This window comes from Muscardinus avellanarius (genome assembly GCF_963383645.1).
Source record: "Muscardinus avellanarius genome assembly, chromosome: 12".
NCBI classification, from domain to species: domain Eukaryota; kingdom Metazoa; phylum Chordata; class Mammalia; order Rodentia; family Gliridae; genus Muscardinus; species Muscardinus avellanarius.
In genome coordinates this window covers 75,510,635-75,783,134 of record NC_137798.1, presented here as the reverse complement: position 1 = coordinate 75,783,134, position 272,500 = coordinate 75,510,635, and the positions used below count along the sequence as shown (strand labels likewise).

The 272,500-nt window shown below is 40.3% G+C and overlaps 1 protein-coding gene and 2 pseudogenes across 4 annotated transcripts; 1 reads left to right on the top strand and 2 right to left on the bottom strand.

Annotated features, from left to right (window-relative positions):
- Positions 1 to 81,207: 81,207 nt before the first annotated feature.
- Positions 81,208 to 251,153, bottom strand: PCNX1 (pecanex 1; the record flags this gene model as incomplete). Of its 2 annotated transcripts, XM_080706775.1 has the most annotated exons (36): positions 81,208 to 81,348; positions 81,526 to 81,666; positions 82,150 to 82,592; positions 85,405 to 85,610; positions 88,205 to 88,479; positions 90,169 to 90,399; positions 93,634 to 93,784; positions 94,596 to 94,696; positions 97,650 to 97,880; positions 99,526 to 99,779; positions 105,326 to 105,541; positions 107,530 to 107,588; positions 109,555 to 109,684; positions 110,472 to 110,580; positions 113,801 to 113,978; positions 114,694 to 114,835; positions 117,384 to 117,534; positions 124,006 to 124,098; positions 128,493 to 128,598; positions 129,005 to 129,114; positions 132,614 to 132,705; positions 135,066 to 135,176; positions 136,244 to 136,415; positions 141,008 to 141,040; positions 143,997 to 144,150; positions 149,649 to 149,866; positions 150,501 to 150,558; positions 152,461 to 152,551; positions 167,101 to 167,285; positions 173,955 to 174,087; positions 185,589 to 187,295; positions 194,635 to 194,724; positions 195,698 to 195,743; positions 204,029 to 204,134; positions 219,477 to 219,685; positions 251,001 to 251,153. In XM_080706775.1, 36 exons carry the CDS (start codon positions 251,151 to 251,153, stop codon positions 81,208 to 81,210), a joined length of 7,026 nt encoding a protein of 2,341 aa, XP_080562901.1. The 2 variants fall into 2 exon arrangements, with proteins under 2 accessions (XP_080562901.1, XP_080562902.1); XM_080706776.1 differs by lacking the exons at positions 167,101 to 167,285; positions 173,955 to 174,087 and having other exon boundaries at positions 149,649 to 149,851.
- Positions 136,793 to 140,048, bottom strand: LOC308271518 (heat shock cognate 71 kDa protein-like; annotated as a pseudogene). Its single transcript has 2 exons — positions 140,045 to 140,048; positions 136,793 to 138,645 (listed from the first exon to the last, which is right to left on the bottom strand). The product of its transcript is annotated as a heat shock cognate 71 kDa protein-like (transcript).
- On the top strand, positions 241,244 to 241,549 carry LOC308270722 (U6 snRNA-associated Sm-like protein LSm3; annotated as a pseudogene). The gene has a single exon. The product of its transcript is annotated as a U6 snRNA-associated Sm-like protein LSm3 (transcript).
- Positions 251,154 to 272,500: the final 21,347 nt, after the last annotated feature.

The window sequence follows — 272,500 nt, the reverse complement described above, 5'->3', positions numbered from 1 at the left end:
AAGAATATTACCAATTCCTCCTTGATCTTTTGGCTTTTAACAGAGCAAAATGCAAATGGGAAGAAGCAGGAACATTGGATTATCAATGGCACCTTAGCTGTTGGGAGCACCTATTGGCCAAGAGAGTATGTAAGAGAATCCACCACAGGAAACTCACCATATTAAGTCAGAATAGGCAGATGTCCCACTCTGAGCTGATAATGTGAAAAATAACTTTTTGCGGTGTTAAGAAAAGCCACGTGGTCAAAACTGCTTGGCAAGGCATTTTTAATTTTCGCAAAAAACAGTGCTCCCAGGTATGCAAGAGAGCACACCTGATAAAGAACCAGGTGGGTCTTAAATCCCCGACACAGTGCTCCTCCTTTATGGTGGGAGTTACAGCTTCACATTCTTCCAGGTCAGCTACAGTGGAAGATGGAGGAAGGGTCAGCACCCTGCAATCTCTTGAGATGCTAATTTTGCAAAGGCCTGTATAAGTTCCTACCAGATTACAAAATAGTGGTTTAAATTTAAACTACTGCTTTACCAGAAAAGACAACAACTATATTCTCACAGTAATGATGAGGGAACTTGTGCTGCAATTGACAGGTCTCCAATAGCCACTGTAGACAAGCTGTCTTAAAGATGTGGGTTCCACATCTAAACATCTGTAGTATGTACTCTGGCTGGCCCACCATTCTTCACAATTTACCTGTAATCAATTGACTGAGGCCACGGGGAAAGGGTTTTGTTATACAACACGGCCCCTGACTCTACAGTGGCCATGCTGGGGGTGGCAGTGTATGGGAAGGTGATCCAGAGGAGACTGTGCTAACTGGGGATGAGGTGGAGGGTTGGTCCTCAGAAAGGGGCTGTCCAGTGTGCTTGATGTTATCCGGAGACATTTCTGGAGCTCAACTTTAATTTTCTACCACTCAGCATGGAGCTATTCTTGTTGCTTCTGTGACTTGAATATTAAGCCCCAATTCTTTAAAAAAACAAAACAAAACAAAACAAGTGAACAGAACTTGGGATGAAACAACAAATCCCTCCCTGGACTGTTGAAGCTGCTATTGCTCTTTCTTCTGCACCATCTGACTTCCCACTCTGGCCCACCAACTGCAGTCCCTCTAGCACCGCATACCTGAGCCAGGGCCTATAGCTCAGCTTGCCCATCTGCTGGCAGAGCGCCTGATGCTGGCTGGGTGCTGACTTCCTGCCATTCCTGGGCTCCCAGCTGCCACGGTTTTAGCGCCACGTGAGCCCCTTGCTGCTGCAGTTAACTGAGCCATGATGGCAACTTGCAGACACTGCCTGCAAGGCGAGTCTCCGGGGGAAGGCTTCCCAGAGGCTTGACAGAGGAAGGGAAATAAGAGACTCAGGGAACCATGTTTCCAGGAGTTGGCACCAGAGTTTTCTGAGGGAGCTGGGTGACCCGGGAAGGCCCGCTGTAGAGTTCCCCAGCTCCCCCTGACTTCTCTCCATTCCGTCAGCACAGGGAGTCTGGGCGGGCTGAGTGAGTGGGTGAGGAGGAATAAGAAAACAAGTCAAGACTTGACAGCTTCAAACACTACAATAACAAAACCTTGCTGTGGATCCTGGTATTTGGCTAGTGTACCAGCATGCTTGACAACCACAGGCGGCCTACACATCACATGAAGACAGGCACCCAACAACGCTTCCTTCAGAAATCTTCAAGGGGTGGGGTCTCCTCCCCTCTGTAGGGGTCATAGGGTGAAGAGGGCCTCAGCAGACCTTGGCAGGAAAGTGACAGCGTGAACCATTATATATACCACCGAAACCCCCTCCAAGGGTGTGAAAAGACAGCCCGGCCTCAGGGATGTTCCCTGGACTCCCAGGGATGGCCCCGAGACAGAGGCCCCAGCCCAGGCCTGCAACCACAGTGCTATGGAGGTGGGATCGGAAAAGGCTTCTCCTACTTTCTAAAGAAAGACCAAAACATCCTTCTTATTTCCAGGAATGTGAGAAATCCCTGATCTTTAGAATCACTCGACTCTTTTTCAAAAGCTAACTCTCATAGTTAATAACAATATGCTATATACTTGAAAATCCCTGAGAGTAGATTTTAAGTGTTCTCACCACAAAAGAAAAAGTGCGTAGCCAGGCGTGGTGGCGCACGCTTGTAATCCCCGCGCTTGGGAGATGGAGACAGGAGGATCATGCAGGTTCGAAGCCAGCCGTGCTGGCTTAAGAGACCCTGTTTCCAAATAAAAATATATAAAAAAAAATTAGGTCTGGGAGTGTAGTCCAGAGGTAGAAGGGTTTCTAAGAACCCCAGTACCACAAAAAAAAAAAGAATAAGTGCGTGATGCAATGCATATGTTAATTAGCTTCTCCACAATGTATTTATATATCAAAGCATGTTGTACACCATATATACAATTTTTACTTGTCAATTACAAAATGAAAAAGTTGGTGCTCAAAAGGAAAGGGAGGTGCGGATAGAGCTAAAGACCTATATACTTTTTCTTTGCTCATTTGAGGAGAGGGGGAGTTAGGAATTAAACCCAGGGGCATTCTATCTACAAGCTATACCCCCAGCCCTTTCTATTTTTTTGTTTTGAAACAAGGTCTCACTATGTTGCTGAGGCTGGCCTTGAACTTGTGATCCTCCTGTCTCAGCCTCCAACTACTGGGAAACAGGTGTGCACTACCACACCCAGCTTCTTTGCTCATTTTATTCTGAGTGTAGACGGTTGATAGCTGTGTTTCAGCAGACACAGCATGGTGCAGTAGAAAGGGGTGGCAGGCAATGTGGGAGGGACCCAGCTGGGCACTTTTTGCAACTCTGTCAGCTGAGACAAATTACAAAAGCTCTTGAGCCACAATCTATCTAGAAAATGGGCATAATAATAGAATAATATCAGTTGTGAAGGAAAATTAAATGGAAGAATTCCCATGAGCCCTTAGCTCATCACTTGGGACATAAATGAGTCTGTGCAAGACAAGTGGTGGTGAGAGTGAGAGGGTAGAAGCTGGGATAGGATGGGCACAGGCATCGTAGGAAGGTTTCCTGGTGCTCCTTGAAGGTCAGGTCTGCCGGGCCGGCTCATCTCTGAATGTCCAGCACCCTGCAGGGGCCTTGATAGAGCGGACACGCAGGACGCAGCGACAAAAGCCTGAGGAGCGAAAATTCCAGATGATAAACTCTGTAACTGCGCCCTGTCTGTGGAAGCCCCATAAAACGAACGGGCTTGTGATGGAGTCCTTGCCAGAGTGCTTTGGAAGCCAGATGGGCGACTTATGTAATCGTTTTTACTGGAGAGCTCAAGTGAACCTAAGGAGCCCTGTTCCTGCCTGCAGGGGAGGAAGACTCTGGTCTTGCCACCCTCCACCCTCCTCCGTCCACCAGTGGCCAGGGGCCTCCCGTGGGTCTGCAGATGCCCTTCCGAAGTGCCTTCTCCATGGGCAGCTGGGAAATGCTAGGAGGCGGGGAGGGGGGTACAGGATGTTCCACCCTCACCAGAAAATACATCCCACATCTCCCACCAGAGGCGAACACAACACCGCGAGCCAACCGAACTCTGAAGCTGGGTGCTGTGGGAGGTGGGGCGGCGGGGGTGTGTGTGGATTTTAAGCCATAAAGAAAAGTTGCAGCCACATATGAAGTCTAACTGTGGGAGCTGGGTGCGGTGGCGCACGCCTATAACCCAAGTACTTGGGAGGCTGGAGGACTGCAGGTCTGAGGCCAGCTTCAGCAATTTAGCCAAACCTGTTTCAAAGTTTAAAAAGAGCTAGGGTTGTAGCTTGATGGGACAGTGGCCCTGGGTTCAAGTCCCAGTACCAAAAAAATAAAAAAGCAACTGTTGAAAAACTGTAAAGTACTGCACAAACATAAAAGTTTGCTAGTTAGGACACCAGACCCAGAGATAGGGCAGTCTCCTTCCACTGCCTTGGCAGCCATTGCATGTTGGGCAGGCAGGCTCACTGACCTCTTTGGACCTTTGTGTTTTCATTTGCAAAACTAAGAATAGCTTCCCTAACCCCATCTGTAGTCAAAAATGATCCTGTGCTTATTATCTGGGGCTGAGATTTCACTTGATCTGCATCTTACTCTCTCTGGCATAAAACTTTGACTAATTGTTTATGCAACTTTTAGCTCAGTCGATTATAAGCTCCATGAAGGCAGGGCTTGGTGGGGGACGTAGTGAACAGCCATTCATCTTTCCTTGTTCTAACCATTTACTGAGTGCGCCAGGCTCTGTGCTGAACTCCAGGAACACAGCCAGGAAAGCTCAGGTAGCATTCCTGCACTGACTTTGCTTTCTGGCAGAGGAGATAGGTAGGTAATAACAACAAAACATAAACGAGAAAAGTAGGACCGCCGGGCTCCCATGTTGCACAACACCAGGAGGCACTATTTGTGTTGAACGTGGTATTAATGGAGCCCCCTAAAGTTGTGTGAAGGCAGCTGCTCTGTGGTATCATATCCCCAGAGTCTGGCCCAATGCCTGGCACATGGCAAATACTCTGTAAATACTTATTGAAGGAGAAGTGAATGGCTATATGGTGTTTTGTGTGTGTGCATGGTGCTGGGGATTGAACCCAGCTCTCCTACTCAATGATGCAGCTCTCCCATTTCCTTTTTTATTTTCAGACAGGGTTTTGCTAAATTGCTAAGGCTGGCCTCAAACCTGCCATCCTCCTGTTTCAGCCTCCCAGATACTAGGATTATAGGCCTGCACCACGGCACTGGCTCCTGCGTGGTCTTAATGTGGTCAAGTATTCCAATGTCTGACTCTTTCCACTCTTCTCTTTTTGTGCACAGGTTGCCTGGCCTGTTGGGAGGGAGGAGGACCATGTCAGCCATTCTGCCCAGCGAGATGTGGGCAGAATGCTGCCATCGACATCTGGGTGGTACCCGATTCCCTCCAGCTGCTTCTTCTCCTGCAGCAGTGACCAAGGCAGCTACAAGAGGGTGGCTTCTCCATCAGCCTGAGCCTCTGAGTGGGTTTATGGAGCAGAGCAGACCCTCACAGGGTACAAAGCATTTTCAAGCTAAGCCTCTGTCGTGTCCAGCCAGGGAGACTAGGAATGGTCTCCCTCCTTTAAGTTCTTGTGGACTGGGCTACGGGATCACTGAATGCACGGGGCATTCAGTAAATGTTAGAAAGAGAACTGATGGGAGAAAGAGCACTGCATATGGATTAATAAATATCACCAGTGTCTTTTCCCTCTTAAACACAGTGGCTGGGAGGTTGGCTTCCCAGGGGTGGGTGTCCTTGCCCCCAGGGCCTCTCAGCAGTAGGTGACGCATTGCTGCCCTTTTCCACACAGGAAAAAAAAAAAAAAAACTCACTAGTTTCTTCCCATGTGGCAAAAGCAGTCTGGAGAAAGGGACACAGGAAGAATCCATGCCCCCAGAGCTGGAGCAGTAAGGTCTTTGATGACCCAAGCCCCTCATGTGGCTGCACAAAACACAGATTCGTGGTTGGGCTGAGCCCAGACAGATGCATGACCCAGATGCCCTGCTCCCCACAGGATGGGAGCACACTGTACAGATGTTTCCTTGGAGCTGGGGTTTCGCAGCTCTGCTGAGCATCTGAATCGCCTGGGGGGCTTCTCAAGTGCAGACTGCCCCCTCCCCACCTGCAGACTTTGCATTGTAGCTTATCCGGACTGGGGCTGGAGAAGTTGCATTTCTAACAAGCTCCAGGATGCTGCTGGTCTGGGGACTATATTTTGAAAAACCCCTGGCCCTGGACTGAGGCTCTGCCTTGCAAAGTCTCAAAGACTGATGTCTCGCAAAGTCAAGCAAATGCAATGCCTCTGAGATTAGTGACGTAACCTGCTATTAACCGGTAATGACACAGGGTGAACTAATCCTTTCCGATTACCCATAGAGGAAGGATGGAGGAAAGGTAGGACAAAGCTCTGGGAAAGGACTGCTGCCAGAGAGGAGGGGCTGGTGGATGTCACCGACGGTGACCCTGGATCAAGAGCCTGAAGGAACCTGAGGTCCATATGGGTAGAGAAGTGTCCACAGAGAGACCATTTGGTATGCTGATCATGGGAGGATAAAAAGAACACTGGACACAGAGTCCAAAAACCTATGGTCCTCTCTCCCAAGAGGCCCTGCAGTGGCTAACAGCAGCCAAATGAGCCACTCTGAAGACAGGTGAGGCCGACATCAAAGTTGCTGGAACAGCCTATCAGAATTCTGGAGATGAGCCCTTCCCAGGGCACTGCCACGAGGCAAAGTGCTTCAGCATCTTACCAACTTATGATGTGTGGTCCCGGGCAGAGCTGTGCTGCGCGAGGGTTAGCGTGGGTGGCCGTGACTCATTCAGCCTCCCTCCTGGGGTGGCAGATGCTGCCGCTGCAACCAGCGCTGCCACGGAAACGGGCTAAATAAATCCCAGATCCCCAAAGAGGCCAAGAACACACCGCCTGCAGCCAGTGAGCCGGGCCTCTCTGTGTCCTGCGCAGGGCCCCTAGCTGCAGAGCTGGCTGGGGACCAGGTCTGAGACCAGCAGCAGTGAAGGTTGGACCAGCAGCTGGAGCGGACACATCTGGAGGGCGCATCTGGAGGTGGCACTTTGGGCGCGGTGTCCACAGGCTGAGCCTCAGGCCTGACCATGTAGCTCTCTCTCCTCAAACCTGTGGCATCCCTGTGCTTACTGGTGGGGTGGGGAGGGAATGAGAACTTTGTTCTTAAATTGACTCTCCTATTTATAAAGGCCCAGCTCCCTCACTAGACAATGAGGAGCCACCTCTCTCTTAACTTGCCCAACACACGCCCCTGAGAAGCATCTCTTATATTATAAACCAAGAAGAGGAAGCTGAGGCTGCACAATGCCATCACCTAAGCAAAGTCCCACTGCTTTCAGAGGCGGCCGGGCTGGCCTGTGTCATTTTCCACTGGATACCGCCTCCCAAGGAGGCACTGCCACAGGCCTCGGGGGACTTAGCTAACCATGAATGTCGGTTCTCGGGGGCAGTGGATGGCACCATTACCAACCTCCTCTGTGTACCCAGAGGACCAACCAAGTTGCCCACCTTCATCTCCTAAGCTAGGCGAATGAGTTCCCACTGGCTCCCCCAATTGGATAGTGGAAATCTAAAGTTACAGGCTGAAAAGAGCCAGGACTTCTCTTGGGTTTTCAGACCAGGCCACCCTTGGCCAGGTGGATTTCTAAACTCACCAGTCATACCTGGTGACAGGCCATTTCTTCAGACGTCCCCCTCTACCTGTTTTCAGCAAACCACACAACTGGCCTAGCCTAGGGGCATCTGTACATCTTTTTGCCTTTTTTTTTGTTTGTTTGTTTGTTTGTTTTGGTACTAGAAGTTGAACCCAAGGGCATTCTACCACTGAGCTACAATGCCAGTCCTTTTTATTTTTTTATTTTGAAACAGGATCTCACTAAATTTTCCAAGTGCTGGGATTACAGGCATGTGCCACCACACCCAGCTGCATTAGCACATCTTAAAGCCCAAGGTCCCCCAGTTCCCAGCAGCCACCCCAAGCCTCTCCTTTCCTTCAGGTCCTTCCCTTATAGAGGGGCTGTGAGAGGGACTGCGATGTACACGGAGGCTATTTTAATCCAAAAATGTCTGTGTTGTTTGAAATTGGCCCTCCCAGCCTTTTCTTGACCTATTATGAGACACATCTCCTCCTTTGATCTCCTTCCTCCCAGGTTTATTCCACAGTGGCAAAAAGGCGGATCACACCATCCTTCCTGCCTTTGCCCCCACACCGTGTTAAGGAAAATTCCTTCACCCACATTCCCATCCCTTCCTCCCCTGTCTTAGTTAATTATCACCCCTCTTCTAATTGTTCAACTTCTGCTACTCCTCCTCAGCCTGCAAACATGTCTCTGCCTCTCCCACATGAAAAGAAGACAGCACCTCTGGTGTGCTCCACGCTGGCAAGGCTCCTTCTCGACCGAAGGAGCTGCACATTAGAGCACCCTGCCCTGTTGGCGCCCCTTTCTTACCTCCCACCAGGATTGTCTTTCTGTGACTTGCTAGCTGGCTAAACTGGTTAATCTCTCTAGGCTCAGCTTTTTCATCCATAAAGTGACAATAATAATATCTGAAGATCATGAAAATTAAATGGAATTTTGTATGTCCAGCACTCAGTACAGTGCCCAGGACAGAGGAGCTGCCATGTACATAGAGGCAATTTTAACCCCAAAATGACTGTGTTTTGACCTGTCACTTTTCTGAAATTGGCCCGCCAAGCCTTTTCCTGACCTGTTGTGAGGCACATGCTTCAGCCCCATCCCCTTGGCCTCTCATCGGCATTTGGGGCTGTACCTCCATTTGCTGGCTGTACCTCAGTTGGGACTTTTCTTTTCCTTGGCTTGAATTTCCCCAGCTCTGCCTGCTTTCCCTCCTCTCTCCCTGCCTCTTCTTTCCCCACCTTAAGTACTGGAGCCTCCAACTCCCTGTCCTGTTCTTCTCCAGGCCCCGGTCCATCCTACCTATATCCAGCCTTGAGTGTGTCTTCCAGAACAATCCTCATGAAGTATAACAACCCCAAGTCATTCCGTCCTTGTTCAACAGTCCTCAAGTAGCTCCTTGTCTCCCTAGGAGAAAATTGACTGTCCCTGGCACTGGCCCACAAGGACCTCCTGTGCTTGGGCCCCCAAATGCCATTCTAAGTTCATGCCTCAGACATATGCTACAGGCTTTGTCCTTTTTCCGCCCTGTCGTGTGTGATGAGATGGTCTCCTCGGATCCTTGCAGGATTTGTCCAGTTTGTGGGTGCTCTCCCAGCAGACCACCCTGAGCTATCAGTCTCAGCTCAAGAGATTCCCCTTGCCCAACATCATGGCCGCACCCCAGGCACCTGCAGAGAGGATGAAGTCCTGAGCCCCCTCTCCTGAACCAGGAAATCCCTCAAAAGCCACTGTAGCTCCAGAGCTCCCCACAGGGTTGGCTGAGCCTTTCTTGAGATTGCATCCCAGCCAGCTTCCCCTTCTGCCCAGACCCACTTCCTTCCCTTTCTTAGCTGTCAACCCCAGGAGTGCTTCCAACACGCTGCTGGCATGACAGTCTCCAGCCCAGAATCTTCTCAAGAACACAGCTTGGGACGCCCCTCATGTGCTCCATTGCCCGCACTCAGGGAGGCCCCTCCCTTGTTCTTTGCTCACACCATCTCCTATTTTCTCACTCATTTCTTCCACTTTCGTCAAAAGGTTCCCATTCTTCAAGGTTTCGCTCCAGTGCCACCTCCTGCACAACACTTTTGTTACTCTACACTTCAACCTTTCTCTATCTCAAAGCTAGAAGATTGAGGTCTTTCTCTTTACATGGGCTCTAGAATTGCCCCAGACATAATATGTGATGGTTGAGGCTAATTGGTATTGGCTACTTTCATTTTGACTGGATCAAAATTGAGCAAATATTATCTTGAGCAAACATTAGCTTATTTTGACTGGGCCATGGGCTGCCCAGACATCTGAGCAGACATTTTCTGGGCATTTCTGTGAGGGTGCTTCTGAATGAAGCTGAACATTTAAATCAACAGATGGAGTAGATCAGGCTCTGAAAGTAGATGAGGGTGGGCCTCATCTAGTCACATGAATAAAACAAAAAGGGTGACCCTTCCTGCCTGGCAGCCTTGGCCCTGGAAATTAGATTTTTTTTTTCTTGCCTCTGGACTTAAACTGAAACCTTAACTCTTCCTCAGCCTTGAGCCTACTGGTCTTCAGCCTGGGACTATAGCCCCAGTTCTCCTGGTGCCCAGACCTTCAGACGTGACCTGGAACTAAACCATCAGCTGGCAAGGGTCACTAGCCTGCAAACTCACCCCGTGGATCTTGGGCCTTGCCAATCTCTAAAACTACATGAGTCAATTCTTTATAATAAATTTATTTCTCTCATTATATACCTCCTGCTGGTTCGGTTTCCCTGGAGACCCCTAAACTAAGGTCATCATAAATTTAGTGTGATAGATCAGTGATGTAATGCCTGTCAAATCCCTAGTGCAGAGCCTGTCACAGTAAATGTGAGCTGCGAGTACATCCTTTTTACCATTCTAGGCCTGGGATGTTATCTTCATAACTTCAATCTTACATAACAAGTCCAGAATAAATATTTGCTTATGGAACTCAACTGCCTGCTAGCTCAAAATTTCGTCCATGTATTATTATGACTTTGGCCCTTGCAGTGTCCCCTGATTTCTCTGAGAGTCTCTGCAGAGACACCTCATTTGTCTACTGTCCCGTCTATAAACTGAAGTCACCATGATGCCCACCTCAGCTCTCCCTGTCCTGCCCTGGTGCCTCCCTCTCACTGTACTGGTGTCCATCCTGGGAATATCAATACCTGGTGGCTGTCTCAGATATCCTCAACACATCTAGTCTTCAGGAGACCAGAGGGAAGCTGGCTTCCAGTACAGGGGTAGAGGAGGGTCTTTCTCGCCCAAGCCACATGTCTTATCATGGGCCCAAAGCAGCTGAACTTGTGCTCTGGGTTTGTTGAATAGTCATCTTCAGCCTCAGCTCTTGCCTGCCCTACTTACTCCATCCCCAGTGAGGCCAGTTCACATGGCCAAATGCCCACTCCTCCGCAATTATGTCTGGTCTTCTTCTCATCGCTTCTGGCCTTTTCCCTACCCAAAGTCTTTTATCCTGCCTAAATTCCTAAAGAAAAACTACAATGCATGGAAGATGAGCAAGCAGAGACCGTTGGGAGGGTGTGGGAAGAGAGAAGCAGGGGCTTCACTGCAACTTCATGGGCAGTCAGGAGAGACACAGCCACATTTAGTGAGTTCTTATGAGATGGAGTAGAATCCTACCAAAAGTCAAAACAAGGGTAGGGCCACTGGGGAGTGGAAGGAGAGACTCTGATCTCGGTTCTGGCGCTGGTGGATAGGTAGGCTTTGAAAAGTGTGGAAGGAAATGTTTCCTTTGATCAGAGGCTGTAGCTAAGAACCACCAGCCAGGCAGGGGAGGTGGGGAGCAGGTTCCGTCTACACCAGCTTGGCAGTGTCAGATTTCATGGCAGAGACACTAGTCTATCCAACCTGCCCAACCTGAGCTCTTGCAGGTCCAAGAGTGGCCAGTCTTACCATTGCCCTCATCCTGTTGGAGCACAGCCAGAGGAGTCACGGGCTCTGTTGGTCCTGAGAAGTGGTTACTGTCGGACTTTGTCCACTGGACCCATGCAGAGTGGGCCTGTGCCTCCCATCAATGCACTCTATATTGAAACTCCTGGCTCAAGGAACTGAGGAAATGGTGAGGAGGCCAGCCTGTGAACCTGAGCCCAGGTTGTGGGTTTGCTTTCCCATAGATCTCAGAATCTATCTTTTACTCTGGCCCTTGACAGTCACCTGGAAAAGGCATGGGCAGAATGCTTACAGCCCCACCAGATTCCTCCCAAAGAGTTTCTACATCCACTGAAGCCACGGCGATTTCTTCTCATGCAAGACTGCCAATCAGGGTGATAAACCTGTCTGGCTTGAGTAGTTCCAGGGCAGAAGGCTCCCTGCTTGATTAGGAAGACTGTAGCATGAACTTTGGTTCGCAGGATTGTCTTCTAAATGTTGATATGAAATCTACTTTCCTGCACACTCCACCTACCTCGTTCTGCTCTCTGGCCTTTGGAATAAAACATCTAATCCATCATCTAATTGGTTTTATGGTAGCCAAAGAAGGATGAGGATGGATTTGTGGATGCGTGTGGAGGCTGAAGGACGTGAAACAAGCAATAAGTGGCACTGGGGATAGAACCCAAGTGCGACATTTCAGACCAGTTCTCCAGCATCAGTACTGTATCTTTCACAATCCTTGACAGTGGACAAATACTGGGTGCAAATGGAGTAGCAGATGGGTGTTGGAGACAGAGAGACTGTGACCCTTTCTCCTGAGAAGGACCTACTCAGCGAGGGGAGGGTGGGGCACGTGAATTCTGGCCTCATATTCACCCAAGAAGGTCAGCCCGAAAAACAAACTTCTTCCTCATTTTCAGCTACTCTCCCCAGCACAGGCTGACAGGTAGGAAAGGGAAACCAGAGAAGAACCTAAACTTGAAAGGAAGAAGACCTGAAAAAGACTTTGAAAGTGACAGCTGTCAACACTGGGCTTGGAAAGAAGGTAGAGACACTGTGCGGGTGTGAGGGAGGGGGGATCGGAAGCACCTCATGCTCACCAGGCACCAAAGCCAAGTGTTGTTGCAGCAGGAAGGAGGGAAGCAGGTGCCAGAACTGCAAGAAAGGCAAGGGCCCGGTATCAACCAAGACAGGCCCCAGTAAGTTCCAAGGTCCTGGAGTTTGGGGCCAGGCTCCACCTCTAGAGACGTGCCTTCATCTCTCTTTAAGGCACAATGCTCTGATTTTAAAGTCTGGCAGAGTATCCAGTCTCCATTTTCCCTGCCTTGGATGGCAGCACATGCTTCTCCGAGTCATTGAGACATAGGGAGACTCAGGCTTTACTTTCTGGAGCTTATGGTTACATGTGTATGTACGTCACTGGGGATTGAACTCGGGGACATTCTACGTCCAAGCTACACACCCAGCCCTATTTTATTTTGAAACAGGGTCTTGTTGAGGCTGGTTTCAAACCTGTAATCCTCTGTCTCAGCCTCCTGGGATTACAGGCATGTACTACCATACCTGGCTGGACAGAAATCTCAACAGACTCTCAGATACACAGTAGAATAAGCAGAAACTTAGTTTTTACAGACAAGGTGAGATTTGCCAAGCCTGGCTACTTTTGGAGGGAGGGAATGGGGACAGGGAACCCTGGCCTTTGTGAAGGCTACACTTGGCTCAGCCTCTGTCACTATTCATGAGGTAAAAGGCAAGTACAGGAGTCCTGGCCTCCCAGGGTAGCTCTGCTAAAAGACAGTTCTAAAGGAGAAAGAGGAATAATGGGATAAGTTCTCCCAGATGGATGAGAAATAGGAGTTAGATCTGGCTTTTCTTCCTGTCCTTGTCCCTAGCAGCTCTGTGGCCTTGGGAAATCAGTACACCTACCTGAACTGGCTATGGCATCTCTCATATGCATGAGGATAAGACTTAATCTGCCCCACCTCCTTTGAAGGTGGATCTGACATAGATGAAAGCACTTTGAAGATGTTTAAATGTAAGGGTAAATTCTTTTTCTGAGTGAATGTTCTAGAAGGGTATCAGCCAAGGTCACGCAATAAGTAATTTTCCTTGTTTTCCCCAAAATGTGCTTATTTAGATATTACTGTATGAGCCGGGTGTGGTGGCACACGTTTGTAATCCCCGCACTTGGAAGGCGGAGACAGGAGGATCACACAGGTTCGAAGCTAGCCACTCTAGCTGAAGTTCCTGCGAAGGGACCATTGTGACCCCAGGCCCAGGGTGGAGGGGACAGACGGAGTTGGAGGCACTGGGAAGCACGACAGGGGTGCGTTTGGGGAGGAGAGAAAATGAAAAGCAAAGACTGAAAGCCAGGGAAGGTCAGGGTTAACACACACTGAGAAGTTTCAACTTCATCCTGAAGGCAATGGGAGGCAATGGCTGGTATGGACAGCTGATTATTGAATATGGCTGATCTCTCTGGCCACAATGTAGGGAAACTCAAGGCAAAAAACAAATCACTCGTTAAGAAGTAATAGAGACTTTAACTAGTGCAGAGGTTGATGACAATAAAAGATTTGAAAAAAAAATGAAGCCAGAACCACTGCCTGGTGCGGAGCTGGACCTAGGAGCTGAGCCAGAGGGAACTCCTAAGGAGACGAAGTCTGCAGCTCATGAAGGGAAGATGGAGGTATGAGCAGAGCACATGCAGGGCTCAGCTGGGGATGTGGAAAGCAGACGATGTTTATGGGGAAAGAAGGTGACTCAGGCTTACATGCATTGGAAGTAGCTGGACATGGTGATATGAGCTATAATCCCAGTACCTGGAAAGCTGAGACACGAGGATCGTGAGTTTAAGGCCATTCTCAGCAATATAGTAAAACCTTGTTTCAAAAAAAAAAAAAAAAAAAAAGGCTGGGGTATGGCTCAGAGGTAGAATGCCATCTGGTTCAATCCCCAGTACCATAAAGAAAAAAAAAATGCTGGATGTGGTGGCGCACACTTATAATCCCAGCATTTAGAAGCCTGAGATAGGAGGATTGCAGTTCATGGATAGGCTCAGCTATTTAGTGAAGTCCTTTGCAACTCAGTGAGACCCTGTTTCCAAAAAAAAGAATAAAAAGTAGGGCTGGGAGTATAGCTCGGAGGTAGAAGGCCCTGGGTTCAATCCCTAGTACTGCAAAAACAAAAATCTTTTTTTTCTCTTATATATGAAAAAAAAAGATGAATATGTTGAAACTGAAGCCTGGTCTCGGTCACCTTTGTGTGCTTGTGCTAGCACCCATTTGTTTGGAAATGGCCATGAAAGAGGGGCTAGTCTGGAGACAACTGGGTGGGGGAGCCCAAAGTCATGGATTCTTGCCATTCTGATATTTAACAGGAGGGGATACAAAATAAAAGAGGACTTGAAATTGAGAGAGAGAGAGAGAGAGAGAGAGAGAGAGAGAAAGAGAGAGAGGAGGCAGGCATGAGTCTAGCTCAATAGGAAGAAGGATGGATGGACACAGGAGAGGCAGGAGGAGAGGATTCCTCATGTCTGGTGAGGTGCTTCAGCACGAGGGAGGGAGAGGGTATCAGGACTTTTTGTGAGGGAGTAAAACCAACTCTCGAACGCAAACGAAGTGGATTTGTTGGCTCAGGGGTCAGGATGTAGAGTTGCGACGTCAGCTCAAGTGACTTTCTGGTTCCGAGGCCGGCTTCCACTGTTCCACCTCCTTCCTACCAGCACACAGAAGTCGGGACACTCCGCCAGTCTTCGCTGATAGGGGCAAGCCCAGGCCTCCAGCCAGGCCAGTGGACAGCCTCCCCGGAACTTATCAGAAAGAAACAGTCCACAACACAATAAAAAATGCTGGTGAGGTTGTGGGGAAACAGGAACCCTATTATACTGTTGGTGGGACTGCAAACTCCTGCAGCAGCTATGGAGGTCAGTGTGGAGGTTCCTCAGAGCTTGGGAATGGGACCACCATATGAGCCAGTGATGGCGCGCCTGGGCATCTGCCCAGAGGAAATAAAATCAGAATGTTATAATGATGCTTGCGTGTCCACGTTTATAGGAGCTCAACAGCCAAATTATGTCAACAGATGAATGGATTGCAAAACTTTGGTATATACACACCATGGAATTTTACTAAGAAGAATAAAATCACACCATTTGCAGGAAAATATATAGAACTTGAGAATACTGAGTATACCCGGTTTCAAAAAACTGAGTAGATGTGTTTTCTCTTATATACAAATGCTAGAGAGATATTCAGAAATAAGGGCAGATCAGATAGATGAGCAGAGACTCCAGGGGAGTGAGGGAGGGAGATTAGGGGAGAGAGACAAAGTCATAAAGAATGTAATAGTGGAAATAACGCTATGAACATATACAAAACTACCAATTCCAATATCAAAGACATGGCGGGGAGGGCAAAGGGGGGACCAAGAGCTGTGGGCATGCATTTATCTGACACTCTGTATCTCAACATGATGCAAAATTACAGTTCACGGAAGGAAGGACGAAAGGACAGAAGGAAAGGAGGGACGGATGGGCGGACAAAGGGCAGGACCCCCACCTCTGCCACATGCAGAGGTCATTCTCCAGGAGACCATTCTCGTCTGTCTGGCTTCTTGGGCCTCGAAGAAACCCAGTTTCCCACCCCTCCAGACTTTCTTCAACTCTCTGAAAATCTGATGTCCTGCAAATAAATTCTCCTGGGCTGGAGGTAAGGTGGCTGCTTGCAACCAAGAAATCCCAGCTGAAAGCCACTGCTGGGGACACCCCTCCAGCCTCTGTGGACTGGCCTTTTTTTTCCATCCTGATTTCCTTACTCACCAGGACCTGGCCTCTGCAGCCCCAAGACCAGAGAGGGAAAACACAGGCTGAGACTGTAATTGTTCCCATGGCTCAGCAGTAATAAGGCCTGGGAGTGGAACTGTGTGGAAAATTAACAGTTCTCTTTTTTTGGGGGAGGGGGGGAGATGGGATGTGGGGATTGAACCTAGAGGCATTCTACCTCTGAGCTACGCCCTAGCCCTATTTTTTTATTTTGAAAAAGAGTCTCACTAAGTTGCCACCCTATTTTGAAACAGAGTCTCACTAAGTTGCTAAGGGTTGCGTGAAGGTGTTGAGTCTAGCCTTAAACCTGCTATCCTCCTGTCTCAGCCTCTCAAGTACTAGGATTACAAGTGTACGCCACCACAAATGGCTTAGCTCTCCTCTTTGATAAAGTGGAGGAGGAGTGGTCCCCTACAGATGAGCAGACAGAATAGCACTTCTCAAACCTCAGCACCTGGCTACTGGAGCCACAGGGCCAGGCCAGGCCTGGGACTCAGCATTCTAACCAGCTCCTGGTTGAGGCTGCTGCAGGTGCCTGAGCCATGTTTCCATAGCAACACTACAGAGGATAAATAGGGAGACCTTGTGGGCTGAAGAGGAGGCAATGAGGCAATTTAGAAGATCTCTGGTCATCAAAGCAGCTGTGTCAGTGGAGTTCCTGGGGTGAAAGCCATGTCACTGAGCACTGAGGGCAGGTGGGCATGAAGGGAGGGAGGGAGAGCAGACAGAGACTGGACTCCCCCCAGCCAGCTGACACCTGCCCCCTCCCACTCTGGGAAACACAAAGCAACACTCGTGGTGGTGGTGGACAGGAGCATGGCAGGGGTCCAACTCACCCTGCCCGCCTCGCCTCCCGCTCCTCCCAGCAAGGCCCCCCATCTCCCCTCCCCTTGGTTCATGGAGAGTTTTGGGCTCTCTACTCTCTTCTTCCATCCTACCCAGTGTCTTCTCGTCGCCTCTGAGAAGGCTTTGAGGCAAAATAGAAGATTTGATTTAATTCCAAACATATAATTTCCCTTGCTCTAAAACCTCCAATGAGCCGTTGTGGTGGCTCCCCTGCCTGTAATCCTAGTACTTGGGAGGCCAAGACAGGAAGATCCCAGGTTCAAGACCAAGTCTCAGCAATTTAGCAAGGCCCTCAGACACTCAGCCAGACCCTGTTTCACAATAAACAATAAAAAGGGATGAGGATATAGCTCAAAGTAGACTGCCCTGGGGTTCAAGCTCCAGTACCAAGACAAACAAAACACTTCCAACAGCTCTCGGGTTGCTCCAGGAAACGCTCACATCTTCACAAGCTCCCAAGGCCTGTGAGCTGGGTGCCCATTTCTCTCCATTCTCATCTTCCATCCTCTCCCTCAGTCCTAACACGCAGCCACAGAGGCCCCCTTGCTTTCCCTCAGACATGCCCCCAGGCCCGAATGCTTCTGTGCACGCTTTTCCTCACCTCCTTCATATCTCTTGAAAGTCACCTCCGCACAAAATCTTGCACAGGAACGTCCACTGCAGCATTATTTGCAATAGCCTGAAGGTAGAAGCAACCCAAGTGTCCACTGATAGATGAGTGGATAAACGTGGTATATCCATCCAATGAAATATTACTTAGCCATAAAAAGGAATGGCGTTCTGATATACATTACTACATGAACTTTGAAAACATGGTATGCAAAAGAAGCTTGTCTCAAAGGGCCACATATTGTCAGATTCTCTTTATATGAAATGTTCAGAATTGGAAAATCTATAGAGACAGAAAGTAGGTTAGTGGTGGCTTCGAGCTGGAGAAAGGGAAGACTGTGGAGAGACAGCTAATGAAGACTGAACTCCTTTTTATGGGGGGGATGAGGAAAGTTTTAAAATTGAGGTAATGGTTGCATAAAATTAAGAATAAGCTAAAAAAAAATGTGTTTGTACATTTTAAACGGGTGAATGGTGTGGCAGGCTGCATTGTTAGGGCTCTCCTGAAGCAAAGAACAAATGAAATGGTGTGTACACACACACACACACACACACACACACACACACACACACACGAGAAGATTTATTCCGGAACCTGGCTCACTTGCTTGTGGAGGCTGGGAAGGTCCATGGTTTGCTGTGTGTGAGCTGCAGACACAGGCTGTAACTCAGTCTGAATCTGAAAGCCCGAGAGTCAGGGAGCCACTACTGTAGGACCAGTCTATGCCCCAAGCCCTGAGAATCAGGAGCTTTGTGCCCACAGACAGAAGCCGGAGGCCCTAGCCCAAACAGGAGGCCATTCGCCCTTCCTTGACCTGTTCCACCCAGGCCCTCGGCAGCCTGGGCGATGCCGCTGGCCCTGGCGGGGGCCAATCTTCTTCCCTTAGTCTACGGAGTCAAATACTAATCTCTTTCAGAAACATCTACAGACAGCTGCAAACAATGTTTTCCCAGCTATCTGAGCTGCCCTTGGCCCAGTCAAGCTAACACATAAAATTAGCCATCACCTACATGAATTCCATCTCAATAAAGCTGTCAGCAAAAAAGGTTACCTCTGCGCACCACCCTGACCATTCTGTTTAGACTGTAAGCCCCTTTTTCAACCTGGCGTCCTCAGGCCGGCATGGCTGTTTCATTTTTTTTTTTTCTCCCTGTAACACTTAATCCCTTCCAACAAACTATACCATTTAAATTTTTTAAGACCTACTCTTTTATGTTTGTCTCTTGCCCCCACTATGGTGTAAAGCTCAACGAGGGAGGGACTTTCCTTCTGCTCTCTTCACTGATATTTGGCATGGGGAGCAGGGCTGGCATCTGGGTACACCTGCAGTACGCGTCTGTCAAGTGAATGAATGACAGGTGTGAGAAAAGTTCCGAGAAAAGCCGAGGGCTGGGTATGGAACAGGCGCCAACTTAATGCTTGTGGCTGGATCCTTGCGTAGCCATCTGGAGAAAACTGGAGGACACATTTTGCATCCAGCACTCACCTCTCTATTTCTGTGTTTCACATTTGCTGGGGGGGGCAGCCCACCAACACCCCAAAGCCTTGGGGCACGAGACAGCAGTTGGCAGCCTCCACCTGGGACCAGCCTGTGCCCCAAATGTGCAGTTCTGCACTTGTGTCTTATTGTGGCAAAATATACATAAAACTCACTGTTTTAGCCATTTTTTTTTTTTTTGGTGGTACTGGGGTTCCTGGAAGCCTTTCTACCTCCGGGCTACACTCCCAGACCTATTTTTATATTTTTGAAACAGGGTCTCTTACACCAGCGTGGCTGGCTTCGAACCTGCGCAATCCACCTGTCTCCGCCTCCCAAGCGCGGGGATTACAAGTGTGCGCCACCACGCCCGGCACTGTTTTAGCCATTTTAAAGTGTATAGTTCTGTGGCATTAAGTACATCCACATTGTCCATCTATATCATGCAACCATCCACCGTCCAACTCTAGAACATTTTCATGATCTGAAACTAAAATTCCATGCCAACTCCCCATACCTCCTCCCCTCAGCCCCTGCAAACCACCATTCTTATTTCTGTGTGTGTGTGTTGCTGGTGATTGAACCCAGAGGCATTCTACCTTCAAGCTACACCCCCAGCTCGATTTTATTTGGAAAGAGGGTGTTGCTAGGTTGACGCAAGTCTCACTACTTGCTGAGGTTGGCTGCGAACCTGCAATTCTCCTGTCTCAGCCTCCCAAGCATAGGAATTATAGGCATGCGCCACGATGCCAAGCTTTCTAATTTCTATTTGTATGAATTCAATGACACTAGGTGCCTCATATAAGTGAATGACACAGCACTAGTCCTATCGTGACTGGGTTTTTTCATTTAGTATTGCTGCAGGAATCTAGGTCACTGAAGAACAGCAGACGAGACCAGTGTGGGAAGCAGGTTACTTCATTCACTAGTGAAGGAAATAAGCAAAGCTTTGGATCTGAACCCTAAACACAGAACATGCAAGCTCCTTTTTACATTCAGTTACCTAGTTGCAGAAGGGAGGGGAGGGGTAAGCGTGAGATTTATTCCTCCTAAAGAGAGTCTAAATTAAATTATTGAGGGCTGGCTTTGAACCTGAAATCTGCCTGTCTCAGTCCCCCAGCTATCGGAATACATGACAGGCCTGTATTTAACCCTTTTTTTCCTTTGGGTACTGGGAATTGAATCCAGGGACATTTTACCTCTGAGCTGCATCCCCAATCCATTTTTATTTTGAAATAGTCTAAGTTACCATGGCTACTTTGAACCTGTGATCTGTCTGCCTCAGTCTCCCAGGGATTGGGATTGTAGGCAGGCAGCACCACACTGGCCTGTGTTGAACCTGGAGTTACTGCTGTACTGTCTTCCATACACTCTGTTCTCCACATTCCGTGAACACCACTCCAGGCCTCAACTGCAGCAAATGGAGCTTCCTGGTCCCAACACTGCTCAGATGGTCTCTATGCCCAGCGCTGTGGCCTGCCATCCAGGAGGCAGGAATTCTCATCCCTGCTTCACAGTGAGAGAAGGCAGAGACACTGGCTGTTTGTGAGCATGCCTGGCTCAGGAACTAGTAGGCAGCTGAGCTGGGGCGTATGTGGCTTTCTCCAACCCCAAGTCTTGCCTTCCACACCTACAGTGCCTGGCAGCCTCCTTTGGGACTAATGTAATTCACTCCTTTTTGAACATCATATTTAAAAAATACATCAGCAGCTGGCAATGGTGATACATGCCTGTAATCCCAGTTCTTGTGAGGCTGAGAAGGATCGCAGCTTCAAAGCCAGCCTCAGAAACTTAGGGAGAACTTCAACTCAGTGAGACCCTGTTTCAAAATTAATAATAAAACTGGGTATGAGGGTGCATGCTTGTAATCCTTGGAAGGTTGAGACAAAAGGATCACAGGTTCAATGACAGCCTCAGCAACATAGTGAGACTCTTCAACCTAGTGAGACACTGCTTTCAAAAAATTTTTTTAAAAAGGCTTGGGGAGCTGGTAGTGATGCATGCTTATAATCCCAGCATTTGGGAGACTGAGATAGGAGGACTGCAGTTTGCAGATAGCCTCAGCTACTTAGTGAGGCCCTTTGCAACTCAGTGAAACCCTGTTTCAAAAATAAAGAATTAAAAAATAGGACTAGGGGTATATCTTATGGGTAGAATGTCCCTGGGTTCCACCCCTAGTATATCATAAAAAAGAGGCTGGGGAGTATAGCTCAGTGATAGAATGCCCCGGAGTTCAATCCCTATTTCCACAAAAATATAACTATGTACATACATTCATAGCCGGGCATAGTGGTACACACTTGTAATCCCAGTACTTGGGAGGCTGAGACAGGAGGATCACAGGTTCATGGCCAGTCTCAGTGACTTAGGCCCTCAGCAATTTAGGGAGACCTTCTTTCAAAATAAAGAGTAAAGCCGGGTGTGGTGACACACATTTGTAATCCCAGCATTTGGGAGACTGAGACAGGAGGATCTTGGTTTGTAGACAACCTAGCTACTTAGTGAGGCCTTTTGCAATTCAGTGAGACCCGGCTTCAAAATAAAGAATAAAAAATAAGAATAGAGGTGTAGCTCAGAGTTAAAATGCCCCTGGGTTCCATCTCCAGTACTGAAAAAAAAAAAAAAAGTAAAAGAAGGCTGGGGGTATAGCTCAGAAGTAGAATTTCCCTGGGTTCAATCCCTAGTACCATTTTTTAAAAATAAATAAATAAATATTTTTAAAAAGGGCTGGGGGTGTAACTTGGAGGTAAAATGCCTCTGTAGTCAATCCCTAGTATACCCACACACACAAAAAAAGGTATTAACTTCATGGTAAATGATACCTAGTCCTTGAGTGCCCACCCTGTGGGAGACTTGGGGGTTCCCTGCGATCCTCCTGTTTCAGCCTCCCAAGCACTGGAATTATAGGTATGAGCTACCACACCCACTTTCTGTTTTCCAATTTAATGAGCAAAATATATTATTAATTTGCAATTTCTTGATAACCAGTGAAGATGAGCATTTTCCATATTTACTGTTTATATTTATTTTCTAATGAATAGCTAAAACTATTTTATACAACTATATACACTGATGAAAAAGATGTATTTAGAAGATCATGGAATATTTTATCTGAATGACATTGATATCTATCTCATTTAAAATGAAAAAAATTCTTATTTTAATGAGTTTGTTACTAATGACACTAATGTTTCACAGTAAAAATAACTTAAAGTCAGAGGAGAAAAAAATTCTTGGAAGTTTCTTACAGCCCAGGATTGCAATCAGATACCATACCACACCACATCATATTAAATGGTTTCTAAAAAAAAAAAAAATAGTAAAAATAATGGTGGGAGGGTACTGGGGACTGAACCTAAACTAAACCCCCAACCTTATTTATTTATTTGTTTATTTATTTATTTATCTATTACTATTTTAAAGCAGAGGCATGCTAAATTGAACCAGAGTACTTCCTGTGTCAGCTTCCCAAGTACTGGAGCTACCGGCATGCGCTATCATGCCCCATCAGTTTCTAAAATTTTTTGTAGCCAAAAACTAAAATTACTCAATGTCGGGAAGTTAACACATGCATAAGTGTGGCTATAGACACTTCAGTTTTTTATTTTAAAAATACAATAATTTCTAGCCGGGCGTGGTGGCACACGCTTGTAATCCCCGCGCTTGGGAGGCTGAGACAGGAGGATCGCACAGGTTCGAAGCCAGCCTCTGCTACTTAGTGAGGCTCTCAGCAACTTAGTGAGACCCTGTTTCCAAATAAAATATAAGTCTGGGAGTGCAACCCAGAGGCACAAAGCCCCTGGGCTCCTTCCCCAGTACCATAAAAAAAGAAAAAAAAGAATAATTTCTAAAACATAAAATGTAATTCACAAACATTTATAAATGTTTCCCTGAGTTTGTCTTCATGTTGCTGCCCATGGTCCCAGCCTGGTTGAACACACAGGTGTGTGTGTGTTACTTGAAATTGAATACAGGGGCATTCTGGCCTCCAACCTGCGGTCCACCTGTTTCCTAAACATTGGAACTTCAGGCATATGCCACCATGCCCAGCTCACAGATGTGTTTTAATAGTTGCAATAGTGTCCCCCACAAGGTTGCTGTCCACACAGAACCTGTGAATGCACCCTTACTTGGAGACAGGGTTTTTGCGGATGTAATCAGGTTGGGATGAGGCCATGCTGTTTCAGGGTGGGCCCCAGTCCCATGAGTGGTGTCCTTACGAGAGGTGGGGGACAGAAACTTGTAGACACAGACACATAGTGAAGAAGCCCGTGTCAGGAAGGAGGCCGAGATGGCCTGATAGAGCTAAGCGGCAAGGAATGCCAAAGGTTGCTGGGAGCTACCTCCCGGAAGCTGGGAAGGAGGAGAGAGGATCTGTTCCCCAGTCTTTAGAAGGAACGGCCCTGCTGGTGCCTTGATTTCAGAATTCTAGCCTCCAGAACTTAAAGAAAACATGTTATTTTAAGCCCCCCTACTCCCACTCCCGTTTGTGGGAGCCCTAAGAAACTAATGCATAGGGTTCTTTGCCAAAATAAATTGGACATCGGGGAACAATGAGAAGGACATTGCTGTGTGTCCTCTTTTGATCTGGGTTTACAGAGGCTCTCAACAACCTTCAAGGACAACGTTCTGGCTCCCATCTGGAAGCTCTGGAAATCTAGAAATCTGCTAGGCCCACAGAACCATAATATGAAACTTTCTCTCTCTTTCATTCTTTCATATTTATTCCCTTTCTCCATACCCTCAGCCCTTTTTATTTTTATTTTTGGTGGTACTGGGGTTCCTGGAAACCCTTCTACCTCCGGACTATGCTCCCAGACCTATTTTTTTTTTTTTTAAATTTGGAAACAGGGTCTCTTAAAGCCAGCACGACTGGCTTTGAAACTGCGCAATCCTCCTGTCTCCGCCTCCCAAGCGCAGGGATTACAAGCGTGCGCCGCCATGCCCGGCTTATTTTTATAGTTTTAATTTTTGAAACAGGGTCTTATTAAGTTGCGGAGACTGCCCTGGAACCTACGATCTTCCTATTTCAGTCTCCCAAATCCTGGGATTACCAGCCTGTGCCACTGTACCTGCCTATAAAAAATCTTATTTCTGTTTGCTTGGGATTTTTTTTTGGGGGGGGCGCAGTTTGTTTGTTTGTTTGTTTTGGTACCAGAGACTGAACCCAAGGACATTTTACCTCTGAGCTACACCCTCAGCCCTTGCAGCAGACCTCTTTGGAGCGTTTCACACACACTTGGGAGGGCAGGAGCATAAACTGAGTTACACTTGCATGCTTGAGCCTGGCCTGGGCATCGGCTGGCAGCCCCTGGCAGTCTCTTATAGCCATTCTGTAGGAGAGCAAGGGAGAGGACTCGAGGCCCACTCCACTGGCGAAGGAGCCACTGCCCCAGAGCTCTGCTCTGCCTCCCCTGAGTCATAAAGGCCCACGCTCTGTGAAGCACACACAGCCAGGAGCCCTGGAGAGCCACTGTGTGGAGGCCTCGTAGCCGCTGGAACCCACTGAGCTTCCAGCAGTTAAGGGGCAGGGGCAGCTCTGCTCAGGAAAAGCCTTCATCACAAGTCTACACCTTGTCGAATTTTCACAAAGCAAACACACTTGCATCTCTCAAAACAAGAGATAGAATGCCTTCATCATCCCGCAAGCACCTCCATTCTCTCCTCTCCCAATCCCCCGAAAGCAGCCACAGCTCTGACTTCTTATGGCAGATTTGCCCAAGTTTGAGTTTTATGTTTGTGGAATCATATAGCACTTACCCATGTTTGGCTTCTTAGGGCAACATCTTTTTGGCAGATTCATCCCCACTGTTCTGCAGAAACAGGTGCAAGGGCTTTAGAAGAGACTTCATGTGAATGGACAGCTGAGCCCAGCGTATGAAGGACCCAACCACGTTACTGAGCAGAAGAACGACCGAGCAGCTCGCCGGTTGAGCCGGCACTCCCCTCTCACTGCAGGGCTTCTGGACCTTGTGATGCTTTTAAAAACATCCTCACCTGGACCCACTCCTAGGGTATCTGACTTAATGAGCTTAGCATGGGGCTACCTGGCCATTGGTTTTAAAGCTCTCCAGGTGATTACAACGTGGAGCTATGAGTGAGAACTGCTGCGTGTCAAAGGGCAAGGTATTCCTCCAACAGGTTTCACCAGGGCCAGTGGGAGCCAAATTTGATTCCTTATAAGTACAACAAGAGCTTTGCAAGATGAGCTCCATGGGTCCCTCTGACTCTTGCCCATCACTCTAAATGCCCCTTCCGTTCTCTCTGGGTCTGTACCTCTCTCCTCTCAGAGCTCTCCTCCATCCATACTTGCTCCCCTGTAGAGAGCCATTGATTGATGCTACAGTGCCAATGACTATAAGTTTCCATGGGTGATGTCTCCCAAGGGCGCTGGGAGCTGAAGCAACCTGAGATGGCAGCAGGTCCGGGGAGGCTGGTCATGTTAGTGGAGAGGAAGGGTGTCGCACATGGGTTCTCGCTGTGCAACTGTGGGGGAGCCTGGCCTTCTGATTCCTTGCCCATTGACTAGAAAAACAGACCGCATGATACCTTGGGTCTCCCACACCTATTTTTGGTTTGGGGATTGTGGCAAAGCATAGATAGAACATAAAACTCACCGTTTTGTCTGTCTGAGGAAGGCGCCAGGGCTGGGGCTGCAGAGCTCTGCCACACCTGCTCCAGCTCCTAAACTCTTCAGTTTGCTCCAACTGAGCTGTCAGGGAACGGTGCCGCTGCCATGACTCTTAAACCAAAACGATGCCTGTGGAACCAGAGGTGGTGATTAGAATGGCTGGGTTTGAATTAGAATTCAGCAGATTAGAATTGCCCTAATAAGTTGCATCGTGAAATCCACCGAGAAGGTGAGTGCTGACGTGATCAGACGCACAAGGGAAAGAAATCTCAAAGGACTCTTTCAGACGCCCACTGAGACTCTAAAGATACTGCGATAAAACTGCCTGCAAGGAGGGTTCTGAGATGTGGCCCCACTTGGGGTGAAGAGCCGCAGGCATCATTGACTTGCGCTGTCCTTCCGAAGTTGTAGAGCAGACTACTTCCTTCATCAGTGAGCCGGGAGTCCAGGTTGAAGTTACCATTGCAGATGCCTAAGCCAACCATCTTAATAAATTGATGATCAATTTTTTAAATTACTATTTTAACTTTTTTTGGGGGAGGAGTAGTGGGGATTGAACTAGGGGTATTCTACCTCTAAGCTATACCCCCCAGTCATACTTTATTTTGAACAGGGTCTCACTAAGTTGTTGAGGGTCTTGCTAAATTGCTGAGGTTGGCTTCTAACCTTTGAGTCTCCTGTCTCTGTCTCACAAATACAGAAATTACAAGTGTGCACCACCAAGCCTGGCTCCCATTTTAGCCATTTAAAGGGTACAATTCTGTGGCACCACATATATTCACTTTTTGTGCAATTTCCGCCATTCACTTTCAGAACTTTTTAATCTTCCCAAAATGAAATGCTATACCTGTTAAGCAATAACTTCTGGTATTTTGAAAGCTTGAAGACAAGGGGTAAAGTGCTAAAAATGAAGTTTTGGAGGGTTTTTTTGGAGGGAGTCTTGCAGAACCCTTCCATCTATACCAACATGTGAGGCTTGTTCAAGCCCTACCTTTGTGAAGTGGGATGCTTTCCAGCTTCTTAAGAACCAGGGCTGTCTTTCCCATCATGTCCATTGCTCCTTCCCACTGGCCCTTGGATTCTCTCCCTATTGGGTCTTTGACTACCTGGGGACAGTTCCTTCTCCTGGACTCTCGGGCATCATGAAGAAAAGCTCACCTGCAATCCCATTTTCTAACCCCATAGTGGTGCTGACCAGGACTCCAAGAGTCATGTTGGTAGTAACCATCCACATGGTAACAGAGGGGTGCTGGGGATGCTCATGGTGGCTCTTTCTCAAATAGGCCCCAGAGAGCTGGCCCTCTCAGTCAACTGAGTTTCTTCTGGGTAACCCAGAATCTTTGGCAGAGGTTTAAAAGAATCCAGGATGGTCCTGGAAGTAATAAGACTATGGGATAATAAGATTGATCCTAGAAAAGAAAATTCATCAAAAGCCCTGCAAGCCAGGCATGGTAATCCCATGCATGTAATCCCAGTACTTGGGAGGCTGAGACAGGAGGATCGCAAGTTCAAGGCCAGCCTTAGCAACTTAGTGAAACCCTTAACAACTTAGACCCTGTTTCAAAATAAAAAATAAAAAGAGCTCTGCAAGATATTTTATTTGCTTTTATTTCTACTACCTGGAGAGAGAGCCCCACGGGGTCCCTAAAAGACGGTTCCAGGCTCTGTGCTGGGGCGTTTTCAGCTTTGTCAACAAGAGACACCTGCAAAGATGTATCATGCCCTCTGAGAACTCATGCAAAGGCCATGTTAACCTACCACAGCTCTCTGTGAGTGGTGTCTCAAAGGGACAGCAACTGAGCGCTGCTGAGGTGTTCCCAGGGCACTGCCCCGTCCCCACTGGGGCTGCCAGAGTCCATTTCCTGTTGCTCTAATTGAATACCACTGTCTGTGTCATTTATAAAGAAAAACATTTCTTCTAGTTTGGGAGGCTGGGAAATCCAAGGACAAGAGCCTGCATCTGGTGAATGATTTCTTGCTGGTGGGGACTTTGGAAGTCCCAAGGCAATAACAGGACATCACACGCACCGGCAGGCATGCCAGCTCGGGTCTCTCTTCCGCTTCTTATAAAGCCACCAATGCAACTGAGCACAGTGGTGCACACCTGTAATTTCAGAGACTCTAGAGCCTGAGACAGGAGGATTGCAAGTTCAAGGCCAGCTTAAGCAACTTAGTGATATGCTATCTCAAAATAAAAAATAAAAAGGGCTGGGGATATAGCTCAATGGTAGAGTACTTCTGGATTCAATCCTCAGTACTGAAAAAAAATGAAAATAAAATAAATAAAACCAATGCAATAAGAAGGGCCCCACCCACATGACCTTCTTAAACCCTAATTATCTTCAAAGGCCCCATCTCTATCACCATTAACATATGACTTTGGGTATTGTGTTTCAACAGGAGTTTCGAAGGGAAAACACTGATAACCAGAGCACATGATTTTGCCAGTGACCCCAGCGAGGAGAAGCTGTATCAAGGCTGAACTCACTTCCACCATGGCCAGAACCACAGCTGCTCCCCGCCCAGTGTGCCTCTCTGAAGATGGACCTCCATGTACCTGAGAGGTACAGCAGACAGTAAGGACAGCCTGTGATCAGTGACCGAGTCACAGTGAAGTTCATTCCAGGTGTGTTTAAGTATCTGGTGAACTTTTGGGTATCTACCCAAAAGAATGGAAACTAAAGTACCAGACTAATGCATGCATATTTATGCTTATAGCTGCACAATTCACAGTTGCCAAACTATGGAACCAGCCAAGATGTCCATCAATAGATGAATGGATTACAAAACTATGGAACATGTACACAATGGAATTTTACTCAGCCATAAAGAACAAAATTATGTCATTTGCAGAGAAATGGATGGAACTGGAAAACATTATGCTAAGTAAGATTAATCAGTCACAAAAAGCAAAAAATTGGATGTTCTCCCTAATATGTGGGAGCTAGGGAGAAAATGGGTCATAGGTGGAACTCTAAACAAAGAAAGGAAACCACAGATGAGCGAATAAGGTGACCTAGCTATTGAGCAGTTGGGGGAGACACACTAGTTCTGATTACATTTTTAGGGTTCCAGGGGCCCTCAAAACTCAGTCTACAGCCTCGAGACGGGGTCAGGAATCCACATTTTAGCCCTGCTCTGGAGGACTGGCTGGCCCTGAGGCTGGCCATTGCTGGGACCCCCACCTCTCCAGACCCAAGCGATTAGGTGATTCAGAGAAGGGCAAGGAGCTGGAGCCAGGTCAGCTTCCCGAAGGCCTTGGGATAAAATGTGCTTTTCAGGGCCCCAGGCCTCCCAACCTGCTGTTTCCTCTCCCAGTTAAGGCACACAATCTTTTTCTTTCTTTTATTTTCTTTTTTCTTTGGCTCCTGCTTATTTTCTGCACAGTAAGAACTCTGCTGATGTGCAGTGTAAGTAATAGCAGTTCCAACCAACAGGGACTAACCACACAGGATTTATTCTCACATAACAAGGAGTTGGGAAGTTTATAGTTCTAGGATTATTTAGTGACGACTCAACACTATAATGATGATCCCAGGTTCTTGTTTTCTTTTCTTTCAGCTCTCCTTGGCGTGTAGCTTTCCAGTCTCCTGCCTGTGGCCTGATAGTCACAAGAGGGCTGCCACCATCCCTGCTATCATGGCTGTTTTTCAAAGCAGCAAGAATAAAGGAAAGGAAGGAGCCAGACACATTTTCTCCATTTATCAGAGGAGCAAAGTCAAAAGCCCCCCCCCAACAGAGGTCTCTTATTTGTCTGTATTAATTCCTATTACTGCTGTAACAAATTGCTACGAACATTGACTGAAAACAATACAGACTGATTCTTTTCCAGTCCTGGAAGTCAAAGTCTAATGTGGGTTTCATGGAGCTAAAATCAAGGTGACTGTGTTCCTTCTAGGGGCGCTAGGGACTCTCCAGCTCCTGGCCTTTCCAGCTCCTGGGGTGCCCACATTGCTTGGCTCATGGCCCTGCCACACATCATGTCTGCATGTTGTAATGAGGTGGGACGGAATCATTCCTGTGACTGTTCCCAGGCTGGGTCCACACCCTGAGTTATCAGAGAAGTCTGGCTTGGCCAAGCAAAGTTTTATTCCCTCTCCTTCTTTTGTCTTCCAGACCTTCAAAGGAAGAATTTGCCCAAACAAAATGGCTTTGGCTTACAGGCAAAGAGGAACAAATTAAATGGATGAGGTAGGGAAGAATTTGGGGAGAGAAGGTATCAATGTATATGAAAGACACTTCACAAAAGAAAGATACAAATGGCCAATAAATACATGAAAAAAGGTTCAACATCATTAGTAATCAGGGAGATACAAATGAAAACTACACTGAGATTCCATCTAACCCCAAGCAGAACGTCAATCATCAAGAAATCAAACAATACTGGGCGTGGTGGCGCACACTTGTAATCCCTGTGCTTGGGAGGCTGAGACGGGGGATTGCACAGGTTCGAAGCCAGCTTCAGCTACTTAGGCTCTCAGCAACTTAGACCCCTGTTTCAAAATAAAATAAAAATATAAAATAGATCTGGGAGTGTAGCCCGGAGGTTGAAAGCCTCTGGGTTCCACCCCAAGTACCACCAAAAAAAAAAAAAAAAGAAAGAAAAAAGAAAAAGAAAAAGAAAACACAAACAACAATAAATGCTGGTGAGAATGTAGGAAAGTTGGAACTCTTCTACACTGTTGGTGGGATTGTAAGTTAGTGAAGCCACTATGGAGATCAGTGTGGAGATCACTCAGAAAACTGGGAATGGATCCACCATATGATCGGCTGTACCACTCCTGGGTATTTTTCCAAAGGTACTGAAATCAGAGAACTACGGTAATATATGTACATCCATGTTCATAGCAGCACAATTCACATATTATGGAACCAACCTAGCTTTTCATCAACAGATGAATGAATGGATTACAAAACAGATGATTAATGAATGGGTTATCCACACAGTGGAATTCTACTGGGCAATAAAGAAGTCACTTCTCTCGACTGGTTTCCTCCAATGCGAAGGGCCTCGGTAATATCCAACTTGGTGTGCTGGTGTGGGTAGTGAAGATAATGTAGGTTAAGTAGGCTGGCCATAGTGGGCACTCAATGCAGAGTGGCTATTATCATTCCCACCAGAAAGGGAGTGTTTATTCATAGAAAGGAATGAAAAGTGAAATGACCGTAATTTAACAAAGAAAACTACCAGCTGTCTTTAGAGTGCCGTCAATAAGAAAAAATTACCAAAAGCACCCGTCTTGTAATTTTTAATTACAGGTCTCAGGTGTATCCAATTTTTTCCCCTGTTCTATATTTTGCACACTCAAGTTAGCAGCTCATCCCTGCACCTAACTGGTGCATGGAGCATGCGGAGTAGCACACGGACTCACTGGACAGGGGATTACTTGTTTGCGTGCCCACTTTCAAAACACTGCATAAGATTATCCTGCTCCATATGACCAGGGCCGTGGAAACAGCATGCAAGGTTCAAGAAATTATTTTTATGTTAGCAAAGTTGCACAATTCTTCTCTTATACTTTTATTGATGCATCATGTAGTTCACAGTGATAGGGATATACATGCACACAGCGCTTGGTGGGCTGTCCCCCCAGCTCCCTCCCCAGTACAATTCCTCATTCATCCCAAGGTCCCCATCCTGTGCTGTCTGATACTGATACTGTGCGCTAGCCACATGAGGCTGTTTGAATGAGCTGAAATTAAATACCCATCTCTCAGTCACACTTGCTATATTTCAGGTAAAGAATATATGTCACGTGACAGGCGGCTGTCATATAAAACAGAGTGGCTTATAGAACAGAAAGTCCCTCATCACAGAAAGTCCTATTGGACAGCACTGCCCAGACTCAAAAACAGGGGCTCTTTCATGTCAACCAAGAGGCAAGAGCCTTTGCATGAGACCCTGCCGAGAGCCACCATTCCCAACCAGAGATTCCTCCCACCGTTTCTCAGGCCCAGGCTGCAGGGGGATGTCAGAGAGTCTGGTCAAAATGCTTATAATCACGGTCCTTGGGAGGCGGAGACAGGAGGATCGCAGGTTTGAGATCAGCCTCAGCAATTTGGCGATACTCTCAGCAACCTAGAGGGACCCTGTTGCAAAAACAAAAATATTTTTTAAAAATGCTGGGGATAGCCGGGCATGGTGGCGCACGCTTGTAATCCCCGTGCTTGGGAGGTGGAGACAGGAGGATCGCGCTGGTTCGAAGCCAGCCTCGCTGGCTTAAGAGACTCTGTTTCCACATAAAAATGTTAAAAAAAAAAATAGGTCTGGGAGTGTAGCCCGTGAGAGTGTATCCCGGAGGTAGAAGGGCTTCCAGGAACCCCAGTACCACCAAAAAAAAAAAAAAATGCTGGGGATATAGCTTGGAGGTAGAATGTCCCTGGGTCTGTCCAATCCCTAGTACCAAAAAAGAAAAGAAAAAGAAAAGAAAAGATCTCTGGCTTTCCTTATACCTTCCCAGGCCACTGATAAGCTGGCAGGCCTGTCCTTGGCACCCACCTGTCAAGCAGCACCTACTCTCCTCCACTTTTTCAAGTCCCACCTTCTCCCTGGACCTCTCTGAATCTCCATGATGCCTCTGAGTGCTTTGTTTGTGTATCATTTGTGAACCCTGGATGTCTGTAGACCCCCCCACCCAACCCCCGTCACATAGTAAACTCCTCAGGCACAAGGCCTTGTGGGCACCATGCCTTAACAAGACAAATGTTAGCTAGCAGAACCCGGTCCTTTTAAACTCTGCAGGGCCTATCCCAAGAGCATGGTGGGGCTCTGCCCTATACGCCTGCCACAGAGGAAGGACGAAGGGGCCTCACTCAGCTACCTGCCAGGGCCTCCGCCTCCGCACGGGGCGGAGTGAGCTGTAGGCTGGGACTGCTGAGGCTCCAAACATGCTCTGCCTTTGCCTGGCTGATGCACATTCGGGACATTATTTAGTCTCTGGGTCTCATTCTCTGTAAAAATAAGTGCATAAATCCTCTAGATTTGCTGTGAGAATTCAATGAAAATAATATACGTACAATGCCTGGCAGACAGTACACTCTCAATAAATAGCTATTGCTTATTGTAATAATCATTCTTGACAAGTAGTTTGGGAAGTAGCTTCCTGACTTAATTCGCGCCCATCTTCCTGCCTCTAGCCTTCCATTTCCTGGTCTCTGTAATCAGTCAGTTAAACTAAGCATCTCCCAGGCCCTTGCTTGCCCTGGTCTGCTGCGGTTCTCCTAACTGCCTCCCAGGTGTGCCTGGACCAGGATGCCTGGCCTCCCTGGACATGGCCCAGCAGCTGGAAAACTACGCATTGCTCAGGCTGAGGACGCTCCACACATGTGTACTGGAAGTGTCGCTCTCAGAAAATCTAGCTCCTTGAAATTATGTTGAGCTGATCTCTGAGTTCAAGCTTCCAGGAACCTGACCAGCTACAGCGCAAATGGGGTGCATTTCAAAGAAGACTGGGAAGGATGCAGAAAATGAAAGGAGTGAGTCTTCTTATCCTTGGGAATGATAAAACAAGACGGATATACCAAAAGTTTTCACTAAAGTAGCACTTGGGGGGGGGGGAGTAAATAAAGTGGCATTTAGGGGGAAAAAGTGTAACAATCAAAATGTCAATGATCAAAAAACAATGTCAACATTGGCAAGTGTGTGGTATGAAAGCTATTCTCTTACCCATGGTCCTCCAAAATGCGGAAACTTAATATTCACCAAAATGGTCATGTCCTTTGAACTAGAAAGACATTTCTAGAAATACAGTCTAGTGATATAGCCAGACATATAGTAAACATGTAGATAGAAAATCAGAGACAGTATTTGTTTACAAAGAGGAAAATTTGGAAATAGCCTAAAAATATGTCCTGCAGTAGAGAAATGCTTATGTAAGAGTAGGAGTCTAGGAGAGACTTCCGGGAAGATGGCGACCGAGAAAAGCGGGGCTTAAGAGTCCCGCTAACAACCAATCTCCATTACCACAAAAAGAGCGCCTTTCATAGCCAGAAAACACCATCACCAGAAAAACAAAAAAACCACCAGGCTCCAGAGAGAAAGCGGACTGAGAACAGAGCTCAGGGCCACAGAGGAGACACACGCGCCCGAGGACGCGGCAGCAGCGCCATACTGCCGGCGGCAGCGGCGAACTCAGCGGACGGCTACAGCAAGCCGAGGTGAGTCGATGCAGAACAGCCAGGCGGGATCTTTCAGCGCAGACAGCATTTAAAGCTCCCAGTGGCTGAGCTCAGCACATGCTGCAGGGATTCAGAGTGGAAATCAAAACCAGAGAAGAAAAAATACGCCAGCCTCATGGCCGAGGGCGTGGCAGAGGCGCCATATTGCCACCGGCGGCGGCAGCAGCAGTGAATTCACCAAGTCCAGTACAGCTACATCTACGTACTCAAGAACAGTGAGTCAAATTGCGGGCCACAGAGGAGAAATCCCAGTATTGTGCCTCCTGGGACTTGACCCAGTGAGGGAGTGGTGGTGGCAGAGATATCACACCATAGGAGAACGTGCAACCTGGCACCCCCCATAGTCTAAAGCAGCCTCTATCGACTCCCTGGGTCGGAGACTCTGTGATACAACCCAGTAAAGGAGTAGTGGGGTCTGAGATAATACAGACTCGAAATCCAGAGCACCTTAAGTGAAGCCATAGTGACCCAAGGGAAGAACCCAGAGAAGGCACAAACCTCCGAAATCATGGGAAAGAGGAATAACACTGAAGTAATGAATGTGCACAACCCCACAACATCAGAACCTGATAAAACAGAAAATCAGAGATTTCTAGAAGATCAAATCAGGAAAATAACTGTAGAAATAATAGAGGTGCTTCGAAAAGAACTCAGAGAGAGCCAAAAAGAGATAAAGGAAGCAATTAATGAAGTAAAGGCCTCAATTCAAAGCACAAACAACCGATTAGACCACATGGAGAACAGAATCTCGCTCTTAGAAGATGAGCAATCCAAAAATGAATGCATAGTTTCTAATCTAGAAAAAGATATCCAACAGCAGGAATCTGACATTGAAGAAATATGGGCCCATCTTAAGAGAGCTAACCTAAGAATAATTGGAATAGAGGAGGGAAAAGAAAGTGATACCAAAGGGATCAACAATCTCTTCAAGGAAGTAATAGCAGAAAATTTTCCAAATATAGAGCAAGAGGTTGATACACAGATCCAGGAAACTTATAGAACTCCCTTTAGACAGGATCTGAGAAGAGGATCCCCACGCCATATAATTGTCAAAATGACCAATGTGGAAGCCAAGCAGAGAATCTTAAAGGCAACAAAAACAAAGGGCCAAGTGACATTCAGAGGCAAACCAATTAGAATCACTCCAGACTTCCCAAACCAAGTCATGAGAGCCAGAAGGACTTGGAGTAACATATTCCAAACTCTGAAAGAAAACAACTTCCAGCCAAAAATTTCCTATCCAGCAAAACTTTCTATCAAATTAGATGGAGAAATAAGAAGCTTCCATGACAAACAGAAACTGAAGGAATTTATGTCTTCAAAACCAGCGCTAGAGAAAATACTCAAAGAGATTAACTACAAAGAAGAAATAGGTAACACTCACCAGAACCAGAGAAACAAGAGTTTCCATCCAACAGACAACTAAGATTGGTTATCTGTGGAGATTCATTATTTATGTTAGTCTTTTACCTATCTCTAAATTGTATTGTTTGCCTTTATTGTTGTTAATTTTTAGGATTTCTAGTTGGAATATTAATATACCTTCAGATATAGCATTTGGAAATATTTTATCCAATTCTATTAGTAACTTTTAACTCTGTTTACATTGTCTTTGGATATACAATATTTTCTTTTATTTTTTAGGGAGTTTGTATATTCTTCTGTTGCCTGTGCCATTGAAATCATATCCAAGAAATCACTGCCAATTTCAATGTTGTGAGGTTTTATGACCCAGATTTTCTCCTAAAAGTTTATAGTCTTAAGATTTATATTTAGGTCTTTTATCTAGTTTGAGTTAATACTTGTATGTGGGATTAGGTAAGGGTCCAATTTTATTCTTTTCCATGTAATTATTATTTTTCAACAATATTTAGTTAAAAGATTATTATTTCCACCACCAAATCTTCGTGGAAACCTTGTCAAAAATAACTTGACAATATAGGGAAGAAGTTAGCTCTAGGCTTGTATTTAACTCCAATGGTCTATATATCTGCCTTTAGAACAGTACTACACTGTTTCAATTATTGTAGCTTTATATGGTTTGAAATCAGAAAATATACATCTTCTAGCTTTGTTTTTGCTTCGAGATTGTTTTGGGTATCTAGAGTCCATATTCCATATCAGGATAGATTTTTTTCTGAAAAATAAATATATGATAGTTTCACCTAAAAAAAAAGAAAAAAATATTCTCTGGTAAGAAAGAAAGCAAAAAGAAATATTGAAATGTTATCTTTAAGTCATCAAAAGCTTGGTATCAGACAAATGAAACTGTTATGTGAGAATATCATTTTTAATTTTGGATAAATTGCTATAATACTAGATGTCAACCACTAAACCAAGCATGGGAGGGAGGGATGGGGAGAGAATGGGGTGGGGATCGGGTGGGGGCTGACTGGGCGATGTGTGCATGTATGTCTACAAAAGTTTGTATCCCACTATGATGTATGAATACAGTGCACCAATAAAATAAAATTAAAAAAAATATTTTTGGAAAGAAAACCACCAAAAAAAAAAAAAAAGAGTAGGAGTCTAATACTAACTCAACAGAGTATGATGAAACTTCTAAGATATTGGATCCAAAAAGACTTATGACATGGGAAAAAGCAGTGATATAATAGGATATAAAAAGAATAGGGTGTAAATTTCTTTTAGTGGTTAGTGCAAGGGTTGTAGTGAATGAAAGTTATTTATCTCCTTTTTGTGTATGTTTGGTACTAGAGATCGAACCCAGAGGCACTCTACCTTGAAGCCACACCCACAGCCCTGTTTTTATTATTTATTTTGAAACAGAGTCTCGCTAAGTTGCTGAGATTGGCCTCAGACACATACCTGTGATCATCCTGTCTCCGCCTCATAAGTACTGGGATTACAGGAGTGCGCTACCACGTCCAGCTGAAGTTATTTACCTCTTAATGGAAGATGGAGTCAGAACATGCATTTAGTAGCATGTGGATGCTCAGAGCCAGCAACCATCAGCCACCAGGTCCTGTGAGGCCTTGTCCTCAAGCTTCATACCAGTACATAGACACAAGGATGGCACAGAATGAGAAACAAGGAGGGATATTAACTTCTGGGTAGATTCATCTGCTCGGCATCGACAGCTTCCCGGGAAGACTGAACCCAAGGCCTGGCTGTGGAAGGGATTGCTGAGACCCCACTTGTGTGACTCTCGGGCCTTCTTTTGACGTTTTGTGTGGCTGCTCTGTGTAAGGTGTTCAGTGATAGCTGAGCCAGTTTGGCTGCACCACATGCTCAACTTCATGGATGAGCTGCTACCCACTGGCTTCCTTCAAGTTAAATTTCATTTTAATCTTCCTCCTCCTCCTCCTCCTCCTCCTCCTCCTCCTCCTCTTCTTCCTTCTTCTTCCTTCTTCTTCCTTCTTCTTCCTTCTTCTTCCTTCTTCCTCCCTCTTCCTCCTCCTCCTCCTCCTCCTCCTCCTCCTCCTCCTCCTTCTTCTTCTTCTTCTTCTTCTTCTTCTTCTTCTTCCTTCTTCTTCCTTCTTCCTCCCTCCTCCTCCTCCTCCTCCTCCTCCTCCTCCTCTTCCTCCTCCTCCTCCTCCTCCTCTTCCTCCTCCTCCTCTTCTTCCTCCTCCTCCTCCTCCTCCTCCTCCTCCTCCTCCTCCTCCTCCTCCTTCTTCTTCTTCTTCTTCTTCTTCTTCTTCTTCTTGGATCTGGGATGGAACCCAGGGGCATTTGACTTCTGAGCTACACCTCTGCCTTATTTTTTATTCTTTATTTTGAAACAGGGTTTCACTAAGTTACAGAGGGCCTCACTAAGTAGCCAAGGCTGGCCGCGAACCTCAATCCTCTGGTCTCAGCCTCCCAAATGCTGGGATTACAAGTGTGTGCCACCACGCCCAGCTTATTCTTCATTCTTATTGAAACTCCAACTTTGTTCTGCTCTCTCTCCCCTGCAGACCCAGCCACAGCTTGGTAGATAGGGGCTGACTAGTGTAATCCCATCAGAGCTGGGCCTAATCTGGTGGCTTCTAGTGGTCCGGAGGTATGCACATGACCTGAACCAAGGCTGTCTGACAGAAGAGAAAAACAGGGAGTTCACGTGTGGCCCTGCAGGGGACTAGCATGGGAATGAGGCTGAGGCTCAGGGAGGAGGACAGAACCCGGGGCCCCAGCTGTGTCTGCGCTTGCTGTCTTGTGGCACATAGGAGCCGCCATCCTACCTGAGGCAGCAGCTAGAACTTTTCTTATTAATGCTGTTAGCATCTTAAATTTCCTAATTGGTAGTAATGGAAAAGCAAGAATGAAAGGTAGGAATCATAAATTAGATTCTAGCCCTGCTTGAACACTAACTAGCCATGGCATTAACCTTTCTGAGCCTCTGTTTGCTATTCTCTAAAATGGGAGTGCTGGATGAGATGCTGTGCCTGGTTCCTGCCAGCACAAATGTCTCATGACTCTCCTCTCAAGTAGCAACTTGGCAAACTTTTTAAATTTAGTTACCAAAAAGATACTTTGTGCATAGACTGTACAAAATCACTTGTGTTCAAGAAAGATTTAAAAAAAAGAACCTACAGACCCCATCTCCAGCCCTGAGGTTCTATGAAACTGTGGCTGAGCCCTGAGCACGTGTGTTGGGGGGCAGGTGTTCTGCCTGCTCACTCTCTGCCAGCCTGCCCACCCTGCTGTGCTCTCAGGCTATGCAGGAACTGACCCCATCTTGCCAGCCACAGATTCCCCAAGTGAAGAGAAAGAGGGCAAGAAACCCCAAAGACTCCACCACCACTGGGAGCTGGCACCCAACATAATGTCTTTATTCCTGGCCTTCACCAGCCTTGCTCAGTTCCCAACCAAAGGGATGCCTGGTGTTCTGAATCATTCCTCAGCATTCTTTGCAGTCTGCTATGAGCGCCATCTTTACTAGCTCAGCAGCCATGAGCACACTCACTTCTAGTAAGGAAGAGGAAAGACCTGGGCAGGCGAGCTTATTGCTCTGCATCTTGCTTTTTTGTGGGAAGGCAAGAAGGGCTTCCGTTGCCAGGCTGTGTCCAAGGCCAAGGTTAGAGGAAACCATGCGACATTCTGAAGGGTCCTAGGCTCTCAAGTTATACCCCTGGGGTCTGGCGTAGGGATTCCCGTTCAAAGCCACAATCCCCACAGGGGCAGACCTGCCACCTGGCCCACTTCTCCAGTGGGCTTAGATTTGTTCCCCACATTCCACTTCTGAACTTTTGCATCTGTAGGGATATCTGTATCGACTTGGCTTATCTGTTGACCTGCGTCTAAACACTCTAGGTCTGATGTCACGCAGCAGCCTGCATGACATACAGGGGAATCTGTATGAACATAGCCAGAGTGACCCCTGCCAGCCTCAGCATCACTGCCCACTAGCTGCCGTCAGCCTGCTTCCTTTTTCTTAATTGATGCATTATACTCATACATTTTAACGGGGCACAAGATGGTAGAGGCATACGTGCACTCATCACTCATTTAGCCCTTCCCCAGTTCCCACCCCGTTCCCTCCCCCTCCCTCCTTCTCAAGTTTGGCTTAGTGACTGCTGTTTGTGAACGTGCACCATGTGCATTTGGGAATTCCCCTCGTCCCCCCCTCAGCTCCCCCCAGTTAGGTCGCCTTATTTGCTCACCTAATTTTTCTCCTTCTTCGTCTAGTCACTCCTATGACCCATTTTCTCCCTAGCTCCGCGTATTAGGGAGAGCATCCAGTTTTTTACTTTTTGTGACTGACTAATCTCATTTAGCATAATGTTCTCCAGTTCCATTCATTTCCCTGAAAATGACATGATTTTGTCCTTTATGGCTGAGTAAAATTTCATTATATACATATCCCATTTGTAATCCATTCATCTGTTGATGGACGTCTTGGCTGATTTCATAGTTTAGCAATTGTGAACTGTGCAACTATAAACATAGGTATGCATACATTAGTCTGGTGGTTTGGTTTCCATTCTTTTGGGTAGATACCCAGAAGTGGTATTTCTGGATTATATGGTAGGTTTGTTTCCATTCTTCTGAGGATCCTCCATACTGTTTTCCAAAGTGGTTGCGCTAATTGGCAATTCCACCAACAATGTTTTAGAGTTCTCATTTCTCCACATCCTCACCAACATTTGTTGTTGTTTGTGGTTCTAATGACTGCCATTCTACTTGGGGTTAGGTAAAATTTCAGGGTAGTTTTTGTTTACATTTCTCTGATTACTAATGATGTTGAACATTTTTGCCTACATTTATTGGCCATTTGTATTTCCTCTTTTGTGAAGTATCTATTTAGTTCACTTACTCATTTTTGATTGAGTTATTTGTTTTCTTAGTGGTGAGTTTCTTGAGTTCTCTTATATTTTAGATATTAATCCTTTATTGGAGGAGTAGTTGGTAAAAATTTTATCTCATTCTGTTGACTCTCTGTTGAGGTTTTCTTTGCTGCACAGAAACTCTTTAGTATAATGCAATCCCACGCATCAATCCACTTTTAGTTTCTTGAGCCTTTGGGGTCTTGTTGAAAAGTTTTTACCTGTGCCTATGTGTTGAAGTTTTGGACCTATGCCCTCCTAAAGGAGCTGCAAGGTCTCTGGTCTAATTTCCAGGTCTTTGATCCAAAAGAAATCCACAAGGAAAATTATAAAATATTGAAAAAAGAAATTGAAGAAGACCTTAGAAAATGGAAATACCTTCCATGTTCTTGGATAGGCAGAATAAATATCATCAAAATGAAATGGCCATTCTTCCAAAATTGATCTACATATTCAATGAGATACCATTAAATTACCAAGGTCATTCCTCACAGACATAGAAAAATCAGTCTTTAAATTCATTTGGAACAGCAAAAAACCCAGAATAACCAAAGTAGTTCTCAGCAACAAGAACTATGCAGAAGGCATCACAATGTCTGACTTCAAACTATACTACAGAGCTATAGTAATAAAAATAGCATGGTACTGGCACAAAAACAGACATATAGACCAATGGAGCAGAATAGAAAACTCAGAAACAAATCCACATGGTACAGTCAACTGATTTTTGACAAAGGGGCCAAAAACATACACTGGAGAAAAGATAACCTCTTCAATAAGTGGTATTGGCAAAACTGGGTAACCATATTGCACCCACAGAAAAATGGACATAAACCCCACTTTCTCAATTCAAGATGTCAATTCAAGATGGATCAAAGACCTGGAAATTAGACAGACTCTGCCTGCTTTCTAAGAAGCTCAAGCTCATGGTGACCTGAGGCTGGAATTAGTGCCAGAGCCAACAAAGGGATTCCCCTTCTCTCAGCAAATGCCCGGTCCAGGTCCAACACCTCATGGTATAAAGTGCTAATTCCAGTTTCTTATTATAAAACTAATACATGTTAGGATTTAGAAAATACAGATATTGTGAAGGAAAAAAAGAGTAAAATAATTATCTTATTTTCCTGATGTAGCTACTGAAGTCCTAGTATATATTCTTCCAGCCCTTCATATATGAAGAGAAGACCACACACCTTTAAACCTTAGCAATTTGCTTTGTTCCTTAGCAAATAAATAAATAAGTAAATAAAGACCACTTGATCATATATATATATATATATATATATATATATATATATATATATATTCTCATCTTTGGAGTCATTTTCATGCCTTAAAAATTACACACACACACACACACACACACACACACACACACACACCACAAACACTTATACACACCATTTATTTATTTAATCAGATTCAGAGTGCTGGGCATCGAGCTCCTTTCCACATCTTCAGAAAGCATGATGTTTCCGTAGCCAACAGGACCAGACCACCCATGTGAACTGTTGGACTTCTACGGCTTTGTACACAAAGTTGCCCCACAGATACAGTACTGTCCAGGCAGACTGACACCACTCTAATGCACATCCACCAAAGGGCTGAGCATGACGGCATCGTGTGGGGCCCTTGATCACCCTCCAGGAGCTGGAGTTGAGCCCTAGAATCCCAGCTCTGTGATTGGAGCCCAGCCTCAGTGTGCTAAGTCCCCATCTACACCATGTCGCTAAGTCTTGGCATAACACTCTTCCTTCTACTTTGAGGGAACTGAACACAGGAGTAGGCAACCAGGCAAAGTCTCCAGCTTGTGAGATCTAGGGTTTATACCCAGCTCTGCTCCACCCACCTCCAGCACTGCCCATCCAGGTCTCCTGGTGAAGTCACACCTATGCTGCAAGGGGAACAAAGCCTGCCAACCTTCAAACACATACCATCCTCCTTCTTTCTATAGCTACCTGCTGTGTGTTAGGATAGAGAGCGAACGTTTGTAAGAGATTCTAAAATTGTGGTGGCTCCCTGGCCTGGCCCTGCATAGATAAAATTGAAAAGGACTGGAGCTACCACGTGTTGGCAAGGATGCTGCGTGACTGTATTCTCATTCACTGCAGGAGGGGGTGTTTGGAAAACTGAATGCCAGTTTCTAATCCCGTTTAACATGCACCTGTGTGATGCTTATGCTATCCAAAACTATGATACAACAGTTCCACTCCCAGAAATTGATCCAGGAGGATTAAAAACACATGTCTACAAAAGGACCCATAGAAGACTTTTTTTAGCCACCTTATTCCTAATAGGCAAAGTGGAAACAATCCAAATGTCCACCAATAAAAGAAAGGATAAACAGTGTGTGGCATATTCATGCATCTGAATTCTACTCAGTGATCAAAAAGAACTCTCAACAACATTGAACATCATGGATGAATCTCAAAGTCATTATACTGAATGAAAGAAACCAGAAACAAGAGAGCATACTTGATTCCACTTATAGGAAGTTTAAGGATAGGCAAGATGAATCTATGTCAATAGAAGTCAGGAGAATGGGGGAGAGGTGGAAGAGGGCAGAGGGAGGGACGGCTCAGCAAGGTAATGAAAGAACTTCTGGGGCAGATGGGAACAGCCTATAGAGCGTTGGGCTGATGGTTATTGGGGTGTGCACTTTTGCTCATCTTCATCAAACCGTACCCCCCTAAGATCTGTGTATTTTACCGTATATAAATGATACCTTGAAACAGTAATGTTAGCATTAAAAATGCAAGGACCCAAACCAGGTAGAAGTCCATTTTGCACGCACAGATAAATTCAAGATGGATAGGTGGACTCTGCTGCATGAAGTCATCCAGGGACCCAGGCTGGCAGGTAGCTTGGCAAACTTTAGGCCACTGTCACTACCTGCCTGTTCACAATAGGCCATTAAGTCCTAATGGCGGCCAGCAAGGAGCAAGAAGCTCAAGGCAGGCACTGAGCAATGTTTTCTGAGCCACACCTGGGTCACATGGCTACACCTCTCTGTCGGGGACTGGGAACTGCAACCCTGCTTTTGGAGAAGGATGGAGTGGGCTCTGGTGGACAGCTGGTAGCACCCGCCACTCTTGGTCTCCCCTGCTGCCTAGGGAAACTTTGGAGCCGCCTTCTCTTTTCCATCGTCAGAACTCTGGCCAAGATCTTTGTACCGCAGAAGAGGCACCATGTGTTTCAAACCAACGCCAAGCCCTGGCCAACCTCCCTGGCAGCATCCCTCCACACCGTAACTTGTAGGACAACATTCCACCCAAAGAAACAGTAGCTCTTGAAACTACGTGGCAAGCACTCATCATCACAAGTTACCTGGGGGTAGGAAGGCAGCATGGCTCCTTCTCCATTGTTTAGTCTGAAACAGGAGACAGGGAGGATGGGACACCGACTGACCCGACCCACCTCAGGAGCATGTTAAGACGAGTTCTGGTCAGAGCGGTGACGCAGATTGTGCAATGCTGCCCCAAGCCAAGCCAGCTCTTTAATGGAGTGCCATCAAGCTTCCTGTCTAACCTGGTGGTTCTTGGGAGAGTCTAGTGAAAATTAGAAGCAGAATAAGCTTTACTTGGCAACTGCCACATGTTATGTCTCAGGGATTTCAGGTGCGGAATCTATTCTCTACAAAAAGTGAGTCTTCCTATGATGCACAACACTGAGAGTCAGCCCTAATGCGACTGTGAGACTATGGACTCGGGAGTGCCAGTGTAGGTCCAACCATTGAAACAAAAGTACCATACCGATGGGTGCGGGGTGCTGATGCTGGGGAGACCCTGTATGTAATATGTGGGGCAAGGAGTTTATAGGAAATATCTGTCCTTTCCTCGTGGTTTGCTGTGGACCTAAAACTACTCAAAAAAAAAAAAAAAAAAAAAAAGCAAAGCAGAGTTCTTTCCCCATTTCAGAGAGGAGAAGTGAAACTTTCTAGGCTTCTCAAAGTGAACACCAAGTGTCTGCACCCTCTTCCAAGCCACCCGATGCAATTAGCAGAGTGAGAGGGGAGCTGCTCGGCAAGCTAGGGGCCCAGGAAGCCACCTGGTTCTGGTTGCAGGCAGATCCAAGCCCCGAGTGTTCTGTGGACCAATGCTCCGCTCCGAAGCTCAGAGGAGCTGCCAAGGCCACTGGGTGGGTCACTCCCTGCCTGCAGCTGAGCAGATGCCTGGAGAAGTGGGACGGTCCCCGGAGTATTATTGGCACTGGCCCGTTTTTTCTAGGCCTGGCTTTCTCTCTAATTACTCTTGATGTATTCATTGACTCATTCTCTATCCACTCAATACCATTTCACTGCATTCCCGGTAAGGGCAGAGCCAACTTTTACAGGGCCCTGATCCTTATTTGGGAATCCTTGGTAAGAAAAGTTACAAATACCAAGCTAAGTACAAAAGTCAATCTTTTTTTTTTTTTTTTTTTTTTTTTTGTGGTACTGAGGATGGAACCCAGAGGCTTTCTACCTCTGGGCTATACTCCCAGACCTATTTTTTATATTTTATTTGGAAACAGGGTCTCACTAAGTTGCTGAGAGCCTCACTAAGTATCTGAGGCTGGCTTCGAACCTGTGTGATCCTCCTGTCTCAGCCTCCCAAGTGTGGGGATTACAAGCATGCGCCACCACGCCTGGCCAAAAGTCAATCTTTTATTTAGAATGAGAAAAGAAATCATAACCCTGTCTCCATGTCTTAGATATTCAAGTTATTTATTTATTTATGTGGTACTGGGGATGGAACCCAGGGACCTTCTACCGCTGGGCTATACCCTCAGCCATATATATATATATATATATATATATATATATATATATATATATATATATATATACATACATACACACACACACACGCATATATATATATATATATATATATATATATATAACTTTTTTTTCAGGGTCTTACTTAGTTGCTGCTTCACTAAATGGCTGAGGCTGGATTTAAACTTGTGAGCCTCCCAAGTCCTGGGATTACAGGCCTGCACCACCACACACCCAGCCCGGCTCTTATTTTGAGAATGCTATATGGCTGCAGCCGTAGCAGGCGCTGTGTGGGGAGCATCATGGAGCCGGAGCCTCATCAACTGCCCAGAAGCCCCTCCACCGTACCCGCTACGGTGAGGTGCACACACAAGACAGTGCGCTCTCTGGGCATCAAATGCCACCAAGCACTGCACTAACTTATAATGAAAAACTGGTTAGTGCCATGGAGGAGGGTGTAAAAAGATCTCTGAAGTTGTCTGACAACGGGGATGATAGACGGAAGGCCACGGTGGGCCGCAAAGGGTTTCAGGCAGGGAGTCTTGGTGTCTCTCAACACTCTACCACTCCCCAGTTCTGCCTGGTTCTTTGTTCATATGTGAGCTGCCTGGCACAGGCCCTGCTTTCCCTGCCCCGCGGCCCAGAGCTGAGAGTGGCAAGCTGGCTCCTGGGCCAGTGCCCGACAAAGTGCCTCCTGCTCGCTGCTCCCACCCCGTCCCACTGGCCCGCTTTCCAGTCTGGTTTGCTTTCCAGTCTCCAGCCCCAGGACGCCTCCTTCCACCCCAGCTACGCCCAAGCAGCCTGCTGGCTTCGTAGTCCCAGCCCCACAGAGGCTGGCTGCTGGCACAGCCCGCTCTATTCCCATTGCTGGGACACCCAGACCTGAAAAGACACTCTCTGGCACCCTGCCATGAGATGAGGACTGGGGGGCAGGGTGCGGGACTGGGGTGGGAGGGACAGGGTCCACCCCGCAAGCCCACTCCAAGTTCCCTCGTGACCACATCTTTGATCGCAGCTTCATTCCTATGCAATTTGGAAAGGAAGGAGCACTGGCGCCTAGCTTGGTGTCTGGCGTGTGGCAGGCTCTTGGCAAACGCGTGTGGCAGGAGGGAGGGATCGACACAGGACAGAGTGCACATTCTGCTCAGGCCTCCCTGGACGGTGCAGGAGGCCACCGGGGTGTGCTGAGGAGATCCCTCCTGGAGCCCAGTGCTTCTGGGGCACCCCAACCTCAGGCCTGCGTGTGAGAGAGGGGCCTGTGCTGCTGGGGTAGGGGCTGGGGGGAGGCAGACACAGCTGCAGAGACAACTTCTTTCCCCATGGGGAGGGGAAGAGAGCTGTGACTGCCAGCCAGAGTCTAACCCAGGGTGGGAGGCTGCAGATGAGCCCCCACCACCAGCCCCAGCAGCCCACCCTGAGAGCTCCTGCTGAACTCAGCCCCCACCACCTCCACCCCCAACCCACTAGCTGGAGAGGGAGGTAAACTATCCAGCCAGCTCTGGGAAGAGGCTCCCCCCGGGAATGCTCCCCACTGGCCCCAACTCCAGACTCTTTTGTGGGGAGGGGGGTGTACTGGGGATTGAACCCAGGGGCATTCTATCTCCAAGATACACCCCAACCCTTTTTATTATTGCATTTACTTTATTTAGTGTGTGTGTGTGTGTGTGTGTGTGTGTGTGTGTGTGTGTGTGTGTGTGTGTGTTACTGGGGATTCCTCTAGCCCTTTTTATTTTGTATTTTGAGACAGGGTCTTGCAAAGTTGCTGAGGGCCTCAAGGCCATCAACTGGGCAAAGGGCAGCCTTGGCTTGGGTGGCGGGTGCCCGAGAAGGTGGCAGGGCGCACCCACGCCACCCTCCCAGTGCGGACATCAGAAACAACAGAAAACACCAGAGGGAAGGGAGCCAGTTTCCAGGAAAGGGCGCTGCCCAGACTGAAGGGGGACAAAGGAGCCAGCGCGAGGGGGCACTGCTCCAGGACTCCAGGCTGCACTCGGGTCTAACTGGTGCTCTGGACAGCCCACCTCGGACAGTCATCACAGGCAGGACAAGCAGCAGACCCAAACCCCACCTGCAGGCCTGTGATTGCTCCACTTCCCCTGGCTGGCTCCATTGCTTCTTTCTCAGGCCTCCCATCCCTGCTGATTATAAGCTGAGTTCTGGCAGTTTCCAGAACTCTCTCCCCTTCAACCTCCTCCTCAACAACACACCCAGGCCAGGGAGGGGTTGCAGCTGCAGGTGCTGGTGCTGTTGGCAGCGTGGACTTGCTCTCTTGCTCCCCGGCTGCTGGCGGCCTGGCAGAGACTAGAATGTTGCGACTCAGCTCTTGGACATGCGGTTGTCCTACTTGGAGATGAACATGAGGGAGACTGGGCAGATTCCTAGTCCACTTAGCTGCACATGGAGATGTGCCTGGGAGCTTCTTTCCCCATGTGTGCATGCACGCACACTGACTTTTTTTTTTTTTTTTTTTTTTTTACAAAAGGAGAATATGAGATGGGCATGGTGGTGCACGCTTCTAATCCTAGTACTTGGGAGGCAGAGACAGGAGGATTGCAGGTTTGCAGCCGGCCTCAGCAATTTAGCAAGACTCTTTCAAAATAAAAAATAAAACAGGGCTGGAGGTGTACACACACACACACACACACACACAGAGAGAGAGAGAGAGAGAGAGAGAGAGAGAGAGAGAGAGATGGAGAGAGAGAGAGAGAACATGAAGCAATAATAACAATAACCACAGCTCCCACAGCTGTAGGAGCAGGCATTGTATGGGCACAGTCTCTCCTCTCTTCCTACAACCTGGACACAATGTGCTGAGTGTGAGGTTAATAATTAGAGGGAGGAGATGATGCTTTCTAATAAAACGAGTTAGAAGTAACACAACCACGTGACTTTGGGAAATTATTTAATCCTCTCCACACTTCAATTTCCTTCTCTGTAAAAGCAGGATAAAATTCTATCTACCTGAGCATACCTACTGCCCAGGTCTTAGTTTCTAGCACTGTTCTCCAATAAAAGAAAGTAGGGGTCCCGAGAAGAATGGCTGATTCAGAGCTGGGACATCTTAAGAGTACCTGAGAGTAAGAAAGTACTTAAAAACAAAACACAGTCCAACCCACAATAAAGATGGTGTTGATGGGGAAAACCAAAGAGCCCTCAAAGCCAGCACTGGGATGATCTGAGTAACAACATAAAGTAGTAGTAGATTATAACCTTGAGACCATTTTGATATAAATGAGTGATAATTTGAGCAAATGGGTGAAAAGAGACAAATCTTCCATGCATAGTGATTCCAAATTATTTTATAGATATATATATGAAAAGGGAAAGGGTCTAGCTACATAATGGAGAAAAGTGACGTACCCTTCCTCAGCCAGATGATCAAGGTCAAATCAAAAGTGGCAAGTCAGCAGGGTGTGGAGGCGCAGGCCTGTAATCCCAGGATTTGGGAGGTTGAAAAAGGAGGATCACAGGCTTACGGCCAGCGGCAGCAATTTAGGAACAACTTAGCAAGACCCTATTTCAAAATAAAAAATAAAAAGCAGGGCATGGTGGCGCATGCTTGTAATCCCCGCGCTTGGGAGGCGGAGACAGGAGGATTGCGCAGGTTCGAAGCCAGCCGCGCTGGCTTAAGAGACCCTGTTTCCGAATTTAAAAAAAAAAGAATAAAAATAGGTCTGAGAGTGTAAGACAGAGGTAGAAGGGTTTCCAGGAACCCCAGTACCACAAAAAAGGAAGAAAGAAAGAAAGAAGGAAAGAAAGAGAAAAAGAAAGAAAAAAAAAAAGAAAAAAGAAAGAAAAGGGGGCTGGAGGTCAAATGCCCCTGAGTTCAATTCCCAGTACAAAAACAAAGTCATATAGATAGTATGTGCTCTTGATATGACATGATAAAAATGCCTCTGTGCTTCTCACACATCAACTAGTCTAATCATGAGAAGAACACCAAATTACAAAATAGGAGTAGTCTACACAATATCCTGACCATCATTCCCCATCACTACAAAATCCTCAGAAATAAGGAAAGCCCAAGAAACCGTCACAGCCAAGAGGAAACTAAATGCGATCTGGCATCACTGGATGGGATCCTGCACGGAGAAAGAACATTACGTCAAGCCAAGGCAAGCTGAATACCGCGTGGACTTAACAATTGAGCACCGATACTGAATCATCGGTTATGACAAACGGATCACCAGAGCGCGAGATTTAGTAACAGGGGAAGCTGGGTGCGAAGCGTACAGGAACTCCCCGCACTATCTTTGCCATGTTTCTGTAAATTAAAAACCGCTCTAAAATTTAAAAGTTTGCCTTAGAAAGGTTATCTACCTCCCTGGGCTGTGAGATTAAAATGCATGAAGAAATACTTAGCGCAGCGCCTGGCAGGTGGTAAGCGTTCAATAAATGGCAGCTTGGTTATTATTAGGCACCAAAAGAGAAGGGAAAACAGTGAGGAATGCACTAGAAAGCGCATGAATACATGAATTATGACTCTAATTTCCAGTTCTGGCTGTAGCACCTCATCAACAACGCACGAGAGCTGCCCACCTCCCGGAGAGGCCACCACGGTACAGTTGCCTAATTTATTTCTCTGTAAAACCTGCAGGTCAATGGGTGGGTGGAGGTGGCAGTGCCAGCTGACGCACAAACCACAGCCAAAAATCAGCATATTAGCGCTTGCTGATTTGCATAGAGCCAATCAGAGCCAAGGTGTGAGCAGCCACACCTCCAGGCTACAGAGCTTTCCTGGCTAGATGGCACTGCGCCCCCTGCAGGCAGCCCGAAGCTGCGTCTAGGATTAAAGATGGAAACTGGCCAGGAAAAATCCAAATTGGCATTGGAAAAATTCAAAGCATGGAGCAACAGATTCAGAGGCAAAGAGTCAGATCCTCAGCGTTTTATTTTGCATTCCTGAGGTTGCCAGGGATAGAAACTCAACTTGTCTAAATTGGGCTTGGGTGGGTGGAAGGAGGGGACATTTATTAGAGAGGTTAGCCCACGCAGTTTGCAGTTCGGCTGTGGGAGGGTAGATCAGGGCTGCTACGGAGACTGTCCTGTGGAATCAGGACTCCAGGGCTGTGAGGAAGCTGGCCATAGAGCTTTTGCATTTGCCCTTCCTGCAGGAAGGCTGTTTCTTCCAGGACTGCTCTCTCAGACAGCTGGAACCAGGGCACAGACAGTTCCCAGGCCACCGTCACCCCAGCTTCGCCAAAAGAAAGGAAGGAGGCACAACTCACCTCCCTCCAGTAGCCAAGCTTCATTTTAAAAGAGTCATGGAGAAGGAATCTGGTTTGTCCACCCTGACTCATATGCTCACCTTCAGCTCAAACAGGGGCCACAGTGAAACATCATAAAAGGTATTTAAGAGAGTCCTAGCCAGCCTGTAATTCCAGACACACACGCCTGTAATTCCAGTACTTGGAAGGCTGAGACAAAAGGATCCTAGATTTGAGGCTGGCTTAAGCAATTTAGTGAAACCTGGGTATTTTTGTTTGTTTCTTTGCTTGCTTTTTAAAGATATTTGATGGCCAGGCACAGTGGCTTGGGAGGCTGAGGTGGGAAAATTGCAAGTTTGAGGTGAGCCTTGGGCAACTTAGTGGGACCCTGTCTCAAAATTAAAAATAAAAAAGGCAGGGGTAGAATGCCTTTGGGTTCAATCTCCAGTACCAAAAATAAATAAAATATGTTTGATGACACATTAAAATTAGGAGAGTCAAGAGACAGAAACCATAACAGTTATTTGAACAGAGAGAACCCAAAATAAAGACATTCTGATTATGTGCAGAATTGTTAAAAAGAGCTCTCCTGCATCACAGAGTTAGCAGAAGCCTGAAATAGCTGTTAACCCTGGGGCCCTGGGAACAAAGGGAAGAGTTAGCATTTAGAAACTGAAAGGAGGGACCTCTTAAGGAGGAGGTACCAGCTGGTCCTTGTCTCTGAGGGGGAGGCAGTGTAGCTAGTTCACTGGAGCTGAGAAAACTGCAAACTGGATTCAGCTGCTGCCATAGGAATACATTGCTGCAGAAAAAGAAAATGTTTTTGTTTTTTGTTTCATAGGCTTTAAGCCTATAAGAAGTACACTTAACTGGGTGTGGTGGCACATGCTTGTAATCCCAAGCTTGGGGAAGCTGGGACAGGAGGATCATGGTTCATGAACAGCCTCAGCTACTTAGTGAGGCCCTTTGCAACTTAGTGAGACCTTGTTTCGAAATAAAGAATAAAAAATAGGACTGGGAGTGTAGCTTGGAGGTAGAATGTCCCTAGGTTCCATCCTCAGTACCTCAAAAAAAAAAAAAAAGGGGAGTACAATTATGATACATGCCTCTCCGTGGGTAAGCCTCAAAAGTACCTTGCAAAGAGTGAAAGAAGCCAGACACAAGAGGACACAGATTGCATATTTCCCTTTGAATGAAATGTCCAGAAAGAGCAAATCTATAGAGATACAAAACACCTGGCGGTTGCCTAAAATAGGTATTATATCCATTTCACTGCCCCATAAAGGAACACAGGTTCCTTTAAGGGGCAGTGAAAATGTTGGGAGATTGTAGTCATGGTTGCAGAGCTCTGTCAAGATTGTAACATTATTGAATGGTACACTTAAAAATGAATGAATTTTACAGTATTATAAATTATACCTCAATACAGCTTTAAGAATACAATAGACAGAAAAACCACAGAAACAAGTTCCTTCGACCTTGTGTGTACAAGAAGAAACAAGTCTGTCTTCCTTCTGCTCTGACACCACAGCAGACAGGGAGTCATGTGTGAACCTAAAGGGGTAGGGATTTCTCCTACCAGCAAGCAACTCTGCAGCAGTGGCCTCTGCACCACCTGGGTGTCCTCCGGGTCAATTCTGATGTCGGGCACCCAGAGATTGCATCGGATCCCACAGGTCGAGGGCTCAGTTCCAAGACAGTCTCTCCCCCCACAACTTTAGATGCCAGTTGTGAACCTAGGTTGCTTTCCCAGAGCTCCTGACAAGCTGCTATACATTGGGGGCTCCCACAACCTCCTTCTTGGGTTCAATTAAGTTGCTGCGGGAAGCCCACAGAACTCAGGGAAACACTAAAGTGCCAGTTTGTGATAAAGCGTATGGCAAAGGATACAGATGGTGAGGTGCACAGGAACAGCTATGGGGAAAGGGAAACTGCCTCACCTGCCAGGTGTGCCGCCTTCAGGGAACCTCCAGGTGTTCAGGTACCTGGACAGACGCTCCCCAGTCCTGTCCTCTTGGATTTATTTTGGGGGTTCCACTGCATAGGCCTGCTTTCTAACAAACTGGATGGGGGGACCCAGCAAGGCCTGTTGTCTGATAACATTTTTTTTTGTAGTACTGGGGATTGAACCCAAGGGCATTCTACCTTTAAGCTACACCCCCAGCTCCTTTTATTTATTTATTTATTTATTTATTTTTTAAACAAAGCCTCACTAGGTTGCTGAGAGTCTTGCTAAATTGCCAAAGCTGGTCTCAAATCTGCAACCCTCTTGTCTAAGCCTCCCAAGTACTGGGATTACAGGACTGGACCTCCACATCCTGCTGTTGACATTCTTCTTGGCCTCAATGCACAACATTCCCTTCTCCTGGGTATGAGGAGGAGCTTATGACCTACTATCAGATAAGGATAGGTCAAATAATTTCTCTTTGACCAGCTCCCAGACAGAAAGGCAGGGAAAGATTAGAGCTTCTATGGCCTGCCTTGGGGAAGAGAAATTCTAGTTTCTATGGCTTGCCTCGGGGAAGGAGTCACCACCAAGAACTGTGGACAAATACCGAAGTGCGGCATCAGACCCTCTAGCTGCCTGCCCTGGCGCCTGCGGTTTGTGGAGGTTGCAGGGTCTGAAATTCCCCGTGACAGGGCCCATTCCTTTGAGATCACTTCCCCTCCTTACGAAATGCAAAGGATATTAGAATGGCAGCACAGGTTTTATTCCTGCTGAAATGTCAATAGTGTTCCCCCCAGGCGTTCCTAATCCTTCCTCTAATAGCAGAAAACATCCCCAGATAGTGGGAATTAGAAAATCTTGATAGGGAAAGTTTCTGAATTTAGGAAGGCAAGCCTAGGGAGACGGAAAGGGGGTTCCTGATGGGGCGCGGCCGCATACGGACTCACGCTTCCCTTTGAAGTCGTGGGAATATTCTGAAGTTAGATGGTAGGAAATTGCATGGTGTTACTATGCCAACAGTCACTGATACCATCACTGAACTGTGCGCTTAAAATGGGTGAATTTATAGCGTGTAAGTTATGCCTCAATAAAGCTTTGTGTGTTTTTTAAAAGAAGTATCTCTAAAGAAAGTGTGTATGGTCATTTGAGTAGATGGAGACAGGTCCTTCCCTAAAGACTGGGCACTCTGTTGACCTCAACGGTCTATGAAGCTGATCACCACTCCTACCACCCCAGTGCTAGGTCAGCCTCTGCCTTCTGCCCTCCCAGGGCCCTCAAGGGAGGGGAATTGCCCAGATGGTGGGTAGAACCCCCTGACTTCCATCTTGCCCATCTCACTGGCCAACAAGACCATCCCGAGTTTGGCAGCCCCTTGTCCTGCCTGTCCATCTCTCCCTGCTACGAGGTCACCATGACTTAGGAGCACCCTGGAGTGGCCTGGCATGGAGCTCTGTTCCTGACTTGGTTTCTTTTTGCAGCCCGAGACTTAGTTTGAAGCATGGGGCAAGGGACTGTGCCCATGATCTCTCCTCAGCTTTATTTCTGTTCTACAAAGAGGTTATGGGTTATGGCCTGGCTCAGCTATTAAGAAATGTGTTGGTTCCCATTCTTGTGCTTGCTAATTTTGCATGTGTAAAAAATAAGACAGTATTTGAGCATTTCTGGGTTCTTTCTCTAAGACAAGCAAAATACCACCCAAGCCCAGCTGCGTGGTCTTGGAGTTCCAGCTTGACTTCCAGGCATGTTTAATTGCAAGTGTTGGGAGTTCAAATGTTGGGGCTCAACACTCATGCAAGCCTGGGTACTAACTAGACCTTCACGTTTATACCTTAGCACACGTGTGCCTGGGTCAGAGATCTCTCTACAAGTTCTGATTCGGGAGGATGGGGTGGCGGGGGAGGTGCCCTTGATCTGATGCGTCTAAGAAACTCCAGTGACAGTTCTTGCTGCCAGTCCATGAACTTCAGGTTTGAATTGTCTGGGATTTCTCTGCTCCAGGCAGGAAGTCTCTGGGGCTTCTTCTGAGCCTGCACCTGCAGAGAAGGGGTGGGTTTCTTCCCAGCAGGTGCTCAGGAACCATAGGCTGTGGTGCGTAGAGACTCAGCCTCTCCTTCCCATCAGGCTCTGTGCCCTGCAAAGGCTGCTGCTGCCCTGCTCCCTGCCACCCAGAAAAGAAACTGATGAGCCACTGATTAAGTAGGGAGGGACGTGCTCCAGCTGAGATCAGCCATGAAGACTTCCTTAGTTGTGAGAGGACACGCACCATATGTCCACTGCTCAGAACCTTTGAGGCCCAACACCTGCAGGTGGTGGACAGGCCCTGGAGCACTGCCAACCACACACAAGACAGAATTTGCTGCGACGGCAGGAACAGCTAGCCCTGAATTCGCATGGCTATTCTCTGAGTCAGAGAGTGTGTGCTCAGCACCTTAGGTGTCATGAATACAGAGATGACAGACCTGGTCTTTGGGAGGCCATTTCCTAGGGCAGTGTGCAAAGATAAATGCAGCCAGGGCAGGGTGAAAAGCAGGCTCAAACAGAGAAAAGCTGCTGGGGAGAAGGGAGATATTGTGAGATGATGTGATAAGGAGAGAGGACCCTTGGAAGGAGGTAGCAGAGATGTGTTTCAAAGGATGGGCTGCACTGGGGTGGGTGGAAATAAGCAGAGAGAGGGTCTGGTGTGTGTAGGGATTGTGGGAAGTTGAGAGCTTATTTACAGTAAAAACAGCAGCCTGTACAATAGTCCCCGTTATCCACAGGGGATACAGCCCAAGACCTCCAGTAGAGGCCTGAAGCCACACATGGTACCAAACCCTATATACGATGTTTTCTCCTATACATACATACATACATACTTAGGATAAAATTTAATTTGCAAATTAGATGGGCATGATGGCACACACCTATAATCCCAATACTTGGGGTGCTAAGAGAGGGGGCTCACAGGCTCTCAACTAGCCTCAGCAACTTAGAGAGACCCTTGGCAACTTCGCGAGACCCTGTTTCAAAATAAAAACCTGAAAGGGCTGGGAGCGTAGCTCAGAGGTAGAATGCCCCTGGGTTCAATCCTTAGCACCAAAAATAAGTCATAGTAAGAGATAGAAAACAATAACCAATAATAAGACAATTATGATATACTGTAATAAATTGGCCAGCATCACATGTCTGTGGGGACATTAGAAAGGAAAAAGGGGTTCCTGGAGCACAAGCCCTGTGTTACCGTGACGGCCGATGATGACTGGGATGGCTCAGTGGCTAGCGAGCAGGTCGTGTTTACAGTGTGGATACGCCGGACAAAGAGCCGACTCCAGTCCTTGGTGGGACAGTGCAGGATGTCATCACATAATGCAGAATGGCTCACCATTGAAAACATATGGATGGCTTCCTTCCTCAAAGTTTCCATTTAGTGTTTTCAGAATAGAGTTGATGGTAGGTAAGTGAAACCATGCAAGAAAGCAGTAGCGTAATAAGAGGGGACTGCTGCACATGCACCCGCCGAGCCATAGAAGTGTCTGGTTAGTCACATCCACCCAACATTTGCTGTGTAGTGGGCCCTGAGTAGACACTGTGGAGGCGACAGGAGCTGACAGAAAAGCAAATCCTCTTGAAATGATAACACACGAGGTTTCCAGAAGCCATCGGCCTGAACCGCTATGAGGAAAATGCAGAGTGCTGTGTGTGTTCAGAAGAGACATGCTCCCTGTGCACCATCTTTGGACAACTGTGGTGCCTAGAAAGCAGGCAGGCAGATTATCCGATTCACCAGGAACTGGCCTTCTGGTAATGACAGTAGGGCTTGTTGACAGAACTGGGAAGTCTGGCCCTTTCTCGTTGGCATTCTGCCTCCTCTGTAGCAACTTCTGCCCTCCCCGCCTCACACTGAAGGATCTGCTCAGCACTGCGGGGCTCTGAGGTCATGCCCCGACCAGCGCCGTGGCTGTGAGCATTCCCTGACAAGCATTAAGAAGAACTACCCCAAACCTGGAAAGGAGGCTAGGAGGACGTTTGTGCATCCTTTCAATGTTGTGCTAAAATATTGCATAACAGTCTTGCCCAGTGTTAATTAATCTTGCAGGAGAATGTACTATTGCTTCTCTATGTTATTTATTTTTAGGGCTCAGACTCTCTGAAATTGCGCTAGCTTATAAGTTGCATTGAAGCAACAAATGTCTGTCCAGTAGAAAAGATAACCTCAAACGTTTTGGCTTAATTGCTGTGTAAGACATTAACCACCTTTGTATCTAACCTATGTATATAAATTCTTTCTTTAACAGGACTATATAAACCTGAATGCTTCAAATGCTCCTTGAGCCAACTTTACTATGTTATTGTTTCTCTCATTAATAAATGAGTTGAATAAGGTTTTCTTTATTTCTTTATTTCTTTATTTATTTTTTTGGTGGTACTAGGGGTGGAACCCAGGGGCTTTCTACCTTCGGACTATACTCCAAGACCTATTTTATATTTTATTTGGAAACAAGGTCTCACTATTTTGCTGAGAGCCTCTCTAACTAAGTAGCTGAGACTGGCTTCGAACCTGTGTGATCCTCCTGTCTCAGCCTCCCAAGCACAGGGATTACAAGCTTGCCACCACGCCTGGCTTAAGGTTTTCAACATATGTGCATTTTGTATTTGAAAGACAGTCATGCTTTCAACTTGTGTGTGTGTGTGTGTGTGTGTGTGTGTGTGTGTGTGTTACGGGGGATGAAACCCAGGAGCATTCTACCTTCGAGCTCCACACTCAACCCTATTTTTTATTCTTTATTTTTTTTATTTTTATTTTTTTTGGTGGTACTGGGGTTCCTGGAAGCCCTTCTACCTCCAGGCTATACTCCCAGACCTATTTTTACATTTTTATTTGGAAACAGGGTCTCCTAAGCCAGCGCACGCGGCTGGCTTCGAACCTGCGCGATCCTCCTGTCTCTGCCTCCCAAGTGCGGGGATTACAAGCGTGCGCCACCACGCCTTGCTTATTCTTTATTTTGAAACAGGGTCTCACTGAGTTGCAAAGGGGCTCACTAAGTAGCTGAGGCTGGCTCTAAACTGCGATCCTCCTGTCTCGGCCTCCCAAATGCTAGGATTACAAGCGTGTGCCATCACACCTGGCTGCTTTCAACTTTTGAACATTATCTTTTGGGTAAAAATTGGAGATTTAAAGCCAGGTGTAGTGGCACACACCTGTAACCCATTTCTTGGGGGACTAAGACAGGAGGATCAATTGCAGGTTTGAGACCAGCTTTAGCAACTCAATGCTACCCTCAGCAACTTAGCAAGATACTGTTAAAAATACAAAAACAATAAAAAAGGGCTGGGGATGTACCTCAGAGGTTAAATGCCCCTGTGCTCAATCTCTAGTACCAAAAAAACAAAAACAAAACAAAACAAAGTATTATGAAAGACCAAAATATGAATTGCTATTGCTCAGTAGTCCCAGAACCGTTTGAAAAACTAAGATAGTCACTACTGAGTTCTTCTGTAAACAAAAAGAACCAGAGGTCCTGGGGGCAGAAGGAATTAATCAGAAGGAAGAGCTCAAATAGATGAATTCAGTATGTTCCTAGTGAGGGTTGGGATAGTCTTGCCATAGGGGGCTTAAGCGAGAAGCCCTCCAGACGTGGGGACTTGGGTATGGCAACCCTGCTTAGGAAGCAACTGCAAGATACGTGAATGTCTCACGAACAAGGCAGTGACCTTGGCGCCCCCATATGCAGCCACCCGGACCCGGCTGAGCATTGCCCGGCAGGCAGGACAGCTCACCCGGGTGCACAGGACCAGCTTTGATCAAGGGGCCAAGTGTATCCAAGGCAACTGAGGGTTGTAGGTCCTGTTAGGGTCTCGGTAGATATCCCAGCATGGTCTCCTTCTCTAGACATTTAGAGTGAGGCCCAACATCTGCACCCTCACCTGGCAATCGAGGTCACACGTGAAGGTATGTAAGAAAGTTCCTTTGAGAGCAGAACCCCTCAGCTAAGAGGGAAAACCTTGGGAGCATCTGCTCTGGAGCTGTAGCCCAGACTGGAGCGAACTACCTACCAGTGCATGTGGGAGGAAAGGGAGGTCTCAGAGAATGTGACCCTCCCGAGGCCACTCGTGGCCTGGGGCAGCTGGGGAGGCCAAGAGGGGTATGGGCCAACAAGCCATCGCATGTTCAGAGGCACAATATAAACGTCATTTTCTGAGGCTGGGCTGGTGTCTCTGCCGGCTGCATTCAGCCGGGGACCCACGAGGAAGGAGGAAGTACATGCGGCCTCCTACAGCTGTGACTTCCAGCTCTCTCGTTGGCCGTCAGTCAGTCACACAGCCCGGGTGAAGGTTAAGGGGGTGCTCCTTGCCTATGATTCAGTTGTGACAAGGGTTTGCCTAAGGGAGGGCTGAAGGATGGGGCTGGTCATTTGGTGAGAAGAAGGGCCGGGCACTAGCTGCGCTGATGGCCTTCAGGAGCCCCAGCCTCAGGCTTCCACCTGCCTCTCTCTGGGGTCCAGACCACATCTGACATCCTCAGTCTTGGGGGGATCAGGGCTCAGTTACCTAACTGAGGACAGTCTTCTCACGGTCCCGTCTCCTCTCCCTTCCTGTTCTGGGGAGCACTGTAACTATCTGAGGTTGTTTCTTGCAGCCGGTAGAGATGGTTCTGCCACCTGACTGTGTGGCAGAGGTTTCAGATCAGTTTAATCACCACGTGTGCATGCTGGGGTCAGCGTAGCATCTCAAGTGGATCTTCACAGATCCACTTCACAGCCCCACGTTGACTGTGATGGTGTCGACAGTTATCAATACAGTGTCTCTCTGAAGCTACTGCCATTTCTTGGAGGATGGAGAGGAATTCTAATGACTAAACTCTGGACCATGATTTGGGGTATGAGGATACACAGATAATTAGAGATCAAACAACTACGGTTACTGTTTATTGAGAACCCCAAAGATGTGACAGGTACTTCAGGGCAGGATGGTATCGTTCCTGGAGCAAGGGTAGGCCACTCTGGGGAAGCACTGTGGGCCTTGGGAGCAAGATGGCTTCCACTGGGCATTGGGGTGAGGGCGGTGGTCATTGGCCAGAATTCAGGAAGCAGGAGAGGGCATGGGGAATTTCTGAATGTGGCCTAGGCTAGAAACTCTTTCATACCTTTAACAATGTATTGTATTATAGAAAATGACCACAGGGGTGGTGTGTGTGTGTGTGTGTGTGTGTGTGTGTGTGTGTGTGTGTGTGAGAGAGAGAGAGAGAGAGAGACAGAGAGAGAGAGAGAGACAGAGACAGAGACAGAGACAGAGACATGGACAGAGAAAGATTAAGAAGTCAAAGAGCTGAGCAGAGGACATGGTCTAGCCTTGGCACCTATGTCCAGGGGTCCAGTCATAGGCATGTAGGTGGAGATTCATGGAATGTGTAGCTGGGCAGCCCTGCAGTCATGGCCATCCCTCTCACACCCTCATCCCCAAGGAACTGAGACCAGACTCTGGGATTGTGGCCTTAAAGAGAAAGTATTCCCAACCTCTCCCTAGCTGTCCTTGCTGGACTGTGGCGGTGACAGGGAGCTTTCTACCAGTACACAGAGGGCAGCAGTTGACAAGAGCAGCAACAAAATATGGGCCCTGGGCTCCCCCCAACAGACACACACACACACACACACACACACACACACACGCACACACACACCCCCCAACCCAGTCCTGGGTCCATTAAGCCAGCCTTAACCGGGGGGGGGGGACCTCAAGAAATAGACTTCTGTTGTGTTTAAGCCATTGTTATGTTGGGACTTCTTGATGGCAGGCAAGTCAATAATCTAATCAAAACTAAGACTTCCAAAATTACTGATAAGCCCAATCGCTGCCCCTTGTTTCCCCGGCCCTGGGACAGAAGCTGCTGCCCTTGGTTGTCATGCCTCAGCCTTCCTTTACCTGGGTACCACTCTTCATATTAGATTCTCTAATAAAGTATCTCATGCCTTTCCACCTGTGGTTCAAGTACCAACTGCTAGAGGTGAGAGCTCACGTGGACGCAGCCCTCATCGGAGTGCCTGGATGTCTGGGGCTCCGCACCCCAAGGCTGCACTGCTCACTGAGTTATGAACACCAGACGCTAGCTTGTGTGTGCACATTCAACACGTGAGTCAACTGTTCCTGGCCGTCAAGAGGGAGGAGGGGCAGGTGTAGTTGGTCTTACAGAGACCTCCATTCCTGAGAGGAACAGGCTGGTGGTGCTTGGATGCATCCAGAGCTATCCTCAGCTCCACCGGGTTCTCATAAAAAGCACCGGATTTACAGATCTACGTGAAGCCTCTGGTAGAATTCAGAGAGACCATGGAGATAAGCAGGCTGCGCTCCAGATCCTTTGGCTCAGTATCCACAGACTCAATCAACTGACAACAGGTGGAAAGTATTGGGGCGGTGGGTACATCTGGATTGAACTTGTATAGGATGTATTCCTTATCAATTGCCCCTAAATAGTAGTTAAACACCTATTTAAACAGCATTGACACTATTTGAGGTGTAACTTAGAGGTGATTAAAGTATGCAGAAGGATGTGTGTAGGCTGCTTGCAGATGCTGCATCGATTTATATAAGGGACTTGAGCACCCAAGGATTTGGGTATCCCGGGATCCAGAGCCAGGCCCTGGCAGATACTGAAGGCCAACAATATAGCACTTTGTATAATGCCGATTCGTCAAGACCTGGAGTATTTTAATGGACCACGTCATTGATTTTGCTTTATGATCTCAGGATACTCATTTCCATCTGCCAGGGAAAAAGAACTTAAATAGGGCAAATGCAATGAGGACAGAAAAGTCAAGCAGTAAATGACCAGTGGCCAGGGGGCCTGGCGGTGGGTAGACTCTTGATCTAAACAGGGTCCAAGAGTCTTTCGTTGATTCCTTTCTCATGCCTCACCTCTGAGAGAGGTGAGAGGTGTGGCTGGGGGTAACATTGCACACTCCCCTCCCCCACTCCACAGCACCCCACTCGGCCTCTCAGCGTGCACTGAGCGGCTGCTGCCATCTCGTGGCGGTATCTGTCAGGGACACCTGAAAGGCATGGCCAAGGCCATTTATTTAATAAGTTCTCTGTGTCCTTTCTTGGCATTTATTTGCAAAGGTTTGGGAGCGTTCCTGGCCCTGGGGCTCCCATCATTTTCTTCGGGAAGAGAAAGAACGGCCACCTCCGAGCACACTATCGTCATACCTGAAGTTGGAATCACTGCCCCTCCCGTGGCTTCTCTCGACAGTCCACCAGTGCTGAGATCTCTAGCCATCCTGTGAAGCACAGAGGGTGAGAAGGGGCACGTATGGACGACCGCACGCACGTGTCCATGTAGAACAGGGACAGGAACAAGCAGATGGGCATAACATGCTCGTCCTGCACTTGAGATATTTCCCTGGGGAAGTTGCCTCCATTTATTTTATTTATTTATTTATTTATTTATTTATTTATTTTTGTGGTACTGGGGGTGGAACCCAGAGGCTTTCTACCTCCGGGCTATACTCCCAGACCTATTTTATATTTTATTTGGAAACAGGGTCTCACTAAGTTGCTGAGAGCCTCACTAAGTAGCTGAGGCTGGCTTTGAACCTGCGCGATCCTCCTGTCTCAGCCTCCCAAGCGCGGGGATTACAAGCGTGCGCCACCACGTCCGGCTAAGTTGCCTCCTTTTAAGAAAGGATCTGCATGTCACTCGGGAGAGGGAGACCATGAGCTCCAAGGCTAATAAAAAGCTCCACCACATCAAAGGGCTGCAGTGTCTGCTCAGACATGGCCTCTCCACGCCGCAGCAGATTGAGCCCTGTCTCGCCTCTTCTGTTGGTCCGCGGTTTCCAAATGGACTCCTGAGGTAAAGGTCATGCCCGTACTGCATCAAACATAGGCCCAGCACAGAGCTCATGGTACACGTTCCTTGGTCAGCTTTCCCTCTCAATCATTCTCCCAGGAAGCATTCTCTTACCTACAGCTCTCCTTTCTCTTCCCAGCGTTGATGCTCAAGCCCCTTGTGCTACTAGTATCTGCACTCCACCTACACACATCCTCCTGTAGACTTAGTCCCCTCTAAATTGCTTATGCCTAGAACCATGTCAACACTATTAATTAATTAATTAATTAATTAATTTTATTTTAGCCCTGGGGATGGAACCCAGGGGCATTCTGTCTCCGAGCTACACCCCAAGCCCTATTTTTTATTCTTTCAAACAGAGTCTTACTGAGTTGCAAAGGAGTAGCTGAGGCTGTCTGATGTCAACAAACACTATTTAAATAGGTGTTAAACTGCACAGTTGAGGGAACGTTGATAAGGAGTAAGGGCTGTACGTGTTTATTGTGCAGCCCTGGCCTAAGACTTACCCTCCACAGTTGGCTGATTCTGTAGATACTGAGCCTGATGGTCCAGACGCTCACCTGGATTTCCCTTCATGATGAGACAGACATACAATGCTTTGTTCATCCCAGGAATCTCCCTGTAGCTAAAGGACCAAGCAGCCTGTGCCCAGTAACTGGCCAGTGCTGGCCGGGATGGCCCTAGCCCCAGGACTTCAAATCAAGACAACTCTGAAGGCCCATGGAAGGCCCAGTGCGTGCGGGGGCTGAGGCCTGGGTGGTGACAGCATTGCAGTTCAACTTTTCCCTCTGCCCGAGTGCGGTTCTCTCAGCTTTCATAGGCCGAGGGCCATCTAAGTAATGGAGAAAGACCAGGAAAGGCTGAGAGTGACGGCTTACTGATGTGAACCAGAGAGTCAGGGTCTGAAGAGCCTCCCTGTGCGTGGAGAGACTCTTACTTCGTTCAACAGAAGGGAGAGGCAGTGGAGGCTTTGAGGGCAGTGCAGCTCTGGAGAAGGATGACTCTCAGTGGAGGCCTGTCTGCTTTGCCATGGCCAGGACTCTACCTGGGAAGCAAGGAGTTGAGACTCGAGGCAGGTATCGCAGCTCAAGCTTCCTGAGAGGTTGAAGGACTTCCTTGTGCCAGTTCTGCTTGGTACGCATGAGAACCTTGAGGACCCAGAGCCCCAAACATGGGCCTGTATGAGCCCCATACTTGCTCTGCTTGAAGACAATGCAAAGACTGACCCTCTCCTTCCCCAGGCCACCTGCCACTCCCCCAGTTGCCTGGCCAGTAAGCACAGGCAAGCTACAACAGGGCCTGGCCAAGATAGTGCTGAGTCCCCTAGTGGGGGAAAGGCACTGTGCATAGGTGGAAGACCTGACCTGTGTGCACTGGCAGAAATAAAGAGAACATATATGAAATTGGCTATACAGGATGCAGAATCAAGAGAAATAGAATATAAAGTTAGATAAGAGAGATTATCAATATGAGCACACTTATCTATGATACAAGAACTTACAAGATTATGTGACTGCTCCTAGGCTCATTCCTAAAAGCTTAGGGGAAAGCAATCGTCTACCCTAAATGAAGGAGCAGTACCACCATTGTCATGGTAAGGGGTGGAGAAGGGAATCCAAAGCCCAGAGAAGTGGCCTGCTAAAATGGGCTTACCAAAAATGCTTAGAAAACCTACCAGCCAACCACATCTCATGGGAGGGAGAGCCAGAAAGCACACTTTGCTTAGCAACGTGTTAAGAATTTGCTGAAGAACCTCAGAAGAAGGAAAACGAACTTACCCTATGATCCAGCAATACCACCTCTGGTATCTACCAAAAAGAATGAAAACCCAAACACCAAACTAATGCATGAACAACCATGTTCATAGCTGCACAGTTCATCATTGCCAACTGTGGAATCAGCCAGGATGCCCTTCAACGAAAGAGTGGATTTCAAACCTACGGGATATGTACACAATGGAATTTTGCTCAGCCATAAGGGAGAACAAAATTATGGTATTTACAGTGAAATGTCACACACAAAAATAAGAAATCAGATGCTTTTCTTAATGTGAAAAAAAAAAGGGTAACAGGAGGAACTCTAGACGAAGAAGGGACCCTATAGAGGAGCAATGAAGGTGACATGTCTGAGGGGATAAGAGTTCTGGAGGATAAGGGAAACTCTTTAAAGCACATGATGTACTTAAACATATCAAAGTCAATCAGGAAGCCAAGCATGGGTAGAAGGGAGGGGGAGGGAAAGGGTTAGAGATTGGGTAGGGGATAACTGGGTGATAAGTGCATGTATATCTTCACAAATGTTTTTTTTTTTTTTCCCCATTGAGATGTGTGACCACAATGCACCAATAAAAATTTATTTTAAAAAAATGCACGGACGAGAGGCCACCCTCCAACACTACTTAGAAAGCTGGGTGGTGGCTGCCCTCTTCAGGCCAGGCAGAGACTAGCAATGCTGTTACAGAACTTGGCTTCCCAAAAGTAATGGGATGAGACAGTCTCCAGTTAACAGAGGCCAGGAGGCAGGTGACGTCAGAAGCAAGATGGACGCGGTGATTACAGCAAGGACCTAGGATGGACGCTGTGGGGAGCCTGGCCACAGAGGAGGTGGGTGTGGGTAGAGGAATATGGCCTTCTCAAGGGCAAGACAGAGAGATGGTCAGCCAGCAGGCAACACCTTGTCTGGACAATCAAGGAGACAAGGAAACCACTCTAGCATAAAACAGTAATCAAGCCAGGGGTGGTGAGACACCTCTGTAATCCCAGTACTTGGGAGGCTGAGACAGGAGGATCAGAGGTTTGGGGCTAGCCTCAGCAATTTGGTGAGACCCTGTTTCAAGATTTAAAATAAAATAAGGCTGGAGATGTAGCTCAGGGGTAGAATGCCCCTGGGTTCAATTTCTAGTATCAAGAGAGAAAAAAAAAAAGCAATAATCAAACTACTTGACTACACTGGTAAAGGACAAAAGAAGATGTGTGAAATTCCTTCCTGCTTCTAGCCAAGATGGTAAATCATAAGCACTATATCCTGTAGGAAAGAGAAGAGACAGAAAGGAGAACAGTGATGTACCCTAGTTCTGACTTCTTCCCTGGTCAGGTCCCTCCAAAGCCAGAAAGAAGTGTTATCTTTGCTAAAGCAAATCCACACTGCCTGAGGTACACGGTATACAGCCACTCTGGAAAGTGTGTTCTAACCCAACCCTACAGAGAATGAGGACCAGAAGTGGCTTGTGTTCCCATGAGAGAGAATGACACCAGGCATTTATGGGCTTGTCCAGGGTTAGATTGACTCTGTCCTGTGTCAAAATTCAGTCATAGGAAGCTGGGCCTTCTGGAAAGCTGCAGAACATTACAGTGGCCTGCTGTACTAATGACATCATGTCTGTCAGCCTGAATAAGCAGTGAGTAGGAAGCACAATGGGATAAACCCTACAAAGGACCAGGAGGATGTGGGGACATCCCCTTCAAAATAAAGGGTTCATTTCTCCAATCACTACAACAGAATCACAATGCCACAGACACCAACTTGGGTTCTGATCCATTTGTGGGAATTCTGCTCTAACCCATTGGCCAACTCACATGGAAAACCACCCACACTGAGAGGGGCCCAGAGGAGGAAATGGCTCCATGGTCAGTCCAAGATGTGGTCTAAGTATCTTTGCCACTTGGTCCAAACAACTTGGTAGACCTTATACTGAAATTATGTATGACTATATGAAGTTTATGGTAAACCTAATTGGAGAATCACAGCGTAAGACCCAGGGGCTTCTGGAATAAGGTCAAAGTAGCTGTAACCAGGAACAACATGCTGGTTTTAAAAACTGCTGGTTTGTTACAGTGCCTCAGTGGCAGAGCACCAAGCCATAAATCTAGTTAGCCCAGCAGTCCTAAGATGGGAACAGTAGACAAGTGTGGGGTATAAATAGACTGCAGGAGGGCCCTCCCATGCCTCTCTACTGCCTCACAAGAACCTTCCCTACGCTCACACTCAGGCCAAGGGGTTGAGGGGTGACTCCCTTGTAACCAACCAACAGAGATAGTAACAAAACAAATTTGGCTCACAGATCGGTTGATTCAATATATAGATGCAAGGCCTGAAATGGAGTGTTACTATAGTACAGTTCCACTCAGGTGGGCCTTGAAGAATAACAGGAGGGGAAATCCTTGCAAAGCTAAGGCTATCTGGCCATCCACTTTGTATAGAAAAAGAACAGGCCTGAGGACACAAAGTACACTGGACTCGATGGAGTGGCAATGGCCTGGCTGCTTGGTTGGGAGCAGGAGAAAAGTGAGACTAGAGCGGAGGGTTCTATGGGCGTGGGCCTGGGGGAAGGTACAGACCTTTGAGTGCATGTCGATGCCCACCAGGGCCAGGGGACGCTGGCCGTCTTCTTCACTGGCCTCCTCTGCAGAGATGGAATGATGGGACATCCTCTGAACTGCAAGACAATGGGACTTTCTAAGGGTTTTGACGAGTGGAATCCACACCTCTGGTAAGGTCTGTGTTCCCAGACAGGACAGCATGGTGGTGGGCTTCCCTTTCTTGGGTGCTGTCAGCTCTTCATAGCCCAGCTCACTTGTAGGTTTCCTTTCTAGCCTGAATTTCAAGAGGGTGACCTGATCCAGGTTGAGAAACCAAGACACTAATGAAGAACAGGTTGGAACTCTTGGAAGCACATCATTTTCTGGTTTCCAGAAAGGAAGATATGATCCAAGTAAAGCTATTTCTTTTTCATCCCCCCTGCCACTCCTGTCCTCCAGCCCTCTTTTCAAAGGAAAAGTCTAGGGTCACACAAAATGAATCATAAGCCTGTGGAGTGGGTGGTTTTCAGCAATTAAACCTCTTCACATCTGCAAACACCCATCCCACCCAGCTCAGAAAAAAAAAGATAACATTCACTTAGCTTTTGCCTCCAGCACATTGTAGTCTTCAGGGTATCAATGACACCCTAAAACCTCAATGGAGATTTTATTTCATCTAGAGTAAGTGGAAAGGACTGGGGCAATGCTTGCATTGGCTGCCTCCTGTCTCTGCTTTTGCTGCAACTGTCTCCCTGGTGTGTTATGTCTAATAAAGAGGAGAGTGAAGAGGACTTTACAGGACTTTAAGCCAAGAGAGTTGCTGCCAAGGAAAGAGAATATGGGAAAAGCCCCCATGTGGGAAACATGGGCTTCTAGATCACAAATAATGGGATTTCGTCATCTCCTCAGAGGCTGCAGGACTGGGTGAAAGCCTTAGAACTCATACCACTGTATGAATTTTATCTGAGCTGTCTGTCCTTTCTCTATGATACATTTTGGACAAGATGGGGCAGAAACTTCAGAATAGCTGCCATGCCACACCCACTTCTAAGGCCACGGATCATTTCCCTTGAGCTCCTGCTGTCCAAGTGGACATAAAATCCTGCAAGCTCCACCCACTACCCCAACCCTCTCCACCATGGCTGGCTACAATCTGAAGGCTTAGCTGGCAATGAAGACATAGCTGAATAAGAGATGGAAGAACGTAAGGATATACAAAATTCGATTAAATGACACATACTGTATAAAAGGCTTTCATAATTTCAGGATGCATATTCTCCCCCCTCCAAATGTTCATTGAAATAACTACAATGGACAATATATTGAGCTGCAAAGCAAGACTAGACAAATTTCAAAGGATTAATATCAAAATTTTTCTGACTACAGTTAATCAGGAAGTAGAAAATGATGAGTAGGCTGGATGTGGTGGCACACACTTGTAATCCCAGTTCTTGGGAGGCTGAGACAGGAGGATTGCAAGTTCTCGGCAAGCCTCAGTTACTTAGTGAGGGCCTCTTAAACTTACTGAGACCCTGTTTCAAAATAAAAAATAAAGTAGGGCTGGGAGTGTACAGCTTAGAGGTAAAATGTCCTTGGGTTCAATCTTCAGCACCAAAAAAGGAGCGAGAGAAAGAGGGAGGGAGGGAGGAGGGAAGGAGGAGAGAGAAAAAGATGAGTAGAAAATCAGCAAATATTTGTGAATTAACCAGTTAAGGTTCCAATGGGTAAGTAACCAATGGGTCAAAGAAGAAACCAGAATAAAAATACAACATGATCAAAACCTCTCAGCAAAAGCCCATGCTTCCAGAGAAATTTATAACTTCAAATCCAAGCAACAAAAATGAATCAAGGCTGACTATCAAGGAACTGAGTATCCATCCTAAGAAAATACTAAAAGAATAGCAAAATAAATGCAAATGAATAAATATACACATAGAAATACAGTAAAACAAAAATAACAGAATAAAACGAAAGTTGTTTCTTTGAAAAGATGATCTTTTGCCATGCCTAGTCAAGAAAAACAAGGCAAAAATATCAGGAATGAAAAAAATGGGACATCCCTACAGGTATTATAGATACTATAAAGGTTTTAGTTACTTTATGCCAATAAATGTGAAAATGAAAATGAGATAAACACAGTATTGCAAAACTGACTCTCACAGAACATCCTGCCAACCCCTATGAATGCCCAAGACCCTCCCAGGCAACCCATGAGGTCAGAAACACTTTTATAATACCGCTCAGGCATCATCTGCTTTCTTACTGTGTTAGCATTTGCAATGATTGGGCAGAAGCCTGGCAAACTGCCGGTTGTTGCCGACTAATCTCAGTTGGGTCGTTATTGTCAGCTCCCGGTCAAATCCTCAGAAAGATGGGGCAAAAGGCAGGTGGAGTTCTGCAGAAACTTATCTGCAGCGATTCTTTCCCCTCTATGAATTCCCTAAGTTTTTAGGTACGACGTTTGGGAAAGAATCTGAGGCGGACAAAGGCGTCTTGAGCCAATGACACTTTATTACAAAAACTCCAAGAAATTTATACCCTTCACCAGTAAAGTTAATAATAAGAGAAAAGGGAGGTGGGTGTAATCATTGTGAAATAATAATGAATGACATGTAAACAAAGGTAATAAAACTAGTCCTTCAGCTGGCTGTTGGCCTTCGAGAGATTGACTCAGGATTCTTTTCCAAGGTCTTTGCAGATAAGCAGTCCCAGGGGGCCACTTCCCAAAATAAACAAGCATGGCCAAGGCTTGGGGATTTCTTGGGGAATCTTCTTTGGCTTTCTTGGAACTTTCCATCTTTTGGGCTCAGTTCATATAGCAAGTGTGGGGAGACGTGGTGATTCAGGTGGATGTGATAGAGTTTCTCCAGGTGTTGGCATCTTATCTTCTAAATCTGAAAGCTTAAGCAAACTCACAACACAGTTTTGCAGACAAAATACCACAAACAACACCACAAAGTTCTTGGTTTTAATTGTCAGATGTATTTCCTTAACTGCTGAACACTCTTCTTTAGACAACAGGCCTATTAAAAGCCTAACCATCTTTAATAATCCATTTCTCTGTCACAAACCCTCTGCAACCTGCTTATAACTTTCTAATTCCTTTCTTTCCCAGTTGGGACTTTCTTATGATAAGCTCTTCTTCATGCAAAAATGCTTTTCTTACTCTTACACGGTATTTCCTTTCCTTCATACATATATACTTAAAACGTCTGTCCTTTATTTTGTCATATTCATTAACCATGCGGTCAGCCTCTCTGTCTTCAGGAATATTTACACTGGGCATAAAAGTCACCAATCTTTTTCCTTGAGTCTATTGTATTTGGGCAACTAAGTTGTTTATCAACTAAATTGCTTTAAGGTCACACACAAGGTTTTTATCTTCTCTGTCTCTAGGCAGGATCTCAAGGGTAAACAGAGTTACCTTAAACTGAGCTACCTTACCGGAGTTAATAGCTTAACTTAAGTTAGTGATAGTGAGGGTCGGAGACCCTTTGTAATTGCTGCAGCTGGAATGCTTATCACAGCATCTGAATTCTGGCCAGTTTTTATTGTTATTGAGCAGAGCCAAGGACATTTAGGCAAATTATTAGAGAGTTTATTTCCTCAGACTCAATTTCTTTCATAGTCCTGTTCTCACATCACCGGAGCAATTCGTGTAGAGAGTTAAAAGAATAATAGTAAAAGTGGGGGGTACTTTGGCCAGAGACGACATCTCCTTCTCGGGGCTTTTTGCCGATTTTTACTATGTGGAGTGGGGTCTCAACACATAGATGCCGAGGCAGCAGGATGTCTTGGCAGCCGGTGCCTTAGCAAGAACCTGGGCAGTCATCAAATTATACTACAGGCTGTGTGCCCCGATCCAAAATGCTTGGGATGAGGAGTGCTTTGGAGTCCTTTGGATTTTGAAATACTTGCAGACTTTCCAGGTTCAGTACTCCTAGTTCCAATACTCCAAATCTGAAGTATTTTGAGCCACCATGGGAATTGAGAATTTCCAGAGTAGGAGATGTCCAAACTGTAGTAGTTATATCCTCTAGCACCATATAACCACGGGGGGAGGGATCAATTTCACTGAAGAATGTTTCTTTTTTTTATGACTGATTAATGTTATTTAGCATAATGTTCTCCAGTTCCACTCATTTCCCTGCAAATGACGAAGTTTTGTTCTTTTTTATGGCTGAGTAAGATTCCATTGTGTACATATCCCATAGTTTTGTAATCCATTCATCTGTTGATGAACATCTTGGCTGGTTCCATAGTTTGGCCAACTGTCAATTGTGAGGCTGTGAACATAGATACACATGCATTAGTTTGGTGGTTTGGTTTACATTCTTTTGGGTAGATACCCAGAAGTGGTATTGCTGGTAGGTTCATTTCCATTCTCCTGAGGATCCTCTATACTGATTTCCAAAGTGATTGTACTAATTTGCAATTCTATCGATGATGTATTAAGAGTTCCCAATTCTCCACATTCTCGCCAGCGTTTATTGTTGTTTGTGTTTTGAATGACTGCCATTCTAGTTGGAGTTAGGTAAAATCTCAGGGTAGTTTTGATTTGCATCTCTCTTATTGCTAACGATGTTGAGCATTTTTTCATACATTTATTGCCCATTTGAATTTCTTCTTTTGTAAAGTGTCTGTTTAGTTCACTTGCTCATATTTTGATTGGGTTGTTTTCTTAACTGTGAGTTGGCAAAAATTATCTCCCATTCTGTTGGCTCTCTGTTGAGGTTCTTGATAATTTCCTTTGCTGTACAGAAGCTCTTCAGATTAATGCAATCCCATTCTACATATTGATTCGCCTTTTAGTTTCTTGTGCCTTTAGGTCTTGTTGAGAAAGTTTTTACTTGTGCTTATGTTATGTGTTGCAGTGTTGGACCTATGCTCTTTTCAAGAAGCTGCAAAGTCTCTGGTCTGATTTCCAAGTCTTTGATTCATCTTGAATTGATGAATTGACACTTGTGCAGGGTGAGAAAGTGGGGTTGATTTCCATTTTTCTGCATATGAATAATAAGTTTTGCCAATGCCATTTGTTGAAGAGGCTATCTTTTTTTTTTCCAGTGTATGTTTTTAGAAGTTAGGGAAAAAAAGGGTCATAGGAAGAACTCTAGATGAAGGAGGAGATACCATAGATGAGCAAACAAGGAGGCCTAAGTGGGGATGATGGGAAGGGGGAAGAGAAAAATTCCATAATGTACGTGATGTACATTCACAAACATATCAATCAGAAAGCTAAACATAAGAAGGGAGGGGAGAGAATTGGGGTAGGACTAAATGAGTGATGTGTGCATGTAAGCCTCTACCATCTTGTACTTCATTAAGATGTATGACTCCAATGCACCAATTAAAAAAATTAACAATGAATGTCTCTTATGAAGCAGTAACAACTGTTAATTTTACTAAGTCTTGTTTCTCTAGAACACATCTTTTTCATATCCTATGATAAAATGGGAAGTAGGCACAAAGCACTTCTTCAGCATAATCAAGTCCATAGTTTTCTCAAAGGAAAGCCCCTCTGTGAGGTATGAGCTGAGCTAATCACTCTTACTTTCATGGAATGCTGTTTTTACTTAAATGACTGATTAAGAAGCAAACTATAATAATTCAGATTCAGTATTTGGCTGGTATCTTCTCCAAAATGAAGCTAGCTCAGATTCAAGGAAAACAATATTTTTTGCCAATAAAATTTGAGCTTTCAAGCAAAACCAGAACCGTAGAAAATTGTATCTGCCACTATTAGCATATTAGTTCCCTAATAAAGATGTGCCTGATTAAATTAATGTTTGACATCATCAATTTTTTATAAGAAAAACAACTTATTAAGAATCATCTCAGGGAATAGGGGAGTTACCTGGGGAAAAGTCTCGGTTTCTCCCAGGCGGGGCCCCTGTCTGGAGTCAGTGTGAACCCAGGGCAGCTGGCAGTTGGAGCGCCTCAGCCTCGTCCTGCAGTTGAGTCCTCTCTGGCCCTAGTCAGGATCCAGGGGGAGTTGGCTTCATTCACCTCATCTCACCAGTTTCTTGGGAGCAATTTTATTGTTGCACGTGGGGCACCTGTGCTCCCACCCCGCGCGACTCTGCTGGCTCCAGGGGTCAGCACACAGCAGCAGCATGTACTGAGGATGCCAATGCAGATCTTCCTGTCCTGGGCACTGGCTCCTGATGGGGCCGTGGGGTACAGGGGGAGGCTTTTTCTGCTAGTCCTTCGGAGAACCAGCTTCTCTATGTCTCCTCCATATTGCTGTTCTTGCAGGCACCAGCCTGGGGGTCCTTGAGCCTGTGCTGGGGGGCTGTGCTGGGAGGCAGGTCCTCTTAGCCGGGCAGCTTAGGGGAATGGCTGGCAGACTGGCCCTCCTGCCGCCCTTCTGCCTACACTGCGTGTCCTCCTGGGCTGGTGGGTCCTCAGTGGGCACCAGCCTGCAGACATGCGGTCTTGCTGGCTGGCTCTCCTCCTCGGCAGCAGAGGGAAGGCAGAGGGGTGGCACCACACCTGGATGCTCAGGCCCTGGCCCAACACTCACCTGGCGTTGGATCAGCAGGTAGGTCACCATGGTGCTGTCAATCGCCCTGTTCACCTCTGACAGCCAGGACTGGTGTGAGTAGTAGCCCAGGTGAGCATCAGGCTCAGGATTGTAGGGCTCAGCGTTTGGTGAGCAGGTGGGTAGGAGGAGGTGAAGGCTCCTCAGCCCGTGTCAGCCACGGGTGCACCAGGATTGCTGTGGCCAGGTCAGCGGTCAGTAAGCCTCTGATGAGGGTTTGTGCCTGGGAGGAAATGTGGGGGGGCACCGAGTCCCCTCCCCGAAGCACCTGCTCGTGCAGCTGTTCCATGGTGGTGTCTTTGAATGGGTGGTGGCCTACGAGCACACAGTAGAGGCCCCAGATGTCTACATTGGGGTTAAAATAAAAGGTTATTAAAGACTCCTCTTTCCCAGCCCCCGCGCCCAAGGTGAGGGAGAGACACAAACGCCAGATATTCCCCATATACTTTACCCGGGACAGTATGATGTGACAGGCTACATGTAGAATGTACAGGTCCAGGTATCTCATACAAGTCCTTTTTTTTTTAACTTGGAAGCATGGTTTTTGAAATTAAAGTGTTAACATTATACATCTACTTAGAAATAACAGTACCCTTAAAACATCTTGTTTTAATTTCTAATGTAATAAATATCAGTAAATATAAGCCACGCACATGAATGCTCTTTGGGGATCCTTGGTAACTTTTAAAAGTGTAAAAGTGCCGGGTGTGGTGGCACATGCTTGTACTCCCTTGGGAGGCTGAGACAGGAGAATTGCAGGTTCGAGGACAGCCTCAGATACTTAGTGAAACTCTGTTTCAAAATAATGAATGAAAAATAAGGCTGGGGGTATAGCTTGGAGGTAGAATGCTCTGGGTTCAATCCCCAGTACTTCCCCCCAAAATATATAAAAGCCATCCTGACACCAGAAAATGTGAGAATGGCAATCTTAGGAAAACCCAACTCGCAAAAGCTAACTGAAAAAAGAAAGTTGAATCCGTAATTAAAAGCCTTTGTCTAAAGTTAGCTTTAGGTCCAGGCAGTTTCACTGGTGAATTTTTTTCCCAAGTATTTAAGGAAGTAAAGAATTCACAGAGAAGAACAGAAGCATCCTAAGATACAAAGCAGCCACCCCACTGCCACCTCGGGGAGAGGGCAAACGTCCGAGCCGACGTCCACCTCAGTTTCAGTGGATGTTCTCTTCTGGGTCTGCTAATGATGCATTCTAAAACTTCATTTTCAGGTGGTCTGAGTATTAGTTTCTTGAGAGCAGCAATGAGTCCTGGGAAGCTGTGCACAGATCTGTTTTGGACACTCCTTCATCCATGTTCCTCAGTGATTGCTTCAGAAAAACCAGGACAACAATCTGGCATATGTCAAAACTCTGTGTGTGTGTGTGTGTGTGTGTGTGTGTGTGTGTGTGTGTGTGACTAAAGGTTGAACCTAGGGACATTCTACCTCTGGGCTACACCTCTAGCTTGATTTTCTGTTTTTATTTTGAAACAAGATCTCATTAAGTTATGAAGGGCCTAAGTTGCTGAGGCTGGTCGCGAACCTGTGGTCCTCCTGTCCCAAGTACTAGATGGTATTTGCCACCATGCCTGGCTCAAACAGTATATTAAAGAGAGGCCAGGAAAATATGCTAAAGCTTCCAGGAAATATTCCTGCCCAAGGGAGATCCTAGGGCATGATTTTTTCTTTCTGGATGATAATGTGTATGGAATGTAACCCAGAGCTACAGAGAGCTGCTCCTGCCTGAAAGACTAGCACACGAGGGTGAAGTTGAGAAAATTAGGTCTACAGAGTTGGAGTACTTCAAATAAACCAAGGATGATAGCCTTGTCTACCTTTCATTTTGCAGTGAGTGCATTTTTTACAGTAGGCAAAGTAAATTAGTATCACAGAATTCATTTTGAGAAGTACTCTTTCATATTGCAGGTGTATAATCTGCATCCTATCTAAAAAAAAGGTGCAGCTGAAGACTTAAGTAGTACACCGTAGTTACCACAGTGACATTTGTGGCATGCGGTATTACCTCATATACAAGGGAGAGGTAATTAATACCCAGGGATTCACCCTTAGCATGTGTCAGGTGACCTCTGTTCCTCTGACTTGGCCCCACTGAACCACAAATGGTCAGGTATAGAGCCGAGGCGTAAGAAAAAAAAGTAAATCCCGATCTAGTAGGTAGAAGTCTTAGAACAAAGTTGTATAACTAACCAGTCAGCTCTAGTTCTCCAGAGAATGTTACACTGATCCCACAAAATGGGTGATTTTCTAGTACAGCCGTATACTGGGTCAGTGACCGGGGTATTTGCTTCAAGATGAGACCAGATGTCTGGAGCATTCTTACGTAGGTCAGTTGTTTAGACATCCACACAATGTCCTTGGAAGGAAAAAAGAACCCTGGACCAAAAGATGACTTTTCCTGTTGGCAAGTGTAGGCACTTGAAACGGAATAGTCTCAAGATCTCCCAGACAAGACAGCATCATCTCTAGAAACTTGATGTTAATCTCTATCTTGAGAAATTACAAAGCAGCCTAGATACCCTCTCGTTATCAGATTTTATGTATATTTCCCATGATAAGCAGTTTAGTTATATTTAGCTGCATTTGATAAGCATTTTGTGTGTTGTAGATGCTCATTGAATAGCCAGGAAGCTACACTGACCTGCCTTCTGCTTCCTGACCCAGGGGAAATGCACTTACATCCTTACTCATGGGCTGTGGCCAGCAAAACACTCGGAAACTACAAAACATAAGTAAACTGCATATTGAGAATAAGGAAGAGGACTCATGAGACCCAAGTTCATGCCAACAGCCCCTTGGATTTTTGGCTCCAAGATGAATGCAACTCACTCACACAGGAATTGTGTCTCATTTCACCAGCATGTTTCTTGATACTGCAGAGACACTCTCCTTTAAGACTAGATCACCTTATGTTCCCAGTTGTGCCACTGTGGTCTGGAAGAGAGGTAACTTAGGACTCTTATGCAGCAAAAACTCAGTGTTCCACTGCTTGTGACTAATAGTTAAAATGATGCACTGAAGACTTATGGGAGACTTAAGCAAGAGGGTATGTCTACTCTCACTGTAGGTCAATTTATACTGTTAGAAGTACTGCACGTGAAACCGGGTGTGGTGGCGCACGCTTGTAATCCCCACGCTTGGGAGACAAAGACAGGAGGATCGTGCAGGTTTGAAGCCAGCCACACGCGCTGGCTTAGGAGACCCTGTTTCCAAATAAAAATGTAAAAATAGGTCTGGGAGTGTAGCCTGGAGGTAGGGCTTCCAGGAACCCCAGTACCACCAAAAAAAAAAAAAAAAAAAAAAAAAAAAGAAAAGTAGTACCGCATGTGAAGCCTTTGGGTGAGCACTGTCACTTATGTTGGTGCTTGCCTGACTTCCACAACCATAATCCCAATGTGCCTTCCTTCCCTCTTCTGTATCTGTATTGTGTAACTCAACACCTAATTTTACCATCCTACATGTTCCATCTAATAGTGCAACATTCAGGTCTAAACATTCTAAATATGTAACATTCAGGTCAATTCAGAAGACAGAAACTACAACCTTTTTATGAAGAGTGAAAGAGATCTTCTCTCAATACAAAGTATGCACTCTTCTGACTGACTCTTGAATGGAATCACATGTCCACAGGCCAGAGTTTTTGTTTAAAATGATTACTTCAGAACCAATTATACATTTTAAGAATATGCCACATAGGACTTAAGATTCTTATTTTGACAAAAATGGACGGAAGGCAAAATGAAAAAAATTTATTTCCTGTGTTTTATCCACTGTCGATATTGTATTTTTGATGCAATATATTTGCCAAAAAACCCTCAGCTTTTATTTTCCATTTTAAACAACTACAATATTTACAAGCTGTTTAGAATATCACTCACACACACACACACTCAGACACACACACACACACACACACACACACACACACACTCAGACACACACAAGTACATATATCCTCATCTCTGGTTTACTGAATGCTGGTAACGGCAATGAATACTTTCCAGAGCCCATGATCAGAAAAGAGAAACCTATTTTTCTTTCTTATACCTACTCTCCTAGAATCACCTTGAATATTCCTCCTTCCATTTCCTCATGCAGAGCTCATCACCAGGTTTGTACAGGGTTAACATAATTGGTTTCTACAATTTATTCTTACTTAAATTATAAGCTTTTAAAAAGCATAAGCAGATATGAACTCCCCATTTCTATTATTTTGGTTATAGAATCAAGTTACATGTATAAAAAATCTTGTTCAATCACAAGTACACTCAGCCCAAGAGTCACAGGAGCAGCCATCCTGTTCTCTACAGAGTCTGACCTGGGGGCAACACCCAGGAATGCACTCTCCTGTCAATCGCTCCTGCCAGCTGGGCCAGGTATAGAGCTGAGGCATAAGAAAAAGGTAGAACCCTATATAATAGGTATAAGTCTTAGAACAAAGTTGTCATATAACCAATCGGCTCTAGCTCCCCCCAAAAAAGTTTATACTGATTCCACAAAATGGCAGATAACGAAGTTCACAAATTAGTTATGCTAATTTGGAAAGACTATGTGACATAGAGGCAAAAAAGATCAATTCTTGATGGCTCTGGTAAGGTGATTCAGAGCAGAAAATATACCTCTGTTTCAAATAAAATTGATACTCTATTACTATTCTACCAGGTCTATTTTATAATAATTAATTCCTTTCCAATTATAGTTCTTACCTGAAGATTTTATAAGTTTAAAAGGAGGTCTGGGTGTGAATCAAGATTTTTAAAAGAGAAATGAAAAAAGGGGGACTGGTTTAAAAATAGTGAAAAAAGGCTATATATATTCAATGAAAACTAAAACTTATGCTGCCTAAAAACATGGCAGTATCCAATTTTCCTTTCCCCCCATCAATAAAATTTAATATCCATGTAACACCAAAAGAGAAAGTTCAAAATTTTCAATAGGTTCCATCTGAATCTTAGCTGACACTGTTCTCCACTAACTTGCAATTAAAGGGAAAACTGCTAGAATAGAGAGAGATATTTTACATCTGGTCTGAACAATGTATCATACCCCCCCAAAAAAAAAGTTAACTGGGTCTGTGTCCAAAGTAACTTTATATATTACTTTACACTACAAAAGAGAATGAGAATGAATACAGATAAATATAAAAGTAACATTCTGGGCTGTAGGTTATAACTTATTAGCTAATAAACATAAACCCAGAGAATTCTCACATAAAACTATTTTTCCCTCAAGTCACATATTTATTTAGGATAAAGGATGCTTGAAGGTTAGCTCAAATAAAAGGGCAATTTCAGACACTGGGCAAACGGCAAGTTGAAAGACCCAGTTCTGGATGTGCAGCTCAGTGCAGTCGTCCAGCAAGTGAGCTTCTAAGCAGAGGCAGAGGATGCTGCCGGGAAGAAAGTAAAATAAATTAAGGCTAGGCTGCCTTGCTTTGATGGGATATTGTACTTTATAACTTGATAGATGAAAAGATAAACTAATCCAGAAGGAATAATACATCTTTTTAATGAGCATCATATGTGAAAACTTGTATTTTCTTTGCCCGACATATGGTACCCAGAGTAATTATCCATCTATTCTTCAGGATAGAAATACTGTCAGAAATATTTTTTCAAAACACCTCAAATCTAGTGGAATTTAATTCTTTGGCAATGAAAACCCAAAAGAGAAAGAACACACATTAAGTTTGCTCAGTAATTTCCTTAAGATAATCTCTTATCTTTAAAAGTATACATTGAGCCTCACCACTACTCTTCCAAATTCTATAACTAACAGCATTTTGTTAAACTAGATTATTAGAAAAATTAGAGCTCTTTAGCAAAATGTCAACATTTAAAATTTAAAAGTGGTGAAGAATTCACACCAAAGTATAAGGTAGATTAATTAAAAGTTTAAGTTGGAGTTATAAAATGCTTTTTTTTTTGGTCACAGAAGGGGGACAGTAAGACAACCACTGACCGCTCACTCCAGAATTATCCTCTCAAAATGGGGGTGAAAAAAACCAAATAGGACAAAACAAGTATTTATATCATGCAACTATACTTAAAGGAAATAAATAAAAAGCTAGTGTCTTAATGAATCTTTTACTTTCAAATTATGAAACTGAAAATTTTGGCAATTATGAACCAAAAACACAACACTGTATGCTGGAGTCTTATATATTGATGAAAAAGGTTAAACAGATAATCTCACAAAAAGTCTTACTCTTTTCTGAAGGAAGAAGGAACAGGAACAAGACATTTATGATCAATTTAATTATTACAGAAATAAATATTTTCATTAATTTAGATCAAATTTATAAACATGAGTCCTTCTTAATTATCACTATTTCCCCTGATATAATTAGAAAAGTCCTAAGATTTTTAAGAGGATCAGCTATAGACTTAAAAAGTAAGAATAAGGCTCCTCTTGGAGTTACAAGATAACAAAAGGATCTTGTCTGAAGAAAAATGTTCACCAATTACTATCCAAAATTAAGACTCCATATATATGTCCCATATAAAATCTAGTTTTGCATTTGAAATCTGACTCCGCAGAATATGTAACGGGTTTAACAACTTTTGGGTTGGTGGTAACTAGGGATAAAATAAATTTCAGCTCTTCTGATTTAATCATCTGAAGTTCTGAGTTATTTGTTCTTTCTCTGTGTAAGAAAATGAATTATCTTCTATCTAAGATTACAAAGCCTACACTTGTCTCTCCATCCAGGCAATGACCATGAAAAGATCATATTAATTTCAGAAAGGAAGCAAGAAGCAGGGAGCATAATTCCTCTGAGAAGATTTAAAAAATATAGACAGACCACCTAAGTCAGTTTCAGAAAAAAACAACAACACTGAAAAATGTACGGTGTCCCATACATTTGCCCAAATGAGGAAATATATACAAATTAATGAGAATACCAGGAAAATACTTTGTAAATGGTCAATTTAGAAAGAATTTCTTTGTGTAAAGGTTAACACATCACTTGACCAATATTTCTAAGCAGTAAAATTTGCAAAGTGTGACTATGAACTGTTAACACAAGGCACATTGGATTCTGAACGGCCAAAAGCTTAAAACTAGAGCAAGAGAAAATAACAAGGTTTTGAGTGGAAATACAGAAAAATTTCTATATCAGCTATTTCCTTCCTTAGTTTGTATTCCTTCTACTGCAAGGATACACTATTCTGTGATGTCTACAACAGAAATATTTAGAAAAATACCTCTGTCCACCACCTCACTGACAGACACTGCCAGCCTGGGTAGGTTGGCATGGCAGCCGCCAGGCACATGCATTTACTGAGTACTTGAAATACAGCCAGCGCCACTGCTGAAATGGTAATACCTTGGACATACAGGATTAAAGAAAATGTATCAAAATTAATTTTATCTGCTGCTTTTTACTATCTACTCATAGGGGGTAGAAAGATGGCTACTCCGAAATTCTCTGGGGAGATGTACAATTTTCTTTGGAATTTCAAACCAAAGGAAGTTTTTCTTAGAATTTTTTTTTAAATTGCTGAAGGTTGCAAATTAAATCTAAATTGCAGTTCCCACTGAGCCCAATTGTACATCTGAGTTATATATTTCCCTGAATATACACTTTTCTAAAAAAGATATAATTTATGAGACAACATGATTTAAGTCAATTTCACAGTTATAAATATTTCAAATTACAAGTATACACTATAAATTACAGAAAATAAAATTCAAGTAACAGAAAAAGAAGAGGGGGAAATAAAAGTTATTAAAGAGGGATACAACAACAAGAACTGCACCATTTGGAAAATTTTGTTTGAAAAAATTTTACTTGAGAAACTGAACTTCATGTAAATAACGTCAAGAGCTAAGAACTCTTAAAATAAAAGGCAATCGGTCCTTTCTCTAAATTCCTGGACATTCATCTTCTCCCAATTGACCCAGCAGAGCCTGCCCTGAGCAGGAGAAGCTGGTGGGCACACACTTCAGGAGTTTGTCTGGGTGTGAACACAGTAGCTGGCAGTAGTGTTCACATGACCGACCCACTGACCACTAGCTCCGGGAAATGTCAGGACGATGCAATGTGTATCTTGCGATTTCATACCCAACATACTGGCATGAAGTAGGGATTACTAACAAAAAAAGAGCAGCACAGTTCCTGCCAGCTAGGTTGACCAGGAAAGGGAAGGGTTAATCCCAAAGGCAATTTAAATAATGGTATTTTATTTTTATATATAAATAAATGTTCTGAGAAGTCTCAGAATTTAGTGCATTGTTGTAAAAAATTAGTGCAGTCTTTTTTTCATTAAAGTTTTCAGCGTTTAAGGAATAAATCTATGTCTGTTCATCGTCTCCCTCACTGTACATTAAACTTTTATACTATGTGTCAAACTGAATGTTTCCACACTGGTCTGTTTGTAAAAATCAAGGTCAGTGGATTTTATGTTCTATGACAAAACATGGCAATTATTTTTGGCAAATAAATTAGAAAAATATGAGATCATAGTTTAGAAATAAAAGTTTGTTGATTTAAAGCATAGGCAATGCATAGGAAAAACTTTTAAAAGATGTATTTTAACAGAACTTTATCCTTCATGCAAAATGTTTTCTTGGCTGTTAACTTAAAAAAATATTTCTGCTTTATTTGGGGATGGAGCCAGTGGCAGGAGTCAGGGTGGAGGCAAAGGGAGGTGCTGAACCAATCCGCCATCCACACAGCTCTCCCACAGATTGTGGCGATCTCCGTGAGCATTGTCTGCTTGCTTCTCTCTTCTGTCAAGGTCTTGGAATCAAGATGGGGAAAAAATGTAGCTATGCCACGCCGGCTCACACTTCAGCCCCAAGTTCCAGGACCCCAGTTTCAATGACAGTCACATATTTGTCGTCGATCTGGACCAGGAGCACTGCCTTGTCGATGTGGGATCTTGTCCCTGGATCTCTGCTGCAAGGCGCCCATCGGTGAATCACCTAATGACGCAGAACAGACAAGCCGTGAGTGCTGGAGACCCTGCGTGCACCCCCACATCCCCACCCCTCGGCAGACGAGAACCAGGCATAAAGATGCAAGCCAGCTAAAGCCCTGCTTGTGTGTGAGCCGCACTACGAAGATGCTGGGGCACCAGGCGGCCTGCAGAGAGGACTTACACGGCCTTCCATGCCCTCCTGAGGGCTCCAGTCTTTCCAGCTGCTTCTCCCAGCTTTTAACCGAATGCCCTCATCAGGCCACTGCAGCTCCTTCCTTTTTGACAGGTTGATGCCTTCCAGAACTTGACTGGGATCCACAATCTGAATTGTAAATGAATAAGGATCACTTCCAATTCATTTTATCTTGATGATGAAAACGAATATGATCCTCCCCCCAAATTTTTCTTTTATAGGACTTCTAGTATTTCAAATTCTCTGTTGTCTGTGGTAGAATGAAAAACAAACAAACACCCCCCCCAAACCCTAAAAAGCCATCTCCCTGTGCTGGTGGAGCTAACTACTATGGTGGTGTCAGTGCTGACGAGTGACAAGAACTGCCACTGCAGATGGTGGAGCTACCACGGCTGTGTCAGTGCTGATGAGAGACAAGCATTAACACTGTAGAAAACGCTTGTTTCCATTTTTCAGATGGCAGAGACTTTTTCCCCCAACATTCAGAAGTGCTCTGCTGTTTCAACTAAATAATACATAAAGGTGTGTTATTAGAAGAGTTTTTCAATTAACAAATAAGACAGAAAAACAAAGCAACAGGCAAAGAACAGGGAGTCCTCTGGGCTTACTCACTTGGACTCTGTAAATGACTTCCCCCTTTCTGGCCTGTGAGTTACTGGCAGGACTTAGGGGATTGCCTGGAGGGGCGTCAGTGGCACTGCTCTGACCACCCTCCGTCCCAAGGAAGCCCACGAGAGTGTGATGTTTGCAGGCTGGGATGCTTTGGCTGGAGCTGCTGGAGGAAGGCAGGCCATGCTGCACACAGGCCATCCCGCTCTGACTAGAGGACTCCATCTGGTTCACCACAGAGAGGCGGGACTGGATGGACGATGGCAAGTTTCGAAGTGATATCTGGCTGGTGGACGAGCGCCGACAAGGGACAAATCCTGTGGTGGACATCCGGAGAGATGAATGCCGGCTGCTGTAGCAGTAAGAAGACTGGCTGGCTACTGAGGCCCGAGCAGGGGACTGTCTGAGCAGGCTTGACTGCACAGAATGGGCGCTGTGGCTAGTGCCTAGAGGAGCAACAAGAAGAGCCCTCATCAAAGTGGAAGTGGACTGCGCCACACACAGCGCCCTGGGCTGCAGCTGCTGAGAAGTTATTCTGTAAGTAATTTCTTGCTAAACTTATAGAACATGGCATTTATGTATGCCTAAAATTTTTTAAGTTATCAAAAATACCTTATCTGAGATCTTTTCTTTTGAGGTTTTTATAATATAATTTCTATTACCTAAGGTGTTTTTTTGTTTGTTTGTTTGTTTTTGGTAGTACTGGGGATAGAACCCTTCTACCTCTGGGTTACACTCCCAGACCTGTTTTATATTTTTATTTGGAAACAGGGTCTCTTAAACCAGAGAGGCTGGCTTCAAACCTGCGCGATCCTCCTGTCTACCTCCCAAGCGCAGGGATTACAAGCGTGTGCCACCATGCCCGGCTACCTAAGGTTTTTTAAAGTTCAAATTCTGGGGCATAAGACAGAAATAAAAAATTTAGCAGATGAGCATGGTGGTGCACACTTTTAATCCTAGCACCTGGGAAGCTGAGGCAACAGGACCGCAGGTTCTCGGCCAGCCTCAGATACTTAGTGAGGCCCTCTGCCACTTAGTGAGACCTTGTTTCAAAATAAATAATAAAAAATGGGGCTGGGGGTGTAGTTCAGAGGTAGAATGCCTCTGGGTTCAGTCCCCAGTACCAAAAAAGAAAAAAATATAGCAAATAGTAGGACTTAAGGTTGGGATAAACCCTAAGATTTCTTTCAGAGAAATATTTCAAAAGAACAAGAATATCTCCTTAATACATCAGAAATAAAAAAATCTCATAGAAATGAGACAGTCATGAATATTTATTAGGAAATACTGCATCCCTGGGCATGGCAGTACACACCTGTAATCCCAGGACTTGGAAGGCTGAGACAGAAAGATTGTAGGTTTGAGGACAGCTTCAGCAACTTACTGAGAATCTGTTTCAAAATGGTAGGGGTATAGCTCAGAGGTAAACTGCCCCTGAGTTCAATCCCCAATACACACACACAAATAAAAAAATATAACTTTTTCTTGTGGCACTGGGGATTGAACCCAGGGGCAGTCTACCTCTGAGCTACATCTCTAGCTCTACTTTTTATTTATATTTTGAAACAGAGTCTCACTAGGTTAATGAGAATCTCACTACTTGCTGAGGCTGTTCTCAAACTTTTGTTCCTGCTGTCTCAGCCTCCCAAGTACTGGGATTACACTTGTCTGCCACCATTCCTGGTTGAAAAAGAACTTCTTAAATGTTGATCACACATCTTCTTATAGTTTTTATTCTAATCCCACTAGACTTTTTTTTTGTAAGTAAGTGTTCAAAATGTTAATCCACATGAAGTTGCAAGGTTAGACAGGGCACTGCTGACCCAACTGACCAGGCTCATGGAAACAGAAGAAGCCTGAGAAACTTGACCCCTGCTGCACACCAGCTGGACTGTAGGCGCCAGTTAAGGTGAAATAGCAGCAGCATACCTTCATAACCTTGTGTTGGGAAAGTGTCTTAACACAGGATACAAGAGCATTAGTTATAAAGGAAAAGATTAGTGACTGCTCCACACGAAAAGGAAAATTCAGTGAAAGAAAGCAAGCCACTCTTCACAAGAAAATGAAAAGCCAGGGGTCAAAACAGAAAGAGATATTTTTGTAGTATAGAAAACTTGAAATATGGCTGGGCGTGGTGGCGCATGCTTGTAATCCCTGCGCTTGGGAGGCGGAGACAGGAGGATCACGCTGGTTTGGAGAGACCCTGTTTCCAAATAAAAAAAAAATATATATATATATATATAAAATAGGTCTAGGAGTGTAGCCCGGAGATAGAAGGGCTTCCAGGAACCCCAGTACCACCAAAAAAAAAAAAAAAAAAAAAAAGAAAAGAAAACTTGAAATATTCAAATATAAATCAATAACAAGAAAATAACCAAAGAGAAAAATAGGCAAGAAACTTGAATAGTACCCCAGAAAGAACAGGGGAAAGTCATTAAAAAAAACTTCCTACCTCTGGTACTAGAGCAATAAAAATCAAAACCATGAATGCAAAGGTTCCTGTCTCCTGCCCCCAAGACAAGCCAGGGCAGAGGGCAAGCTGGTGACACTCAAAGATGGGAAGGCTGATGACAGATTCTTTCATGATTGTTCAGAGAAACAACTAGTGAGGAAACTTTCTGCAAAGATGTTGGCATTGGGTATCAGGAGTCTTATTTCAAAAGTACTGTCTGTCCTAGTGATTCATTTTTAAAGTCTGCAGCCCAAGAAAATAAGCAATAATAAAGATTTATATAGAAAGAACATATACTGAAGAAACCAAACCATTGTCCAATAGGAGACATTAAATAATAAAACATAGTAAGTGTTATTAGCCTTTACTTTTTTTTTTTTTTTTTTTTTTTTTTTGAGGATGGTACCCAGGGTACTGGGGATAGTCACCTTACCTAAAGTTGGGAGGCTGAAACAGAAGGATCTCAAGTTAGCAGCCAGCCTCAGTACTTAGTGAGGGCCTCTGCAACTTAGTGAGATTCTGTTTCAAAAATAAAAAATAGGGCTGGGGTTGTAGCTTGGAGAAAGAATGCCCCTGGGTTCAATTCCTAGTACCGCAAAATAAATAAACAAATAAATGTGTATATACATATATATGTACATATATGACTCATATAAACATACGGATTAATGTATAATTGAGAGTCAAGCAAAATATTCTACTTATATATTTCCACGTTTAGTACCATGCATTCCTCTCTCTACATACATACCAGCCCGCCCCCAGGCTAAGAGGCTGACATCATGAACAGCGCTGCTTCAGCTTACCTAAAGTTGGAGGGTGGGATGTGGCTGGCGGACGGAGTCCCACTGCAGGTCCCTGCCCGGGGTTCCCAGTGCCTCCCTGTGAGGTGTTGCCTTGGGGGTCACTGGCAGTTGGTGCGCTGTTACCAACACAGGAAGTTCCACCCCCAGCATCAGAATCTTCAATATTGCCACCACTGTTACATCCAGCTCCACAACCTTTCCTTAGCCTAGGAGTGAGTACCAGAGGAAGAAGCATTATCTCAAGATCATATCAAAATATTTTACACTTTATTTTTTTTCAAACTGTTCTGAGCTGTTAATGCTACGAATCTTCACCTCAAAAGTCCCCTTCTTCCTGCTGTTGTTTGTGGTACTGAAAATTGACCCCATAAGCAAGCTTTCTAGCTCTGAGCTACACCCTAGTCCATTTTATTTTATATTATATTATTTTTATTTTGAGACAGAATTTTACTAAGTTACTCATACTGACCTGGAACTTGTGACTCTTCTGTTTCAGCCTCCTCAGAACCTGGACTTAACAGTGTACACTACAGTATACACTCTTAAGTCTTTACAACGTAATCAGTATGAGGAATAAAAAAAGTCTTGTCAGAGAATGACTTAAGAACAATACCCTTCTTATATTCATTGTTTAAAATCTTTCCTGTCGACTTCACTTTTATATACTTTATCATCTTTTCTACACCATAATAAAAAACTACATAAAACACAGTTGCACCGTTAACATCTCAGCTGCTAACAGGCTCCTTGCCAGTGTCTGTTCAGGAATTCTGAAGTATGCAACCCCTGAAAACCTAATTTATTTACACTGCAACCATAGCATGCAAGGGAGCAGCTGCAATACTTTCTAGTGTTTGCTTGCTTTTTTGCTTTGCTTTCTGCAGTGACTAAATGTCCTGGTTGACCATGAATGTCTCAGGGTAGCAATCAAAGTCTTGCATCCCAAGGAAGCACTCAGTTCAAGGCAAGCCAGAACAGCTGGGGATCCTGCCTTTATGCTACATATCTTCAAGGGACAGAGCTCTACTTCTTCAAGGTAATTCCAGCACACCAAAAAAGTGTTTTAAAAGAAAATTTACTTGGCGCTGGGCGTGGTGGCGCACACTTGTAATCCCCGCGCTTGGGAGGCAGAGGCAGAGGATCGCGCAGGTTCAAAGCCAGCCGCGCTGGCTTAGAATTAAAAAATTGGTCTGGGAGTGTAGCCTGGAGGTAGAAGGGCTTCCAGGAACCCCAGTACCACCAAAAAAAAAAAAAAAAAAAAAAAAAAAAGGAAAGAAAATTTACTTGAACACAATCCCTGGCTTACATTCTTTCCTCTGTTTGGACAGGGATTGATGTTAAGATAGAAGAACTTTACTGTTTAAGTATTAGATACTCCTAGAAAAAAAAATTTTAAATACTCTTTTAATTATCTGTTGCTCTAAAGCCGGGCGTGGTGGTGCACGCTTGTAACCCCATTATTTGGGAGGCTGAGACAGGAGGATCAAAGTTCCCGGACAGCCTCAGCTACTTAGTGAGGCCCTCTGCAACTTAGTGAGACCCTGTTTCAAAATAAAGAATAAAAAATAGGGCAGAGGGTATATAGCTCAGAGGTTGAATGCCCCTGGGTTCCATCCCTAGACCTGCATAGAAAAAAAGAAAAAAGAAAAAGAAAAAAGAATCTGCTGCTCTAGTTTGGTGTGGTGGCATATGTCTGGAATCCCAGGACTTGGAAGGTAGAGACGGGAGGATCATCAAAGGTTCAATGGCAGCCTCAGCAATGTAGTAAGACTTGCAGCAACCTATCAAGGCCATATTTGAAAACAAAATTAAAAAAAATAAAAATGGCTGGGGATGTAGTTCAGAGGTAGGATGTTCCTAGGTTCAAACCTCAGTACCAGAAAAAAAAAAAAAAAGTTTGTTGCTCTAATCACCAGATACTATTTTTCTTAAGCTCTGATATTTAAGAATCTCAACAATTCTTAAGAAACTGAAAACAATGTTCTGTAATTTTTCTTCATCTACCAAACTATGATATTCCTATACCATATACCAGGATTTATTAGACAAGGGCAGAGAGAAAAGTCCACATCATATTTGAACAGAGGAGAAGACTGTGATTTGGGTGGTGATAGCTAGATTGTTAAAAAGAAAGTGGACTCTCCACATGCACAACCAGGAGCTCCCACATGCAGAGAGCTCCCCGAACTGCTGGGACAGAAGGCGAAACAGGAGAGTAACCAACTTGTACAAGCTTCTTATGTCTTCCTCTTAACTTGCTCCGTTTGCTGGCTGACACATTCTAAGAGGAGCCGCCTACTACAACAGAGTTAAAAAAATTGAACAAAGAGCGCCGGGCGTGGTGGCGCACGCTTGTAATCCCCGCGCTTGGGAGGCGGAGACAGGAGGATCGCGCAGGTTCGAAGCCAGTTTCACTGGCTTAGGAGACCCTGTTTCCAAAAAATAAAATAGGTCTGGGAGTGTAGCCCTGAGGTAGAAGGGCTTCCAGGAACCCCAGCACCACCAAAAAAAAAAAAAAAAAAAAAAAAATTGAACAAAGAAACGGGAACTATTTAAAGTTCTATCAAGCACAAGGGCAATGGTTCTAAAGCATATAACTCTGGTTCATTAGATTTATCTAGTCAGATTCTGAAGATAAAAATGCTCAGATTGACTGCCTAAGGTTCAGCTGTTACAGGTTTACATTGTGCCAGGGCATCTATATTTTTTCTACAAGATTCCCAGGTGAGTGAATGCACATTGACTAGATAAAGAGTGTCAGGACACATCACCACTGAAAAATTCAACCCTCGTGGGTTACCTGTGCCAGGTTGACACTATGAAGTTTCGAATATTTCCCAAGCTTATAGGTCCCCCAAGAATTTCTTTAAGCTGCTCATGGCTGTCAGAGTATGAAGTTGTCAGGGGTGAGACAAAGATTGGATAGCCAATGGGCTGGTCACAAGATGAGTTTATCATGTTCCGCAGGGCTTGCTTTGCGTTCTGGATGCTGCCTCTCTCTGGGTTACGATTGCGTAGAAAAACAAGCTCCTGCTGTTGTCCGGCCCAAAGACCTCGGACACATTCTTTATTCACCTGGAAACCAGAACACATGGAACCAGTTCAGCGGCCAAGATACAAGTCAGAGAAACAGAAGGGCAGAAACAGAAGCGATACAAAAGACAGTATGCACACCTACTGTCAGTGGCTGAAAACATAAGTAGGGCACGCTTACATAGGAGTTAACCGATTTCCCTTTGTCACTAGTAGGCTGCTAATAAGCACCTCGACAGCTCTTCACTGTCTTGTAAATGTATCAAGTAAAATGTAGTCTACTTAGTTTTATAAATTGGTAAAAGACTGAATTTAGTGAACATAATACTTTTTTATAGAAACAAGAGGTGATTCACATTTTAAATTAAGAAAGTGTGATATCTGGGGGTTGCTTAAATGATGTAAATAAAAATGAATCATTACAAATTAAAACTATTACAATCTTTGTGGGAGGGCACTAGGATTAAACCCAGGGACATTCTACCTCTGAGCTACACCCTAGGCCTGCCTACTTTTCTTTCTTTCTCTTTCTTTCTTTCTTTCTTTCTTCCTTTCTTTCTTTCTTCTTTCTATATGTGTGTGTGTGTGTGTGTGTGTGTGTGTGTGTGTGTGTGTGTGTGTGTGTTTTACTGGGGATTGAAACCTAGGGTCATTCTACCTCTGAGCCCTATTTCTTATTCTTTATTTTGAAACAGGGTTTCACTAAGTTGTAGAAGGGAAGGCCCCACTAAGTAGCTGAGGCTGACCTCGAACCTGTGATCCTGTTTCAGCCTCCCAAGTACTGGGATTACAAGTGTGTTCCACTATGCCCAGCTCAAGCCCTATTTTATTTTTATTTTGAAACAGAGTGTCACCAGGTTGATGAGAGTCTGAGAGTCTCAGTATTTGCTGAGGCTGTCCTTGAATCCTCCTGTCTTAGCCTCCTGAGTACTGGGATTATAAGCCTGTGCCACTACCCTTGACTACTAATACAGTCTTTAATAATATTTCAGAAACTAAGACTCCTAAAACCCTGAGATGTTCCATTCTCGCGCACACGCGTGCGCGTGCTCGCTCGCTCGCGCTCTCTCTCTCTCTCTCACACACACACACACACACACACACACACACACACACACACACACACCTATATTTAGCTACTAATAACTAGCACAAGCGCCTGCTCTTATTTTGTAACCTAGGCATTCTATCACGTTAGCAGTATGGTACTGAATTTTTAAAAAAAAGTAACGCCCAAGTCACATATATAGTAGATAAAAGATGTGCTGTATAATGGGGTAAAAGATGATCAACAATGAAATAAGCAAAAATATTAAGACTTTATAGAGTGTGAGAAAAAATTCAGAGGACAGAGTAAATTACTGACAAGTCAAATGAAGTATTCATAAAAAATAAATGCTAACAGTATGGATTTTTTTTATAAGAAGTCTTAATTCCTTTTTTAAAGTTTGAATCAAATTATCAGAAAAATGCCGGGCGTGGTGGCGCACGCTTGTAATTCCCGCGCTTGGGAGGCAGAGACAGGAGGATCGCGCAGATTCGAAGCCAGCTGCGGGCGCTGGCTTAGGAGACCCTGTTTCCAAAAATAAAATAGGTCTGGGAGTGTAGCCCAGAGATAGACGGGCTTCCAGGAACCCCAGTACCACCAAAAAAAAAAAAAAAAAAAAAAAAAAAAAAATCAGAATTCTGGGTTTTGCCTCCCAGAATCAAATAAATGACTCAAAGACTTACTTTAATAACCCTGAAGCTCAGGTAGCGTCTGTTGAGCATGATAATTTTATATTCATTGGTGCCATCGTCCATGACATGCCGCAGAGCAAGCAGGGAGGGAGAGTTGGCCAGCACTGCGCTCCGCCATGCGGGGTCTCCTTCATGGGCTATTACCAGGTTCTTTTCATGAGCTACGATGGCTTCATAGAGCACAGTGGGGTCATCGTACTCATCTGGAGAAGTGAAATGATCCTAAACAAAGAAATACAAAAAATACTATTTTTTTAAGGAAAAGAAGAGAATGGCCTCTAAGATGCCAATTAATTCCATAGTTACTAAGTGATATTTCATTACAAATTAATTTTGAAATATATTATAAATTCTCAATCATAACCAGATCGGACTTAGCTTATTACTGCTATATTACTTTAGTAAATTTCTTAACCCAATTCTCTCCTTTAAATTGGCAGGTATCCTTTCCAGCCTTTATTATCTTTGTTTTTCTCTTTCCAGTTAGTTTGTCATATCTTCTTTCATATATATTTTTTCAAGAGAAGGATTTATTCACTATGACCAGTTTGAGAAGATCCATAAATGGTCTCTAGGGTCTCTATGTTTTGTTTTTTGGTACTGGGGATTGAACCCAAGAAGGGGTGCATTCTAACTCTGAAGTTACATCCTCAGCCTGTTTTTTATTCTTCATTTTGAAAGAGGAAAATAAGTTCTGGAGGGCTTCACTAAATAGTTGACGCTGGCCTTGAACCTGCCTTCCTCCTGTCTCAGCCTCCCAAGTACTGGGATTGCAAGTATGTACCACAATGCCCAGTTTTATTGTGTTCTTTTTGAAACTAGGTACTTCTCACCTAAAGCACTATCTCTGGAAGAATGAGTTCTCATGGACCATTTTATCCTGCCTCTTCCTAGTTAAGATATAGCTCAAATCCCTTAACTTTACACACAGATTAATTTCTTAGTCCTAAAGAAGCTAGGAAAGTCTTCCCTGAAGAGCCTCTTGGTCTTAATAATATTCATTTGATAAATATTCAGTATCTACCATATGCAAGACTCTTTGGCAAGTAGCATGGATGAAACAAAGAAATAAATGAAATATATCTCCTTTATACAAAGCTATAAATTAAAAGGGGATACAGCCCATATACTGAAGTAATCATAACACTAAATTTCTAAAATGCTATGTTATTAAGGAAATGCAAAAATTATATTGGCTGCTTTATAACTAGGAGGCTGATACACTTCTACATCCAGGTAAAGTAACTCATTGGTCCTCAAGCCCAGTGATTGGAAGACGGGCTCCCAGAGGGATGAAGAATGGCAGTAGGAAGGCAATTCTCCCAAGGATGCAGTCCCTCAGTCGGGAGGGCTAGATGTGTGAAAATAATAACATACATGTGAACAATGCTTCATGATGCAAAATGTCTCCAATGCACCATTTCAACTGCACCTTACAATAACTTTACAGGGGGAGAGACAACACCTACACGTCTCAAAACTGAAGCACAACGAGGCTCAGCTGTTTCTAAGATTTAGAAAGGTCACAAAAATGTCAGTGGCTAAACTTTTCAATACTGCTTCCAAAGCTTTCTTTAAAAAATCCTGTTTTCTTTTTTTTTAGGGGGGGTGAGAGGGGGTGTTAGGGATTGAACCCAGAAGCATTCTATCTCTGAGCTACCCCCTCAATACTTTCTGTGGTACTGGGGGTGGAAACCAGGGGCATTCTACCTCCAAGTGACACCCCCAGCCCTATTTTTTATTCTTTATTTTGAAACAAGGTCTCACCAAGTTGCGGAGGGCCTCACTAAGTAGCTGAGGATGGCTGTAAACCTGCAATCCTCCTGTCTCAGCCTCTGAAGTACTGGGATTATAAGTGTGCACCACCACACCTGGCTAACACTTTTTATTTTCTCTTTTGAAACAAGGTCTCATTAAGTTGCTGAGGCTGGCTGAGAACCTGCAATCCTCCTGTCTCACCCTTCTCATTACTAGGATTACAAGTGTATGTCACCACACCTGGCAAAATTCTCTTTAATACATCCCCTCAATCTCTTGCATAAGAATCCTGGTCCCTGACTCTGCTTCTGTAGAATCTAGCCTAAGACAGCATTCATAACTCAACAAACTATAAGGCACTGTTGGATTTCTTTCTGTTTTGTTTTTGTGGTACTGGGGATTGAACCATGGCCTCACACATGCTAGGCAAAGCACTGTACCAGTGAACTACATCCCCAGCCCAGAGTTGGGCTTCTGAACATTGTAACACCCATCCCATTAAACCTTCCTGTTAAAAACTGAGTTTGCACTTTCTAGTACCTGCAAATATCTGATGTCACATTATGTGCTCTCTTTTAATGGCATCTTTGTATAAGAGTATTAATAAAATTATCTGAATGAAAAATAAGTGACTACAGATATAGGCAATAGTCACACTCTAAATAAAATAGACCCGAAGTTGGAAATCATTAGGAGGCATGACAAGTGAAGAATGTTTAATCTTGTTCACATATTTCATTTCATTGGGCTTAGAATGTGAGAAATTCTTAAGTATTAAAAAACATTTCAGCCTGAATTCATTATCCTTTTCTTTAAATACATCAAATTTTGTCTTGAAACACTAAAGCTAGTCTGAACAAGCACACTTCTATTTAATCTCAAATGAATATTTTCCCCATCAACTTCAAATCAGTATTCCATTTTGCACAGAAATTTTCAAATAACCTATCCCTTACTAGTGATGCCCCTAAAGGAAATGGATATTAGCTTAAATTCAATATTTTTCATGTAGTAAGATCATTTGAAGAGTAATTCACCTGTTATTTAGGGGGGGGAAAGGATTTTAAAAAGGATGTGATCAGATTTGTGTATAGCAGTTATCTCCTGGTCCCTCCATTAGCTCTGAAAACTACAGCCTAGTGGAATGATCATGAGCAAGTACTAGTACTTAATTTCACAATATATTTTTGAAATTACCTAGGGCTTTGGATGCATTGTAAGATCTCATTTTAATTTTATTATCCTACTAAGATTATTTAATTAAGGCCAAGTCTATCTTAACCACCCATTTTTCTTGTAAATGAAACTCATAGTTGGGTAAGAGCAGCACTTACACCACTTTCCAAGGTGTTACTACGTTACATTTGGAGTTGACATATATTCATTCAGGGAAGAGGTCTGAATTGCAGTCACATGAAATCCAAACAATCATCATTAGGATCAACACCTTTCTTTTTCGCTTGCCACTGCAAATGTCTCTCTAAGTTCATGTCCAGATCAACCACTCTCTAATGTCAATATTCAAACTGACTATTAGAAACACAGGCTCAGGCTTCTAAGATTGAATGTATTGCCATGAATCATGTTTTTATTTGGTTAAGATGAGAACATTTCCCAAAAGCTCCTAAAAACATAATGTGGAAGTCAAATAAAGAAGTACCAATAAATTCCAGTAATGAATTTTTTTCATCTTCTTACCTGATGAAGTTTAATGGACATACGGATCCCAGGGACTACTACTTTTCTTAGCAATTCCATATCAGCAAAGATCCATTCATCTCGAATTGAAGAAATGCGGAAATCTCCTTTAAATAGGGCATGCAATCCATAGAGGAATGACTCTAAATTACTGTTAAGATTGGAGATAAAAGTTTACATATTTTAACAAAGGGCTTCATGACACTGATTTTTATATCTGGCTGTGCATTGGAATCAACTCAGAATATTTTGAAAATACAAATTCCAGGAACTAAAGCTACAACACCTAATTCACAATCACAAGAGACAGGCTGTTTGACATGGACCCCTTCTTTATGAGCCACCATGAGACCAAGAAAATAAAGAATAGACAAAGAACCTATATGGTTGGGTTTTTGGTTTTCTTTGGTTGTCGTACTAGGACTTGAACCTAGGGGCCTCTGAGCTCTACCCTCAGCCCTTTTTTAATTTTTTCTTTTGAAACAGAGTCTCACTAGGTTTCTGAGAGTCTCATTATGTTGCTGAACATAATGAACATCCCTCTGTCTCAGCCTCCCAAGTACTGGGATTGTAGGCATGTACAACCACACCTGGCTGCCAGTAAATTAAAGGGAATTTGATGTAAAATATAATCCCCAAGAAATTTAACATATGCATATTTCTTAATTCTAAAGTTGATTTGAATCTAAATATAACAAATTTAGTTAATATTAAAAATGACTTAAACTGATTACATTATAATCATTGCTATTTACAAAACTATGAATTTTAAAAGCCAGTTCTGTTATCCAGTTAGTAGAATTCAACTATGTTCAGCCAAAAGATCTACAAAAATAAAAAACAACCTAAAGAGACTTTTATAATGAAGTAGCATAAAATAAATGCTTTCATAAAAATAAATCCAGAAGTAGGTTCTGTAGCTCCCCAAACTCTTCTCCTAAAGACAGAAATGCCTGCTTTACCTGGACATATGGTGGGAGGCCGTGCCCAAGGCTCGTCGTCCTAGAACACAGAGTCCGTAGCAAAGAGTCACCAGTGAAGAGTCTTTATCCACATCCAGTGGCTTTGAAAACAAAGAACATTAGTTATCAGAAAAGTACATAAATATTTAACAAGTCTGAATATATCTAATCCATAAATTGGAGGTGGGGTAAAGAACTAGTATGGAATTAGAGGAAGAAAGGATAATTTTTAAAATTTCTGTGAACTATACACTGCCTTGAAAGGAAACTGTGGAATAAGAGTTGGACGAAGGTTTTTAGTACTCTGGTGAGTATTAAGTACTGGATCATGGAGTCAGCAAATCTTTATGGCTTAAAAATTCCCCTAGGAAGAGGTTCTCTGGGGAAGAGTGATTCAGAGGACAGAATGCATAGTTTTTTTTTTTATTATAGAATACTTTATTAGTTTTTCTCATCAAACCCATATAGATAAGACCTTACATATTTAATACAGTGCTTAGACTGCATGATTTTAAGGAGATGGGGTTAATGCTGCTTGAAGAAAAACTAGAGAAATTCAAAACCAGAGAAGAGAGGGATTATTTATTATTATGATTATGATTATTATTACTATTTTTTTGCAGTACTGGGGATGAAACCCAGGGGTTATTCTACTTCTAAGCTACACCCACGGCCCTATTTTTTATTCTTTATCTTGAAACAGGGTCTCATTGAGTTCAAAGCGCCTTACTAAGTAGCTGAGGCTGTCCACGAACCACAATTCTCCTGTTCAGCCTCCCAAATGCTGGGATTACAAGTGTGCGCCACCACAACAGGCTGAGAGGAATTATTTATCTTTATTTTTAATTTTTGGGGTACCGGGGATGGAATCCAGGGGCATTCTACCTCTGAGCTACACCCTAGCCCTATTTTTTATTCTTTTATTTTGAAATAGGGTCTCACTGAGTTGCAAAGGGCCTAAGTAGTAGCTGAGGCTGTCCGCGAACTGCGATCCTCCTGTCTCAGCTTCCTAAATGCTTGGATTACAAGTGTGCACCACCATGCCTGGCAGAGAAGGATTACATAGCTGAAGAAAATACTACTAGTAATTTTCTTCTACAGGGAATGCAATGAGTAGACTGTATTCCAGGCTGACCTGATTCTAATAAATTCTTTGAAGAGACTGGGGACACCTATGTTTGGAAATTAACTTTTTGAATATATAGTGCATTAACAATCAGAAGGACTTCCTAAATTATGCCCATGACCTCAGCAATGTCTATGAGAAGGGTTCTTAAGTTTATATGATAAAGTCCTGCTTCTGAACTGAGTAGACAGTAAGTAGCCAGAGAAGGGATGTCAGCATATTATGATTCCCTCTACTCCCCCACAAAGTAAGTCCAAAGATTTGAGAACAGTATGCAAAGTATCTTAGATATATTTTATTTATGTACATAAAAACTGCTTATCATATGACTTGAAGAAGAACTGTTAAACTTTGAAGTCCCCCATTTCCAGATGTTGTTTGCTCATCTTTTTTCTGAATCTCTTATGAGGTTATTTTATCATCATTATTCCTTTAAAAATATGCTAGTGTGATCCTATTTCAAAATAAAAATGAGATGTAGGATGTAGTTCTGTGGTAGAGCACTCCTGGGGTCAATCCCCAGTACCATAAACTAAATAAACAAACAAAATGTTATTCTGCTCTGTTTATGTTGCACGGCTCGTATAAAAGCTAATAAAAGGATACTATTATTTTTACTAATGAAATAAAGGAAAAAGATGCTGATGATAGTTACCTTAGAGCAATTGGAAAGTAAGGACTAAACCATGTGCTTAATATGAAAATAGCCATTGTGCACGTCTCAGACCACAATGAAGGAAACCGTTGTCATGGTGCCTCACTATGCTCCCTAGTAGTAAGTAAATAGAATGCTGGTGGTTCAATTATACAGGCTTTTGATTAGAAAGCAATGGCAGTGGCAGGAATTAATTCTGGAACCACAAGCCTTGGTACCGTTGTTATGTAACACGGAGTCTGACCAGGGGTATGACACCAGAGGAAAGTAGTAGTTGCTAAAGTCTGCAACTTATCTTACCTTTAGGATAAAATAAATTGCCCTAATGTGTGGGTGAGGCACCATCTGAATTAAAATCACTGCGGGTGACTCATGTTTTACATCCCTGGTCTAGATTTACTAAATTAGAATTTCTCAGGTGAGGACCACCATCTGTAGTTTTATAAGTTCCTAACATCATTTTATCTACAGTAACATCTCAAAGTAAGTGGTCTAAAAAGACATACACTATCCAATACAGAAGCCACTAGGTAGATAAGCTATTATATTTAAATTAATTAAAATTAAGAAAAATTTAAAGTTTAGTTCGTAATTATACTTGGCCACATTTTAAGTACTTAATGCCACATGATATCAGACACCACAGGGTACGTCCATTATACAGAAAGTTCTATTAGACAGAACTGGTCAAGACTTTGTGGTTTAGGGCAAAGATATTTAATTATTCTTAAGTTTGGTGGGAAAGCCTTAAGAAGAATATTTTGTACAGTAAGCCTAAAATTTGAATTTCTACACATGCCTGTGCAAGTACAAGAGGGAGGGTTGCTACCTGGGCAGTAAGACTGGGACTCTACAAAAGATATGGTGGGGGCAGGGGCCGGGGCTTACTTTCTATGCCTTTTTTGGCAGTTAGTTTGGCCTAATCATAATGACCTAGAAGGTTCTCTAATTCAGAAGATCAGAAGAGGAGGCTCAATATCATGATAACTAACAGGGAGAGTCTTCCTATCTTTGGGAAAAACTTGGGACTGCAAATGAAATAAAACAACCTTACTAGCTGGGCGTGGTGACGCACACTTGTAATCCCAGCATTTGGGAGGCTGAGACAGGTGGATCGTGGTTCGCGGACAGCCTCAGCTACTTAATGAGGCCCTTTGCAACTCAGCGAGACCCTGTTTCAAATATAAAGAATAAAAAATCAGGCTGTGGGTGTAGCTCGGAGGTAGAATGCCCCTGGGTCCCATCCTTGATACCACAAAACAAAACACCTTACCTTTGCTCTCCGGGAAGAGCAGTATTCTATCCAATTGAGGTAAATCACACAGAAACTCTCCCTGGATATGCCTGCTAGCCGATGGTCATAGTCTTCATCAATATTTGGATTGAATGTTGGGTCCACATCAACATAATTTCGATCTGCACACAGCCGTAGTCCTTCCTGCATTGTTTCATTAGCTAGCCATTCCTCTAACTTAGAGGAAGTTGTAACATAATAAATGATACCCTAGCATGTAAAAGACAGGAAAAGAATTCAGGTAAATTGCAATTTGAATAAACTCCAATTCCTCAGTGAAGTAATTTTCAATTGTTTCCTCAGATAATATAACTCAAAATTCTTTCTTTCTTTTCTTTGGTACTGTGAACTAAACCCAGGGATATTCTATCTCTAGGCTACACCCCCATCTATATTTTATTTTTTATTTTGAAACAGGGCCTTGCTAAATTGCTGAGGATCTCATATATTGCTGAAGCTGGTCTGGAATCTGTAATCTTCCTGTCTCAATCTCCTCAATACTGGGTTTATAGGCATGTGCCACCATGACTGGTTTTGATGTATACACTTTTTTTTTTTTTTTTTTTTTTGCAGGTCTGAGGATGGAACCCATGGGCATTCAACCTCTGAGCCCTATGTTTTATTCTTTAATTTGAAACAGGGTCTCACTAAGTTGCAGAGGGCCTCACTAAGTAGCTGAGGCTGTCTGCAAACCATGATCCTCCAATCTCAGCCTTCTGAATACTGGGATTACAAGTGTGCACCAGCATGACCAGCTTGATGTATACACTTTTAAGAATGCCATTAATATATATTGCAGGCTTTCCTGGATGAAAAAACATTTAATCTTTAAAATCACAACCATAAAATCAGCAAGGCAACTTGTAGCCTATTGATTTTAGTGTTCTTAAATTTTTAGTATTTTTAAAGAGGTGAAAAACATTTATTGCATTTACTTTAAAAGTTTTCTCATCTTAGGTATCTCCTGATCTTGCAATAGTTTTATTCAGTTTGCTGAACACAATGCTGCAAATTAGTGGGTTAACAACAAGGATTGAAGAGTCAGACATGCCTGAGTTTTAAACCCCAACTCTAGATGGGTGTAGTGGCATGCTTGTAATCCCAGTATTTGGGAGGCCGAGACAGAAGGATGACAAGTTTATAGCCAGCCTCAGCTACGTAATGAGGCCCTCCACAACTTAGTGAGACCCTATTTCAAAATAAAAAAGTTAGCTGGGCGTGGTGGCGCATGCTTGTAATCCCTACGCTTGGGAGGCAGAGACAGGAGGATCGTGCTGGTTCAAAGCTAGCCTCGCTGGCTTAAGAGACCCTGTTTCCAAATAAAAAAAAATACAAAATAGGGCTAGGAGTATAGCCCGGAGAAGGTTTCCAGGAACCCCAGTACCACCAATAAATAAATAAATAAATAAAAATGTTTAAACAATAGAGCTGGGGTATAGGTCAGAGGTACAATACCCTGGGTTCAACTCTCAATATCAGACAAAATAAAAAATCCGAACACTACTAAAGGATCTTGAACAAGTTAACTTCTGATTCTCAAGTTGTTTATTTATAGAGAAGTAACACTTCAAGAAGATATATGTATATGCACGTCATATGCGCAAATATTCCTCAGCACAGTGCCTAAAACACAAGCTATGAATGCTATTATTATTAATGAATAACTGGAATAAGTTTCACGAAAGAAAAAATAGTGAGACCTTTATAGGTATATTTTTACTGACTTTTCTGGATACTAGAGAATTTAAATGACTACTTAGAAACAAAGCACATGCTTAAAACGTGTGCATATGTATGTGTTCTTTCCCAGAAATGCTTTGGTTATCCAAAGATCAGGCTTAGAACATAGTCTTACCTTGACATAGTAAGTAGTGAGCACTTTCCGAAGATCAAAGACTTGAAGCATAGAAGCAGCACTATTATCAGTGATGCTATAACCCTCCAGAATATATTTAGTGACTATCACTTCCCAGGCTAGCCAGCGTTGGCTGAATGCAGCATTAAACGAAAGCACATGAGGAATATGGCCAGGTTCACAACAGCAAAATCCTTCATCTTCTTCTACACCTTCAGTAATGGCCTCCACTTCCCGCTGTTGACAATAGGTACCTTAAAATGGAGGGGGCGGGGGAGTAGAAGAGACCATTACAACGAAGGAGAAAACAGAAAGCGGGAAAAATAAATGCCTGAAGGACATAGAAATTTAGAAAGATGTCCCGTTTTACAGCAACTGAAAGTATATGATTGATCTGCCTTAGAATATTTACTAACAAATTATAGCAAACTCCAGCAACTCGGCATACTATATGTTCATCTCCTGCAGAATCACAATATGAATTAACACACTAAAGGTTTTGGGAATTTGTATATACTAAAGTAACTTCTTTAATTAAGACTCATGGGTTTCCCTTCAAGTATGTTTACAATTGCATCAGTAGCAAATGAAACACAAATGAGTAAAGGTATATCTCTGGCAGATTTGAGTTAATTCAAAAAAAGAACAGTGAAGTTGAGCTTGGTGGTGCATATCTATAATCCCAGCTACTCAGAGGAAGGTGAGGCAGGAGGACTGCAAGTTCAAGGCCAGTCTGAGAGACTTAGTGAGACCCTGTCTCAAAATACAAAACAAAACAAAACAAAAACAATGGTAAGGGAGGCTGGAGATATAGCTTAGTGGTAGGGCACTTGCTTAGCATGTGCGAACCCCCTGGGTTTTATCCCCAGCAATGCAAAAAACACAACAACAACAAAGAATGAGAACTGGACTGTCCTGGCAGAGAAGTACAGCTGGACATGAAGAACTCAGAAGAATCTGAGCCCCATTTGGCAGAATCATGTCCATGTTTCAAGCAGAAATACTAATATATATATATATATATATATATATATATATATATATATATATATATATATATATATGATATACTTGGCCATATAATTTTTATCAGCCCATTACAATTTAATATTAAATATATAATTAGATTTTTATGTTCTCAATCTCAACAAAAATTGGTAGGATTACATTATTGGCTTTTGAGGCTGATATAATTTCAATTAGGCATAAAGTCTGATTATTCTGTGCAAGCAAACAAATCTTTGAAGTTACATTCTTTTATACATTATAGTCACCAAATAGGCATTCTTTGTATTAGTATTATTGAGGTTAAAATACAAAGTGATTAGGTAAAAAATTAGATACAGAGCAATCAAGTACTAGCAAAACATCACCTTTTCCAGTAATGTTAATTTTTGTTTTGTGGTTCTTCTTGCATGTAATTCGTAAATTTCTTATATTATGGGAAGACTACAAAGTGACTATGCTGTTTCAAAAACAAAAAAATAAAATAGGGCTGGAAGTGAAGCTTAGAGATAAAATGCCAGTGGGTTTAATCCTGAGTACTATTAAGAGAGAGTAAAAAGTGAAAAGAATCCAATGAATATAACAAATTTTTGACATGTAAAGTTAGATTTTGAAAATTGTTCTTGGTAGAAAATACACAAAAGTTAACATGGTAGAAGTTATAATTAAATTTTTTTAGTATAGAGAATTTACTGATTAATATCTCAAATTTATACCTAAGATTTACATGGAAAAGCACATTAAGAATATTGGAAAATAAAAATGAAAATTATAAAAGTACAAATGGATTTAATCAAGAATGATAAAGAGCCGGGTGTGGTGGTGCAAATTTGTAATTCCCGCGCTTGGGAGGCAGAGACAGGAGGATTGCGCAGGTTTGAAGACAGCCTTGCTGGCTTAAGAGACCCTGTTTCCAAATAAAAATATAAAATATAGGTATCTGGGAGTGTAGCCCAGAGATAGAAGGGTTTCCAGTAACCCCAGTACCACCGGAAAAAAAAAAAAAAAAGATAAAGAATAGGTCAAGTCGGGCGTGGTAGCACACGCTTGTAATTCCAGCATTCGGGAGGCTGAGACTGGAGGATCGTGGTTCTTGGACAGCCTCAGCAACTTAGTGAGGCCCTCCGCAACTCAGTGAGACTCAGTTTCAAATTAAAGAATAAAAAATTGGGTAGGGGGTGTAGCTCGGAGGTCAAATGCCTCTGGGTTCCACCCCCAGACCCGCAAAAAACAAACAAACAAAAAAAGACTAGGTCAAGAAATTTATTAAATACTGATTAAAACTAAGCAACCATAATAGACAAATGGAGTATTATCTCAGAAAAAATATACAAAATACTCAACAGATCCAAATATCTGCCTGGCAAGATGCTGACACTCTGAGATAACATTTGGGGTGGAGGAGAGGTGGATGGGACAAAGAATGACACTATAAAGGAAGAAAAATAACCAACGATCACATCAAATTTGAGTAAGAATATAATCATACCCCATGAAAGTTGTGGGATTTGAAGAAAAAAAAAGGCTAACAATACAGGTATTATATACTAATTGCTGTGTATAATAGGTGCTGATACAAAATGATGTCAGATTCTTGACCTGGAGAAGTCTATACACTAGAGTAAAGGTTTGCCAACTTCAACATTGGGATAAATCCAAGCTAAGGATATTTTATTTATTATTAAACAATTCTTAAAAACAAAACAATAGCAACGAGGAACATGCAAACAGAGAATATGCATAAAACCTAAAATATTTACTATCTGACTCCTAATAGAAAAAGTTTGCCAAAACCAGGGTTGGAGAATAAACTTTAAACAAGTAAGCATGAATAAATATAAGATTATACCTGTGCTAAGTACTAAGAAAGTAAAAACAGAATAAAATAAGAGATAATCATGTGGGACAGGTGGTTCTCCAGGAAACTGGCGTTATGGGTAATCCTTAAAGACAATTAAGGAGCTGGGGGTGGTGGCGCATGCTTGTAATCCTAGTACTTGGGAGGCTGAGACAGGAGGATCGCAGGTTCGAAGCCAGCCTCAAAAGCTTAGTGAGTCTCTCAGCAACTTAGTGAAACAACTTATTGTTTCCAAATAAAATATAAAATAGATCTGGAGGTACAGAATGAAGGTAGAAGGCCCCTGGGTTCCAACCCCAGTACCACACACACACACACACACACACACACACACACACACACACACACACACAAAATAGATAATAAAGGAGTTATCCAGGTGAGTTTGTTTGTAGGTATGATATTTTATTTTATTATTATTGTTATTCTGTTGTGGTGCTGGGGATCAAACCCAGGGCCTTGTGCATTCTAGGCAAATGCTCTACCTCTGAGCTGTGGCCCAGCACAGGGGTGGGTTATTTTAAAGTGCAACAGGTAGTCACTGAAAACTTTCAAGCACTGTAGTGACATGATTAAATCTGCCTTAAAAACAACAAACACAATGTCTTAATGAATGTCCAGTATCCCTTACTATTCAAACCTAGTCCTGTGTTCAGATAGTGAGGTATACTGTGTTTCCAAATTAGATTTGAGTTTTTTTTTTTTTTTTTTTTTTTTTGGTGGTACTGGGGTTCCTGGAAGCCCTTCTACCTCCGGGCTACACTCCCAGACCTATTTTTGCATTTTTTTTTTTTAATTTGGAAACAGGGTCTCCTAAGCCAGCACGCGGGGCTAGCTTCGAACCTGCGCGATCCTCCTGTCTCTGCCTCCCAAGCACGGGGATAACAAGCGTGCGCCACCACGCCCGGCTAGATTTGAGTTTTAATTGGCAAATTAATAATTAGATCTTGGATAGCAAATAATTTATTCAAACATTTATTTGAATTTACTCAGTAGCAGAGAGTGAAAGTTTGGAGAATGAAAATTTGGGTTGATTATTTGATTTAGAGGCTTATCGATCAGTATGGTAAAATGAGCAAATATTAAGAAAGACCTCTTTCCACTTCACACAAGTAGAAAGAAATTCTGGGAGCAACAGCCTCCTTCATGCATATTTGTGGTTTTTTTAAAAATTAAGTTAAAAAACGAAGCTGAAATATTTCAGGTGCAAAAAATTTAAAAGGAAGTCAAAAGTACCAGGAGTGGCAGGTGAGGTGATGAGGACAGAGTGATTTTTGAATGAGGTTTTGGGGGTAAAACTTGAGAGTAGCAGAACTAAGGTCCTAGGCACCAATGGAGAGGCAGAGTCAAATATTCAAAAAGGCAGAAAAGGAGATTTTAAGAAAAAAGGGGGGTAAAGATTACATATGAACAATAAAAATCAACATTTATCACATTGTTATATTAATACTTGTTTCTAGTAAACAGTAGCTTCTAGAGAAGGACTTGCTCCTCCAAAATAGATTCTCCATGCTAAAACACAAGCCTTCTGATTCAACATTAGGATAAAAATAAGTCCACCTAGTAAAATCTGAACTAGTCAAATGCTTTATTTTTTTTTCTATTCCAAACTAAAAACACTACAAAGAACTTCTTAGAATAGATGAAAAATTCTCAGTAAATGCTCAAGTCCAAATGTTCCCTAGACAAGAAAGATATTCAACAACAAAACTTGACAAGTTCCTTCCCTAAAATGTGAGAGTTAGGGAGAAATGGGTCATAGGAGGAACTCTAGATGAAAAAGGAAATCCTATAGAGGAGCAAACAAGGCAACCTAAAGGAGGAGAAAGGAGGGGGGAAGAGGAAAATCTCTAAAACACACAATGTACTTAAACATATTGAAGTCAACCACTAAACCAAGTAAGGGAAGGAGGGACGGGGAGGGAATGGGGTGGGAATTGGGTAGGGGTTAAATCAGTGATGTGTACATGTTTGTACACACAAGTTTCTTTACCCCAATATGATGTATGAACATAATGCACCAATAAAAAATTTTAAAAAAGAAATAATGCTAAAAAAAAAACTTGACAAGTTCCTACTTGTGCTTATGTTATTCAACTTAAAGAAGTTGGTAACACCAAGTTGATATGCTCCTGAATATATGGGTTTTTATGTAAAAATGGCTTCAATTGTCAACACATATAATTGAAGAGGGCTGATAAGAGGGAGAAATGAGAGTAACTACTTAATAGGTATGGGGTTTTATTTTGGAGTAAAGACATACTTTGGAACTAGACAGAGGTGGCCGCACAACATTGTGAATGTAATAAACACCACTGACTTCTTTATTTTAATTTTAAGCCATGTGTAGTGGTGTATACCTGTAATCCCAGTACTTAGGAGCCCGAGACAAGAGGATTACAGGTTCAAGGCCAGTCTCAGCCACTTATAGAGGCCCTCTGAAATTTGTGAGACCCTGTTTTAAAATAAAAAACAAAATAAGGCTGGGGGTATAGCTTAGAGGTAGCATGCCCCGGGTTCAATCCCAGGAACAAGATGAAATAATAATAACATTATTATTATTATTATTATTATTATTTTAGCCAACATAAATTTTACTTCAATTATAATAGCATGGTGCCTTTCTGAACATAATTCAGTCAACTGGTCACAGCAGGGCCTAGCAAGAGACCACACACAGAACAAAACAAGTTTTATATCTTCAGGAAACAAGACAAATGCATACCAGTGCATCAATTTTACATATACTGCCACAAGGCAAACATGACTCTTCTATGATATGAAATGATGGAGGGCATCTAATAATTACTCTTCAACAACGTTCTCATCCCACAATTCTGAAGATCTAATTTTATGACAAATTTTGAGATAGAAACATATAAAACTTAGATATCACAGAAATACACTATAAAAATAAAAGGTAAATGAGTGACCTACCTCTGAATTCAAGTCCCCGGAGCTGGAAAGTGACTAGACCATTGCCTATCTCTATAAGATGCACTAAGGCATTGAGATAGTCAGAGGCAAGGATGAAACAGTCCCCAGTACTGTAGTTTCCCCACCGTCCTAGTAGCAAATCACCACAGAGGCTGTGTTGTAGGGATCTGGTTAAATGTTCATAAAAGATGGAATTCAGATTATTGTCATCTGATCCTATAAGAAAGGATAAAACAAAATAAAGCACTAAAGTTTCCATTATATCAACAAACAAGATTGTTAAGAATATTAAAACTAATTTCCAGTTCAGGCTGTATTTGTATTTTTTGACAAAAATAATATTCATACCCTTACAATTTCTACATAGCAATGAAACATAGGATAATGAGAAAGCTTTTAGAACTGAGAGTTTGAAGTCACTTAGTCTCTCTGAGGGTTCCCATCCATATAACATGTTTTTTGTTGTTGTTGTTGTTTTCAGTACTGGGGATGGAACCCAGGGGCATTTTTACCTCTGAGGTACACCTCCAGCCCTATTTTTTATTCTTAATTTTGAAACAGGGTCTCACTGATTTGCAGAGGGCCTCACTAAGTAGCTGAGGCTGTCCACGAACTATGATCCTCCTGTCTCTGCCTCCCAAATGCTGGGATTATAAGTGTGTACCACCACACATGGCTTCTAAGGACTTTTACAACTCTTTAACAGTCCATAATTTATAACTCATGGGCTGTTACTGCTATTTAATGAAAGATGTCTTATAATTTAAAGAGAAATTAAAATGAGAAAATAATAGAGAAGAACAAATACTATGTGGGAAAGTAAGTGTGTAAAATATAAGATTTAAACAACAAGACAGTTCAAAACAAACAGAAGTTAGTAAAAAAAAAAAAAAAAAAAGACCCTGAATATCAAGATGGATGATATTAAGCAGAAATAAACTATATGTATAAATTTAGCAAGAAGGATCCTACAAAATGAAATATTATGGTTATCTTGAAAGAAAAATATTAGTATAAAACATCATCAATAAATGAGATTGCCACCATTAGAAATAATATACTCAAAGCAAATAGTTCTAAGTGGGTGTCCAAAGCATAATATTGGAGGATGGCAAAATGGTCAAAGCTTAATAATTATTTTTAAACTAGGCTAACTAAATATTAAAATAATGAAAGGGGAACCCTAGATTCTAATAGCCATAAGATGACTGTATCTAATTCTGGGCCCACCCCTTACAAAAGCATGTTGACCTGTTATGCAGAATGACACTGTCAACATCACCAGAGTTCTAGCCCTTGATTAACATATATTAGAGCTGAGATGATTAATTTTTCTACCAGTAAGTAATATCATTCATTATTATCAAATAACTAGTTTTCCTTAATTTAAAGCTACAATATGCTACAGTTAAGAATTCATCTGATTCTTATAGTGTGGTTTCTCAGACAAAGTATTTGAGGAAATGTGAGTCAACTGAATATAAATATTCCCATCAATTAGATGGTACTAACGTTTCTTTGAGTAAACACATTCACTTAAGTTCTGGTAAGTTCTGGTAATTTCTTAGTCTCTCGCAGCTGAGGCAGTCGGATTACTATTGGGCCAATAAAATGATGTTTACAAATGACAAAACTAAGAATCAGACTTCAATTAATGGTAATGCCAAAGTGTCACCCACCAAATCCCTACCTTGAATGGCCATTTCCCCCCAACAATGGATGACATATCCAAACATAATAAACTAAGGAGAATTAATATTTACTTAAATGTTTGGGGAAGAGTGCAACCAATCATATTAATGAAATGTGTATCAGTTTGGCTGCATACCCTTCAACACACTGACTAGTTTTACTTTAACTGCTTTCTTCTTTTAAATCTATGTAAAAATATCAGCATTCTTTAGATGCATTTTAAGGAAATACATATACACCAGGCTTTGGTTGGTTTATACATGCTTGTCATCCCAGCTACTCAGGAGGCTAAAGTAGGAGGATGATGAGTTTAAACCAGCCTGGGGAACATGGTACAGCCCTGCCTCAAAGGGAAAAAAGATGAGTATATAATAGAGATACTCTTAACGCACATACACTGTACTTTGCTAAATTAAAACAAATAAATATATAGAGAGAATGTATGATCTTTGATATATGAATCAAATCTTTAGGTCTAGACCTACCTCCTTACTCACAAATAAAACTATTACCTGGATTTCTATCAAGCTGAGAAGCCAATCTGGTATTTGAATGATCCACTCGTTTTGTACTGAGAAAGACAAAACAAAACATTTTTAGTAACTTTCTTCACATTTTAGAAAAATTAACAGTTAAGATTGGAGAACCAGCACAGTGACACACACCTATAATCCAAAATACTGGGGAAGCCAAGACAGGAGAATCCCAAGTTCAAGGCCAGCCTGGTCAAGATTTCTGTTACTTAGTGGACCAATATTTTCCAAGTGAATAATAAAAATGCCATAAAATTGTATATGAGTGAAAGATTCAATCAAAGCACAAGACAGGTGGATTTTGATGTAACAAAGCTCCAAAGTGCACAGATACAGTTCAAATTCCACAGTACAACTAGCTTTTAATATTCTATCTTTTCTTAAGTTTTGGTCAGAGATTTTAGTCAGAGATTAAAGAAAAATATATACAAATATTTTAGAAGTCTATTAAAAATACCTCTTTTTAACTACACATCTTAGGCCAAATTATATTTCAAGCAAAATAACATATTACAACAGATTGGATGCAAAAACAGATAAGAAAATCCATCTGTCATTCAGCAAGCCAAGAGATTGCAAAACTATAAAACAATGCCACACTTTTCACTAGTTTTTCTGGTGGGTGGAAAAATAGTTATTCAAAATAAAGAATAAAAATAGGCTGGGGGTATAGCTCAGAGGTAAAATGGTCCTGAGTTCCATTTCCAGTACCCCCCAAAATGTTATTACTATGCAATGGTTATATTCTTATTATTTTTAAATATATATTTGAAAAATGTTTAGCTTTTCTTTCTACTATAGTAAATATTGAAAGATAAAACTTATTTTAAAAAGTTATGACATTTTCAATAAATTTTAGAATTATGCTGGGCATAGGAGGCTGAGCCAGGAGGATCATAAGTTTGAAGCCAGTCTCAGTAACTTAGTGAGACCCTCAGAAACTTTGTGAGACCCTGTTTCAAAATAAAAAAAATAGGGCTGGGTATAGCTGAGCAGTAGAATTCCCCTGAGTTCAGTCCCCAGTACCAAAACCAAGCAAAAACAAACATAAATAAAAACAAATAAAAAGATTATCAAAGGGTTCTGAGACCAAAGAACTGCTATCATAGTATATGACTTTGGGCTAAAAGTTGGCCAAAAAGAATATGATATGAATAATTTTAATGAAAATGGGAAACACCATGTGTAGTTCTAAGTAAAAGACCAGAGTATAAGTTTCAAACCCACAAGTCAGTTTATTGTTTCAAAGGTGAGACTCAATTTTCCCTATATAAAAATACCAATGTATGAAAGTAGAGAAACACACATGGCCAAGGGAATTATAAATTAGTATAAGCTTTTTCTAAATTAATGGGCTAATACATGTTTAAAATGTTTATACTCTGTAACTCAGTAATTTTTTAGTAATGGTCTTAAATAAAATGGAATTCAAACAGATTACATAGAAGAATGGTTTCTAAGCATTAGACAAAATGGCTAGCACAAGGAACTAAGTCTAGGTGGGGAAAACACAATGTATGAAGACTGTCATTAAAAACTCTCTTCCTGAAAAAGCAAAGATAGCTCAGGAAACAGCCCAGTATTTCTAAGAAAAATATGAGACAACTCATTAAAACTGATGTAGTGGCTGGGCATGATGTTGTATGTCTATAATCCCAGTACTTGGGAGGATGAGACAGGAGAATCTCAGTTCAAGACCAGCCTCAGCAACTTAATGAGGCTCTCAGCAACTTAGTGAGGAATAAAAAATAAAAAATAAAGGGCTAGGAGTATAGCTTGGAGGTAGAAAGCCTCTGGTTTCAATCCCCAGTAAGCACTCTCCCTGCCAAAAAGACCTGTTATAATGATATATAGCACTGTTTAGCATAAATATTTATACTTTTTTACCAAAACGGTTTCAACAGAACAAACTATGAACCATACATAACTTCTATCAATAGTGCTTTCAGTAAAATTTTCTTATAAAAAGACAGAAATTGTCTTTCAAATTTTTACTTTACTTACTTATAGTCTCTTTCCCAGAATTTCACAGGTCGAACATATGAAGTAATGAATATTGCACTTCCCAGAAAAGGGTTTAGTGGAGTAGAGAAGAAGGCGGATACAGCAGCCTGAATAAACAACATGGCCGAATCTATGGAAAACTGGTTAAGAAACTTAATGTTCATTTGAGTGCATACACACACACACAAGGAAGAAAAAAAATTCTCACAAATATATTTAGATTACAGTAGTTAGAGAAATGATGTTTACCAGATGAACACAGAAGAGAATGTCATTGTACATCATAAGGGTATGCCAAAAGAAAGGCAAAATAAGTGCAAACTGGTAAGATGCTTTGAAGGGAACCAAATAAATATATGCTAATATGTACTTGGTATAAAATATGTCAATCTTGGGAAGAGATGCTTGAGTTTAATTCTCTAGGGTAAAACTAAAATATGCAAATACCAAGCCTGTATTTCAACATCATTGGGTCACTGTGCTTTGTTGTTATTTAGAAAATACTTTTAAGAAATGAAGAGAATAGAAATTTCAGACAGATGTTAAATTACAATTATTATGAAAAAATGTTTTGTTCATTTATTTGAATGAATACATATTTATATGCATTCTAAAGACTAAATTTCTAGATCTTAGTAACACTAATAATACTTTATATTTAAAGTACAAAAATTTATATTAGCATTATTAATTATAAAATCTTAATGCTTTCCTCATGTTCTAATGATCTGTGTACCATAGATGTTAATGCAAATTAATCTATACTGGGATAAATGTGGACTAAAAAGAGTTTGAATTTTTGATAACTTATCACACAGTAAACTAGATTATATGCCCTTGAAAAGTTTTACCTGTTAAGTCAACATTCTCATCAAGAATATGACTATCCATTCTCATAAACAAACTAGAAAGGATACGGGGCACTGCGAAGGGCTGAGCAAACGCATGGAAGGCAGATCCCCATGTGATCTGCCATGGGGCGATGTAGGTATATACAAACTGCAACTTATAAAGGAGCTCCCAAAGCTGTAGGAAGACAAGAGCACCCGTCAGTAAGAAATTTCATCAGGTAATTGAACTACAGTAAATAAAAGACCTGCAAAATGTCTTTTTCCCCAATAGAGAAAGAATGCATTGAAATTTTTACCATTTGCATAAAAGAATAAGATTTATCAACTGCCAAAACATTGAATTTATTTTTAAATAAAGATGTTATTTTTAAGTAGAGACAGTGGGTTGGCTTGTGGTTTTGCATTTCATGTAACTAAAAAAATTCTATGCCCTTTATTGGCCAATCATATTACTACTGCTACTACTACAAGCAAAACAAAGAAAGGTAGAAAAAGCAGCAAAGTAATAATAACCGTCCTAGGGGGAAGAAAAATCTAGACCCTTGTAAAGCTTAAGTAATATTTATTTTATTCTTACACACATTTCCCCCAAATTTCAGTGCTTTGGAAATTGAGTATGTTTCAGATGCAATGTCAGGAGGGAATGGGGGAAGGGCTAAATGAAAGATGTGTGTATGTATGCCTCTACCATCTTGTACTCCATTAAGATATATGACTATGGTGGCACATGCTTGTAATCCCAGCACTTGGGAGACTGAGGCAAGAGGATCACACAGGTTTGAAGCCAGCCTCAGCTACTGAGTAAGGCTCTCAGAAACTTAGTGAGACCTTGTTTCCAAAAGAGGTAGAAAAGCCCTGGGGTTCCACCCTCAGTGACACACACACACACACACACACACACACACACACACACACACACACACACACACACGATGTATGACTAAAATGCACCAATAAAAAATTTAAAAAGAAAAAAGAAATTTGAAAACAGCAGTTTTAACAGTTGTCACTAGTCACTACCTGTTTGTACAGGAATTTTGCTGTGTATACCAGACACCTGATTGTAATCCCAATTATTGTCAATAAAAACAGAACATACATTTTAATTTTACTTAACTTTGGTGTTTTTTTTTTTTTTTTTTTTTGCAGTACTGGGGATTGAATCCAGGAGCATTCTACCTCCAAGCTAGACCTCCAGCTCTATTTTTATTATTTATTGTGAAACAGGGTCTCATTAAATTATGGAGGGCCTCACTAAGTAGCTGAGACTGGCTGCAAACCTGGGATCCTCTTGTCTCAGCCTCCCAAGTACCGGGATTACAAGTATGCACACACCCAGCTTGGATCTGTTATTGCTGAACATGTCTAAAACACTGAAACGGGGATGATATGTTTGTCCAAGTCTGCTTCTGTATGTTAGGCAATGCAATATTCAACTTTCGAAAAGATCACTGAATCTTAAAATTCAAACTTCTGACTAATTTGACGCCATTGTTAGAAAAAAATAAACCTCTCCTTTTTTTGGGTGTGGGGGAATGCTGGGAATTGAACCCAGGAACATTCTACCACTGGGCTGCACCTTTAGCCTTTTTAATTTTTATTCTGAAACAGAGTCTTATAAAGTTGCTGATCCTGGCCTTGAACACAAAATCTTCGTGTCTCAGCCTTCTAAGTACTGGGATACCAGGCTGATTTACAAATGAACTTATTTAACTTCCAATTTCAAAAAAGTAACAAGAAGGAGCCGGGCATGGTGACGCACGCTTGTAATCCCAGCATTTGGGAGGCAGAGACAGGAGGATCATGGTTCAAAGACAGCCTCAGCTACTTAATGAGGCCCTTTGCAACTCAGTGAGACCCTGTTTCAAAATATAAAGAATAAAAAATAGGGCTGGGGATGTAGCTCAGAGGTAAAATGCCCCTGGGTTCCATCCCCAGTACCGCAATCAATAGATCAATCAATCAGTTAATCACAGAAATCACAAGGCTGGGCATGGTGGCACACACCTGTAATCCCAGTCATGGGAGGCTGAGGTAAGAGGATTGCAGGTCCAAGGTTAGCCTCAGCAACTTAGCAAGACCCTCAGCAACCTATTAAGACCCTGTTCCAAAACAAATAAAACAAAAGAGGGGGCTTGGGTTAAAAAAAACCCTGGGTTCAATCGCCAGTACTACAAAAAAAAAAAATCACAATTTCAATTAATTATAAAATGCAAGCCGGGCGTGGTGGCACACACTTGTAATCCTAGTATTTGGGAGGCTGAGACAGGAGGATCGCATATTCTCAGCCAGCCTCAGCTACTTAGGGAGGCCCACTACAAGTTTTGCTGTGAGAAATCACACTTCTTTATACAAACAATTCTCTAACTTTCTGGCTACCTCTTCTCATTAGTAATTATGCTGACAAAAGGAGGAAATAAATTATTAAATGCATATAAATTAGTGGCTGAATATTTATAATACTAAAATAGTTTAGAGGGTATTATCACAATATTGAAACTGACTGTCACTAAAGCCGAGTTTGGGTTAATGACTTTCCGTCTTTACTGTCCTCCGAGGGTTATACCCGCCATCAGAATTACTGTCAGTCTCTTAGGCCATTCGCCACACCTTCAGGCTCTCTCTTCCCAACTCCTCCCAAATGTGGCTGGCCAGGCTAACCTGCCCAAAACCGGCCTTCCGCTGTGTTTTATAGCTGTTCACTTGCTTCAGCTCTGTTACCTATCAAATGGGATGAGATATGTCAAGTACTTTTGTATGTGGGTTGGTGTTACCATGAAACCTACCACTACTTAATCTGACTGCATAGCCTATTTCATTAAAAAAGTAATGGGGTTCAGCAAATAGATCATTATTCTCCAAGGCAAAAGACCCAGGTTTTACCATGTGACTTATAAAGGGCATAAATCACCTATTTTACAGGCATGTGGTGAGTTTTAGAGGCATTCAGTCAACTACAAAGAAGCTCATTTCCAGGTTCCCTACATGGCCTCCCTGTCTTCATTCAGATAGTGGATTTCCCTCAACTAGACTGTGTCTCTCCGTCTACCTAGCAGTCCAGAACAATTCAACTATTACCACTTCTTTGTGTAGATTTATTCAAAACCACACCCCTTTTGGAAGACAGTACCTATTTAAAAATAAGTACTTATTAATGTTTCTCTAATTTTTCTATATGACTTTGATTTATCTTCTTAGCTATAGCTAGAAATGTATCTTTTATGGTGACTAGCATTGCCTAGGGATTCTAATATGCTCCAAAAAAACTGGGTGGTTGAGAAGAGATATTACTTAAAATATAACAAATCAAGTGAAATATAAGCAAAGTTCTCAGTAGCATACTGCTTAGGGAGGTAGTTTTTCAGATGGAAACACTCCTTTCAATGATAAATTACCTTGTTGAACAGTATGGACATGAAGAAGAGATCCAGCAGCATGGTCTCTGAAAAAGCTTCATAGTCAAATTTGAAAAAGAGCACAGTGAAGATGACAGTGACATACTGGTAGGTGGGGCTGCTGAAAGAGGACCGGAGCAGCTTCAAACCAGCAATGGTGACCATCAGAGCACCTAGCCTGCAACAGCAAGAAGGAACGGAAACACCGGGATGCTCACTAGCTTACAGAAAAGTCATCACCTATTTTACCACGCTTACAACATGGAATCAAGTTTAAACTTAAAAAAATGATGTTCACAGCTAAGCAAATCACATCCTGAAAAGATATGCCTACAATAACATTCTCTCTTAATGGTATGTATTGTAATTCTTATTCTTTATGCAAATAAGCATGTTTAAAAATAGGCAGCACTGTAATTCTGACATCTGGTTTCTAGTTTCTCAGTATTTCTGTTAACTTTAATGTTAATACATATTAACACATTCTACAAAATGTACCTGCACTAATGAATAGCCTATAGGATAACCATATAGGAACGGACCATCTATATCATATGGTTTAGGCAATACACAAAAACAGCCACCTCCCAGATCTGCCACCTAACATTAAAAGTAAACCTAATTCAATAAATGTCTTCTCATAAAGTATCAGTTGACAATGAGGTGTCTGGAGCAATGATTTTGCTAAGAGAAAAACAGATGTTTAAAAAGGGAAGTCAATGACAAAATTTCACAACTCACAGTGTGTTGTACTACAGAGGCATTCAATGCTTATTTTGAACTTGATCAACAACTTAAGACATTGCTTATAACTTTAAGACATTGCTTATAACTTTAAGACATTGCTTATAGAAGCCCCCAGAAGTCTTGGACTAGAAGACAACTGTACTTACTCTGTATCCAGTTTCTTTGGACTGGCAATTGTCTCTGCACTGCTACTAAGTTCATTGAGAACAATTAGTGGGTAGATGACATTTTTCTCCACAAAAAGAAGCCACACATGAAGTTTTTCAAACCACATCATAGTGGCTGCATCTAACAAGGAAATATAAGTCAAGAAAACTATGTTACCTAATGCAGAAAGTAGCCTGACAATGCGATGAGAAAGGAAAAATCTTACAAATCAAATCTAGTCCTATACACCAAATAAAAAATACAAAAAATTCAGTACTTTTTTTTTTTTTGCAGTACTGGGGACAGAACCCAGGGACATTCTACCTCCAACCAAGATGTACCCCCAGCCCTATCCAGCCCTATTTTTGATTCTTTACTTTGAAACAGGGTCTCACTGAGTTGTAAAGGGCCTCACTAAGTAGCTCAGGCTGTCTACAAACCACAATCCTCTGGTCTCAACCTCCCAAATGCTGGGATTATAAGCATGCATCACCACACCTGGCTGAAATTCAGTACTTTTTTTTTTTTTTTTTTTTGGTGGTACTGGGGTTCCTGGAAGCTACAATTCTGGGCTACACTCCCAGACCTATTTTTACTTTTTTTTTTTTTTATATATTTGGAAACAGGGTCTCCTAAGCCAGCGGCGCTGCTGGCTTCGAACCTGTCTCTGCCTCCCAAGCGCGGGGATTACAAGCGTGCGCCACCACGCCCGGCCTGAAATTCAGTACTTTAACGAATCATTATCTTTGACGAACTCTGAAACACTTATAAATGCAACTTTGACGTACATTTAGATGAGTTTCACTTTATAATTCTCGAAACCTTAGTTTCTAACTGCAACTTTTCTTTACTTATGGGTATATCTTATGGCGAAAAGATCATTATCAGGCACCTCCATACCCCAAAATAAATAAATGCTCTAAAACATATATTAGATAAAATACCTCAGAACACATATAAAAATATGACTTGAATTCACACTTCATCACCATAAATACCTAGAATAACCTAAAAGATTTAGCACATAGTTCTCCAGCTCTACCTGAAAGAAGTATCACCAGGCTTTTAGTAAGTTCTGTGAAGAATAAAGCTTTTTTCTTTCAGTTGCTAAAATAGGTAAGAAGAAAAATTTAAAAAAACTTTGTTACTATCTATAGTTTCAATAACTCAAAAATGTTGTTGGTTTAAAATATGTAAAAATCTACACTACTTAAAGATTAAAAATAAAGAATAATACAATCACTCATATTTAGTCAAAACTATTTTTTAATTTTACTGGTACACTGTAGTCATACATCTTAATGGGATACAAGCAAACTATCCATACTTATTGTCATTTATGTATAAAAGTGATGATAATTTTTTTAAAAAGTCTCATTCTGAGGTGTTTTCCTCATGCAGGAAATGGACCAGTACTGATTTTTACATAGTTTCATGCCATTGTCTACCATTAAATGAGTACATATTTTGTAAAAGATCCATACAGTACTACTGCTAAAACCTACATATTACCATTTAATTATATGCCTAGAATCCAACTGGTAACCAAAATTAAAAAAAGATGCTTAAGTAAATTACACTAAAAGGCTCGGGAAATCTGCTTTAAGAATGATAAGTTTGGCTGCCGGGCATGGTGGCACACACTCTTGTAATCCCAGTGCTTGGGAGGCAGAGACAGGAGGATTGCACAGGTTCGAAGCCAGCCTCAGCTACTGAGTGAGGCTCTCAGCAACTTAGTGAGACCCTGTTTCCAAATAAAGTATGAAACAGGTCTGGGAGTATAGCCCAGAGGTAGAAAAGCCCCTGGGTTCTACCCCACTACTAACACACACACACACACACACACACACACACACACACACACACACACGCGCGCGCGCGCACGGAATATTGAGTTTGTTATAGAATGCTTTAGAAGGCTTTAGAGCTCTCTAAAAATGTTAATTCATCTTCAAATGACTGAGAAATCTATTCTCTTTATAGCAAATCACGAGCTGAAAGAACAAGTGGGTTGAAAATGAGAAAATGATGCCTATTTAATTACTGGTATAATAAATGACATAGGTATGAACTTTTATTATTTACTAAAACAAAAATGGGACCAATGAACAAGAATTGGATACTTACACAGGAAAGAAAAGCGAGACGAAGAAGCCTGCCAAGTGGGCAGGCCTTCCAACTCTTTCTGAGTTGTTTTATCCTTTATCCCAAAATTAAGCTAAGAGCAATAATTACGAAATGTTTTTAACTCTTTTCGCTCTGATGGGATATAGTGTCTCTGACAAAAAGAACAAAAACCTTTCTTTTCTCTCTATGCCCTAAGTTAGAAAGAGTATTTCAAACGGAGGCCTTTAAAAGGGCTGGGTTGCCTGTATATGGCAAATAAACCAGATCAGGGAGAAGAATAGGGATAGAGAAAGAGGTCCTACGTGAGAGAAGTCGTCAGTGGCAGGTCTATGAAGGAAGAATTAAGTTTATTCTTTGGGAAGTTGGCCTTATAGCACTGACACTTACTCCAGAAAAAAATTAAAGCACCCTGCAAGAGATAGGATTCAATAACAGCTTCAAACCTAAAGATGAGAAACACAAGCTAAAGAGTTACCCGATAACACTTAGCACAGTCATCTATTAGCACAGCAAAGAGAAACAAATCATATATTAAGCAGGAAAGTGGTCATGGAATACTTACTTCGAACTTCATACTGATTATACTCTGCAGTCTTCAGAAGAGGGTGAGAGAAGCAGTGCCATGGTAGCTGTTTCCTAACTTGAGGCAGCACATAGTGGGTTATGAAGCCCACAGAGCCAACCAAGGCATACAACACATACTTGAGAGCAGGCTAAAGGAAAAATGAAGTGGGCACGTTAGGAGAATGGTGGTTCTCACTGTGGAACTTCTAGATTGTGGTTCCACTTTCTATTTGATAGTAGGAAATAGCACATTTAATTTTAGAAAATAAGAACTAAACACTTGTCTACAGTTAATATTTCTATCTTAAAAAGTTTTTCTGATTAAGTCAGCTATATATAATAAATGTTTAAGATATGTTAAATTATTTTCTTTGGTGCTTCATACTAGTGTACTATATGAGAGGGTGGCTGGAGTTGTACTATTTCCTGACCCAAGAATGTTCTATGTCACTCTCAGTTTAATGTATTAAAAACTGTTTTAGCTAGCAGAGACAAAAGACAAACCAAGTAGTAAAACTGTAAGCCTGAGAGAAGTGCAGAATGGGATGAAGAAAATTCCACTTTTTTGAAGAGGGTTCTTATGGATAGCTCAAGTCACAAAAGAGGGAATCAAATACCCTCTCTTCAAATATTCAAATTAACCTATTTAGCAGCACTAGAGCTTTGTGGCTATGATAGAGCCACCATTTGTACACTGATGACTGGACCTTCTTGGCCTGCAAGTGTTCAGAAATTAAGAGTTCAAAGATAATGTCTAAAATGTTAAATATTATTAAATAATTATGCCTCTGCTTCTAGCCAAATGGAGTAATAAGAATTTCCTATATTAAACGACCAAAACTGAATTAAATATATGGCCCAGCCCGGCATGGTGGGACACGCTTGCAATCCCAGCATTCTGAGGCTGAGACTGGAGGACAGCGGTTCACGGACAGCCTCAGCTACTTAGTGAGGCCCTCTGCAAATTAGTGAGACGCTGTTTCAAAATAAAGAATAAAAAATAGGGTGGCGGGGTGTAGCTCAGAGGTCAAATGCCCCTGGGTTCCATCCCCAGACCTGCAAAAAAAAAAAAAAAAAAAAAAAAAAAATATATATATATATATATATATATATATGTACGTACATACATACACATATATATATCACCCAATGATTTGAGATGGAGGAGATATAGGGAAATAAACCTATGAAAAAAAGGGAGTAAAGGAGCTTGTGACTGCCCAGCTCACTGTTCTGCATTTCCAGGCTGTGGTGCAGTGAGAGGAACCCACACAAAGACAGGAATTCTCTGAGATAAGCCAGTGGAGCTGAACACCTGGAGAGACCAGCTGGCAAGACTTCAACAAACGAGACAGTGTGCCAAAGAGAAAGCAACACACAGTAAGAGCTCTCCCTGCACCACAGCCTGGAAATGCAGAACAGTGAGCTGGGCACAGAATTCCAGAACAAGATTCAAAAGTCTTTCTGGAAATATCCAACACCTAATAAGGTAAAATTTATACTGCTTGGCATCCAATTAAAAACTTCTGGCTGTACAAAGAATAAGGGGAACTATGACTCACAGTGAGGGGGAAAGTATTAGTTAATGAGAACCAACATGACACATGACACAGATATTAGAGTCAGTAGATGAGAACATTAAGAGAGTTATAACTGAATTCCCAATGTTCAAAAGTCATATAGAGGTGTGGGAAACATAATAAAGGACCTAACTAAACTTCTGAAGATGGAAATTATAGATTCTTACATCAAAATATACTGGATGGACAAAACATAATGGATGGAAATAGATAGAAGATATATAATCTATATATTATATATACATAATCTATATGTCACATATATATCTTCTATATCTATATTATAAAAGAAAGACTTAGCAAAAGACACTATTTAAAATAAAACACATACTTCTGGGAAGATGGCGACGGAGAAAAGCGGGGCTTAAGAGCCCCGCTAAAAACCAATCTCTATTACCACAAAATCAGCGCCTTTCATAGCCAGAAAACACCATCAGCAGAGACACAAAAAATGTAAATACAAGGGACAGAGAAAAAGAGGGCTGGAAAAACGAGACACCAGAAAGAAACCAGACCGCAGTGCTGCGGCCAGAGCCACGGCGCGAAGTGGCGCAGACGCCATCTTCCCTTGCAGCACTAGGCCCCAGAGAGGAGGGGGACTCAAAACGGAGCTCAGAGCCAGAGAGGAGATACGCCGGCCTCACGCCCAAGGACGCAGCAGCAGCGCCATACTGCCGACAGCAGCAGCGAGCTCACCGGACGGCACCAGACCAACAAACTCAACAGCCCACCAGACTCCAGAGAGGAGCAACAGACAGCAAGCCGAGGTGAGCAGCTGCAGATCAGCCGGGAGAAATTCGGCAGATTTTTCAGCGCAGGGAGGGTCTAAAGCTCCCAGGGGCTGGGCTCAGCACATCTTGCAGGGACTCAGAGCGGAGCTCAAAAACAGAGAAGAAATACACCAGCCTCACGGCCAAGGGCATGGCAGTGGTGCCATATTGCCACCAGCGGCAGCAGCAGTGAATTCACCAAGTCCACTACAGTTCGATCAGCACACTCAACAACAGTGAGTCAAATTGCGGCCCCTAGAGGAGAAATCACAGTACTGCACTCCCAGGGACCTGAGCCAGTGAGGGAGTGGCGGTGGCAAAGATATCATACCATAGTCACAACTCCCCGCAGGAGAATGCCCAACCTGGAACCCCCCCGTGGTCTAAAGCAGCCTCGATTGACTCCCTGGGTCTGAGACTTTGTGATACAACCCAGTAAAGGAGTAGTGGTGACTGAGATACCACAGACTCGAGATCCAGAGCACCTTAAGTGAAGTCGTAGTGACCAAGGAAAGAACCCAGAGAAGGCACAAACTTCTGAAATCAAGGGAAAGAGAAATAACAATGGAGCAATGAATGCCCACAACCCCACAACATCAGAACCTGATAAAACAGAAATTCAAGAGATTTCTAGAAGATCAAATCAGGAAAATAACTGTAGAAATAAAAGAGCTGTTTCGAAAAGAATTCAGAGAGAGCCAAAAAGAGATAAAGGATGCAATTAATGAAGTAAAGGCCTCAATTCAAAGTACAAACAACCGATTAGACCACATGAAGAATAGAATCTCACTCCTAGAAGGTGATCACTCCAAAAATGAACGCATAATTTATAATTTAGAAAAAAAATCCGACAGCAGGAATCTGACAGTGAAGAAATATGGGCCCATTTTAAGAGAGCTAACCTAAGAATAAATGGAAGAGAGGAGGAAAAAGAAGGTGAAACCACAGGGATCAACAATCTCTTCAAGGAAGTAATAGCAGAAAATTCTCCAAACATAGAGCAAGAGGTCGATACACAGGTCCAGGAAACTTATAGAACTCCCTTTAGACAGGATCGGAGAAGAGGATCCTCACACCACATAATTGTCAAAATGACCACTGAAGCCAAGCAGAGAATCTTAAAGGCAAAAACAAAGGGCCAAGTGACATTCAGAGGCAAATCAATTAGAATCACTCCAGACTTCCCAAACCAAGTCATGAGAGCCAGAAGGGCTTGGAGTAACATATTCCAAACTCTGAAAGAAAACAACTTTCAGCCAAAAATTTCCTACCCAGCAAAACTTTCTATCAATTAGATGGGGAAATAAGAAGCTTCCACGACAAATAGAAACTGAAGGAATTTATGTCTTCAAAACCAGCGCTAGAGAAAATACTCAAAGAGATTAAATACAAAGAAGAAATAGGTAACACACACCAGAACCAGAGAAACAAGATTTTCCATCCAACAGACAACTAAGATTGGTTATCTGTGGAGATTCATTATTTATGTTAGTCTTTTACCTATCTCTAAATTGTATTGTTTGCTTTTATTGTTGCTAATTTTTAGGATTTCTAGTTGGAATATTAATATACCTTCAGATATAGCATTTGGAAATATTTTATCCCATTCTATCAGTAACTTTTAACTCTGTTTACATTGTCTTTGGATATACAATATTTTTTTTATTTTTTAGGAAGTTTGTTTACCCTTTTGTTGCCTGTGCCATGTTGTGAGGTTTTATGACCCAGACTTTCTTCTAAAAGTTTATAGTCTTAAGATTTATATTTAGGTCTTTTATCTATTTTGAGTTAATATTTGTATATGGTGTTAGGTAAGGGTCCAATTTTATTCTTTTTCATGTAATTATTATTTTTCAACAATATTTAGTTAAAAGATTATTATTTCCTCCACCAAATGTTCGTGGAAACCCTGTCAAAAATAACTTGACAATATATGGAAGAATTTATCTCTAGGCTTTTATTTAACTCCAATGATTTATATATCTGCCTTTATAACAGTACTACACTGTTTGAATTATTGTAGTTTTATAAGGTTTGAATCAGAAAATATACATCTTCCAGCTTTGTTATTTTCGAGATCGTTTTGGGTCTCTACAGTCCATATTCCATATTAAGATAGATTTTTTTCTGAAAAATAAATAAATAAATGTATGATAGTTTCACCTAAAAAAAAAGCAAGAAAAAATATTCTCTGGTAAGAAAGAAAGCAAACCGTAGCTGCCGGGCGTGGTGGCGCACGCTTGTAATCCCCGCGCTTGGGAGGCAGAGACAGGAGGATCGCGCAGGTTCGAAGCCAGCCGCGCGCGCTGGCTTAGGAGACCCTGTTTCCAAATAAAAAAAAATGTAAAAATAGGTCTGGGAGTGTAGCCCGGAGGTAGAAGGGCTTCCAGGAACCCCAGTACCACCACCAAAAAAAAAAAAAAAAAAAAAAGAAAGAAAGAAAGAAAGAAAGAAAGAAAGAAAGCAAGCAAGCAAGCAAGCAAAAAGAAATAGTGAAATATTATCTTTAAGTCATCAAAAGCTTGGTATCAGACAAATGAAACTGTTATGTGAGATTATCATTGTTAATTTTGGATAAATTGCTATAATACTAGATGTCAACCACTAAGCTAACCATGAGAAGAAGGGATGGGGAGGGAACGGGGTGGGGATCGGGTAAGGGCTAACTGGGCGATGTGTGCATGTATGTCTACAAAAGTTTTTTTTATCCCATTATGATGTATGAATACAGTGCACCAATTAAAAAAACATAAAAAAACATAAAAAAATAAAATTAAACATAGAGAAAGAATAAAAAAGAACAGAGTATCAGATAAGTGGAATAACTGCATGAGTCCACAGTATGTATTCAGAATCTTTGAAGCAGTGTGGGATGTACTAAGGGAAGGGAGAAAGTGGAAACGGCAGGGGGAAGAATAGGACAAACATCTGAACTAATAATGGTCAAAAACTGCCACAGTCAATGAGAAGTATGAACCACAGATTTAATGAACCCAAGCACAAAAATATGAAGAAAGTACATGAAGGTACAACATAATCGAATTACTCAAAACTAGTGATAAAAAGAAAATACTATAAGCAGCAGAGAAAAAGCAAGTTATCTACAGAGGAATAAAAGACAAGAATAACAGCACAGACTTCCCATCAGAAGCAATGGGAGAAAAAAGCAGTGAAGCAACAACTTTACATACTGAAAGAAAAAACTCATCCTGGAATTTTATACTTGTGAAGTTCAGAAATGAGGACGGTAAAGTATAGAAATAAGGACTTCCTCAGAAATACATGGGCTGAGAGAGTTGGGAGATTGATACTATAAGAGTCCTAGGAAATCTCAGGCAGAAGGAAAATGACACCATATGGAAATACGTATGGATCTACAGTAACCATGGAATTGACAAGGCTGACATGTGGAAGGAACTGTCCTTCAGGAACAACGCTTGAAGAGCCTCCCCCATATCGTAACCTGATTTAGGTAGCAAGTTCTAGGGTTTCAACTGTGAAAGAGAGAGATTTTAGGGGAGAATATACATCTTGCATATGGGAGGGATGCGAATTTTGGAGGTAAGCAAGTAGACTGTGTGTCCGCCCCCATACTGGTCCCAGGATCTGGCCCCTGGTGGGTATTCGCTTCCTACACCCTATTAGGGTTGGCCTATGTGACTAACAGAATGCAGCAAAAGTGGTGTCAAGTCATTTCTGATAACAGGTTATAGGAGTGGAGGTTCTGTCTTGGGCTTTCTCTCTCTAGGATCACTTGCTCCAGGGGCAACCAGCTGCCATTTACTGCGGATGCTCAAGGAGCCCACAGGAAGAACATGGACAAGAACTGAGGCCTGTAAGTAGTGAATTGCAAATGATCACAGCATCAAAAGATCCTAGGCTGGAATTATTATAGTAATGAGTATTACTACTGTTTGATACTGGTAATCCACTTTTGAGCTACACCTCCAGCACTTTTTTTTTTTTTCTTTTCTAAATCTTGAAATGGGGTATAAGTTGCTGAGACTGGCCTAAAAGCTGTAATCTTCCTGTCTCAGCCTCCCAAGTACTGGGTTTGTCAGCATGCACCACTATGCCCGGCTAACCTGGACTAATGTAGCTTAGCCACTCTTAGGTTCATGACAAAGAGAAGACATGGCAAAATAAGCATTTGTTGTTAAAACCAAGCAAAAAGTCCTATATTTGAGTGCTATCAATAAACATTACAATCAAATGAGAAATGAATTCAAAGTTATTTTCCCTGAACTGAAAGAACAAAATGATTCCTTACCTGCAATACCGTGAACACCGTGCTTACATGAATAGCAAAATATAGCACACCAATTCCAATGCATACGACTAGGTCAGACTGTAAACGCTCACTCTGTGGGAAAAAAAAAAGAACAATTACATATGAAACTTCAAAAATCTTTCATTTATTCCCAACTCTCAAAATTTAAGAAATAATTTTTCACTGATACTCTTCTGTATTTCTAGATATTTCTTGCATATATTGATTAGCTACAATAAATCTTATTTTCTTCTCAATTTCTTCATGCTTTGGTTTCGTACTGCAACTAATGCCAAGGAAATTAAACAACTGACCTAGTTCTGACACTGTAAAGATGGAGCAGTGAAGTCTTTCAGAATAAATTTAGACATTGGTCTGTAAACTTTACTTTTGCAGAGAGGAAAGGAAAATAAGGTATTTAATTTACCATACTATTTAAAGGGCATGTCTCTTTGCATAAGTTCTATTTTCATTTGTCTTTTGAAATTAAAACTGCAGGCGCATGTCCTCCATAGTTATACAGGTTCACTATCCCTTATCTCAAATGCTTGGGACCAAAAGTGTTCAGATTTTTAAATTTTGGGCATTTTGAAATATTTGCATAAACTTTACTAGTTAAGAATCCTCAACATCACTGGCAATCAGAGAGATGAAAATCAAAACTACCCTGAAATTTCACCTAATTCCAACTAGAATGGCAATCATTCAAAATACAAACAATAGATGATGGCGAGGATGTGGAGAAGTGGGAACTCTAAGACATTGTTGGTGGGATTGCAAATTAGTGCAACCACTTTGGAAAACAGTATGGAGAATCCTCAGAAGAATGGGAACAAATCTACCATTTGATCCAGCAATACCACTTCTGGGTATCTACCCAAAAGAAAAGAAACCAAACTACCAAACTAATGCATGTGTATCTATGTTCATAGCTGCACAATTCACCATAGCCAAACTATGGAACCAGCCAAGATGTCCATCAACAGATGAATGGATTACAAAACTGTGGAATATGTACACAATGAAATTTTACTCAGCTATCAAAAAAAAAAAAAAACTCAATTACATCATTTTCAGGGAAATGGATGGAACTGGAGGACATTCTGCTAAGTGAGATTAGTCAGTCACAAAAAATAAGAAATCAGATGCTTTCCCTAATATGTGAGAGTTAGGGAGAATTGGGTCATAGGAGGAACTCTATATGAAAAAGAAAATCCTATGGAGGAGCAAACAAGGCAACCTAAAGGAGGAGAAAGGAGGGGGGAAGAGGAAAATCTCTAAAACACACAATGTACTTTAAACATATCAAAGTCAACCACTAAGCTGAGCAAGAGAGGAAGGGAAGGGGAGGGAATGGGGTGGGAATTGGGTAGGGGTTAAATCAGTGATGTGTGCATGTCTGTACACACAAGTTTTTTTTACCCAATATGACGTATGAATATAATGCACCAATAAAAAATTTAAAAAGAATCAAATGTGATAATACAAAAAAAAGAAAATCTCAGACAAAAAACATCTCAGACATACATAAAATCAAAATGAATGGCTCAATGCACACCATTATACTTACCCAGCTGGTTCAACACTTGCTATTTTGTTTGTTCTACATATTTATGTGTTTTAGCCAAATTATTAAAGTAGATTGTAAACCTCTTGACCTCCTGCCCAAATATCTCAATACTAACATCCTTTAAATAAACAAAAAGGTATTCTCCTTGATAATCACAGGTATATTTAACAAAACTAAGAATATTGTTCTAATATGTCCTGATTCACAGCCCATGTTCCAAATTTCCTCATTTGTTCCCCAAATGTCTTTTATAGCTCTTTTCTTTAAGCTTGGATACACATCAATCCATGCATCAATCTATTGTATTTCTGAAACATTTTTCCTCAAATAAAACTTACTTTTAAAAAAAAAAAAAGAATCCTTAAAACAAAAAAGCCATCCTCCAAAATCTGAAACACTTTTGAGCATCATTTTTGGAGCGTTTGGATTTTGAAGACTGGGAGTGCTCAACCTGTAGTAAAAACCAGAAACCTCTTGATAGCCCTGACCATCAACTGAACTATTAGATTTACATTCATAAGATAGGCTCAGAACATCCTACTATGCTTAACATGAAATATCCTTTGCTAATATAACTAACTAAAGTAAAAAAAATTTTTACAATTTTATCTTGAGGCAGCTTTGTATTTCTAAAGTTTTCTAAGGAATATGTGAATAGTTTACATCCACTAAAAGTGAATATTCTGTCCATTTCACAAATGGAAATAACCCAAAAGCTGTTTGGACAGCTTCAAAACAGATATGTATCTGTAAATACAAGCAACATCATAATTCATTAAATTAGAAATTTAAAATAAATACTGAATTTACCTAAGTATATTAAGTTAGTACTGATTATTGGTCCCGCCTTCAACCTGGAAAACACACACTTTTCTGATTGCTCTTGGTAAGTAAGATAGTTTGAAAGACTAGTATATAAGGACATTGCTTTTTTTTTTTATTTATTTATTTATTTATTTATTTATTTATTTATTTATTTATTTTTTGGCAATACTGGTGACTTAACCCAGAAATACTCTACCACTGAACTATATCCCATCCCCTTGTTAAAATGTTATTTTGAAATAGAATCTGCTGGTTGTAGTGGCACATGCTTATAATCCCAGCATTCTGGAGGCTGAGACCTGAGGATCGGAGTTCGCAGACAGCCTCAGCTACTTAGTGGGGCCCTCTGCAACTTAGTGAGACCCTGTTTTAAAATAAAGAATAAAAAAATAGGGCGGAGGGGTATATCTCAGAGGTCAAATGCCTCTGGGTTCCATCCCCAGACCCGCAAAAAAAAAAAAAAAAGAAGAAGAAAGGAAGAAGAGAGAGAGAGAGAGAGAGAGAGAGAGAGAGAGAGAGAGAGAGAGAGAGATGGGATTTGATTAATTTGCCATGGCTATCCTCAAACTTGTGAACTTCCTGCATAACCCTTGGGATTACAGGTACGCATCACTATGCCCACCCACAATGTCTAATCGAGAATAACAATAGAACAATCTAATTTGTTTATACATTATTCCCTCAATCCATGGGTGATATGTTCCAAGATCCTCAGTGTATCCTGAAATCACAGACAAAACCTAGCCCTATATTTGATATTTTTCACCACGATGACTACTAAGAGACAACGGCAGGGAGCTTTTATATTACACATATAATGGACAAGAATATGAGTCACATCCCAAGTTCAAGATCTCATCAAGCAATTCAGAATGGCACACTATCTAAAACTTATGGATTATTTATTTCTAGAAATTTCTATGTAATATATTTGGAATATAGTTGACTATGGGTAACTGAAAACATGGAAAGTAAAACCAAGGATAAAAGAGACTACTGCATTCATCTGTCAGAATCTAGACTAACATAAATAGAACGAAAAATTCTATAACCAATAAGATTAATTTCATCTGACTTAGAAATAAATGTTTGACACACTGTACTACATAGAAACTAACGCTAAAAAACAAACATTTCATGTACAGGTTGAATATTCCTTATTCAAAATGCTTAGGACCAGAAGTATTAAGGACTTTAGATGTTTGCTAATTTTGGAATGTTTGTATATACTTAATACAATGTCTCAGGGATGGGACCCAACTATAAACACAAAGTTCATTTGTTTCATATACAGCATGAACAGCAGATAATTTTATACACTATTTTTAGTATGTCTGTGTTTTGACTGATTTATCACATTAAATCAGGTGTGGAATTTTTCACTGTGGAATCATAATGGTGCTTACAAAGTTTTGAATTTTACTGGATGTGGTGGCGTACACTTTTAAGACAGTACTTGGGAGGCTGAGAAAGGAGGATCGAAGGTTCACAGCCAGCCTGAGCTATTTAAGGTGGCCCTCTGCAACTTAGTGAGACGCTGTTTCAAAATTTAAAAAATAGTAAAATAGGACTGGTGGTGTAGATCAGAGAGATAATGGCCCTGGGTTCAGTCTCTAGTATCAATCAATCAATAAATAAAGTTTTGAATTTTAAAACATATTGGGTTTATTGGCTTAAGAATTCTCAACCTGTATGTTAAAATTTGGAGTAAAGGCAGTCAACAATGTACAACTAATCCTACCTCAATGTAGCTATACATTTTTTTCTTCAATTACTGAACTTTCGAAAAATATTCATTACATAACATGATCACGTACCTAAAACTGAAGTCTTATAGGTGATTTAAAAAGCTAAAATTAGCTGGGTGTAGTGGAGCATGCTTATAATCCCAGTGCCTGAGAAGCTGAGACAGGAGGATGGCAGTTTCACAGCCAGCCTCAGCTACTTAGTGAGGCCCTCCACAACTTAGTGAGACCCTGTTTCAAAATAAAGAATAAAAAATAGGGCTGGGGGTATAGGCTGGAGAGTTCAATCCCCAGAACCAACAAATAAATAAATACATAAATAAGCAAGCAAGCAAGCTAAAACTTACAACAGAATTTCTAAGCTTTTCAGGCAGTGGATCTTTAACTTCAGATAGAGGGTCTTCTGGATTTTTCTCTTCTATTTTTGGAAAAATCTTGGATTGTATCAATGAGCTTTACATTTAAAACATAAAGAGAAAACAATTAGTAGAAAATATTTGTATAATCTGAAAACCATTAATTCAAACGGCAAAGTTCATGATAGTAAACCAAGTGATCCAAGTATATTTACTCTCTAGGAAATAATAAATTCTAAAAAGTCAAGAATTTCACAAATAAGCATTCAGGGGAAATGATTATTAAAATGTAGTTTTAATACTCAGGAGGAAAATAAGCTAAAAAACTCTTTCAGCCAAGATGGTTAGAATGACCCAAAGTTAATATATTTTAAATACAGATTAGAGATGGACTAGGCCAACACCACTTTGGAAAGGCACTGGAAAAAGAGGTCTTAGAAATCATTTTAAATAAATGACAACTTATTTAAATTTATTTAACAATAATAACTGATTTCACTTACAAAAGTACAGATGGATCACTGCTTTGTCGGCTGAGATGATAGGATATAGCCACCAATAAGCCACAAAAAATGGAGAAAAGTACTGGAATATGTTGGCCATCCCATGAATCCTGTTGAAAAAACAATGTAACAGAACAATGTGTTTCTAATTTATCTTTCATGTGAGTATTCTGAAAAAATCCAGTAAATTTAAATTAAAAAAAAACCACATTAGTCATACTATCAACTGTATTTTACTTCAAATTAACTTAGAATTATTACTTTGTGATGGGCTATAATCTGACTGCTAAGTTTCTTTCAGTAACACAATTCCAGATTTATTTTGTTTTAAAGCTCTATTCATTTACTAAGAATAATTGACTTCTTATGAATTCTACTATCAACTCTTTCATATTTTAAGTAGTACTTAAAGCAAATTATGTGCTCTTTTACAAAGAATGAAATGAAATAACTTGGTATAGTAAATTCCTTAATATATAATGTTAGAACAGGAGGAAAAGACAACATGTGATACAACATATTAAATAAAGAAAATCTTGACATCTGCTCTGCTAATGTCTTGATACCTCTGCTCATGCAATATACCATTATATCTTCCAGGACACTGAGCTGGCATTCAGCCAGTTTCCTGGGAGAATGAACTGTATGTTCCCACATGGAAACAATACAAAGAATAACCTTCCATTTACATGAAGTTGAAGAATTACAAAGCCAAATCTTTACTCATACCTCTAGCAATTCCAAATCAATTGCTGTTTCCTTTACATAACATATTTTCTTTCAAGCCCATGGCTCTGGATCCTCTGTTTCAACTAGCTAATCCCTATTTGTCCATCAAATTTTGGTTCAAATTATCCTTCTACAGAATGGTCTTCAATCTCATTTGACTGAACAAGGTAGCCAATTTATAGATCTATAAGGTTCTACAGAATGGTCTTCAATCTCATTTGACTGAACAAGGTAGCCAATTTATAGATCTATAAGGTTCTACAGAATGGTCTTCAATCTCATTTGACTGAACAAGGTAGCCAATTTATAGATCTCTAAGGTTCTACAGAATGGTCTTCAATCTCATTTGACTGAACAAGGTAGCCAATTTATAGATCTCTAAGGTTCTACAGAATGGTCTTCAATCTCATTTGACTGAACAAGGTAGCCAATTTATAGATCTATAAGGTTCTACAGAATGGTCTTCAATCTCATTTGGCTGAACAAGGTAGTCAATTTATAGATCTCTAAGGTTCTGTTTTTAAAGTCTTCACTGCCCTATACTGAATGTTAGTTGACTTAGTAATTGCAACTAATCTAAAATTCCTTAAAAGTGGGGATTCAAACTGGAGATGTAGCTCAGTGGTAGAGTACCTGTCTAGCATGCAAGAGACCCTTGGTTCAATCCCCATGATTTTAGGGAAAAAAAAAAAGCAGAAAATGGTTCTAGCATGGGTTTTTGTTTTTGCTGCCGATATAGTGGTACTAGGGATTGAACCCGGGGACATTCTACCTCTGAGCTACACCCCAGCCCTATTTATTATTATTTTTCTTAAAGGGTCTCACTAAGTTGCAGAGAGCCTAAGTAGTTGAGGCTGGCCAGGAACCTAGGATCCTCCCGTTTTAGCCTAAGTACTGGAAGGGTGTGCCCCGATGCCTGGCTCTAACATAGTTCTTACAGATAATGAATGACTCATAAGTGTTACTGAATAAATGAAGCAAAGGATTCTGTGAGGCACTTTATAGGCTGTTCAAATCTACTATTTAAAACTTTTATGTTTATAATTTGGTGACAATATTTTAGATCTCCTTGTGTGTGTGGGAAGAATGGTTCTGTGAATAAAACCCAGAGTGTATACAAGGAAGCATTCTACCACTGAGCTGCATCTTCCACCACTGCAAACAATATTTTTAAAAGGAGCATGTAAGGCTCCTAAATCCTTCTAACCCTAAAATGACATGAAATCTCAGTATATTAATGTTTATTAACATGTATTTTAAATTGTAGCTTTGAACTTGTTCTTACAAAAGTAGTAGTTACATAAATTCTTAACTAGAAAGAAAATTTAATTTCATAATCTGTGATTACGCGCGTGTGTGTGTGTGTGTGTGTGTGTGTGTGTGTGTGAGTGTGTGTGTTAGTGGGATGAAACCCAGGGGTCTTCCACCTCTGGGCTACACTCCAAGACCTATTTTATACTTTATTTGGAAACAGGGTCTCACTAAGTTGCTGAGAGCCTCACTCGGTAGATGAGGCTGGCTTCAAACCTGTGTGATCCTCCTGTCTCCGCCTCCCAAGTACTGGGATTACAAGGGTGCATCACCATGCCCAGCTCATATTCTGTGATTACTATGCCCACCCCATCAGAGGAATCTAGTTTTTTACAATCTATTTCTAATATCAGTTAATTGTTATACAAAAGAATTTTACTACTAAGCTTCTTTCAAATTTAAGGTAAACCAGGTATGGTGGCCCAGGCTTGTAATCCCAGCATTCAGGAGGCGGAGACCAAAGAATCACAGTTCGTGAACAGCCTCAGCTACTTAGTGAGGAACTCTGCAACTTTAGTGAGACCCTCTTTCAAAAATAAAGAATAAAATACAGGGCAGGGGGTGTAGCTCAGAAGTTAAATGCCCCTGGGTTCTATCCCTAGACCGGGAAAAAAAAAATTTAAGGTAAAATAAGAATAAAGTTCAACCTATGCAGAGAATGAAAATTAATAACAAAGTAGCATCAGGAGGAAAAATCAGTTATTAGTCAATTGGAAACCATCTTCATATAAAACTATCATGTGTGAGCCAGGCATGGTGGTGTATGCTCGTAATCCCAGTATTTGGGAGGCTGCAACAGGAGGATCACAGGCTCATGGCCAGCCTCAGCTACTTAGTGAGGCCCTCCGCAACTTAGTGAGACCCTGTTTCAAAATAAAGAATAAAAACTAGGGCTGGGGTTGTAACTCAGAGGTGGAATGCTCCTGGGCTCAATTTGTAGTACAGGAAAAAAATAAAAATCATATGTGTTGGGGGTGGGGAGGACTGGGGATTAAACCCAGGGGTGTTCTACCTCAGAGCTACACTCCTAGTGCTATTTTTTTTTTTTTAATACAGTCTCTCCAAATGAGTCTGTCCTCAAATCTGCAGTCCTCCTCTCTCAGCCACCCAAGTACTAAGGAGTATAAGAGTGTGCCACCACACCTGGCCTTTTGTTTTCTTTCTTTCTTTCCTTTCTTCTTTTTTTAATGTTGGGGATGGAACCCAGGGGCATTCTACCTCCTAGCTATACCCGCAACCCTATTTTTTGTTCTTTATTTTTGAAACAGGGTCTCACCGAGTAGCAAAGTGCCTCACTAAGTAGCTGAGGCAGTCCGCGAACCAGAATCCTCCTGTCTCAGCCTCCCAAATGCTGGGATTACAAACTTGCTGCCACCACGCCTGGCTTTGGCTTCTTGTTTGCAAATGGTGTCTCACTAGGTTGCTCAGAGTCTTGCTATGCTGCTGAAGCTGTCCTTGAACCTTATTCTCCTATCTCAGCCTCCAAAGTTCTGGGATTATAGATGTGCGCCACCACGCCTGGCAGGTATGTAATCTTAAAGACAAAACACACCACAATTTCCCGCTTACCTTTAAAGCTCCGTAACACAATCCATACAATAAGGCTACTGCTACAATGCTACAGATAAAACTGTAAAGTGCTGCAAGCAGGCTTGTAGTGGCTAGACAGTAGAGGAAAAAAGAAATCAGTGTTTTATAAACATCGATGGAAAGAAAGAAAAAAAGTCACCAAAGAGCAATTAACTTTGTCATGTAACAGTAGTTTGACTTTTAAAAAATCAGTTACTTCATCCTATACTTTTGAAAGATTTTGATAAGACAAAGGTTTTTATTGTTGTTGTTGTTTGTTTTGTTTTTTGCAGTTCTATCTCCCAAGTTACAGCCCTAGCCCTACTTTTTATTATTTATTTGTCTCACTTGGTTGCAGAGGGCCTCACTAAGTAGCTGAGGCTGTCCACAACCCCAGTCTTCCTATCTCAGCCTCCCAAATTCTGGGATTACAAGCGTGTGCCACTACGCCCGGCTTGATAGCCTCAATCTTTGATACAACATAAAATATATTCATTTTGGAAGTAGTGAACATTCATACAAAATGGAAAAATTATATCTATATTGTGCTTTAAGAATGTACTATACATTTAAAAAAGTACTGAAAAATAAGTTCTGCAGAGGCTTAAAATAAACCGGAGGTGTACTAATCAATAAGAGAACAATATCAGTCTATGTAAATAGAACTTAGGTTACCACAAAATTAAATTCATATTCCTGTGTATTAGCTAATTCTCACAAAAAATATAAACCTGACTACAAACAATAACAAGAATAACAGATCCACCAGGATTACTTAAGAAATGTGATAGTTAAAATATAAGTGAAATGTTTTCTGTATAATTTCATATGGAGTTCATAAGAGAAAATTTATAAAAAAATGTTCATTCTGAGATATTAAAATTCTAACACATTGCACATTTAAATGTTATACAACAAAGTCTATTATAAATTTCCTATACTAAGTGATCATCTAAGTATTTAAGTAAATATATTATCAATAACAGTCCCTAAATATTGAACCTGTCTTCTACTTATTAAGCTATGCTGATTGATGAAACCAGCTGTTTTAAATAACATGCCTTTAAATTTTTTTTTCTTTTTTTTTTTTTTGTGGTACTGGGGTTCCTGGAAGCCCTTCTTCCTCCGGGCTACACTCCCAGACCTATTTTATATTTTTGAAACAGGGTCTCTTACGCCAGCACGGCTGGCTTCGAACCTGTGCGATCCTCCTGTCTCCGCCTCCCAAGCGCGGGGATTACAAGCGTGCGCACCACGCCCGGCTCTAAATTTTTTCAAAACATTAAGAACTCTTGTATAATACTTAGCAATAAAGAAATAGTTTATAGCTTTAACATTTAACCACTAATATCAGCATTTTGTCATATCATTTCAATGAATGTATCTAAAAGATAAATGAGGGTGGCAAATATGAAATACAAAGAAAAATGGACTGTGAAGTTTCAGTAGTTTCTACCAAGTATTCTTTGTAGCTGCACACAATGGTGTATTTTAACTATGGGAGCTGCCAACAGGATTATTTTCAAGTTCTGCAAAGTACTGCCTATCTCAGAATAATAGTGATATAATCTTAATTTTAAATAAAATATGCATTTGAAAGGGGTCTAGAGTTACTAAGTTATCAAGTAATATGTATATATTCCACTCTAAAAAATGAAGATATTTCTTAATTGGTAATAGGCTTTTAGATTCTGGTTTTGGTATTCCATTTTACAAATAAAGCTCTAGACCCAAAGATATGGATATATGAAATGCACACACAAGTTCAAAATTCAAATATAATGTTATGTATCAGATCCCAATCTATTTGGAATAGATGATCTTTTATAATATCTCAGAAGTATATATATTAGTTTCATGTAAACTCAACAGCAATCCCCCTTATCTGCAATCTTACTTTCTATTGTTTCAGCTACCTGTGTTTAGTCACAGTCAGAAACTATAAAATGGAATATTCCAGAGAAAGGAAGAAGGAGACAACATTCATATAACTTTTATTGCAGTATATTGTTGTAACTGCTCTATTTTATTATTAGTTATTGCTATTAATCTTACTGTACCTGCTATATACATTAAATTTTATCATAGGTATGTATGTATAGTAGAGGAAAAGACACAGTAAAACACAGTAAGATTCAGTGCTATTCTGCAGTGGTCTTAGAGTGTATCACCCGCAGATAAAGGATGACTACTGTATAACGTTTCCTGTCATACATTATTGTATTACTTCTTATCCAATGACTCTATTATTCCTGCAACTCTCAATAAAACCATCTGACTTGACTACTTTTTCCTACCTACAAATTAACTGCTTCTCAGCCTTCAATTATTAAATATTTTTTTCTAAGCTCAAACCTAAAAGAAAAATAGAAAAAGAATTTTAATGTTCAGTTAATTACTTCATAAACTATAAAAGTGATATTGTAACCTGTAATTTTATAAAATTACTCACCGTTACCACCAAAGATATGAATATCCAGTTGTTCACAAAGGTACATTACAAATGTATTCACCTGAGGCAGGAGACCAATGAAAAACACTATTGGGAAACAGAGTGTAAACACTGCAGGAAAAAGAAGAGTATATTAAAAATACATCATATCCATTCTTTTGTTCATTTAAAGATCATAAGCAATGAAAAGAAATCCAAAATTAACATAAACTACAAAGCAATTTTTATTTATTTTAATTTTTAAAATTTAAGTGTGTGTGTGTGTGTGTGTGTGTGTGTGTGTGTGTGTGTGTGTGTGGTGCTGGGGATGGAATTCAGAGGCTTTCTACCTTGAGGCTATACTCCCAGACCTATTTTTTAATTTTATTTGGAAACAGGGTCTCACTAAGTTACTGAGAGTCTAAGTAGCTGAGGCTGGCTTCGAACCTGCGCAATTCTCCTTCTGTCTCAGCCTCCCAAGTATTGGGATTACAAGTGTGCACCACCACACCCAGCCACAAAGCAATTTTTAAAAGATATCATTTGAAATTAATTCTACAGCCGGGCATGATGGCGCACGCTTGTAATCCCAGCATTCGGGAGGCTGAGACCTGATGATCGGGGTTAGTGGACAGCCTCAGCTACTTAGTGAGGCCCTCTGCAACTCAGTGAGACCCGGTTTCAAAATAAAGAATAAAAAATAGGGCAAGAGTTCTATCTCAGAGGTTGAATGCCCCTGGGTTCCACCCCCAGACCTGAAGAAAGAAAGACAGAAAGAAAGAAAGACAGAAAGAAAGAAAGAAAGAAAGAAAGAAAGAAAGAAAGAAAGAAAGAAAGAAAGGAAGGAAGAAAGAAAGGAAGAAAGATATACATAGTTGAGTGGATATTAAATAACACCTTTTAACTATAAGAAACACCTTTTAAAATTACTTCAGTCTTTTTCCCATAATAGGTATCTAAAATATAGAATTTTTTAAAACCCACAATTTTCCTTTGTATCCTCTTTAAAAATAGAATTACTGTATTTGTTTGTGACTTGCTTTTTCATTCACAATACCTATACAGCCTTGTCCCTCAGAGAGGATTATAATAAACAACAAAATAAGCATATTAAAATATTTTGAAATATAAAATTAGTTATCAGTGAACCGTGCAAACAAAATAATGTTAAAACTAGAGACACTATAAGGTTGACTCACCTATAACTAAATCCCTGGCTGATATAAATACCAGTGGATTGGTCAAAGTTATTCCATATAATTTGAACTTGGTTGTAGTTAAGTTTCTGCTACCATAGTCCAAGAGCCAAATAAGACCACAACATAAACAGAAGTAAACTGGTCTGCTGTAGGCAATGATACGATTATGACCCTGCAAAGGATATATTTTTTTAAAGTCAGTTTAATTAATTTTAAGAGTCACAACTAGCTACTGAGATCACTGATAGCTTATATTCCTTTTTGACAATTTTACATAGTTTTATTAAGACAATGCATTTTCCACTTACAATACAGTGCATAAAAAGTGCAATGTTATTTCCTTTCCCTGTGCACATGTTCCATATTCAGGTATTGAGAATGGCCAGTAATTTAGCATAGCAGCTCAACTGCAACTGCCACAGAATTTCCTACTAACGTGGGCCCTTCAATGCATTACTGTGTGGAACAATGCAGCATCTGCTCTTGGACTGGATTAATGAACCTCTTCAATGGTAGGCCTGAGGAAGCACCCCAAGAGGAGGAGCGGCCCTACCAGGAAGACTTGCATATTCCACCTGGCATGCCCCCTACTCCCTGTACAGCTTCATGGTGACAGGGCTGCAGACTTTCTCCAGCTCTTTCTGCTGGTGTTCAAATTCTTCCTTCTCTGTGGTCTGGTTCTTATCCAGCCAGTTGATTTCATTACACTTGTCAAGAATCTTCCATTTGTCTTCATTCCTGATCTTGCTTTAAAGTTTCTCATCTCCAACAGTTGCTTTCCTGTTAAATGCACAGGATTCCAGTGAGTTCTTGGGTGACACCTTGTCCCTCTGCTTCTCATTGTCAGCTTGCCTTTACGTCTCAGCTTCCTGGATCAAGCACTCAATGTCCTCCTATTTCAAACATCCCTTGTCATTTGTGATGGTAATCTTGATCTCTTTTCCTGTAATCTTTTTTACAGCAGACACATTCAGGATGCCATTGGCATCAATGTCAAAAGTGACTTCAATCTAAGGAACATTGAGGGGTACCGGAGGTATGCCTGTGAGTTCAAACTTGCCAAGCAGGTTGTTATCCCTAGTCATGGCACACTCACCTTTGTATACCTGAATGAGTACACCAGACTGGTTGTCAGAGTAGGTAGTGAACATCTGTGTCTGTTGTGTAGGAATGATAGTACTGTGCTTGATGGGGATGACCATGACTCCACCAGGAGCTTTAATACCAAGGGAAAGAGGTGTGATATCCAAGAGCAGCAAATCTTGAACATTTTCAGACTTCTCTACAGATAGAATGGCTGCCTGGCCAGCTGCACCATGAGCAACAGCCTTACCGGGGTTGATGCTCTTACTCAGTTCTTTCCTGTTGAAGAAGTCTTGCAGAAGCTTCTGAATCTTGAGGATATAGGTAGGACCTTCCCCCAGGACAATATCATGGATCTGTGACTTGTCTACTTTGGCATCTCGAAGGGCGTTTTCTGCAGGATCAAGGGTACCATGGAACAGGTCAGCATTCAACACTTCAAATCGAGCACAGGTACAGGAGGTATAGAGAAAGTCATAGAGACTTTCCTTCATAGAGAAAGTCAATGTCACTACTGGCCTGAGTGCCGGAAGGAAGGGTGCACTTAGCTTATTCACAAGCAGTGTGGAGACACCAGACAGCCCTCTGGCTCTCACTGATGTCCTTGTTGTGCTTGTGCTTGAGCTCAGCAATAAAATGCCTGGCCATTCTGTTGTCAAAGTCTTTCCCACCTCAGTGGGTGTCTCCAGCTGTACACCTGACCTCAAAGACTCTATCCTCAATAGTGAGAATTGACACATCAAAAGTGCCACCTCCTAAATAAAAAAAATCAGCACACTTATTTCAGCTTATGTTCAAGCCATAAGCAATGGCTCATTGATAATCTTAAGTACATTGAGGCCAGCAATGGTTACAGCATCTTTTGTGGCCTGATGCTCAGTCAATAAAATAAGTTGAACTGGTACTGTGATCACAGCACTGGGAACAGTCTTTCCAAGGTAGCTTCTGTGATTTCCTTCATCTTTGTCAGAACCAAAGAAGATACCTCCTCTGGGAAGAAACTCCTTGTCTCCCCTTTGTATTCTCCTTGAAACACAGGCCTGCCTGCATCATTCACTACCATGAAAAGCCAATGCTTGTTATCAGACTGTACAACAGCATCATCAAATCTATGTCCAATCAGATGTTTGGCACCAAAAACCATGCTGGTGGGGTTCATTGCAACTTGACTCTTCGCAGCATCCCCAAACAATCATTCAGTGTCACTAAAAGCAACATACTTGGGATAATTAAGTTACCCTGATCGTTGGCGATTATATCCACTTTCCTATGCTAGAAGACACCCGTGCATGAGTAGGTGGTGCCAAGATCAATGCCGACTGAAGTCCTTTAGACAGTATTGACTGTGTGTAGGCCTGGCTCTGCCCCTGAAGAAGACACACAAACCTTAGTGTTCAGTGAGCCTGATGGCTTATATCCTAAGGATTCAAAATGGTCCCATATGGAAGTCAGGTTTCTGATGGTTGTAGAAGGGACTAACAGATATAGATATAGAAAAGAGGAACAAAATGAACCCTGTGATATGGGATTTAAATTAGAAGTATGAACACTTTAAACATACATATAAATAGACACAGGAATAGATATATATGTGTGTATGTATGTATATATTTCCTATCTCTGTCCACTGAGAGGATCTAGAAGCAATAATGTTCTAGTAATAAAGATTACTAGCATCCAGGTCTTAGTTAACAAATACCATTATTCATTAAAAAGACCAGGCTTCATAAAGAAAGGTTTTGAGCTAGAGTAGAGAAAATTTAACATCAACCCAGAACATAATGTTACAAAAAGGAGGAACTGTTCAAAGAATAATAGACACAAGTCAAAGGAACACAAAAGGCAGCTTCATGGGCTCCCAAAAGCCAAATCAGGGATAATTTGAGAATCAAACTAAATATTAGTGACATTAGTTCACAATGAAAAAACCCACAAATCCACACCAACTCACACACACATACCACACACACCAACAAAGACCACACACACACACACACACACACACACACACACACACACACACGTAAAAGCTAGTCCTCTCAGTAAAAAGTCAACTAATAAATGTAGAAGGAATAATGAAATTCGAAAAATCACTATTTGGCAGCCATTAAATAATAACTGATTCAGGCAATAAAACATCAATACATACAATAACAAGTGGACAGAAGTTTTCAAATAACAGACACCAAAGTGTCTCCCAGTAAGACACTTAGTAACCACAATCACTTAACATTAAAAAATGGTAACAATATAATAATTGGTTAAATTGAAAAACAGTAACAGTGATTACAACTGGTTAAATTGAAAACATGGCAAAATTATAGCTGAATTATAGTAGAATAGTAGTTTTAAAGGGAGTTAAAGGGGATTTTGCTCCCCCAAAAGGGTATTTGCCACTATGGACACATTTTTATTGTCAAATTTTGGTGGAGTGCTATTAGTATCTAATGTGTATAGATTTTTTTAAATTATACTAAAGAAAGGAATTATCACTATAAATATTTCTTGAAACCTTTTTTCTTTCTTTCCTTTCTTTGGGGGGAAGGTGGTACTAGGGATTGAAACCAGAGGAATTCTATCTCTGAACTATATATTCCAAACCCATTTAATTTTACTCTGAGACACAGCCTCATTAAGTTTATGAGGCTGAGTTCAAACTTGAAGTCCTCCTGTCTTTGCTTCCTGAGTAGCTGGAATTACAAGTATGAGCCACCATGCCCATCTTGGAGTATTTTTTAAGAGCTTTAAAGAAAATGTGCTGAGTGAGGTGGCATATGCCTATAATCCCAGTACTAGAGAGGCTGACACAGGAGGATTACAGGTTCAAGGCCAGTAAAACAAGGCAATTTATTAAGATCCTGTTTCAAAATAAAAATTTAGCCAGGCAGTACACATAATCCCAGTAGTTAGGAAGCTGAAACAGGAGAGCAGGTTTGAGACCAGCCTCAACAACTTGGTGAGACTCTGTTTCAAAATAAAAAATAAATGTATCCCACTATGATGTATGAATACAGTGCACCAATTAAAAAATAAATAAATAAAAAATAAAAAAAATAAAAAAATAAAAAATAAATAGGACTGAGTGTGAAGGTCAGAGGTAGAATACCAAAAATAAATAAAATTAAAATAGCTCAGAGGTAGAATGCCACTGGATTCAATCAACAGTACCTCACCCCTCAACAAAGACAATGTCCCTTGGTCTTCCTATTAAGTAAATACCTGAGTTAGATCTAAAACCAGATCATATGCCATGAAAATAGAGCTAAGTAGGTATTTTTGTGTTGTCACAAAAATAGCACAAAGTTTTCTTCTTATTACTTGGAATAAATATAACAACAAAAAAATGTATTATACTACTTTTTCTTGCTCACACTGATTATCAGTATTTACTTACAACTTATTAAGTACAAATATTCATGAATTTATCTGAACCATGTCTAACTGATAATATCCTGAAAAAAGCTGTCAAAATTGAATTATGATGCTCATTTTCAACCAAGATTTAGAGTCCACCAAAAAGTCATTTTATTTCATGCTAATAATTCACCTATATAGTATGTCAAAACTTAGATGGGAAAAGAATAACATAAATCTTAATTCAAGCCAACACATGCCAAAAGAAAATAGGCTTTGATAAATGTTAAGGAACTATGAGTTACAACCATTTTAAGAGTGACTTACATGTCTGGGAGAAGAGGAATCTGGTTGAACACTCTAAAAATGAAACAGAAAGATTACACGACTGAAGTCCTGGTAATTGTATGAGGAACTATCAAAGTGCTTTAAGTGATTTCAAGTAAATATCCACAATCAAGGGATGACCTTCATTAATCCTGTTCCAAAGATGAAACATTAGCTTCAGATACTGGTGCCACTGTGAGATGCCATCTTTCCTGACTCGCTTATTCTGGTTAATTAACATTATGCATTTATCTACCGTAATGTTTCTGAAATGGCCTAGGCAGACAGATCCATCTTAATGCTTGGCTCATTACGACACATAAGCAGTTATGGTAAAGTTCTTTTTGGTGACATGGGCTGGTTTATAACAATTCTAGCCCACAAATCCCAAGCCTACATATTCAAGGGAGTTCAGCTGTATCCTTATAAGAGACTTTACTTAACTTCTTCTAAAGAATGTTCTAAAGTATTATAATGCGACTGACTTCCAAATCGTAACTTTTCTCCCAAGTTTCAGTTCATTTGTAGTGGCATACTCTTAGGGTTTGGATATGGAACATCCCCCAGAAAGCTTAAGTACTGGCAATGCAGAAATGCTCAGAGGTTAACTAACAGAATCGGGGCTCTGACCGCATCAGTGGACAAGCCCACTGAAGGATTAGTAATCTGAGGAGACTCACTGGGTGCAACTGCGGGCAGGTGTGTGTGACTGGGGAGGTGGGTTTACTAGCCATGGCCTGGGATTAAGTCAATTCCTTTCTTTCCTCTCTCTTCCCACCTCTTCTGCCCCCTTCTCAACTGCTGAGCAGTTCTCTCTCACACCCTGCCACCATGATGTTGCTGCTTTAGAGGGACCAAGCATGGACAGTCTCTGAAACCATAAGCAAATATATCTTTTTCGTCCTCCAAGTTGTTCCTGTCAGGTAAGTGGTCACGGCAACAAAAACAGTAACTAATATATATACCAAACAATTCCAACAGGATGGCCTATCACCACCCTATAATTCTACACTGGATCAGGCTCACTAAGCTTGGCTTTTGGCTCTTGAATGGGTATGAGTCCCAGTACATTCTTTTTTTTCCCTCTGCAGTACTGTTTTTAGAATCATGTCATCTATAAACTCTTTCAACTTCAACACCTATCCACCTGTTTCTGCCTTTCTTATTTCTGTTTATGGCATTACTATAGTCACCCTTTGCCTATTTAACCATATCGGCCTGAAATCAATGGACAAAATTAATGATACAAAGCCAGGTGTGGTGGTAAATGCTTATAATCCAAGTACTTGGGAAGCTGAGACAGGAGGATTGCCCTCTGCAACTTTCAAAGGAAAACATAAAAATAGGGCTGGAAGTGTAACTTGTAGGTAGAATGACCAGAGATCAATTCTCAGTACAACACACATAAAAGAAAATTAATGAACAAATGACACTAGTCATATAGATTCCTAGACTTACTGGATTACTACCTCTCTCTCAGGGAAAAAAATTACTCAGTGTCCCCCAAGATGCATCTATCATCTACTTACTTTTATTCAATGCCCTCCAGTTGCACCTGGGGCTACTATTGCCCCATCAGTCCAGTGCCCTCCCCAGAGGTGTATACCTGACGTTGGGAATCTAGCCACTTTAGGCAGAGAATGAATTAAATGGCTTATAGCAATAGATTAAAGTGGCTGAAATGACTGGAATGAAAAGCAAAGCCATAGACCAATGATTTTAAAACAGAATTGCCAAGTTTTTTTTGTTTTTCTTTTTTTTTTCTTTTTTTTTTTTTGGTGGTACTGAAGGTGGAACCCAGGGGCTTTCTACCTCCGGGCTATACTCCCAGACCTATTTTATACTTTATTTGGAAACAGGGTCTCACTAAGTTGCTGAGAGCCTCACTAAGTAGCCAAGGCTGGCTTCAAAGCTGTGCGATCCTCCTGTCTCAGCCTCCCAAGCGTTGGGATTACAAGCATGCACCACCATGGCCGGCTCACCAAGTTTAATCACAGAGATTTGGTCACTTTTATCTAGGGATTAAAGAAGAAGGAAAGGCTCTAAGACTCTGTATATCACTGTCAAAAGCAAAAAAGCTGGGAAAAAAATACATTGAGAGGCAATAAAAACTGATAAAAGAGAAGGACTTCACTGGTAAGGAGTTGTAAACTGAAAAGGAGAATAAATAATGCCCAAGAGACGTATCATAAACTAAAAAATGTTGAAAGAAACAAAGAGCCTCCATGAAGGCAAGGGAGCCATCTGAAGTGTGTGAGAACAATGGGGGTTGTGCAAAGCCACACAGCAGCAGTAAAGAGGGTAAGAAAGTGGAAGACAGTATTAACAGGTGTTACAAAATACAGCCACTAAAGAAAGGGCAGAGAATAGAGCATAGATTTAGCAATGAGAATGATCTTTAGCCACCAACAAAGACTAAAATGAGGAAATAAAATATGGGTGGGTTGGTCTTAAAGAAATGAAACAGATGGTACTTGGGAGGATCAGAGGTTCAAGGCCAGTGTGTGTAACTTAACAAGACCCTGTTTCAAAATAAAAAATAAAATAGGACCATGAGTGCTCAGAAGCAGAACAACCCCGGATTCAATCTCTATATCCTCCCTACACACACACACACACACACACACACACACACACACACACACACACACACACATAAATGAATAAAAAATAAAAAATATAAGTGGGGCAGATGACTCAAAAAGTAGGAGTAAAAAATGTTAAATGTTGATAAATTAAAAATAAATTTCAAAAAGGCAAGTTCTTATTTTAATAAAAAACTTTTTAATTACAGAGTTTCAGGGAAGCTCAATTTACATATAATTATTTTAAAATTTATACTGCTGTTTTGTTTCCTATAAAATCTAATGTAAACATCCAATGAAAATAAACATAAAAATTGTTATCTTACTATAATTCAGTGAATGGTATGAAACTGTCTTTCAATGCAACTGTTACTCCACAGCATGAAAAGGAGTTGTGTTGGTACCTTGAGCAGTGAGTACTGACAGCTGGCGATGACCAGGCAGAACTGGAAGACCCAGATGTCTCTGAAGAAGCCTTGTATGAGAAGAATGGATCCCAAAAAGGCCACAAGAATAGCCAGGATAACAGCTAGTACATTTTCTAGAATCTCACGGTTTCTGTAGACAGAAGAATTTATGATTAAATATATCGAATACAAGAAATTAACCAGTCTGAACAAAGGGAAGATATCAGAGTGAAGCTTGTTGGGATGTCTTTGAGTATTAGGTTTAAAAAAGATTTTGGATCATACTGAAAAAGAAACTAGCTTCATGTGAACACGATACAAATTCTTCTATAAAATAAAGCATGCTATAGTGGATTTTGGAGTTTGAATTATAACATTCACCATAAAAAGATTAAAGCATTTAAGGTAGGGGATCATCCGTTCAATAGTAGAGTGCTTGCCTAGCATGCTCAAGGCCCTGGGTTTAACCTTAGCATCATCAAAAAAGAAAAGAAGAGAAGAGAAAACAAAAGAAAAGACTTCTTTTCTGTTAAATTTCTTGTAAAATACCTAACCAACTTGGATGGAAAATAAAGGAGACATTAAAAAAAAGCTTACAAGGAAAAATCTCGCCAGGCATGGTGGCTCATGTTTCTAATCCCAGCACTTGGGAGGCTGAGACAGGAGGATCACACAGGTTCGAAGCCAGCCTCAGCTACTTAGTGAGTGAGACTCTAGGCAACTTAGTGAGACCCTGTTTCCAAATAAAGTATAAAATAGGTCTGGGAGTACAGCCCGGAGGTAGAAAGCCTCTGGGCTCCACCCCCAGTACCACACATACACACAAAGAAAAATCTCTAAAAAATGAATTTGAAACACTTGTTAATTTATATGACAAAGTTATATGTAACCGACTTTTGAAACCAAGTGGTTTCATTTTCCCATCTCTCAGTCATCTGTAATAATCCAAAACTCACTTACTAGAATTACTTAAATACAGGCTCTTATGTATCTTGAGAATGAAGGTAGGGCAAAGACCATCAAATCTGCCTCTATCAAAGTTGCTGAGACAATTCTATACTTTAGCAAACTGACACTGTAAGAGAAACAATATGATGCCCAAGATATAACAAAGAGCAATGAAGGTGATTTTCATACTACACCAAAAACTAAAGAATCTACCTCATTATTTCTTGGGGATATTTTATCTATAAAATGTTAAATATGCTAAAAGTCATGTATTTAAAGAATATTGACGTGGAAATATGCTTAGAACAGCTGCTATATTTAAAAGGGAGGAAACATAACCATGTGTATAGGGAGATATAAGTTCTGTTATTAAAAATATGTACTTACAGGTTTAAAAAGATATCCCAAAAATGGTATTACTAATAATGGTTCACTCTCTGTGGAACCAGAAATAGGTTTGCCTATTTCTATTTACAAAATTTTCTACATATTTAAGTATTTCTCAGTGGATAAAGATGTACTTTTATAAAAATTGCTTTTATAAAAAATTTTTTATTAACCCAAAGTCACATTTATAATCAACTGAGTTTTAAAAATAATTACATACCTATCTGTATTATTTCATTTAATAGTTCTACCACACTTTAAAAGTTCAAAATTATTTTCAAATAAACTGTTGACATTTCCCTTTGATGTTAGATGGCAAGTGTGTACTTGCAGATTTACCCAACCCAATGGCCTCTTTTCTTTGTCTTGTCCTGCATATTGTCTCCCTTACACATTGAACATGTGTTTTCCTTTGGCTTTTTAAAAATTTTAACAATGATGAATCCAATTCATCAATTAGTACTTTCACTGACCTTGTTTTTGGTGACATAATGAATAATTTCCCCTAAGTTTACAAAATATTATTCTATGTTTTGTTCAAAGTCGAACTTTTATTGTTTTAGGTTTCACTTTTAGGTCTATGATCTATTTCAAGTTAATTTTTGTAATATGGTACAAGGTAAGAATACAAAGTACTTTATTTTCATGTATTTTTTACATATGAAAATCCAATTGTTTGAGTACCATTTGCTAAAGAGATAATCTTTTCTCTACTTCACTGATTTGGGTATTATTTTTATGTCACCTAGGTCTGGAATTTTCTTTGTAGGAAGGTTTCTAACTACAATTTTTTTTATCAAGATAGACAGTAAACTGGTAAGGTTATTTATTTCTGAATGAAATTTTGATAAATTATGTCTTTCAAAAAATTTGTCATTACATTTTTCTATTATTAATTTTATCTACATATAACTGTTCATAATATTCTCTTATTCTGTAATACCTAAAGAAAACCTATAACTGTATTTCACATTCCTAATATTGGTAACTTATGTCTTTTTTGGCTAAACCTAAAAAAAAGGTTTACTAATTTTATTGATGATCTTAAAGAACCAGCTTTTGACTTTCTCAATTTTCTGTATTTTTTTTTCCTGTTTTCTCACTAATTTCTGTCTTATTCCTTACTATTTTTTCCTTACTTGGCCCAAATGTGCTCTTGCTCATCTAGTTTTCTACAAGTGGAAGGTGAAATCGTTGATTTGAGACCTTTCGTTTCTAATCTAGGTATTTAGTACTATAAAATCTCCCAAACTGTATTGTGACATTTTCTAAATTCAGATATATTGTTTTCATTTTCACACAGTCCAAAATACTTTCTAAATTCCCCCTTGATTTCTTCTCTGATCCACGGTTTATTTAGGAACATTATTTAGTTTCAAAATATACAAGGCTTGTCCAAGGTTCTTTTTTGTTATTTATTCATAATTTAATTTCATAGTAGAGAACATACTATATATGATTTGAGTACTTTTAAAATATACTGGCTCTTATGTCTCAGGATACAGTCTCTTTTGGTAATGTTCCATGAGCACTTAAGAGAATATACATTTTAATTATGGGTACAGTATTCCATAAATGTTAACCAACTCAGGTTTTAACTGATAGCACTGTTCAAGTCTATCCTCACCACTGTGTTCTGGATCCCAAATGTCCCCCCGTCTAAAGACCACTTGTTGAAAACTGAGTGGGTATAAGCTTGTGATGCTCAAGGGAAGTAAAGCCTACAGGGAGATTACATCACTGGGCACCACATCACATACTGTATAAGAAATATACAGTGGCTTACTTTAGTTTTATCTTCCTGATCTTTATGCTGTTATTGTAATGAGTATTACTTTTACATGTTATAAACCACATAATCTATTGTTATAAATTTTATCTAAACATCAATTGTCTCTTAAAAAGACTTAATCCTAAAAAAAATTCTACATATTTACCCATGTAGTAACTTACTATCTCTTGTAATCTTCCTTCCTTTGGGTAGGCCTATATATCATTTTCTTTCTGCCTGAAAGTCATCCTTTAATATGTTTTTGAATCTGGGTCTACTTGTGAAGAATTCTTCCCATTTCCTCTAGTTTAAAAATGATTTAATTTCCCTTGGTTTTCAAAAGATACTGTTGCTGGTATAAGGTTCTAGGTTCACAGTTCTTTTCCTTTCAATCTTTAAAGTTACTGTTCCACTAGCTTCTTACTTGTATTGTTCATAACAATTAAATTGATGTCTTTCTCATCCACTTCCTCTGTAAAAAGAATGTTTTTTTCCTTTCTCCTTGCAGTTTGTAGTATTTTATCACCGGATTTAAGCTTTTCATGCCTTCATATAAAAAGATTTTTTTTCATGTTTCTGATACTTCAGTTTCACTGAAATTATTGAATATGATTTATAGTTTTCATCAAATTTGGAAAGCTTCCATCATTATTTCAAGGTTTTCTTTCTCCTTGTCTCCTTGAAGTTGCTCCATAACATATTTCCATTACATATTTATGCTCTTTTCACTGGGGGATTGGAGCGGGGAAGATTCTTTATCCTGTATAATTTTTATTACTATGCCTTCAAGTTCACCAATCTTTTCTTCTACAATGTGTAATATCATTGTACCATTAATCCTGTCTAGTGTACTTTCTAAATTTATTTGTAGTATTCAAATCTATAAGTTTGGGTTGTGACTTATTTTTCTATCTTCCATATCTCTACTTAATGTTTTTAACAAATAAGGCATAGTTATAACATTTTCATTGTCCTTATCTGCTAATTCTAGTATCCACACAGATGTACAGTTACATACTGGTCTCAAATGATTTACTGTTCTCCATATTATATGTTTTCTCACATCTTTGTATAAAAGGTAATCTTTGGATGTCAGATGTGAATCTTAACTTGTTGGTTGGTCAGAATTTCTGAATTATTATAAATCTTCTTAAGTTTTTTATGCTACTTGAAAACAGTTTATGGCTTTTATGATTTGTTAGCTGGTTCTGAGGTAGTATTTTCATGGTGCTGATTCCCCAACTCTGAAATAAAATCCTTCTGAGCTTGTAGTTTCCTCACATATATGCTTTTTTCCTTTTTTCCTTTTTGGAAGGTGTGGGGATGGAACCCAGGGGCATTTGACCTCCAAGCTACACCCCCTGCCCTATTTTTTATTCTTTATTTTGAAACAGAGTCTCACTAAATTGCGGAGGACCTCACTAAGTAGCTGAGGCTGTCTGCAAACCATGATCCTCTGATATCAACCTCCCTAATGCTGGGATTACAAGCATGTACCACCATGCCTGGCTATACATGAATTTTTGAATACTCTACTGAATAGTCAAGAGGATGCAATAGATATCTCTTAGTTTCTCTCCCTGAGAAGCTCTCTTCTCTGATATTTTGTCCTATGGACTCTAGCTGCCTTCATCTCCCTGGACCTCAGCTACCACTTCAACTCAGGAAATCTGCTAGACTGCCCCTCAATTCCTCTTCCTGTGTCACAGCCTTAGAGTTTTTTTTTTGAAGGCGCTAAGCTGAGACAATTGTGGAGTTCATAACATCTGTTTCCCATTCCTCAGAAACCAATACCCTTGTTTTCTGGTCTCTAAAGTCTTGAAAAACACTGCTTCATGTACTTTGTCTGTTTTTGTTTCACATGAAAGGGAAAATTCAGTTCTATTCCTTCCATGTTGACTAGAAGTAGCTACTCATCACAAGTCTCTATTAGACTAATGTGTTTACCAGTCAGTCCTAAGAAACAGAGAAACAGAAGTTTCCTCTTTTAACTTTTATATATAGGATCATATTACCTATATCCTTAAGATCGATACTTCTTACATTTTGTATATAAAGTATCCATTGTAAAAGTTTTATTGATAATAAAAATCTTCATACAAACCCATTAAAATCCTAAGAAAAAAGTTTTCAGTAGACCTAAAGAGTTAATGTTTGAAAATCTTATTAAGCCAGGCATACACACTTATAATCCCAGCATTTGGGAGGCTGAGATTGGAGGATCCTGGTTTGCAGACAGCCTCAGCTACTTAGTGAGGCACTCTGTAACTTAATGAGACTTTGTTTCAAAATAAAGAATAAAAAATAGAGCAGGGGTGTAGCTCAGAGGTCGAATGCCCCCTAGGTTTCATACCCATACACACACACACACACACACACACACACACACACACACACATCTTATTAACCTTAACTTTTATCTTAAGAGAACAAAAATAGAAAACATTTCCCCACATGATAATCAGTTAGAAACCTTAATGGGTACTTAACATTTCAACTTATACATGAAATCTTTATATATTTTTATTATCCTATATTCTCACCTATCAAATAGCGCCAAAAGTGTAAGTCTGTCAAAGTGAATGCCAATCCACAGCTGGGGCAGGATCCAAAAGCGGTAATAGTGTTTAACCTTTTGGGCAGCCTCTTCTGTTGGACCATAAGTGGCTGCCAAATCAGGACTTAGGTCAATGTCCTGTTGCTCCAGCAAATCTGTGTCGATGGTCAACAATCTATTCAATCGAATCTGTGGGAGAGAGAGCTAAAAGAAAGTCAGTGTTGAAAGGCTTGAAATACCTAATCAAATCATGGCTCAAGAGCTTTACTCAGCTTACAGATGAGTGCAGCTTCTTAATTCTCTGGTTCTAGTTCACACCATGTGAAGACTTTATGATCAACAGAAACTACAAGAAGTGGCAACCGGAAGTGAACTAACACTTATCAAAAGATCCTTTGGAAAGATCTTATTAGTAAAAGTGTTGACATCTCAAGATTTTGAATGTACAACTAATGAATCTATCAAAATCACTTGTGATGATCATTAGTGGCTTCTCTTCTCCCTGTCACATTTAGGCTCTTTAATCATTAAGCTAAGAACATCACTGTTAGGGCCAAATCTGAGCCCTTCGCCTCTCATTTCTTCCTAGTAGACTCATCACTATTTTTACTTGCAGGCTGCTCACCTGAGGCTATGCGGGAAATTACTACACTACATTTCTAATCAAATAACTTATTAGAAGATATATACCATGGAACAGCAAAGGTGATGTTGACTAGTTTTCAACAAAATTGATAAATTTTATGACAATTGATTTTTCAGATTTTTACACCTATGTGCATATTTTTCAGATTTAATCTAAAAATATATGATTTTATAAAATTAAAGGCAAACCTACCACATCATGTGGATAAAATCGAACTGAGGTAGAACTGGATACGTGAGAATCCGTGTCACTAAAATAAAATGAAAAAGACTTTAGGGAATAAATAGCTTTACCAACAATAGAAAGAAAAATAAATTCTTCAACAATTAGATAATATTTATATTTTATTCTTTTATCCATGTAAATGTCAAAAATGCCACATGGCATTATCCTAGAGTTGTAAAAGCATAGCATTTGGGACAATGCCTATGTGCAAATCTCTTGTTCAGCTGAGATCTGGAGCAAGTCACCTGATACCCTAGTCCTCAGTTTCCTCATCAGTAACAAGACAGTGGTCCCCATGTCAAGAGTGTTCTTGTTAGTGTTTAAATTAGATAACCCAAAGAAAGCAGGTAATGAATTGCCTGGAAATATTAAAAGTTAAAATGATACTACATAGCCTAAAATATGACAGCTCAGTAAAGTTTTGCTTTTAAAATCTGAGGATTTACTTGTGCAGTATAAGGAATAATTCTTTTCTTGAATTACACCAAACATGATAACTAGTGTTCCCATTTCCCCTCCCCAATATGTTCCCACTTTGAGAGAATCAGCTAACACTCTAAAATGTGACAGGGTGAACTGTGTCATTGGGTTAAATCAGCATGTTGAACTGAATGACTGCAAGATTCCATGGCTTTAAACATCCTTTCCAAACTAAAAATAAAAAATAAAAAAATAAGTAAAGCACCCAAGGCTATGTAAAATTTGTATAGATGTGGCCCATCATTAAATGAAAGTCCTAAAATAAGAATCAAATGGCCCTAGTGAGGAAAGTGAACTAATTAGTCAACAATGGATTTCGACGCAACATTTTGACCCAGATAAATAAGATTAAAATTTGAGAAAAATACCAATAGATTCTAAAACCATAATGTTATATGATCCAGATTTCTAATCTATTTGCTTTTCTCCTAATTTATTCATTACAAATTCCCTTCCTAAAGGAGAGAAAAGAAGCTGTATGTGAAATATGGCAAAAATTCTAAGAAATTCCTCCTTAAGGTTATAAAAATAAAAGTTAGTGTTTAAATACTTAACCAACCCCTTACATGGAAATATTAAAAATACATGAAGGGAACTGACTGATGAGTCTGAACTTAGTTATGTAAATATTTTTCTGATAAGCCTTTCCTCATCATGCAATATATAGAGAAACTAAAATCTACAAATTTGAAACTGTGGGAAAATATTATCCTACTACAGACTTATAGAACTTTTTTATTGAATCTTTTAGTTTTTATTTTTAAAATAATGCTTTCTACTCTCAATAGCAAAAAACAACTCCACCAAAAAATAAAGGGTGATTTTTTGAAACAGGCACTATGACAAATGATTAAAGTCAATATAAATTTACTTTTAAAATAACTTTTATAAATATAAAACTATATTTGATAAATATACTTGAAAATCACTGGAAGTAAATTTTAAATGTTCTCACCAAAAAATAAAATGTAATACACATGGTAACTAGCTAGATTTAGCCATTCCACACTGTATGCAAGATTTTAAAACATCATATTGCACACCATAAGTGTATACTAGTTTTGACAATTAGAAATATAAATAGCTGGGTGTGGTGACACATGCCTATAATCCCAATTCTTGGGAAGCTGAGACAGGAGGATTGTAGGTTTGAGGACAGCCTCAGCAGCACAGCAAGACAGCAATCCAGTGAGGCCCCATTTCCAAACAAAGAATAAAAAGGGCTTGGTGGCAGGGTGGGGAGGGAATAGCTTAGAGGTAGGATTTCTGAGTTCAATCTCCAGTACCACAATAAATAGTTACATACATACATACATACATACATACATAATACATACATACATACATACATACATACAATGAGCCTTTATATCTCCAAGCTTGAAATCTTTAAACATGGCAAACATGCGCAAGTATTTACACGCTCCTAATATGTCTTCACACATACCAGATATTAGATGCTCTTCTTGCTGCAGGTTCAAAATTCACAAGTGACATATCACAGCCACCAGTCTCATAGAGCGTAGAAGAGAACTTACCTAGCAAATAAATGATGTTTTTAAGAAGCCATTAGAATACTCAAAAATTTTCTGAATTTCTTATCTTTTTACATTTTAAAACTCCTATAACTTTTCCCACAAAATATTTTAAAAACAATGATCTATATATGAAATTCAGAATGGTGTGAGTTAAGAAGAAATGCCCAACAGTGGGACAGTATGACAACATATAACCAGGTATTAAAAGTAAATAATTCAATTCAGCTTTCTCTTTTCTCCTACCAGCACATGTCAATTCAAGTAATCACAAATAAATTTAATGTTGAGTGGCCCTTTATAAAACTGCTTAAATGTTGAGATAGTTCAAACCTCAAGACAATACCACTTGTTTTACGTTTGTGTGTGGTACTGGAGGTTGAACCCAGGATCATCCTGCCTCTGAGCTACATGCCCAGCCCTTTTAAATTTTTCTTTTGATACAGTGTCTTGCTAAATGCCTAAGCTATCCCCAAACTTGTGATCCTTTTGTCCTAGGCTCCCATAACTGTGATTAAAGGCATGTGCCAAGACACCAGGCCTGTTTTGTGGTATAATCCCAGGATTTAAGAGGTTGAAATGTGAGGATCAAAGGTCTGAGGTCAGCCTCAGCAACTTAGTGAGCCCTTGTTTCAAAATAAAAAGGGATGGGGGTGTAGCTCAAAGATAGATGCCCCTGGGTTTAATCTCTAGTATCAAAAGAAAGAAAAAAAAATGGACATAAGAAAGTTCAATGAATTGAATTAGTTATAACAATCTTGGTGTTACATAATTAAACCACTTCATGAACATTATAAGTTGTATGATCCTATCACAAGAGTTCTATGAAATATGTAGAAACAGCAATTATTATAGCCAAATACTTTTAACACACTGGTAAAAGGTTTAGACTATATAGGTTAAAAAACAAACAAAAAGCCCCTGCTCTTGGGAGTTGAATCCAATCTCTTCTCTTCTGCAAGATCCTGTTGTAGCGATCCCTATGTCTATACCATGGCCCTCCTTTGGAAACACTCTGCCTTACCATCTTTAAAAAACAAAAACAAATGAACAAATACAAAAACCCATCTAGATCAGGAGTGGTAGCACACACCTATAATCTCAACACTTGGGAGGGTGAGACAGGAGGATCATAGGTTCGAGGCCAGTCTCAGCAACTTATCAATCAAGGCTCTCAGCAGCTTAGGGAGACCCTGTTTCCAAATAAAAAACAAAATAGAACTGGGGGCAGAGCTGAGAGGTAAAATGCCCCAGGGTTCAGTCCCCAGTACCAAAATAAAACAAAACCCAGCATAAACTTTATAGTACAGTATGGTTTTTGATAATGGAATTTTAAAAATTTGGATACTGCCTAAAATGCATTCTGAGAATCTGTGGAACTCTATCAATGGTGGGAGGGAGCATCATACACTAACACAAATTTCTAGGACGGCACTGAGATGAGATGGCTAACTCTATAACAATGGGCCTAGTCCAGGCTACTTTTTGAGGATTTATGTTTTTTGTTTTACTAGCTGAAATTAACAGTTATACTTATGAAGAACTATAGGGCAATTTCAACATGATAGGACTAAAAGCCAGATTTTCCAAGCCTATAATACAAAAAGCAGTAATTTGTAAAATCTCAAATTTTCAATTCAGTGAACATAATAATTACATTATTATTTTAAAGTTTTGTCGCTCAATTTAAGTTTCTATAAACTTAAACTGTGTTCCACATCTGGAACATGTGAGAAAATGGGCTAAGTGCAATGCTTGAAAAAATGAGAATAAATAATATACAGGTATTATACTAGTAATATACTACTATGTCATAATATAACTAAGGATTTACTCAGCATTTCAGCCATTACTTCAATCTTTTTTTTGTGTGTGTGGTACTGAGGATGGAACCCAGGGGCATTTTACCTTGGAGCTACACCCCAGCCCTATTTTATTATGAAACAAGGTATCACTAAGTTGTAGAGGGCCTCATTAACTAATTGAGGCTAGCCAAGAACCTGAGATCCTCCTGTCTCAGCCTCCCAAGTACTAGAATTACAAGCGTGTATCACCACGCCCAGCCATTACTTCAATCTATAAAGACTAGGATCAGGGGAAAAAAATTTAATAAGACTTAGTTCTTCCTATTGGTCATGAGATAAAATATGTAAATTTTTTATTATACTTTTTCTGTATTAGCATTTTTCATCAGAATTATGCACTCCTGAGTTAAATTAGAAAGCACTACAGGGGATGGAACTCAGGAGCATTCTACCTCCGAGCTACACTCCTAGCCCTATTTATTTTTATTTTTTATTTTTGGTGGTACTGGGAGTGTAAACCAGGGCTTTTCTACCTCCGGGCTATACTCCCAGACCTACTTTATACTCTATTTGGAAACCATCTGAGAAGGTAACCGCTGAGCTAAAGCCGACCCTTATACTCTATTTGGAAACAGGGTCTCACTAAATTGCGGAGAGCCTCACTAAGTAGCTGAGGCTGGCTTTAAACCTGTGCGATCCTCCTATCTCACTAGCCCTATTTTTTGTTTTTTATTTTGAAACAGGGTCTCACTGAGTTGCAAAGAGCCTCAATAAGTAGCTGAGGCTGTCTATGAACCACGATCCCCCTGAATGCTGGGATTACACGTGTGTGCCGCCACACCCAGCAGAAAGAAAAACTTTTTATGAAATACTCAGTTCCTTTGCTATACTTTGTTTTTTTTTTTTTTTTTGGGGGGGGGTACTGGGGTGGAACCCAGAGGCTTTCTACCTCTGAGCTAAACTCCCAGACCTATTTTCTTTTTTATTTGGAAACAGGGTCTCACTAAGTTGCTGAGAGCCTCACTCAGTAGCTGAGGCTGGCTCCGAAGCCATGAGATCCTCCTGTCTCAGCCTCCCAAGCAGAGGGATTACAAGCGTGCCCACCACGCCTGGCCCTTCGCTATAGTTTTTCAAGGGAGGATTTTTCAGCATGTGGATTACTTAACTTTGCTTTGTCTTCCCCTGTCTTTTAGTCTGAGTCATTCAGAAACCAGATTAATAAACAAAAAGTCTAAGATACAGACAGTCCACCTACATCTTAGAGTATTACAGAAAGTTTTCCTGGTGTCATTGAGTGGGTTGCAAAAAAATTACTAATAGAAAACTAAATAAAGACAATGAACCAAGTGAAATATAAAATTTTAAATAATAAAGTAATATAAAAATAATTCTTATATTCTGATCTTTCCTCAATTATCACAAATAATCAAATATTAGCTGTGCCATCATAACTAAACTTATATTAATAGGAAAAAACTTTGACCAAAATGATAAATTCAAATGTATTTTAGAAATAAGGTAATTCTGTATTCAATATATAGTTTAAACTACTACAATATTCTGAGTAATTAAGCTTTCCATAGAATTTTTAGTAATAGGTTTTGTTATTACTATATTAAAAATATTTATACAACTAAAATCAACTAAAGATATTATCTTTATAATTTCCAAATAAAACAATAAAAGAATGTTGTTATTTTACTAAATGCTTTCTTGTATAGATGTTTACCATTAAACTTACATAGAAATAGTTGTATCATACAGAAATACAAGCATATACAAATTAAGCATGCCAAAAAACGCTTTTACAAACAGAAAGGTGGAAAACTTGATTAGCTTCATTATTATCTAAATCTACAAATCTGAATGTCTCTAAAGAAACCAATAAATAGCAAGTTATAAAATAAAAAAATTGAACAGAAGCATAAAACATGACTAAGAAAAGGGAGACTATGACTTTAACAAATGTGCACGATTTCAATGCTTTATTTTCTTCCGTAAGAATCTTGTGTCTGCCTAATAAACTTAAGGAACACGTTCAAGTTGCTAAATACACATGACACTTGTGAGAACAATCTGCAGTGTAACCACACCTTGTGGTGGTATACTCCCAACTCCTAAAGAACAATTCCATGCCCCCTTTATCTCTGAGCATGCCAAACAACACTTCAGAAGTGCTAGATTTTATTTAGAAGATAAACAAATCCAAAAGAAATCTTACTAAAAACTGTATAGCTTAGGAACTCAGTGAAACATTCGGTAATATTTTAATATATTAATATGCTGATCTGCCAAAGGCAGCGTCAAAAATAACTAAAACAGAATTAAGTATATATACTATTGATTTATGACAAGACTATCTTAAACTTATGAGTTTTCTGTCTTACATAAAATCAAAACTATAATCCTAATTAAGCTTTAGATTAATAGAAAAATGTACTCTTCTAACCCTATTTTAATATAGGGTTTAATATTTTTCCTGCATTAGAAAAAAATACTTCAAATTAAATATTATTTCTGATGAATAGAACCTGGGAAGAAACTAGAACACCAGTGAACTACATCCTCTTCAAGTGAATTATGATTAAAAAATAAGTCATCTAATCACAAATCAACTCCCAGTTCATAATTAATTACACCTGATAAGATGGCTGTCATGATGTAAAGAAGGAAAATCAATTCGAGACAAAATAAAGAAGACTGGAAGTTGAAATTTCAGAACTGCAAAAATTATATTGGCTATATGATCGCATCTCTAAAGAAAAAAATAAAGTCTCTGGCTTTTTTCTTTTTTTGTTGTTGTTGTGCTGGGGATGGAACCCAGGGGTATTCTACCTCTTTGCTATACTCCCAGCCCTATTTTTTTATTCTTTATTTTGAAAAACTCTCACTGTGTTGCAAAGGGCCACACTAAACAACCGGGGTTGTCCTTGAACCATGATCCTCCCATCTCAGCCTCCCAAATACTGGGATTACAAGCATGCACACCATTCCCAGCTTCATTTTTGAATATTAAACAGATGAATGTTTTTTCTACAAATGTTAAATTTGCTAACTATACAAAATCATTTTTTTAACTCAGAGAATTTCAAAGCCAGCATAAATCCATAAATAAGAAATGAAGATGAATAAAACTTGCTTTTAACTTATACCAAAGACACTTGAATCATTTTCCTAAAACCATGAATGGCACAGTTGACAAATTCTAAATAAACACTGGCAAACTGCTGGTGAAATGTGAATGTAATGAGATTCTCTCCCCTGCCCTGTCAATGGAAGTCCTCACCATGTGACACAAAGCCAGGGGGAGCACCAAGGGCTGTGTGCATGAATGCCCTATCATACTCTGAACTACTTTATGATAAAGGCTACAGTGCTCCAATAAAAATATATTTTAAAAACTTCACTCGCCTAAAACACTCCTACTGCATTCTTGATGTCACTTTTAGTTTTCTAAAGTTAACTATGTACCTTGTAGGAGGTGGTTACTAAAAGGACAAATCATCTCTAAAATTCTTTCTAATATTCCAGGCCCCAACAACGAGGGAGGCCTTATCAAATTTTGGATAATTTTCTTCTTTGACCTCTATCCCTGTCCATGCTCATTCTGTGTCTTCAAAGCCTAACTTATGAAGTGGTTTTGAGAAAATTTGAAGGGCAGCTGGATGTAGTAGCGCATGCTTGTAATCCCAGTACTTGGGGGTCTGAGAGAGAAGGATCATGCAGGTTTGAAGGCAGCCTCAGCTACTTAGTGAGGCTCTCAGCAACTTAGTGAGACCGTTTCCAAAAAAATAAAATAAAATAAAATAGGTCTGGTAGTGTAGCCCAAAGGTAGAAGGTCCCTGGATTCCATCCCCAGAATCGAGAGAGAGAGAGAGAGAGAGAGAGAGAGAGAGAGAGAGAGAGAGGGGGGGGGGGGGGAGGGGGGGGAGGGGAGGGGGAGGGGGAGGGGGAGGGAGAGGGAGGGAGGGAGGGAGGGAGGGAGGGGGGGAGAGAGAGAGAGAGAGAGAGAAAATTTGAAGGGCTACATACAGCTATGTGATTAACTTAAGTACTCAATAAGTACAAACAGTGCTTACTTCTGATGGTGATGGGTATTGTGTTCACAATGCTATCTCAATGAACCTATTATACTTTCAAGAGAGGAGGCCTTTAAGATCAGTTCTAATTTCCTGGCTAGCATCCCCTTATTACCATGAGTGGCGACTCTGAGTCTCTGAGGTAACATCACAAATTTTTACCCTGACAGAAATGACTCACTGTATTGCTGCTTATAGGCGAATGGACTTGTTTCTCCCTAGACGAGGGTTCAACAAATTTTTTCTTTGAGAAGCCAGATAATATTTTATACTTTGTGTGTTAAAACAATACAAGTCTGACACTGTAACATAAAGCAGCCATCGGCAACAAATTAGATGAATACATATTTATTTACTGAATATCCATTTTACTCCCTAGTTCTGACTTAATTCCACAAACCATAATTCATTAAAACTCCACTCCCACTCCCTAATCCCCAGATCAGCTGAACTTTCCAAAGTAAATGTATCGATTCAAGCCCTGTATGATTTCCTCACCCTCCCACACTTTATTTCAAAAAGACAAGTACTTCTTACCCTGGTAAAATAATCTGTAATGATGATATTGGTAACATTAAGACTGTTCAAGTAAACACAAAATCATAACACTTAATAGAAGAAAATATATATAATTTGGCAAATTAGTTGAATTTAAAATATCAAAAGAACTCAACACCTTAACAATAGGACCTCATAACCTAATATTTTAAAAAGAGTAAAATGCTTGGACATACCTCACAAAAGACGTATGTATGCCCAATAAATACAAGAAAGGATGTCATCATCCTTAGTCATAAAAAAATATACATTTAAAATACAATGGAGCCCGGCGTGGTGGCGCACACTTGTAATCCCTGCGCTTGGGAGATGGAGACAGGAGGATCGCGCGGGTTCAAAGCCAGCCTCGCTAGCTTAAGAGACCCTGTTTCCAAATAAAAATATAAAAATAGATCTGGGAGTGTAGCCCAGAGGTAGAAGGGCTTCCAGGAACCCCAGTACCACCAAACAATAAAAATTAAAATTAAAAACACAATGGTACAATCATACATCCAGTAGGTCTAAAATTATAAAAGTCAAGAACAGTAAATATTGGCAAGAATGGGTACAAATGGAACTATCTGGCGAGTGTAGAACTGAGACAATCCATTTAGGCGTCTTATTTACAATATCCCCAAACTAGAAACAACATGAATGCTCATCAACAGGTAAATGGATAAACAACGGACAGCACTGGACAATGGGATGATATTAGCAATAAGGAGCAAACTAACACATGCAACGTGATGAGTCTCAAAAGCATTATTCTACAACGAGAAACTAAACACAAAAGGCCACATACTGTATGCTTGCGTTTATTTAACTTTCTAGAAGAGGAAAGTCTCCGTGACAGAAAGCAGAACAGTGGTTGCCTCTGGCCAGGGGCAAGGGAGAGATGGGATTACAGTGGACATCAAGACGCTCGAAGGTGAGGGGAATGAGCCACACTGTGACTGTGGCATTTCACAGGTGTTCAAAGACAATAAAACTCATTGACTTGGACATGTTGAATGACTCTGAACTACACTGAATCTAATATATATATGCACAAAAAACTGATGATGGATAAGGGGGCAGATGAGCATGAAACAGCATGTATTAAGTGAATACTAATCAAGATTGTGGAGAATGATATTGGTATTTGTTGCTTTGTTTTGTGCTTTATATTTAAAGTATTAATAATCAGAAAACTCTTAAGAGTATATAAAGGAGGTCGCCTACTCCCTTGGATTGCCAAGAAGATATTCTGTTATTCTGAACAGTTTCACACACATTTTTATACTAAGGCAAATGACTCATTCTCTTCATACATACTGTTATAAAATCTATTTTCCATACTGAATAACCCTAACTTTTCATGTTAACAAGACAGATGTATCGAGATCTACATAGGACAGCATCAATTATTATAAGTTAGAAATTATTACCTTATGTGTATCATTGTTTATTTAAAGTGTTCTCTAAGGGATATATGTTTTCTCTAATATGCTCAAGCTAGGAAGTATTAGGGATACCAGAGGGACTCCAGATAATAGAAGGGAAAACTCAGCAAAGCCAGGAAGGAAAAGAAGGGGAGGAAGAAGGCTGAGGTTAATTAATGAAAAAGCTATATGCGACTATGTGTATACATGTGAATATAACATATAACACTGTTAACCTGAGGAAAAGGGAAGGCAGAGGGGGCACCAAGTACTGTGTGAATATATGCCATTGTCAACATGATCCATATTATGATGAGACTATAGTATACTCATAAAAAAATTAAATTGCAAAAAATAAAGTATTCTCTAGTAACAAACACTTAAAATATATTTTATAGTTTTTCAAAACTGGGAATAGTGACAATGAATATCCATGAGCATTCAAATATGCATGTTTATAAAATGTGTTCATTAAAAGATACAGGTATTTTTTAGTCTATAATTCTAACTTGCCCTGAGAATGTTCAGTTATCCAATTGTCTATTTCTCTAAACCCTTTCCAACAACAGATACCACTTTCAGTAGATGAGAAAGAATACTGATCCTCCTTTTAATTTCCAATTTTAAAAATTATAAGCAAGAGTTTTTAGCCCATGACTGTAGGCCACTTGTATTTCTTTTCTTTGAACTACCAATTTTTCTAGTAAGTCACTGACCTTTATCTTTTTTTTTTTTTTTTTTTTTAGGGTACTGGGTATTGAGCCCAGCATTCTACCTCTGAGCTACACCCCTAGCCCTTTTTTATTATTCTTCTTATTTTTTGTGATACTAGGGATTGAACCCAGGGGCATTCTACCTCTGAGCTATACCCCCAGTCTTATTTTTTTTTATTATTATTCTTTATTTTGAAACAGGGTCTAAGTTGCAGAGAGACTAAGTAGCTGAGGCTGGCCACAAACCTGCAATCCTCCTGTCTCAGCCTCCCAAGTACTGGAATTACGAGTGTGCGCCACCACACCCAGCTATTTTAAATTTTGAAGCAGCATCCCGAGGCTGAGGGTGAAGCTCAGTAGCAGAACACTATGCCAAGCATGCAGCAAGGCCCCAGATTCAATCCCCAGCACCATAAAAAAAAAAAGAAGCTGGGTGTGGTGGTGCAGGCCTGTAATTCTGGTACTTGGGAGGCTGAGACTGGAGAATTGCAGGTTCAGAGCCAGCCTTGGCAACTTAGCAAGGCCTTCTGCAACTTAGTGTTTGTTTCAAAAATAAAAAACAAAATAGGGGTGGGGTATAGCTCAGAGGTAAAATGCTCCTGGGTTCAGTCCCCAGTACCACACAGACAAAAATGAAAGAAAGAAAACAATGAAAGAGAGAAAAAGAAAAAGGGTCCCACTAGGTTGTTGGGAGTCTCACTAAGTTGCTGGGACAGTCCTCAAACCTGTGATCCTCCCAAATACTGGGATTACAGGAATGTGCCACCATGACTGACTGAATTTCACCTTCTCATTGTGAAATTCTTATCATTTTACTGTACCAAAGACTGGTGACTGACCTCCAGGATCCTCTCTCTCCTCATTTAATAATAAAACCTTCCCCTACTTGAACTGCTTTTTCTTTTTAACACTGATTTTGAGTATCTCTCCATCAAAAAATCTTACCTATATTACAACTAATGCATGTATTAGTCAATTTTAATTTATAATCATAAGAATTTAATGTTAGAAGCAGATAGTCTAGTGCGTCAATGAATTCTTTACATCTTAGCAAGAGACAAATATCTCGACTAGTCTCTGTTTATCTTCTATAAAATTTCTAGAATAATTCAGGCATTCAAAACTGTTTGAAATAATATTCTACAGTCTTTCCACAGTAACAATGAAAACTCTCTGGCAATTGTGCAGGGATAAATATTAGAATAGATGAAATACAAATTATCTAGGTTTATTTTTAATTTATAATATTTCTGGGGATAAAACATACTTCCAAACCCTGCAAGATAAACTATAACCTGGTAAGAGCTTTCTATAAAACAATTAACAGTAGTATACATCAAAGCCCCAGTAATTTTCATTCTCCTTGACTGATAATTCTATTTCAACATTATTTATCTTAGTGTATTGATCACAGCTGTACACACATTATAATTTTATCAGAAAAGTACAACTACACTATATCCCATACAGCTCTTAGTACTTCTTCCTTCTAGATATAATAAACCATTTTTACTATTTTGATAAAAATAAACATTTACTTTCACTTACATATTAACTATACCCCACAAAATAAAAATAGAATTTAGTATTTTTATAATTAAAAATAACAAAGGGACAAAATCAAGATGTTTTAAGAATATAACTTTTTTTGTTCAGATGGATGAAAAAAATTTACCACAAAATAGGGACCTGAAGTATAAACTTGAAGTATAAATTTTATATCCCATAAAGTCCTCTGACTTTGTATTTATCATAATGAAGAAAATGCTTATGATATAGCTCAAATGTAGATAGTACATATCAGTTCTAAACACCAAGAGTAACTCTAATAAAAGTAACTAACATTTTTATAGGTCATTTGGGTCTCTGATTCTGAAAGTAAGAAATTAAAAAGCTTCCAAATTGTACTTCTGTTTAATAATGCACAGCTTCTACAAACAGCTTAATAAGAAGGGCAACAGGGTACTATGAGATTTCTTCTAAGTCTTCTCCTAGAGCTGACTCTATTTTTAAGTTAATAAGCTCTGTAGTAAAGGAGATTATCTCAATAAAGAATACCTTTTTCATCAATCCTTGTACAGTAATAAAAAAAAATCCTCAGTAAAATCAATTCAAGACATAAATACAAAGTATATAAATGTCATGACTAGTATTCTCTCTGATTAATACTTTTATTTCTCTTTTTGGTACTGGGGATGGGACCCAGGGGCATTCTAACTCTGAGCTATACCCATAGTCCTATTTTTATTCTTTATTTTGAAACAGGGTCTCAAGAAGTTGCAGAGGTCCTCACTAAGTAACTAAGGTTGACCAGGATCCTGGCATCCTCCTGTCTCAGCCTCCCAAATGCTAGAATTACAAGCATGGGCCACCATCTCCAGCTATGATTAGTACTTTTTTTAATTTGGCTAGTGTTTGGGGGTTTCAAAACTGAAACTTGATTTTCCAAAGCTAGCTGAGATTAACATAAAAACTTAAAAGTTATTTCCCAAATTTTATAGAAAAAACTCGGTAAAATTTTTTAAAAATTTAATGCTATCTGAATTTCAAGCCACTTGTATACATAATCTATATACCAAGCCACAGCTTCTTTTACTTTGTATTACTGTAGCTTAATTTACAAAGTAGCATAAAACCAATACAACAAGCAAGTCCAATAAAAGACTGAGCAGAATAAAATTAAACTTTATGATGTTTAAAATAAAGAGCAACATATTACATTGAAGAATTTGAGAAATTCTGATGGAAATTTTCTTTTAAAAATGTTAACTTCAGCTGTGCATGGTGGTACATGCTTTTAATTCCAGTACTTGGGAGACTGAGACAAGAGGATCGAAGATTCATGGCCAGCCTCAGATACTTAATGAAGCCCTCTGCAACTTAATGAGGCCCTGTTTAAAAAAATAGAATTAAAAAAAAAAAAATCGGGCTGTGGGGGGAAATAGCTAGAATGCCCTGGGTTCAATCCTCAGTATCACAAAAAAAGAAAAAACAGGTCAACTTCAAAATCCATCATTATAGTGCCGGGTGTGGTGGCCACGCTTGCAATCCCCACGTTTGGAAGACGGAGACAGGAGGATCATGCTGGCTTAAGAGAGCCCGTTTCCAAATATCAAAAAAAAAATATATATATATATATACACACACACACGCACACACATACACACACACGCGTATATACATACATACATACATACATACATACATACATACATGATAGGTCTGGGAATGTAGCCCGGAAGTAGAAGGGTTTCCAGCAACCCCGGTACCACCAAAAAATAAAAAATAAAAAAAATAAAAATCCATCACTATATCATTCAAACCCACCTCCACCTTTTTTTTTTTTTTTTTTTTTGGTGGTACTGGGGTTCCTGGAAGCCCTCCTACCTCCGGGCTACACTCCCAGACCTATTTTATATTTTTTTATTTGGAAACAGTGTCTCTTAAGCCAGCAAGGGTGGCTTCGAAACAGCGCGATTCTCCTGTCTCCACCTCCCAAGTGCGGGGATTACAAACGTGCGCCACCATGCCTGGCTTCCACACCCCCTTTTTAAACTAGGCTTCCAAGGAAATGAAGTCTATAGGGAAGAATACCATCTTAAGTTTTTCCTTTTAAATTATACCACTAATAACTCAGTTTCTAAATGTGGTTATGATGAATATTTATGCCTCCTAAATGTAGGTAGGTGTATGTAAGTGTACATACAAAGGACTCTGTGTGTATATATGTGTGTGCGCACGTGCATGTGTGTGCGTGTGTATAAAATGTATTATGCATGTGTACATTTTCACATGTAAAAATTATATGACTAATTTTTTTCATAGAACCCAAATTTGGAAGGAAGCAATCCCTTATAAACATTTCATACTTTTTTTTTTTAAGGGGACCGAACTCAGAAGTTTCTAACACTGAGAGATTAAACCAGCCCTTTTTTATTTTGAAACAGGGTCTTGCTAAACTGCTGAGGTTGGCCTTGAACCTGAAATCTTCCTGTCTCAGCCACTATATTACAGGTGTATACCACCATGCCTAGTACATCCTATACTTTCAAGGAGCATAATATTTGAATATGTAGTACACAAAGTCATTCACATAAAATTATCTTACTATTGCTAATTAAAACTAATAGAAAATTAAACCACATCCAAAAGTATTCTAGTGTCTTTACCACTTCCTTTCAGCTCAGTTACACCCTGTTTTCAGAATCTCTTTTGTATAACTTTTTGTGCTACAGAACATGTAATCGCTTCCTATCCATTGTTTTGTGCTAATTGTTACTAACCATTCAATGTGGCAACATTCAGCACCACAAACCAAGAATTAGCTGCCAAGAGGCAATTTAAAACAAAACATAAAGATGAACATTTCAAGAGACCTTCCTTAGTGTCTGCCAGCAGATACTAAATGTACACTCCACTAATAAACGGTTTTTGTCTTCAGAATAGCAAGCCAGGTCAATGTACGCATTTCCAATAAGCTAAATGTGATTTTTAAAAGAAGCTTTATAATTAAAGATTAAAAATTAGCAAATTTTTAAAGCAAACTAAGAATTTTTAGTGAGGAAAATCATCAGTTGTTTTATGCTTTATCTGACAAGTCTAAAAATCAAATGCAGATAAAAATGAATCCTTTTACTTTAACCAATCTTTTACCATAAAGCCAATAAACAGTGGGATGGTGACTGTAGCTCTATGTTCATGAGTTCACAAATGTTTTTCCATAGGAACTCTGGGTTGAGTGATGATAGAGATATTATAACTGAATGTATTTGCAGCTAAAATAGCTAAATTGAAGCCTATCTTATTCTCCAAGCACCCTCCTTAGAGACTTTCTTCTCTCCAAATTATAAACTCAAGAGCAAAAGCATTCTAAATTTAAAGTTTTAGCTGGGAGTTGTAACTCATGCCTGTAATCCCAGTACTTGGGAAACTAAGACAGAAGGATTATAGGTTCACGGCCAGCCTCAGTAAATTAGTAAGACTTTGTCTCAAAATAAAAAATAAGAAAAGTATAGTTTAGAGGTAAATTGCCCCAGATCAATCCCCAGAACCACAAAAATAAAATGAAATATGCAGATTTATTAGTACCTCTCTTTAAGAAGTCTTACAAAATGGAAAAGTGGTCAGTGAATAGACAACACATGACGTTTTATTAAACCTAATTTTGTCACCTTATATCATATATTATCTGTCCAGCTAAAGCATCATTGGATTCAAAATCTCAAGGAGTAAGCATTTTCACGTGAATATTTCTGAATAAGATTCTTTTCATTATATTTACTTAAGTCATTCATAATTTGCATTCTGTGCACAAATTTGCATTCTGAGAAAGCTGCATCATACACAGAAATAGAAAACAAAGTAGTATAAAATTCTGTCTTAATACATAAAGCAGTATTTAAGTTGGTATTATTGAAGCTTAACCTACATACTATGTCTCTGAGAATTAATAGTTTGTGTATATTTATAGATATATTAACAGGAAAAAAGATACTTTATACAGAGCCGTGATGCCTTCAGAATATTGCCTTAGTAACAAATCCTACTACAAGAATGGACATATTGTAAAATATAAGATATCTCAAAAAAAAGTTCTATAATAACAGATCACTAGCCTTTTCTATATACAGCACATTCAAGGAATTTAAAGAAATTAAGACTTATTAAAAATAATTTTTAAAAAATAATCAACATTTTTCTCACATGGTACAAACAGCTGGGGAAAATGAAACTGCCCATATCATTTTAAGAGAATATTAAAGTATGAATATACTTTTTCATTAACATATTAGCTACCTATTAATGGATATGCTCAAAGAAAATATAGAATAGTGGAGAGAAAGAGAAAAGAAAAAGCAAAAGTCAAATTTTCCTTACAGAACAGTGCTCTTAAGCACAGTTCCAAAATGAAGCTATCTCAGGAGATAATCGCAATCATTACCCATTATCTGCTGCATTAAAGTTTCGTATCACCAAGATTACATAAGGCCTGCATACCAAGTTCATCTTGCAAACTGCTACCGCCTACAGCAGATGCATTGTCATGTGATGCTTCTAAGTGGACACTCCCATTTCTCACCAGCAAGGAGGCACTAGCACTGAGCACTGCAGCCTGGGAAGGGGGGCGGGACTGGACTTTGACCTGCGCTGTGGACTGCTGGCCTTGCTGACCATCTTGAAGGCTAGGAAAAAACATGGATTGGGAAGACATTACAGGGAAGAAAAGAGAAAACAATAGCTAGAATGAAATCAATATAGAAAACTGACCTCAAAAAAGATACTTTTTTCATTGTAACCTTAGAAAGAGCTAACAAACTTGGTAAATATACAAATTACACTGCCAACTTAAATGTTCTGGTCCTCACTAATTTGATTCATAGTGATAAATGCAGTTAGCATTTAATACAATGGAAATTAGCCAGTCTACAACTGTCTTCCACATCAAACAAATTACATTCAATTGAAAGGAAACAGCAATAAGAAGAATCAAAAATACATTTAACATAAGTATTTTGGAGCTGGTCCCCAATAAATATGCCTTATTTTTCAATCAGCTATGCACTTAAACTTAAAACCACACAATAATTCTAGAATTTTCTTTTCAACATTCTAGGATTTCTAATTTATGATAAAGCAAAGATTCTAAGCACTTGAAGAACAATCTTTATCAAACACAACCATGATGACAATTTTAAATGAAATAAAAATCACAGACTAGTGAAAAAGAACCAGAAAAACTGACTCAACCAAGTGAAATAGAAACAGCCACTAGAAAACTGACAGAAGCAAGATTAATATAAGCTTATCATCTACAAAACACCTGCATATTTCTGAAGTAAGGCCACATGCTTTAGACACAACATGTTAGTTAACAATTATGTTCCCTTAAATTTTGAAATTTCTCATTCCAATCCATATTGTAGTCTGAATAGTAAAAATCTATCCTTTTAGAAAATTCTAATAATCTAAAAATCTGTAATGTCTCAAAGGATAGTCTAATATTTTCCAAATTTTATAAAATTTTAACCCATTTAGTATTTATAAATTTTTATTGTCATTTTATATTTCTTAATTCATATTTTATTAACTTAAGAGAATGTAAATTTTAATGTTCATATATAAACTAATGAAATTCGTGAAAACATTTTCATTATAATTATTATGCATTATTTTCTACATAATGTTCATGGAACATTACATTCTATCAGTTTAAGTTTAAGTTTAAGTTTACTTTGAACAGTATCAGTCTTTTACTAAAATTCTGGACATTTAGAACAAAATTATCAGACTTCTAGAACAAAAAGAATGTTCCTCAGGACAGTCTTGTTTAGTAACTGTCATTTTTAATAAGTATCAACTTTTCTCTAATTCTTTAAATGCAATATAATGCTCTCTCTAGTGCCTATAAAAGAAAATTTATCTGCTGCAGGCTGACCATGAAATAAAAAAGGCTAAGTAAGAAATATTATATACATTGGTGAGCCTGTGACTATGGCAACAGAATATTCTGCCACACATTTGATATAATAGGAACTGACAATATTAATTAAAAAATTGTTTTCCCAGTTATACTAACCACATTTCAAGTGCTCAATAACCATATAACATAACTAGTGGCTACCAAAGCAGGCAGCAGCTAGTAATTTAGTGTTTACCATATTGGACAGTGCATGTTACAGATTATGTCTAATATCACAGAAAGCTCTGTTAACCAGCAACATTCATTTTTCAGACTCCTTTTGGAGCCACTGAAAAGTGCACATTCTAAGTCGAATATAGGAACACACACAACATATGAGAAAAACTAAGCTGACAAAATTTTGACTTGTCAATCCTTACTAGTATTACTGAAGCCAGATGAAATATTTGAATAATAGATACAAATCAAGAAATTGAGTACTAATATAAGCAGGTTAAGTCTTTATCCTTCCTACATATAAAACAACCAGTTACTCTTCCTCAAAAGCTACCTAACCTTATCCAGAAACCTTATGAAAATAAACATGTTTCACAAGAGAAAATACAGTGAAGAAAATGTCTAAGTAACTTAAGTACTGTGTCCTTTCAGATTCAAAAGATGGCAGAATTTTAGTGAATTTTTACTCAAAATTTTCTATCAATTTTTTTTCACTTAGTCATAAGCAAAGGTGTTATACTGCAATTAGATATATTTCAATGTGAATATATTTGGGAATATAAAAATCTTCAACACAGAATATTAGCACAGTGTATATCCAAATATACCAAATGTTTCTAAAATATTACACATTGCACAAAAATTAACTCCAGAATAAAGAAATACAGAAAATTAGACAAAATAGATTATAAATGTCAAATTTTGAACATCAAAAGCTAATAATAAAATGTGTCGGTTCCTTGAGTTTCTATTATTTAAAAACCCTTCAATAACAAAAAGGCCTTCTATATAAATTTTTATATAAATCGCCAAGAAACATATTCCTGAAGGGTTGCATTTCATTTCAAAATGACTAATAACTGGCATGAATATATCTTTTTTATAGTTCCAATTATATGACAAAACTATCAATTTTGAGGAAAGGTAGCAACTAGTTTATAACACAGCAGAAAGAAAGGCAGAAATTTAGGTCTATAATTATAGGCTACCAAGGACATTAATGACATGTAATCATAATAAGTGATATTTCTAATTTAAGTGATAGAATAGTTGACCTTGTTCTTTCCTTATTCTATAGCATTCAAGTTTTTTTTTTTTTTGCTTTTTTTTTGTTTTTTTTTTTTTTGCTTTTTTTTTTTTTTTTGTGGTACTGAGGTTCCTGGAAACCCTTCTACCTCAGGGCTACACTCCCAGACCTATTTTTGTACTTTTCTTATTTGGAAACGGGGTCTCTTAACCCAGCGCTGCAGGCTTCGAACCAGCACGATCCTCCTGTCTCCGCCTCCCAAGTGTGGGAATTACAAGCATGCTCCACCACGCCCGATGAGCATTCAAGTCTTTTTTTTTTTTTTCCCCAGTACTGGAGATGGAACCCAGGGCATTCTACCACTGAGCTATACCCTCGGCCCTATTTTTCCCCCCTTATTTTGAAACAGGGTCTCACTAAGTTGCAAAGGGCCTAAGTAGCTAAAGCTGTCTGCAAACCACAATCCTCCTGTCTCTGCCTCCCAAATGCTGGGATTACAGGTGTGTACCACCATGCCTGTCTTCTGAAAATGTAAATTCCAAGAGTATGATTCCATAATTCCTATGAATCTCCAAATTCCAAAGAGTATTATTATTTTATTATTTTATTTTTTATTTTTTATTTTTTTGCGGGTCTGGGGATGGAACCCAGAGGCATTCGACCTCCAAACTATACCCCGTGCCCTAATTTTTATTCTTTATTTTGAAACAGGGTCGTGCTAAATTGCGGAGGGCCTCTCTAAGTAGCTGAGGCTGTCCGGGAACTACGATCCTCCAGTCTCAGCCTTCTGAGTGCTGGGATTACAAGCGTGTGCCACCACACCCAACAGTTCAGAGAGTATCTTGACATAGTACACAAACAAAAAAATATTTGGTGGGTTCAATTCTGAGCACAAAACGATCCTTATTAACTTCTTTTCTTTCTTTCTTTTTTTTGTTTGTTTGTTTTGTTATGGTATTAGGAATGGAACCCAGGGGCATTCTACCTCTGAGCTTCACTCTCAGCCCTATTTATATTCTTTACTTTGAAACAGAGTCTCACTGAGTTGCAAAGGACCTCATCAAGTAGCTGAGGCTGGCCATGAACCATGATGCTCCTGTCTTAGCCTCCCAAGTGCTGGGATTACAATAGCGCAGTCACCATGCCTGGCTTAATCATGGACTCAAAAGTTTAACTATGACATTAGTTAACCACAAATCTTTCAATCTTATAGTCTAAAAAATATACCTAAGAATACACTAAAGCTTTTTTCCCTCCCCCAAATGCACTGATGCTTTTTCTATTCCAGTCCATTAATTAAAATTCAAAACATATGACACATAGGTTGACAATAAGGAGCTACGTCTTAATGTGTATATTACTAAAATTTTAAATATCTGCCTCTGCTTTACTTATGATAAACAGGAAAAATTAACAAGGACCTACCTGCAAGGCTTTTTTTTTTTTTGTGGTACTGGGGGTGGAACCCAGAGGCTTTCTACCTCCGGGCTATACTCCCAGAACTTTTTTATATTTTATTTGGAAACAGGGTCTCATGAAGTTGCTGAGAGCCTCACTAAGTAGCTGAGGCTGGCTTCGAATCCGTGCGATCCTCCTGTCTCAGCCTCCCAAGCGCAGGGATTACAAGCGTGCGCCACCACGCCCGACCTAACTTAATCTTTTTTAAAAACACTTTCAAGATAACTCTGAGTTTATTCTAATAAACATTATTAATAACGCGCAAATTCTCTTTGTGAGGAAATCCATGATTTACTCCTGATCCTTATAAACATTATTTTTACCACACTGCTTATTGGATAGCTAAATTACTTAAATTATTAATTAAAGCATAAAAATAACAGTAGCCTCCCTTTATCCAAAATTTTGCTTTCTATAGTTCCAGTGACCCACAATCAACAGTAACCTGAAAATATTAATTTGAAAATTCAAGAAATAATTTGTGAGTTTAAATTCCTTTTATTATACTGTTATAGTTGCTCTATTTTATTATGAGTTATTTTTAGTGTCTTACAGTGGTAAACTTATAAACTTTAGCATATATATACATACATATGTATATGTTTTCTTATATGTAAGAAAAAAATATAGACAGGGTTCAGTACTATCTGAGGTTTCAGAATTCACTTGGAGCATATCCCCTATGGATAAGGAGGGGTCTACTGTAGATTTTGCTAGTGTTTTTATAGAAATCGTAATGAAAGTATTGCCACATCTATTCTATTTCTTTTTAACAAATAAGCTTTCCAAATTCTAAATGACCATTTTATCCTATATTTATTTAAAGATGAGAATGACAGCTCACACTGAAAAATAGCACAAACGTACTATACCTGAGTATTTTTTAATTACCACAATTTTAATACATTATTTCTCGTAATTCCTCACAGCTAAATTTTATTTCACCATGACAAGGTCAGCCCATTTAGGATACAATCTTTTCCTGGAAATATCCTAGGACCTTAACAAAAACTACATGTTGACTAGAATGAAAAATTACATTCTAGAAATTCTAGTATGTGCTCTTGAAAGTTAGTTCTATACCTTATCCTAGATGGGATGTATTTAAAACCATAGGAAAAAAATTGGGAAATATCAATGGGAGTTAGAATAATAAATTCCACCAGGCACAGAAAAAGAAACAAATTTTTCTATATTTGGTGAGTGAGCTTCAGCAGGTTCAACCGTGGCAAAGAATGAAACAATTTTTAAAAACTCAAAACAGAAGGTTAAAAAAATGTTTAAGATGGAGCAAGTAAGAAGGCAAAGAAGTCTGTGGCAAGTATTATTCAAGGGGCAAAATGAGTTCAGAGACAGAACAGAAAAAGGAAAAAAACTGTTCAGCTTTCTGCACATTGGAACTATGTCCCAAATCTACTAACAAAAAGAAAAAATCCTTTAGGCAGGAAAGGACACAGAGAGGAAATGTAAGAGGAGAGCGCACAGAAAGCAAAGGACTCTAGAACCTATGTTTCCTCTAAATTGGTTGCCTTCCTATTTTTATATTTTAAGTACTGGTTTATTCCATGCTACCTTTTATTAAGTTATTCAGTAATTATTAAATTACTGAGGGAATTAGGAACATGACTTATGAAAGATGAAGTTCCTGACTATAATGTGAAATCCGGCAAAATAATTGAGTCTTAGATCTCAGGGGAATACAAAATGAAATATTTTAAATAGGATTTTGCTGCTCTCAAGAACAAGGATTTTAAAAAGGCAGGGAAGGGCTTATCTCTGCTAACCCATAAAGCATTCAACAGAAGTTACTTCACCAAATGCGCTTCCTTCTGAGGTTGAAATTAAAAGGTAGCAAGAAAATACTTTGTGAAATCGTGCTTTGGGGCACAGAAATTAATAAAAGTATAATGTATGTACTGCTTAAGCAAGCACACCTACTTATGTTCATAGTTGTCTTTTTAAAATAAATTAAAAGTACACATTTTTAAGATAGATTGTTCTATTTCTAATTCAAGACATGAACGCATTATATTTGATGCAATTAAGCATAAAATACTTACTTAAAATTTTAATGGAAAATTATCCCCAGCATTATATATGGCCAGTTTATTACTTAAGAATATTGGAAAACATAAAAATGTTTTTGTTTAATACATTACAGGGATTTAGAATTCAACATAAATATACACAGAGATAGAGGCATTCAACTGACCATGCTTTACATATTTTAGTTCTGTGTAATTTACCAGGTCTTAGTGATTGTGAAATAAAAAACACAAAGTTTTAAGCATGACATGAAATAAACTGACTTAACAAACTTAAGTCCCTTATCTATTATTTCTCAACAAGTTCACCATTTGGTCCCATAACTGTTCATATTAAACAATCAAGATGTTGGGAAAAGATGTTACAATATTATTATTAATTTAGAATAGAAAAAATAACTAAAGACCTACTATTCACATTCCTATATCTGCCCCAAAGTGATTTTCCAATTTCAAGTTGGCAAAACCAATCTGATCATTTTGTTTAAACAGCGCAACATAAGGCATGCATAATGCAGAGCTCATGGTCACATGCAAAGAAAGCCAAAAAGAGCTGAAATGCAAAAACAAGAAACAGAAATATAAAGAAAAACAAAGTTCTTCAAATGCTTTTTTTTTTCTGACAGAATAGGTTAGAAGGCTGTTGCATGCATGCTAAACTTGGTGGAATTTTAATATACCGTACCTTAGGGGTGATCCGATGAGCAAGGTAGGAGGGGTAGGGTTACTCCCTGCATTGTGCCGGCGCCGAACTGCCTGGCGCCTAAATGTGCTGCGTTCACGGCGAAATGACACCGTCTCCTCGCTGGCCTGTGCTGCTGCATCAAGACAGACTTAGGTCAAATAGGAGCCTAGGTCAGAGATGTAACTAGCAGCTGAGCCTGTCTCCCCTTGACTTCCCACCTCAGGGGTAAGAGAGCCTGTCTTCTCACGCCCAAATGCTTAGGTGTACGCAGTCTATCGTATCGGGCAATACACAAAAGGTATGCACCATTTAAATTTTTTTTGAAAAATAACGTGTTTGATTTATTATCTAATCTCGGCCATTTTCTCTTCAACCTTAATTTCCTATTATGAGATTTCTGTTGCTTTAAGTCTTTTTGTGAAAGTCTCGTTTATTTTTATCCCGTATTCCTCTATGCTCCTTTTAATTAAGTCAACCTAAAAAAATGTTTCTAAAAAATGGGGCATTAACTTTTATTCTAAGAATAATAAAAAACAGCAAAGACAGTAACAGATAATCTTTGACTCATAATGGTGTTACCTCCCATAAATCCACCGTAAACTAAAAATATGTTGAGGATGAATTTACTACACCTACCCTACCAAACATCTTAGTTTAGCAACACGGTGCACTGTCGAGCATCCGCTGCTTTGCCTGGTAACTGTGTCGCTGACTAGGAGATGTGGATTGCTGCTGCTGCCCAGCACTGAAGGAGAGTGTGCATGACATATTGTTAGCCTGAGAAAAGATAAAAATTTGTTGTATGGTTTATGTTGAATGCTTATCATTTCTGCATGGTCATGAAGTTGAAAAGGCCTAAGTTAAAACATCATGAAGTTGGGGACCCTCTGTACTTCACTGTAGATAGATAGCAAGCATTAAGGCACTGAATTCATCTCACAACACCCTGTGCCTTAATTTTGGCAGCATTAAATGTTTTGAAACCACTGACTACAAAGCTACACAACTAATTTATTAAATATTCAAGATAGCATGAATATATCTCAACAGTAAAATACTTTCCTATCAGCAAACATTATTTAAACATTCTACAGCTCTGGCCCTAATATCCTTAACATTAAAAAGCAAGTGTCAGCAGAATCCAAGCACTGATACTCATAGCTCAATCTGGAAGCAATAAAATACAAACTAAAACCTAGCATATATAGGCTTAGAATTACATAAATTTTATAAAATTATACTAATGGGTCAACCTGGGTTTCTAAAACAAAATATAAAATTGTTTTGATCTATTTTAATATAAGCGAATTGTTATTTCCTAGTGATCTAAAGATTTGGGGAGTCATTTTGATTTTGAGAATAGGTATTTTGATTCTAAACAAAAGAAGTTAGTAAAGAACCATTTTTCCCAAATATAAAGATTCCTTTAATTGTGAAAAAGCTGTTATTTGTGGGATAAAACTTCATGTATACAAAAATTATGTTTGGTTGGTGGGGGAAAAATGCAGTTTTAAGACTAGTCATCTAGAAATATGCTGTCCAATACAGTAGTTACTAGCTATAAACTTAAATTAACTAAATTTAAATTACTTAAAAATTCAGTTCCTCACATTTATGATTCATACTTCAAATACTCAGCAACACAGAGCTAGTCACTATCATTATTAGAAAATGCAGACAGAATATTCCCATCGTCACAGAAGGTTATATTCGACAGTGCTGATCTAGAAAATCAGGGCTACCAAGTACATTACATACTTTGCCAATTCCTGACAACCATGACCTCAATAAAATGAAAACTAATCTGTATCATCACCAAGAAGAAAATATTTATTGGCAGGAAAGTCAACTGGATGAAGGATGAAACAAAACAAGCCGGTTAAGGAAAGAAATGAAAATCAGCTAACGACTGATATACCTGATAATGGTGCTCAGCTACCAGTACAGTTAAGTCAGGCTACAAACTGAAATCATTATTAAAAATCCCACTTTAAGATTTATTTTATAAAATAACACTGAAGATTTCTATTCTACAGCTGGAACACTTATGCTATTATTTGTAAACCACTATTATAACAAACTATTATGCTCAATTTGCAGGTCAATTTAACTTCATCATGAAATTCTCTCTATTGTTTCAACCAAAATAGCAGAGTAGAATTTACCCAGATATAATTAACATATGATCATTTAATCCATAACATGCACTAATATTATTCATAAGGATTTGGGAAAAGCAGCATGTGATCTCTGAATGTTAAAAACAGAAAGGGAAACAGAACAGTTTGCTAAAGACTTAATGGGCTATTCTTAAGCAAATGCTAAATTAGCAAAAGCTAATTATTCCATAGTACAAAGACAACAAAATAAAAGCAAAAACAAAAAACAAGTGAGCATTTTTAGTCAGAAAGTTCTGTTGTTGCATTTTTTTCAGAAGACACCTTTTTTTAATTTCTATTGTTTTATTTTTTCAGAAAACACTTTTTTTGTTGGCCATTAACATAAAACATGTAAAAATATCTGCAAAAAGGAGCTACTTATTACTTATATATGTATATGTACATATGTGGAAAAGAGCTACACATTACATTATTTATCCATTAACAGTCTTGAAACCTTATCAAGATGAAAGTTTAGGCTCCATCCAACACTATATTAAACAGGTACCTAAACTGTCCTCAGTATTTTCAGAATGTAAATACCTATTTTTAAAGGATTTTCAAAATGGTCAGTATGGCTACTGCTTTAATAATAGCGAGGCTCACAAATTCAACTGAAAACACCAAGCTATCATTTATGGTTACAGTAAATGAGACTAAATTATGTCCCCCAGGATTATGCTACTTCTTACAGAATATCTCTATTTAAAACATGGTCCAGTGGGGGTTCAGTTCTGTTGGAGGGAGGGCAGTATCTCTAAAAATTAAAATCATTTGCTTTAAGCACATAGTCACATAAGTTAGCCACACCTGATAAAAATTCATCTCTGTAAGCCAACTTAATAAACATATTTTTTAAATAATTTCATTTTATAGAAGAAAGAAAATAGCTTGGAAAACATTTTAACACAGGCACCAGAGGAAGGGGAGGAAATACTTTAAAAATTGACTTTGCTGGACATGATGTCACACGCTTGTAATCCCAGTATTTAGGAGGCTGGACAGAGGATCTCAGGTATGAGGACAGCCTCAGCAAGTAGTGAGATGTTCATCAACCTAGTGAAATTCTGTTAAAAAAGAAAAAGAACTGAGGGTATAACTTGGAGGTAGAATGCCCCTGGGTTCAATCCCCAATACCAATTGAAGTTATTTCTGGCAAAGAAGGATAAAATTAGTTATGTAAATGGAAGAATAGAAAATAATATAAAATGATGGAAAATTAACACCCTGATAGGTTAAAAAAAAAAAAAGTCCCAGAAAAATCCACACTCAAGTGATTCAAAAACCGTGAAAGATAAGACTTACCAAATATCTAAGGATATATATTTAGTTAATTTTTATTTTTAAAATGTTTTTATTTTAAGCCGGGCGTGGTGGCACACGCTTGTAATCCTCGCGCTTGGGAGGCGGAGACAGGAGGATCGCACAGGTTCGAAGCCAGCCACTCTAGCTTAAGAGACCCTGTTTCAAAAATATAAAATAGGTCTGGGAGTGTAGCCCAGAGGTAGAAAGGTGTCCAGGAACCCAGTACCACCAAAAAAAAAAAAATGTTTTTATTTTTAAATAATTCTTCCAGAATTCTAATAGTCCTTGGTATCTTTCCAAAGGAACTGAAGTCAGCATATGAGAGTAATGCATGCATACCCATGTTTACAGCGGCACAATCCACAATAGTCAAACTATGGAAACAGCCTAGGTATCTGTCAACAGATTAATGGATAACCAAACTGTGGCATATTCATGCAATGGAAATTTACTCAGCCACACAGAAGAACAAAATCACACCACTTGCAGGAAAAATAGAAGGAACTGGAAAATATGCTGAGATGTGCTTATCTCACAAAGTCAAGGGTTGTATGTTTTCTCTCATATGTAGAAGCTAGAGAGAAACTGGGAAGCAAAAGAGACTTTAGATAAATGAGCGGAGATTCCAGTGAAAGTGGGAAAAGGATTAAGGGAGGGAAGGTAGGGGGGCCGTGATTTGATGAAGGAAACAGAGTACTAATAATGCTATGTACATATATGAAATTATCAACGCCAATCTCAATAAAATTAAGAGGGAGCACAGGGATCCCGAGGGAAACACACCAACCACTGTGTGCATGTATGTTTCTATCACTCTGAACCTCAAGATAATGTATCATTAGAATGCACCAACGAAAATACATAAGAAGTTAATAGTCATAACTTTTCATCATTTGTGTTAAAAATAACTTTAAAAGACTGGATGTATGATCGCGAGTTTAAGACGGATCTTCAGCTTCTTACTTTTAGTGCACTGATACAATCACAAAGTGAGGTTTAAGCCTAAGAGCAATTCACAGACAAGGTACAAATATCATAGGACATTTTGACAGCAGGGGGATGATCTATTCTACTCCAATTTGTCTCAATGAATTAAGAAAAATTCTACATGTTTCAATGCAAAATTATTTTACTGCAATTATTTGGTTTATATACAGGGTATTAAAGCAAAAGACTATCAGATGGTTTTACTCTATGAATGGCAACAGGAAAAGTATTAAAGACTGTGATGCATAAAAGAACAAAATTTGGTGAGGCAACAGGCTTAAAAGCTGTCCAAATTCTATCTCAAACACTATAAAGTTCTGACCATGTAAAGTTACTTTCTGGTGGTCATGCAATGCTATGGCTGGTCTCTTTTGATAGTTCAGTTGTTATTAAATAAATTAAAAATTTAGGAAGAGCCGGGCGTGGTGGCGCACACTTGCAATCCCAGCATTTGGGAGGCAGAGACAGGAGGATTGTGGTTCAAGGACACCCTCAGCTACTTAGTGAGGCCCTTTGCAATTCAGCGAGACACTGTTTCAAAATAAAAATAAAAACTAGGGGTAGGGGTATAGCTGGGAGGTAGAATGTCCCTGGTTCTATCCCTAGTACTGGGAGGAAAAAAAAATTAGGAAGAATAAACTATACTATTCAAGAAAACTTTTTTTTCAGTGGAAAATGTTTATTATGGGAGGGAAAAGAATATATATGGGAAGATTATTAAAATACAAACATATGTTTGGAACTGGGCCTGGTGGCACAAAATCTTAATCCCAGCATTTGGGAGGCTGAGACGGGAGGACAATGATTCACAGATAGCCTCAGCTACTTTGTGAGGCTCTTTGCAAAACAGTGAGACCTTGTTTCAAAAATAAAGAATAAAAAAATATGACTGGGAGTGTAGCTCAGAGGTAGAATGCCCCTGGGCTCAACCCCCAGTACTACAAAAAGGAAAAAAAAAAAAGTATGTTTGGTACCTCAAAAAGACCAGAATAAATGCTGGGGGAAATTAAATTTTCAAGAAAGATGAGCAGGATGGGATCTGAAAGGAAACACACCAACTGCTGTGCACATGTAATTGTGTATCACTTTGAAACTCACTGTGATGTATAATTATAATGCAACAACAGAATAATAAAAAGAGAAAGAAAGATGACAAAAGTACAAAACAAGTTCCATACAATTTCAGAAAAGTAAAGGACATTTGCAAACATTCTGGAACACAATGAAATATTCTTCAAGGTAAAAACTATTTACTTAAAAAAACTATTAAATAAAAATAAGCACTCAAACGATCTTACAAAAAACTCTAAAAGAAATGTTCTAGTCTAGACATGAAATTCATTTTATCTAAACACAGTTCCCCTTACTTTTCAGCCCAGCCAAGAACAATGCTCTTATGAACACACAAGTAATTTCTTCTATAAAAGAAAAAAATCCTTGGAAGCATCATTTTCTGGGAAGCTAAAGAATAAATGGAATCTACTGCACAACTCCTAATCATCAAATTAAAATAATCTATGCAAACAGTTTAAAGGACTACTTTATTTTGTGGCAAGTAAATCAACAAACAACAGCAAACAACAAAATTATCAGATGTTTTGAGTTAATGAGAACTTGCTATTTACTTACTCACTGCTATTTTCCGCAATCCCAGCAGTTAAATAAATACAACTGAGTAGACAAAATGCTTTTAAGAAACTAAATGGTACTTTGGAGTCTAATCCACACAGAACAGTTCCTAAAAAATAGAGCTTAAGGATTACTTTCATAGGTAACTGCTAATCTTTTTTAAATCCCTTGTGAATGGGATAAACGACACCTATCTTCTAAAAAAGTACATTCAAATACAATTTTGCACATATTTCAAGAGTTTGTTAATAAGACTGTTAGTGAAGAATATATACATATTTTTTCTTTTTTGCGGTATTGGGGATTGAACCCAGAGGCATTTTACCTTCAAGCTACACCTCCAGCCCTATGTTTTTATTCTTTATTTTAAAACAGGATCTCACTAAGTTGCAGAAGGCCTAAGTAGCCGAGGCTGGCTGTGAACCTGTGATCCTCCTGACTCAGCCTCCCAAGTACTGGGATTACAAGATTTGCTACCATACCTGCCTAAGAATCTATATTTGGAGTGACATATTGGAAAAGGGAAAATTCCTAAAGTGATTAAAAAATATCTGTGTTTCAGTTTATATAATGAATGTACAAATTACAAAAGCCCTTTCCCCACTTCTAAGACCATCATAGTTGGAAAGTTGACTATAAGATACCCCTAAGCAGTTATGGTTCCTGTTTTACAATTGAGGAAGTGGAGGTAGAAATTTAATGGTTTGCCAGAGTATTAAGTGAGTAATTAATGATGATATTAAAATATAACAACTTGGTTTTTTAAATCCAAAATTTTCTGCTAGAAAGAAATTATGTTTGTTCTGATCTGACAAAATTAGGCATGAACTGTTTGGCAATTTCTATGTATGAATACTTATTTGCTTCTTCAGTAAAACTGTTCTTTTCTTGAAACTGTAATAAGGAAAGATTATTTTTCCAAATATGTTTAGCTATAATGAGCAGTCTTCTAAGTTTTTTACATATCTACTTTCTTCACAGGATACCTGAAACATCATCTTAATGAACAAATCAGGGTCAGGCACACATACATTAATGACAAGTCGGATGCTCTGATGTCCTTGATGGCTTGCCCCTGCATTTGCTGACCACCTGTGGCTGTTTCCTGCTCTGCTCTGTGTGGTTATGACAGCTCGTCCCTTAGGGACAGGTTGTGTGTTTCTTCTGCTGTCACTCCTGCAGCCTCTATCCACCCCCTTCTTTGCTAATATGCCATGTGGACTGAGAAACCAAAAAACCAAGTTTATTGGACTTTAGAGCCTGACTTAGTAAAGTATCAAAGCTATAGTTCCCATGATCTGGTCTGTTCAGTGAGCAGTCTTTGTCTTTTATAATTGTCAATGATATCTGAATAGGACATAAAACTACATTTTACATGTCTAGCACAAGCCCTTACAAATGATTACAATTTTACTTTTTTTTAGTAGTAATTCTCTTAAACGATTATCTTTGAGCCAGACACATCTGTAATCTCATCTAGTTGGGAGGCAAAAGGGAGCAAGAGGATCACAAGTTACAGGCCATCCTGGGCAACTTACAGCTGAAGATGTAGCTCGGAGGTAGAGTTCTTGCTTAGTGTACGCAAAGTATGAAAAGAGAAAAGAAAAACATTTATCTTTGGCTTCTAACAGAAACAATGATATAAGAGAATTACTTACAGAAAATGCCCTGAACATTCTGTACTAAACAATTTTCTCAGAGAAATAAAGGATATAAAATTAAAAAATATACAAAGATTATTAAGTAAACACAAAACTCTATTTTTATAATCTGCTAACTGAAATAGAAAATATGCTATAATAGTATTAAATTATGCAAGCAGTAAGTTTAGTGGCCCCAAAGGAAATGATTCTAATTAGAAGGAAGACCAGTGGGACAGAGGAAGAGAATCAAGTGGAGAGAAGAGCAGGTTTGAGAGGAGTCCTGGGGACAAAACTGATCACATTGTGCTAAATGCATGTGTAAACATGGTACAATAAATCCCATTATTGTACATAACTATAATGCACCAATAAAATTTTAAAAAATAAAATTATATTGTTCGAGATAATACAACCTAGAAAACACAGAACATTTCCTATCATATATAACTGTACCTTTATTCTTAAAATACTAGTCATAAATTAGAGATGTGCCTTATAAAAATTTAAATACAAAACAAGGTCAATAAAAATGTCTTAGCTTGAACTTAAATTTTTTTTCCTAATTAACTACAGATGGTTTTTTATGACATCTGATTTTAACCAAAGTACTTAATGGTAAGAGGTCCTATGGAAAAAAACATCTATCATACAACTAAATATCAAAAGTTACATGACATATTACCACCGAAATAAAGTAAAATTCATATTAATATGTAGAATGCTAAAAACAAATTTTTCTGTTGGTATTATGTAATAAACTAGGGATTCAAATATTATTATTTGAATCATTACCAAGTTTTACACAATGGCACAATTAGAACATATCTAATTTATTTCTACATGTAATTATTCTCTTCTACTTTAATTTTATACCATTAAATGAACACTGTTAAGCAGGATACATCAGCATAGTATAACAAACTGGCCTGTTTGATAATAGCAGCAGCATTATTAAACATTTACTTTACATCAGGTACTGTTCTAGGTATTTTTATTTATGTTAACTCCAGTAATTCCTCACAACTACCTATAAAATAAGTACTACTATCATCTCATTTTAAAAAGAGAAAGGTGAGGCTTTAAGAAGACAAGTAAATTTTCAAAAGTCACAATTACATTGGCACTCATATACTAATGAAGACATAAGACTCTAGAGCACTAAACTACATTAACTCCTATTTTAGAATACTTTATTTTAGTACTTTAAAGTACATTTTTTAAGTTCTACCCATTCATACTACCAACCACCTTAAAAGTAAAGATGAATTATTGGACAACTCATCAATACCTCCAAATTCACTGGGGCATAATCTACTTGGTTTTCTGTTTTGTTTTGTTTGTTTGTTTGTTTGTTTGGCGGGTCTAGGGATGGAACCCAGGGTCATTCACCTCTGAGCTATACCTCCTGCCCTATTTTTTATTCTTTATTTTGAAACAGGGTCCCACTAAGTTACGGAGGGCCTCACTAAATAGCTGAGGCTGTCCGCGAACCGCAATTCTCCAGTCTCAGCTTTCCCAAATGCTGTTACACGCATGCACCACCACACCCGGTTTACTTGGGGTTTTGTGTATAGGCATATGGATAAGCAAGTAGTTAACGTGTATTGTTGACATGTTTCAGAAGTACAATATTTAAGTGAGACTAGACTGACCAAGAACATTTGTCCTGAACTGCCTAAAAGGAATGAAACAAAAAATGCTAACATAAACAAATATCTTTAACAAATATTTCAGATTCTAAGTAATTTTTAAATAAGAGAAACAGATCCTCTCCTACTATTTCCAATCTTCCAATGACCCAAGTAAACCCCCAAAATCCACATATTTATGTGACAAAAAATTACACATTAATCCTTAATACATTCTAAACACATGAAGCTCAACTAAAAATAGCACCTGCAATGACTTCCTGTGGCAAAAAAAAATTTTTATAGCCCACACATTACATTTCTTCTACCAAAATAGAAGAAATTTTTTAGTTTATTATTTGTTTCTTATTAGCATCTAATGAAAATTTTTTAAAAAGAATATAAACAACAAAACTAGAATCTGGAAAAATGAAGGCCTGATAGAGTCCCAGAACTGCATTAAGAAGCAAATAACATCTTCTAATTCTTAAAAAATGCAACAATCTACACTTCCTGCGAAAAGGGCATTTTAAATAGAAAGGCATGGATTTACTATAGATTCACATTTTGTCAGTACTTTTCAATATCAGTTAGAACAGCAATATCTTTATATTGTGGCTTGTTCACTCAAAATTTATTTTAATAACTTTAAGAATTAAGCTATATTTTAAATCTGAATGAGGTATTTAATAACTATGAATATGTATGATATGATTTATGTGAGAAACCACTGAACGTATTTCAGCTCTCTTATTTAAAAAAAAAAAAAAAAAAAAAGACCGGTATCCAGGACAAAGACTCCAAGGAATTTAATTGTTATATTGTCACCAAGTGGCTACAAGCAGCTTCAAATATAATTCATTCTTAATATTTAGGCTAGACAGACCACTTTCTTTCTTAGGAACTAAAGATCATTTCTTTATACTCTTATTACAAGTTAATCTTTTTTAGAAACTTTACCAAGAAAATCTGCCAAACAAACAAAATACAAAAGACTGTTTACCACAATGTGGACTTGAAAGAGACTCTGGATGATATTAAAATTATTTAAGATAAAAATCGCAGTTGTATGTTTGGGAATGTTTGTACAGAAAAATAATCCAGTCTAACTTTAATAAGCAATCAAACATGACTACACCAATAAATTCTTAAGTTTTAAAACTAAAGATACAAGCATAAATAAAGTGAATGGGGGTAGAATCTTAAAAAGCTAATGTGCTAACGAGAAGACCTTATTCTTTTGATTCTATTTAAAAAGCAGATTTCATAATAACCATAATATAATAAACAAACTACTCTGGGTAGAAGGAAATAGAAATATCTACTCTGAAATAAAGAGGCCAACACACACTGACAAAATATGGAAATTGCCTAATTTTGTACAATTCCCCGTAAAACTGAAATAAACTACTACTACTACTACTACTGTGTGTGTGTGTGTGTGTGTGTGTGTGTGTGTGTGTGAACGTATATGGGGTATTCTACCTCTATGCTATACCCCAGCCCTATTTTTTATTCTTTATTTTGAAAAAGGGTCTCACTAAGTTGTGGAGTACCTGAGGCTGGCTGAGAACCTGCAATCCTCCCGTCTCAGCTTCCCAAGTACTAGGATTACAAGCGTCTGCCACCACCCTGGGCTTAATAAGCTTCTACTTTAACCAAAATTCCATCACTGTCCTGGGGCATCATACTTCCATTAGTGGATATATAATGCCAATATAAACTATAAACTTCAATTTAACAAACTTTTTAAATGTCCATGTCTGAAACTTGAACTAAGCGAGAACTAAAAAGAAAGAAAAAGAGCCACAGTCCTCAAAGTTTATAAACAGAACTAAAGTAGTATTTGGGAAAATCTCATAGGACAGGTAGAGTGATCTAATTTTGGAAGTTCAGTGACATGCACTGCATAAGAGATCACTAAGAGTGCTTTAGTGAGCTAATATAATTCTACACTTGTCATTGCTGCTGTTCTACAAGGGAAAGGAGCTAAGTTTTGTTATTCTTGGCAAAATATTTACAAATGATACCTGGCTTAGAAAAGTGCAGGCAATCAGGAACAAAATGATATGATCAATAAGACAACTGAAAACATGTTTTCTTAAGATGTTCTTATCGAAACCTTTTCTAAGACAATCATCTCCTTCATTGAAGAAAGCTTGTTTTATAACACAGTGGAAGGGAGTATTAACAGAAATCACATTTTAGTAAGTATTAAATGTAGTAAGTATTAACAGTACCAAATTTGCAGTGACTCTGGGGAGTCTCTTCTGGTTTACTTACCTCCACTGACTGCATCTTGTTCTTCCCCTTCAGGAAATGCAACCTGGCTTGGCAAACTATTCCTAGACCGAGTGACGGTCTCTAACTGGGAAGCCCGACCCAACAAAGACAGCTCATCTAGCACCTCTCCCTCTTTGGCCTCCAGATCTGACTTTGAAGTGGTTAAGGGCTTCATACTTTCAGGTGCCATTAGCCTATTTGAGTCATTCAAACACGCGACTGTGCCGCTGTCCAAGCTCAGCACCCGCGCACGAGTCTTGGCACTATTTGTGCTGGAAGTCCGTCGTGTGGCCCGCTTTTTGCCAGTTCCTTCAGGACCCAGGTGAGCTCTGTGTGTGTGCACAGAATCTGTGCCCCGTTCCTTATGGATGTGTTTGGTCTTTAAAGCACTATATCTGCCCTCGGGAGACTGGCACGAGTGAGAGGTGGTGCTGGATGAGCTGTCGCTGCTGATCTGGTGAGCAGACTGAACACTGGATGCTCTACTCAAGTCGCTCTGATCACTAGAGTCCTCATCATGACAAAATATAGCACTGTGTGGTTTGGTTCCAGAAACGCCTCGGAAGGAAACATAGTCCCTGTGCCGACTGGAGTCAAAACTGCTGGCCCGTTTTTTGCCTGTCCGTCTCCTGCCTGACTTGTGGGCAGAGGCCGTCCGGTGGATTAAGCTAGAGGACTTGGGCCGTACATCTCCTTCCTTCTGTTTCCCACCAGTGTCTTTACAAACTTTCGGATCCACTGAAGCACTGGGTTTCTCGCTCTGTTCCTCCTTGACTTCGGCAGTCTTCTCAGGGGGTCTGTCCTCTGGAGCAGTACGCTCATTTGCATGGGGGTTTTTGTTGGCCTCTTCAGATGCAGAGGTGCTGAGGTCTCTTGGGCTGGGCACTTCTTCAGAGGCCTGAGGCTCCTGGGCCTCAGGGGCGGCGCTATTCGAGCCAACTTCCAGGGCCGGCTTGTCCCTGCCAGGCCCTCTCTCACTGGCACAGGAACTCTGCTCCTCTGGCTCAGCACAGCTCCCTTTTTTCTTAGCACTTTTCTTCCCCACTTTAGGGGACTCCTCATGCTCTGACAAGATGCTCTCTATGTGAGTGGAGCTGGTGTGCTCACTTTTATAGCTGCTCACAGTACTGTTGGTGTCTCGGTCTGTCCCGCTGCAGTAGCTCTCTGTGGACCCGCTGCTCCGAGTGCTCAGGCTCCTCAGGCTGTCCATGCTTTTGTCTGCATTCAGCACTCTGCTCTTCCCACTCTTCGTGGGTGGCTGAGAAATACTGTTTTTCAGGTCACTAGAAATGTGAAATTCCCCAGGTAGACGGGCATTTTCCACCAAGGATTCTTTGGATCCAGAATGAGGTTTGGAAGATTCTAACTCACTAACTGGATCTAACCCACGTCTTTGCTGATAAAGAGGGAAATCATTCAGTGAAGTGTCTGGGAAGGCCACAGCAGAGCTAGAAGTCCGTGGTACACCTCGTGGCCGGTGATCTTTCCTGTAAGAGTGTGAATGTAAAGGTACAAGAGAAGCTACTTCTGTGTCACAGGCGCTGGACAGAGACTGATCAATGTGATGATGGTGGCTATGACTTGGTAGACTCACTTTGTCGCTGAAGTCCCTTGGTAAGTCCTGTCCACAAGAGGACAAGGAAGGCTGAATGGAGATGAAGGAGTCATTGGAGACCAGTCGGAAGAGCTTCCGATCAGTTGCCAAATCTGTTACAAACACATATTTGGAAATGTTAATAAAGATACATAATCTGCTTCTCTACTTTTAACAATGGAAAGAATTCAAAGCATAGAGCAGATCAAGTATAAACAATTACTCAAGTGGTTCCCTGATTAAGAGTTGGCCAGTCACACCAAAGACCTTGTTTCTATTTCATAGCTACACAAGGAAAGCTTCCTACTGATGAACTGAACTTCCATATCTTTGAGTTGTTCAATTGGCCAACTATCAATAATAAAATAAGAAGCAATTTAGGACTGAATTTTAAATGGACCTGAATTCCTATGCAAGCTCTATCCTTGACTTACCAACTAAGTGCCCTTGGGTTGCCCTTCTGAGCCTCTGTTCCTTTATCTACAAAATGTGTTATCAACCTCACTAAGTAGTGGGAAGGAATATTGAGTTAATAGTATAACTGCTTCATATAATGCTGTTATAATTAATAGTAACTATCATTATTTTACCTAACACAACACTAAAATCCTTTTGAAAAACAAATATGTTTATTTTACAAATCAACAAAAACCTAGAGTAATTAGAAACAGAAAATCAAGGGCTGACAAATGCCCAAACAAGATGTATCATAATGATAGAAGAGATCTTACTGTTCATAATGTTTTAAAAATAACAATAATTATTACAGGGCAAAATATTGCATTTCTCTTTAATCACTTTTCGATCAATTACAAAATGCCTCTTCAAAAAAGTATGTATCTTCCTTTATCACTAGGACCATTCCTTCAATACTCAGGGCAGTGATTCGTGACTTGACTTACCATATACACTATGTAAATATATATAAATCCATCTGCCTACAATGCAATTTTTCTTGAAATATAGTTTGACAACCAATCTGCAGAAAATCTGGGTTTTCTTCAATACATTCTGACAAAGGTACTTGAACTTGCTGTTAATTTGGTAAAAAGAAAATGTATTATCTTGTTTGACATAACTGCATAGACAAAGTACCATGATAGATTCTATAGTAAGTCAAACTCTTCTCAGTAGAATCTCAATGATAAAACAAGACATTTCTCCTTAAGACTAAAATAAAATAAAAATGAATTACTAGAAATGTTTATGATATCCTTCAGGTTTAACAGGAATACTTAAGCAGTATATTACTAACTAGTCTATAGGAAATTATTATTTTTATATTATAATTATGTATATTAAATGTCCTTTTCATTATACTAATGTACATTTTTAAGTATCCCATCTTCATTGAGAGATTTAACATTAAAGTGATTTGTTGAAATGTAAAAAATACAGAAATCTTTCTTTAAAAATCTAAATCTAGATTAGATCTAAGTAATTAAAAACTAAGAAGAAAGCCTCTAAAGTGTATCATAAAATTTTGATTTATAAATAATCTATTATATTTTATCTTGATTTTAATGTTTTCAAGATAAGTAAAATCCTGTTCTCTTTTTAGGGGAGGTACTGAGGATTAAACTCAGAGGCATTCTATTGGTGAGCTATACCCCCTGTCCCATTTTTTATTAGTTTATTTAAAACAGGGTCTTACTAAGTTGCGGAGGGCCTCACAAGTAGCTGAGGCTGGCTGAGAACAGGAGCAACCTGCAATACTCCGGTCTCAGCCTCCCAAGTACTGGGATTACAAACATGCTTGGCTAAAATCCCTATTCTTTATCATTTGCCCCAAATAGCTTTCACTGTACTTGAATAACCATATTCTCTGAACTCCAAATTTTAAAGCTGTCATTTTATTTTATTTTTATAACATTAAATTACAATATATTATTTAAAAAAAACACCTCTCAGCCAGGCATGGTGGCACATGCTTATAATCCCAGTACTTGGGAGGCTGAGACAGGAGGATCACAGATTAGTGGCCATCCTCAGCAATTCAGTGAGGCCATCTGCAACTTATGGTACCTTGTTTTAAAATAAAAGAATAATGCTGGGCGTGGTGGCGCACGCTTGTAATCCGCGTTTGGGAGGCAGAGACAGGAGGATCGCGCAGGTTCGAAGCCAGCTGCGCGTGCTGGTTTAGGAGACCCTGTTTCCAAAATGAAAATGTAAAAAATAGGTCTGGGAGTGTAGCCCGGAGGTAGAAGGGCTTCCAGGAACCCCAGTACCACCAAAAAATAAATAAATAAATAAATAAATAAATAAATAAATAAATAAATAAATAAAATAGGGCTGTAGATGTAGGTTGAAGGTAAAACAGCCCTGGGTTCCATTCCCTCTGACAGTTAAGGGGCACTTCACCCTCCTTGTAGCCAGTAACACACACACACACACACACACACACACACACACACACACACACACCTCTCAATATCTATCTTTAGTAATTAAGAAATGTGATATTCACATTTGAAGAATATGAATTTTATAGACCAAAAAATTAGCAACTCTGAGCAAGTAACTGATAATCACTAAATCAAATATATAACAAAGGACTTTTTTTAAAAAATGCCAATGATTAAAAAACAACTCTTATCTAAAACCCTGAGGCAGAAATTTAAATTTTTCTTTTTTTTTTTTTTCTTCATTTTTGGTGGTACTGGGGTTCCTGGAAACCCTTCTACCTCTAGGCTACACTCCCAGACCTATTTTTATACTTTATTTGGAAACAGGGTCTCTTAAGCCAGCGTGGCTGGCTTTGAACCTGCGCGATCCTCCTGTCTCTGCCTCCCAAGTGCGGGGATTACAAGCGTACATCACCATGCCTGGCAAAAATTTTTCATTTTAAAAGACATAACCAGCCAGGTGTGGTGGCACACACTTGTAATCCCCGTGCTTGGGAGACTGAAACAGGAGGATCACACAGGTTCAAAGCCAGCCTCAGCTACTTAGTGAGGCTCTCAGGAACTTAGTGAGACCCTGTTTCCAAATAAAATATAAAATAGGTCTGGGAGTATAGCCCAGAGGTAGAAAGCCCCTGGGTTCCACCTTCAGTAACACACACACACACACACACACACACACACACACACACACACGACATAACCAAACTTTACTATAATGCACATATTTTTCTCAGTAGTACAAAACAAATGATTAAAGATTTAATTTTGTCACAAGGAATTTCAGGTGGTTTTAGAAAAGTTTTAAGTAAATATACTCTCTTAGATATTTTTTCTTACTAGTAACAACCAAAGACTACATCAAAATTAAGAGGCTGAAATCAACACTGAGAGATATTATTTTTCACATTATTAAACCTTTTGAATGATTGCTATTAGTGCCATTTAGGGTGAGAAGAGTGTGTTGGCAACTTGCTGATGGCAGCACATACTGCTGTAACCTGTAAGACAATCTGGCAACCCAGCCAAAAGTCTTAAAAAAGTATTCTTGCCCTCTGATTAGTAATCTATTTCTAGAAATTACTGTACAGGGACAGAAAGTAGACTACTGAAATATGTTAGTACAGAAGCTAGCTAATGAAAGAAATGGGGAGTATACTGGGTGCATCGTGTGTGTGTGTGTGTGTGTGTGTGTGTGTGTGTGTGTGTCCACCACGCTGGGCTTTCTTTTTTGGTAATGAAAATGTTCTATAATTAGTGGTGTTGGGTGTACAACCTTACGAATATATATAAATTGTTAAATTGGACAGTATATATCGCCGGGCGTGGTGGCGCACGCTTGTAATCCCCGTGCTTGGGAGGCAGAGACAGGAGAATCGCGCAGGTTCGAAGCCAGCCGCGCGCGCTGGCTTAGGAGACCCTGTTTCCAAATAAAAATGTAAAAATAGGTCTGGGAGTGTAGCCCGGAGGTAGAAGGGCTTCCAGGAACCCCAGTACCACCAAAAAAAAAAAAAAATTGGACAGTATAGAAAGGTGAATTTTATGATATGCAAATTATACCACAATAAAAAATAAGAAAAAGTTATGCACCAAAATTAATAAAAGTTTCTCATTGGCAGCCATATATTTTCTAAAGTCAACATATAACCATAAATTCAACATATATTACTTTTATGTTTTAAAAAACCCATATTTTTCTTCTTCTGGATTATACCTATCAACTAATCAAACATGCTATTATTCTCTTATAAAATCCAAATTCTTCCCTTAACCTTGCTTCTTTGCTAGCTACCACCTGAGGTCTCCATCTCTTTATAAAAAATCACGAAGAGGAGTTTATAGTCACTGTCTTTGATTCTTCTCCTCCAGCGCTCTAAGTAAACCCATTTACTTAGAGACCAGCACCATTAAAACTGTGCTTTTTCAGTCAGCATAGTGACGCACGCTTGTAATCCCTGCACTTGGGAGGCAGAGACAGGAAGATCATGAAGGTTCGAAGCCAGCCGTGCTGGCTTAAGAGACCCTGTTTCCACATAAAAAGTATAAAATAGGTCTGGACGTGTAGCCCGGAGGTAGAAGGGCTTCTAGGAACCCCAGTACCACCAAAACAAAAAAACAAAAACCTGTGCTTTTCAAGGTCACCAATGCCCTCCATATTCTTAAATTCAATGATCAAACCTCAGTTCTCTTGTCTCCTAACCTATTAGCAGTATTTGACACAAATGATCAATCCATTCTCCTTGAACTGTTATGATATAACAGTCTTAGTTTTCCTTCTGTCTCACTGATTATTCCTACTAATAGTTTCCTGGACTTCTTAAACTGCAACATTTAGATATCAGTTCTTAGAACTTTTCATTTTTCTGTCTACATTCCCTTTTTGAAGATCTAATTGAGTGTGACGGCTCCACAATAAACATAGAAACACCTGCAACTCATTCTTCCATCTTCTGCTCAGCCTTGGAAAGATATGAGTGAGGCCAGGTGGGAACACTATAGATAACTACTTCTTAGAAGTAAAGAAAATGACCACTCAGCCCCACACCCACATATTTCTCCTGATAATCCTGAAACACGTGACAAAACAAGTACCAACTAGTCAACTAACTAACCAATCCTATAAATCCAAACCAGCCAGAGAGCCACAAGAGCCCCAAATAGTATTTAAGCCAGAATAACACTTGCCACTACGTGGTTCCAAACCATAGCCAATATTTTCCAGATATAAGATAATGAGATATATGACTCCTACATGCAGTGACACCAACCCCTTTAAGACTATTATTATCTGGTTGTTAAGACATTCTGGTAGTTATGTCTTATAAAAAGGGACATTGTAATTCTTACACAAATCAATTCATCTTTAACTTAAACAAAGAAAGGTTTCCATACCATACAGTATATTTAGTGGTTCTTACCCTGGGGATAGTCCACCACAAAAGTAAACAATGAAAGGGTATCATAAAGCCGGGCGTGGTGGCACACGCTTGTAATCCCAGCATTCGGAAGGCTAAGACTAGAGGATCATGGTCCGCGGACAGCCTCAGCTACTTAGTGAGGCCCTCCACAACTTAGTGAGATCCTGTCTCAAAATATAGAATTAAAAAAAAAAAGGGCAGGGGTACGTGTAGCTCGGAGGTCAAATGCCCCTGGGGTCCATCCCCAGACCCACAAAAAAAGAAAAAAGAAAGGGTATCATAATTCCAAAAAAGCAGACAGTTAAAAGTGATAAACGTCTAAGTATCAGTAATAAAATATGCTGGTAAGAAATAGACTTGGGTAAAATATCAAAATAATAGGCAAATGTCATAATTTAGTGACCTATGTATAATGTTATAAACAAGCTTCATTGATTAAGACCAGAAAATCTTCCAGCCTACCTGCCCACAAAACATCACCCATATCAAAAAAAAAAATAAGAGTAATAGCTTTTAACACAATGGAAATAAGACAGGTTTCTTACCCAGTTCTGGTTCCCTATTTATATATAACCTTGAATAATCTACATTTAAAATTAAGGATAACATATCTATTCTTTCATTTTTGGAAATTTAAAATCACACATAAAAATGCCTTACTTAAAAACAAAGTATAAGATCTAAAATATTCATTTACAATGGAGCTGAATGAGAAGGAAAAAAATCACATATAGTCACAATTTCTTTTTTTTTTTTTTTTTTTTTGGTGGTGGTACTGGGGTTCCTGGAAGCCCTTCTACCTCCGGGCTACACTCCCAGACCTATTTTATATTTTTGAAACAGGGTCTCTTACGCCAGCACAGCTGGCTTCGAACCTGCGAGATCCTCCTGTCTCTGCCTCCCAAGCACGGGGATTACAAGCGTGCGCCACCACACCCAGCATATAGTCACAATTTTGATTAACAATTTGCTACAGGAAAATACTATGTTAGAAATAGACATACAATTTCTCAGGAAGTCCAAATAGTTATATCTCTGTTATTATGCAATACTTCTGCAATCAGATAAGAGATAAAGCTGCTGGCATTTACAGATCATACCAAATGGAAAATAACAATTTTACATACTACGTTATCACTTATGTTGGGGTTAATGTGTTGACCAACTAAAGGAATAGCAGATTCTTTTTTTTTTTTTTTTGCGAGTCTGGGGCTGGAACCCAGAGGCAGAGGCATTTGACCTCCAAACTACACCCCCTGCCCAAATTTTTATTCTTTATTTTGAAATAGGGTCTCACTGAGTTGTAAAAGGCCTCACTAAGTAGCTGAGGATGTCCACGAACTGCGATCCTCTGGTCTCAGCCTCCCAAATGCTGGGATTACAAAGAATTGCAAGCCTTCGCCACCACACCTGGCTAGCAGATTCTTATCTATCATCTCCTACTTACTATAGGTTATCTCTCAGCTAGGAGTGGAAATGCACCCCTTTAATCCCAGTACTTGGGAGGCCAAGACAGGAAGATGGCAGGTTCAAGGACAGCCTCTCTAATGCAGTGAGGCTCTCAGCAACCAAGCAAGACCCTGTTTCAAAATAAAAACTAAAAAGGGCTGGGGATGAAGCTCAGAAATAAACTATTCCTGGATTTAATCCCTGGTTCCAGAAAAAAACAAAAGAAAATAAAATTTCTCTGTTTATGTTTATTTGACAAAACATATATAGTTGAATTCAGTAAGGTAAAAGTACTTATAATGTTGTATTACTATCAAGCCAGTAAGTCATTTTATTTAATGTTTCCTGAAAATAATCACATTAAATTATTATAAGCTTCAACTAGGAGTGGTGCCACACGCTTGTAATCCCCGCACTTGGGAGGCTGAGACAGGAGGATCACACAGGTTCGAAGCCAGCCTCAGCTACTGGGTGAGGCTCTCAGCAACTTAGTGAGACTCTGTTTCCAAATAAAGTACAAAATAGGTCTGGGAGTATGGCCCAGAGGTAGAAAGCCCCTGGGTTCTACTCCCAGTACCACAAAAAAACAATTATTATTATTATAAGCTTCTGCAAAATGTGCGTGAAATAGTCCAAATTCAGCACAGTCACCACAATGTCACAGGGAAATGCAGTGTTCTTACCTTGTTCTTCACTTCCTTCCTTACAAAGACTAGAGCTCTGGCCCAGACTTAAGCTGACGTCATCAGAAGTCTTGGCAGTGTCTGTGTCTCCTATGAAGTTAAGAGATGCATGTGAGAACACTGACTGAAAATAAAGGTTTAGTGGGACACAACCAAGAAAGGACATCAGGAGTGTGGTACAGACCTATCAACTTAAAGCAATTTCTGCATCCCAAGGGTTATAATAATAGAAGACGCACTGAACTAATGAGAAGTAGTATGGACTATCAGAGCACATCATTATTCTCATAGAATTACAAACCAAATAATATGGTACGCTTCATAGTGTAGTGTTTGGGGTTTTTTGTTTGTTTTTTGTTTTTTTTTTTTAGTTTTTTTGTCTTTTGGGGGTTTTTTTTTGGTAGCACTGGGGTTCCTGGAGGCCCTTCTACCTACGGGCTACACTCCCAGACCTATTTTTATTTTTGGAAACAGGGTCTCTTAAGCCAGCGAGCCTGGCTTTGAACCTGTGCAATCCCCCTGTCTCCGCCTCCCAAGCTCAGGGATTACAAGCATGCACCACCACGCCTGGCATTCATAATGTAGTTTTTAAAAAGCCAATTTTTTAAAATGTAAATTATAACAACCTGAAATAACACAAATTCTCTTTTGGGAAAACTAGTTAATTAAAAGATTATAGGGGAAAAATATGAGTGTATCTTAACTTAAATACATGTATAGAACAAAAGGGAAAAAAACTTCTTTTCCTAGTATTTCATTTGTTAATATTTAAAAATTTCACAACCAATTAGTTTTCTATAAACCTCATATAAACATATAAAATATACTATCATGGCAAGAAAATTTCTTATAGATTAAAACTGATAGTTGATACAATATAATATAGTCACTTATGTGAATTTTGGATGACACAAAGTCAAGCAGCTTTTAGTAAGATAAATACCTTTACTTATAATTTCAAGAATCATTCTTCTATTCATTTGAATGTAAGACATATTATCTTTATTACACCCAAAAAAGAAATGGAAAGTCAAAGGCAATGTGCAAGTCAGATCATGTCTACCTTTAATAGTTGCTGCTGTTCCAAGACGAGAGGAACCAGATCCAATCTGAAAATATGACATGGGATAAATAAAACTAAGTAAAATGCTAGCTGTATGTCATTATCAGTATCAAACAAAATTAGCACATTATCTAAACATGCTATCAGCCACCTTATTAATATTAAAAGATACCTATTAGGCATGTCCTATCAGAGCCACACAACCCATTTGCTGTGGCACATGCTGCATTATCTGACAAAGGTGCTGAGATCCTGGATTCCCATACCTACTAAGAACTGATAAAGTGACCTCCCAAGGCCAGATGCCTCCAACCTCAAGAAATTCATGTTGTACAGTTATCATTTTTATATTATTCATGACATGTTCATGTTATAAACAAAAGCAAAACCAAGCATGGAATCTGCCTGAAATAAATTTAGATTTTTTACAGTACATAAAAAAGGTTTGGGGAGGGCAAAACATATTAACATATGCTACAAAGAAATACATAATATTTCTTTTTTGTACAGGAGATTGAACCCAGAAGCATTCTATTTCCAAGAATGTACTCAGCCCCCTTTCTTTTAATTTTGAAACAGGGTTTCCCTAAGTTGCCAAGGGTCTGGCTAAATTGCTGAGGCTGCTCTGAACCTTGGTCCTCCTGTCTCTGCCTCCCAAACACTAGAATTACAAGCATGTGGCACTGCACTCAGCTGAGAGCTACATGAATCTTTCTGTCAAATTGTTTCTATATCAATACATAGTTTTCTTAATTCTAGATAAGAGCTAAGCATTTTTTCTGTATATGGTTAGAACATGTAAAAAGCATAGAAAATCTAAGGCAGGCATTTATCCATAAAAATGAATTTTAGCACAAATTATAATTAAAACACTAAAATATCATTGCTAAGATTTTAAATTGTTTATTTTCAAGATGGTATAACACTCCCCCAAAATTTCACAGCCATTATTTATAATACTATCATAAAAACATATAAACAATGATCACAAATTATACACCCACACAGTAAGGAAAACAAATATGACAGTTAACTAAGTTTTAGCAACTCTTCTTAGAATCTGTTTTCAATGGATTCAAAGTAGAAAAGAGTCAAGCAAACTTCACACAATATAATTCAAAACATGACATAAAAATTCTTTATGTATTTTACCAAGTCTTCATTGATTCAGTAGGAGTTATACCCACAAGAAATATGCTTAGAACATATAGGTTAATGCTGCTTCTGTGGGACAAAGAGGGGCTTTCTGGATATGAGTGGGCACTAATGGATGTGCAAAGATGTACAACCCCAGGATGTGTACTATATACTATAGAAGCTATATGTCAGTGAAAAAGGAAATAAACATAGAGATGTAAGTAAAATTACTAATCAACTCTTGATGTAGCCAATAAAAAAGGCTTTGTAATATTTATAAATTGTTTTTGAAACTTGATTCTCCTAGTGTTTTCTAATTTCTGCTTTCAATGAACTATAAAAGGTGCTATAATTGACAAGAGGCAAAAAATATTTTACTGCAAAATAAGTTTAATTCTTAACTACGTCTGCTAGACAAGTGATAGAACTAACATGTATTATAAGAACATAACATGAATTATAAGCACATAACTTCCTAAACAAAAATTCAAAAAATAAATATGCAAACAAAAACCACTATTTTTGTATACCATCTAGGAATTTAAATATTAACACACACACACACACACACACACACCTTTCATCGCTTTTTTCGAGATGGGGTGTAGCCATGTTGCCTTAGCTGGCCTTGAATCCCTGATCCTCCTGTCTTGACCTCCAGGATTGTAGCCATACACTAACATGCCCTGCTCACATATCCTTTCTTTCTTTTTTTTTTTTTTTTTGGTGGTACTAGGGTTCCTAGAAACCCTTCTACTTCCAGGCTACACTCCTAGACCAATTTTTATACTTTTTAAATTTGGAAACAGGGTCTCTTAAGCCAGCAAAGCTGGCTTCGAACCTGCGCGATCCTCCTGTCTCTGCCTCCCAAGCGCAGGGATTACAAGCGTGCGCCACCACGCCGGGCCACACATCCTTTTTGAATGCAACTTTTGGTCATTTGTTACAGCTTCAAAGTGCTGCCCTTCTCCTTCCTCACCAAGTTCCTACTTTGTTGAGAAGTTGGTCATACATCTTTTTTTTTGGTGGTACTGGGGTTCCTGGAAGCCCTTCTCCCTCAGGGCTACACTCCCAGACCTATTTTTATTTTTGGAAACAGGGTCTCTTAAGCCAGCGTGGCTGGCTTTGAACCTGCACGATCCTTCTGTCTCCGCTTCCCAAGTGCAGGGATTACAAGTGTGCGCCACCACGCCTGGCTATACATCTTTTGATCTATAAGCAGTGGGCCCAGGCCCTCGAGAGGAAGGTACATGGCCTAGTTCTGGTCAATGAATGTAAGCGAGAGTCTGCGAGGCATCAGAAGGGATCCTCTCACACCTTAGAAGAGAAAGAACCAAGGAGAATCTTTCTGACTATACCGTCGCCTGCTTTCTAATTCTTTAACTGTCATAACTGAAGCTGCTGTGTTCATCCTGCAGCCCTGGGGGAAAGCTTATAGGACAGCTAAGCTACCACACCACCACCTCCAGACGGCAAGCACAAACTCCTATTTCTTTAAGACACTACTAGCTGAGTAGTTCATTACTTGCTGACAAAAGTATTCTTTTTTCCAGGTTTATAAAATAACCTTTATCTTTTACAGTTAATATATGCACTAAGGAAACAAAAACACAAAAGGATACTATGGGTGGTTATGTTTTTATTCCTCATGCTTTTCTGCATTAAATTTTCCCCAAAATATCAAAAAATCAGGGAAGGAGAATATAAACTACAGTCCATCCAAATACAGTGCATCCTCCAAAGTATCACTATAGAACAAAAACTCTCTGACATTAGCATTCACGACACACGCTTTGTGGTGCTGGGCATTGAACCCAGGGCCTTGCGCAAGCTAGGTGAATGCTCTACCACCTAGCTAACAGCCCAGCCCCTCAAAATGTGTTCAGTAAAAAAGGGTATTACAGAGCTGGGCATGGTGGTGCCCACTTGTAATCTCAGCATTCAGGAGGCTAAGACAGGAGGATCATGGTCTGCGGACAGCCTCAGTTATTTAGTGAGGCCCTTTGCAACTCAGTGAGACCCTGTTTCAAAATAAAGAATAAAAAATAGGGCTGGAGGTGTAGCTTGGAGGTAGAATGTCCCTGGGTTCCATCCCCAGTACAGTAAAAAAAAAAAAAAAAAGGTGGGGGGTATTACAGACTGCACACCATAACTCCTTTTGCTTAAGTTTTTTGCTCTGCATGATATCACAAATTATTTTAATTGTCTTTTATTTACCCTCATTTGTTAGATTTCTTAAGACTAAAAAGAAAAAGAAATTAAAATGGTATCTTCCTATATGAGGGGGATGAAGTTTTCTGTTTAAATGGTGTGCATAATTTTTTTGTGTGTATGGTATTGGGGATTGAACCCAGAGGCATTCTACCTTAGCTATACTCCCAGTCCGATTTCATTTCTTTTTGGAAACCAGATCTCACTAGGTTGATGTGATTCTTACTACTTGCTGAGGCTCTCCTCAAACCTGCGATCCTTCTGTCTCAGCTTCCCAAGTATAAGCGCCACCACACCTGTCTGATTTGAATAAATAAAAACACTTCAGCTTGGCATGGTGGCACATGCCTGTAACCCCAGCACTTGAGAGGCTGAGACAGGAGAGTGGCACTTAGTCTCAACAACTTAGTGAGACTTGTTTCAAACTAAAAAAAAAAAATTTCTAAAAGTCTTGAGGTGTAGCTTGAAAGGAGAATGCCCCTGGGTTCAAGCTCTAGTACAAAAAAATATATATACATATATATATATATAAATATATATATACATATATATACACACATATATATACATATATATACACATATATATATACATATATATATATAAATATATATATACATATATATATACATATATATACACATATATATACATATATATAGTGTTTCTTCCAGGTGGTGTCATAGGAAGATCCATAAGGATTATGGATGTTAGAGAGGAAAGGTTACTTCCAACTACAAAGCCTATCAGCAAGCCCCCCCCCCCCCCCCCCCCCGCCATGAAGCCTGGCCTCTCTCTCAAACTGAAATTATTTCTCCTCTGAAGTCAGTCCCTTTTCTGTGGCATTCCAATGGCGGCTGTTACTTTGTAAAAGGACACTGTATTTATTTCTTTGGTAACATATACCAAGCTTATAACTTTAGCTAGTTATATCACAGGTCTCAGTCTTTTTGAGGGGAAGGCCCAGAATTCACCCAATACCAAATAAAATATTCTAAGTACTATCAGGGACTAAAAATATTGAAGGAAGGAAGACAAATGACAAACAGAAAGAGAAAGAAGGGAGACAAAAAGCTGAGAAAAGAAAGACAAAAGAAATGGAGGATAGAAGATGGAAGACCAGGGTAGAAAAAATGATATACAAGGACTAAGAACAGCCGCTGTGTCCAAAGAGTTCACTATTCAACACAAAAGACATTTAAGTAAAGAATTATGATGTAAGTGATAGAGAATAAAACATGTACAAAAACAGTGTCTATAATGGTAACATCTCCACCAATATACAAAAAACCTGACTCTATTTCTTCGCTTTGGCTTCTCTAAAGGGTAACAATAATTATGTTGAGTATATCTTTCATCACAAACAATATAAAACAAAACCACTAAAACCCAAGCACAATAGCCTCCAGTAATGCCCATTTAAGAGTTACTATTTTATTTATTTATCTTTTTTTGGTGGTACTGGGGGTGGAACCCAGAGGCTTTCTTCCTCCGGGCTATACTCCCAGACCTTTTTTATATTTTATTTGGAAACAGGATCTCACTAAGTTGCTGAGAGCCTCACTAAGTAGCTGAGGCTGGCTTCAAATCTGTGCGATCCTCCTGTCTCAGCCTCCCAAGCGCAGGGATTACAAGCGTGCACCACCACGCCCGGCTTTAAGAGTTACTATTTTAAGAAAAGCCTAGCCAGGTGTGGTGGTCCACACTTGTAATCCCAGTACTTGGGAGGCTGATACAGGAGGATCACAGGTTCGCAGCCAGCCTCAGCTAATTAGTGAGGCCTTGCTATAACTCAGTGAGACCCTATTTCAAAATAAAGAATAAAAAAGGGGCTGGTGATGAAGCTTGGAGGTAGAATGCCCCTAAATTCAATCCCCAATACAGTGGGGGGGGGCTTAATTGTGCATGCTGTATGTTTATGTGCTTTAATTACATTCAAGAGGGGGATCCCTTTCTTACAAGTAGGGCAAGTTCCAACAGAGATGATGCCAAAAACAGAGTATCTGAAGATGGCTGCCCACTGCAGTGCCCCCCACCAACACCACAGTACCAAGGGTCGAATGCAGGGGCATTCTACCTCTCAACTATACTCCCAGCTCAATTTTTTTTCTTTTTTTTAGGTACTGGGGATGGAACCCAGGGGTATTCTACTTCTGAGCTCCCAGCCCTAGTTTTTATTCTTTATTTGGAAACAGGGTTTCACTGAGTTGCAAAGGGCCTCACTAAGTAGCTAAGGCTGTCGGTGAACCAAGATCCTCCAGTCTCAGCCTCCCAAATGCTGGGATTAAGAGCGTGAGCTAGCACCGGGCATGGTGGTGCACACTTATAATCCCTGCACTTGGGAGGCGGAGACAGGAAGATAGCGCAAGTTTGAAGCCAGCCTTGCTGGCTTAGGAGACCCTGTTTCCAAATAAAAAAAATATAAAAAATAGGTCTGGGAGTGTAGCCTGGAGGTAGAAGGGTTTCCAGGAACCCAAGTACCACAAAAAAAAAAAAAAAAAAAAAAAGAGCATGAGCTACCATGTCCAGCTCCCAGCCCTTTTTTAATTCTTTATTTTGAAACAGGGCCTCACTAAGTTATGCATGGCCTCACTAAATAGTTAAGGCTGGCTGCAAACCTGCAATCTTCCTGTCTTGGCCTCCTAAGTACCGGATTATGAGCATGTGCCACCATGCCCTGCTCTGTGGTGCCCTTTTACCTGCCTTATTGCAAAAAGTTTTTAAAGTTATGGCTCTCTAAAATATTGTTGAAAAAATGTAGGGTAACTCCCTGGGGTGATCTAACAGTGCCTACATCTGTCAGTTAAAAAAAAAAAAAAAAGGCCAGGGTTAGTTAAGAATAAGAACATGAAACCATATTTAAAGATTAAGTCACTTTATTCTATAAAAAAGGACTGAGAAAATAACAAAGCCAAGAAAAAAACAGGATCAAGGATAGTAATATTCTTCTTCAAAGAAGTATTATAAAACTTGTAACTTAAAAAGTACCAACCCCGCCAGGTGTGGTGGTGCATGCTTGTAATCCCAGTTTTCAGGAGATTGAGACTGGAGAATCGTGGTTTGCAAACATCCTCAGCTACTTAGTGAGGCCCTTTGCAACTCAGTGAGACCTTGTTTCAAAATAAAGAATAAAAAATAGGGCAGAGGGTGTAGCTTGGAGGTGAAATGCCCCTGGGTTCCATCCTCAGACCCACCAAAAAAAAAAAAAAAAAAAAAGTACCAACCTAATTAATGTGTATAGCATAGCCCTTTTTATAATATTCATTTTAAAATAACATCTCCTAGCCGGGTGTGGTGGCGCACGCTTGTAATCCCCGCGCTTGGGAGGCAGAGACAGGAGGATCGCGCAGGTTCGAAGCCAGCCATGTGGGCTGGCCTAGGAGACCCTGTTTCCAAATAAAAATGTAAAAATAGGTCTGGGAGTGTAGCCCGGAGGTAGAAGGGCTTCCAGGAACCCCAGTACCACCAAAAAAATAAAAATAAAAATAAAAAAATAACATCTCCTATCAGCTTGTTATAGAAAAAAGGCAAACTGAATGACTTACTTGTTCTGTACTCAATTGTTACAATTCACTCATTTAAACTTTAGGTCATGAAAATATAATTCAAAATCAAGGCGTATCAAGATATATTAGGAATTATAACCCTGTTCAAGATTGTGACTCACAGAATATGGTGTTTTTCATAATATTATTCTTAGAATCAGGAGAATTTGGTCTGCTGCTTACTTATTAAATGAGGAGCCAAGTTCAATCCTAATTCTAAAGTTTTATTGTCTATACACATAAATGTAAATAAAAATCATTAATAGAAAGTAATTATAAACTTACTACACAGTGGGAAAAGAGAGAAATCTTTTCTGTAGAGGTTTATAAACTGCCACAGAGCATCACACACCAAAAACCAAGTGCTGTAATAATTAAATGCTCCATCTACAAGAGGAAGCCAGCACCACAAGGTCTCTGAAAATCTTGAGGAATGGGGGTTGGTGATAGGAAGAGTTAAAGAGTTAGGCCAGAAAATAAGAGCCAAAGTCTCTCCCAGGGATGTAAAAGGAGAGGGAGAAAAATGTTTCTAGTCTTCTGGCTAGGGATATAACGAGAATATTGGAATGAAAACTGGGAAATGAGGTCTAGCCTCGACCCTGAGAAAAATCAGCTGTTTTTCTACGTAATAAAAGGGCCAACACAACAACCACTAAATCCTACAATTACAAAAAGTTCTAGCCGGACATGGTGGGGCGCTCTTGTAATCCCCACACTTGGGAGGTAGAGACAGGAGGATCGCGCAGGTTCGAAGCCAGCCTCTCTGGCTTAAGAGACCATGTTTCTAAATAAAAAGTAAAGGTCTGGAAGTATAGCCCGGAGGTAGAAGGGTTTCCAGGAACCCCGGTACGACCAAAAAAATGAGAGGTTTCTTCCAAAATTGAGTTGACTCAGTCTAGTGAGGCCACCTGCGGCAGAGGCGCCTGGGAGGAGAGGCCAGCTCCCAGCTGCACCCGGGGGAGACGGGGTGAGAGGCAGCAAATGAGGCTGAGGAGACCCTCTGAGCAGCCACCCAACAGACACACACGCCGCAGACAGACGTGACAGCTGGCACAGCACATGCGCATTCCCCTTCTACCTCTCGTCTTAACACTCAAATGCTGAGATATGAGAGGAAAGCTACTTAATTTTTTAAGCTAAAGTAACCACAAAACAATAGGAATGTAAAATGGAGGAAGCTAGAAGATAAATTTCCTAGGCTACTAACCACAACTGTATCTATCAGAACTGCATGTAGGTAGTGAGCATGTGATAGATGCTCCATAAATATGTACTTACTAATGTGAAAACTCAGTTAAAAATAAGAATGTTAATAAAACTGCCACTATTATACAATCAAAAGTCAGAAAAATAAGCATCAACTGACTACTAAAGGCCTGAGAATAACAGACTGCCACCAGGAAGGGAGAGCAAAAAATAAAGCAGCACAGGTTCCTACCTGGTTGCTTGGATCAAGACCAGCATAAGAATTTCGTGAACTGCAACCAACAGGAGGTGTGGCCTCACGAATGAACTCAGACATCTCAATCCCTCCACCAGGATCACTGTGCAGGAAAAATGGAGAGAGTAAGACTCGTTATTCAGATACCAGTGGCTTTCATTTCTTTATTATTTAAGCTATATTTTTTCTGTAAAACTAAGTTCTAATTTTTTTTCTAATTTTTGTAGTACTGGGGATTGAACCCAGGGGCATTCTACCTTCGAGCTATACCCCCAAACCTATTTTTTTATTCTTTATTTTGAAACAGGGTCTCATTAAGTTGTGGAGGGCCTCAAAGTAGCTGAGGCTGGCCGCAAACCTGCGATCCTCCCATCTCAGCCTCCCAAGTACTGGGATTCAAGCATACACCACCAAGCCTGGCTCAAAAAAGAATGCCGGGCATGGTGGCACACATTTGTAATCCCAGCATTTAGGAGGCTAAGACCGGAGGATCATAGTTTGCCAACAGCCTCAGCTACTTAGTGAGGCCCTTTGCAACTCAGTGAGACCCATTTTCAAAATAAAGAATAAATAATAGGGCTGGGGGTGTAGCTCAAGGTAGAATGCCCCTGGGTTCCATCCCCAGTACCACAAAAAAAAAAAAAAAAAGAGAGAAAAAAGAAAAGTAATGACCATCCTTCATTAGTAAGTCTGAAAACTGGAACCATTTAATAGCTATATCACTTTTTGAAAATATTTAAAAGAAAGTTATCCCAAACTGTCTACACCCAATCCAACATTAGCAACTGGCCATAATTGCAATTATAGTAATTATACTAAATATTTTATGATATGTGCCATAAAACCACTCTAGCAAAGAAATGATTGTCTTTTCTTTCCCAAGAGAAAAGAAAAATTGGTCAACTGTAGACAGAGCAAGTAATCAGGTATCACATTAACTGATGTCTGTAAGAGATAAGTCTGGCTAAACTTCTAGCCACAGAGATGAACCAACAAGAGATGAGTCATTCTGGCTAAGCTACTTGTATCCATACTTTTTAACTTAACTGTTTTACAGAACTGAAAACCTAAGACTTTAGTCATTTATGAGTGTTGAGCTAGAAGGCTCAAGTTAAAAAATAAATTAATGATATCCAGTAACAACAAGTATTAGAAAGTCAAAGGGAAAAAAGTACTAGGATCAAAGAGCTGGGGCAGCCCATAGAGTAAAAATAATTAGAAAAAATCATATCAAATTTCAAAAATTTTAAGAATTTCAAAAATCTTGGAAATATGGTTTTTTAAAGAACATAACTTCTAAAACAACTCATAATCCTTTTATGACCCAGTTATTTTGGTATTTTGTTTTTTTTTTTTTTTCTTTTGGTACAGGAGGTTGAACCCAGGAGCATTCTACCTCCAAGATACACCTCCAGCCCTTTTTTATTATTATTATTTTGAAACAGGGTCTTAGTAAGTTGCTAAGAGTCTTGCTAAGTTGCTGAGGCTGACCTCAAACCTGCAATCTTCCTGACTCAGCCTCCCAAATACTGGAATTATAGGTTGCACCATGCTCAACTTACCCAAAGATTTTTATGCATTCTACCTTGTATAAACAGAGTTAAGTACTCAAAAAAATTTTAAGTTATTATTATCAGGATAAAATTTCTAAGATATAGGGTAGAAATTATAACCAATCAGGTCCTTCCAGGGTTTTGGATAATGTTGGTGTCATCCTCTCAGGTCTAGGGGAAGGCTCTACTGGGTAAAGTCAGTCAGCATATCCCAGACTGAGGATTAGTTCTCATCACCGAGATTAGTTCTAGAATAAGCACATAAAATATTGTTGAGAGAGGAAATTCCTCTCTATTTACTAGTCTTGATGGTAAGTCTGGAGCTGCCAAGCCATCTCTCAACCAGGAGGTAGAATCTATATGAGAAGCTAACAGGAAACAGCAGAGTCTGGCTATAAGAAGGGGAGCAGTGAACAAGACTGACTGCATCCTGTCACACATGGGCGCAGAGAGGAAGACATCCCAACATGCAGAATTTAGTAACACAAGCCAGAAATCCCCTTAAGCCTGCTGGGGTGGGGGGTGCTACAATTAAAAATACAAGCAAAAGACAATTTGCTCACAAGTATAACTTTAAGTATCTGTCACGATAGCAGTTTAAATTATAATGTTTTTTTAAGGTCTTATGACTATAATACCCCTGCTGTTTGCTTAATGGGTTCTTAATTCTGGGCCGCTGATCATGGCTAGGTAACTAACATCCAATAAGGAAAATTAGCTTTCTAACTTTCTGTTTATAAAAATAAAACATTTTAAAACTTGGCTACAAATTTAATGGCCACCTTAGTGCAAATGCCCCTGTGTACGAGGAGTGGAAGGTGCTTAGGTCTCTTGGCTACTCGGTATCACCTCATGCCAGCTATACACTGAGAAATTATATGAGCTGGACAGATCTTACGGGTGTGTATCATCCTCACGATGTCAGCTAGCACCATACTGAGTCAGTGCTGAGAGGCTGCCAGCAGCGTCACTGCCACCTCTATAGAACGCTTCCTCTAAGTCAGACCCACGGAACCCAGAGATGAAGGGCAAAGGAAAGATAACGGAGTAAAATATTCCACCTCAAAGAAAAGAAAAAGAGCTCTCATTTTGTCTCATCTATAGAGCTATCAGCTTTATTGATATATAATTCACAAACCATGTGATTCATCCACTTAAATTGCATAATTCAGTAGTTTTTTTGTATATTCATAGTTTAAAAAAATCTCTACAGTCAATTTTAGAATTTTATCACCCCAAACAACTCTTTTGGCTACTATTCCTCTCCCCTTCCTATCCTCCCTAGTATAAGGCAACCACTGATCTGCTTTCTTTCTCTTCAGACTTGCCCATTCTGGACATTTCTTATCAATGGAATTACATAGTATGTGATCATTTGTGACTGAATGACTGGCTTCCTTCCCTTAGCATATGTTTTCAAGGTTCACTTGCTGTAGCATTTAGTAGCACTTTGTTCCTTTTACGGCCAAATAATATTCCACTATGGTATGGAGAGACCACAATTTGTTTACGCAGTTATAGACAGGACAGTCTTGTCACTTACATACACTACTTCTACAGTAAATCTACATGATTAAATGTAAATAAAATTATTTATAATAAAATCAAGTATTTACTAAGTTATTTGTCATAGGAGAATGTGCTTTATTTGTACTTTTTTATGAAATCTTTCCTAAAATCTGTGATACAAGTGCTACTATCTTCATTTTACAGGAAGCAAAATCTTGCCTAAGGTCTCAGAGGGGTTAACAACTTAAACTGTCAAATGGGAATATGAAATTTAAGTGGGAGAGAAAGGCACAAATAATACTCAGTACTATGCCACAGGTTAATATATCTGTAACTTTGCTCTTTGTCTTTTTCTGCACACCTGAATATTCAAAAACATGGTTTTAAGTGACAATGCTTAAATAACATATGTGTAAAACTCTTTAGTTTTACATATTCTAAGAAACCATAATGGCTTTCAACAAATAGCAATGCAAGTTCTCTATTTCCTAACCAAAAAGTAAACACCATTATCTCCTCTGACATCCTGGACCACATAATCCTTGATTGTGGAGGGAGGTCCTGTGCATTGTAGAATGGCTAGCAGCCCTGGACTCTATTCCCTGGATACCAGCAGCATCCCTCCCGCTGTGACAACTGAAATGTCTCCAGATACTGGCAAATGTCTTCTGAAGGGTAAAAATCACCATCGGGGAAGAAACAATGATCTTAAACTAATACTAGTCAATGGTCAATATTGAGTGGGAAGAAAAAGGTAATAAAGGAACAAAAATAATTAAGGAAACATTTTTGCTCATCAAAAATGATGAATAAAAAAACTTTTGTTTCTTTCTTCTTGATACTAGTGATGGTTCTAACCTGAGCTAAACATCCCAGCCCTTTAAAAAAATTTTTTTTTCTTTCTTTTTTTTTTTTGTGATACTGGGGGTGGAACCCAGAGGCTTTTCTACCTTCGGGCTCTACTCCCAGACCTATTTTTATACTTTATTTGGAAACAGGGTCTCACTAAGTTGCTGAGAGCCTCACTAAGTAGCTGAGGCTGGAAATTTTTTTTTTTTTTTAATTTTGAAACATGGTCTCCCTTATTTACTGAGAATCGTACTAAGTTACAGAGGCTGGCCTTGAACCCAAAATCCTCCTGTTTCAGACTTCTAAGTATTAGAATTACAGGTATGCACCACCATCCTGGCTGAAGGGCACCTCCTTTATTTAAAAAAAATCCCCCAGAAAAATTTCTATACTCTGTTCTTCTTTACAAATTCAGAAATAGAACTTTGAGCCAAACTGTAGATGTTCTAAATACAGATGAACATATAAAATGGCTGAGTAAGAGTTTTTTTTTTTTTTTTGGGGGGGGGGGGCACTTGCATGTTTTTAGCAATGGAGATTTTAACACATACCTGGAAAGGAAAGTAGTTTACAATTCTCACAGAAGCAAAGTGGTCTACTGCAGTAAGCAATACACCAAATTCGGGGAATCTCTACCTTTTTGCCTTAATTTTCCCATCTGTTAAAAAAAAAAAAAAAAAAAAAAAAAACAGGTACAGGGAAAGGCAGAAAAGCAAAAAGGGTCTAATCTGAATTACAGAGGAGATGTCACAAAGTAATTTGTTGGTTACTAGTATCATACTAAGTGTTCATTCTCAGGGTTTGATCAGAAACGTCACAGTACCACGAGTACTAAATTTACAAATCTACTGTAGATCATAGTCTTATAAAATTATGAATAGATTAAAAACAAACTCCATACACAAAATAAATCTCCCTCAGAGAATTTAGCCTAAAATTCAGCTTCATATAAATAGATCTTTAGTTTATCATAAGAATTACTGCCATGAGAAACAGAGAAAATATGGTCTATCTCCAAATTATTTGTATTCAAATCCTTAAACTCAGCCGGGTGTGGTGGCGCACGCTTGTAATCCCCACGCTTGGGAGGCAGAGACAGGAGGATCACGCTGGTTCGGAGCCAGCCTCGCTGGCTTAAGAGACCCTGTTTCCAAATAAAAAATATATAAAATAGGTCTGGGAGTGTAGCCCGCAGGTAGGAGGGCTTCTAGGAACCCCAGTACCACCAAAAAAAAAAAAAAATCCTTTAACTCAATGTGCTAACTTCCTCTTCTGATGCACTAAAAATGTAAAGCAAACATTAAAGATTTTTGACTCTTCCTATAAGATAAAGAGGTAAGCATTTCTGAACAACTGTACCACATAAGAGAAGCCAATTAGAACCATAAGGCTCCTACTACATTCATTGATTCACGCAACAGACAGCTGTAGTATACCAACCACAGTGATAGTCTCTAGAGATAAAAGTATATATTTTCCTGTTCATTTATTTTCCTCGGAACAGAATAAGACATTCACAAGTGGAAGGGCAAGAAAAAGATATAAAAACAAAAAACCTGAAAGAAAGATCTTACCTTAATAGTGAAGCTTAAAAACAACTTCTTAAAGAGTAGAAAAATCAGAATGTTATAATGATCTCTACATATCCACGTTTACAGCAGCATAATTCACAATAGCCAAATCATGGAACCAACCTAGATGTCAACCTAGCATGTACACCATGCCTGGCGTAAAACTGTATTTTAAGAGTAGAAAAAAGAGCCAGGTGGCCAGGTGTGGTGGCACACACTTGTAATCCCCGTGCTTGGGAGGCAGAAACAGGAGGATCACGCAGGTTCAAAGTCAGCCTCAGTGGCTTAAGAGACCCTGTTTCCAAATAAAAATAATATAAAATAGGTCTGGAAGTATAGCCCAGTGTAGAAAGGTTTCTAGGAACCCCAGTACCACCAAAAAATAAATTAAAAAAGAGTTGGGTGTGATGACACATGCTTGTAATCCCAGCATTTGGGAGGCTGAGACAGGAGGATCATGGTTCAAGGACACCCTCAGCTACTTAGTGAGGCCCTTTGCAACTCAGTGAGACACTATTTCAAAATAAAGAATAAAAAATAGGAATAGGGGTAAAGCTTGGAGGTAGAACCTCCCTGGGTTCCATCCCCAGTACTGCAAAATAAAAAAAGCAGAAAAAAGGATAAAGATAAACACAAATACTATTTCTTTCTTTTCTTCTTTTTTTTGTTAGTACTGGGGATGGGACCCTTCTACCCTCCGGGCTATACTCCTGGACCTATTTTACATTTTATTTAGAAACAGGGTCTCTTAAGCCAGTGAGACTGGCTTCGAACCTGCGTGATCCTCCTGTCTCCGCCTCCCAAGTGTGGTGATTATAAGCGTGCGCCACCATGGCCGGCTGACACCAATACTATTTCAATTTAATCAGGTGCTGGAAGTCATAGCCAACTAAATCACTGAATGAGAAGGAAGACTAGAAAGGAAGACATAAAACTGTCATCATCTATAGAAAATCAAGAAATAACCTACAAATAATATATCACTATGAATAAGGAAGTTTAATGAGATTGCTGGACACTAAGCATTTTTTGGGGGGCGGGTCTGGGGATGAAACCCAGGGGCATTTGACCTCTGAGCTACACCCCTACCCTACTTTTTATTCTTTATTTTGAAACATGGTCTCACTGAGTTGCAGAGGGCCTCACTAAGTAGCTGAGGCTGTCTGCGAACTGCGATCCTCCGGTCTCAGCCTCCCAAATGCTGGGATTACAAGCGTGCGCCGCCACGCCCGGCTAGACACTAAGCATTTAACAGAGGAAAAAACAGAAAATGCACTTTACTTATTTTAATAGAAGAAAAATTATAAAATAATTTAATGTGTTTCCTTCTAATAGAGAAAATGATAAAACTTTGCAAAAGGGAATTTTAAAAGACAAAATACCAGGCGTGGTGGTGCACCCTTGTAATCCTACCATTTGGGAGGCTGAGACAAAAGGATTGCTGTTTGCAGACAGCCTCCACTACTACTTAGTGAGACCCTTTGCAGCTCAGTGAGACCTGGTTTCAAAATAAAGAATAAGCCTGGCATGGTGGCACAGGCTTGTAATCCCTGCGCTTGGGAAACTGAGACAGGAAGATCGGGCAGGTTCGAAGCCAGCCTCAGCTGGCTTAAGAGACCCTGTTTCCAAATAAAATATAAAATAGGTCTGGGAGTGTAGCCCAGAGATAGAAGGCCCCTGGGTTCCATCCCCAGTACCACCAAAATAATAATAATAATAATAATAATAATAATAATAATAATAAGTAGGGCTGGAGGTGTAGCTCAGAGGTAGAATGCCTCTGGGTTGGACTCCCAGTACAGTACCTCAAAAAAAAAAAAAAGACAAAATAAATGGAGGGATATAAATACTTAATAGAAGGATCTATATATTCAAAGCAATTCCAATAAAAATACCAAGTTCTCGCAAACTTTACCTGAGAGATACACCGTCAGGTATACCATGAGATATAGAAACTCAGCTTTAACAGAATACTGCAAGTTTCTGAGAAAAAGACCACCCTCTTAACAAATACTGGGTGTTAATCCCTATGTGACACTGGAGAATAAAATAACTCAGATAGAACTGAAATATGAACATAACAGAAGCAGGAATCCCTAAGAAACCAATTCTAAAAAATCTCTTTCAGATCTCTACAGAAAATACTTTACTCAAAAATGCTAATTATTAAAATAATTTTCATTTTATTAAATTTAAGAATGTATGATAATCAAAAGAAACCTTAAGCAAAATGACAAGCCTCAAACTGGGAGAAGTCTGTAATGTACATAACTAATAAAGGAAGAAAGAGTATGAATATATTTTTAAAGTGTCTCTTAATAAGAAAAAAGACAACTTCAAAGAAAAAATGATTGGGAGGCTGAGACAGGAAGATCACAGTTCACGGACAGCCTCAGCTATTTAGTGAGACACTGTTTCAAAAATAAAGAATAAGCCACTCAGGGTGGCGCACGCTTGTAATCCCAGCATTCAGAAGGCTGAGGCCAGAGGCTCGCAGTTTGCAGCCAGCCTCAGCTACTTAGTGAGGTCCTCCACAACTCAGTGAGACCCTGTTTCAAAATAAAGAATAAAAAATAGGGCAGGGGGTGTAGCTTGGAGGTAGAATGACTCCGGGTTCCATCCCAGACTGCAAAAAGAAAAAAGAAAAAAAAGAATAAATAAAAAAATAGGGCTGGGGGTGTAGCTCAGAGGTAGAATGCCCCTGGGTTCCATCCCCAGTACTGTAAAAAAAAAAAAAAGAAAGAAAAAATGAAACAAGACATATATAGGACTAGAAAAAACCAGAAACCCTCAGTGAAACCTTCATATAAAATACAATGTTGAGATAGGAGACTTCCAGAAAGATGGCGACGAAGCAAAACGGGGCTTACGAGCCCCGCTAACAACCAATCTCTATTACCACAAAATCAGCGCCTTTCATAGCCAGAAAACACCATCAGCAAAGAAACAAAAAATGTAATTTTAAGGGACAGAGAAAAAGAGGGCTGGAAAAACGAGACACCAGAAACCAGACCACAGTGCTGGAGCCGGAGCCGCGGTGTGAAGCGGCGGGCGCCATTTTGCCTTGCAGCACCAGGCTCCAGAGAGGAAGGGAACTCATAACGGAGCTCAGAAACCAGAGAGGAGATACGCCGGCCTCACGCCCAAGAACTCGGCAGCAGCATCTTACTGCTGGCGGCAGCGGCGAGTTCACCGGATGGCACCAGACCAACACACTCAACAGCCCACCAAGCTCCAGAGAGGAGCGGCAGACAGCGAGCCAAGGTGAGCCTCTGCGGAACAGCCGGGCGGGATTCAGCACATTTCTCGGCGCAGGGAGCAGCTAAAGCTCCCAGGGGCTGGGCTCAGCACACCCTGCAGAGACCCAGAGTGGAGTTCAAAAACAGAAAAGAAATACGCCAGCCTCACGGCCGAGGGCGTGGCAGCAGCGCCATATTGCTACCGGCGGCAGCAGCAGCGAATTCACCGAGTCCATGACAGCTCCATCTGCGCACTCAACAGTGAGTCAAACTGGGGCCCCTAGAGGAGAAATCCCAGTACTGTATTCACAGGGACTTGACCCAGTGGGGGAGTGGTGGTGGCAGAGATATTACACCATAGGAGAATGCCCAACCTGGCACCCCCCATGGTCTAAAGAAGCCTCGATTGACTCCCTGGGTCTGAGATTCTGCGATACAACCCAGTAAAGGAGTAGTGGGAACTGAGATACCATAGACTCGAGATCCACAGCACCTTAAGTGAAGTCGTAGTGACCAAGGGAAGAACCCAGAGAAGGCACAAACTTCCGAAATCATGGGAAAGAGGAATAACAATGGAGCAATAAATGTCCACAACCCCACAACATCAGAACCTGATAAAACAGAAATTCAGAGATTTCTAGAAGATCAAATCAGGAAAATAACTGTAGAAATAATAGAGGTGTTTCAAAAAGAATTCAGAGAGAGCCAAAGAGAGATAAAGGATGCAATTAATGAAGTAAAGGCCTCAATTCAAAGCACAAACAACCGATTAGACCACATGGAGAATAGAATCTCGCTCCTAGAAGATGATTATTCAAAAAACGAACGCATAGTTTCTAATTTAGAAAAAAAAAAAATCCGACAGCAGGAATCTGACATTGAAGAAATATGGGCCCATTTTAAGAGAGCTAACCTAAGAATAATTGGAATAGAGGAGAGAAAAGAAGGTGAAACCAAAGGGATTAACAATCTTTTCAAGGAAATAATAGCAGAAAATTTTCCAAACATAGAGCAAGAGGTCAATACACAGGTCCAGGAAACTTATAGAACCCCCGTTCGAGAGGATCAGAGAAGAGGATCCCCACGCCACATAATTGTCAAAATGACCAATGTGGAAGCCAAGCAGAGAATCTTAAAGGCAACAAAAACAAAGGGCCAAGTGACATTCAGAGGCAAACCAATTAGAATCACTCCAGACTTCCCAAACCAAGTCATGAGAGCCAGAAGGGCTTGGAGTAACATATTCCAAACTCTGAAAGAAAACAACTTCCAGCCAAAAATTTCCTACCCAGCAAAACTTTCTATCAAATTAGATGGGGAAATAAGAAGCTTCCACGACAAACAGAAACTGAAGGAATTTATGTCTTCAAATCCAGCGCTAGAGAAAATACTCAAAGAGATTAACTACAAAGAAGAAATAGGTAACACACACCAGAACCAGAGAAACAAGATTTTCCATCCAACAGACAACTAAGATTGGTTATCTGTGGAGATTCATTATTTATGTTAGTCTTTTACCTATCTCTAAATTGTATTGTTTGCTTTTATTGTTGCTAATTTTTAGGATTTCTAGTTGGAATATTAATATACCTTCAGATATAGCATTTGGAAATATTTTATCCCATTCTATCAGTAACTTTTAACTCTGTTTACACTGTCTTTGGATATACAATATTTTTTTATTTTTTAGGGAGTTTGTATACTCTTCTGTTGCCTGTGCCATTGAAATCATATCCAAGAAATCACTGCCAATTTCAATGTTGTGAGGTTTTATGACCCAGATTTTCTTCTAAAAGTTTATAGTATTAAGATTTATATTTAGGTCTTTTATCTATTTTGAGTTAATATTTGTATATGTGTTAGGTAAGCGTCCAATTTTATTCTTTTTATGTAATTATTATTTTTCAACAATATTTAGTTAAAAGATTATTATTTCCACCACCAAATGTTCGTGGAAACCTTGTCAAAAATAACTTGACAATATATGGAAGAATTTATCTCTAGGCTTTTATTTAACTCCAGTGGTTTATATATCTGCCTTTAGAACAGTACTACACTGTTTCAATTATTGTAGCTTTATATGGTTTGAAATCAGCAAATATACATCTTCTAGCTTTGTTATTCTTAGAGATTGTTTTGGGTATCTAGAGTCCATATTCCATATCAGGATAGATTTTTTCTGAAAAATAAATAAATGCATGATAGCTTCACCTAAAAAAAAAAGAAAAGAAAAAAATATTCTCTGGTAAGAAAGAAAGCAAAAAGAAATATTGAACTGTTATCTTTTAGTCATCAAAAGCTTGGTATCAGACAAATGAAACTGTTTTGTGAGATCATCGTTAATATTGGATAAATTGCTATAAAACTAGATGTCAACCACTAAGCCAAGCATGGGAAGGAGGGATGGGGAGGGAACGGGGTGGGGCTCGGGTAGGGGCTAACTGGGCGATGTGTGCATGTATGTCTACAAAAGTATTTTCTTTATACCATTATGATGTATGAATACATTGCACCAATAAAAAATAAATAAATAAATAAATAAATAAATAAATAAATAAAAAATAAATAAAATAAAATAAAATACAATGTTCAAGCCGGGCGTGGTGGCACACGCTTGTAATCCCCGTGCTTGGGAGATGGAGACAGGAGGATCGCGCTGGTTCGAAGCCAGCCGCACAGGCTTAAGAGACCCTGTTTCAAAAATATAAAATAGGTCTGGGAGTGTAGCCCAGAGGTAGAAGGGCTTCCAGGAACCCCAGTACCACCAAAAATTAAAAAATATATAATGTTCAACTTCATTAGTAATCAAAAAGGGTAGAGTAAAAGTGAGTCACACTTTACTTTCAAATGAATAGCAAATATTAAAAGTTTGCTAACATCAAATATTGATAAGCATATGAAACAATAAGGACTTCCACCCACTACTGGTGAGTATAAATAGGCAAAAATTATTTTGGAAAACATCTTAAAATCACCGAATTTTTATGTGTATATGAGGTACTGGGGATGGACCCCCAGGGCAATCTATCTACAAGCTACACTCTCCTCCCCAGCCCTTTTTATTTGGAAACATGGTCTCACTAGGTCACTGACAGTCTCACTAAGTTGCTACGGCTGGTCTCCAACTTGCTATCCTTCTAATTTCCCAAGTACTGAGATTGCAGACATGCATCACCCTGACCAGTTAGAACTTCCTAATAAAGTTGAATATGAAAATGCCCTAGCTGGGCGTGGTGGCACACGCTTGTAATCCCAGTACTTGGGAAGCTGAGATAGGAAGATCTCAGGTTCACGGCCAGCCTCAGCTACTTAGTGAGGGTCTCTGCAACTCAGTGAGACCCCGTTTCAAAAATAAAAAATAAAAATAGGGATGGTGGGTATATCTCAGAGTTAGAATGCCTCTGGGTTCAATCCCAGTACCACAAAAAAGAAAAGAAAAGAAAATGCCCTACTAACGAACTTATGTAGACTAGACATAAACATGTGTACCAGAAGACATACTGGAAATAATTGGACTAGCTAGCCACAGAAGAGTAGATAAACAGAATGTAGTCTATTCCCATAATAGCAGACTATACGACAGTGAGTATGAATAAACTATAGCTACAAATATCAACATGGGTGAGTCAATAAAACATATTGTAAAAAAAGGACTCTTACAGAAAAATATATACAATAAATAAAACATATATGTAGAAATACCTACAGAGACCGTATCCCAATAAAAGCAGAATTATCCACACAAAAAACAAAATTATATTCCTTCTTAAAGAAAACGGTGGAATGAACTGGGTGTAGTGGTGGATGTTTGTAATCCTAGTACTTAGGAGGCTGAGAAAGGAGGATGGCAGGTTCACAGCCAGCCTCAGCAACTTGTGAGACCCTCTGCAACTTAGTAAGACCCTGTTTCAAAATAAAGAATGAAACAGAGTTAGGGGTGTAGCTCAGAGGTAGAGTGTCTCCGGGTTCAAGCCCCAGCACCCCTCAGAAACAGAAAAAAGAAAAAAAAAAGAAAAAAGAGTGGAATTAAATGGAAAAAGAGTGCATGAAGTACCTATGGTTATTTATATATTTCCCTATATCTTAAGCTCTTGGTAGGTAGTTAATATCAGCTTGATTATTTTTCTCTACATTACAAATATATTTGATACGCTTTTTGGAATATATTTTTCACAATATTTTTTAACTAAAAGGACGTATAAAAGCAATCCATTAGAACAACTACATACTGATTGCCATGTGTCAGGAATGGTCCAAGCACTTTTATGCACTGTCTCATTGCTTCCTCATAATGATCTAAGGAGATTATGTGCCTCCTTATTCTGAGAAGAAGCCAGGTAAGAAGCATAAGTAAGCCTACCCAGCTGGTATACACTTATAACCTCAACATTTGGGAGGCTGACACATGAGGATCTCTGCCAGCCTCAGCTGCTTAGTGAAACAGTTTCAAAATAAAAAATAAAATAGGGCTGGGCGTGTTGTGTGTGTGTGTGTGTGTGTGTGTGTGTGTGTGTATGGTATAGGAAATTGAACTCAGGGGCATTCTACCTCTGAGCACTAAGTTGCAGAGGGCCTCACTAAGTAGCTGAGGCTGTCCATGAACCTGCAATCCTCCTGTCTCAGCATCCCAAGTACTGGGATTACAAGCATGCGCTACTACACCTGTCTCCTAACACTGAAATTTAAATTTGAAAATAATTGCAACAATACTAGGCATGGTGGCACACACCTGTAATCTCAGTACTTAGGAGGATTGCAGGTTCAAGGCCAGCCTCAGCAACTTAGCAAGACCCTGTTTCAAAATTTAAGAAACGGGCTGGGGGTGTAGCTTGGAGGGAGAATGCCCCTGGGTTCTATCCCTAGTACCAAAAGAAAAAGAAAAAAAAAAGAGAGAGAATAATTTAAATAACTATAAATAGGATAGTTAAATTGTGAAAAATCCACATAATAAAATATATGCCTCAGTAAAAATAATATCACAGAAAATTTGGTTGAGCTACTTCAAATATTTGCTGAATAATTATCAGTGCCAGATACTGATTTAAGACCTAGAAATTTAATAGTTTATAAGAAAACGTCCCTGACTTTAAGAAGCTTATAAATGCAAACAGATGAATGAGACAATTTCAAGTAGTAATTAATGCAATTAACAAAATTATTACAAGAATAAAATATCTGCTCAATGAACAAATAAAATAATAATATAAGGGATGAGGAAAAATGCAATTAAAAAGATAAACAAAACTGGAAAATACACCAAAGTATTATGTGTTCTAACAGGAGTACCCACTTTTCACTGTACTATTTATATCTTAATAGTTCATACTGTGCTGAATGGAAACATGGCACAGTGGCCAAAACCAAGAACTCCAGAGCAAGTGCTCAGACTCCGCTCTTTCTCACTTTGGTCTCCACAATTCTAAGTCAGGATAGTGAGAGTACCAACCTTGCAGAACTTGTGAAAACTGAATAGGCTTATGTGTCAGGTGTTCACATACGAATTTTTCTTTAAAAATTTTAAAAAAATGCCGGGCGTGGTGGCACACGCTTGTAATCCCCGCGCTTGGGAGGCGGAGACAGGAGGATTGCGCAGGTTCGAAGCCAGCCGCGCTGGCGTAAGAGACCCTGTTTCAAAAATATAAAATAGGTTTGGGAGTGTAGCCCGGAGGTAGAAGGGCTTCCAGGAACCCCAGTACCACCAAAAAACAATAATAATAATAATAAAAAAATAAAAATATAAAAAATTTATGATTATAAATTATGGTTATAAATTATATATATTATAAATTATGATTATAAATTATAAATTAGCTACCTCTGTCAAAAGAGAGAGGTAGGGGAGGAGTCAAGAAAATACGAAGCAATGTGACTGAGCAACACCTGGAATACTTTGTCTGGGACAAGGAGAAAAAGCCTCTAGGAGGTGGTGACACCTAACAAGTCAGTATTAGTAAGCTGAAGAAAGGAAGAGCTACATTTCTAAGGTATAAAATCTGCCAGGCATGGCAGCGCACACTTGTAATCCCAGCATTTGGGAGGCTAAGACAGGAGGATCCGGTTTCGAAGACAGTCTCAACTACTTAGTGAGGCCTTTTGCAACTCAGTGAGACCCTGACTCAAAATAAAGAATAAAAAATAGGGCTGGGGGTGTAGCTCAGAGGTAGAATGCCGCTGAGTTTCATCCCCAGTACTGCAAAAAAAAAAAAAAAAAGTATAAAATCTGAGCCAAGGATAGAGCTCAGCACAGAGTACTTTCCTAGCACCCACAAGGCCCTGGATTTAATCCTCAGCACTGATAAAAAAAAAAAGAATACAAAATTGGAAGATATTTATAATAGATAAAGTGAAAAATACATATTTTACCAAGTAAAATACAGCAATACATATTTTATTTATATGTATAAATACTTTAAATGCTGAGATTTACAAGCCATGTTTAGTTATTTCTTTCAGCTGCGTTGGCTTGGTTTGGGTCAGTTCTGTGAGTAGCTATTATACCGTAACATATAATAATGAGGCAAAGGATATTGATCTAATCCCCAAACATACCAGTTAGCTTTGTTCTGTTCTAATATTACAATTTGTCCTTGTCATTATATCTCCAGTGATAAGATCTAATGCTGCCTTAAAACCACATAAAGAGAACAGGTGCAGCACAGTAATCATCACAATACAGAGACCAGGATCTACATCAGTACAAACTGAATGACACTGCTTTTCTTACCTGGGTCCATTGCTGTCTTTTCTCCTGGTTGAACAGTTGCCTTGTTCGGCTTTGGTTCGCTGATCTGTGAACTCATTTGCACTCCTATCTACAACTTCTCCTGCATCAAGTGCTCTGTGTAGTCGATAGTTGACCATCTTCAGAACAATGAAAACAGCAGCTATCACAGGACAATAAACTGCTACTATAATCATGGAAGAAGGAAGGGCCTATGAGAGAAAGAAAAGAAAGATATGCACTTTAGAATATTTTATATTTTATTCAGTTTAGGAAATTTGTATCTAAAATAACACAACACACACACACACACACACACACACACACACACTTACATTCAAAGCATTATATTAAAAGTGCTAAGTTGCTGCAAAGGTCTAAGACTATACTGTTCATTACATAAGCCACCACATGAGGCAAGTGGGCACTTATAATGTGGTTCAGTTTGAACTGAGATGTATAGTGAGAATAAAGTAAAACTGGATCTCAAAGATACAGTATGAAGCCAAGGGTAGTGGTGCATGCCTGTAATCCTAGTTCCTAGGAGGCTGAGACAAGAGGATTGAGGGTTCAAAGACAGACTAGCAAATTCAGCAATTTGCAGTTTATTATCCTGCAACTTAGTGAAACTGTTTCAAAATAAAAAAATAAAATGTGGTTTAGATGCATGTGCCCTCTGGAGCTGTTCCCAAGTCTCTAGGCGACAGGACAGCTGTATTCCAACAGTTTTGCTTTTCCCAAAGAGGTAAAAGTGGGCAGACACACCTGGGTATCGGGTGACTTTGTTTAAACTTGCTCTCTATCTCCACTACTACCTTAAGCTCTCAGCTGATTCCAAGGTAGCTGACAACATAGATCATAAAAGGTCATTAATATTACAAGAAAACTGATGTCTTCCTTTACAGGGTTTCAGTGGTTCCCTAAAATCAAACACCAAAAAACTAGAAACTAGTTAGCTCACCTATTCTTCAGTTTTAAGATTCATCAAAAGGAGAAAACAAATGATTTGTACTATTTCCATATATATTAAATATAAATATTAAGGGATTTTTCATAATATTTATTTTTTAGTGGTACTTGGGATAGAACCCAGATTCTACCTCTGAGATATACTCCCAGCCTTATTTTTTATTCTTTATTTTGAAACAGGGTCTCACTGAGTTGCAAAGGGCCTCACTAAGTAGCTGAGGCTGTCCACGAACTGCAATCCTCCTGTCTCTGCCTCCCAAACGCTGGGATTACAAGCATGCACCACCATGCCTGGCAGATTATATACTCTTACTAAGTCATGGAGGGCCTCTCTAAGTAGCTGAGGCTGGCCATGAACCTGTAATCCTCCTGTCTCAGCCTCCCAGTAATTCCTTTGTACTGGGATTACAAGTGTGCACCACCACTCTGGGCAAATATTCATTTTTCAAAAAAAGATTTTTCAGAGACATTTAGAATTCTAATTAGTAAAAAAGTAGCAACTCATGAGAAAGCAGGTTCTTCAGAAGAAAAAAATAATTTACAGGATAAAATTGCTCATTCTTATTTTTTAAATATGATTTTTATATCTCATTCAACCACCTACTCAGTTAAACTACCTCCTAAGTTAAACTCTCTATTATGAATTTTGCTGGTAGGTAACTATTGACTTAATGTTAGTTATGTTTCATAACAAACAATACTTTAGAAAGTACTAATATTTAGCTGGGCATGGTGGCACACACTTGTAATTTCAGCATTTGGGAAACTGAGACAGGAGGATCCGGGTTTGTGGACAGCCTCGGCTACTTAGTGAGGCCCTTTGCAATTCAGTGAGACCCTGTTTCAAAAAATAAAGAATTAAAAACGGGGCTGGGGGTATAGCTCAGAGGTAGAATGCCCCTGGGTTCCATCCACAATACAGAAGGAAAAAAAAAGTACTAATATTTGTAAAAGGATCCTTTTTACCTTCTTGGGCTGTAATATATTTGTTAATGTTATATTCAAATTCATGTAGATGCAACCAAACACATTAATAGTCCCTAGAAATAAAAGCTGATCTGTTTTATTGTCAAATAAAAGTCTATCCACAGGTAAAAACTGCTTGTACAGGACTGGCTTGCCTTCCTCTGATACTACCACAGTGGACAGCAGAGAGACAGAAGGTGGCAGAGCACCTGGTGTAATACTGATGGACAAACAAGGCCTTCATTAAATAAGTATAAAGGTCACAGCACTGGAGGCACAAGATGAAGGCCTGCAGTCATCCCAGGCTTCAAATGGCTTTCCTAGTCATCGTAAAAGTGCATATCTTATACATCAGACCATACTTAAAGATAGTTAACACAGATAAGTTGGGTATTTTTATTATGTTATGACTAGCTTAATTTTTAAGATGCTTTTATTGTATACTTAATAGTAGATACTCAAACTAGTTCAGTAAGAAATCAGTGACTTAAGACTTGAAGGTTAATAGAGTGCAGACGCCCCACTTAAATCAAGACTAAGGCTATAAAAACAAAAATTATTTAAAAATTTTTTTCTTAAAATATCCATCATTAAGTCAGGTATATGGAATATACCTGTAATCCCAGTACTTGGGAAGCTGAGATAGAAAGATCACAGGTTCAAGGACAGACTCAACAACTTAAAAAAGACACTCAGCAAAGTAGTGCGACCCTAGCTCCAAATAAAAAAATAAAATGGCCTAGGGATGTAGCTCAGAGGTAGAATGCCCCTGGATTCCATCCCTACACAACACACACACACACACACACACACACACACACACACACACAAATATATATATGAGCTTATGTATTATATCATATCATACTATTATCTTATAGTTTTGAGCATATTTATAATAATAAATATTATGAGCTTGGAAGATAATTTTTAAAGCATCAGCCCTAAAGAATGTACCAGAAAATAATAAATTAAATTTAAGAATTCTGTTCACTAAGAGACAACAAAGAGACCAACCACAAACTAGAAAATGCATTAAAATAGGTATTATTGCATAGATGTACCTGTGTGTATGCATATATGTATATAAATGAGCTATATAAAGAACTCCTTCAAAATAACAAGAGGCAAACAGCCCAATAAAAATAAGGACAAAAGACACACTTACATAGCACAGAAAATACTAATGGCCAGTAAAAACAACACATGTCACTATGTTGGACTTCACCAGGAAAATACAATTTAAAACCACAATAGTAAAGCCAGGCGTGGTGGCACGTTCTTGTGGAGGCTGAGACAGGAGGACTGCAGGTTTGCTGCCAACCTCAGCTATTAATGAAGCCCTGTACAACTTAGATCCTGTTTCAAAATAAAGAATAAAGCCAAGTGTGGTGGCGCACACTTTTAATCCCAGCATATGGGAGGCTAAGACCTCTGGATCACGGTTCGTGGACAGCCTGAGCTACTTAGTGAGGCCCTCTGCAACTCCGTGAGACCCCGTTTCAATTTAAAAAGAATAAAAAATAGGGCAGTGGGTGGGTATAGTTCGGAGGTCGAATGCCCCTGGGTTCCATCCCCAGACCCGGGGGAAAAAAAAAAAAAAAGAATAAAAAATAGGGCTGGGGATGTAGCTCAGAGGTATAATGCCCCTGCGTTCTATCCCAAGCCCTGCAAAAAAAAAAAAAAAAAAAAAAATCAAAACCACAATAGTATACCATGCCAACAAATATTAAGAAATCAGATAAATATTGCATATTGCATTGAAGCTGGGTGAAGTGGCATGTACTTGTAACCCCAGTGACTCAGGAGGCTGAGGCAGGAAGATCTCATGTTCAAGGCAAGCCTGAGCAACTTAGTGAGACCCTGGCTCAAAATAAGGCATAAAAAGGACCAGGAACCTAGCTCAGTGATAAAAATGCCCCTGGATTCAACCCCCAATACCAACAGTAGTAAGTATAGAGAACCGGAACTTTGAAAACTGCTGGGGTACAAATTGATGGATGCACAGCCCAAGAGCCAATAATTTCTCTTTTATAAGTTAAAATTGAGAGTCTAACACATGCAACACTAAAAAACTTGCAAAAAATGAGTAAGAAGCCAAACATAGTGGCACACACTTGTAGTCCCAGTACTTAGAAAGCTGAGACAGGAGGATCACAGGTTCAAGACCAGCCTCAACAACCTGTGAGGCCCTCTACAACTTAGTGAGACCCTGTTTCAAAATAAAAAATAAAAAAAATAGAGCTAAGGGTATAACTTGGACGCAGAATGCCCAAGCTAGATTCCCAGTACCACTCCAAAAAAGGGAAGAAAACCTTAATTCTCAATTGAAAAACCAGCAGAAAAATAGAAAACTGTAAACTATTTACCAATGGAATATGGCAATGAAAACTAAAGTTACCTGCAGCCACACACAAACTGTACAAATACCACATAGTATATGCCAAGTGTAAACTTATGCTTTATTATATTTTACTGATTTTTCAGATAACTGTGCATTTTTAAAATCAGTTAAAAAGCTAAATTTTTAATATTAATATAAAGGTTTTCATAGAAAAAGAATACATCAGCATTTATATTTAACGAAGAGATCTATATGCATCTCAATAATGGATGGCTTAGCAATAAATCAATTTCCAGAATAAGGCAGTTTCTTACCTTCCACTTTATTTGCAAGAGGAGTTAAAAAATCTTAATTCTCAACTAAATGTCAGAGTACAACAAGAAGTATTAACAGGTAACAGACATGTCATCTAGACATTCAGATTAAATACAAAGCCAAAAGCCTCCCAACTAAGAACTGGATAAAGATGCTTTTAATATGATCATTCTTCTAAAAGTTGGATGGGCAGAAATGCAAATTAAAACCACAAATCAAAGCCACATCCCATCCAAAAGGATGGCTACTACTTAAAACACAAGGCACTGGTGAGGTGTGGATAAACTAGAACCCTTTACGCAATGTTGATGAAAATGTAAGGTGGTGTGGCCCCCATAAAAACAGTAGAGCAGCTCCTCAAAAAGTTGAAAATATAATCACCATATGATCTAACAATCCTACTACTGCATATATATCCAAAAGAATTGAAAGCATGATCTCAATGAGATTATATGCACACACAGGTATAAAACAGCATTATTTGTATTTGTGTAGACGCAAGCCAAATATCTACCGATGAATGAATGAACACACAAACTGTATGTTCATACAAAGAAATGTTATTCGGCCTTGAAAGGGGAATCTTGTCATATGCTACAAAATAAATAAGCCTTGAGGACAGGATGCTAAGTGAAATAAGCTAGCCCCAAGACAATATGCTTGGTAAGTCCGTTTACCTGAGGCATCCAAAGTAGTCAAATTCAGGAAACAGAATGGGGGCTGGAAGTGGTGGAAAAAGAGAGTTGTTCCATGGATATATTTTCAAGTTTACAAAATAAAGAATTCTAAATCTAGGGAATCTATTATGTAACAATGTGAGTATACCTAACACCACTGAACAATACAGTAGTCTCTGGGTAAGTGTGTTCCAAGACCTGCTCCAGAAGATGCCTGAAACTGCAGGCAATACCTGATCCTGTATGTTTTTTTCCTACACATACATATGATAAGGTTCAATTTATAAATTAGACACAGTATGCAGTCAGCAATGTCCTGCAGATTGTAACAACCTCAGCATACAATTTCTTTAAGTCAAGAACATTTATCTTGTTATGTAAAGGAAGCACTTTACAGCATTTCTGAATTGCCAGTACCACTATTCTGGAGCTTTGGGACTATTTAGTTGAAAAAAATTAAAAAGCTTCCTTGGACATTTAGTATGTGATACTGCCACAGTGGAGGTGATAACCAAATGGGCTACTAAATGACTGCCATGAGGGTAGTATATACAGTGTATATACGGTAGACAAAGGTTAGTCACATGCTGGACAAGGAGGCACCAACTCAGAACAGTGCTCTATTTAAAACTGATTTCTGGCCGGGCGTGGTGGCGCACGCTTGTAATCCCCGCGCTTGGGAGGCGGAGACAGGAGGATCGTGCAGGTTAGAAGTCAGCCGCGCACGCTGGTTTAGGAGACCCTGTTTCCAAATAAAAATATAAATAGGTCTGGGAGTGTAGCCCGGAGATTCAAGGGCTTCCAGGAACCCCAGTACCACCAAAAAAAATAAAAAAATAAAACTGATTTCTGGCCAGGCGTGGTGGTGCACGCTTGTAATCCCCACACTTGGGAGGCTAAGACAGGAGGATCACACAGGTTCAAAGCCAGCCTCAGCTACTCAGTGAGGCTCTCAGCAACTTAGTGAGACCCTGTTTCCAAACAAAGTATAAAATAGGTCTGGGAGTATAGCCCGGAGGTAGAAAGCCCCTGGCTTCCACTCCAGTACCACAAAAAAAAAAAAAAAATGATTTCTGGAACTTTCCAGTTAATATTCTCAGAAAGCAGATGACCACAGATAACTAAGACTGCAGAAAGTGAAACCACAGATAAAAGAGGACTACTGTACTCTTGAAAATGGCTCGGAGTTTTTTAAAAGATAAAAATGTTTAGATTGATGGATTTTGTTATGAGTTTTTCACCATGTTTTTTTTTTTAAAAAAAGCTGGATAAATTAGTATTTCACTTTGTCTTCTCTCTAGTAAGGAAAGAAAATGAAATGCTGAGAAACAAGCTGGGAGACCAAGCAGTTTACAAGACAATTTAGCCTTCTTTAATTCTGACGACTCATTCTTAACATAGAAAAACTGTGATACTTCATCCAGGAGTAATCAGTTCAAGTAAATCAATATGTTAAATATTTTTTATAGACTCCTTGAAGCCACTTGGAATCATAGAAATGACCAACTAGAATTACCACAGTCATAAGGTAAACTTGTTCTATATTTTGTTTCAAAATGTTAAGTGAGGCCAGGGGTGGGGGGCGTACGCTTGTAATCCCCGCGCTTGGGAGGCGGAGACAGGAGGATGGTACAGTTTTGAAGCCAGCCTCGCTGGCTTTAAGAGACCCTGTTTCAAAAAAAATAATTTAAAAAAGTATAAAAAATAGGTCTGGGACTGTAGCCCAGAGGTAGAAGGGCTTCCAGGAACCCCAGTACCACCAAAATGTTAAGTGAATGACTTTCTCCTGTGGTCTACTATGTTTCTACCTACTCTGCATGGCAAATAAATAAATAAACACATACATAAAGTTTTAACCAGGCTTGGTGCCACACAATTGTAATCCCAGGATTACAGGAGGCTGAGACCTGGTTCGCAAACAGCCTCAGCTACACAGTGAGGCCCTTTACAACTCAGTGAGATCCAGTTTAAAAAGTAGGGCTGGGGGTGTAGATCAGAGGTAGAAAGTCCTTGGGTTCCATCCCCAGTACCATAAAAAATAAGTCTTTTACACAATGCTCATTTCCTTTTGCAGCAATGTGAATGCACATATGATCTCTGACTATGCTTTATTTTGTATTCATAAATTTTCCTACTTCTACCAGACTCGATATCTATAAGTATACTATTGCCGGATTGTTTCCTTAACAGACCTGTAGCTTCTCCATCCATTGATCTCAATGCATCTTTGTAGTCCATGCTGAAAAGCCATTTACCACTAAATCTAATACTCAATATCAACTAACATCTAATACTTCGTGATTACTTTGTGTGATCACATTTCTAAGCACTTTATGCACAGTATCTATCATAATCCATTATGAGGTTAGCTCTATTATTCTCTCCACTTTACAGATGGAGAAGACAAAGCACAAAGAGGAACTTGGTTTCTAAACGAGTCCTTACGGAGTACTTTAGCTCCAGAGTCAGTAGTCAGCAAACTTACTGATTACTTATGGTTACTTAACAACCACACTATGGGATGTGGGGAGGGTACAAGAGATTGAACCCAAGGATGTTCTATTCTGAGCTATACCCCAGCCCTATTTTTTTTTTCAAAACAGGGTATCACTAAGTTGCTGAGGGTCTTGCTAAATTGCAGAGGTTGCCCTCAAATCTTAGGATCCTCCTGTCCAACCTCCCAAGTACTGAAATTACAAGTTTGTACCACTACACCTGGCTATAACCATACTTTTATGAGACACCTTGCAATATTTTTGTTTTGTTCTAGTCTTGCTAGGTAGCTGAGTCTAGCCTCAAACCTGTGATCTTCCTGTCTCAGCCTCCCAAGTACTGAAATTATAGCATGCTCCACCATACTCAGCTATTTTGGTACATTTTTACAACTGTGTATTGACCAAGTCAAGATACACAAGGCTATCATCATCAAACATTTGCCGTTTCTTTCTGGTAAGAATATTAAAAATCCTCTCCTCTAGCTATTTTGGTTTATGATACGGCTATAATCACCTTCTGTGTAGTAGAACACCCCAACTTATTCCTCCTCTCTGGCTGTAACTTTGCACCCATTTGCAAGTTCTGTTTTTAATGTAAGGCCCAACAAGTCACATTTCACAATTTGAAGAGGATCTGTTGTAACTACTCTGCTGTTACAAGGTAAAAGTCACCATAGACAAATGAGCATGGTGTGTTCCAATAAGACTTTATGAACAATGAAACTCAGATTTTATATAAATTTCACATCATAAAACACACTCAATTTTTTTCAACCAATAAAAAAATATAAGAACCATTCTTAGCTCATGGGTCAGATAAAAACTACATAAGACATATTTTGCTAATTTCTGCTCTAAATAATTTTCTTTTCCTCTTTAACTAACCAATAACTACACAAAAGATCACCAACCACTTTTCCCTCATATGTACCAAGTGCAAATCCATAACCTCCAACACCAATAGTTTCCTCCAACTGTGAAGCAAAGCAGCTGCTCGCAAACAGAGGCCAGTACTGGCTCTTTCACAATGTGTTCCCCTGAAATCCAGGAACATGCAACAGGGCCATTTAGTAATAAAATTCTAGAAACAGCTTATCTTGCTGTTTTGTCAGGGTAAAATGATTATAATTAATTTTTTAAAGTACTTGTAAAGTATTTCAGAAAAATCATATAGTATACCTGCTTATTACTATAAGAAGCTATAATAATTTTGGATACCACCACTTTTTTCTGTGTTCCTCCTTAATGAGAAAATTTATCAATGTGCATTAGAAAGCATTTGTTTAGTCTACTGTAGAAAACTGGTTCCACAGAAAGCACTAGAAAAAAAAACTGATAAAAAATTTCAAAGGCCTTATGTCACTACTGGACAGTTTTAAAACAGGTAACTGACAAAGGACCAGGGACAATATAATAAAGTTTTAAATACATCCACACATGAAGACTGAGTCTTATCTCTCTAAACAAAGATAAACTGTGAGAAAATCATAGAAAATTTAAAAAACCAAAAAGCATTTGGGTCAGCCTTTCAAAACAATACAAATAGCCACAAGTTCACATTTCTTTATACCTCTGTACTTCAGATGTTTTTCCTCAAAATGTTTAGCTATAAATCTATAACTAATAAATACAACTGCCACTCCCTTGAAGCTACACTTTACTGTCTTCACTACAATATTAACTTTTTCTAGTAGCGTTATGTTAAACTATAATATGTCTGATATTATAGTTTAACATAACGCTACTAGAAAAAGTTAATATTGTTTAACATAACGCTATTAGAAAAATATTGTTTCCACATTCAAAATACTGAACTCAAGCAGGTTATTATTTTTAAGTCTGTACTTCCCTGGTCTGTGAATGGCGCCAACTGCTAAGGTAAGAAAATGATGCCTCCAACGAGCTACCACAGAGACCACCACTGGCAAATACAGAAGGAAAAAGTGAGCCTAGCCTTGTCTTACCTTGAAAGTTCTGCCTGTCCTACCAATCTCTTGTAGAAAAACAAATCACAGATACTAATCCTATCCTAAATTTTAGGTTCTATCAATATCTGGGCTGTTTCTAACACTTTTTCATATGAAAACGGAACAGTAAAAAAATCTGCCTTCTTTCCAGTCTGCCCGAAGTCAACCAGTCCTGTGGCTGTTCTCACAAGGTACAAATACATGATGAGAAGTACTAGCCACTCTTGGTAAAGCTCTGCAAAGCAAGCCAATCTAAGTTCTAGCTTTCCTACTCTACACCTAAAATGTGTATGTGGGGTGGGATCTCCTTACTCATCCTGGTGCAAATATGTGGGCTTATTGACAAGAAGAATAAACAGATACATTAATTTCTGCAATGTGTAAAATTCAGTCCCACAACTATATCACCTTTTATTTCTGGTGAACGGAAAGAATGCTGGAAAGAAGGGAGGGCAAAGGGCTTAGTAATCAAATATTACCACAAACCTAGGAAATTGCTGTCAATTGAGAACACACTGAGAGGCTAGATAAGAAAATGAATGTCCATAATAAGCCTGCAGTTTTCACATACAAGGTGCCCCCAAAGAACTGAGGAAGAGCTCTATATCAACAGTCATGTCTCTAGGGATTTCGCCTTCTTGCCAGCTTCCTTTGAGGGTTGAGATAAAGCTTCTAGTTAGATGTTTCCTTTCAGAAGAAGAAAATGCAAAAGAAAAGTAGAAATATACTGTCCATCTTGAGATTTGGGAATACCTTCCCACAGGAAAAAAAATGTAATATTCTATAAACCCAAATACACATAGAGTCAAATCAATCTCAGAGGGCTAGCTAGGAACCTCTGCAACAAACTCAGAATACATTTTGCTCAAAGAACTTGTTTACGAGTGAGATAATCGAACTTGCACCTATCCATATTTCTGCAGCTTGGGGGAGAGGTAACTGAGAATTGAACCCCGGGGCACTCCACCACCAAGCTGCACCCCAGCCCTTTTTATTTTGAAAGTGTCTTGCTAAGTTACCCCCCCCTCTGACCTCCAGTCTTCATTCCTCCTTTCCCACCTCCCAAGTACCAAAATTACAGTATGTACCACCTCACCAGCTCATTTTTGTGATTTTTAACTTTATCTTTAATAATTCTGTATCATAACATTCAATATCTGCATATTATTAAATTGTAAGACCATATGTTATTATAAATACACAAAAGAAAAATAGAGGGAAAAGTAACTGAGCAAGGGGCAAGTAACAGAAGACTGTGTAATGACTCCCATAATCACGCTTCCTTGCTGAGGGTAGTTCTTGGGGGCAGGGACCTAACTATAGTCAAGTATGTACAGTCAGCTCTCTGTATATCTGTGGATTCTACACCTATAGATTCAACTAACTACAGACTGAAGAAGGGGAGAAAATGATTGTGTTGTTACTCTATAATACAGTGTAACAACTATTTACATAGCACTTATACTATATTAGGTTTTATAAGCAATCTAGAGATGACTTAAAGAATACAGAAAGATAAATTTAGATTGTACACAAATGCTACACCATTTGATGAGCATCTCAGGCTTTGATATTGGAGGGGTCCTGGAATCAATCCCATAATGATACTAAGAGACAACTGTAGAGTAATATGGTGGACCACAAATGAAATTCTGTAAAAAAAAAAAAAAAAAGAGCAAGATGGAGAGGGGAAAAAATGGAATGTGCTTTGTGTGTGTGTGATACTGAGGATTGAACCCAGGGGCACTCTACCTCTGAGCTACACCCAAAAATCCTATTTTATTTTTATTTTTTTGAACAAAGTCTCATTAGGTTAATAAGCATCTCATTACCTACTGAGGCTTTCCTTGTACCTTTGATCCTCCTGTCTCCACCTCCCAAGTACTGGGATCACAGGCCCATGTCACCAAGCTTGGTTGGAATGTACTTTTGTGTGTGTGGGGGGGGGGGGTGTACTGGGGTTCCTGGAAACCCTTCTACCTCCGGGCTACACTCCCAGACCTATTTTTATATTTTTACTTGGAAACAGGGTCTCTTAAGCCAAAGAGGCTAGCTTCGAACCGGTGCGAGACGGTGCGATCCTCCAGTCTCTCGGGTCTCCGAAGCGCGGGAATTACAAGCACGCGCCACCACGCCCAGCTGGAATGTATTTTAATAGCATAGCTTTTAGCCAGGCATGATGGCACACGCTTGTAATCCCAGCATTTGGGAGGCTGAGACAGGAGGATTGTGGTTCGCAGACGGCCTCAGCTATTTAGTGAGGCCCTTTGCAACTCAAGTGAGATGCTGTTTCAAAATAAAGAATAAAAAATAGGACTGGGGGTGTATGTAGCTCAGAGATAGAATGCCCCTGGGTTTCATCTCCAGTACTGCAAAAAAATAAAATAAAATAAAAAACATAGCTTTTCCCCAGTTTCCAAAATCATCTTTAAATGGCTACAAGGAACAAAAGGAAGTTAATTAATAATTTTCACATAATTCCAAAAAGCCTTCAAATAATTTCTATCTAGAAGGATTTGTCAAAGACAGCACATTTTGAAATTTTCAAAAACGAATATCGCCAATCTAGGGAATGGCGGCACAGGACATGCCGCAATCCCAGGACTTGGCAGGCTGAGACAAGAGAATCACAGGCTCAACCCCAGCTCAGCAACTAAATAAATATACAAAACAATCTAAGTCATAGAACTAATAATGCACAAATATTCTTCCCAAAACTAATCCATCCTGTGTGTTAAGGGATTTTCTGATGAGCTCAATGTATGTATTCCCAAACCACTAAGCAGCAACACACCTTAAGTACAAAAGGTAACTGCTATGCTTAGGAATTATGGCTAGTTACTAAAATATCTCATAACCAGCAAATAAAAATAGAAATATAGAAGTTTTTACACATCTCAAAGAATCTGGTACAAACTTATCTTTCAATATAATATCCGAAACATTTTACAAAAAATTCTCAAAATGCAATCTGAAAGAATTACTTGAAAACATAATTTAGAGGTATCAATAATGTTTGATTTATATATGGTTTTCTGAGCAGACCTAACCATTCTGGAGAGAAGGTGGGGTAGTTACTATAATGACTAGTAAGTATCTCCTTTTATAAATTAATGGCTACATTTTGGTATATAAATCACTCCTTTATTAGCTTAATCAGTTTAAGTAAATCCCTGAACAAACTGATAAAACTGAATTCCCAAATGGTATACATGAGGATCAGAAGCTGTCTTACAGTCCTATTTATAGTTTGACCTATTTTTCAGAATTCATAGTAAGTGAAATTAAGCATTCATTAACAAGTTATATTAACATGTCTGCAATTCTGAAGAATGGTAACAAGTTTATCCTGTTACTATAGGTCGCAAAATGCTAGCTCAGGATATATTTAATGGGATTACCTTATAAATAAATACATATCAAATAATTAGCTTCTTGTGTTATATAAGTGTATAACCATATGCTAATAGATGCAGTACCCCAATAAGAACAAAATAAATCACATAATAGCTCAAATTCAAGGCTTAAAATAGAAATAAATCAATAACAAAAGTATTATGCCAAAAGAATAATCAAAGTTATGAGGATCAATTAAAATATTTCTAAGTAAACCAAATAAGGATACCTCAAGGAAAGAAAATTACAGACCAATATCCTTGATGGGCATAGATGCAAAAATTCTAAACAAAATACCAGCTATACACATTCAAAACTATATCAAGAAAATTTTACACTACGACCAAATTGGTTTCATCCCAGAAAAGCAAGGCTGGTTCAGAAATCAATACATGCTATTCACCACATAAATAGAACCGAGAACAAAAACCATACGATCATATCAATAGATGCTAAAAAAGCATTTGAAAAAATCCAACACCCATTCATGTTAAAAACACTGCAGAAGGCCGGGTGTGGTGGTGCACGCTTGTAATCCCAGCATTTGGGAGGCTGAAACCTGAGGATCGCGGTTCGAGGACAGCCTCAACTACTTAGTGAAGCCCTCTACAACTCAGTGAGACCCGGTTTCAAAATAAAGAATAAAAAATAGGTCAGGGGGTGTAGCTCAGAGGTCGGATGCCCCTGGGTTCCATCCCCAGACCCGCAAAAAAAAAAAAAACACTGCAGAAAATTGGAATAGAAGAAATATATTTCAACATCATTAAGGCAATATACTATAAACCCAAAGCCAACATCATATATCATATTAAATGGGGAGAAACTGCAAGAATGTCCTATGAAATCACGAACACGATAAGGATGCCCTCAAGATTCTTGCCACAGCAATAAGACAAGAGAAGGATATTAAAAGAATTCAAGTAGGAAAAGCGGAATTAAAATTAGCCTTGAGCTGGGCGTGGTGGCACACGCTTGTAATCCCCGCGCTTGGGAGGCTGAGACAGGATGGATGATCGCGCTGGTTCGAAGCCAGCCTCAAGCTACTTAGTGAGGCTTTCAGCAACTTAGTGAGACCCTGTTTCCAAATAAAAATATAAAATAGGTCTGGGAGTATAGCCTCTGGGTTCCACCCCCTGTACCACACACACACAAAAAAAATTACCCTTGTTTGCAGATGACATGATCTTTATCTATAAGACCCAAAGAACTCAACCAAAAGACTACTGGAGCTGATTAATCAGCTCAGCAAAGTTGCAGGATACAAAATCAACCTAAAGAAATCAGTTGCTTTTCTGTATGTCAACAATGAATCCATAATAAAAGAAATAAAGAAAACAATCTATTCACAATAACCTCAAAATCAATAAAATACCTAGGAATAAACCTAACCAAAGACATAAAAGACCTCTACAATGAAAACTCTAAAACATTAAAGAAAGAAATTGAAGACCTTGGAAGATGGAAAGATCTCCCTTACTCATGGATAGGAAGAATATATATCATCAAAATGATCATTCTGCCAAAAGTAATCTACATTCAATCCAATTTCTATTAAAATACCAATTAAATTCTTCATAGACCTAGAAAAATCAGTCGTGAATTTTATATGGAGAAAGAAACGACCCAGAATAGCAAAGTAATTCTCAGCAATAAGAATCATGCAGGAGGCATCACAATCCCTGACTTCAAATTATACTACAAAGCAACAGTAGTAAAAACAGTATGGTATTGGCACAACAACAGGCATACAAACCAACAACGGAAGAGAATAGAAGATACAGAAACAAGCCCACACACTTGTAATCAACTGATCTTTGACAAAGGGACCAAATTCATATGCTGGAGAAAAGACAACCTTTTCAACAAATGGTGCTGGAAAAACTGGCTATCCATTTGTAGAAAGATGGAACTAAATCCTTACCTCACTATGCACAGGAATCAACTAGAGATGGATCAAAGACTTGGAAATTAGACCAGAAACTGTGACGCTATTAGAGGAGGGCATAGGCTCAACACTCCAACATATAGGCACAGGAATAACTTTCTCAACAAGACCTCACAGGAAATTAAAACAAAAATTAACAGGTGGGATGGCATCAAATTAAAAAGTTTCTGCTCATCAAAGGAAACCATCAAGAACCTAAAGAGAAGCTCTACAGAATGGGAGATCTTTACCAGCCACCACTCTGATAGAGGGCTAATATCCAGAATATACAAAAACTCAAAAGACTCTATACTAGCAAAACAACCCAATCAAGAAATGGACAAATGAATTGAATAGACACATCACAAAAGAAGAGATACAAATGGCTGATACATGAAAAAATGTTGAACACAACATCATTAGCCATCAGGGAGATGCAAATCAAAACTACACTGAGATTCCATCTAACCCCAATCAAAGTGGCAAACATAAAGAAGTCAAATAACAACAAATGCTGACGAGGATGTGGGGAAAGAGGAACTTTTTTACGCTGCTGGTGGGAGTGTAAACTAGTTCAGCCACTATGGAGATCAGTGTGGAGATTCCTTAGAAAACTGGGAATGGATCCACCATATGCTCCAGCTATACCACTCCTGGGTATCTTTCCAAAGGGGTTGAAATCAGAGAACTACAGTAACATGTGCATACCCATGTTCATAGCAGCACAATTTGTAATAGCCAAAATATGGAACCAACCTAGGTCTCCATCAACGGATTAATGGATTGCAAAATTATGAGAAATACACACAATGGAATTCTACTCAGCAATAAGGAAGAATAAAATCATGCCATTCACAAGAAGATGGAAAGACCTGGAAACATTATGTTAAGTGAGATCAGCCAAGCACAGAAAGAGAAGAAACATATGTTTTCTCTAATATGCCCAAACTAGGGAGTATTAGGGATACCAGAGGGACTCCAGATAATGGAGGGGAAACCTCAGCCAAGCTAGAAAGGAAGAATAGGAAAGGAAGAAGGCTGAGATTAATAGAGGAGCTACATTCGAATATGTGCGTAAGTGAATGTAGCATGGTCAACCTGGACACTCATTGTTGAGAGGGGGGAGAGGGGAAAGGGGAGGAAGGGCACAAAGCACTGTGTGACATATGCCTTTACCAATATGATCCACATAAAAATTAAAAACTAAAAGTAAAAAATAAAATATTTCTAAGTAAAATACCGATACACGTAAATATTAATTATAAAATTATCTGATTCTATTTTGTTTCATTATGATTCACTGGAATAAATTACAAGTCAAAGTTTCAAAACAAACTGAAAAATCAATACGATTTATGGATTAAAAGAGGTATCTTAGCTCTCCTAAGAACATTACCAGAACCCATACATCATTTTGATCACATTTGCTCTGAGCTCATTCAATTTGATTGAAATAGAAGGATGGTACCACAAGCTACATAATCCATATCTGCCTTTAAAAGAGGGTGCTACAATTGGGCAATGTACTATACTAGATTTAAGGTAAAGCAAATATAAAAGATGCCTAACAGGGGGAAAAAAAAAAAAAAAAAAAGAATGAAGAGCAGCACACTGGTTACTGCCACCATTTCCTCACTTTCCACTAGGCAACTCAGACTTACTCCCCAGGTCAGAGATTCATTCATTCATTCAGTTCAATCTACTAATCACCCAAGAAGTTCCAGGCGCTCTTCTAAGGAATAATACAAGAATAAATGAGAACTTTTCTCTCTTGAGTCCTTACGAGAATGAAAGACTTGGTGTTTTGCCAAGTACCAAGTGTTTTAAATGAATTATGTCAGCATGTGGCAGGATGCGACAGGAGGATCACAGTTCATGCATGAACAGCCTCTGCTACTTAGGCCCTGTGCAACTCAGTGAGACTTTGTTTCAAAATAATGAACAAAAAATAGGACTGGAGGTGTAGCTTGGAGGTAGAATGCACCTGGGTTCAATCCCCAGTACAGCAAAATAAATAAATAAATAAATAAATAAATAAATAAATAATTGATCTCACAACAATCCTTTGAAAAAAAGTATTATCACTGTCTCCATTTTGCAGATAACAAAACTGAGGCTATGACGTTGTTTGCACACATCTGGTAAGTGTCAGAAACAGGATTACATTCAGTTTGGTTTCAGAGTGTGAAATTTTAACCACCATCGAATAGTCTCCCCTAAAGCTGTTTCTAATCCTTTGTTCAGTACTGCCCTTCTCCAAAGCCTTTTTAGACATTTGCTTTATAATCATGCCCCGCTCCGGAAACTTTAATATCACAGATATACTTAGTATCTATATGTGCTGCATGTATATCTATATTGCATATGTAAGAGTAAGTTTTTTTTCACATACACATCCCCAAGAACTAATTTTGCCTCCTTGAGTGTCAATCATGTTTCATCAACTGAGAACACATGCTCTAGGCTTGATTATCAGCCTTGGGACTGTTAACACTCTGGACCAGACAATCCTTAGGTCTGGGTGCTGCCCTGTGTATGGTGGGGTGTTTACTACCTTCTTCAGGCTCTATACAATAAAAACCAACAGCAGTGATGATCAAATATTAAATTAAAATATTAAAAAAAAGGTTTGGCAAGTTTCCCTTGCAACATGCAGCTAGATGCTCCATTTACATATTTATCAGCACCCCAGTTCCAGGTTTTGTTCATAAGCAACTGGAATGGACAGGGTATAAACAGACTGCAAATACTACATCTGTAGCTGGAATGAAGGAGCAGGTATAATGCCCGCAGCAACAGCAAAGAGTAGACACTATCTGATATAAGCACAGCAATAAAGGAAGTCCACATTAGGCCAGTAAGTGAAAGGACATTAATGTTTAATAAAATCCGTGTATAATACGTGCCACAGAACAAGGCTAAACCCACCCCAAATGATGTGAGGCAAATCGTCTCACTGTAAGTATATGAGTGAACGTAACTAAATTCCTGGGAGAAAAGTGTACTTTATAAAAGGACTTCCACTGTATTCAATAATGTGCCAGTAAAGGAGGGGAGCCGGGATTAAGGATATAATTAGATGGTGATGGAAGGACCGCTCTGAGAATTCTAGATTCAGAACACACACTGCAAATCATCAGGGGACACTTACTTCCCCTCAAAAAAATCATAGGTAGGCTCCCAGGAGCAGATTAATAAGAAGAGGTATCTTCTTGACTATGTAAGGAACGGTGGAAGGTGACTGTGGTGGTGGCAGTACTGAGGTCAAAGAGAAGAAATGCCAGAGGCAGCCTGTGTAACCCCGAGCCTGTAATGTAACTTCTAGAACCTCTGTTCCCTCATCTATGAGAAAATGTGTCTTCATTTCATAAGGTTAGGATGAGGATTAAATGAGACAGACCTACAAGTAGATGGTGAATGGATATATAACAAACAGGTATTTGAAACTATCAATTTTATCACAAGGAAGTAATCCTCCTTAATGTATAAAACTGCCTCAATATCAGTGAGAAATGATGTAGTAGAAAAATGCATAAAGCACATGCACAGTTCCAGAAATAGCAAATAAAAATGATCATCAAGCCTTTGGAAAGTTGCTCAACCTCACTCATCATAGGAAAATGCAAATTAAGGCCACTCTAAGATAACTATTCACAGTGGTTCCCTGTGAGAAGAGATCCAGGAAGCCGGGCGTGGTGGCGCACACTTGTAATCCCAGCACTTGGGATGCTGAGACAGGAGGATCACAGTTTCTGGACAGCTTCAGCTACTGTTTAGTGAGGCCCTTTGCAACTCAGTGAGACTCTGTTACAAAATAAAGAATAAAAAATAGTGCTGGAGGTGTAGCTCAGAAGTAAAATGTCCCCCCACCCCGGGGAGGGGGGGAATTCCATTCCTGGTACAGCAAAAAAATAAGAATAAATAAAAATAAAATGGGAAGGGCCGGGATGTAGCTCAGTGGCAAAGTGCCTGCTTTGCAGGTGTGGTGCTCTGGGTTCGATCCCTGGTTCAAAAAAAAAAAAGAACCCCTTTAAAAATAAAATGGGGCCGGGCATGTTGGCGCACGCTTGTAATCCCGGTGCTTGGGAGGCAGAGACAGGAGGATCACGCAGGTTCGAAGCCAGCCGCGCTGGCTTAAGAGACCCTGTTTCCAAATAAAATATATAAAATAGGTCTGGGAGTGTAGACCAGAGATAGAAGGGCTTCCAGGAACCCTAGTACCACCAAAAAAACAAACAAAAAATAATAATAATAAGATGGGAAGAGGATGGGCAGGTACAGAAGGGCAACCTTTCTCCACATTTTAGAGTTCTAATATTTATATTCTAGTTATGCAAACTTGTTACCAAATTTTAAAAAAAATTAAAGTATATTTAAAGAAAATGATTTTTAAATAAGCTTTAATAGGGAAAGCCTTTACATCATGATAAAAAAACTGGCAAATATAACTACTCAAATTTTTTTCAAGTTTCTTTTTTTTTTTTTTTTGCAGTACTAGGGATGAAACCCAGGGGCATTCTACTTCCAAGCAACACCCCCAGCCCTATTTTTTTTTATTCTTGATTTTGAAACAAGATCTCACTGAGTTAGTTGCAAAGGGCCTCACTAAGTAGCTAAGGCTGTCCTTGAACTGTGATCCTCCTGTCTCAGCCTCCCAAAAGCTGGGATTACAAGCATGTGCCACCACGCCCAGCTTTTTTTTTTTTTTTTTTTTTTCAGATTTCAACACATTTATTTAGGAAAAAATACATTCAAGGAAATGTGGACCATCTCAGGGAAGAAAAAGAGAAGATAAGCAGTGAGCTAGCAGATAAGACAAGGGAGAGAGAAAGAGAATACTACTAAATGTTTTAAATTTATATAATTAAAAGCCTTTTCAGACAAAGTAAATAGTTTATATATGTATATATGTGAGTATATATAAAATGTACTCACAAATCACAGAAGACAACACAACTTTCAAAAAAAGTCAAAGGATACAAAAGGCAGTTAAATGAGAAAATAAGTGCCTACCAACCATATAAAAAGGCACTCAAAGAATTCAAAACTACTGAAACAAATTAAAACAACATGCCATTTTACACTGACCACTGGAAAAGGTTCAACACAACCATGCTGGTAAGAACAAAAGGAAAATGGTTTTTTCATATACTTGTGAGAATGTAAAATGCTAGGACTTTGAGGTATAACATGGCAACAGCTAGTTTAATTTTAATGTCCATACCTTTGATCCAGTTATTTCTATTCTAGAAATTTGTGCCAAACATTTTCACAAGAAATGTTAGAGCATGTGCTTAGCATGTGAAAGGTCCTAGGTTCAATCCATAGCATATACACAAAGAAAATCCCACACGCACAATCTTGTAAGTTTTCACCACAGCACTGTATGCATTAAGAGAGGAAAGTAACAACCTAAATGTCTCCCAGTAAGGAACTAATTGACTAAGTTATATTCACAAAACACATTACTTACCCATGATTCAAAACTCAGGAAGAACTACAGGTACTTCAGCAGAACCTACAGTACAATATAATCCCATTGGGTACACATGTATGTGTATGTTTGCATGTATACAATACCAAGACTTAACAATCCTCTCTATAGGGTGGAAGCTGGTTGGGTAGAGCAGGGTAAGCAGGTAACTTTTATTTTGGATTCGCTATACTTGACTACTTTCAACAGTTTCTACTAGCATTTTCATGACAAAAATCTAGTGGATCTTTAAGTAAAGGGTGAATTGGTTGAGAAATGGTATACTGGGGAAAAAAAAAAAGCTACATAAGTGTAATTATTAGCAGTAACAAAATGTCTATTCTATAGCCAGCATCCAAGTTATTCAATGATTTATTCGCTATTGGTCTTAATAGGTTAAACCAGCAACCTAAGGAGAAAATAATAGGCTAATAATAACAGACTAAGACTACCCAGAGTAGTGACTGTGAACTTGGAAGTCTCCATCAGAAACACCTAAGTCTCCATCAGAAACACCTATGGGGTTTTTCTGTAGATATATTTGGGGGCAGTTTTTCAGAATACATATACCCAGAATCACCCCCAAATAGTAATGCACTGAGGTGGAGAATAGGACCTCAAGTAAGTAAATTCCCAGTTATAGATGGCTGGGGTTTTTGTTTGCTTTGTTTGAAAAAAAAAAAAAGGTACTGATACTGTCCTATGAATCACCTATGTAGAAAACTGTCACGTGCCACAGGCAGCAACTGAGTGGAGTATTATGACACACACTAGTCAGGTATAAAAATAGACTCCCTCACAATCTTCTAAAGTGGCTGAATAATTTCCTTTAAAACAAAACAAAACATCAGATTCAAGATCATCCTTGTATTAGCCTCACTCTAATCTGTGTTCTGACATAATATTTTTTGCTACGACAAGAGAAATGAGCAGGGGCTCACAATGAAATGGCACCGGGAGGGGAGGTGTCACCTGCAACCACCCTGAAGAGAGTTCCGATTCTCCTCATCCTGTTAGTAACAGAAAACAAGAAGTTATAATTAGCTTAAGGTTGCAGGTCAATACCTGGAATAGTACGGTGGTACACTTTGTGATTTTACATTTACTATTTCCATTTTACCTATAGCTATGGCTTTAATAAGAAAGGAAACCAAAACAAACAATGAAAGCTTGAGTAATACACTACAGTGTGACGTGAAGAAAATGATGTCCTGAGAGGCGGAAATGGGCATGGCGTTTGAAACATGGCGGACGACATGGACCAGCAACAAACTACCAATACCAGAGAGGAGCCTCGGATCTCATCAGGCTCAGCCTGAAAGAGCGAATATGTGAAGATGAGAAAAGACCGAGAGCTTCCGGGCAGATTACATGCTTATGAGCAACACTTAAATAAGATATTGGGAGATGCGGAAGAAACTGTGACTACTATAGAATCTGATGAAGAGACATATGAAGAGATATACAAATCCACAAAACGGAATATTCCAATGCTCTTTGTCTGGGGAGATGGTGTTGAATTTGTTGCCCCTACACTGAGACTTGGCTGATCAGCAACAAAGAATTTATCCTGTGTAGAAAATAGGAGACTGTACAATTGCCTCTTTAAATGTGCAACACATTCAAAAGGAAAGTTGTATACGTTTTGATATTAAGAAATGATCCAAGAATTCTTCCACCCCTGAAATGATTCACAAATAGCTTACAACTTCTTAAGCTAAATGGCATTTTTTCTCCTGCCCTTCCAATAGATGTGCTCACCAAGATGCTGAATTCTTTCAATAATTGGTTTTCTCCAGTGTTCTTTCAGACAAGTTCTGCTGTTTTTTCCTTTAAATTAAATTTGATGTTTCCTTTTTGATTTTAAAAAAAAGATGTCCTAAAATTCTGTCAGTAATTGTATGAGATCACCAAATCAAACGCAAAGTAACAAAAGAGAAATCTGTAATAGAATGCTACGTTAAAATTTATAAGTCTACAAACTATAATATTGGACAATAAAATATAGCTTAAACTTACAAGAACTACAAAAGCTTGAGGGAGAACATCAAAATTAAACAAAAGGATAATACAACATTATAACTGACATAGACTTTTTAAAAGCTAATTGAGCCAGGTGTAGTGGTGCACACCTGTAATCCCCAGTACCTGGGAGACTGAGACACAAGGATTGCAGGTTCCAGGCCAGCAACTGAAAACCTAGCAAGACTCCAATTCATAATCAAAAAATAAAAATGGCCTGGAGTATAGCTCAGTGGTAGAATAACCATAGGCTCAATCCCCAGTACCACCACCACCAAAAAAAAAAAAAAAAAAAAGTTAATTGAATGGGAGAAAAATTATTAAGCATCAATTATTTCAGATTGGCTAAAAATGACATTTTTCAGTAACTGGATGATATGTGTATATATGAATGTATCACTCAAAATCTTAACTATGATATACAATTACAATGCACTAATAAAAGTATAAAAAATTGGAAATTTGAATATGGAATAGATATTAGATATTAGAGAATTACTGTTATCTTTAAAATAAGGCTACTATAATTATATAGGAAATAAAACCTGAAGCAATGAAAGATGAAATGTCATGATTTTTGCAACATACTTTCAATTTAGTCCTATACACCTATATGATAGCAAAACTATATATAGATACTATATATACAGTTGAAGCAATATCTTTTTTGGGAAGGGGGGGATACTGGAGATTGGACCTAGTCACATTCTACCTCCAAGCTACACCTCTAGCCTGATTTTCTTTATTTGGAAAGAGGGTTTCACTAGGTTTCTGAGTCTTGCTACGTTGCCCAGGCTGGCTTCAAACTGCAATCCTCCTGTCTTAGCCTCCCAAGAACTGGGATTACAAGTGTGCACCACAACGCCTGGCAAAGCAAACATACTTCAAAAAGGTTCATAACTGTGGAATCTAGGTAGAGATATGAGTGATCACATACTATTCTCTCAACTTTGTCATCTGAAAATCCTCAAATAAAGATACTAAAAACTATGATTCAGCCTATTCTTCAATAGCATATTATATTCTCTGGTAGTCCTATGACCTATAGCTGAAAAAGTAAGTCTTTTTTTGATAATACTATTTTTAGATTAGCCAAACCTAAAAATATAAAAACCTTTATATTGAGAATTTCAATAGCAAAATGCCAAAACAAAACAAAACCATATTTGCTACCCTGCCACATTCATTTTGGCTTTTCATGAGGGTCAGGGTGCTTGTGGAAATGATACATGTTCTATAGTTGTGGCATACATAAAATATCCCAAGTGTAAATGATAATTGTTTAATTTGGGTTTACCTGTTTTTACATACTTTCTTTGGACTGTTTCACATATTTGCCAAAAATAGTGACCTTATGAACATATTCTCAGAAGTTAAAAAGTAACTCACTGAGAACCCTTTAACAGGTTGAGTACATTACAATAAAATGCTTTGAGCTGAATGTAGTGGTGCACGCTTGTAATCCCAGCACTGGGAGGCTGAGACACGAGGATCGCAATTCCAGGACAGCCTCAACTCACTGAGACCCCGTTTCTTTTTTCTTTTTTTCTTTTTTTTTTGGGGGGGGGGTACTGAGGGTGGAACCCAGGGGCTTTTCTACCTCCCGGCTACACCCCTATTTTATAATTTATTTGGAAACAGGGTCTCACTAAGTTGCTGAGAGCCTCACTAAGTAGCTGAGGCTGGCTTTGAACCTGTGAGATTCTCCTGTCTCAGCCTCTCAAATGCAGGGGATTATAAGCATGCGCCACCACGCCTGGCTAAGAGAGACCCTGTTTCAAAATAAAGAATAAAAAATAGAGCTGGGAGTGTAACTTGGAGGAAGGAAAAAAAAAAACTTGACAGCAGAGCCAAACAGCATACCCAAGAACACATTTTCTTAATAAACAATCTTTCCCCAGAACAAAGATCCAGGTGCCTGGTGGGAAGGTTACAGAAACACTGCTTTAGCACAACAAACCTCAGGAAGATCCCATCACAAGGCCTGTCATGGCACCTGGCTGGAAATGATGTTTTAAATGTATGGATTTCTCTCTGCATAAAGCATTCTAGGAAATAATTACATCCTCCTTCCAATTCCTGAGCATGTTATGACACATACAGGGTTAGTCATATTCTACCTTATAAGATGGTGTGTACCTATCTTCTCTAATTTATAAATTTAAAAAACTTTATATAGGAAAAAATAGATATCTACTTTGCCAAAACCACATTAAAGTGTAAATAGTCTTTTCACCTTAGAATTTTTACTTTATACAATTCTGCATATGTAAAGTATCTCAAATTTTAGCTGGGCATGGTAGCACATTCCTGCAATCCTAGTTCTTAAGATGTTGAGACAGGAGGATCACAGATTCAAGGCCAGTCACAGCAATTTAGTGAGACCCTTAGCAACTTAGTAAAACCCTGTTTCAAAATAAAAATAGGAGCCGGGCGCGGTGGCGCACGCTTGTAATCCCAGCATTCGGGAGGCTGAGACCGGAGGATCACGGTTCGCAGACAGCCTCAGCTACGTAGTGAGGCCCTCTGCAACTCAGTGAGACCCGGTTTCAAAATAAAGAATAAAAAATAGGGCAGGGGGTGTAGCTTGGAGGTAGGATGCCCCTGAGTTCCATCCCCAGACCCGCAAAAAAAAAAAAAAAAAAAAAAAAAAAAATAGGACTAGGGGTGTGACTTGGAGGTAGAATACCCTTGATCCCTAGTACAAAAAAAAAAAAAAAAATGCCAATTACAAGCTAATGATCAATGCACAAAAATATTCAGAATACTCTTTGTCCATCTAAAACATATGACAAACATAAAACTTCTTACAAGATACATCTGAAAAAAATTGTGATAAATAGTGTAAGTCCTCAAAGAATCCCAGACCTTAAGGGAAAACAGTAAGAACACCATATTAAAGATGATATGAAATGCAACAGTCTCCTGGATTGGATCATGAAACAGAAAAAAGGACAATGGACAAAATCTATATAAAATGTGGAGTCCTTTAATAGTACTCTACCAATGTTAATTTCTTAATTTTAAAAAATGTGCCATAGTTGCATAACATTTCAATATGAAAGAAAACTGGGTAAAGAGTATAGGAGAGCTCTATAAATTGTGATTTTTTGTAATTTTTCTATAAATCTGATTATGTCAAGATTTAAAGCTTTAAACATGGTAATTATGGTGGTTGGACCTGTTTAGTTTATGTCTAGACAACACTCAAACAAGGAGTGAAGAGGGGAAGGAAAAGGAAAACAGGCAGCTACGTGATTCAAGCTTCTCAAATGTATGACTAATCTTCCTGGCTGTTCTCAGGGCGGTCAGCTCTCAGGGTTTTACTTGGTTTTATACAAAGCTCTACAGAATGGGGCTTTCTCTTTCTCTCTCTTAAAACCTCAAGAGGAAATGGTTTGCTTTTCCCTAGGTTTTCTTTTCTTTCTTATAACACAAAGCAACAGTGACTGGCATCAAGTTCTATCAGGTTCCATGGATAATGGAAGAACTCTGAAGCATTTTAAAATTCTACAGAGATCCAGGTGTGGTAGCACACATTGGTAATGGCAATGGTAATGGTAATGGTAGCCATTACTCGGGAGGCTGAGGCAGAAGGATCTCAGGTTCAAAGTCAGCCTCAGCAATTCAATGAGACCCTATTTCCAAATAAAAAATAAAACAGGCCCGGAGGTAGACCACGCCCCTGGGTTCAATCCCCGTACCTTAAAAAAAAATAAAGTAAAATTCTCCGTGGACGATGGAAAGAGGAATAGGAAATGAGTGGCTACTTATTTCCCAGTAATTTGGTAACGTTCTTCCATATGCTGAGGAAGTCAACAGGAGGACAATCTACAAGATGTTTGTGGTGTTCTTTTCACACCACTAATCTAAGTTATTCTAGTGTTACTATTCTCAGGTGTCCCAGCACACCTACCAAATAGTTCTCACCTCCCCCACCAGACCCACAGGATGAAGGCATTTGATTTAACTCAGATTAAATAACAAAGAAAAAAGCAATCTCCTCCCAGACTTATCCTGAGCATAAATAGGAAAAATAAAGATTTTTCCTATTTGTTAGTACACCAAACACCTTTAATTTGGACTAAGAAAAGTTTGAATTAAGAAGTACTTTAAGAAAAATTTTATTACCAAAGATAAAAAGTTACTAAAATGGTTTTGTCCAAAACTCCACTGAATAAGAAATTTATAATAATGCCCTGCTTTGGGAAGTGCTGAGTGGGGTGGGAAGAAGGCTGGGGAAGTACTCCAGATGCAGCTAATGGAGACTTACATCAGCACTACCTTTCAGGAGCACAACACTATTTCCATGACTCTACTCCCATCTTCCTTTTCCTACATTCCTCTCCTTGGCTGATTTTTGAAATGCTGTTGGGCCTTGGAGTTCTGTCCAAGGCCACTTTCTCTGTACTGAGTTTTCAGGTGTCCCAAGAAGATCTTACCCATATGCTGGTAACCCCCAAGTCAATCTATTTTACCCCACACTTCTCTTCGCCAGTCTGAACTGAAGCTCTCCGATCTCAAAGGTAGCCTCCGCTGCAGCCACTTACCAGCTCTCAGTAGTTAATTAATTCACTTTTCCACTTACCAAAAGTAAGAAAAGCATTTCACATTTGGGGATCTTTCTCAGATCTTTAATCTCCTCTTCCCTTCTCCCTCACTCTCAACAGAAAACATGCTGCGAGCCAAGATTACACAAACAGTAAAGGATGAAACTCAACCTTTACCACCAACTGTTGACCTCTACTCCTTCAGCATTCCTCCACATCTTGTTCTAGGAATATATACAAAAGACTCGAACAAAAATTTTACCTCAGGAGTATTCACCGGAGTGTTTCCTAAATAACCAAAAGCTGGGAACCACCTACATAACCAGTAATGGGGAAATGATTCGATTAGATCATGCAGTGTAACGCATCCAAACAACAGCACGAGGTAGGAAGTGAGAAGCTCCGAGATATCCTGACAGTAGAACTGGCAAGATGTGCTCAGCAGGCGTGGGGGAGGGGACGGTATGAGCAAACAAACAAGACAGGGCCATCAACTAAAATGACAGGTTAAAATAAGAGCTTTGGGGAACGTCAGCAAGGTCCAGTGGGGCACTCAGAATGGTTTTAGACACAACTCTGAGATGCCTGTGAGACAACCGAGAGGACAGGCTGAGTAACGGCTAGAAACTGAGTCAGGGACTGGGAATTAGGAGCACTATTGATCATGTTCTTTAAATTTACCTGCAGCATTTACAATATATGCATTAATGGGCCACACTCCAGATCAGCCCCTCTTATATAAACAGATTCTAATGCCTATTTTATCATGTAGGGATATAACCCTGTATTAAAGAAAACAATATGCTGAGCAATATGTTACCATAATGGTTTGACTTAATAAATCCAGAGCGAGCTAATCCTCTCCAGACATACCACTGCTCTAATTAGCCATTCTTTCAAGTGACATTTATTGAAGGCCATCCTGAAGGTAAAAAAAAAAAAAAAACCACTCTATTTCATAAATAGTTTCTTGCAAAATACTCAAGAAATATATCACAAATTACTACATCAAGGTTCACGAAGGTGAAGAGTTGTGCCCAAAGGCCACACACCCAATAACAAGGGTCATGATTCAAAAGTCAAGATAACACCAGTTCTGGTCTGCTTTCTACCACACAAAAAGTGCCTAACCACCCTGCAAAGGCTCACCATCTGTGACATGGGATGTACAAAAATAAAAAGGGGTGAGTAACGTAAGGGGAAAGAAAGATCATAAGAGCTCAGAAGAAAAAAAAAACTACTTAATTTCCACTACTTAAGTTCAACAATTGTATAAGCTATAAATTCCACCCCTGAAACTAACCACACAAGATCCTAATAGAAAAAAATGTTTAAATCCTATACAAAAGTCCTAAGACTCTTCATAACTCAGTGTACAAACTCTCTATAGACTTAGTGTTTTGTTTCATTTATGATTTGAAAGATTCAACCCAGAGGCACTCTACCTCTGAGCTATCCTCCCAGCCCTTTTGTTATTTTGAAACAAGGTCTCCCTCAATCACCCAAGCTGGTCTCCAACTTTCAATCCTCCTGCCTCAGCCTACCAAGTGCTGGGAATACTGGCATGCAAAACCACGCCTGGCTGACTTGGGCTCTTTAAAAATATAAAATGTAAGTAAAAAACAACCTGTATAGTGACTTTGGTTTCAAGAAGTCCTGTGTAAATCTCAGCTCACATCTAGGATTACAAAACATGTCACTAACATCTACGCTTCATGAGGACAGAAGGTTTGGAATAAAGACCCTACACACTAAATAAAGTTATTATTACTTGTAATTATTATTAGAAGTGTATAATAACCTATGGCTGACACAGAATGTTAGATTTTGCTTTATTTTAGGTATATACTTCAAACTGAAGTACTAGTGTATTTCCAAAAATGTTCACAAATCCTCTTCGCTAACACCTCTGGATCAAGTTCCATCCCCTGACTCTACAGTTCAAGGTCGTTCACCCTTCCCAAGCTAGGCTTTTAAGTTCCTTGGGGGCAAAAGATAAGTCTTGTTGATTTCTATTTATTCATTTAACATCTAATTACTTACTAAATGCTTGACACAGATATAGGTCCCAGAATATAGCAGAGAACATAATAAAGTCCCTGCCTGCTAGAGTTTATATTCTAATGAGATAACAAAAACATTAAGCAAATAACTATATATATCAGATAGCAATAAATACTATCTACAAGGAGGGTGAAGGGCTACAGAGCAACCAAGGTGAGGGTGCAGGCGGTTGTTTACATAAGGTATATGGGAAAGCCTCACATACACAAGAAACCTGTATCTGGGAAGGAAGAGCCATTCAAACAGCCCAAAGAGCAACAGCAAAGGCCCCAGGGCAGAAATATTCTCCTATCTGGGAAGATTATTACGCTGGCAAAATTGGGGGGGGGGGGGCAGAGATTCCAAGAGCAGAAGAGTGACATGATCTGAAAGAATCACTCAGATTTCTGTATGGAGAGGAGAGAAGCGGTTGGCTGCATCAGAACACTGGGGTAATCCAGAAGGGAAAGAAGGGTGGCTTGAACCAGGAGAGCAGAGGTGGCGATGCTAATGGCGCCCGCAATGGATGGGGCTCTAGTTAATTTGTGAAGACTGCACCCATTAGATTTGCAGTCATGCCGTAGCTATGGAAAGACAGACAAAAGGAGTTTTGAAATACCTGAGAAGAGTGAAGTTTGCCATTCATTAAAACAACAAAGTCAGAGGCGCAATTTTAGTTCTCCAGAAGCCAGCAAAGTGTCTCGTACATAGTAGACATTCAAATATTCGAGAGTTAAACTTAACTGAATAAATTCCCAAGATGAAGCAGGTAAACACAATGCACTGGTTTCTACTTGCTCTAATATTTCTAGTACTGTTTGTTAATTACACAAAGTGGCCTAACCATGCTAACGAAGTTAACGGCAGGCGCTAACATAGAAACCCTACACTGAGACAAAGCAACTGATCCTAATAGCTCAAAAAATCATTTTGAACTTTAAATCTACAACTCTTCTGAATACAGGAGAAATCTGCTAGTAAAGCTCTGTGGGCAGCCTGAGGATTCTTACACCCAAAGTAATTAACCTGTTCTTAATGATGTCATATTCCTGGAAGGTATAGTGGTGCAAATAGGACTCCCTAGGCCAGAACTAATTGAAACCATAACACTTCATGATAAATCTTCAGAATGCGACAAGACCAAACAAGTTCCTTAATAAAATAAGCCATCAGCATTTTTTAAATAGCTTTTTATAGCTCAAACAATAAGCCCCTTCAAAACAGTTTAAATGAAAAACTGAAATCTGCTGGAGATGTGAAATTCTGCACATCTTTCCCTAACAGACACTTTTCCTGAAACTGCGAGTCATTAAGGGAAGAACTGTGTGTCCACACCTTTGGCACTTTCAAACTCGCATTCCGGGATTTTCTAACCCAGCATCCTGACTCTGGCTCCAATAAGAACCACAAAGTTAGCAGAAACATATTCAAAAGGATCCTCTGGCAATAAAAAGTGACCATCTTTCCCTCCCTTCCTTTTACTTTAAATTTGCAGTAAGTACCACTTCTCTGCACATTAGTTTTTCTAACGCCCCACCCTAACCTACAGTGCTTAAAAAAAAAAAAAAGCGCCTACAACTTTCGTTTAAAACATCGCTTTAAAAAAAAAAACCGCTTAAAAAAAAAAAAACACCTATCACTCGGAGGAGCTGGCCCTACTGAATTAAGCAACAGGCAGGACTCTCCTATCAGCCAAGGGCCTTGAACCAACCCAAACAACCCCGGGAAATGCCGGCCAGATTCCCCGTCTCTCCCCGCTTCCTCCCCGCAGCCGGCCTGCCAAGGCCGCGGCCGCCGACCGGAGCCCGGGCCGCCCCTACGACCGCGGCCAGGGACAGCGACAGGGACCGGGAGGAGGGTCGCGGGCCGGGCTGACCACCACCCAGCCGCCAGGAGGAGCGCGGCCGAAGCCCGGGAGGAGCGGGGACCCAGGAGGAGCGGGGCCAGGGCCCGGGAGGAGCGGGACCGAGAAGGAGCGGTGCCCGGGAGGAGCGAGGTCAGGGCCAGGGAGGAGCGGAGCCGGTAGAACCGGGGCCAGGAGGAGCGTGGCTGGGGAGGAGCGGGGCCGGGAGGAGCGAGGCCCTGGAGGAGCGCGGTCGGGATGAGCGGGGCCGGGAGGAGCGGGGCCCGGGCCAGAACCAGGGAGGAGCGGGGCCGGGAGGAGCATTATCAGTATGAGCGGGGCCGGGAGGAGCGGGGCCCGGGAGGAGCGGCCCGGGAGGAGCGGCCCGGGAGGAGCGGCCCGGGAGGAGCGGCCCGGGAGGAGCGGCCCGGGAGGAGCGCGGCGCCCGAAAGGCGCTCGGCCCGGGCAGCGGCATGGCGGCGGCCACAGGTGGAGGCCGGCCGCGGCCTGGGCGGCAGGCCCGCGCGCCCCGGCCCCGCTCACCATGTAGAGGGTGAAGGGCAGGCCGAGCAGGAAGAGCCACAGGTAGAGGTGCAGCGCGTTGACGAAGGTGGCCTGGTGCGGGTCGTGGTACCAGCCCCCGCTGAGCGCGGCCCACACCCCCTGCCGGAGGATCTGCAGCGTCTGCGACCCCATGCCCGCCGCCCGGCCGCGCCTATCCCCCGCCCGGGCTCCGCGAGAGCCGCCCGGCGCCGCGGCCGAGGCGAGCGCTGCTGCAGGACGAGGACGCCGAGGAGGCGGAGGCGGCGAGCGGCGGGGCGGAGGAGCGCGAGGAGGAGCAGGACGAGGAGGCCGGCCTCCGCAGCGCCGCCGCCATCTTGTCTCCTAGCGCCCCGCGCCCGGCCTGCGGGCGCTGCCGCCGCCGCCGCCGCCCCCGCGAGCCCCGCCGGCCGCCAGCGCTAGCCCGGCCCGCCGAGCGCGACCCGGCGCCGGAGGACGCGAGGAAGCCGCGCCCCCCGCGGCCCCGCCTCCCCGGCCGCTGCAGGCCCCGCCTCCCCGGCCGCTGCAGGCCCCGCCTCCCCGGCCGCTGCAGGCCCCGCCTCCCCGGCCGCTGCAGGCCCCGCCTCCCCGGCCGCTGCAGGCCCCGCCTCCCCGGCCCTGCAGGCCCCGCCTCCCCGGCCGCTGCAGGCCCCGCCTCCCCGGCCGCTGCAGGCCCCGCCCCCGCCTGGCTGCCTTTCTTAATATTATTTTTTTTGGGGGGGCAGTACTGAGGATGGAACCCAGGGGCAGTCTACCTTCGAGCTACACCCCCAGCCCTATTTTTTATCCTTTATCTTGAAACAGGGTCCTACTGAGTTGCAGAGGACCTCACTAAGTAGCTGAGGCTGTCCTCGAACCGTGATCCTCCTGTCTCAACCTCCCGAAAGCCCACGCCGCCACCACCACGCCCAGCTCCACCGGGCCTTTCTAACTCCGGAATCAGACCCTGCTGGCAGAAAAGCAGCCTAGCCGAGATTGGTGGTATTTATTAAAACCCAGGAGAGATAGAAGCTAAGGGCTGAGAGCGTCACAGAAGGCCTGGAAGAATTTGATAAGGTTGAAAAGTGACAGTGGCACCCAATTTGAGCAGGAGTTGTGTTGGCCCTTGGAGCTGGGCCAGAGGGAGCATAGCTGAGAAAAATGGCCAGGGCCAGGACTAAGAGGATCTGCTACTTCCAAAGATGGAACGTTGGTAGAAGTTGCATGAGATATGAAGGTGTAGAATGGAGGAGTTTTGTTTGTGGGCAGTGGCTCTTTTTTTTAAACTGTTGTACCTCTTAGCTGTTCTGATGGGCCAATCTAAACAGGGTTGGAAGATTAACTGTGACTCCACCCCAAGTACAATAGGGTCTTGTTCTCTTTTTACAGCTATAAAAACTGGGAATCATTCTTGGCTCGGTTGAATGTTTATAAGGCATGTCTGATCTCATTGAATAATTTTTTTTTAGAAAAGAGTTTGAAGTTTGAGTTTATTATAGCAATAAAAGTCCTCTGTATTCCCAGGTTAAAGTTGCCATAGTTAATAAGGGAAGTAAGACAGCCAACGAATCAGGTGATGTTTTAAGAAGGGTAGTGAAAAAGCCAGGCAAGGTGGTACACACTTGTAATCCCAGTACTTGGGAGACTGAGGCAGGAGGATCAGCTAACCTCAGCTACTTAGGCCCTGCACAACTTAGTGAGACCCTGTTTCAAAAATAAAAAATAGCTGGGCGTGGTGGCGCACAGTTGTAATCCCAGCGCTTGGGAGGCTGAGACAGGAGGATCGCACGGGTTCGAAGCCAGCCTCAACTACTTAGTGAGGCCCTCAGCAACATAGTGAGACCCTGTTTCAAAATAAGGAATAAAAAACAGGGCAGGGGTATAGCTAGGAGATCAAATGCCCCTGGGTTCCATCTCCAAACTCGCAAAATAAATAAAGAATAGCCCCGGCGTGTTGACACGTGCTTGTAATCTCAGCATTCAGGAGACTGAGACCAGAGGATCACAGTTCGCAGACAGCCTCAGCTACTTAGGCCCTTTACAACTCAGTGAGACCCTGTTTCAAAATCAAGATTAAAAAATAGGCTTGGGGGTATAGCTCGGAGTAGAATGCCCCTGGGTTCCATCCCCAGTACTGAAAAAAAAAAAAAGAGGGATAGTGAAAAGCCATCGCAGCTCCTCCACTTTAAAGCTACTTAGATATTTTCACACCTGTTTCATTTGACCTTCATAGAGGCTATCCTTATGTGATGCATGAGTGAAGCTATGCTCAAAGAAACCAAGTGTCCAGGTTCTCGTAGAAATAAGTGGCCAAGAAGAAATCACCCATTATCCTCACTGTATCGACTGAACTTCCCAAATTTATTTTTCAGCGCTCTTCATCCGTCCATTCATGTCAGAATTTGAACTGACCAACAGCTTCTGGTTACCTGTGGTCAGCTTAGATATGACCACTTGTTCTCAAAGGGCAGTTGGGGGCATCACCTGAGGACTCGTTAGAAATGCAAATTCTCAGGCACCACTTCAGAGAAACTCTGGGATGTAGGGGCCAGCAGTCTGTTTTAACAAGCCCTCCAGAGGGTTATAATGGACCTCAAGATTAGAAGTTATCACTGTAGAACACCACCCACAGCCTATCAAATCCCATTAAGATACCTTGAAATTGAAAAATGTAAATGAACACTGGCCAGAACGTATTCTCAAATATATTATTTGCCTAAAAGAAAAATTAAGATCAAGTCATGAAAAGTTACAATTAAAATAGTGGCCTTGGGGCCTGGTCACAGATGCAAGGTATTGTCACGTTTTCATTTGTTTTCCCCTGCAGGAGACAGGAAAGCTCTCTGAGTGGGTGTTGGAAATGGTCCCAAGCTTTCCAACACAAAGCAAGATGTAAACAAGGATAAAATTCCAATACCACATTAGTTTCCACAGCAGCTAACATCCACTGTGGCATAATACAAAAGGATTAACTGTAATAAGGGTGAGGTAGACCGAGAGCACTGGAAACTAGAATGAGATATATCCATGGAATGAGAAGCAGACCCAGCTGGCCTGGCGAGCATTCAGCTAGAAGATACTATCTGGAGAATATGGAACCGGCAGCAGGCCAGGAAGGCAGCCGGCGGCAGGCTGCTTTGACACAGAGAATGTAAGCACTGCAAGCCAATGGACAGCTGGAACGCCGTCTTGAGAATCCAGGAGCAGGCACAATGTAATCACAGCACGCACTGAGAAACGTGTTGCTCTGGGCAGGGCCGCGGCCTCAGGGCTGGGGTTTTCTAGGACCAAACTGAACTCCTCGAGCTGAAGTCCTGGATGAATAGGGGGTGGGAGGGACTCAGGAGAACAAGACAAGTATCCAGAGGCCACATCTGGAGGACAGAGTAACAGCTACAACGTGGGAAATTACCTAGAAATGGGTCCCAGCTGCACACCAGGCATGGCAGCCTTGTGCCACCCTGAGGATTAGTGTAGAACTCTAGCTCAACCCCAGTATGGCTGGGCTTGATCCCAGAGCCTAGACATGGGGGTCACAGGGCAACAGCCAGTGTGTGAAGCTGGGCCAGCAAGATGGGCAGGTCCAAAAGGGAGAAAAGGCGGGGTAAAACTACTGTCTTTTTATTGTAAATTCATGGAAAATTTTTTAAGAAAAATGCTAATTAACTAACTTAGGGAGTTAGTAACTGAAAGAACCCAATGACAAGGCTGACCTTTCTAAATGACTGAATTTGAGGAGGTGGAGGAGGAATCCTACAGTGCTTTTTCTCTGCAGCTTTCAAAATGTTTAGGAATGATGCCACCACCATCTTCCTATTTTATAACCAGGGCTCCAGGGCACAGAGGTTAAATGGTTTGCCCCAGGTAACACACTCTGTCATACCCATAAAATATAAGAGCAGGATGAAAATTAAGAGATCTAATTTGCTAAGTGTTCACCCTCTTAGTCAGGCATAAAAGCCATCAATAACATTACACTTAGGATGTCAAAGTTAGCAGCCATGACATACTACCAAACCACCACCTGACATTGGCTCATCTTTCAGCTACTCCTATTAAATTTATGTTTCCTGACTAACGCATTGGCCCCTCGAGGACTGAGCCTGCTCAATAGCACATGCTCCCTTCTGCCTGAGAGGGCCAAAGCTGCTTATGCAGAACCTTCCGGTGACCCCACCCGTACCCACCTGGGAGCCAAGTCCGTGGCAATTATCTACCATAGCCATGAAGGCACACATGTAACGCCAGCAACTCAAAGGTAGGCAGTATCCATGTCTTCTCTGAAACCCACCCCTCTTCTTTCTTTTAGAGAAACCAACAGTATTCAGCTTGCTCAGATGCAAACCCCCATGATCTAGACTCCTGTGGCCTTTCTCCTTGTCTGTCTTTCCTTTCTGTTGCCAGATCCTGGGGAATACTCTCATCAGCTCAGACCCAGCAGTCTCCTATAGCCACGAGCTTCTCTTCAAAGCCATTCTTTCAACGTCTCTCTTCGAAACCTCCCACCAGCAAACTAATCTTCCTAATCCACTTTTCTTAGAAGCCTTTAATTCCCTTCAGTTAACTACAAGACTGCAGGCATGCTCCTAAGCATTCAAGGGACTCCAAAACCTAGGTCATTATTTTATTTTACTTAATGACCTCCACTCCCCAGCACAAACCCTTTTTATTGTTATCAGCACACTGATTTATTTATGTTTATTTTTATCAACCCATCCATTTATTAATTCTGCCTCTGTGCTCTTATAGACATAAAAACTCTCACCTAGAAAACCTTACCCATCTCCGTGCCTACTAACATCCACAATTAATACTCCAAAACCACTCATCTATTTTTTTTTTTTTTGCAGTACTGGGGACTGAACCTGGGGGCATTCTACCTCCAACCTGCACCCCCAGCCATCTTTTCTTATTTTTTATTTTGAAACAGGGTCTCACTAAGTTTCAGAGGATCTCACTAAGTAGCTAAGGCTGGTCGAGAACCTGCAATCCTGTCTCAGCCTCCCAAGTACTGGGATTACAAGCGTGTACCACTATATCCGGTTTAAAACCATTCTAAGGCTGAGACAGGAGGATCGCGGTTTGCAGACAGTCTCAGCTACTCAGTAAGGCCCTTTGCAACTCAGTGAGACCCTGTTTCCAAATAAAGAATAAAAAATGGGGCTGGAGATGTTCCTTGGAGGTAGAACCTCCGGCCCTGAGTTCCATTCCCAGTATCACCAAAAAAAAAAAAAAAAAAAAAAAAATCAAATATTTTTTGAACTGCCTAGAGCACTCAGATGTTCCGATCACTTAGCACTTAATTGTGTGCTAGTTTCTACCCCTCCAACTGATCTGTGCATTCCTTAGGCCCAGGCCCGTCTCAGCATGCCTCAGTGCCCAGCAGAAAGCCGTTGAGATCAGTCCACAGAGTTCATACAGGTTGAGCAAAACACAGACACCAGTGACTCTTCAATTTAAGATTGGAATCTGTCTTCACAGTCATTGGGAGCTCCTCAAGCAATTCTCCAGTTTTAATCAATTTAAGAAAGGAAAAACCTATTAAATAAAGATGAAGAGAAGTACCCTAGAACTAGTCCCTGTTTCTCGTTAGCCAGTTGCTACATACGCCTTCATATTGCATCAGGAAAATAAATGTCAAAAGAAGAGTAGGGGGAGAGATGTTCCGATCTTATATAAAATACCAGTATCTGGATATGGAACAAAATAAGAAAAAAATAAAAGGTTTTCTTACTACGTAGGAAATCATCATTCTCAGAAATCTCAGTTCAGTCTACTTTTTTTTTTTAATGTTGATTCTATATGAGTATTTTAAAACATGTTTTAGGAGGATCGCGCAGGTTCGAAGCCAGCCGCGCTGGCGTAAAAGACCCAGTTTCAAAAATATTTAAAAAAAAAGGTCTGGGAGTGTAGCCCGGAGGTAGAAGGGCTTCCAGGAACCCCAGTACAACCAAAAAACAAACAAACAAACAAACAAAAATAAAATAAAACACGTTTTGACACCAACTAGTTCAAGATTGCCCATTATGGTTTTGTGTCATCCTGAGAGTATCTTCTGTTATATCTTCAAAAACAGTTCACTTTTCTTAAATTCTCACACAGTACTGTTTAGGCAAGAAAATGAACGGAAAGAGGAAGTATATAGGATATTGCAAAATTCCCTAAATATTGGGAAACACCGAGTTAGAAACAGTCTTTTTATCTTTCTATTTCAGCCAAGCATAGCCCAGCTCCAGCAGGACCTACGAGGTCAGCCAGTGTGGCTGAGTGATTCCCTGCTCACCCCCTCTGTAGTAGCTGCCAGTGTCATTTGGATCACCTGCCTGTTCAGTAGTCATGCAGAAATGAGACAGAGGTCACTTCTGAAGGCTGAATATCTGGTCTCTCTTACAAGGAACACCAGGAACATTCTTTAGAGGAAAGATAGTATTCACTGTAAAAAGATCATGGAGAGCCTGGCATGGTGGCACACACTTTTAATCCCAGCATTTGGGAGGCTGAGACAGGCTGATCTTGGTTTGAGGACAGCCTCAGCTACTTAATGAGACCCTTTGCAACTCAGCAAGACCCTGTTTCAAAAATAAAGAATAAAAAAAGAGGGCTGAGGGTGTACCTGGGGTATAGAATCGTGTGTGTGTGTGTGTGTGTGTGTGTGTGTGTGTGTGTGTGTGTGTGTTAGTAGGGATTGGATAATACAGTAGTGCTCTACCACTCTACTACATTTTAGAATTTTATTTTCCAACAGAGTCTTTCTAAGTTGCCCAGGCTGGCCTTGAACCCAGCCTGCCTTGATCCTCCTGCCTACGTCTCCTGAGTAGCTGGAATTGCAAGTGTGCAATACCACAACCAGCTTCAGTAAACATGTGTTTCTGTCCACCGTCGGCTACTTTCTTAATTAGTCCCAGCTCCCAGTCAAGGAATCCAAGCAGAATTTAAAAATCCCAGGGAATTCAATGTTGCAGACTCATTGCATTTAGTTTTGATGGTTGGAACTTTTTTTTATAATAGAAAAATGAAAATTTCCAATGATGTAAGAGAAAGATCTTTTGAGATTTTTCACAGCTTTCCTTGTGGAAACCTTGACAGTCCTTGGGAATGTAATCATTCATTTTGTTTGTTCATTTGGTTTGGGTTTGGGGGTGTTGGTGGGGTTTCTGCTTTGGTTTGTTTTGCCTTGCCAGTTGTCACTGGGATTCAGCATTTACTAACTATGCACAAATAGTACATTCTGTATATACTTCCAAGGGGAATTCAGGATAAAATCTCTCGAATCACTAGTGATGGTGACGCAAAGCAAAACCTCCTGTCCTCCCAGTTTTATCATTCCCTTTTTCTCAGTATTTCCACCCTTTATAAACTCATTATAGTCACAAGCCCTGTGAGAAGTGTTTCTCAATGTGTAGTCTATGAATCACCCAAATTACAATCTTACTAAAAACACAGAATTTTGAGTTATGGCACATCCAGACACAGGACATTAGAGAAACTACCCCAGTGTTGGGGAGGAATCCTGAGTTAAAGAAAGAGTATAAACTTTTATTATTTTCTATCTTTTGGCCATCAAAGAGAATTCCAAGCAGCCAATAAAATATTGAAAATATTGAAGTAGGTGTGTGTGTGTGTGTGTGTGTGTGTGTGTGTGTGTGTGTGTTACTGGAAATTGAACCCAGGGGTACTCTACCTCCTCCAGCCCTATTTTATTATTTTTATTTTGAAACAGTGTCTCACTAGGTTGATGAGAGTCTCACTACTTGCTGAAGCTGTCCTTGAACCAGAGATTCTCCTGTCTCAGCCTCCCAAATACTGGGATTACAGGCATGCACTACCACTCCCAGCTGAAGTAAACTTTAACTAGTAAGGAATGATCTTTAAGATGTAAGGTTAAGTGAAAAAAGTATAGAATAGCATTGTCATATACTGTTATTTTCGTAAAGAAAAATAATCTATTTTATGTGGTTAGCTGTATATTGGATGTCCCTACTAGGATACCTGAGAAATTGGTAGTAAAAATCACCACAGGGCTGAAAGTCTTGCTTTTCATTCTATATTGTTTGTACCTTCTAAATTTTATTTTATTTATTTATTTTTGTGGCACCAGGGATGGAACCCAGGAGCATTGTACCTACACCCCCAGTCCTATTTTTTTAGTCATTTTAATTAATTAATATATTTATTTATTTATTTATTTTTGCAGGTCTGGAAGTGGAACCCAGGGTCTTTCAACCTCTGAGCTATACCCACTGCCCAATTTTTTATTCTTTATTTTGAAACAGGGTCTCACTAAGTTGAGGAGAGCCTCATTAAGTAGCTGAGGCTGTCCGCGAACCGTGATCCTCCTGTCTCAGCCTCCTGAATGCTGGGATTACACACGTGCGCCACCCCACCTGGCTGTACTAAATTTTAAGTTGTGCATATTACCCAGTTTTTAAAAGTAATATTAAATATTAGTGCAAATTTCTAGGTCCTACCCAAGACTAGCTAAATTGAAATATCACCCAGTTCCCAGGGACTTCCATTTCTAAAAAGCTCCTACAGTTACACAGTTATACAAAACTGTAATCTCAGCTAATTAGGAGGCTGAGACAAAAAGATTAAAAATTTGAAGCCAGCCTGCGCAACTTAGACCCTGTCTCTAAAAAAAAACACAAAACAGGTATATATAATAGAGATAGAGTGCCTCTGGGTTTAACCTGTAATAGTGTAATAGTAAAAAGAGAGGGGGGGAGAAAAAAAGAAAAGCTCTTTCTTTGTTTTTGTTTTGTTTTGTTTTGTTGCGGGTCTGGAGATGGAAACCAGGGGCATTCGACCTCTGGGCTATATCCCCAACCCTATTTCTTTATTCTTTCTTTTGAAACAGGGTCTCACTAAGTTGCAGAGTGCCTCATTAAGTTGCAGACGCTGGCCACGAACCTGCAATTCTCTTGTCTCAGCCTCCCAAATGCTGGGATTACCAGCGCTCGCGCCACCACGCCCGGCAGTTGTGTTCATTTTAAAATCTCGTGGTTTTACAGTTTCACGGTTTGCAATTCCGCTACTTTTCCCCTCAATCCTGCCATCGGCCAAAACCGAGAAACTGGGTAGATTTTTCTCCAGCGCCCAGCCTAACTAACTCTCCAAGTCCTAACCCCAGCGGTTACCTGAGCTCTCCCTGGCAATTCCTGGTTCTTCCTCACATCTCTCCTGCATCTCTTTTAATGACTTTTAAAATCTCAACAATGTTCTCAAGATACCCATGCCACCCTCAGCCTCACAAAAAGCCTCAGATCAGACTGGGATGCCTCAATTCCCTGCCCTCCTACTTCTAAATTTACCTACATATGCATTCCTCCTTCCCTCCCTTTCTTTCTTCTTAGTGGAAGGTGTTGTTCCCCTAGGAAATCCCTCCTGCTGTGCTGGGCTGCCCTTACTTGTGGTCTCCAAACCTCACTCAGTGCTTTGACTCGGTCCTCAGGTGCCACAGACTTTCTCTTTCTACTGGCACATTCCTCTGCCCACCCAAGGCACTCTCACTGGACACTTACTCTGGCTTCTGTGCTCTCCTGCCGTGCACAGTGAAACTGCTGTAGGATACAAGAAATAAGTAGGTAGAAAGGAGACAGACAAGAGGAAGAGTAAAATATAACTTTAATATAAGAACCTGGAGCTGAAATGCTTCAGCCTCTAGTCCACAAACCAGTTCTTTCTTCCAGGCCTGACTCTCCCAAGTTCCTAGAAAATCTGTAGATCCTAGAGTTACACTAAAAAAAACTATAATTGCCCTGTGCATTGATAACAAGACAGATATGATTTTTTTTTTTTTTTTTTTTTTGGTGGTACTGGGGTTCTTGGAAGCCCTTCTACCTCCGGGATACACTCCCACGGGCTACACTCCCAGACCTATTTTTCAACTTTTTTATGTGGAAACAGGGTCTCTTAAGCCAGCGTGGCTAGCTCCAAACCAGCGCAATCCTCCTGTCTCCGCCTCCCAAGTGCAGGGATTACAAGGGTGCGCCACCACGCCTGGCTTCAGATATAATATTTTGAGAAACCTATAATTTAGGACACTCAAACTTACCTGCCAATCAACTGAGGACCCAAATCAGCCTGAGGATCCTAAGGTTGACCAGACCACCAGACAATCAGGACTACTGGACTGAGACCATCCGCCCTAAAAGCGGACCAGATTTCCAGACCACTATAAACTGCCTCGGGGACTACTGGATGAGATCATCCTCACATATCCTCTCTACCCACCCCTCAGGAAAGTCCCCTATAAAAAGACAGCCCTGAACTCCCAAAAATGCCTTACTCCACTTGAGGTAGCCTGAGTTCATTCATTCTCTCTCTCTCTCTCTCTCTCTCTCTCTCTCTCTCTCTCTCTCTCTCTCTCTCTCTCTCTCTCTCCTACTGGAGATTGAACCCAGGGACATTCTACCTCCAAGCTACATCTCCAGCCCCATTTTTTATTCATTATTTTGAAACAGGGTCTCACTAAGTTACAGAGGGCCTTGGGCTGGCCACAAACCTGTGATCCTCCTGTCTCAGCCTCCCAAGTACTGGGATGACAAGTGTGCGCCACCACGCCCAGCTCCCGCATTCTCTCTTGAATGTGTATTTCTTCCCTTTCACCCAAATAAGCCTCTGTTCATGTCTCTGTCTGGCATGTGCTGAAATTCTTTTCCATCACATTAGCCAAGGACCCTGCACATCCTGAGTTCCTGAGCAGAGGACTCACCCTGACACTCGCCTGCCTGGGGCTATGGCTCTCATCTGTGGCTCTCACATCAGCAGTGACAGCCTAGTTTCCAAATCCAGCTGGACTTCTCCATCCCTCTCTCATGTAATCTTTGCTTCAGGGTCATCCCTCACTCTTCCGGGTTTCCTCTTACTTCCCTAAATCAAGTCTCCTTTATAGAACTTCATATCTCTTTACTCCTCGAAAAAGGCCAGTGGATTAATGAGGTTGGAGGGAAATCTCATCATCCACTTCCAGGGTTCTTTTTGATCCCAAAGGTGCTGCAACCTTTCAATCTGAATCAGATAATGACCCTCAGCCTTCAGAATTAGCAGGAAATGAAAGCAAACACCTTAGGAGAGGTGATCAGAAATACACCTACAGCCAGATGTGATGGTGCACGCTTGTAATCCCAGCATTCGGGAGGCTGAGACCAAAGGATTGCAGTTCACAGACAGCCTCAGCTACTTAGTGAGACCCGGTTTCAAAATAAAGAATAAAAAAATAGAGCTGGGGGTGCAGCTTTGAGGTAGAATACCCCTGGGTTCTGTCCCCATTACCACAGAAAAGAAAGAAAGGGAAAGAGAGAAAGAGAAAAAGAGAAAGAGAGAGAGAGAGAGAGAGAGAGAGAGAGAGAGAGAGAGAGAGAGAGAAAGGAAGGAAGGAAGGAAGGAAGGAAGGAAGGAAGGAAGGAAGAAAAGAAAGAAAGAAACCGGGTGTGGTGGCGCACGCTTGCAATCCCAGCATTCGGGAGGCAGAGACCAAAGGATTGCAGTTCACAGACAGCCTCAGCTACTTAGTGAGGCCCTTAGCAACTTAGTGAAACCCTGTTTCAAAATAAAAAATAAAAAATAGGGATCCATCGCAAAAAGAAAGAAAGAAACAAACAAAGGAAGGAAGGAAGGAAGGAAGGGAAAAAAATAGGGCTGGGGGTGTAGCTCAGAGGTAGAATGCCCCTGGGTTCCATCCCCATTACTAAAGAGAAAGAAAGAAAGAAAGAAAGAAAGAAAGAAAGAAAGAAAGAAAGAAAGAAAGAAAGAAAGAAAGAAAGGAAAAGAAAAGAAAAGAAATGCACCTACAAATATTTGTGAAAATCATTTGAACACAAAAATGAGTGGGGCATTGTGGTGAATGCCTGTAATCCCAGTACTTGGAAGGCTGGGACAGGAGAATCACAGGTTCAAAGCTACCATGTTTCAAAATAAATAATATCTCAGAGGTAGAATGCTCCTGGGTTCAAACCCTAGCACCACAACACACACACACACACACACACACACACACACACACCCCAAAATGAATTCTGCTTTAAACTTTATAGCTGTCACTTAAATTCACTTTTAGAGTTTGTTTTCAAACCCTGATAAAGAAAGAAAGGAAGAAAGAAAGAAAGAAAGAAAGAAAGAAAGAAAGAAAGAAAGAAAAAAGAAAGCCGGGCGTGGTGGTGCATGCTTGTAATCCCAGCATTCAGGAGGCAGAGACCAGAGGATCGCGGTTCGCAGACAGCCTCGGCTACTTAGTGAAGCCCTGGGCAACTTAGGTTTACTAGGAATTTCTAATCTTCCTCATCTTTAATTTAAGAAAGGGATTTTTTTTAATAGGCATCTATTCCTTGTTTAACCATCAGGTTTGTATTTTTGTTTTGTTGTGGAACTGGGGATTGAACCCAGGCAGTTGCTGTACTACTGAGCTACACCTTCAGCCCCAATCTTATAGTTTGAAAGCCTGATATTAACTTACTTACTGGGAGTTGGCTTTGGCCAGCTTCTCTACCACTTTGCATCTAACTTGTCTTCTGGGCTAGTAATTAATTTTGGGGTAATATCTAATTCTAAAAGTAATATATTCATACTTCTTACCGAGAAAAAAATACAGAAATTTAACACTTAGCCAAGAGGACCCCTGGCCCACTACCCAGTCACAACCACTGTTGACACATGATGTCTGGGCTCTCATTCCCTACACCCCTCCTCCCCTTCCACTTCAGTACCATCTTCTAATTGGAATCCAGAGTCTGATTTGGAACATTTTTATGTTGACACATGCCATGTGCTTTGGCAGTTTACTAAGTCTGAGAAACTTCAGGAGACATTTTTTCCTTCTGACTTACCCATGTGTTTCACTTAGACTCTTGGAAACAGTCTCTGCGACATGGGGACTATCCTGCAGCTGCAAGAAACAGAAAAAAAAATTATATTCCAAATCATATAAACAATGAGGAAAGGTATTGCTTCATGTAAATGGAACTCCAGGAGGTAGGCAGGCTTCTGGCAGTTTAACTTAGCACCTCTGGCTGTGTCTCTGCAATACCAGGAGATGATCTCATGTGTGTGTTGGCTTTGACCTCGGGCTGCTCCCTCCATGGAAGCAAAGTGGCTGTAAGGGTTGCTGGTTTCACAGGGAGGCCTTCAATTGTCAGTTCACCTAAGAGCAAGGAAACTTCTTTCCCAAGAACCTCCAGCATCCTTTTGGTCACAAGGCAAGTTTTGAGCCAGCCTCTATTTTTCAGGGCACTGCTGTACACCATTTAATTCTGCCCTGAGTTTCTGAATCAATTACTGGACAGGAGAAAGGAATCACCTTTTAGCCGCTCAGTATTAGATGTGGACTGAGGCACGGGGAATATGTTGTGGGACGTAAGGGTCTAGATAAGAGTGTATTGTGTTAAAATTCTGAGAGGAAGAAAAGATGTTGAACAGACAACCAATTGTATCTTGATTTTGAACCTGTCCTGTATGTTATATAATTGCTATGTATTATATATGTGACTATACATTGTATATTGGTATTAAAGAATTTAGACTATCATTATTTTAATTTCATTTTTAAAATTTTTATTTATTTATTTTGTGTGTGTGTGTGGTACGGGGGGGTAGAACCCAGGGGCTTTTCACCTCCAGGCTGTACTCCCAGACCTATTTTTCTTATACTTTTTATTTGGAAACAGGGTCTCACTAAATTGCCGAGAGCCTCACTAAGTAGCTGAGGCTGGCTTCGAACCTGCGCGATCCTCCTGTCTCAGCCTCCCAAGCGCTGGGATTACAAGCGTGAGCCACCACACCCGGCTTAATTTAATTTCAGTTTTTAAAGTTTTAATAAACAACATCTTTATGTAGTTCAATATTAAATAAAAGTACGTCAAGTATATAGTGCTATAGCCTCTCCACTGCTAACCTAGCTATATAGGTATTTACATATATATACAAATTACATGTTATATAGATGCACACACATACATAAAGAGCCTCATCATTCTTTTGTGTGTGTGTGTTATACTGGGAATTGAACACGGAGGTATTCTACCTCTAAGCTATACCCCAGCCCTATTTTATTTTTTATTTGGAAACAAGGTCTCACTAAGTTGATGCAAGCCTCACTTAGTTGCTGAGGCTGGCTTCGAACCTGTGATCCTCCTGTCCTGTCTCAGCCTCCCAAATATTGGGATAATAGGCATGTGACACCATACCTGGTTTCTTCTTTTTTAAATATACTATTTTTTGTGGGGAGTGCTGGAGATAGAACCTAGGGGCAGTCTACCTCTGAGCTACACCCCCAACCTGATTTTTTATTCTTTATTTTGAAACAGGACCTCACTAAGTAGTTGAGGCTGTCTGAGAACCTGTGATCCTCCTGTCTCAGTCTCCAAAGTACTGGGATTACAAGCGTGCGGCACCATGCTCAGCTTTTAAATATACTTGTACTGGTGCACTGCAGTTATATATGATAGTAAGGTCCAAAGTGATACAAACACACGTGTACACAGCACTCACTATGTTTCCCTCTTGTTCTTTTTCTGCAGTGTTTTATTATATATATTTATATATATATATATGTATATATGTATATACATATGTATATATATAATGTATGTGTCACAATTTTAGTTGTCTATGAACAGATATTTAGTTGGCTAATACTGCTTTGCTTTAAAAACAGTGATAGAGGGCTAGGGGTGTAACTCACTGGTAGAGAACGTACCTAGTGTGTACAAGGCCCTGGGTGCCATCCCCAGCATGGCAAAAAAACAAAGCACCGGTATAATGGAGAGTATCACATGCGTTTAATTTTGTAATTTGGAAACCAGCTCCCTGAAGTACAGATTACTCCATGTGGAGCTAGTGCCAAATGACTCTCCCTCGCTCTTTTACCAATGCATGTTCCCACTGGACGGGTACAAAAAGGCTGACTTCAGAACACCCTCGCCAGCAGAGCTTGTTGTCAGATTTGGAGATCTTGGGTAATTTGATAATCAGAAACTGATATCTCTGAGTAGCTTTAATGTGAATTTCTTCTTTCGTGAGTGAGGCTGAGCCATTTTCTTGTGCTGAGATAGTTGGTCCTGTCCTTTCTCCTCCGGCCTGTTCATATTCCTGCTGTTTTTCCACTGCATTGTTAGCCTTTTGCTTTCTAATTTTTAGGATTTTATTATATTTTAGGAAAATTAGCCTCACAATAAAACTACAGATCTATAATAAAGCTGCGAACATTTCCATTCACTTTGTCACGTGTGTGTGTGTGTGTGTGTGTGTGTGTGTGTGTGTGTGTATGTGTGCAGCTAGGGACTGAAATGAGAGATGTTATACCACTGAGCTACACCCCTATTTCATTTTTATTTGGAAACAGGGTCTCACTGACTTGCTGAGGGCCTTGCTACATTGCTGAGGCTGGTCTTAAACCTGTGATCCTCCTATCTCAGCCTCCCAAGTACTGGTATTATAGGTATAAGCCACCATGCCGTGCTTATCATTTGTCTTTTGACCTTATTACAATTTTCCCTATGCAGAAAAATTTTACTTTAAGAGACTGAATATTTCAATCCTTTCTATTTATTTTGATTATTTTTATTGAAATATCTTGAATGCATAAAACATAACTGTAATATAAATAGGGAATCGTGATATTTTGATACATGTAGACATAGTATAATGTTTAAATCAAATTAAACATATCTATCTCCTCAAACATTTCTTATTTCTTTATGGTGAAAACAATTCAAAATTCTTATTTCTAGCCAGGCATGGTGATGCATGCTTGTAATCCCAGCATTCAGGAGGCTGAGACTGGAGGATCAAGGTTCGGGACAGCCTCAGCTACTTAGTGAGGCCCTCCACAACTTAGTGAGACCCTGTTTCAAAACAAAGAATAAAAAAATAGGGAAGGGGGTGTAGCTTGGAGGTCGAATGCCCCTGGGTTCCATCCCCAGATCCGCAAAAAAAAAAAAAAAAAAAAAAAAAAAAAAAATTCTTATTTCTACCTTTTGAAATATGTAGTACCTTATTGTTATTTATAGTCACCACTTGCAACAGCATACCTAACTATAACTTGGTATTGATTGATTACCTTTTTTCCATCTCTCCCTTGGCCAACTCTCCCCAGCCTCTGATAACCACCGTGTGTGTGTGTGTGTGTGTGTGTGTGTGTGTGTGTGTGTGTGTATGGCTGATAATTGAACCTAGTGGAAGAAATATTTTAAAACTATACATATAGCAATAGATTAATAGGCACTAAAATAAATCAGTAGCAAGAACCAATGACCCAATTTAAAAAATGTCAATAGACCTAAGTAGACATTTCTCAAAAGAAGACATGCAAATGATTAGTGATGCCCAGCATCACCAATCATCAGGGAAATGCGATCCAAAACCACAACAAAGCCAGGTGTTGAGGACAGTCTCAGCAAGTATTGAGATTCTCATCAACCTAGCAAGACCCTATTTCGAAATAAAAATAAAACAGAACTGGGAGTATAGCTCAGAGGTAGAATGCCCCTGGGTCCATCCCCAGTAACACACACACACACACACACACACACACACACACACCACAACCACAATAAGATATCACCTCACCTCGGTGAGAATGATTATCATCAGCCAGCATGGTGGTGCACGCTTGTAATCCCAGCATTCGGGAGGCTGAGACAGGAGAATCCGAGGTTCACAGACATCCTCAGCTATTTAGTGAGGCCCTCTGCAACTCAGTGAGACCCTGTTTCAAAATAAAGAATAAAAATAGGGCTGCGGGTGTAGAATGCCCCTGGGTTCCATCCCCAGTACTGAAAAAAAAAAAAAAAAAAGAATGATTATCATCAAGAAGACTGAAGATAACAAGTACTAGTGAGGATGTGAAGTAAAGGGAACTCACACACTATTGGTGGGGATGTAAATTAGTATAGCCATTATGGAAAACAGTATGGAAGTTCTTCAAAAAATTTAAAATAGGTCTACTAAATGGTCCAGCAAGGGAGGGAGGAGAGAATGGGATGGAAAGTGAGGAAGGGCTAAATGTGTGATGTGTGCATGTATGCCTCTATTATCTTGTACTCCATTAAGATGTATGACTACACTGCACCAATAGAAAAATTTAAATATTAAAAAAATGGTCCAGCAATATGACTAATGGGTATATATCCAAGGAAATGAAGTCAGTCTGTTGAAGAAACACCTGTAGCTCCATGTTTACTACAGCTCCATGTTTACTACAGCAGTGTTTATTTTATTTATTTATTATTATTATTATTATTATTATTATTTTTTGGCGGTACTGGAGTTCCTGGAAGCCCTTCTACCTCCGGGCTAGACTCCCAGACCTATTTTTACATTTTTATTTGGAAACAGAGTCTCTTAAGCCAGCACGCGCAGCTGGCTTCAAACCTGCGCGATCCTCCTGTCTCTGCCTCCCAAGCGCGGGGATTACAAGCCCGTGCCACCACGCCCGGCCTTATTTATTTATTTATTTATTTATTTATTTATTTATTTATTTTTAGTGGTACTGGGGATGGAACCCATATACCTCCAGGCTTCACTCCCAGACCTATTTTATATTTTTATTTGGAAACAGGGTCTCTTAAGCCAGCAAGTCTTGCTTCGAACCTGCGTGATCCTCTTGTCTCCACCTCCCAAGCGCGGGGATTACAAGTGTGCGCCACCACGCCCGGCTTACAGCAGTGTTTATAGTAACCAAGAGATGGAACCAACCTAAGTGCCCATCCACTGATGAAGGGATTAAAAAAAAGTGGGTCATATACACAACTGGATACTATTCCACCATAAAAAGAATGAAATCTTGTCATTTGCAACAACATAGAACTGGACCACAATTATCATTGTGCTAAGCAAAATAAGCCAAATACAGAAAGACAAGTACCATACATTTTCAATCATGTGAAACATAAAAATGTTGATCTCATAGATATTGAAAATAGAATGGTGGTTGCCAAACTGGGCATGGTGGTGCATGCCTGTGATCCCAGGCCTTGGGAGGCCGAGACAGGAGGACAGCAGGTTCAAGGCCAGACTCAGCAACTTTAGCAAGACCCCATTCTGTAGGTTGTCTCTTCACTCCCTTGTTTCGTTCATTGCATACAGTATTTTTGGTTTAATATAATCCCATTTGACTGCTTTTGCTTCCTGTACTTTTAGAGGTCCTGTCCAAAGACCTCTTGCCCATCTCAATGTCCTAAAGCATTTCTCCTATAATCTTTCCTTTATGGTTCTGGATTTAATGTCATCATTAAAAAAGGCCTTCATCTGAAGCTGAGACAGGAGAATTGTGGGTTCGCGAACAGCCTCAGCTACGTAGTGAGACCCTCTACAACTTAGTGAGACCTTGTTTCAAAATAAAGAGTTAAAAAAAATAGAGCTGGGGGTGTAGCTCAGAGGTAGAATGCCCCTGGGTTCAATCCCCACTACAGAAAGAAAGAAAGAAAGAAAGAAAGAAAGAAAGAAAGAAAGAAAGAAAGAAAGGCCTTCATTACTTTATTGCTCAGGGTTCACTACAGTAACTGAATTCACGGGACACATATAGGTAAAAGGGAATGTATCAAATCAGCTTACACTCCAAAGCAGTATAGGCCCAAGTTGCTGACTGCATGAGGAGATGCAAAGGAATCCGCAGCTGGTGGAGTGCTTTACGAGCTAAGAGTCTCAAAATCAGAGCGACCACTAATTCAGTCCCAGTCCAAGACGGAAAGCCTAGGAAACTGCGGAGAAATGATAGTGAAGATTCAGTTGGAGGAGCTGAAGTCTGATATCTCAGACGCGAACATACACACTTTCTTCAGAAAGAACACCCATGCACTCACAGTTTCTCTTTTTATCCAGGTCCTGCTCCTATCAGAACTGTGCTGCCTACATCCAAGGCAGGCTGTCTCCTTCAATCTGCCACTACAATCAGCTCATCGACACACCCCAAATCACAGAACCCTAGGTGTTTCACGATCCAGTCAAGTTGGCAATCCAGATTAACCATCACAATCACTTTAAGGCGAATCTCTTTTAATTTCTTCTAATATATTTATTTATTTGTTTATCTATCTATTTATTGTGTGTGTGTGTGTGTGTGTGTGTGTGTGTGTGTGTGTGTGTGTGTTACCCGGGATTGAACTCAGGGGCATTCTACCTCCAGGTACACCCCCAGCCCTGCTTTTTTTTTTTTTCCCTTTCTCCTTTCTTTCTTTCTTTCTTTCTTTCTTTCTTTCTTTCTTTCTTTCTTTCTTTCTTTTCTTTTGCAGTACTGGATACTGAACCCAGGGACATTCTACTTCCAAGCTACATTCTCAGCCCTATTGTGAAACAGGGTCTCACTGAGTTGCAGAGGGCCTCCCTAAGTAGCGGAAGCTGTCCATAAACCACAATCCTCCTGTTTCAGCCTCCCATATCCTAGGATTACAAGCATGCACCACCATGCCTGGCTGTTCTTTAATTTTTTTTTTTCTGGTACTGGGGATGGAACCCAGGGACATTCTACCTCCAAGCTTCGCCCCCAGCCCTATTTTTTAAAGTCTATTTATTTATTCATTTATTTTTAACGAGTCTGGGGATAGAACCCAGGGGCATTTGACCTTTGAGCTACACGCTCTGCCCTATTTTTATTCTTTATTTTGAAACAGGGTCTCACTAAATTGCGGAGGACCTCACTAAGTAGCTGAGGCTGTCCACAAACCATAATCCTCCAGTCTCAGCCTCCCGAATGCTAGGATTACAAGCGTGCACCACCATACCCGGCTTAGTCAATGGAGCCCAGGGGCATTCAACCTCTGAGATACACCCCTGCCCTATTTTTTTTATTCTTTATTTTATTTTTATTTATTTTTTTAATTTGGAAATAGGTTCTCACTAAGTTGCTGAGAGCCTCACTAAGTAACTGAGGCTGGTTTTGAACCTGCGTGATCCTCCTGTCCCAGCCTTCCAAGTACTGGGATTACAAGCATGAGCCACCATGCCTGGTTTATGCTTTATTTTGAAACAGGGTCTCACTAAGTTGCGAAGGGCCTCACTAAGCAGCTGAGGCTGGCTGTGCACCTGTGATCCTCTTGTCTCAGACTCCCAAGCACTGGCCTCACAAGCATGCACCACACTGCCTGGTTTCTTCTAATAATTTGATAGTGTCATTTTATACATTTAAATATTATGTCTAGCTGGGCGTGGTGGCGCATGCTTGCAATCCCCGCGCTTGGGAAGCGGAGACAGGAGGATCGCGCAGGTTCGAAGCCAACCATGCTGGCTTAAGAGACTCTGTTTCCAAAAATAAAAAAAAGTATAAAATAGGTCTGGGAGTGTAGCCCAGAGGTAGAAGGGCTTCCAGGAGCCCCATACCACCAAAAATAAAAATAAATAAATAAATAAATATTATGTCTATTGGAATTTATTCTAGATAGGTGTATGGAATCAATTCAACTTTTTCCCCCCATTTGACATCCACATTATGCTTTTTCATGATGATACCCCCTTCTTCTTTTGTGACTCCCAAGGTTTTGCCAATATTCTCTATGGGTGTTAAAGGTCTACATTTCATTGACTCTAATAAACAAAACGGGGCTTTGGGAATATAGCTCAGCGTCACAGTTTGGATCTAAAATGCCCCCAAGAGCTCGTGTGTGAAGGCGGGTCCCCAGTACAGCAGTGTTCAGAGTGGAGCCTGTGGGACACCACTGGATGACAAGGACGCTCACCTCGCCAGAGGGTCGGTCCATTGATGGGTCACAGCTCAGTGGGCTATGGGCAGGTGGTAGAGCTTTCAGGAAGTAAGGTCTAGTTGGAGAAAGTAGGTCACTGGGGTGTGACCTTAAAGGGCATTTGTCACTGGCCTCTTCAAGTTCATATTCTCTCTCTTTTTTCTCTCCCTTCCAGCCCCCATGAGATGATCAGTTTGCTTCACCACCTGCTCCCTACCACGATGTTCTACTTTGCCCAGGCCTAGAAACAATGGAGCCAAGTGACCATAGACTAAAAGTCTGGAATTGTCAGTTAAAATAAATCTTTTATCCTTTTATTTTATTTTCTCAGATGTTTTCTTTCTTTCCTTCTTTTGTTCTTTTCTTTCTTCCTTCCTTCCTTCCTTTTTTTTTTTTTGTCATACTGAGGATTGAACCCGAAATAATGCTACCACTGAGCTACAGCCCCAGCTTTTTTTTTTTTTTTGAAACAAAGTCTCTCTAGGTTGCTGAGAGTCTCACTAAGCTGCTGAGGCTGCTCTTGAACCTGTGATCCTCCTGTCTCATCCTCCCAAGTACTGAGATTATAGGGGTATGACACCACACCTAGCTTCTCAGACATTTTATGACAGTGATGGAAAGCTGACTAACACACACAGTGGTAGAGTGCCTGCCTAGCATGCATAAGGCCCTGGGTTCAATCCCCAGCAACACACACAATAGCAAAATAATAACTCCAAATTTCTATAACCTACCCTAGAGCTTGGTCTGTTTTGGAGGTTGGAGAGCAGATGGGGTAAAAACAAAACAAAACAAAAAAGTCATGAAGCGTGGTGGCGCACGTTTGTAATCCCTGCACTTGGGAGGCGGAGACAG